This window comes from Petromyzon marinus, chromosome 55 (genome assembly GCF_048934315.1).
Source record: "Petromyzon marinus isolate PM22_M1 ecotype Great Lakes invasive population chromosome 55, UKy_Petmar_22M1.pri1.0, whole genome shotgun sequence".
Lineage (NCBI taxonomy): Eukaryota > Metazoa > Chordata > Hyperoartia > Petromyzontiformes > Petromyzontidae > Petromyzon > Petromyzon marinus.
The window spans coordinates 4,108,390-4,396,747 of record NC_133721.1 but is presented as its reverse complement, the minus strand read 5'-3'; the positions used below and the strand labels follow the sequence as shown (position 1 = coordinate 4,396,747).

Sequence of the window (288,358 nt, the reverse complement as noted above, 5' to 3'; positions counted from 1 at the left end):
ACGGAGCTACTCCGTCGCGGTGGCACCACAACTTCACTCGTGTGGCTGAAACAGAGTTGTGGCCGGATTGCTTAATCATTACAGCTGCAGATTGCATCGAAACGATGGGTCAATCGATATAGCTTTCAAGTAATGTCTGGCCAGGTGGATCTGTGTCAGAACTCCTGTTTCCACAATCAAAATATCCCAAAAAAATATTTCTGGTATAACTTGCTTTTTGCACATTATCTCTCTGGGGATCATTAAAATAGGTATTACTTTGTGAGGATCTAGCAACAATCGACAATAGTTGGAATATACCCCCCACCAAAGGGTTAATCATGATCGACGACCACCCCATGGTTGCGTGGATTCTTCTCCCAGTGCTCCGGCTTTTGGTTTGGTGCCGATGATGGCAGCCTCGGCCGGTTGGTGCGCTCTGTTTTGTCTGGTTTTGTCTTGTTTTGCTTGATCACCTGTGCTGGTGAGAGAGGCCTGCTGTTCAGCATACCCGTCCTGGTGAGAGGGGCCTGCTGTTCAGCACACCTGTGCTGGTGAGAGCGGCCTGCTGTTCAGCACACCCGTGCTGGTGAGAGGGGCCTGCTGTTCAGCACACCCGTGCTGGTGAGAGGGGCCTGCTGTTCAGCACACCCGTGCTGGTCAGAGAGGCCTGCTGTTCAGCACACCCATGCTGGTTGAGAGAGGCCTGCTGATCTGCACACTCGTGCTGGTGAGAGGGGACTGCTGTTCAGCACACCGCTGCTAGCGAGAGAGGCCTGCTGTTCAGCACACCTATCCTGGTGAGAGGGGTCTACTGTTCATCACACCAGGGCTGGTGAGAGAGGCCTGCTGTTCAGCACACCTGTGCTGGTGAGAGGGGCCTGCTGTTGCGCACACCCGTGCTGGTGAGAGAGGCCTGCTGTTCAGCACACCCGTGCTGGTGAGAAGATGGCACTGATGATGGTAGCCTCAGCCGGTCGGTACGCCCTGTTTTGTCTGTTAATTCAGTGTTTTGCCAAGATTTTCGGAGTTCCCTAACAAGAGGCGAACTTTTAAACATCAGGGAAACAACTCCTGTGGATTTATTTCCAACTTTTCTGCTTCCAGCGCAGAATTAGTGGGCATTCTAGTCAAAGCCGCGCTAGGCTTTGCTCAAGCAGCGAAACGCCCACAAGGGGTAAACGGTCGGGGGCTCTAGTATGACTACGCAGACGCGGGATCCGAACAGTGCTTCCGAGCTTTTTCCTCTCCAATGTACGTTCACTGTGCAACAAAATGGACGAACTTCAGCTAGTGATGGTGAAGAACAGAGACTTTCTTTCATCTTCTGTTTTGTGCTTCACGGAGACATGGCTGTGTGATTTGATTCCGGACACTGCGCTACAACTGGCTCTCCGGCAAGATGAAAGGCGGTGGTATTTGTTTTTACATTAACAGTGGCTGGTGTGTAGATGTCACAGTGATTCTGCAACATTGTTCTCCGCTCCTTGAATCATGTTTTATAAACTGTAAACCTTTCTACTCGCCTCACGAGTTCGCGTGGCTCATTTTGGTCGGAGTTTACTTGCCGCCGGGTCCTCAGGTTAAAGAGGCCCAACGCATGCTCGCCGACCAGATTCTGAGTGTGGAGCGAGCAAATCTAGATTAGCTGGTTATCGTACTTGGCGACTTTAACAAAGGTAATCTCAGCCACGAACTCCCCAAATACACACAATTCATTTAGTGCCCAACCAGAGAAGGGAACACTGGTTCACTGCTACACTGCAGTCAGTAGAGCCTACCACGCCGTCCCCCGAGCAGCACTAGGACACTCTGATCATGCCATGGTCCACCTTATTCCTGCATACAGGCAGAAACTAAAGCTCTGTAAACCTGCTGTGAGGACATCTAAACAGTGGACCAGTGAGGCTGTGGAGGATTTGCGGGCGTGCTTGGACTGTGCTGACTGGGATATGTTCACGACTGCTACCATTAGTCTGGATGAACACAGAGAGGCTGTGACGTCGTACATCAGCTTCTGTGAGGGCTGCTGTATTTTAACACGGACCAAGGTGAACTTCAGCAACAACAAGCCCTGGTTCTCAGCAAAGCTCAGAAGGTTGAGATTGGAGAAGGAGGAAGCATTTAGGAGTGGGGATAGAGACAGATTCAAGGAGTCGAAGAACAGAATTAGCAAGGCGGTGAGAGAGGCTAAACGACTGTACTCAGAGACTAAAACACCAGTTCTCTGCTAACGACTCTGCTACTGTCTGGAGAGGGCCCAGACAGATCACCAACTACAAGCCCACACCACTAACGACTCCCGCCTGGCCGACCTGAACGAGTTCTACTGCAGATTTGAAAGACAATTGGACTGTCCTGAACTACCCCTTCCCACCCAAGAGGCCCCATCCCCCACCCCTACTACAGAGACGACTCTCACCTTTCAGGAGGGAGAAGTTAGTAGACTTTTCAAGAGGCAGAACCCACGCAAAGCAGCTGGGCCGGACTCTGTCTCTCCAGCCACCCTCAGGCACTGCGCTGACCAGCTGTCTCCGGTGTTCACCAACATCTTTAACACCTCCCTGGAGACATGCCATGTACCAGCTCGTCTCAAGTCCTCCACCATCATCCCTGTGCCCAAAAAGCTAAGGCCAACAGGACTAAATGATTATAGACCGGTCGCCCTTACCTCTGTGGTAATGAATTATTTTGAGCGCCTGGTCCTGGCACACCTCAAAGCCATCACAGACCCTCTCCTGGACCCCCTTCAGTTTGCCTACAGAGCCAACAGGTCTGTGGATTACGCAGTTAACATGGCCCTCCACTTCACCCTACAGCATCTGGACTCCTCAAGATCCTACGCCAGGATCCTGTTTGTTGACTTCAGCTCCGCCTTCAACACCATCATCCCTGCCCTGCTTCAGGACAAGCTCTTCCAGCTGAACGTGCCCGACTCCACCTGCAGGTGGATCACAGACATCCTGTCTGACAGGAAGCAGTGCGTTAAGCTGGGAACACAAGTCTCTGACTCCAGGTCCATCAGCACCGGAATTCCTCAGGGCTGTGTCCTTTCCCCACTGCTCTTCTTCCTGTACACCAACAGCTGCACCTCCAATCATCTGTCCGTCAAACTCTTGAAGTTTGTGGACGACACCTCCCTCATTGGGCTGATCTCTGGTGGGGATGAGTCTGACTATAGGTGGGAAGCTGACAACCTGGTGACCTGGTGTAGCCAGAACAACTTAGAGCTAAATGCTCTAAAGACAGTTGAGATGGTTGTGGACTTCAGGAAGAATACAGCCCCACTCACCCCCATCACCCTGTGCGATTTCCAAGTAAAAACTGTGGAGTCCTTCCGCTTCCTGGCCACTATTCTCTCCCGGGACCTCAAGTGGGAACTGAACATCAGCTCCCTCACCAAGAGAGCTCAACAGAGGATGTACTTCCTACGGCTGCTGAAGAAATTCCACCTTACAAAGACAATGATGGTGCACTTTTATACAACAATCATTGAATCCATCCTCACCTCCTCCATAACCGTCTGGTACGCTGCTGCCACTGCCAAGGACAAGAGCAGTCTGCAGCATATAATCCACACTGCTGAGGTGATTGCCTGTAATCTACCAACCCTCGAGGACCTGCACACCTCGAGGACCATGAGGCGAGCGAGGAAGATTGTGGCCGATTCCTCCCACCCTGGACACTCTCTGTTCCAGCTACTTTATATTCAATATTTATTCAAAATTTTACATACTTTAGCCCCTTAGTGTTAGTTAACTTTGTACCTTTAGTATAGTTAGACTTGTATACCACTTATTTAAGATTTAAGATTCCTATATGTTGAATGTATGCACCTTCCTGCCAAAGTAAATTCCTTGTCAGTGTGAACTTTCATGGCGAATAAAACCCTTTCTGATTCTGATTCTGTGGAGAGTAGCACTGGTTCCTACCAGAGGGGTGTGGACTTATCTGAAGATGTGGCCATTTTTACTGCTTGGAATGCCTGCTGTAGAGCGATAGTGAATTACTCAGTGGTGCTGTTTGTAAAAGTGTAATTACTGTACTAATCATACACACGAGCAACACTTTACATAACGCCCCTTAGTGCACAATACCTCACAGCAAGAACCGTTTGCGTTCCATACCTGACTCGGACGTCTCTGTGTGGAGTGTGTATGTTCGCCCTCTATTCTGCATGTGTTTCTCCTGGTTTCTTCAGTTTCCACTCATAAGTAAAAAGACACATGCAATGTAAATGGCCAAAACATCCTAATGCTGAAAAAATACCTACAAATTACTCAAGAGAGAACCCTCTGCAAAAAAAAATCTGCATGTTTTGCCGACGAGTAGAAATGCGATCTATGTTACCATTTTATGCACACTGCATTTATTTGTTAAATAGGCAAAAATGTGCGTCACACATCGACACTCAGCACGTTGATGTGTGCCTCTCTAACCCATCAAACACGGCTGACGCTGTCAACAGTCAGCAGTCGTCACTCGTGCACAACTGCCTGTGAGCAGGCACCGTTGTGGAATGGGTGATACGTGATGGTGATGGGATTTCGAGTCACTGAGATCTCTGTTGCAGTGCCTGGACGCTGCGAGTTGGAGACTCACCTGGCAAGGAGCGGCAAGATCTTGGTAAGTGTCAGCTGATTACATGTGTAATGAGCGACTTCCACGACACGTCGTGTAGAGGGTACTCTTCTTTTTTCCACGGCACAGGCCAACGTTATCGGCATACTCTCCAGGCACACACTTATATGTTATGTGCTCGCTGCTGGCTGACGGCGTGCTGGGGAGGGCGGTGGAACTCCGCAGGAGATCTGCCACGTGGCCAAACGACGGAGAGAAATGACGGCGAGCAGCGACACAGTCTGGATCCAAGACTTCATACACCGACCACGAGTCCTCCTCTACCCCCGCTTATATTCTCACAGGCGCGCCTAGGCTCCGCCTCCGGCCACGCCCTCTCGTGGAACTTTCCAGCCAGTTCTCGGAGTTTCTTGACCGGCCCTACCCCTCACCTTTGGCCTAATATCTTCCCCTTTGAGGATTGTATAATGTTTATAATGGTGCCTGTACCCGTGCTACCCTTTACCAACCAGTAGATCTCATTACATCAGCCCCCCCCACCCCCTGTAATAAAAAAGTATCCATCCCGGCTAATGTTAACGTAACGCGTAAGAGCGCATATGCACACAATAAAAGAGGTGGAAAGAGGACGCGTGACGTGTACCTTACAGAGCGGCAACACATGGAACAACAGCCCACAATACGAGGGAACACAACGAGAAGGGGATATATAAGAGGCATGACGGAGGAAAGGAGCAAAACGCAACAACCCTAGACACTCTGACATTCCCGAGCAACTCAGAGCAAGGATCAACGGAACCGCAAGCATTTGGACCGAGTCCGCGACGCTGCTCTGTCCATGGGAACGGCCTCCTGCTCCTGCTTGGGGGACACCCCAACCACCGGGTCAACCGGGGATGCGGATTGCAGCATAGGAGGCACAGGAGCAGCAGGCTCAGCAGCAGCAGGCACATCCTCGATCCCGGCGAGGTCCCGAGCCACGTCCACGGTCACAGGCCCGGATGCTGTGGATGGCATGACACAATCCTTCCGACACACGCCCTCCGAACGCACCAGCCCGTCGGACACATCAGACAACGGCAGGCGAATCGTTGGAGATGAAGAGGCGATACGTGGAGGGACAAACGGCTTCAACCGAGAAGGATGGATGAACCAACGGCGACGGCCCACTCGGATACGCACACATTGTGGCCGTTTCACCTCTTTGCCAGGAATTATGTAACTTAGGATATGTACCAACCGGCACCTGGGGGCAATGCAACCACGCTTTGTCGCTGATGGACCATAGCAACACGTAATCCCACTTCCCCGCTATGCGCTCATTGTGTGCCTGTGTTTTGGCGGCGTTAACTCTGGCCGCCTCTTGAGCCGTAGAAATGCGCTGTAGGGAAATTTGCACGTGCTCCGACAATCTGGACTTCCCTTTATCCAGCGACGACCCCAATTGGGCATCTATAGGGGGCACATTCTCCCTCCCAGACATGATAAAAAACGGCAAAAACCCTGTGGAAGTATGAGGGGCCATCCTATATGTGGCGAGTACACTCGGCACATGCAAATCCCAATCCGTCTGCCCAGCGTCGACCGCCTGACAGAGCATAGAGGTCAAGGTTCTATTCAGGCGCTCCACCATCCCATCCGTCTGTGGGTGGTATAGTGACGTCCTCATTTTCCTCGTACACAAAGCATCGCAAACCTCACGCAGCAATTTAGACGAGAAATTTGCGCCCCTGGTGAGTGAGCAATTGATCCGGGGCTCCCTTGTCCATCACGTAACCATACAAAAACGCTTCTGCATTGGAGGGCGCTGACTGTTCAGGCAGCGGCCAAGCCATCGGCCATCGGGAAAGATATTCGACCGTTACTAAAAGAAATGTATTCTCTCGTGGAGTGGCCGGAAAGGGCCCAAGGATATCGAGCGCCACCAATTCATTGATACGCGAAACCGAAATGGATTGCACTCCCACCATTCGCCGCTACACAAGCATTAATAACAGGTCGTAATTGACGAGCCGGAATCGACAACAATTGAAATATAACATCCGAAATAATGGTAGCCGAGGCACCCGTGCCCACCAAGACATGTACCTCCACTCCCTGCACGGAACCCGATACCGCCGAAGAACCCGCAGCCGCTGCGACCACGTGACGCGCCAATTTCTTTGACTGTGTCCTCGAGCTAGGCCACTCCCGTGCAACCGAACCCTGGTGTCCGGTGCCAACGTTTGGGTTATGCTGAGAATAAGTTAACCCGAATCATCAATGTCTGAGATTGCAAAATGGGCCGGGTGTCTGATGTGTACCAACTCGCCTGTTGGGATTGAGGTTGAGCCGTCGGAGGGGCAGCAGGCACCGGAGCAGCAGTTGGTGTCAGAGTGCTATCCAGGCATTTCCTCGCGAAATGCCCCGGCTGATCGCAGCGGAAACCTCTGCACCTCCCAGTCCCCGCGGTGACGTGGTCTCCAGCTCCATCGACGGTGTGCAGCATCCTTCTGTCTCCGATTCTACGGCGGAACCGCAGCAGCAACAACCCCCACCGAAGACGCATCGCCAGCTGGCACCACCACCACCTTGCTTGGTGACCATCCCTTCGGTTCCCCGTCGCGGCTGGGGTCCCCTGCCCATGCTGCCATCTGAGACCAAGACTATAGATTATCGTGGGCCTGAAGACACCTGGCAGCCCACCGGGACGTTTGGATGTCTTCGTCACACACAGCTAGGACCACCCCCATGTCTCTAGCCAGTCCCAACATTAGTTCCATGACGAGCGAGTCGAGTGCCTCCGGATTCACGCCAGGGTAAGCAGCACTCGCTAACGCCAACAGAGCGCTGCGATAGGCGAGAGGCGTCTCGACTTCCCCTCGCTTACGTTGAAGAAATTGGCATTGCGTGTCCGCCATCTCAGCATAAGTACCCCGAAGAGTGGACTTATTCTCAGCAAGAGCGTCGTCATTAAAAACAGTCAGCAGAGCGACCAGCACCTCCTCCTCCGTCCAATGTACTGTCTAATATTGTCTAATAGTGTTATTGTATTACATTGCTCTGTTTTTACTTTTTTACCATTTCTTGTTTCATTGTATGTAATGTTTGAGATTAGGGATCAAGAAAGTACAACCATAAGCACAATCATATGAACAGAAATCTATGCATTGATTTATATGAAGACAAGTCCAGATATTGTGGCCAAGGTTCAGCAAATTGTTGTTTTTATTTACATAGCATATCAATTTTGATTACTTTTTTATAGCAATATATTGGGGGGGACATTTTGAGCATATTTAAATATTGGGGGGGATGCGTCCCCCCCAATATATATTATAATTACGGCCTTGCTTTAAAGGGTTTTCGGAGCAGCATGTCACCGCGTAGTTGGACACTATGAGCGATGTGGCTATAATATAATTTCCTTCATCATGAGACCTCCTTTGCCAGTAGCAAAATATGATAATAGGTTTTTACCCTTTTATCTGGCAACAAAACTGACACCTTTTTACAAGGGATCATGTTTGCATTAACCACAATACTTGCAGTCAAAATGCAAAAAAAGCACTGATAATATATGCATTGTCCTTGAAATTGATTGGTCCACACCAGAGACAGCTATTCTTAGAGCCTAGTCTCATAATGGTGATGTAAATGCTTACCCCGAGCTCTCAATACTCTGATGGGGCGTTGTCTTTGAGTTGTGCGTCTTTTGGCGATCTGACAAGATTGGGTGCATTCACGGCGATTCAGTCCTAGACAAAGAGTGATGATCGATGAAAGTTCATTACAGGTAATGCCCGTAAATGTTACCGTCAAATACTGTACAACGTTTTTTGACATGGCCAGGGCACGAGCTATGGAATGCCATTATAGGATGTTAAAGTTTACCGTCGTCACAAAAAAAGGAGACGTCATTTAATGGACATTTTTACCCCCTGTTCTTAATGTCCTATTGCACTCAAAGTCATGAGCGGCCTCTACGAGGAGAATACTGAACACGTCTGAAGGAACACACCGGTTGGTTGGAGTGAACAGCTCTGACATCCCTGGGTTAACGCCTGAGTTGTGGTTTATGACCTAACAGCTTCTTCCTTGCCTCCGTCATTGTCACAAGTATCCCGTGGCGATGATGACGAGGCTTTGTAAATATTGGAGGCAATCCATGTTGACTGCACAGTGATTGCTGGTAAAGCCCCAATGTGACAGTTTCCACATCTGTAGGGGTTGTAACTTCAAAAAAAAGTTAAGGGACTTTATTTGCAGTGGGTTTTAAGGAGCAGCTGAAAGTATTTTCCCGATAATTGCCATTAACGAACGCTGTTTTTACAAAGACCCATACACAACCAGCTAACATCTGAGACGAATTTCCCTTCAGGTGTGATCCACGCTAGAATCCTTGCTGGTGGCACCCGCAATGAAGACCACGTCACCCCAATCCTACAGACCCCTCCACTGTCTCGAAGATCCTCCTTGAACCCATGGCTGATTATCTGTCCCCTCTCTTCTCACTCTACTCCCCTCCACTTTTCTCCTACCTCTCCCCTCTCATCTTACTCCACTTCCCTTTAACTGCTCTCTGCTCGGGCAACCGAGGCGTTTTCTACAGCCCCCAGTCAACCTTCACCCAGAAGGAGGTCACTCGGTCTCCTGTGGTGCCCTCATAGTCCGGGATTCCTTTCCCTCAGCCACCCGTGCTGCCGGATTCCTGCCGCTGTTCAAGTCCAGCCTCAAGATCTCTCATGAATCCTCTGCCTGACTGCCTGCCTCTCCCTTCGAAATGAATACGTCTGCCGCTTCTGTACAATGGCTCGAGATGCAGTCACATTTCTCAAAATGTACCTCGCCTATTTTATCCAATTAAACAATTTAACGATCAGTCGCAGCAGCAATTTTTCTTCAAGAAGCGTCAACCGTGACAAGTCATTGGAATAGAAACGGCTTCCCACGGCCGGTTCACCTGACCTGTCCAACAACTACATCACAATGACCAATCTCATCTCGGATGTTACAGCAGGCAGAGAGACACTTGCACAATCTGGTACATTTGCTGGGTCCACAATGTAACCGCACCGAGATAATGGGGGACGCGTGAAAGCCGTCACGTCAACACATCGCGGCCACTGCCAGGGGGACCTCGCCCCGTGACGTGGACCGCGGGACATCAATGCACCTGCACCATGCTCTCGAGTCTCGTGCATGCCTCATACAGAAGAATCCATGCATAGGCCAGGCACCGCACACCACATGCTGGCCAGCACCAGTCTGTGTTAATTGAGATGGCATATTTATTTTATTTCAGTCACAGTCTTAGTCTGCGGATTTTATATATGGTCTTCTATCCCTGATATGACTATGGCAGCCAAAAATGTAGTCCAAATCTGAGTACTGATATGTTGATGTGCGCAGAGTGAAATTTTATTACTCCTCAGTATAATGTTATCAGGTCAGCCAATCCGTGAACTCGGTAAATGTTTATTTTTATATACAGTACATATACTCTCTCGCAACTTACCACTTTTGTGATCTTTAGTCCACTGCAGTCTCGAACATTGCGAAATCATCTCAGCCTGCGTCTTCAATCGTCACGGTCAGCGCATCGTTCTTTGGTGGCTAGCAGTGACCGTCACCGCCACGCTTGACGAAGTTCATCCGCTCATCGCCGATTGAAATAAAAACACCTCGTCGGCGAACATCACTGCCATTAATGTCACCAACATAAATGCTCCCTGGGCCATCGGGCCTACCTGCGCCCTTCCCCTGCCGTCACCAGGCCAAGGCGAGCGGAAACGAAGCCGGGGTACGAGAGTATGGGGGCTACGGTGCAAGTCGTGCGCGTCCGTACGCTGGTACAAGGCCAAGCTGCTGCGATGCCACGACGCTGACCGTTGCTTGCACACAAAGTGCTTGTAACAAATGAGCCACAATACCTTGCTGATCTCGTCAAATAGCATAAGCCACCATCACGCGAACTCCGGTCATCTTCGCAGCAGCAGCGGCTTCTGACTAACCGTCAGGTGCGCTTTTGCGGCCGTCTGGAACGCTCTTCCTGCCGATATTAGGAAGCCAATGGGAGCTATGCACTTTTAAATCTCAATTGAAAGCTCATTTCTTTAGAACTTATATTTGTGTTTAGTTTGTTGTCCTTCCCCCCGAACCTCCGATTAACATGGTTGGCTACGTACGGTGCGAACGAAGTTCAACATACGTACGTAGGGGTCACCGAGCTGGATCTTGGAGTCAGGTATGATGCGAGACAGGGGAGCCACCAGGTGGAGGAGTCGGCGATCCACATTTTATGTAGCCGGATAGGATCCCATAGAAACAACACACATATCTCTGCACAAGGCAGGCCTGGGGACAAACACAAGGTGATGGCACGGGAAGATCCATGGTAAAGGATAAATATTCCTGAAAAACGTACAAACTGTATGGTGTAGAATGATTTACAAATATACACAAACTAAAATATTAAAATACAACATACAATTAGGACACTTATCATTATGCTCGTTTACCCAGTGAACACCCACACTTACGAAACAGCTTCCATTATTTTTTTACATCGACTTAAAACGCGAAGTCGCACTTGCAATCTGAACCGTGGCACTTCAGCGGAGTGAGCCTCCGCGAGATGTTATATGTCAGCCTCGCGCTGGGAGTGTCTGTGTGTGCTCACAAACAGCACTTGCCGCAATGAATCCCACCATCCGAGTTCGGTTCGTTGCCACGTTAACATCGGTGGCGAGTGATATCGGAATCGATTCTGCCCTTAGCCAGCCTGCACTGACCAGCATGGTCAAAAACACCCCATGTCCTATAATGCTTGAGGAGGCAACCATCTATTGGTGGATGGAGAAAATCAGAAATGAATGTGACTTTAAGACTCGTGACAGCACCAAATGAGTTTATATCACACACATAGTCACACGATGCGTGTTGTGCACCTGTTTTCAGGAGTTCATTTTTGAGCGTGCGTGACACAAAATATATCCACTGCAGACTCTGAACTCCACTGCAGATTATCACTCAGGCCAATTCCTTTCTTGTACAGTAATGGTCATTTAGCTGGGTGCTTCTGTTTTTAGAGCATATAACTTATAGTTGGAAGTTTGTGAGCTTAAATCGAGGGTTTGGTTAATAAAACTGATCTGTCTTAAAGCTGGTTATTCAGATCAATGGCCCACCAGTAACATTGAAAAGCACTGTAAATATCTCAGTGGCAAAATTGAGCTGTATTATCTTCATACCATGCCCAGTAAAGGAAAGCATGATTCTGTGAATTTAAAACCCAATTTTTTTTTTTTACAGACGCGCGTCTCGGCTGCAGCTTTGATGACGAGGGGCTCCCACTGTGCGGCTGGACTCAGTCGGGCGATGACGCCGGAGACTGGATCAGGAACTCGGGAGCAACCCCCAACCCCAGCACCGGTCCACCTGGGGACCACACCACCGGCTGTAAGCAGCACTCACATTGTAAGATGGCTGCTTAGAAGATAAACATAAAACATTATCTGGTGGCCAGGTGGCTCAGAAGTCAGAGGACTCGGATAGCACAGCTCGATAAGGTACTGGCCAAGGTTCAAGTCCAGGCCGCTGCCTGTGATTAAACCTGCTTCTCAAGTCTTAGCGAGTTGATGACCTCAGCATGGTTACAAATGACTGCGCACAAAAATCACATCACGTTAAATTTAATTAACACGCTTAATTTGGCAACAAATTCCAGCACTGAAAATGAAATATTTAGTTTGGCCGCCTAGCGATGGCCATAACTCTCATGCAGAGCAAGTAGGAAGTGCTGCCCTCTCCTGCGTGTGGTCCAGAGGTCACTTGAAGGCATCTCAAAGGTAGCTCTTTGATAGCCAATTCTGTGGGCCGTTACACTGCTCTGCAGGAGATATGGATGGACGCGTTGTCTCGTGTTGACGCCAGTAGTATAATCGAGACAACACTGGGGGAACAAACTCACAAAATTCAATGACAAAACCATCTGTTACGAACACTCCGTGTTGAGTCTTGACCTCGGATATTGTTACCTGTTTACTTTTTACAGAATTATCTGCAGCCTTTAGCTTCTCCTGTTCAGCGTAACACGCTTTTCAGTTGTATATACATATATAAATTCAACAATTAAAGCCACTTTTTATCATACATATGTAGAGTAGGAGTTAGTGACGTCATGTCACGGTCGCCCTCTGGTACGATGACGTCACGGATGGTGACGTCATGCATAGGGGACGGGAACCCGTCACGGGTTCAGGGTCGTCTGGAGGGTCCGGAAACGTGAAGGGTGAAAGTCGGGACCCAGGGTAGGGGGAAATTGGCACCAGGCTAGGGTAGCCTGTGGGTGTACTAGGGACCTCCCCAGTACCCTTCCCCTGGGGGAGCGATGGGACCCCGGGGTAGGGGGAAATTGGCACCAGGCTAGCGTAGCCTGCGGGTGCTAAGGAATCCCCAGTACCCTTCGCCTGGGGTGTGGAGTGTAGGCAGTGAGCGTGCAGTACACGGAGTCGTGTGGGAAGAGAGGTCTTTAATAAAACAACTGGCGTAAGCCTTAATAAAACGTGGCGTGAGCCCCTACACGAAGATCTGCCTCCGAGTCATCATTTACGCCTCAACACATACACAATTACGTCTGCATTGCATTTTAACAATGTGCCGCCCAGTGCGTTATAACAAATCTCGTCTATCCATGCGTATATTTTTCGTGTGTATCTTGCAGTTAAGCCGAGACTTTGATTCGTAGATAAGAACACCCGGATGTGCTCCGTTGTTGAACTAAATGTAGGCGATCTAACCCCATGAAACACTATTATGGATGATATTGGTCGCGAAAGCATACGTGTAAAATTTTATACAGTTTTGCTTATTGGTGTCATGTCAAGAGATGAGGACATTTTATTCCCAAATGCCACAAAGCGGTGCACCACTCTGGTTTTACAGTAGCTTGTGGGTGATATCGTTAACCTAAAGTACCTTGGTCAATTGCCTCTTAGTGTATGGGTGCTGCACATTCTCATTCAGCCGAATATTGACAATGTTTGCCACATGATGAAGCAAACATTTTGTAACAGAGTGGAGAATATGACACTAAAAGTGATAGAGATTTAAATGGATTAGGTTTTTGTGGAAGTCATGACAGTAGCTGTGCAAATGCGGAGATGTTTCCTGTCGCGATAATAAAGCAAAATCCCGTGCGATGCTCTCTTGCTGTTTTTGATGAAGACACAAATCTGACCAAGCAAATTTACAATTGCGTGGGATTTTACGATCTCGTGTTTTAACTTCAAACAAACACGAGAGACAAAATGCTCACGAGCCTGCCTGCAAGGCCGAAGTGTTTCTTAAAATTTGATCTGAATAAAACTGTAAACAGGTTGAACATTTATATGGAAACATTTTAATTTTACTAATTACATTTTTAAAATTAATAAAAAATGTACGCGATCTAACCCCCAAAACCTCTATTATGGATGTATTATAATTGGTAAACAAATTAATTATAGAACACCTCAGATCATAACTACCTAAGCTAAACTATTATTATTTCTCAGGTAAAGCCCACCGAGCTCAATTTACACTGTACCTCGTGGTGAATTCATCGTGCTAGCCACAGCTGCTCTGTAAAATCAGGAGGGGGCACTGTGTAGCATAATAAATTAATCCCACTGTCCACACTTTTTTCGAGGGTTAAAATTAGCGAGTTTTCGTGAACGGAATAAAAGAAAAATTTTAATGTATTTTGATGAGCTTGAAGTTCTCCCCAACACTCCCCGACCATCGCGGATAAAACGTCTTCTCCAGACCTCACACAAACGGGCCTGGTATCTGCACCGGGCCCCTCAGAACCTCTGGGCCGGCCCTGCTTGTGCTGCAGTGTAAACTGTCGGCACGTTGTGCCGGTTTGTTTCAGCCTCCTTCTACCTCTACCTGGACTCTGCGTCCGTGGGACCTGGAGGAGGAGTGAGGCTCCTGAGCCCCAGCATCAACACCAACCAGAACGTGTGCCTGAGCTTCTGGTACCACATGTTCGGCGATGAACTTATGACCCTGAACGTGCACGTGCTGGAGGACGGCGTAGAGAGACGCGTGTGGCGTGCGGAGGGGCAGCAGAGCAGCGCCTGGCTGCAGGGAACCGTCACCATCCAGGCCAAGCCAGACACCCAGGTCAGTGGCCCCTAATACTCACCAGAACCGTCACCATCCAGGCCAGGCCACACACCCAGGTCAGTGGCCCCTAATACTCACCAGAACCGTCACCATCCAGGCCAAGCCAGACACCCAGGTCAGTGGCCCCTAATACTCACCAGAACCGTCACCATCCAGGCCAAGCCAGGCACCCAGGTCAGTGGCCTCTAATAATCACCGGAAATGCACAACAAGGACCTGATTCATTTAGCTATTCTTGGCTATTATTCTTCCACTTTGAAGAAATTACAGCCATTTTCTTCGAAAATCTTACGTAAATGTTATTTTGAAATTGCCCGTCTGCTAATTCTCAATCTTACTGTGTTCTCAATGCCTCTCGCAGTAGTTGTATCTGAGCGTACCCTATTCAATACGTTTCTGCTCTTTCAATTGCTGTTTACTTTTTGTTTTCCCACAACCTTGGATATTTAATATCTTTTTCAAAAGTTGTACCCGTGTATGTTCTGTTATGAATTACAATATTGATCCGATTTTCCACTGTTACAAATTACAGTAATTTTCATTTGAACCTGGTCCTTCAATACCAAGGATGAGATAATTATGCTTTGCCCACCAGAACAAGTAAAACGTAACTAGAAGCATCCTTTATTCTTTACATTTTACATCCATGCATGTATACAGTTGTTCCTTTGTGAATCAACATTACCGTACATTTTTCTCGTGGTTAATTTATCTGAAAACTATTCACTGTAAAGTACAGGCGTCCCTCCAGTAACTTGCTCCCCCCCCCACAGTGCAAATTCACAGTTACACAATTCATTTTTAGGGACATACTTCACACGTACGCTTGGTGTTTCACATTTACGTGCTCTAGAAAAAAAAGTATCAAAATTTTTATAATTATTTTCATTTATAAAATTTTAAGCTAACAAACAATATTTCTGATGGCGTCACGCGTCATGGCAGCGTGGAGCGTCACGCGCTGGGCGTAGCCATCGTAGATCTACCGCCTGTGTCTGCATCGCGCGTGCGTCTGTGAGCAGCCGACGGAAGTGTTCAGGGAGCCCTGAAGTTACTCATTGTTAAGCAAATCTTTGTAAATAGTAATATTTAAATTGTAATCATTAGTATTTGTTATTAAACTTCTTATTAAGTATTTTGTATAATGTTACTATTGTTATCAAGTAATACATTTACTCGTATTTTGTCAACCCAAATTATACTTAATTTTTCTTCGGTAACGCACCCCTCCATATAACATGTATGTCTATGGGAAAATAGTCTTCATACAGCGCGATTCGACTTACGCGTTGTTTTTCAGGAACGCATGTCACGCGTTATGCGAAGGTCGCCTGTGTCTGACTCAATATCTCCTCCATCTGCAGGCTATCCTGGAGGGAATTCAAGGAACAATAAGATTGAGTGATATAGGCCTGGATGACATTTCTGTAGCTGACGGAAATTGCTTTGGTAAGATGAAATTAATTATGTTTTATCATTTTACACTCGCTAATTATTAAACATTCACACCATGAAACAGATTTTTGGCCCAGTTGGGGGTCTTATTTTGAGACTTGGAGTAAAAATTCCAATCAGAAAGTACAGTACGCCATCTCCATCATCCCTCTAGAGTACTGCTGTAGGACCCCTACTTGGTGAGAAGTCCCCAGTGATTGTCCTAGGGAACAACTGGTCCCTTGCCAGAGGAAAGTGGAATTTTCACGACTGGTTCAGGACCACAAACATAAATTAGTGCGTCATAGAGATTGTTTTGGGTTAGATTGCGTAAAACCTCTATTATGGATGATATTGTTTGCAAAAGCCTACATGATAAATTAGTGCGACTGATTGGTCGTTTGAGCCGTAAGTTTAGGTTTTGGGTAAGCGACCAAAACACAGAAAGCTTCCGAGCTCATCAAACCTCGCCTGCTAAGCAGGCTTGAGGCTGGATAGCGCTTGGATGGGTGACTCCCACGCACAGACAGGTTGCAATAGGGCTATCGGGCCCTATGGCAACCTTCAATCCACGCTGACCTGGGTGGCGAAGTATGGTAAAGAAAAATCCCTCACAACCCACGCGGTGTGGGAAGGCTCTGATCCAGCAGTGGATTTAGAGAAGCTCTAACTGTCTTCTTTGGTTCTTTCGGTAAAGTCACGTAGAATTATTTTATTCTCATTCTACGTGACTTTACCGAAAGAACCAAAGAAGATGAATCATTGCAGTCACGAAAGCTTTAAATCGAAGCTCTAACTGGTTCAGACATTCGTCACTGATGTTTGTCGTGAACGGGAATCGAGCTCAAGTAGCGGGATTAACAACGCAGTGCGTGTTGGATCCCGATTTGGTGGCTGAGTGGAGATTGTACCATCGCATGTCATGATGCTGTGGCGGATTCCTCTTGCTCCTCCCTTAAACTGTGGCTGGTTAGCAAACACTGGGCAGGCTCAGATTTATACTCCATTGCACTGAAGGAAGAACTGTGCGCTGCTGGAAACTCTGCCCAGTTCATGAATCGCACCCTAGAAGTGGCACTACAACAATTTTCTGGCCCAACAGAGCTGTGACTGAATGATATTAAATAAATTCTGCACTATAACCATGCATTGATAAGTTACTAACTTACGACTCACCATGAAATGCAGAACATATATTCTGCCTGTATCTTGTGTGTAATTTAAATGTGCAGTAATTTACCCACGTATTAAAATTTATGTATTCATATTTTCACCCCACAGAGTGTGTGAGGGGATGCGATTTTGATGAGATGGACTTCTGTGGCTGGGAGAACAGCGGAGGGGACGTGGGCTGGGAGCATTGGAACGGTCCCACAAACACTGAGAACACTGGCCCTGACGATGACTTCTCTCGGCCTGGCTGTGAGTATCTTACAGCCTCGCATCACTCACAGCCTCCACTGGAGCTCCTGGCCTTGAAACCCACACTCAGTACAATGTGTCTCGATCACTGTGTTAGTGAATACAGCAGTGTCTCGATCACTGTGCTAGTGAATACAGCAGTGTGTGGATCACTGTGTTAGTGCATACAACAGTGTGTGTAGATCACTGTTAGTGAATACAGCAGAGTGTGTGTGGATCACTGTGTTAGTGAATACAACAGACTGTGTGTAGATCACTGTGTTAGTGAATACAGCAGATTTTGTGTGTATGGATCACTGTGTTAGTGAATACAACAGTGTGTGTGGGTCACTGTGTTAGTGAATACAACAGTGTGTGTGGATCACTGTGTTAGTGAATACACCAAAGTGTGTGTGGATCACTGTGTTAGTGAATACAGCAGTGTGTGGATTACTGTGATAGTGAATACAGCAGTGTGCGTGGATCACTGTGTTAGTGAATACAGCAGTGTGTGTGGATCACTGTGTTAGTGAATACACCAAAGTGTGTGTGGATCACTGTGTTAGTGAATACAGCAGTGTGTGTGGATCACTGTGTTAGTGAATACAACAGACTGTGTATCGATCACTGTGATAGTGAATACAACAGTTTGTGTGGATCACTGTGTTAGTGAATACAGTAGTGTGTGTGGATCACTGTGTTAGTGAATACACCAAAGTGTGTGTGGATCACTGTGTTAGTGAATACAGCAGTGTGTGGATCACTGTGATAATGAATACACCAAAGTGTGTGTGGATCACTGTGTTAGTGAATACAGCAGTGTGTGTGAATCACTGTTTTAGTGAATACACCAAAGTGTGTGTGGATCACTGTTAGTGAATACAGCAGTGTGTGGATCACTGTGATAGTGAATACAGTAGTGTGTGTGGATCACTGTGTTAGTGAATACACCAAAGTGTGTGTGGATCACTGTGATAGTGAATACAGCAGTGTGCGTGTGGATCACTGTGTTAGTGAATACAGCAGTGTGTGGATCACTGTGATAGTGAATACAGTAGTGTGTGTGGATCACTGTGTTAGTGAATACAGCAGTGTGTGTGTGTGGATCACTGTGTTAGTGAATACAGCAGTGTGTGTGGATCACTGTGTTAGTGAATACAGCAGTGTGTGTGGATCACTGTTTTAGTGAATACAGCAGTGTGTGTGTGTGGACAACTATGTTAACTGTGCTGTGTGTAGTTGGGAATTACCTGCTGCTGGACTCTGAGTACAACGCCCCTGGAACGGCACTGCTGCTGGAGAGTCCGGCTCTCCCCTCCTCTGGGTGCCTCGTCCTGAGCTTCCACTACTTCCTGTATGGGTCAGCAGAGAACATGGCCATCAACGTTTACATCAACAAAGGTACAGAGGCTTTTATCTCCATTACAGCTGTCAGGCTTTGCCAGTAGTTAATCTGTCATGATGTAATTGAAGATATGCACTTGTTTTCATTTCAATTTGGATGAAAGGCCATATTGCCAACTAAGGGTTGCTTTAAAGACAAGATTTAGTAGGCATTGTGTCCAGATGAAACGGTAGTAACTAAGCTCATGTATAAGTCTTTAGATACAATTATCATTCGTATTGTAAATATTAAATGTTGCTCTACACACTACTGCAAGTACATATGTATGCACAGAAGATATCATATCACTGTCTTGAACACTTCAGTGTACATGTCAGCCAATGCGAACCTGGGAATGTATACATGAGTATGGTGGTGCAGGTAAGCATCCGAACATAGATGGACTCATCCATCTGAACAAACTGTCAAATCTCTCTCCATGGTGCTAACGTTAAAAATAACCGCCACTTTTTTCAAAATTATCTTGTGGTTTTCACACCTGATGATGATTGCTTGTGTTGCAGTCGAAACGTCGTGATAATTTTATTGTTTTATATTTTTATTATTTTATTGTTTCCCTTCTACGTGACTTTACCGAAAGGACCAAGAATATGAATCCCAGCAGTCACGAAAGCTTTAAGTCAAAATATAAACTAAACTCTGTTTAAATGGGGATGATGGTTGTAATGGGGAAGATGGTTTTAATGGGGAAGATGGTTTTAATAGAGATTATGGTTTTAATGGGGATGATAGTTTTAATGAGGATGGTTTAAATAGGGATTATGGTGTGAATGGGGATGATGGTTTTAATGGGGATGCTGGTTTGAATGGGGATGATGGTTGTAAGTGGGAAGATGGTGTTAATGGGGAAGATGGTTTTAATGGGGATGGTTTTAATGGGGATGATGGTTTTAATGGGGATGGTTTTATAGGGGATGATGGTTTTTAATGGGGATGATGGTTTTAATGGGGATGATGGTTTTATCTCCGTGTAACTTTGTGTATTTGTTTGTCAGTTGCACACCCTTATGCTCCGCTTCCAGCCGTGTAACAAACCTTCTGTATCACCCACACTGACCGCAGCCGTCAATGGACAACCCGTGTGGACTGTTCAGGGAAACCAGGGAGAACAGTGGATTTTAGCTCGAGTCATGTTCCCTGAGTCCGGAAATGTGCAAGTAAGAGAATCCCTTACATGCAATGTAGTTCTGTATGTGTGTCTACTGTATTTGAAGCACTGCCGATTATATATGTGTGTGTGGCTTAGATTTGAAAGGTGTGCAGTTGTATTTGGTGAGGTTCAGATTTGTAATACTAATTAATGAGGTGGGGGGGGGGGTCTCAACAACTGCGAAGATTACGACTCAATTAGAATGTACTTTTAATTGTTTACGATTCCCCACTGTGTGCATGGCTATTCATTTGAACACTGCACCACCCTTTATTCAAATCAAGCGTGGGCTGGGGTTGAACACTTTGGGTTGAATACAGCTGAATTAAATCAAACGTTGTGCAAACCCCTGATTCATTTAAAAATTGTGCAATTAATTTAAAGTGTTGAAACTTTAAAAAACCGTGTAAATGGTTTCTGGTGTTTGTGTTAAATTTTTTGTCCTTCCCCTGCACCTCCGATTAGCACAGTTGGATACGTAGTTCAACATGCATACATACAAATGATGCACGCACGTTTTATTGTTTCTTTATGTTTACATTTCATGAAACTGAACACTTTTGAAAAGAACGTTGCGTTATTAATGAGTTGTGTGCATTTCAAGAGATCTCGTGTCATACATCTCAACTAAGTGCCAATCGTATCAGTTGATTAAACAAATCATGATGCATATCCTTAGCTCTTTCGGTAAAGTCACGTTGAAGGGAAACATTAAATAATAAAATATATAAAACAACGTGACTTTACCGAAAGAGCTAAGAATATGAATTTCTGCAGTCACGAAAACTTTAAATCAAAATTTAAAAATCATGATGCAACTTAGAATTTTTTTAGTCCATGGGTATTAACCCACTTCCTATATTTACATTTTTTATTACCTTGGTTCGTGCATTAAATATGCGTTTGTGTTCCTGCGAGTTCCAATCATATGAATTGGAATTCTGTGGACACTTCCTGGGCTGCACAGTTCGAGAATCCCCAATAATTAAATTGATGATTCCTGCTTCTACTTTAAATGAAGGAGGTGATTCTTGGGCTATTCGAATGGAGACAGGACAATTGCCGTGGAGTTGAATGGGAACTCTGTGACAGCCTAGCAGTTGTTCAGAGAATCACCACCAGATTGCATGCTCTGGATATTCCCCACAGAAAATATAATTAAAGTAATGATGCACGCATTAAACCGTGCATGTGAGAATCAACAGTTTAGTTATATAACCTATATGCTAATGTGTATATATAGAGAGAGTCATTCATTATTGTAATCAAAGCGCGACCAAAAATTGTAAATATTCGTATAGTTACTGTGGTCAATTGTTAGAAGCCTAGGAAATACCATGAATTCGCAATGCAATTGATGATCCCATTGGGCATCGTATTCCATCAAAGAGCCGCATCGCGATTGGGACCAGTCGCAGTGGGAATCGCCCGGCACTGGTCCCTTGATGTTCCCACCAAAGCGTCGCATATATGCGAGTGGTCCCACTCCAACAAACAGCACGATCATTAAAATTCTCACGTCAGACGTCCACTATAATACGTGACATTGCTTTGTATCTTTGTGCAGTTTGCCATCGAAGGAGTGCGTGGAGGGACACCTGAGAGCGATATTGCTGTGGACAGCGTCTGCATCTCAGTCTGTGAGCCTTCAGGTAAATATGAGGTTGTCGTAGTGGCAGTATTCATATAAAACCGTCCTAATTGACATGTGCATTCTAGATTAAATTCCAGGATTACAGCACAGGACACATTGGTTGCATGTCTCTAGATACATATTTGTAGCTGTATTTGTGATGCCTCATCTTTTGGTACATCACTGTTGGTAATGTAGAAAAATGATTTCCTATCTAAACGTGTGCCTTGTATTTGTTTCTGCACTCGTTTGGTCATCGATGCACACACGGACCACCTCTACAAACGCGAGAGAATGTTTCACCTGCATTTCCCCCGCACCTCTAATTAGCATGGTTGGCGACATACGGTGGAAAAGTTCAACATACATATATTAATCACGATGCAAAAGATGTCACTCTACTCCGAAAACCCCAATTACAGCCATATCGTGTGTGGTTGTGTAAAGTTAAATTGTTAAATTTTCAGAGGCTACTCATACCATTATAAACTGGCAATTTCCCTGTGAATGAGCATGCCTATGCCCTGTATTGGAGATGTGTTTGCTCACACAGTGGTATAAGTTCTACCATGGCACTGCAGGCTCACGATTGACAAAAGGCTCTTATGGTGTGCTCTCCAAATGGCCTTGCTTAAAGTGGCCTTGGCAGTTTACTACAACTGCATACTGTGCACGACGTAACCAAAGCATGCAATTGCCATCTCACAGCTCTTCGGCACATCCGTCCCATGCCCTCAATTGCCGCAGATAACACCCTCGCCTGCTGTATCATAGGTTCCCATCACAATTACAAATACTACAAAAAGATCTGCCGTGCCCTGCCGTCGACATGGGGCATGGTGGAACAGATTGTTCTGCTTTGCTAAAAATCACCGTGCTCGCTCCCCATATCTGCACGATTCAAGCAAAAGGTTGCGGCCCTCTGTCACCGTGCTCTTTGCTTGGCCTCCTGTCAGACCGAGCTTCACTGCTCACTCTGCAGCAGCTCCCTCCATCTGTAATTGGATGCAGCAGCATCCAGTCTCCTTCTACCTTCACGAAGCACCCGTAGACACACATTTTTGGCGAGCTTCTTGAGCTTTCTGGGGAACTCCGAGCGAGGCTCCGAGCGTCCTGAGTCGCGCTCGAACTTTGAATGCACGGTCATGAAATTTGAGCGCGTAAAAATTGGACTATTATTACTCTTTGCTTCTTTCAGTAAAGTCATATAGGTAGAAAAATAAATAATAAATTGCGACGTTTCGATCGCAGCACAAGCACTCGTCATCAGGTAGAAAGGTACAGCAGTAGAACTGCTGAACAAGAAAGGGCTGTTGCAACAAGACGTTATGTATAGGTTTGAGGTGGGTGTCACCCAAGGGCAAGTAGGCAGGTTCAGAGATGGAAAGGAGCCCCGTCGCCGCACGCACGCACAGCAGCTGCGTTAAAGGGAGAGATTGGCATGTTAATGCGAACGAGCACAATGGGAAATGAGCCCCGTAGTCGCACACGAGCACCGTCGCCGCACGTACAACAGCTGCGTTCATAGGAGAGACATACAGCCTATAGAACAGCGAGAGCTGCCGTTACATCGAGGATAAAGGAGGGCAGCAGTGGCTATGTTAGCTATTTCTGTGACCAGTTACAAGCTAATCACTCAGCTATTTCAATGCTAAATTCTATGCTAATTCCTTTGTCAAGGGGTGCCTCTGCGGATGTGTATACTTTAACTTAGCTATTTCAATGAGCCATTTCAATGCTAAATTATATGCTAATTCCTTTGTCAAGGTGCTTTGTTTCTTCTCACACAGCTTAAAGGTCGTGATCTGAGCGTGGCTTTTTTCACTCCAGCGCTGTCCTCCAGACAGTCTCGTCCCTTCACCTGATGAAGGCCGCTTGTGTTGTGGCCGAAACGTCGTGATTTTTGTTATTTTATTTTTTACCTACGTGACTTTACCCAATAGAACCAAAGAGTATGGATCCTTGTAGTCACGAAAGCTTTAAATCTAGAATATGTTAGTGAAGATAGCATGTCTGTGTCAGAGGACCGGGCATAGCGCCACTTCGTGGGCAACACAAGCTGCGGCGTTGGCTGCTGCACAGTGAGAGGCCAGCGTATCAACATCGGAGAACCACCGTAACGGTGGCCGTGCCAGTGAGAATTCAGAGAGTCGTAAATAACTGCTAAACAACGGCAGGAAGGATGGAAACATCACAGCAAGTTAAGACTTACCTGGTTAATAACATCCTTCCAATGATTGCCTAGTTTGTACCCATCTTCTCGGTTGAAATTGTCTGTGTTTATATATCTGGATGGCTTCAAGGGCAAATCTTTGATGGTAGCCCGAAGGTTTGCAGAGTACCTTGGTCTCGGCAAAAAACAATATCGTGTGAACCGACCGCGTTAAAACAGTGATCATCCACGGCAGAGGTATTGGTTCTGCCATGTTTCAAATCTGACTTGTGTTCGCGAACACGGTCCGAGACATGTCGTTTCGTTTCCCCGATGTAACTGCTACCGCAGACACAACTTAGTCTGTAGACACCTAGGTATTGCATGTCAGGAATCACATCCTTCACAGAAGAGATCAAATTACGGATTTTGCGTACTGGACTCTTTGGTTCTTTCGGTGAAGTCACGTAGGTATAAAATAAAATAAATCACGTCGTTTCAGGCGCAACACAAGCGTCCGTCATCAAGTGTGAAAGCATGGTCTGCTGCTGAAGCAGACTGTTTTAAAAGGTTTGAAATGGGTGTAGCCCAAGGGTCATAACGAAGTGGCCGGGGCTAGTGATGTTAATGTGAGAAATTAGTATGTAGCTGTAAGATAGAAGGAGAGCGGCCTCCTCGACGAGGGCATGGAAGTGCAGCTGCATCGGGCGACTCCTTTCCATCTCTGACCCCGCCTACTTGCCCTTGGCTGACACCCACCTCAAACCTATACATAACCTCTTGTTGCAACAGCCCTTTCTTGTTCAGCAGTTCTACTGCTGTGTCTTTCTACCTGATGGCGATTACTCGTGTTGCGATCGAAACGTCGTGATTTATTTTTTCTACTTACGTGACTTTACCGAAAGAACCAAAGAGTATGCATTCCTGCAGTCACGAAAACTTCAAATCAAGATTGGACTATTATTGTTTCATCATTGCAGCATTAATATTGATGAAACACTGTGCATAACACAGCAGATAAAAGAGTGCTCTTATGAATAAATGTTGGGTGCGTCGGTTGACGAGTACCGTCCCATTGTCTTTATTTCATGAACTGAAGCTCCAACAACGCCGGCACCAACGCCACCACCTACGCCACCACCTCCAAGTGAGAATTTGCAGTGGAGTGTGCGGTTCGTCAGGGAGAACCTAAACGCCTCATCGGTTTGAGGCCTTGTGCTGTACTGGTTTACAGTGTCAAGTCGCGATGTTTATATTTCTACAACGAGTGTTGTGGTGGGACAGTGATTAGCGCATTGCACTATGAACAGGGGTCACGTCGGTTTGATTCCTGGCCACGGCTAATATCAGTGGGAAGTGATGCTTGAACTGGTCCTGCCTCACAACCCCCCCCCCCCCACCCTTCATCAATCAGCACTGACCAGCGTGGTGAAGTATGGTTAAACCCACATTACTAATATGGCCTGGGGGAGGCCTTCATCTACAGTAGCAGTGCATTGATAAAGGGCATGTTATATTTTTTCATGATTATCCATGCAACCTTTCAGTTCCGCAACTCCGATTAACACAATTAGCGACATACAGTGTGAAAGAAGTTCAACATACGCACATACATACTATTGTGGCTTTATTGATGTTGAACAGAGCCATGTCATCCGAGAGACATGATTGAGACGTAATGTGCACGGTCATACCATCCCGGCCATCATACTACAGTAGTATCATAACAGATGTCATAAACTAAGTAGTATGAGTAATAGCAGTATTTAATAAAAAATATATGTTTTATATATCCAGTGATAAAAAAGTCATATCTGAAAACTTTTGGTCCCGCATAATTAGGCGCAAAAATGGAAAACTTATATATTTTAAACAATCTTTGTTTTAAGTGTTCTATGGTACAGAGTATAATTGACATAAGTTTAAATATAACATGTATACATGTTTCTTTCAGATCCCAAATTTCGGAGTGTGCTCAAATGTTTAACTATTCTTTTTTCTCATGGAAGTCTTATCTAGAGGTTTTAAAGGTGCTGAATCCAAATAGGTGTCATTTTAATCAATTATATGTTCATATACTTCTGGGAAACGTGCGATGTTAAAGCTGATGGAAAGCCAGCAAAGCCTGCTGCCAATTCCCAGCATATATGTACGTGCTGGTAACATTTACAACCGTCACTTGTATTATGCAATGATGTTCGTAACTTTCAGAACCAGGACACTGCAGCATTTGTGGAGACCCTCATTACTGGACATTTGACGGGGTCGCCCACGACTTCATGGGCACGTGCACCTACACCGCATCCATCCCGTGCAACCAGAGCTCCAACCTGCCCCACTTCAACGTGGAGACGACAAACGAGCACCGTGGCGGCAGCACGGCCGTGTCTTACGTCAAAGAGGTCCACGTGGAGGTCTACGGCCACAGAATCACCTTGGGCCAAGGGCGCCGGGTGCTGGTGAGGCCTGCGCTTGCACAGTACCTCTTGTTTCTTCATTGCAGGACCGAGTCCCACCAAGCTCGCCGGTCCCACTCAGCAGGTGCCAGTTTGTTGCTGCACTGTAAAACCCAAGGCTGTGACGTCACACACACAATGAACGTGACGCTTGCAGATGATGCGGTGACGCCGTGTCCTATGTCCTCACGTCACGCATTTAAATGTAATTGCGGTAGAATATCATCTCGACTGTGTCAATTGTGTCACCTCTGTTGTGCAGGTGGATGGGCTGCGTTTGACTCCTCCGTTCTTCATTTCGGGGGTGTACATCCAACTGAGTGGATCCTACGTTGTGCTCGAGACCGATTTCAATCTGGTTGTTCGGTTTGATGGGAACCACCATGTGGAGATAGTCGTGCCTGGAGAATACACGGGGGAACTGTGCGGCATCTGCGGTGAGTTGATCTGCTGAGAGAAGTGACACAATAAGCAACTGACTTCACACTGTAGAATTAATAAAATCTTAATGTGATTGCAGTTGACAGAATATGCAAAGATATCAGCCATGGATGAGCTGCAGTAAGGACCATTGAGCATTATCAGCCACGAATTCTAACAAAAATGGAAAAGTTAAATATGCATTTCATCGAGCAAGTGCCGTTTTTCACATAAACCATTTGAATTGCAACTACTAATGGAACGATTTGTGTTGTTTTACAGGGAACTTTAATGGAGATGGCTCAGATGACAATCTGAAGCCAGATGGGTCAGCAGCGGCCTCATCAAGCGAGCTGGGAAATAGCTGGAGAGTGTTCAACAGTTCTGATGATGAGTGAGTATCCGTTCTTCTCAACTATTTCCATGCGTGTCTGATAATTACAACAGTGCCATTGCAAAAGCCTCTGGATAATACACATGGAAGGCATTGGTATTGACAGCCATTCGAGCTCGAGATAGACAAGAAGTGCCAAACATGGGCCCCATGCTTACATTAGATCTGACTATTGTGCCACTGATGCTGTATTTGTGTCAGCTGTTTGGGCTACAGTGAGTTATCTTCATGATGATGATGGTAATGACGACTGTGACTATGTTCCAAGTGATGTTTTCTCTTTCAAACTCGGTGAGGTTAACCTGCGCGTGTGTTTGTTGACAGTTGCCAAGATGATACCGGGGAAATACCTCCATGTGATGAGAATGACAAGAACCTGTATGAATCGGATACGTTCTGTGGAATAATCACTGGCCCTGAGGGTGGGTATTGCTCTCTGTTAAGTTCAGCTGTTAACTCATAACTATGCATGAGAATGGACTTCATTAGATTGCAGACATTGTGGCATTTCCACTCCATGGAGCTATACCCACAACAAGTTTACCTGTGTGATGGGCATTCAATTCTAGTTGGCATAATGCTTTTTAAAATTGTTATCACTTTAAAATATATAGAGGCTAGGAAATTCTTATTACACGTATTTTTTTCAAAACTATTTCGCGATCCATGATGAAATTGTTTCTACAGATAATTAGCGTTCAAAGTTGTTTTGCTATTAATGGGAGCACAGTGCACAAACCATTTCACCGCTGCTGCATCAAGAGGAGTGATGTGCCAATGCTGCTAACACTGACATCGTATTTCTCACTTCCATCAGGAGCTTTCAAAGAGTGCCACGCGGTGCTGCCTCCACAAGTCTTCTTCGACAACTGCGTGTTCGACCTGTGTGCCACGGGTGGGGACCACGGCTCGCTGTGCCAGGCCCTGCAGGCCTACGCCGACCAGTGCGCCCAAGCTGGGGTCATCGTCACGTGGAGGAACAACACCTTCTGCCGTGAGTGCACCGCCTGCTGTGATGTCACCGCCACACTGATTGCCCAGCCATGAAATTTGATTGTGATTTGATGGACATGTGATTGTAAATCTGATAATCTATAGATGCCTAGATATACCGTGGGATTTTAATATGATAAGTGAAATTCAAACCTAACTAGGGTTTTCCATTGCATGAGAGACGCATTGTTAATAGTGCAGGTGTATTAACCATAAATACTCACCATCTGCTTTACATTGGACGCTACAGATTCCCTGACATTTTAAACAAAGTAGGCTTTTGTGTGATGGTGTTGTTGAAATTTGCCAAATGTGTAAAATGATCTGCCAATTACTCGATCTGGATTACAAATAACAACATTGCTCTTACTGGCAGACTAATTCCGATGACAAGCTGGTGCTCAGTCACCTTGTGCTGCCCAGAGTCAGCTGCCAATATCCAGCCGCCTTTGAATATTTACGCGATCTAACCCAAAACAACCTCTAGTATGGATATTGGTCACGAAAGCCTACGTGTAAAACCGCCTTTGAATGTTTGAGATAATATGTGGCTCAAGGTGTTTTATGTTTTGAAGTATTTAAGCACCATTGGAAATTAAAGATTAGTCAAGATTATTGTTGTGTGTGACACCCACAGCATTCCCGTGTGAACCGGGCAGCCACTATGAGAGCTGTGCCCCACCGTGCCCGGCCACCTGCAGCAACGCAAGTCTCCCGGGTGGCTGCAACCAGCAATGTGCAGAGGGCTGTGTCTGTGACGACGGCTTTGTCCTCTCTGGGGACAAGTGTGTCCCTACAGATCAGTGCGGTTGCCTGGATAACAATGGCCACTACCATCCGGTGAGCTAAGCAAAGATATGTACGTAAATCCCTATCCTAGGATTTGTGTTTGATGCAGGCCAACACAAGTTTGAATCTTCCTTAATAAAAAATAGGATTTCAAGTCACAGTCAAAAGCATTCATGTGTTTTTATTTATTTACTCGTCATCATAATAATAGCTAAAAGGTCAACTGAGATGTTTCTAAAGACATTGCATTTGTATCTCAGCTCAGGGAGAGCTGGTTTGAGTCGCATGACTGCAGCAAGCGCTGCATCTGTGTCAATCCTGGCGGCAATGTGAGCTGTGATGCCTGGGTCTGTAAGGACGATGAGATCTGCAGTGTGGAGGATGGCATCCTGGGCTGTCACAGACAGGGTGAGTGCTTCCTGCGTGATTTTTCAGTCTACATATAATGCTATGAAACATTGTTCTCCAGGTCTAGATGATCACACCCCAAAACTGTACACTAATTTATCCAGTGTAATGGTGTGGAGGGGTTTCCCGGATAAAACTAAATATGGATAATTCAAAACATATAAATTCTACAAAAACATGTTTCTTACTTAGATAGAATAGGGATGCATACCTAATAATGACTTCTGTAGCGCCGTAACATAGCAAGCCATTGGAAGGTTGCTGAACAGAATGTATGTAGAATGTGTTGTCTGTCTTTATTGTTTCGTAAAAGAAGTATTTTGTTGACATGTTGAATTATTGCCATAGCATATGCAATAATTAATCATGAAGCAGGGGTAGCTCGGAATTCAACCAGGCCATACGTAAAACTTAACATGTTGTTTTACAATCATGGTTGACCTGCCCACTCATAATGAGCATTAACTGAAAATGTGTCCGAAATATTATTCATTGTGTAGTGGGTCCAACGGAGTCGCAGATGTTCCTTTTAGAGGCAACACTTTTATTTGTAACACCGTAACACTGTAACACATAGGGGTAACTGCCCCTTTACCAGACTACAGCGAGTTACTGCTACGAAGGGTCGATCCCTCACACGGGTCTCCGACCACATGGATGCCTTGTAGGACGGAGAGCTTCAGCTTGAGACGTAGAGTTTCCCGCTTGTAGATGGTGAGCTTCCAGCTTGTAGAATGCAGTGACCCTGGTCCCTCTCAGGGACCCGCCTTATATCCCTCTCTGGTCAGGGCCGCTCCGCCCTCGGCCCCGCCCGCCTTCCTGAACATTTTCGTTCCCTCTCGAACCTTCTCAAGAGCTCCCTCCGGACACGTGATCACCCACCAGTCCCCCCACCCGGGGCCCCCTGTGTGGACATTCCGGATCACGTGTTTACGGGGTCAACCAGAGTGCCATGGCTCGGGGCAACCCTGCCCCTGGGCTGACGCTCACCCCCTCCCCCTCGAGGGAGCCCCCACCACATGCTGTGTGTGGTGCCCGCACTATCCCAGTGTTCGCCAAGCACCGCTAGGGCTGGTACTACACACAGCCACCCACACGGTGCTGTCCACGATGTACAGTAGGAACATCGAACGACACGACCCTTCCGGGCCGGCACCATACAGTGACATCCCTGATGTCACTACATCACCCCCCCCCCCCCCTTCGTAGCATCCAGCCGTCCCGGCTGTCAACTCCCCCCGCAATGAACATTAAATGAAATGCAACAAGCAAAAAAAAACACTGTGCCTCAACGATAATAAGAACAGATATAAATACCCCAACCCACCTGTACAAAAATTACACTATATACAAATGTACAAACCAACAGGGAGAAGAGTGGAAACCAACAAAACCATAACCACACCATCTTAACAACAATATAAAAGAACAGCGTGAACCACGGGATCCCCCATTAGCATCAGATCTCCCACCTTCATCGTGTAACGACGGACGCGAGCACAATGGCAGCAAGGTTAAATCAATGACCACCGCGACTCAGCGAGCGCGACAAGCAACCGAAAGCTTGGGAGCGAGCGTACAAGTGAATCACGATACAACACCATACCAACAATAATAAAAAACGTGTAACACACGGGATCCCCCATAACCATCACACCTGCCATCTTCATCGTGTAACAATGCACTTGAGCACAATGGCGGCCAGGATGAACCAATAACCGCCGCGACTCAGCGGGCGCGACGAACAACCGACAACGCGGGAGGGTGCGTGCAAGAGGATCGCGTACGAGTCTTTGAGCAGGTCCGTGATGCCGGGCCCCCCCCCCACAGGGGAGGTGGCTCGCACCACTGGAGGAACCGCAGGGAATGTGTCAATGTTCCGCCAGACCCGGCTCCTCACAAAGAGCAGCAGGCCAGGCCGGCAGGTCCATCCCCCTCGAAGCCTGCGAAACCGGCACGCGCGACCGTTCAGGGGATGCCGGACGCACTCAACACTCGGCCCCAGCAATATGGAGATGAGATGAATTCGCGCGGCGTGATTACCGGTTCAAGGCGAGAGGGGCGGACAGTACAGCAACTAATCACATCTCTGGTTCGTCACGTGCAAGGCTCCACACTCGCATTCCCGACAACGCCCCCTACCGGACGTGCCGGAGCCGCATGAGCCAACCCCGTACTTTCCTGAATGATCTTGGTGTCCAACCCAGCATTTTGAACCTGAACACAAGGTTCCTGGTCATCAGACACCAACGTTTGTGCTATAGCTCGGTACCCCGCAGTACCCAAATCGAGCGGCTCCCTCAAATGGAGGGGAACAGACATTCGCGCCGGGCGGGATTTCCCCCGTTCGGCGCGCGGACATTTGTACCGTAGCGTAAGCCGCACACAGCCGGTTAGGGGAAGGCAAAAACGCCAGACTACAGGGCTGCTGTAACTGCAGACCCCCTTTCCTGCCAGCAGTGTAACATTCTCTATGTAATGAAGGCACCGAAGCCCCTCCTTTCGAATCAGCACCAGCTTCTCCACAGTTTTGAGATCTTCACTAAAAACTGCTGCCACTGCTATTCAGTGGCCTAAAACAAAATGTTTAGCTTCGGATGACCGCTGCAAAGTATTATCTGTATTTTGATTTAGTGTGCTGATCTTAAAGGTGCATTGAAAAATGTGATACTCCGACTGATGCTCCTGTTGTTTGTGGAGTGACTCATGCAGCCAGCTGTGGCTCTAGGGTTTGGTGTTACATGTTTTTTATGTAGTTTATTGTTTAAAATTCGGTCACAGTTCCTATGATCACTGTTACATTGCATTTATGGCTTTATTTTGGTGATTTCTAAAAGTTTTTTGGTTTACCCATGTTTTTGTTTATGGTAGTATGGAGTTATACTGATGGCCTTAATCTAAGTTTTCTTGTTGTTGTTTGACTTGCATCCCACTGGGATTTTTGCACACAGCGTTGGTGTACGGTGCTATTTCAGGAATATTTTGATGTTTTTTCCTGGATTTTCTGTTTGCACAGTCACATAGTCACTTTAAGATGTTTTTTTGTTAATGTTTTTGTTTTTTGTTTGTTGCGGTTGCACCCGATTCAAGAGCCAAATGGCTCACAGGGCTATACCAAATAAATGAAAACTATGAAACTATGTCTACAGATTTACCAGCAACTGAATTTCCAACACCAACAACAAAGTCACCATCAGCAATATCATCACCAAGTAAATGCACACATTATAAAGATGAAAATACTACAGCACTACATCAAGACATTTTACAACGAAGCATAATTCATTTTGCTGCAATAATAAATACAATTCTATTGTGTACACTCTTGCACTTAAAACCACACGCATAAACCGCTTTCAAAGATAATAAAATTCAGAACAATAATTTATCGAGACTCATTCCAATTTTAATGCTGAAAGATGTATTTTTCACAATGACGACTGAAGCACCAAAAAAACATACATTTCCCTGCTGTGCTCTTTGCTATATAAAGGCACTGAGGCTCCATCGTTCGAATCAACATCAGCACCAAATTCTCCAGCAGGATCAACAACAGGTAAATATGCCCAAAACAAATGACACTGAGATCACAGCACCGTCATTGTTATTGTGCTTATTTCTAACAATGCCTGATGGTAAATTATATTTTTTAAAGGTTCACGATTATTATAAACATAAATATTATCCTTCACAAATAATTCAATTCTTGCCTGTAACGTTCTGTATGCAATGAAGGCACCGAGGTCCCACCTGTTGAATCCTCTGTGTCTAGAGATGTACGAGCAACTGCATTTCCTACATAAATACAATCACCATCAGCATTGTCAACACCAATTATATATGGACAGCACAGACATCAACCTGAGATTACAGTGCTCTTAACTTTCACAGTAATGATGAAAGTATCATAAATGAGAGCCTATGAAAATAATATCCAATATATAAAATGTTTCCATTTAAAGCATTCGTGACTGCAGGGATTCGTATTCTTGGTTCTTTCGGTAAAGTCACGTGGAAGGGAAATAATAAAAGAATAAAAATCCACCAATTAAATTCTCACGACGTTTCGATTGCAAAAAGAACCAAGAATATATAAATTGTTGCTTCATTAGGAATTATAAAATGTATATCAGGCTAAAGAATCAGTATTATAAATATAAATGGCAATTCCAAATGTTGTGTTTTTCAAAAACAGGCATAAAACTAAATTTCGTAAATCATAATCACTTGACTAATAATAATACATTTAAAAGAAATTACCTTTTCTGGGAACTCACAAAAATATATGATTGTTGGAATGAACTGAAATATGATGTGGAAGCGTTAGTGTTGTACTGCAGGGATACCACGGATGGATGATGCAACCTCCCTGATGCTTCTCGTTTGATCTCATTGCACGTGCCGTTTGAAATTTAGTGAACGCAGAATTCGATTCCGTTGTGTTAAATATTCTAAAAGGTTCAATAATTGAAAAGTGTCCATAATTAGTTAATTCTGTAAATGCGACATTTCGTCAAGCAAACATTCCTCCCATTAGCATCGACGCCCGGACCAACTCGTCCGCCAGCAAGCACGACCACGACCAATACGACAGCAGCTCCTCCAAGTAAACACTGCACACACAGCACACGCTTTGGTATATGCCAGTGACTGAGAGAGTGCCCTTAGATAGAAATGGATAGGCTGATGGCTTTATGTCTGTGAAAAAAAATGTTTTCAGTATTGGAAAGTAATTGGAGTGAAGTGATGGTTTGGGTCAGACCTGATTTGATCTTGATCAGATGGTCAAATCCAGTTTTATTGTCTGAATAGGATCAAATTCTATCCCCAGTTTAGTAACAAGATATCCCCCCTCCTCTTTTCAGAACATAGATGGACTCGTCCTTCTAAACAAACTGCCAATTCGTTGCCCGTGGTGCTAACGTTTTTTTAAAGTAAATAAATACAAACACCGCTTAAAAATAAATAAATAAATAAATGCGAACCGTCACTTCTTTCAAATGTTTCTTGCCGTTGCTTTTCACACCTGATGACGACCGTTTGTGTTATGGTCGAAACGTCGTGAGAATTTTTTTTATTGTTTTATATATATTTTATTATTTTGTTTCCCTTTAACGTGACTTTACCGAAAGAGCTAAGAATAACAAGATATCCATTACTGAATATTTTTTTCCAACATGCGATAACTCTAGAGGGACACAACCAGAAATCACACCAGGATATGTGTTTTTATAGGATAATTATTGCAGGTTTATTGGTTCATGATGACATAAAGAGGCAAACGAGCTGAAGAGGAAATATATCAAACAGTGCATATTACACTATCAGTGATAGATCAGCAAAATTGAAACTGACTAAAAAGTCCATAAATAAGCACGGAGTAGTGCATGCTTGATATTACACTCGGAGACAGAAATAGAAGCACATGGATCAGAGAACATATGCCGGTTGAAGTTTACAACTGAATTTTGATTATAACTCAATCTCTGGGTTGTCGAGGAGTGTCTACCAATTACTACAATTTTTGGGTGGTTGTCTTGATTTTATACAATGCTCTCATAACGCAGTTACTTTATTCTTATCAAATGTGTGGCTACTTGTACCAGATATAATATGACCAGCCCATGAAGATGTGATGAGATGTTTAATTAAATTGTTAAACATCAAATGCTGTATCTGACGAATCGTGCACCACTATGCATCATATGCCACTTTTGTGAAAAAAATACATTTTATTTCTCTAATTCCAGAACCTGGTGACTGCGTGATCACTGGAGACCCTCACTACATCACGTTCGACAAGACGACGCACCACTTCATGGGCGAGTGCACCTACACGGCAGCCGTCCCGTGCAACCAGAGCTCCACCCTGCCGCCCCACTTCAACGTGGAGACAACAAATGAGTTCCGGGGCGGCAGCACGGCCGTGTCTTACGTCAAGGAGGTCCACGTGGAGGTCTACGGCCACAGGTTCACCTTGGCCAAAGGACGCCGGGTGCTGGTGAGCGTTACACTGTACCTTCACGGTGCTGGTGAGCGTTACACTGTACCTTCATGGTGTTGGTGAGCGTTACACTGTACCTTCACGGTGCTGGTGAGCGTTACACTGTACCTTCAAGGTCATGTCTATGGGTTGCCAAACTCAGGCAGATGCTAAAGGGGAAAAAACCCAAAGTTTACATTTTCTCCTTTGGCTGAAAAAGGCAAACTTGTCTCCCAACTGTGCTGCACAGTATACCAGAACTTGCTAACCTGATGAGTGCCCACTGAGAGGGCAACTCTCATCAATAATAATTATAGCTCATATAGCATCTTTCACACTCATTGTAAAATATCATAAAATACATCAATTACGATTAAGAAGTGGTTAAGTTAAAATAAGATGCTTTCTGAAAGATATATTTTTTTAGGCAGGAATGGACAAACCTAAATTTCGATTTAAAGCTTTCGTGACTGCATTGATTAATCTTCTGGGTTCTTTCGGTAAAGTCACGTAGAATGGAGATAAAATAATAAAAATAATAATAATAGAATACAATTCTCACCACGTTTCAGCCACAACACAAATATGCTTCCTCAGGTGAAGAAACAGGACTGTCTGGAAGACAGCGCTTGAGTGAACCCTGCCAAGCTTGACAGCGTCTTTTAAGCTTTGTAGGAGGAAGAGAGCGCCTTGACAAAGGAGTTTACATATAAATTAGCATGTAACTGGGGGATTAGCATGATGTTGGTGTCGGAACGGAGGAGGGGGAAGAGGAGTTTACATATAAATTAGCATGTAACTGGGGGATGAGCATGATGTTGGTGTGAGGGATTAGCACCACGGAGAGTGACGAGCTTTGTTCAGACAGACGAGTCCATCTATGTTCGGAATGGAGGAGGGGGGGGAAAGAGGAGGAAACGGCCACAGTGCGTTGCTCTGTCCTGTGTTGCGTTATGACTATGCTATAAACGAGACTACTATACATTACAATATTATACCTTCCAATCTAAACTACATTGTATAATGTATCCATGGACAAACCCCACCCTTGAATTATACAATGCGTTACTATACACTACCCTATACTTTAGACTATAAAAGATTAGACTTGTATTGTTACACTATGTATTATTCTACTAACCCTACTGTATACCACACTGCTGTATATTCACTATACAATTATGGTACTATATATTGCCTTATGAATTATGTTAAACATTACACTGTTATACTATTTATTATTATACAAAATGCTATAAACTATACTATTGACCGTCGTGTGAAAGGTACTAAGAGGCAGTGCCAGCGCATAGACTGCGGTCTGAAAGTCACCGTAAAATACAAACAATCAAGAACCGAAATGGTTTATAACGTCTTTCCAATGGTTACTAAGCCGGAATCCATCTTCTCTGTTGAAATTGTCTCTGTGTTTGTATATGTGGATAGCCTCATGAACAAATCTCTCATGGTAGCTGGATGGCTTGCAGAGAACCACCGTCTTGGAGAAGTCAATGTCATGTGAGCCCACTGAATTATAACAGTGATCTTCCACGGCTGAGGTGTTCGTCCTACCGTGTTTCAAGTCTGCTTTATGTTCACAGATGCGGTCCGAGATATTTCGTTTGGTTTCTCCAATGTAACTGCTACCACAGAGGCAACTTAGTTTGTAGACGCCCGGGTACTGTATGTCTGGAACCACCTCTTTTACAGATGGAACCAGATCACGGATTTTATGTACTGTGATGAATCGGACCTGGATCTTGTGTTTATTCAGGATTTTGGAGATCTTTTTTTGTGACCCCCGCAATGTAGGGTAAGGTGATGGTTTTGAATGGCTCCTCAAGAGGATCTTTCTTCATGGTTGGAGTGATGGCTTTGCGGATTGTGTAGTCGGAGTAACCATTAGCCTTGAGAGCTTGGTGTACATGCTTGAGTTCACTAGCAATGTGTTCCTGGTCGGAAATGCATTGGGCTCTATGGTATAGAGCAGTGGTTCTTAACCTGGGTTCGATCGAACCCCAGGGGTTCGGTGAGTCGATCTCAGGGGTTCGGCAGAGCCCCCGCCACGGAGGTCCGGACACACTTGAATTATTGTGTAAATTTGTGATGACACACACGGCCCGCTTGGCCATCACTGGCTGCAGATGATCATGCTACACTGCTTGGCCAATCAGCGCTGCGGGGAATTTAGTGCGTACTCAGTAGTCAACGTGTGACTGTTGTTGTCGTACGTCGTGTGATTTCTTTAATATTTTATCCATACTAACTATGTCGGGCAAAAGAAGAAAGTGGTCGGACGAATATGTACAACATGGATTCTCATGTATCACGGAACGTGATGGGAGTGAGCGTCCTATCTGCATGATTTGCAACGCCAAGTTGAGCAACTCTAGTCTTGCACCGGCAAAACTAAAGGAACACTTCTTGAAGCTGCATGGAGACGGGGAATACAAGAACACAACACTTGCTGAATTCAGGGTGAAGAGAGCCAGATTCGATGAAAGGGCCACTCTGCCTGCTCTTGGATTTGTACCTGTTAACAAACCGATCCTGACAGCATCGTACGAAGTTGCTTACCTGATCGCAAAGCAGGGCAAGCCACACACCATTGGTGAAACACTTGTGAAACCAGCTGCATTAAAGATGGCGAATCTGATACTCGGAACAGCGGCCGAAGGTAAATTATCCCAAATTCCCCTTTCCAATGACACCGTCAGTGACAGAATAGAAGACATGAGTAAAGACATCTTGGCTCAAGTAGTCGCGGATCTGATTTCAAGCCCGGCAAAATTCAGCCTTCAACTCGACGAAACCACAGACGTTTCTGATCTAAGCCAGCTTGCTGTTTTTGTACGCTATGTGAAAGACGACATGATAAAAGAAGAGTTTTTATTTTGTAAGCCTCTTACAACAACAACGAAGGCAGCCAATGTGAAGAAGCTTGTGGATGACTTCTTCAGAGACAACAATCTTTCATGGGATATGGTTTCTGCAGTTTGTACGGACGGAGCTCCAGTCATGCTGGGAAGAAAGTCTGGTTTTGGTGCGCTAGTAAAGGCCGATGCACCACACATCATTGTGACGCATTGTATTATGCACAGGCATGCGTTGGCAACAAAAACCTTACCTCCAAAAATGGCAGAAGTATTAAAAACTGTGGTGGAATGTGTGAACTATGTGCGAAAAAGTGCTCTGAGGCACCGCATCTTCAGTGAGCTGTGTAAAGAAATGGGCTCTGAATTTGAGGTACTTCTGCTCCATTCTAATATTCGGTGGTTATCCCGGGGACAGGTGCTGAATCGTGTTTTTGCCATGCGTGTGGAATTAGCCCTGTTTTTGCAAGAGCACCAACACTGCCATGCAGATTGCTTCAAAAATCCTGAGTTCATTCTCATTTTAGCGTACATGGCTGATATATTCGCAGCTCTCAATCATCTCAATCAGCAGATGCAGGGTGGTGGAGTCAATATCATGGAAGCGGAAGAACACCTGAAGGCTTTTCAAAAAAAGCTACCGTTATGGAAACGACGAACAGAGAACAATAACTTCGCAAACTTCCCGCTTCTGGACGACTGTGCAAGTAAGATCGAAGATGTGTCTGGAATCGGAGATATTTCTGTATCCACGGAACTGAAGCAAACAATTGCCATGCACTTAGATGAGCTTGCAAAGTCTCTCGACGGATATTTCCCTACAAGAGAGTCATATCCAGCATGGGTGAGACAGCCGTTCACGTTTGCTGTTGAAACAGCAGATGTCAATGATGAATTCCTCGACGAAATCATTGAAATTCAGCAGAGCCAGGTTCAACAGCAACTCTTCAGAACAACAACGCTCTCAATGTTTTGGTGTCGACAAATGAACAAGTATCCAGTTATTGCTAAGAAAGCCCTGGATTTTTTTATACCATTTGTTACAACATATCTTTGTGAGCAATCCTTTTCGAGGATGCTGGACATAAAAACGAAGAAAAGGAACAGACTTTGCTGTGAAAATGACATGAGAGTGGCACTTGCCAAGGTGAAGCCACGCATATCTGAACTGATCTCTCAAAGGCAACAGCAGAAGTCACATTGATTTCCAGGTATGTAATTTGTTGTGAGTTTATGCATTGTGTTGGTTTTATTCTTTGAACAAGGTAATGTTCATGCACGGCTCATTTTGTGTACCAGTAAAAAACATATCTAAGTCTTGAATTTGAAAAAAATCACATTTTATTTTTCACTAAAGAGGGGTTCGGTGAATGCGCATATGAAACTGGTGGGGTTCGGTACCTCCAACAAGGTTAAGAACCACTGGTATAGAGTCTTGATGAGGGAATTCTTCTGGGATGGATGGTGGTGGGAATCCGGTTTTAAGTAAGCATCCTTATGGGTAGCTTTCCTGTAGACAGAGTGGCTCATTGAACTATCAGGTCTCCTTTTAATTAGGACATCCAAAAAGGGTAGTTTGCCATCTTTTTCGACCTCCATGGTAAATCTGATGGCTGGTGTATGTAATTGATGTGGTCGAGGAATTGGTCTAGAGCAGGCCGGCCATGTGGCCAGATGACAAAAGGGTCATCCACGTACCTCTTCCATAAGGTCGGGCGTAGAGTGGCAGTCTGAATGGCGTCAGTCCCAAATTTTTCCATGAAAACGTTGGCTACAACCGGCGATAGGGGGGAGCCCATTGGGGTGCCCTCAGTTTGTAGAAAGTTCCATTCCAGGTGAAGTATGTGTTGGTTAAGCAGTGTCTCACCCAGGGGGTACATCAGTATGCAGTCCTTGTTGAACCAAGTCTTCAATGATTGCGATGGTGTCAGGTACAGGAACTTTGGTGAATATGGAAACCACATCAAAACTGACAAGCAGGTCTTCTGGGGACAGGGAAATACCCTTGATTGTCGAAACCAGGTGAGTAGAGTTTAGTACCGCAGAGGTGGTTTTTCCAGTAAAAGGCTCAGGATTTCAGGCAGAAAACGAGCCAGGACGAAGGGGTGTATGTTCTTTATGTATCTTTGGAAGGCCATATAATCTTGGTAGCCTTTCAAAGATGAAGAATCGCTAAATCAAGCTAAAAGCATCTCTAATGCGCATTGTCGTCTCATCAAACTGTGTTCATCAAGTGAATGCTATGGTCTCACTTGCAGTGTTTGAACTCGAGGTGTTCTTGAGTTAGTCTGGTCGGGTGTTCCATGTAACGAGGCAAGCTTTCTGAAAGCGCCTGTGATGTTGTTTGCCATGGCTGGGAATCAAACTCAGGTCACTGGATTCATAGCGCAGTATGTGAACCCCTCCCACTTCTCCCCAAGTCTCATTTGATAATGGATTATTTTTGCTGTGATGGTTATGTTTACAATGAGAATATTATTGTATTTATTAACCATCATATCTGTAATCATGTATTATACTTAATAGTATTATGCGTAAATCAGTGCATCCGCTCCACCACTCTCTGCAATATTAGGAAATATTGTAGCAAATATATGTTGTACGTGTAATATATATTCTAGGGTTTGCTTACTAAAATTGTTGAACACCAGTGTTTCAAATCTATGACAGAAATTATCATAATTTAACAATAGGTCTTTTTTTTTTTTCAAAATATGTTTTTATATCTTAAACAAAACGTTTCGTTTCTTTAATGAAGCCAAGGGTGGGAGCAGAAAGGATGGAGCGAGTGGGAAGTGGGGCATGATTCTAGCGGTGGACCAAGAGTAGTGGGTACAAGTTTCCCTTAGCCTAGGGCGGCGTGTGCACTGTGTGCAGCACATGTACGGTACACGAGAAGGTGTGAGATTGTATTAGATGCACGAATGGGACCCTCACTGGAGCTGTGCGTTGTTTTACAGGTGGAAGGACGGCGTATGACCACTCCACTGCTGCTATCGGGGGTGCACGTGTACCTGAGTGGATCCTACGTTGTGCTCGAGATCGATTTCAATTTGGTTGTTCGGTTTGACGGAAACCACCATGTGGAGATAGTCGTTCCGAATGAGTATGCTGGGATACTGTGCGGCATCTGTGGTGAGTGCCGACAACAGGCTTTTAGATGTGCTTCTGCGGCCGTCTGGAACGCTCTTCTGATATGAGCAAGCTACAAGAGCTATGCACTTCTAAATCTAGATTGCAAACTAATTTCTTTCAAAAAGATTTTTGTGTTTAGTTTGATGTCCTTCCCCTGCACCTCCAATTAGCACGGTTGGCTATGTACAGTGCGAAAGAAGTTCAACATATGTAATGAGACAGCGCCACCTGGGGGGTAACAAGGGATATTTGCATGGCCACCCCTGGGTTACCAGTATCCAATCTGAAGCAGAGATTACATCTGGGCCAAAGGTAACGGGCGGAGCTACAGAGAATACATGGGAACCATCGAGAGGGATTCACGAGGGGGTATTGGCTGAGGGCGGAGCTTGCTCCGCCGAGAGGCAGAGGAGGACTCGAAGTCTTTGTGGGAAGCTTCGGTCAAGACTGCATCACCGCTCAACCTCTCTTCGCCAGCGACCACGTGGCAACTCCCAGCGAAGCAGCCTCTCTTCCCGGCGCGCCGCAAGCCAGCGACGCGAGCGGAGAGATAGGGAGGTGCGCTGGACGGCAGACAGAGAGCGGCTCGTCAATGGTAGTAGAAAGAGAGGGAAATTATCCGGAGGGAGAGAGCGCGGAGTCGTGCAGAGATTCTACAACGTAATGTAACATACACTCGGGTGTTGAACATACACTCGGGTGTTGAACGCCCATCTAATCACGCTACAGCAGAACTGGACATGGTCCCGCTATCCCGGTCCGGACCACAAGCTGGGTTCCGGACCGCATGGCTAGAGGCTTCTCCAACTCGACGTGGATCTTCTCTCACCAACAGATAAAACCCCGGGCTCCTCACGGGGCCCCCGTTATATCGGCCTGGATTGGGACTGGCTCCGCTTCTCACCCCGCCCACCTTCTTGATCTCTTTCCCGAAGGCTCCCGAGAGCGCTTCTATACAACGTGACCACCCCGCGGCCCCCTTCCACGTGTTGGCAGGTCAATCAGCGTATCATGCCCCAACGTAACCCTGGCTGGCTGACACCCTCTCTTGCTCCCTCACAGGGAGCCCGCACCGCACACTGTACATGGTGTCCCCGCGCTAACCAGCGCTCACCCAAGCCCCGCTAGGGCTGGTACTACGCCCAGTAACCGGGCTGCACATAATGAACACACATAATATCCGCGGTGGCCTCGCAAGCCCGGCACCACACAGTGACATTCCCAGTCACTACACATTGGAGTCAGAAGTGGTCCTTCAAGAGATGGGAACATACAATGCAGAGTAAAATGTCCAAGCATCTCATGAAGAAGAACCCACCTGTTGCGTCTTCCGACGACGCCGAAGCGGTGACCCAGGACCTACCGACCCCGGGATCCGTCATTCCGGTCATAGGAACCACGGCTGGTGAAGTCGCTGCACCAGAGTCGGGCGGCATGGCTGCGGCTTCTTCGTCATGGCGGGTTGTAGACGGCTGGAGAAGGATGGAGGAGCAGCTGGATTCACTACGGACGGTGATTCTCCAGCTGGTGTCACTCGACGCGTTGTCCACGTCGTTGGGGTGCCCGCAGGAGGTATTGCCGAGGGGTGACATGCAGAGGCTCGGGACTGGAGCCTCGGAGGGTCCCCCTGCGGAAACGACGGCCGCTGTCGCGTGCACTGGGGAGGCGTCCGCCATTACGCACGCTACGGACACCACGCGGCAAGACGCCGCCATCTTGGGCGGCGCGGCTAGGGCGCGGTCGGAGCCCGCCATTTCAGGGGAGCCGTGTAGTGCACTACCTACGGCGCCGCTGCTCCTGCTGGGCAAAACAGGGCTGAGCGCACCCGACGGCTTCCGCACGTCAAAGAATTCGTCCCTGCCGGCGGCGATTGAAGCGCCTTCACGTGCAAATTTGAGGTGGCGTTCCGGTCAGTGCAGTGGTCGGAGGAGAAGGCACTGGTTGCTTTGCCGACTGTGTTGGACGATGACACTCTCACGGTGTTCAGATAGATTCCCCCTGAGAAGAAGAAGATGCTTCAAAGTGTTTATGCTGAGATGGTGGAGGTCTACAAATCACCATCTGACACTCGACGAAAGTTCATGCAACGGAGGCGGGGGAGCTCTGAGTCTCCCCTCGCCTACCGTGTCCTGATGGTGTTGGCGGTGGCTGCCTACCCCGATGTTAAGCAAGAGGCCCTAGACTCGTTGGTCATGGACCGCATGCTGGCTTTGGCGAGAGACATGGGGGTGGTTATGCCCACTTGCGGGCACGATGGGCAGACATCCCGGTGGGCCGCCAGGTGTCTTCATGCACACGAGAGCCTGCAGCGGTGGTCTCAGATGGCTGCATGGACGGGCGACCCTAGTCGAGACGGTGAGCCTAAGGGCTGGTTGCCAACTAAAGTGGTGGATATTCCCCTGGAGGAAGCGGCCTCTGAGGGTGATCTGGCCGCTGCGGTTCTTTGTTGGGATCGGAGACGGGACGACCCTTGACGGTGCGCCGAAGGTTCGCCGGTCCACGTCAGTGTGAGGACTGGGGTGCTCGACAGACGGCCGTCACCTGCTTCAGGTGTGGCCAGTTGGGCCACTTCGTGAGAGATTGCAGGGGTCGGCCTCGCTCACTGACTCCGCCTGCTGCTCCGGCTCCTGCTGTTTCTCCAACAGATCAATGTCGTCCCTCACAGGCGAGTCGGTACATGTCGGACATCCGTCCAAATTCGCCACCTCAGGCATCTCATAACACAGGGCACAGTTGTTCACATCACGTTTCGGGGGTTGACGGTTTGCATTCGGGGGAAGGTTGGCCTGTTTCGGTGACCCAATGAAATAAATTGGTGCGTCGTGTGGTCGTGGTGGCTGCGGGTTCCTCGGCGGTGCCTGGTTCTATTCAGGGCGTAGATGTTCGCGTCTTAGTGGACACGGGGGCTTCCGCTACAATTATTTCTGACGTGATCTTTCAGTTACTATCGATTCCCGTAATGGGGGTAGCATGGCCATCATCGGTCAGGTGGATGCTCATATCGCGATCGGAGATATCGCCGCGTCAGCGCCGGTTCTGATTTCTAGGTCTTTGGCCGTGCCGTGCTTGCTGGGTACTCATTTCCTTGGGAGGATGCCTGTAAAGATCCTAGTGGATCGGGGTTGTTTGGAAATGCCCTCGGGTCATAAATTCTTTTTTCTACCGTCACCTCTGGGACATTCACCTCAGTGCGTCGACGTACAGGCGCTGGTAGGTGTCACGATTGAGATTCCACCGGGTTGCCAAATGTTGGTGCCGCTGCACTATCGTAAAGGGAGTGGCTGCAATAATTCGGCGACTGGGGTGCTCCTGGTCTGACGCTCGTCGGTGTGCAGACGATCGTTCATTCCGGACAGGCACCGTTTCTGCAGGTTCTTAACGGGGGTCCAGATGAGGTTGTCGTTCCCGCGGCACTGTGTTGGCCCATGCCACCACCGCCTTTACCGAATGCGACGAGGTTGAGCCGTGTCGATTTGTAGGGGCGACTCATTCTTTCCCTGGTTTGAACGATAGATGGATTGCCGAGTTATGTCGGGAAAATTCGACATTGTCTTCCAACCAACGGAATAAGTTACGTGCGCTTCTGCGTGATTTTTCGGACGTCTTCAGCAAGAACGATTTCGATTTGGGACGCACGTCCCTTTTGTCTCACCACATTGATACGGGTGAGGCCAGCCATTTTCGCCAAAATTCGCACCGGTTGAGCCCAGGGGAGAAGGAACGCGTGCAGTGCGCTGTCGATGACATGTTGGCTGCTGACATAATTTCGCCATCTAATAGTCCTTGGGGCACGCCAGTTGTGCTTGTTAAAAATAAAGACGGGAACCTCAGATTTTGCGTTGATTTTCGCAAATTTAATAAAGTTTTGGTGGCCGACACGTATCCGCTTCCGCGTATGGATGACTCCCTTGATGCGTTGGCCGGGGCACGGTATTTCTCCACTCTCGATTTGTCTTCCGGATTTTGGCAACTACCCCTGGATGACTCGTGCAAGCCGAAAACCGCTTTCTGCCTCAGGGACTCTTTCAATTTAACTGCCTTCCTATGGGCTTGAATTCGGCTCCGGCTACCTTCCAACGTTTGATGGAGCTTGTGTTGGCTGGCTTGCAGTGGGACACATGCCTTATTCATTTAGACAATGTGATTGTGTTTAGTCGTACATTTGATGAACACCTCCTACACCTGCGCTCCGTTTTATAGAGGATGCGCTCTGCTAACCTGTAGTTTAAACCGAAAAAATGTCATTTGCTGTAAAATTCGGTGTGTTATTTGGGTCATATGGTTAGTTTCGATGGTATCGCCACAGATCCGACGAAAACTGCTTGTTTGCGACTGGCCTACTCCCACGTGTGTTGGTGATGTACGCAGTTTCGTCGGCTTCGCGTCGTATTACCGTCGGTTCGTGCCGAATTTCGCTACGGTCGCTAAGCCCTTGCATGCGCTGACTGCCAAAAATCAAAGATTCAAGTGGGGTCCTAGGGAGGAAGCGGCGTTGGTGGCACTTCGCACTCGGTTGTCCTATGCGCCGACGCTCCAATATCCCGATTTTCGTTACCATTTATCCTCGACACCGACACCAGCGATACGGTGTGGAGAAGGTGGTCGCGTATTGCAGCCGTGTCCTGTCCCCCACAGAAAGTCACTATTGCGTCACTAGGAGGGAACTTTCGACTATTGTTTTTTATTGTGCGACCGTACAGGCCTTACCTTTACGGCAGGAAATTCATTGTCCGCACTGATCATGCGGCTCTCCAATACTCATTCAAGGTCGAGCAGCCAGCCGGCCAGCTGTCTCGTTGGCTTGAGATATTACAGGAGTTCTCGTTCGATGTTATTTATCGTAAGGGTTCCCGGTATTGCAACCCGGATGCACTGTCACGACTGCGACAGGTGACTTGTTGCGCGTGTTCCTCCGGGACGAGTCGTTACTCGCCTGTCGCTTTGCTATCACGTTCCGTCATGTCCGCGGTGAACGAATCACCCTTGCATGGTGCGGATGTGCCGGCTGACGACGTATTGCAGCTGCCACACTCCGTCTGGGTGTGCGAGCAGCTGCTGGATGACTCCTTAGGGACTCTGCGGCGTCAGGCGGAGCATGCACATGAGTTTTCTGTGTCAGTGGAAGGTGGTCGATTGTTTTTTCTGGATGGCCTTTTGATGTGGAGGGATGATATAGTGGATCAATAGCGCATTGTGGTTCCCCTTGCTGTCCATGACGACTTTGTTCGCGTGTTGTACGGTGAAAAGCTGTTGCACCTTGGTGTTCAGAAATCCTTACTGACGTTGCAACGGGATTATTATCGGCCCGGTATGACAGCTAGTGTCACTAAACTTATTCGTTCCTGCCATGAGTGCACTCGGCGGAAACTGCCACACCTGAGGTGCCATTTGTCGCTGCAATCTATTTCCTTCATGCGCATCAATGAGTTGGTGGCACTCGACATCCTGGGCCGTTTCCCGATCACTCCCAGGGGTAACAAATACCTTTTGGTGGGTGTGGAATATTTCTCTTGGTTGCCAATGGCTTGGCCTTTACCTGACCAATCGGCGTCCTCCATCGCTGATGCATTTTTAAATGGCTATGTTATGGACAAGGGCGCCCCGGAACGATTGCTTACGAACCAGGGTCGAAATTTATCTTGTAAATTGCTACGCGATGTTTGTGTCACTTTGGGCACCAAGAAAATCAGGACGTCGCCGTACCACCCTCAGACTGATGGGATGGTTGAGCATCTGAATCGAACTTTGACCGCCATGCTCTGTCAGACTGTCAATGCCAAACAGGCCGATTGGGATTTGCACGTGCCGAGCATGCTTGCCGCTTATAGAATGGCTCCGTACGCTTCCACGGGATTTTCTCCATTTTTCCTTATGTACGGAAGGAAAAACGTGCCGCCTATTGACATTCAATTGGGAACGCCTGTTGGGAGCGCTAAACTGACCCTGCCTGACCATGTGCGAGACTCCTCGCGCCGGATTTCTGAGGCGCGGGAGGCGGCTAGGGTTAACACGGCAAGAACGCAGGCGCGTAATGAGCGCTGTGCACGCAGGTCCGGCCGCGACATGTCATGGGCCGTCGGCGACCGGGCCTGGCTGCATTGCCCTCAGGTGCCTGTTGGCACCTCTCCTAAACTGCACAAGCCATGGCATGGTCCTGTTGAAGTGGTTGAGGTTAAGCGTCCACCGTGTGTACGCATTCGGGCGGGTCGACATCGTTGGTTCGTCCACCCGTCTCTTTTGAAACCTTTCATTCCTCCACGTGTTGCTTCGTCATCCCCAAATATTGGGTTGCCGGGGTCTGGCGTGACCGATGAGCCGGACGTGGTGCGGTTGCAGGAGCTGGACACGGCTGCCATGGATGATCTGGCATTGTGGACCCGTTCTGAAACACCTCGATTGTGTTAATGTTGCCATTTTTTTTATCCTCTCCCGTGTTGGGGATTCGCCTTTGACTTCTTGCTCTTAACATTCACGTCGTTCTTGTGTGCATGCTTGTTGGTTATGCACCTATGTCTATTACCACGGGGTTTTAAATAGCGTCTCACCATTACTCATACCAAATTTATTCTTAACTGGGACGGCTAGTCTTTTTATCATGGGGGGGGGGGGGGGTGATGTAATGAGAGAGAGCGCCACCTGAGGGGTAACAAGGGATATCTGCATGGCCACCGCTGGATAACCAGTATCCAATCTGAAGCAGGGCCAAAGGTAACGGGCGGAGCTACAGAGAATACACGGGAACCATCGAGAGGGTTCCACGAGGGGGCGTGGCTGAGAGCAGAGCTTGCTCCGCCTAGAGGGATATAAGGGGAGGCAGAGGAGGACTCGAGGTCGGTGTAGGAAGCCTTGGTCAAGACTGCATCACCGCTCAACCTCTCTTCGCCGGCGACCATGTGGCAACTCCCAGCGAAGCAGCCTCTCTTCCCGGTGTGCCGCAAGCCAGCGACGCGAGCGGAGAGAGAGGAGGCGTGCTGGATGGCGGACAGAGAGCAGCTCATCAACGGCAGTAGAGAGAAAGAGGAAAATTATCCGGAGGGAGAGCGCTGAGTCGTGCAGAGATTCTACAAATAAAGAAAAGACACTAGTCAACAACTGTCGTGGAAGTCGTTTATTACACATACATACATACATGCAAGGCAGATGCACATCAAGGTCATGAGCTTGCCAACATGGTCTCTCAACCATGGATTTTGTGGACGTAGAGTTGAGACCTAAATGTGACTCTCAAAGGAAATTGTAGCCAAACACAAATTAATAGCAAATCACCAGCCAGTCAGATTTTGGTTCACGAGTAATCTAAAGTATATATATGACCAACCCGTGACTCGGCTGTTGGGGAATAGATGTGGGGGGTAGGCAGAGATGGGCAAAGATATTTAATTATATTTGCTGTATTTTGCAAATTATGAATGTAAATTACATGCAAATTAAATAATGTTCATATCTGTGGATAGGTTGTATGAGCACATCTACATCCCAGCCAACAATGTATAAAACCTAGTGAAAACCTATTGATATGCAAAAGAAAACTGGTATTTTAAATAAGTCTATGCATGAATACATTTTAATTATGCTTTAGTTCCATTGTATTGTATGCACATGGACCAAGTGGATATTATATAAGTTGGCATCTGCAAATACTTCTGAGCACGATTGTGACTAAACGTCACACTGCACTTGTTGCAATGCTGACCTCGAGTCACGGTTTTGCAACAAATGCAGTGGTTTACCCAGTGTGAATTGTCATTTATACTCTTTGGTTCTATTCGGTAAAGTCACGTACGTGATCCTTGCAGTCACGAAAGCTTCAAAACTAGAATTGTCATTTATAGTTTTTTCATTTTTAAGCCTTCCTTTATTTAAGTGCTCAATTTAGTCGTGCATTGAGATTTCTTGCACACAAGCGCAAGGCACAGCCAGAGTTGAAACTTACTTTCATGTTGTTACCTTGCAGGAAACTTTAATGGCGATGGCTCAGATGACAATCTGAAACCAGACGGCTCAGTGGCAGCCTCCTCGGCAGAACTGGGAAACAGCTGGCAGTCGGTGAACAGCTTGGATGAGTGAGTAGCCCCGCAGTCACCCTGGCACTGATCTCTTGCTGTAGCTGAGCGTAATGTACTCATGTGGGCCCAATTCTTTGTTAATCGTTCTTTTGGTCTTGATTTTGTGTGATAGCTTACTGTTTCATATTCTTGGGTCTTTCGGCAAAGTCTCGTTGATAGGTTTTCAAAGAAAATAGCAAAAAAACTACGACTTTTCGATCGCAACACAAGCAATCGTCATCAGGAGAAAAACGAGCGGGAAAGCTGCTGAGGCAGGCTGTTTTAAAGGTTTGAAATGGGTGTAGCCCAAGGGTCATAAACGAAGTGGGCAGGGCTAGTGATGTTAAAGTGAGAAATTTGCATGTAAATGTAAGGTCGGAGAGCTACCTCCACGACGACGAAGCTGCGGAGGTGGCCATTGTATTGTGAGAGAGTAGCATGTCAATGTAAGATCTCAGAGCCACCGCCACATCGAGGACACGAGCGATTGGCTGTGTTAGTGTGAGACATTTAACCTGTTAATGTAAAACCAGAGAGTCGAAAATAACTACTAACATCAGAAGGTAGGATGGAAACATCACAGCCAGTTATGACTTAAACTGGTTAATAACGTCCTTCCAATGATTGCTCAGTTTGTACCAATCTTCTTGGTTGAAATTGTGTCTGTGTCTATATATATGGATGGCTTCATGAACTAATCTTTGTTGATAGCCAGTGGGCTTGCAAAGTAAATTACCTTCGTCTGAGATGATTGCTTGTGTTGTGACCGAAACGTCGTAGTTTTTTGTTATTTTTTTATTTTCTTGGAACCTATCTACATGATTTTACCGAAAGACCCAAAAATATGAATTCCTGCAGTCACGAAAACTTTACCCTGGGAACTCTTGCAAGGGTATGTTCCATCTGAATGGATTTTCCAGTTAACATTTTAATATTATCTGTTTACCTTACAACGGATTTTACCCATCAATCCCTTGAAAAATCATACATTCTCACTACATTCAGAAAACAAACTTCTACTCATAAGCAGCTATTGTGTGTGTTTGGAAAGTATTATTTGCCCATGCACTGAGCCCAGCGACCTGAGTGTGATTCCCGGCCACGGCTGACACCAGTCACAGCTGATGTCTAAACCGGTCTTGGGTCCCCTTTCACCAACCCACAATGACTTGTGTGGTGAAGCATGGTCCTCAAACGACCCCCATTACCATACCAATACGGTGTGGAGATGCCTTCATCCAACAGTGGATTGCCAAAGGGCTGTGAATTGTGGCAGGCGGGGGAGGGGGGGGTTCCTGCTATGACATTTGCACACTTTCGCTCATTTGAAAAACAATCTTGAAATTATTAAATATCATTATCACAAGCAGATTATTATTACTGGTACCATAACTTAATATTGAAGTATTGTTTTTCATAGGACAGTGATATGCCGGTATTCCTTGATGTTTGTTTTGGCAGATGCAAAGATGACGATGGGGGAAGACCCGAGTGTGATCCAGCGACACAGGAGGAGTTTGAAAAGGAAGGATTCTGTGGCTTAATCACCGACCCCAATGGTAATGTCAATTCTCAGCATCTGGGTACTTTAATGCACATTATTGTGTAACCACTTTCATTATTCACATTATACAGTATTACACAACATAATGACGAAATAACCTACTCGTGCTTGTTAATTCACTACTGAATTAAAGCCTCCCCTCGTTATGTCAGTCATGGTTTTTTAAATCGTATTTCACCATGCTGGTCAGCGTGGACTGGTGAACGTTTGAGTAGCGGGTGGCCAGAGACAATTGATATGTCACTCTCCACCTGTGTTTAGCCATTGCCGGGAATCGAACTCGAATCGCTGAGTGCATAGTCCAGTGCACAAACCACTTTGCCTCTACTACAACCACACACGTGCAGTATTACTCTCCAAATAGTGCAATTCTTTTACATTGTTTTCAAGGCCTCGTTTATAAAATAGTTAAGTGAATGCGACTAGAGTATTTTGTATTTATAGAACATCATCGACCATACAGGTAGTACAGCAGGTTTGATGCATGGCATGAGAAAGCAGATCTACTTTGACAACAGCAAGGTAGAGGCAGCGATAACTCTACATTCAATAATTGGCCAATCACTTTGTTTGCATGTTTGACCACAAGCATGTATGGTTAATGCAGAATTAATACGTTGCAATAGGTGTACATTTGGTGTATGAACACCTGTATTATTGCTGAAAACGTTGAAGCCTTTATTTTTTCATCATAGTGTTAGGACTAAAAGAGCTGTCATCAAAGGTAAACTGTTCAGTGTGATGGTATGGATAGCTAGATGTGTCCAGCGCGTGTTGAAATGTTAATCAGTCTCGTTGATTTGTAATTATTATTAGACTTGTGAAGAACTAGAGGTTAACAAAAGGGGAGGTTGGTATGGTTTAATTACTACTGTATTCGGAAATGGAACCATACAAAAGCCCAAATCCCTCCTTATGCAAGTGAGGCTAGGCAAATGCCTGCAAAGTTTAAAATAACAAAGCTGCATTCACCCGACGCAACTTTCCTGACATCAATGTGACCAGGAGCTTTCAAAGAGTGCCACGCGGTGCTGCCTCCACAAGTCTTCTTCGACAACTGCGTGTTCGACCTGTGTGCCACGGGCGGCAACCCCCTGTCGCTGTGCCAGGCCCTGCAGGCCTACGCCGACCAGTGTGCCCAAGCTGGGGTCATCGTCACGTGGAGGAACAACACCTTCTGCCGTGAGTGCAGCGCCCGCTGTGATGTCACCGCCACATGTTATAATCCTGTGCTTTGTTCCCATCAGAACAGGATTGTTGAGTAAGAATTAATGGATACCCTATATGTCGTGTCCATGTTAAAAAAAATCTAAAGCCAAAGTGGTAGAACTGAGATGCCACTCCCAGAGGTGAGTTATCACACATGTGGCACAGCTTATTCTACCGTTATAATCAGTTGCAAATTATTTCTGTTGGGCCGCATCACCATTCTCAACTTAGCAAAGTTACCGACATGTATACGTATTTTGATGTTCGTAGTGTAAACAGTAGAGGAGAACTCCTCTTTGTTTTTTTCAGTAAAGTCACGTATAAATAAAAAAATAATAAAATAACAATAGCGTACGACGTTTCGGTTGCAACACAAGCAGCCATCATCAGGTACATAAGAGCTAAATTTACGAGAGAGAGGAAACACATAACCCCAGATGTATATACAGACACCCAAGTAGGGGGGAACTAACACAGATACAACAGAGTACAACAGAGAGAGAAGCATACCAAACAATCAGGGTTTAGCAAAATTTGGAAACCATATAAAGCAACACAGACAGTCGGTCAAAACACAATTAATGTATAGTCTAGTTGATTACACTATTTCAAAGATTGTTAAATTGCAAGTTAAGTATGAAATTTAAAATACAGACCGCGCACACACACATAGACATCCAAGTAGAGTGAACCAGCACAGACACGCACACAGTGAAGTCGCCTTAAATAGGCAGAGAAGGTAAGGCTGAGAGACAATGGGACAAATTAGCATGAGGTATGCATGGAGCAAAGGGGGCGCGGCAGCACACACTCGGAAACACCAAGGCCCACACACAGGCAGAGACAGCACAGAGACACAAATCCAAGCCAAGACACAAAGGCAGATGCACAAGCAGAGAACACAAAGACACAGACCTCATACCTCCCCGTAGAGGTGGTTCAGACTTGATTCGAAGCTTTCGTGACTGCAAGAATTACTCTTTGTTTTTTTCGGTAAAGTCACGTATAAATAAAAAATAATAAAATAACAATAGCGTACGACGTTTCGGTTGCAACACAAGCAGCCATCATCAGGTACAGAAGAGCTAAATTTACGAGAGAGAGGAAACACATAACCCCAGATGTATATACAGACACCCAAGTAGGGGGGAATTAACACAGTTACAACAGGGTACAACAGAGAGAGAAGCATACCAAACAATCAGGGTTTAGCAAAATTTGGAAACCATATAAAGCAACACAGACGGTCCGTCAAAACACAATTAACGCATAGTCTGGTTGATTACGCTATTTCAAAGATTGTTAAATTGCAAGTTAAGCAATTTAACAATGATGGCTGCTTGTGTTGCAACCGAAACGTCGTACGCTATTGTTATTTTATTATTTTTTATTTATACGTGACTTTACCGAAAAAAACAAAGAGTAATTCTTGCAGTCACGAAAGCTTCGAATCAAGTCAGTAGAGGAGAATTCATAGACAAGAGGAGTTTGCGCTCTCTTTGCGCCATGCCAGATGTATTCCATTATTTCAAGCTACAAAAATAGATAAACATTAACCAAAACATTTGTATGCCATGTAATTGGTTCCACGGGCGCCACATTCCCTTGAAGCGTGCAGTCTCGAGACAACCCATCAATTTGTGATGGTTGTGTTGTCACACTGAGCAGACATACAGAAGGGACGTGAGGCATGGGGCCTTCCCGTTCTGCAGGTGTCATGCCTCTGACACGAGAGGAGTGTCAGTCATCATGGAATTGGGTTTAAGGTGCCCACCATACGTAATCATCACGTACATCCAGCACCTTTACTTCCCTATGATAAATAATAGAGGGGCAAGGTACAGCTCGATTGGTTTAAATGTCAGCTCCTTTCACAGTTGCGATGAAAGAAAAAAAGTTATCATTAGTTTAATCTGCGCATTCCTTAAAGATCTGTGGATATTTCATTGTCATGGCATTAAAATGAAATAGAATAAAACATGCACATTTAAATGCAACCAAAATGAATATGTTAATATTGCAGATGTTTTGTAGAGGTTTTGTTATTTAGTAGAAATCATCGTGTGTGTGTGGCACCCACAGCACTCACTTGCAAACCGGGCAGCCACTATGAGAGCTGTGCACCACCCTGTCCAGCCACCTGCAGCAACACAAGTCTCCCGGGTGGCTGCAACCATCTTTGTGGGGAGGGCTGTGTCTGTGACGACGGCTTCGTCCTCTCTGGGGACAAGTGCGTCCCGGCGGAGCAGTGCGGTTGCCTGGATAACAACGGAAACTACCACCCGGTGAGTTCTACTCATTCTTTCACCCTCGTGTAAACCCACCGTATCTTCCCAGTCGGCATTAATGGGTGCACAAAGCCTTTTATTATTAAATTTTGGATCAGTTTGCATAAATAGTGTGTTGTAAACCCTCCTCCACCCGACACAGCCAATTATAAAAGTTGTCACATGAACAAACATGCCAGTTTATTACTGCTTTAGCACACCAGTGTGTTGAAAATAAATCCACATGCCATTTAATGGGTTGCCTAACGTTTCACTATAAGTAACAACCACCTTAATCAACTTTACTAACTAGCTGTGTCGGGTGGAGGAGGGTTTACAACACATTTTTACATACATGATCTAACCCAACATTAATTATGAATCATATTATTAATTGCAGAAGCCGACGTGTTAAAATATTGTGCCTTTATTCACTGTTTATCTGCTCGCATTTGATGAACATTTTTCTAAAATACAAATTCCACTATTTGTGGTTATCTGATTACACAAAATTCAACAACCAATGACAATGGAATATGATGAAAATTATTCGATTCATGTGGCGTTCTCAAGACTTTGTCACTGCCTTCACGATCGTGTGGTTGCAGCTCGGGGAGAACTGGTTTGAATCGGAGACCTGCGACCGGCGCTGCACATGCGTGATGCCCGGATACGCGAGTTGCGATGCCTGGCACTGTGGAAGGCAAGAGGTCTGCACTGTGGATGATGGCATTCTGGGCTGCCACAGCAAGGGTATGTGTTTTGTCTAAGACACAAATATTGAACGATCAAACACAGACACTGTGGCAGAGCGCCATAGTTTCATTTGGAAGACAGTGAGTTAAAATCATAGTTATAATGCAATCCAGCCCATCATCCCTTCAGAATTACAAAAATTATTACTGCCTTGTGGAAAGATGTATCCATGGCACAGGAGCGTGGAACTTCCATCTGAATTGTAAACACCAATGCAGATGAAAATTATTTCCTGCTCAAACGAGCATTGAGGCAGTGCTCATCTCCTGTTTAGAGCTCTGCGCCGGTGATCTAAATTCCATGTTCTTGTAGTGGGTACGAGTCTATCCATAGAAGCACCACGGTGGTATGCAGGAGTTTATAGCTTCGATATTTGGAGTTTGCATATTCTCCCCATGGTCGTGTGGAGTTTTTGCGGGTTCTCCGGTGCTTCCCTCTACATGAAGCAACATGTGTTTAGTTTAATTGACTGCTACTTTAAATTCCCACATATAGTATAAGCCACTTTGATGGCCTATCACATGTGCCCATGCCACCTGTGAATATTAGTCCAAAGCTCAATTAGTTAGTTTAACCACAATCGACTTTCCCACAAAGTGGCAACCATTTTATCAAACCCAGAGGAGTGATGGGCTAAGTTGACTTACAACCAGGATTTGAACTTGGAACATTCCGATTGTGAGCCGCTCACTTTACTTTTGAACCAATAGAGATGGATATCACCCAATCTGTGTTTGAATATGGGGAGACATACCCATTCTTTTTTAAATTGAATAAACAATCATTTTTTTTAATCCAATCTCATCAGTGCCCAAGCTAAAACCATCAATCCTCTTACCATTGATGTCGAACCAGGAGTTTAGTTAGTCTCAAATGGGCAACTTGGACTTAAACCTCAGGTTAAGTGGTCATGGCTCAATACACCAACAGGGACATTCATCCAAACCAACTTGCTCTCTTCTTTTACCTTTACATTACAGATAATCTAGCTTAACACGAATTGGCTTCATCAGTCATGGCCGCTTCCTGTATCAATTACACTACTTTTGTCTTCGAAATACCATATGGTTTCACAGTTGTTATTGCTTTAGAAAAATCTGCTTTAAGTTTCCCTTCAGGGTTACAAAAAATGTGTAAGTTTCATCAGCATTTTTTATTAATACGTCTGTATGTGATCATTGGTGACTGGACATACCTCCAGTTAAATTTCATAAATGATTGTCTGTGGGTTTCAGTCGTTTGCAACTGCCTTTTTGAGTGCGGAATACTTATGAGTGAGGGAGGGAACAGTAGCACCCGCTACTTGCTGTAAGAAGGGCCTGGTTGTGTTTCTGTGCCCCAGGTTATGCCACGTGCCACGTTGCCGGAGATCCCCACTACTTCACCTTTGACTTGATAATGATCAGCTACATGGGCACATGCACGTACACGCTGGTGGACGTGTGCACCGACACCAACGTGACGCCCTTCACCATCACTGCAAAGAACGAGGAGCACGGGCAGGCTTCCGGCTCCTACCTCAAGCACGTGATCGTCGACATCGCGGGCCACCGCGTCACCCTGCAGAAGCGCCACCGCATGCTGGTACGCACGGATTGGGCACCGTGAGACCGTATAGTCGCAGTTGAGAAACAGAATATTCATAATTATGGGCAGAGTGGGTGCGGCAGAGTGCCCATCTCACAATTTGATTGCTGGCCGTAGGCCTCGGCAAGGTAAGGTAATTTACCCTTTTTACTGGGTAAAAGGGTAAAGGTAAAGGGTAAAGGTGTCGACATGCCAAGGAGAAAGGTAAAGTGTAGGGTAAAGGTAGCTCGGAAGAATTACCCGGTATCGTAGAGGTAGCGCAAAGTATTACCCGGTAAATACCGTACCTTGTTTGACGCTAAAAGCTCCGTGGCGCAGTCTGTGGCCTCCATTTAATAAGTGATATTTTTAAAACTTTTTTAAAAACACGCTTTAATGAAATGTACCGCACGAGTAATGGCAGAACTCCACGACTCCAGGAAGTGACCCCGAAGCTTGCCATAACGTAAGGAACCGTGGCCAATTACAGCCAATGTCAGTTGACAGTGGACAATTAGACCCAAGCCGAAACATAACATATAAAAAAGAATGTTTAAAAATATATTTTCTATTTTTAACGATAGAATATAGTATTGTCATCAGCATGACATAAGTATACCAAGTTCGCAGTCGATACCACATTGGGAAGTGGGTTAAAATTTGAGGATACAACAACAACAACGACAACAACAGACAGTGAGTTAAAAGAAAGCGTGTAAAATTGGAATCATGGAGAGTATTCTATATGAATAAAGTGCTCTACCTAGCGTTTACCTGTTATAAACCTTGTTCATGTGTAGTAGTACCCCAGTAATTACCCTGTAATCGGGTAATTTGTATGAGGTAAGGGTAAAAGCTAGGGTAAAGGTAGGCTCGTTGCTTTTAACCTTTTACCTTACCTGCTGATGGGTCAAAGGTAGAGTGATTGTATTGTGGTAAGGTAAAAGGTAGGGTAAAGGTAGGCCCGTTTTTACCTTTTATCATAATGAACCCATTATGATTTAGGCAATGAGCAGAGATGATTAACGTACAATGTGTTTTGTGATATGTAGTTAGTAGTGCAAAGTAATTATGCGGTAAAATGAGAGCTGTTGTAAAACACATCATGCATCGTGGTTCATTTTTCTTTATTAACAGGTCGACGATAAGCGAGTTAAGACCCCCATCGAAGATTTGGTCCCAGGGGTTAAGATCGGCATAAGCGGAAGCTACGTTCTCCTGGAGACTGATTTTGGCGTCACAGTCAAATTTGATGGAAAACATCACCTTGAGATCAACACTCCAAGTACTTACTTTAACAAGGTCAGTTTGGTTCGGAGACTCAGCACCTACATTGCAACAGAAAATATCAGAGGCACACTCGAAGGAATGTTTTAAATAACATTCACTACTCCTATACCCAGGGCCTGTATCACACAGTGGCAGTGGCAGAGAGAACCACGGCAAGGGTAGTGGACCTGAGAGGTGATAATCTTCCTACATTGAATCATGGGGTTGGAAGAGAAAATGGATTACTGAGCAAAGCTGTGTGAGGAAAGAAGGAAGAGCATGAATGTTCCATCCTAAAACGAGGTGGCAGCATCATCATCATCAGATGCGATCGGTTCACTGATGAATGAAGGCTCTCCTAAGCTGGCACCATCTTTCATGATCCATAATTTGAAAATCCCCACAAAGTACCTGCACAATAACTTATTTCATTGCTCCATCTTCATGGTGGATACCCTCTCAGGAAACAGCAGCATGTGTTTGAATGGATTCATGGTTAACAATGTCCTATACAGACAGGTATATTGTTAAATCTCTTTACACTGTCACTTAAAATCCGTTTAAATGTTTTTTCCTGTCGCTAATACCATAGTTTTATTATGACCACACGCATGCATTTGTAGTGCAAATATTTCTACCCCTGTGATTCGGGGGTAGAAATACTCACGGGATCCCAGATTACAGTTAAAATGACGTTATGAAGGAAAGGAAAGAGAAGACGGGGCGAGAGAGACAGAGAGGGAACGCCCAGGCAGAGAGTGGGGACGTCACTGGATGAAGTGGGGCCATCGAGGTGCTTCCTGGAGGGATTTGGAGTGGAGTGGACGTGCGCGGCTTGAGCTGGCACATAAAATAAAGAAGTGTGTGTCATCCTTATCTTCATCTGGTGGACTCATTACAACTGGTGGCAGCGGTGGAATCCCGAAGATGCCTCGACGCGGTAATGGAAAATGACCCCGACCAAGACCCCAGCGAGGAGGGAGAAGAACGTGCCTCCACTCCCAATGCCCCAGACAGCTGTGATCCAGAGACAGCACAGTCTACAGACAGGATGGCGAAAAGCGAGGAGTAACTCGTCTGAGAAGCCTCGACCCCGCGAGAGAAGGAGGCCCTGGGCGGACCGAGTCCATCAATTCAAAGAGGCAGTAATGCTACTCCTGCAATGGTTACGGGAAGACAAGATGGCAACTAGCCCAGCGACTGCGCCGTCCACGAGCCCATGAGGGGCCCCTGTCGTCCTGGTAAAGAAACCAGCCGGTTCAGTGCGGCTTTGCATCGACTTCCATAGACTGAATCAGGTCACAATGGTGGATGCTTATCTGCTCCCGCGGATTGACGATTCCTTGGACGCCTTAGTGGGCACCAAATACTTTTCTACATTGGACCTATAATCTGGGTTTTGGCAGCTACCGCTAGATGAGGATTCAAAAAACAAGACTGCCTTTGGAACACTGCAGGCGTTATTTCATGTTAACTGTCTCCCCATGGGATTACAAACGGCCCCAGCCACATTCTCATGGAACTAGTACTAACGGGTCTCCAATGGGACATTTGCCTGATGTATTTGGATGACTTAATTTGGTTCAGACGCTCTTTCCAAGAACGCTTACACCGGCTGAGGCTGTATTTCTCACGTATCAGCGGAGCACAATTGAAACTCAAGCCTTCTAAATGCCATTTCAAACAGCCTTCCGTCAGATACCTGGGGCACATAGTGCAATAGGGGTGGCAACTGCTCCCAAGAAGACACGGTGTATTAGAGAATGGCCAACCCCTGGATCCGTAGCAGATGTCAGAAGCTTTATAGGCTTTGTACAGGATTTTGCGGCCATTTAAAAAAACCCTACACACACAGCTAAGGGGCAGAGGTTCCAATAGGGTAAAGAAGAGAACAGAGCTTTGAAAAATCTGCGGACGCTCCTCACGGGGGCGCCACCATTAGCTTACCCAAATTATTCATTGCCCTTCACGCTATATATGGATGCAAGCGATGTGGGCATTGGGGCTATCCTATCTCAGGTGCAATCGAGCAGAGAGGTAGTGATAGCATATGGCAGCCAGGTATTGTCATTGACCAAACATCACTACTGCGTAACGAGGAGGGAACTCCTGGTCATTGTGCATTTTGTGCAAAAATTTTGCCCATACCTATGCGGATGGAAATTTGAGGTGCGGACTGACCATGCAGCACTGCAATACTCGTTGTGTATCAACCAACCCTTTAGTCAGATGACCAGATGGATTGGAAGACTGCAAAAATTGTCCTATGAGATGGTCCATAGGAAGGGGTTGCACCACACAAATGTGGATGCTTTATTGCGTCTGCCAGAGGCAGGTACTTGTGAATGTGCTAAGGGGTCACCCAGGTGTAAACCACTCTCTACTGACATGGAGTGCCTCACAACACCTGTGCACATTCGGAAAGACAAGCCAGAGCCTTCCCTGGCCAATCGAGATTCGATATTCGTAGATTATGAAGGGCTGTTGATGCATTGGGTGATCAACACACAGTTCTAATGTGTCGTAGTGCTGACCTCCTGCATTTGGGGGAGCTGAAAACACTCTCTACCGTTAAGACTAATTATTTTTGGCCGAGCATGATGACATATCTGTGCATGGACAACCTCATGTGTAGAATGTAAGCGGCGACAGACGCCAGCATACCCGATCAAAGTGCCCCTACAATCAATCAAGGCTTCGTGGGTTAATGAATTGGTGGCCTTGGATATATTGGGACCCCTACCTCACACTGACAGAGGTCACAAATATCGACTAGTAGGGGTCGAGTATTTAATGCGATGGCCGGTGGCATGGCCCCTAGCGGATCAAACTGGTCAGTCAATAGCAGAAGCTTTTGTTCATGGACATGTTATGGATAAAGGGGCCCCTAAAAATCTTCTAACAGACCAGGTTAAAAAATAAATAATCAAAACTGATAAAGGAAGTGTGCGACATCCTAGGCATTAAGAAAGTACGCATTTCCCCATACCACCTGCAAACTGATGGGATGGTAGAATGCCCAAATCGCACCATCACATCCATGCTGTGTCAGGTGGTCAATGACACTCAGACAGACTGGGACTTAAACATAGGTGGGGTCCTGGCGACATCGGTTGGCCCTGCAATGCGTCAACAGGATACTCTCCATTCTATTTGATGTATGGTCGGGAGCCGGACCCTCCCATTGAGTGCCAGCTTTTGAACTTCTAGCTGGGGCTGCGAAATGGCCTTTAGCGGTACGACAGGTCATGCAGCAGTAGGAGATGGCAAGGGAAGCAGCACAAACTGTCGCAGCTTTTTCCCACTCTGTGAATGAAAGGGCTAGGCAAAGGGGAGTGACGCCCCAGCTTTTAGAAGTAGGAGATAGTGCTTGGCTACACTACCCACAGGTACCCTTAGGGACCTCACCCAAACTGCACCATCTATGGCAGGGCCCTGTGAAAGTGGTAGAGATACTTAGGCCTCAATGTGTACGTGACCAATTGGGACGTCAGTGATGGCATGTATATCCCGCCCGTCTAAAGCTTGACCGGTCGAAGCCTACCATGGATACTCAACAAGACTCGGAGGAGCACTCACTAGACTCACCAAAAACCGGGTTACCACGAACACATACACGTTCACCCCTTCACTCACCTCTATCATCACTGCCGAGGCCGGGGAAGCTACTTGCCGGGACGAACCAACCTCAAGAAGGTTGCCTTCCTTCCCCAGGACTGCCTGTGACCAAGAAGGTGCGGCAGCATATGACCGAGCCATGGCTACGCAGCCCGGTTACTCGGGCACGGGCTCGGGCGATTATCTCACGGTGATGAACAACCACTGCATGCAAGACCATGGAACTGTGGAGGAAAATTACATTGTTGTTCCTTCGCGCTGGAGACTGTCATCGGTTGTTCGCTTGTTACAGTTGGAAGTTCCGGTTGAACTTTCTGTGTACCGCCTCATCTATTGGTTCCTCGGTTTATTACTGTCTTTAATTCTGTACACACCACACAAAGTGGCAGGACTCCGGTTAAATTCTACATTTCTTGTTTATTGACCGACAAAAGTTTATTTCTCCCCCCCCCCTTCATCTCTCCCTACTCCCCTACCATCGGAATTACCCTGAATCCCTTGGATTCGCACGGGTTGTGTTGAGTCGCAAACTACTTTTTCTTCAAGGGGGAGGGGGTGATGTAGTGCTACGAACGGGATCCCAGGTTACAGTTAAGATGACGTCATGAAGGGAAGGAAAGGAATGAGAAGGTGAGGCGAGAGAGAGGGGACGCTTAGGGAGAGAGTGGTGACATCACCTGATGAGGCGGGACGATCGGGGTCCTTCCTGGAGGGATTCGGAGTGGAGTGGACGTGCGTGGCATGAGCTCACGCCTAAAATAAAGAAGCATGTGTCACCTTTATCTTCGTCTGGTAGACTCATTACACATTCATTGCAATACAGGGGAGAAATGCTAAACCTTCTAAGGGATGAGATTGGTTGAACGTTAAAACCAGAAAAGTAACTATTGGAAGTTTTATTAATTACTTTAATGTGATCAATTCTTGGATGCTAAGAGGAATACTTACGCACGAACGATAACTGCACAAAGGGACCCACAATGCATCATTAACCCCATTTTGCAATATAAATGCACATGGTCCAGGTTATCTCAGAAACATTTTATATATTTAAATGCACTGGTTATCATTGCAGTCAATAATTACCAGGATTAAATAATGATTCTAAAGTACATATCTTCTTTATACACCCATTAACCCATGACACGTCTTGATCATGTAAAAAAGCGTACATTGGTTTTTGTTTGACCATGCAACAGCTGTGCGGCCTATGCGGCAATTACAACCAGAACGGCACAGACGACTACCTGATGCCCAACGGGAAGCTTGCCACCAGCGCCGCCCAGCTCGGGGACAGCTGGAAGGCCGAGGGAGACGATGATGCTGGGTGAGGCAGCCAATGTGCACTGTTTGGTATCGTACAAGCCACGCAGAATTAACATGTTCCATGTGGTAATAGCACATTACAGTGATGTATATAACACCTTGTCAATCCAAGCTCTACATTGTGGGTTGGTGAAGTGTGGGGGGCTCCAGACTAGTTCAGGTGTCATTTGCCACTGACGTATCCATGGCCGAGAATCAAACTTGGGTCGCGTGGTTTTATAATGTGGTGTGCTAACCACTGGACCACCGCTCCACACCATTGCTTAATGTACTCTTTCATTTACAATGAAAACAGGTACCTGAAATATTTATCAATATTTCATGTAGTGGAGTAGTTTCCAGCAACTCCTATAAATGTACATCAATGTGGCATTAGTCTATCACATTATTTTTGTCTAAATCACGCATGTGTTTATATCTTTAACAAAACAACCATGCGTGTGATATATTTTTTCACAGTTGCAAACCAGACGAGCCGCACATTCCCAGCTGTGACCCAATCAATGAAGAGGCATATAAAAAGATGTGTGAAGTCGTTATCTCTACCTCAGGAGCCTTTGCCAAGTGCCATGCCGAGATAGATCCCGAGCCTTTCCTGAAGACGTGCATCTACGACATGTGTCAGTTCCACGGGATGGAGAGCACGCTGTGCGATAACTTCCAGGCCTACGCGGAGGCCTGCCGCGCAAAGGGCATCAACATCCTGTGGCGCAATGAAACCTTCTGCCGTGAGTTTTCTGCATGAGGATTTTTTTATATATTTACAGATATCCATTGTGAGAAAAAAAATATTTTAGACCGCATCAGCTTTACCTCCACGGTTGAAATATAAGCAACATTCCTTATATGCTTGTGTATCTAAATCAAAACTTATTAACTAAATCTAAAAAGCACATATGGTGTAGATGTGGATTATGGACCATTTAGAAAACCACTGTAGTCTGCACTCATTCAATGGAGGAACAGCAAGACTACACAAACTCTCTCCTGAAGCCCTGTCATAGAGTCTAGCAGACATCGACATTTGCATTAAGCTTGTGAACATATTGCTGCCATATGCAAGAATATAAACAGCACATAACAGAAGCATTTGAATTACTGAGATGTTGAAGAACCTGGGACTCTTTCAAATTTCCATACGACATACAATGCCAATGCCACAGTGAACATAACCATGACATACTCTTTGATTCTATTGGGTAAAGTCACATAGGTAAAAAAGAAAATAACAAAAATTATGACGTTTCGCCCACAACACAAGCGGCCTTCATCAGGTGAAGGGACGAGACTGTCTGGAGGATAGCGCTGGAGTAAAAAAAGCCACGCTCAGATCACGACCTTTAAGCTGTGTGAGAAGAAACAAAGCGCCTTGACAAAGGAATTAGCATATAATTTAGCATTGAAATGGCTGAGTGATTAGCTTGTGACTGGTCACAGAAATGGCTATGTTAAAGTTAAAGCATACACATCCGCAAAGGCACCCCTTGACAAAGGAATTAGCATAGAATTTAGCATTGAAATAGCTAAGTTAAAGTATACACATCCGCAGAGGCACCCCTTGACAAAGGAATTAGCATAGAATTTAGCATTGAAATAGCTGAGTGATTAGCTTGTAACTGGTCACAAAAATATCTATGTTAAAGTCAGAGCATATACATTCACCGAGGCACCTAGTACAAATCAAACAGGAGAATTTAGCGAAACACAACCACGCTCAGACCGCGGACCTTTAAGCTGTGTGCGAGCAAACAAGGTGTCCTGACAAAGAAATTAGCATAAAAATTAGCATTTGATTGGCCGATTTTAGAAAAGAGGTGGTGTACGTGCCGGTGGACTTGCTGTTTGGCGCGGGGGGGGGGGGGGGGGGGGGAGTTTACCTATTGATGGTGTGAAAAGGGAATTTATAAGAGCTGCGAAAGTTTGGGGTACCACTACTTGAAAAATATACTGTACCATTGAAATTAGTTTAATGTTTAGTTCGATTTAGAAGATCTTTCCAATGGTTGCTTAATTTGAAACCATCTTCTCGGTTGAAATTGTGTCTGTGTTTGTAGATCTGAATTGCCTCGTGAACAAATCTCTGATAAAAACCCGTGGGTTTGCAAAGAACCTTGATATTGGAGAAAATTATTTCGTGATCACCCACAGCATTGTAACAGTGATCAGCCACGGCAGAAGAATTCGTTTTGCCGTGTTTCAAATCTGATTTGTGCTCGCGAATTCGGTCAGAGACATGTCGCTTTGTCTCCCCGATATAGCAATCACCGCAGGTACAACTCAATTTGTAAACCCCGGGGTACTGTAAGTCAGGAATGACATCCTTCACGGATGGGATCAGATCACGAATTTTGTGTACTGTATTGAACCGGACCTGGATCTTGTGTTTGTTTAGAATTTTGGAAATCTTTTTAGTAATGCCTGCTATATATGGTAGTGTGATGGTTTTGATCGGAGTATCAAGTGGTTGTTTCTGTATGGAGGGAGAAACAGCTTGGCGGATGGTACGGTCAGAGTAACCATTCCTTTTGAGGGCCAGGTGTACATGTTTTAATTCACTGGTCAGGTGGTGTTGGTCCGAAATTCAATGAACCCTATGGTATAAAGTTTTGATGAGAGAATTCTTTTGGGCTGGGTGGTGGTGGGAATCAGGTTTCAAGTAGGAATCTGTGTGGGTGGGTTTCCTGTAGACAGAATGCCCCAATGAGCCATCAGGTCTCCTCTCAAACAGAACATCTAAGAATGGTAGCTTGCCATCTTTCTCCACTTCCATGGTGAATTTGATGGCGGGATGTCTGGAATTGATGTGGTGTAGGAAAAGGTTCAGAGCTGGGAGGCCATGTCGCCAAATGACGAAAGTATCATCCACATATCTCTTCCACAGGGAAGGTCTGAGGGTGGAAGTCTGGATGGCGTCTGATTCAAATTTCTCCGTGAAAATATTGGCTATCACGAATCACGTAGACAACATGACTGCTTCTTCTGCTGAGTCACTGTCAGTCGAATGTAAAGCTAACCTGATTTCTAAATTCAACCACCTATCAAAGAAGAACCCAGTTCCACATATAACAAAACTAGATGTTAACAAAATCGTCATTAATGAGAGTAGCACAACGATTTCGGACAATCTGAAAACAGTACTGGCTAGGGGACTAAATTTTGCTGTCATCCCAAAACACATACCAGTAGATGATATCATCTCTCAGGTCGATGTAGCCCTCAAAGGCGTAGGGCACATCCAAGCAGACGTTGCGAGAGCTGAAATAGCCACTATTCTTAAGAATGCTAAGAAACCCATTAGTAACATCAGCAAAAATGAACGCTTTGAACTCGCGAATTTAAAAAACAAAAGTGATATAGTCATCCTCTCAGCCGATAAAGGCAACGCTACTGTTATTATGGATAAAGATTCATACAACAACAAAATCCAGAATCTGCTCAACGATGGAAGTTACTCAAAAATAAAAAAAATGACCCTACTAATAGCCTAGCGATAAAAACCAACAAGATCATCACAAGTTCGACCTCCCTAATCGACCCAACTAAACATCCCTCCCTAAAACCTCCTGCTGCAAGACCCCCTAGATTCTATGGTCTTCCCAAGATTCATAAAGAAGGCACCCCACTACGACCCATCGTATCCACGATCAACTCCCCTACCTATAGACTAGCCCGTTTTCTGTCAGATACCTTGCTGCCTTTCACTGGCACGACTGCCTCAGCAGTACTTAACTCAGCCCAATTGGTCTCTATGGTCAAAGACGTTGTACTGTCCCCTGACGATATCCTTGTCAGCTTCGATGTGGTATCTTTGTTCACCAAGGTCCCAGTACCTGATACCATTGAAATAATTGAAAATTTGGTCCAACATGGACTAGACCCCGAAACACCTGCACTGGTTAGGCACTGCCTTAACAATACCTACTTTACTTGGAATGGCTCCTTCTAAAACAAAATGAGGGTACCCCCATGGGATCCCCCTTGTCACCAATGATAGCCAATATTTTCATGGAGAAATTTGAATCAGACGCCATCCAGACTTCCACCCTCAGACCTTCCCTGTGGAAGAGATATGTGGATGCCACTTTCGTCATTTGGCCAAATGGCCTCCCAGCTCTGAACCTTTTCCTACACCACATCAATTCCAGACATCCCGCCATCAAATTCACCATGGAAGTGGAGAAAGATGGCAAGCTACCATTCTTAGATGTTCTGTTTGAGAGGAGACCTGATGGCTCATTGGGGCATTCTGTCTACAGGAAACCCACCCACACAGATTCCTACTTGAAACCTGATTCCCACCACCACCCAGCCCAAAAGAATTCTCTCATCAAAACTTTATACCGTAGGGCTCATTGAATTTCGGACCAACACCACCTGACCAGTGAATTAAAACATGTACACCTGGCCCTCAAAAGGAATGGTTACTCTGACCGTACCATCCGCCAAGCTGTTTCTCCCTCCATACAGAAACAACCACTTGATACTCCGGTCAAAACCATCACACTACCATATATAGCAGGCGTTACTAAAAAAGATTTCCAAAATTCTAAACAAACACAAGATCCAGGTCCGGTTCAATACAGTACACAAAATTCGTGATCTGATCCCATCCGTGAAGGATGTCATTCCTGACTTACAGTACTCCGGGGTTTACAAATTGAGTTGTACCTGCGGTGATTGCTATATCGGGGAGACAAAGCGACATGTCTCTGACCGAATTCGCGAGCACAAATCAGATTTGAAACACGGCAAAACGAATTCTTCTGCCGTGGCTGATCACTGTTACAACGCTGTGGGTGATCACGATATAATTTTCTCCGATACCAAGGTTCTTTGCAAACCCACGGGTTTTTATCAGAGATTTGTTCACGAGGCAATTCAGATCTACAAACACAGACACAATTTCAACCGAGAAGATGGTTTCAAATTAAGCAACCATTGGAAAGATGTTCTAAATCGAAATAAACATTAAACTAATTTCAATGGTACAGTATATTTTTCAAGTAGTGGTTCCCCAAACTTTCGCAGCTCTTTTAAATTCCCTTTTCACACCATCAATAGGTAAACTCCCCCCCCCCCCCCCCCCCCCCCGCGCCAAACGGCAAGTCCACCGGCACGTACACCACCTCTTTTCTAAAATCGGCCAATCAAATTCAAATTTTTTTGCTAATTTCTTTGTCAGGACACCTTGTTTGCTCGTACACAGCTTAAAGGTCCACGGTCTGAGCGTGGTTGTGTTTTGCTAAATTCTCCTGTTTGATTTGTACTAGGTGCCTCGGTGAATGTATATGCTCTGACTTTAACATAGCTATTTCTGTGACCAGTTACAAGCTAATCACTCAGCTATTTCAATGCTAAATTCTATGCTAATTCCTTTGTCAAGGGGTGCCTCTGCAGATGTGTATACTTTAACTTAGCTATTTCAATGCTAAATTCTATGCTAATTCCTTTTTCAAGGGGTGCCTTTGCGGATGTGTATGCTTTAACTTTAACATAGCCATTTCTGTGACCAGTCACAAGCTAATCACTCAGCCATTTCAATGCTAAATTATATGCTAATTCCTTTGTCAAGGCGCTTTGTTTCTTCTCACACAGCTTAAAGGTCGTGATCTGAGCATGGCTTTTTTCACTCCAGCGCTGTCCTCCAGACAGTCTCGTCCCTTCACCTGATGAAGGCTGCTTGTGTTGTGGCCGAAACGTCGTGATTTTTGTTATTTTATTTTTTACCTACGTGACTTTACCCAATAGAACCAAAGAGTATGGATCCTTGCAGTCACGAAAGCTTTAAATCTAGAATAACCAAAACACCCCGTATGATAAAATCCGTACGTGTCTCTTCATTAGCACTGCCATGCCTGCTGAACACCCACTACACGCCGTGCGCCTCGCCCTGCCCGGCCACCTGCTCGGACATCTACGCCGAGGCCAGCTGCCAGAGCGCGGCTCGGTGCGCCGAGGGCTGCGTCTGCGACCAGGGCTTCGTGCTCAGCGACGATCTCTGCGTGTCGCTGGAAGCCTGCGGCTGCCGGGACGACGAAAACAACTACCACTCGGTGGGTAGCGAGGCTGCTCGGTCTGCATGGTCCATGTGCACTGTGCTCCTACAAGTGCCTCTCGTTTTTTGTGGTTAACACTTGCAGGAGATGATTTGTGGAATATTATGGTGGAATTTATACGCACGGTGCTGGGTGTATCAGGGAGATAATGTCTGCGTTGGAGAGCTGAGCGCCTGCAACATAATATAATACATTTGATGCCATTACTTTGGAATTATAAAATACTACAATCCCACTGAACTGCCTGTGCAGCGTTGGTCACAGGGCTATTGTCTCATTCGCTACAACACTGCGTACCCACTTTTAATCACCACTTCAGTCTGCGCCTGCTGTGTGGGAAAGGTGTGCGAGGTCTCTGTATTACTAAACTGGTGCTTGAGTGTGGCGTGCAAGATGTAAAGGATGTGCATTATTATCACGAGGTGTATTTAAGTCGCTTTTTTCATAGCAGTCATGGTATAAATGTTATTAATTGGTATTTAAGGAATTTCACCTTACGTGGCATTGCTTCCGTGTATCTTCCAGTTTGAAGAGGCCTGGCTTAGTGACAACTGCAAACGAAAGTGCGTTTGCTCGGCGCCTGGCAACGCAAACTGTGAGGCACATAGCTGTGTGGAACACGAAATTTGTCAACTGAAGAATGGGAAGGAATCTTGCCAGCCTGTCAGTAAGTGTTGAGCAATGCTCTTGCGTGCATAGCACTGGGTGTGCAAATCCCAAACGTCTTAATTTGTGCCTTCATGGGCTGTTATCTCCGCTGCCTCCCAGAAATGCAGTTTTTTCAGGAACTGGTGGGTTTTACATAATGCATGAGGCTGAGTAAGTAAGAACATTTGATATTGGGCACTCTTATGAGTCCAGTCCATGTCGAATGCGCATTGATCACACATTGAAGTAGGCTCTCTGAAACAACACTCTTTTGTCTGTTGCGGAACTGGCTCAAGGATGGATGTCGAACATGAGCTGGTAACTTGTTCCAGGTCTTTGGACCAGAGACCTTAAATCTGTATTGTCTGTATTGCTCGAAGTTTACATGCGGGTACAGCAGGTCGCCGCGAGCCGCGGATCTTAGTTGGAGTCGAATTGAGTCTGTTGAAGCTGGTTCACACTGATTGGTGAGATAGGATGGAGCAGATTTATGGAGACTCTTGAAGACGAGTAGGCATAATTCATCCGCAATCCTGTATTTAATAGGTAGCCAGTGCCGCGCCACACGTATCAAACTCGTGATAGGATCATATTTCTGTTTCTTAAATATCAGACGAGCTGCGGCATTTAACACCGACTGGAGTGGCCGCAGGTGAATAGAGCTGGCACAGCCGAAGATGTTGTTGCAGTAGTCCACGCGGCTGATGATGAATGCGTGGACGAGCATCCTCACAGTCTCCACAGTTAGAGCACGACAGACTGTGCGCAGGTATCGAAGCTGGTAGCACTGTCCAGTCAGGCGCCTGATGTGAGTGGCAAATGCCAGTTCGCTATCGACAAGGACGTCAAGGCATGTTGCCTTATCTGACACTGGGATGTCGCAGCCGTCTATGTGGATAGGCTCATATTTGACTCTGGAAAGCTGATGGTGGGTCCCAAGCACGATTAATTTAGTCTTAATCGAGTTAAGCTTCAGATGGTGTCATCCAGTTTTTGTATGTTGTTGACACACAATATGAAACATGGAACGTGAGTCAGCTTCTGTATGGAAGTAAAATTGCGTGTTGTCACGCCGATACTATGACACCGGGCGATGCCGATGACAGCGGTGTACAGTAGGAAGTGCACTTCCCTGTGCAACACTGCACGCCACCGATGACTTGTGTGATAGGTTACTGGCAACACCGACCCTTTGTGTCCGACCTGTAATGAAGGACTCAATCCTTGTATACCATAAGCAGTTCTAAGGTGGCTAACTAAGATGTTATAATCAACCATATCAAACACAGCAGACAGGTCTAATAAGCAGAGTAGCATGACTTCACCACGGTCAGCTGCCTTGAGTGCGTCGTGGATGACCTTCAGCATTACCGTCTTTGTTGAGTGACCACACACTGTTTTGCTCTAGATAGGCCATAAGCCGACGACTATTTTCGACATTAATGTCAAATTGGAGATTGGCCTGTAGTTATTCTTGTCAGAGGGGTCTGCTCGAGCCTTCTTAAATTGTGGTGTGACTATAGCATGGTACTGGCTATTTGGAAGACAACCCTGCTTGAGTGAAGGATTACACATGCTCGTGATGAAAGGCAGAAGCTCTGGAAGAAACTCCTTCAAAATTTGTGTCAGCATTGGATCTAGTGCACAGGAGTTTGTTGGAGCAGCCATGATGATCCTCTGGATTTCCTCAAGTGGAAATGGCACGAACATATCCAGTACGGATGGAGCTGGTGACAGAAATGACTCAAAAGTATTACCTTCCGTTTCTCGATGAATGACAGCAAACCTCTGAGTGAAATAATTCATGAGGTCCAGCACTGATGGGCAATTTTCTCCTGGTTTCTTTGCCATGTCCGTCCCCAGAAGAGTTGTCATGGAGCTCCACAGCTTGCTCGGCTGAGCAGACTACTCAGTGAATTTTGAGTTCCAGTATGATGACTCCTTCTCACGGTAGACAAGGTGCCGCTTCTGTTCGTGCTCTATCCCCACCTGCCTGTCCAACAATAAGTTAGCTCGACAAAAACCTCGTTCTAGCATGCGTGAGTGTCGACGAAGTTGGCAGCACTCCATGTTGCACCAAGCTGCAAATCGGTGGCGTCGAATAGCCACTTTTCTCACAGGTGTGAATTCATTAGCCAGGGACTGGATGGTATGCTGGTACAGGTAAAAAAATCTGCCCGCACTGTCTAGCTTGTGAGCTCCAGAGAACTTAGAGTTGATAACAGCAGTCTAGAATTTCTCCTTATTTAACCCACCCCAGCTCCTAACCTCTCGCTGTACTGTCAATAGTGGTTGGTGGAGAAATGCCAAGCGTCAGCGAACAATGCTATGGTCTGACGTACACACTGGTGCAGAGCTGCAGGATCAACAATAACCTGCCCACCATGTGTCCTTCTTGGATGAAGTGTACATTTACATGCACGGCTTCAAGATCAAATTTACCGACAGAAAGGATTTTGGCGTTGTTACCATTTTTGTTAGAAACGTATTGGATTGTGCTGTCAGTTACTGATGTATGCAGGAGTTTCCCCGTACACCCCTGAGATATAAACGTGTAGTATCGTATGTCTCTTCTTTTCCTTCTCTCCCTTCTCGAGGCATGTGTGTATGGGTGATGTGCGGCGCCCACACTCAGTTGGAGACGAGGTAGTCGCAGGAGGCACCGTCTTTCCTTTATTATGTTCACACCACCAACTCCGGCCCTCTCTCTCATGACCACGCTGCCGTGTGACCCGGCCCAGACACGACCCGGTCCACGTTGCACCTACGGCGTCGATCGAGACAGCCAACTACTGTCCGGCCGTGCAATGATTGGGTGAAGGCGGCAATGACGACGACAGCGACTTCGAGACGAGTCCACTCCCAGAACTGGCAGCCCAGAGCTCTTGTTCTCCGCTGTTTATATTCCCCTCGCCATAGCTTGGCTCTGGCCTAGCCACGCCTTCCTTCGCGAACCCACCAGAGGGTTCCAGGGGCCTCCCTATGAGCTCTATCGTGACCCTTGCCCCAGTTCCTCTGCCCTGCCAGCACACCCGTGTATATGCTCAACGGCGTGTGCGTTAAGTGTCCACCTGCAGTTGCAGCTGCTGTACAGTAGTCAGGGCTGTGTCATTACAAACGTATCGCATTATGCTATTAGTTAGTGATGTATGCAGGAGTTTCCCCGCACATCCCTGAAAGATTTAATGACATCACGCGGAGAGGAAAACTGAGATGTGAACGCGATATAAATAAAGTTCCAAGTGTGTTGTCACACACCTGTGACGCCAGAGAGGGTTAATGGATCACGGTAGAGTTGATGGATCGTGCAGAGATGCATCTTGATCTGGTAGGTGGTGGTGGCACATGCCTGTAATCCATCACTGTGGAGGTGAGGGTTGGTGGATCGCACAAATGTTGTGAAACTTCCATTCCCATGGGCATTGGGTGGCTCCACTGAAAGTTCTTCCAGAGCCTGTCCAATGTTCCACCATCACAGTGTATTGGCACATGGTACGTGCTGCACACAATCGAAACTAGTGAACATGTTGGTTATATGAACAGCATGTGGGTCATGTGCTAATTCTACATGAATGTTAAAAGTCACCAGGCACTATAATCTTGCACTTGCACAGAGCGATGACTTCCAGATACATGGATAGTTAAGTGAAGAATGCTTCAGTAACGGGTGATAACCTTGGATGGTAAAGCAGCAGCACAACAACATTGCCAAAGGACCCCTTGACGGAGAAGCACAGGGACTCGGACATCTTTGGATGCAGCTGTGGAGAGATGCACTTCCATGCAAGCTTCTCAAACACGATGGCTGTTGCTCCACCATGGATCATTCTGACATCGTTGCGGGATTGATGTGGTACATCCAGACAGGCATAGCCCGTTGGCGTGCAATGACGCAGTGCAGTGTCTTCACTCGTCGTGTGCCACGTCACGACATCAGAATCAGAATCAGAAAGGGTTTTATTCGCCATGTAAGTTCACACCGACACGGAATTTACTTTGGCAGGATGGTGCATACATTCAACATATAGGAATCTAAAATCTTAAATAAGTTTTAAACAAGTCTTACTATAATAAGGGTTAAAAGTCTAACACCAAGGGGCTGAAGTATATAAAATTGAATAAATATCGAATATAAAATAGCTTTAAGATATAATTTAAAAATAAAAAATACAAATAGGTTAACATAGTTAATATCGGCAAGGTGTCATTATGTAGATAAAATGTTAAAAACAGTGTAAGCCCTTGGCCTTGTTTAACAGGCCAGCAGCAGATGGGAAGAAACAGTTTTTATGGCGTGAGGTTTTGGTCCTGATGGACCGAAGCCTTCTGCCGGAGGGGAGTAGCTGAAACAGAGAGTGTCCAGGGTGGGAGAAATCGGCCATAATCTTCCTCGCTCGCCTCATGGCCCTTGTCGTGTGCAGGTCCTCGAGGGTTGGTAGATTGCAGGCAATTACCTTCTCAGCAGTGTGGATGATACGCTGCAGTCTGCTCTTGTCCTTGGCAGTGGCAGCAGCGTACCAGACGGTTATGGAGGAGGTGAGGATGGATTCAATGATCACTGTATAGCAGGGGTCGGGAACCTTTTTGACTAAGAGAGCCATGAAAGCAAAAAATTTGGAAATTTATTTCAGTGAGAGCCATATAATATATTTTAAAAGTGAATTCAACTAAATGTCAGTATAATAAGCCTCTGAATTTATTCTTTTAAATAATGTTGTTATAACACTCACCATTAATGCGACTTCTGGTGCTGCATGGATTTGCTGATGTCTTTGTAGTCGGGTTGGTACTTTGTAGTCGGGTTGGTACTTGGTGAGGTTAAGCTTCATGCAAGCGTTGAGGCTTTCATCCGTTAAACGTGATCGTAGGTTGGACTTGATGTTTTTAAGATGTGAGAATGACTGCTCACATGCATACGTAGATCCAAACATGGTCAATACAGCAATACTCACACGCTGCAGTGTGTGGTATGTGACAGGAAGCGCGTTCCAAGTTTTGAGAATCAGCTGGTCTTCGGGTTGGAGTTTTTTCATTTCTGTCCACATGTGCTTGCTCGCCAACTCCGCTTTCTGTCGTGTGATTCTTTCCAAATCTTCATTCAGTGACTTGAACTTATTCACCCACATGTCTGAGGCCTTCAGGTCAGCCACTTCTGCTTCAAAATCTCTGACGGAGACACCAGGGATGTAATTCAGGTCGGCTGTGTTCAGTGAACACTCGTTTGGATGGGTGATGAACTTAAAAAGACGAGTGTGCTCACGAAATTCTCCAAAGCGTGCTTTGAAGGACTGTAGGAGACTGGATGTGCAGCCAGCTAGCTGGTGGAGATCAAGGTTTTGAATGGGCTCACTTGCTGTGCATGCATCTTTAAATTGGCTCAGTTTTTCAAAATGTAGTAAACGACCTGTTTCAAGATCCGTGATGAAAAGCTCCAGCTTGTTTTCAAAAGCAAATACAGCTTGTTGAAGGGATAACACTGTATTTCCAATGCCTTGCATTTTCACGTTGAGCTGGTTCAGATGTTCAGTCAGATCTACGAGATAGTAAAACTTGAGGAGCCACTCGGTGTCGGCTAGCTCAGGATGCCCGACGCCTTTCATTTCAAGGAAAGTCCGGATTTCGTTCAGGCAAGCCGCAAAACGGCTAAGCACCTTCCCTCTTGACAACCAACGCACATTGCTGTGCAAAAGCAGACCAGGATAGTTATTTACAACTTCATCCAGCAGTGTTTTAAACTGGCGATCATTTAAGGCTCGGGCAACAATAAAGTTGATCACACGAATGACCAGCGACATCACTTCGCCAAACTGCCTGTCACACATCTGAGCACAAAGTGCCTCCTGGTGTATAATGCAATGGAAACTTAGGATGGGTCTATTTTCATGTTCACGGAGAAGCGCCACAAATCCTTTGTTTTTCCCCACCATACACGGAGCACCATCAGTACACACTGAGAGAAGTTTATCCATAGGTAGACTTTTTTCTTGAGCAAACTCCATGAAAGACTTGAATAAATCCTCACCTCTTGTGGACCCTTTTAATGGCAGAACAGCAAGACTTTCTTCGCGCAGTGTGTCACCAACAGCATATCTTGCAATCACGCTGAACTGCGACAAATGGCTCACGTCTGTTGACTCATCCAAAGCCAGAGAAAAGAACGGCGCTGCATTTATGTCCTTCACTTGCGTTTCCTCCACTTTGTTTGCCATCACGATGGTACGATCATGAACAGTTCTTGCCGACAGAGGCATGTCTTGTATCCGTTTGATTATCTTGTCTTTGTTCGGAAGATCATCAAAAAGTTCATTGGCTACATCCAGCATGAACGTTTTAGCATACTCGCCATCTGTGAATGGTTTTCCGTTCCTCACTATTGCTAAAGAACCAGCAAAGCTAGCCGAATTATAGTCACCTTGCCGGGTCCATACGCGGAGTTGCTGCTGGCTAGCTTGCACCCTGCTCAGAAGCTCTTGGCACGCTTTCTTTCTGCTGTCTCCCGCAGGGTATTTTGATGCAAAGGTAGCGTGGCGCGTGTCGAAGTGCCGCTTTACATTCGACCGTTTCAACGATGTAATTTTGTCATTGCAAATTAGACACACCGCAGAACCCGCTCTCTCCACAAAGGCGAATTCTTCGGTCCATTCGTCCTGAAATGTACGATACTCGTCGTCTTTTTTTCTTTTCGCCATCTTCTTCGTCAAAGGGTTAGCTTTGAGCTAATGACCGAGCAGACGCAGTCTCAGACTGATTCAAAAGGGGGCGTTTACCTGTTTTACCCAGCAACGGCAAACGTAGGCCAGTATCATCCAATTAAAATAATGGACAATTGCTCCTGCAGCCCTGAACAGGACATACGCAGTGAAAAATCGATGGATGGATTAAAACAAGTGAGAATATTTTGTTTTATCTGCGAGCCATATGCAATCATCAAAAGAGCCACATCTGGCTCGCGAGCCATAGGTTCCCGACCCCTGCTGTATAGAATTGCACCATCATTGTCTTTGGCAGGTTGAATTTCTTCAGCTGCCGTAGAAAGTACATCCTCTGTTGAGCTTTCTTGGTGAGGGAGCTGATGTTCAGTTCCCACTTGAGGTCCCGGGAGAGAATAGTGCCCAGGAAGCGGAAGGACTCTACAATTTTGACTGGGGAGTCTAACAGGGTGATGGGGGTGAGTGGGGCTGTATTCTTCCTGAAGTCCACAACCATCTCAACTGTCTTTAGAGCATTTAGCTCTAAGTTGTTCTGGCTACACCAGGTCACCAGATTGTCAGCTTCCCACCTATAGTCAGACTCATCCCCACCAGAGATCAGCCCAATGAGGGTGGTGTCATCCGCAAACTTCAATAGTTTGACAGACAGATGATTGGAGGTGCAGCTGTTGGTATACAGGGAGAAGAGCAGAGGGGAAAGGACGCAGCCCTGAGGAATTCCGGTGCTGATGGACCTGGAGTCAGAGACTTGTGTTCCCAGCTTAACGCACTGCTTCCTGTCAGACAGGAAGTCTGTGATCCATTTACAGGTGGTGTAGGGCACGTTCAGCTGGAAGAGCTTGTCCTGAAGCAGGGCAGGGATGATGGTGTTGAAGGCAGAGCTGAAGTCCACAAACAGGATCCTGGCGTAGGATGCTGGGGCGTCCAGATGCTGTAGGGTGAAGTGGAGGGCCATGTTAACTGCGTCGTCCACAGACCTGTTGGCTCTGTAGGCAAACTGAAGGGGGTCCAGGAGAGGGTCTGTGATGGCTTTGAGGTGTGCCAGGACCAGGCGCTCAAAAGACTTCATTACCACAGATGTAAGGGCGACCGGTCTGTAATCATTTAGTCCTGTTGGCCTTAGCTTTTTGGGCACAGGGATGATGGTGGAGGACTTGAGACAGGCTGGTACATGGCATGTCTCCAGGGAGGTGTTAAAGATGTTGGTGAACACCGGAGACAGCTGGTCAGCGCAGTGCCTGAGGGTGGCTGGAGAGACAGAGTCCGGCCCGGCTGCTTTGCGTGGATTCTGCCTCTTGAAAAGTCTATGAACTTCTCCCTCCTGAAAGGAGATAGTCGTCTCTGTAGTATTGGTGGGGGATCTGGCCTCTTGGGTTGGAAGGGGTGGTTCAGGACAGTCCAATTGTCTTTCAAATCTACAGTAGAACTCGTTCAGGTCGTTGGCTAGGCGGGAGTCGTTAGTGGTGTGGGGGGCTCTGGGTTTGTAGTTGGTGATCTGCCTGAGCCCTCTCCAGACAGAAGCAGCGTCGTTTGTAGAGAACTGGTGTTTTAGTCTCTCTGAGTACAGTCGTTTAGCCTCTCTCACCGCTTTGCTAAACCTGTTCTTCGACTCCTTGAATCTGTCTCTATCTCCACTCCTAAACGCTTCCTCCTTCTCCAACCTCAACCTTCTGAGCTTTGCTGAGAACCAGGGCTTATTGTTGTTAAAGTTCACCCTGGTACGTGTTGGGATACAGCAGTCCTCACAGAAGCTGATGTAGGACGTCACAGCCTCTGTGAGTTCATCCAGACTATTGGTAGCAGTCGTGAACATATCCCAGTCAGTACAGTCTAAGCACGCCCGCAAATCTTCCACAGCCTCACTGGTCCACTGTTTAGATGTCCTCACAGCAGGTTTACAGAGTTTTAGTTTCTGCCTGTATGCAGGAATCAGGTGGACCATGGCATGGTCAGAGTGTCCTAGTGCTGCTCGGGGGACGGCATGGTAGGCTCTACTGACTGTAGTGTAGCAGTGATCCAGAGTGTTCCCTTCTCTGGTTGGGCATTTAATGAATTGTATGTATTTGGGGAGTTCATGGCTGAGATTACCTTTGTTAAAGTCGCCAAGTACGATAACCAACGAATCTGGATTTGCTCGCTCCACACTCAGAATCTGATCGGCGAGCATGCATTGGGCCTCTTTAACCTGAGGACAAGGCGGCAAATAAACTCCGACCAAAATGAGCGACGCAAACTCGCGAGGCGAGTAAAACGGTTTACAGGTTATAAAAATTGATTCAAGGAGTGGAGAACAATGTTGCAGAATCACTGTGACATCTACACACCAGCCACTATTAATGTAAAAACAAATACCACCGCCTTTCGTCTTGCCGGAGAGTGCTATGTCACGATCCGATCTTACAAGATGGAATCCTGCTAGTTGTAGCGAAGTGTCCGGAATCAAATCACACAGCCATGTTTCCGTGAAGCACAAAGCAGAAGCTGAAAGAAAGTCTTTGTTTTTTACCATCAGTAGCTGAAGTTCATCCATTTTGTTGTACAGTGAACGTACGTTGGAGAGGAAAAGGCTCGGAAGCACTGTTCGGATCCCGCGTCTGCGTAGCCGTACTAGAGCCCCCGACCGTTTACCCCTTGGGCGGCGTTTCGCTGCTTGAGCAAAGCCTAGCACGGCATTGACTAGAATGCCTACTAATTCTGCCGCTGGAAGCAGAAAAGTAGGAATTAAATCCACAGGAGTTGTTTCCCTGATATTTAAAAGTTCGTCTCTTGTTAGAGAACTCCGAAAATCTTGGCAAAACACTGAATTGACAGACAAAACAAGACAAAACAGGGTGCACCGACCGGCTGAGGCTACTATCATCGGCGCCATCTTCGCACCAGCACGGGTGTGCTGAACAGCAGGACTCTCTCACCAGCACTGGTGTGTTGAACAGTAGGCCCCTCTCACCAGCATGGGAGTGGTGAACAGCAGTCCCCTCTCACCAACACGGGTGTGATGAACAGCAGGCCCCTCTCACCAGCACGGGTGTGCTGAACAGCAGGCCCCTCAACAGCAGGCCTCTCTCACCAGCGCAGGTGTGCTGAACAGCAGGCCTCTCAACAGCAGGCCTCTCTCACCAGCAAGGGTGTGATGAACAGCAGGCCTCTCTCACCAGCACGTATGTTGAACAGCAAGCCCCTCTCAAGACAAAACTGGACAAAACAGGGCGCACCAACCGGCCGAGGCTGCCATCATCGGCGCCATCTTGTTGTTTCACAGAGCGCTTCACATGACCAGGAACACGTCGTATCTGCCTTAAACAATGGCACTGGCAACTATGGTGGACTTGTTTCCAATTGACCATGTATTCAGGAGGCCAAATGACATAAATTGCAGCAAGATCCCTTGGTTGACCATCCGGTTCGGGACAACCTGACGGTGATGTGTGACAGCATGGCTGACTCGCCGGCTACCATAGCCATTTGGTTTGCAGGCAGTCGATCCTGTGAAGCTACAAAAGGATATTGAAACAGACGGCGCCACGCTCTGTGAGTACGTTCGCGCTGGTCAAGTGGCTGCCAAAGGTGGAGCCGAAAAATAGCCTTGCGTGTTGATCTCAGCAGGGTGACATGATGGCAGTTTAGCGCAATCAATTGCTCACGTGCGTAGTTCAGCATCAAAAGTTGTAGTTGTTGCTGTACTATATTTTTGCTGCTTAATGCTATGGTAGATGCTATTTATTCTGTCATTGTAATTGCTGTTTTCGTCGAAGTTGTAGATTTGCTGAGTTGGTAGTTTATTCTGTAGTAGGAGACGTTGCTGGTGTTACCACAGTTGTAGCTGCTGTGGTAATTGTAGTGTTGCTGTAGTCGTGGTTGCTGTTGTTACTGTAGAAATGTAGTTGTTGCTATAGTTGCTGCTGTAGTAGAGGTTGCTGGTGTTATCGTGGTTGTAGCTGCTGCTGTAGTAATTGGAGTGTTGCTGTGGTCGTGGTCACTTGTTTTGCTGTGCTGATCTTCCAGTTAGGCCAGTCTGTAGAGTACATGAAAACACTTGGGCGCAACTCCACAATTCACAATTCCTGTTTCAACAATCCGATCTGAACACAGTACTATTGATGCAATTACAGACTGGTAAATAAAAAACAGATAAGAAAAAAACATTAAAAAAACTGATAACAGCGGAGAACCAACAATGCGTACGTGATCACACGCCCGGATCCCCACACCCAAGTGTTTCAAGGAGAGCTTTTGTACGTGTGTAAAGACAGTACAGTGGACTAGTGGCCACGGGAGGTAATAACAGGGGAATCAGCTGGTGAATGGATTAGTGGCCACGGGAGGAAATGACAGGGTAATTAGTGGGCAGTGCGAACCGGCTGGGGGGCCACGGAAAAGATCGAGAATAGGGACATGGCCAAGTGACAGAAGGGAACAGGTGTGGAACGGTGGTCTGGGGCCAGCGAGAAGGTTCCAAAAAAGGGGCGTGGCCATGGGGCAGGGGTGTGGCCATGCACAGTATATAAAGGGACAAGGCGAGAGGCGAGGCGGCTGTTCGTGTCCTACAATAAAGAATCATCCTCAAGGAACATGTCTCAAGTCGTCATTACACGTGCATTGGACACATTTTTGTGTATTGACACTAACTGCCTCACTGCTCTCCCTCTCCAACCACTTCCTCACTGAGTTTTCTATGTTTTTTTTGCGTGATTTGTTTACCTTTATTGTACTTTATACTATCATCTTTTTGTATTGTTGTGACATTCTTACCCGCCCCAACTGGACATCTGTGTAAAAGAGCTTTATAGCTCATCAGATTCCTCCAGCATAATTAAATATTTCTGATTCTATTAAAAGAAATTACCCATGTGGAAACATTTTGCCCTTTGTGCCAGGTTACAGCACGTGTTCAATATCTGGGGACCCACATTACCAGACCTTTGACAAGAGGTTGTACCACTTCATGGGTCGTGAAACATACACGCTGGTGCAGAGCTGTGGGGACAACAAAAACCTCCTGCCCATCAGAATCCTCGGCAAAAACAAGCGCGTCGGCCACAACCACCGCGTGTCCTTCCTGGATGCAGTGTACATTTACGTGTACGGCTTCAAGATCAAGTTCACCGACAGAAAGGATTTCGAGGTGCGGCGTTGTTCCCATTAACCTTTTTTGTTAGAAACTTATTGGATTGTCCTATCAGTTACTGATGTATGCAGGAGTTTCCCCGTACACCCCTGAGATATCATGACATCACACGGAGAGGAAAACTGAGATGTGTTGTCACACACCTGTGACGCCAGCGAGGGTTGATGGATCATGGTAGAGTTGGTGGATCGTGCAGAGATGCATATTTATCTGGTAGGTGGTGGTGGCGCATGGCAGTAATCCATCACTGGAGGTGAGGGTTGGTTGAACGCACAAATATTGTGAAACGCCCATTCCCGTGGACATTGACGTGCCATTCCCTGGCCCGCCGAGAGAATGCGGTGCAGAAAAATGTGGACTCCATCTTTTCTTTCTTTATGGGATAGAGCGTTGCCTCTTATAGATGAGAGTTTTCGCTAGGTGCTCCAGTTTATTTCCACATGTAAACACTAATTAATTAATATATAGAGGACCACAGAGCTCATTCGGCACCGGCTCCTCACCGCCTGGCTGCCTTCCCGCTTGTCTGTGGTTCCTCGCTCCTCAGTCGTTCTCTCCATTCGCGAGCAGCGTGTTACAAGTTTAAATTATTATCAAACATGTGGCCTGAAGATGGCAGTACAGTGAGTGGGAGTGGGTTTTCACACCAAGACACAGATATACGTGCTGCTCTATAAATAACACCAGAGCTGGGCATCATCAGCCTTGTGATGCCACAGTCCATCTCACTCCTGCACACACACTGATCTCATTGCTTCACCTCCACGGTGGTCATTCCCTCTTGCACATTCTCTCCTTTGGATGCCATCTTGTTCACATTCCCTTTAGTCAATCAATGATGGCTCTGATTTGCATTTATTCTTTGATCCACGTGTTCCTCTTTCTCAGTCTAATTCCAAGTGTGCATTTCTCCATGCTTCTTTGCGTACTTTTCATTGCTGCTGTGCACTTAAATATATATTTCATTTATGCAATTACTTATGTATTTTATATTTTTCCCATGGTTTAGAATATGCAGTTGACCAGGCTAAACATTTGGGGGGCGGACACTGCACTTAAGTATAGGTTCCCCCACCACTGTCTACGTCACTGCCTCCATGAACATCTGTGCAAAAGCACTGTTCAGTTTCCCAATGTTCCACCACATTATACATTCTGACTTATGCTCTTGCTCTGCAGCTGAATGGGGTAAGAACGAAGCCCCCATCAAATCCCACGGAGGGACTTGAAATCGTGCACACCTCCCGCAAGATGGTGCTCAGGGCGGACTTTGGCCTGGCTGTCATTTTCAACCGCAAGTCACACGCAGGTAAAGAGTCCGGAGAAGTAAATCGCTTCCTGCTCGTCAGTGATTACGTTCATCAAGTATGCAGTTAATACATATCACAAACAAATTCTACAGCTAGTGACTTCCAATAATACCATTAATACGTGTCATCAGCTGGGAATGAAAACATGCAAAACAATGGATGGCTCGCAAACCTCTTTATTAAAGGATGATGAAGCCAAAATCACACCGTTTATATTTGCAGATGCATACCTAGTAGCAGCAGTGACTTTTTTTTATTAAGTGGGTGACACCTGTGAAGTGACTCAAGACTCAAGTGCTTCTGTGACGTCGCACTCGTGAAGGATAGCCCAGAACACATGGCCCGAGTGTGTAGCTACGAAATAAGAAAGATTTGTTTTTCTCGCGACCAAATCACCCTAAATGCACCTGAGCTCGTCAGAACTTGGAAGCTGAGCAGAGTTGAGCTTGGTCAGTGCTTGAATGGGTGACGAGCATGGGTACCCAGTCTATTAGGGGATGGTTGTGAGGGCTTTGAGATAGTTGTAAAAGGCAGTGCATAAATGTTATCAGTCTACAGATAGGTGTTTTCCACTCACTGGATTAAGCCAATGGATTGCATCTGTGCATAGTGTAGAGTGCTATACCATTTAATGTGTGCATTTTCTCCAGGTACTGTAGTTTCCTCCCACAATGAACCAAAAACGAATGAATGGTTAATTTCATACGTAGACTTTCATGACCAGTATCACGATATATAATTATTTAGTTTTGGGTTAAATCGTGGAGGTGTATATTTGTTTTTAGCCCCCACCACCCAACAGTGTCAATATTGGTTAAGCTGAAATACAATTGGCCATTACATCTGGCACGATTATCTAACCCAAAATAAACTGATTATGAATTACTCATTATTGGTACTGGGGAACATCCCAGTGTAGGATCCTCATAATTGTTTTTTTAATATCAAAACTAGGTGCAGATAATTTTCAGGGGGGGGGGGGTAAACAATTGTTATTGTGTTTTTGGGTTGTGGCTTCCTTTAAGAATCTATATATGTATGTAGAAAGTGGTGTGACAGAATCGAGTGTTGAAGGTTGTTTTTTTGTGATTGATGTAGACGTGACCATTCCCAGTTCTTATGCTGGCCAAGTGTGTGGCCTGTGTGGGAATTACAATGGAGACAAGAGTGACGAATTCAAGACTCCCGATGGATCACTCGTTACTTCCGAGAACGTGTTTGGCAACACCTGGGAAGTCAATGACCGACGCAGCCTCTTTGAGCAGTACGAGTCACCCGTTTTCAGGTGAGATTTATACTTCTTGCAGCAATCCATACTGTTTGGTTCTTTCGGTAAAGTCCCGTAGGTAGAAAATTTTAACAAAAAATAATATATCACAACGTTTCAATTGCAACACAAGTGGTCGTCCTCAGGCAGAAAAAGTAATCCAGCAGTTGAACTGCTGAACCAGCGAGAGAGCTGTTACAACAAGGCTATATATGTGGTGATGGGCAAGCAGGCGGGGTCTTAGCTGGAAAGGAATTCCATCCCTGCACGCAAGCACGTCAGTTGCGTTCATGGGGGAGATTAGGGAGAGAGAGATTAGTGAGAGAGATTAGCATGAAATGAGCTTCCGTCACCGCATACGAGTATCGTCCCCGCATATGCACACAACAGCAGTGTTAATGGGAGGTTAGCACTATGTTGATGAGAGATATTAGGCAGAGATATTAGGTGGGATTAGCAAGTTAATGTCATGTCTATGTGTAACACAAGCTGCGGCGCTGCCAACTCCGCTGTGAGAGGCAAGCGCGTCCACGCAAGAGAACCACCGTAAGTGAGACACAGCCTATCACACATCGATACATCGAGGCTAAGGGACCAGAGGTGGCCATGCTAGTGAGACCCCAGCCCATTAATGCAGAGGCACCTAACAGGGCAATGCAACTCAGAAAGTCGGAGATAACAGCCAAACGGCAGAGAAGAATGGAAGCATCACAGCAAGTTACGGCTTTGCTTGGTTAATAACGTCCTTCAAATGATTGCTCAGCTTATACCCATCTTCTCGGTGGAAATTGTCTCCGTGTTTAGAAATCTGGATGGCTTCATGGACAAATCTTTGATGGTAGCCCGAAGGTTTGCAGAGTACCTTGGTCTCGGCAAAAACAATATCGTGTGAACCGACCGCGTTAAAACAGTGATCAGCCACAGCAGAGGTATTGGTTCTGCCGTGGTTTAAATCTGCCTTGTGTTCGCGAACACGGTCCGAGACATGTCGTTTCGTTTCCCCAATGTAACTGCTGCCGCAGATACAACTTAGTTGTAGACACCAGGGTATTGCATTTCAGGTATGACATCCTTCACAGATGGGATCAAATCACGGATGTTGTGTACTGTATTGAATCAAACCAGGATCTTGTGTTTGTTTAAGATTTTGGAAATATTTTTGTATGGCAAGGTGATGGTTTTAATTGGGTCCTCAGATGGTTGTCTCCCCATGGTTGGGGATACAGCTTTGCGGATTGTGCGGTCTGAATATCCATTCATCTTGAGGGCTTGGTCTACGTGTTCCTGGTTCAGCAGTTCTACTGCTGGATTTTTTTTTCACCTGAGCACGACCGCTTGTGTTGCGATCGAAATGTCGTGATATGATATTTTATTTTTCTACCTACGTGACTTTACCGAAAGAACCAAAGAGTATCCATATTTACTTTTATCCGGGCAACCCCTCCACACCATTACACTGAATAACTTAGTGTACAGTTTTGGAGTGTCATCATCTAGACCTGGAGAACAATGTTTCAGAGCATCATATGTAGACTGAAAAGTCACGCACGGAGCACTCACCCTGTGTGTGACAGCCCAGGATGCCATCCTCCACACTGCAGATCTCATCGTCCTTACAGACCCAGGCATCACAGCTCACATTGCTGCCAGGATTGACACAGATGCAGCGCTTGCTGCAGTCATGCGACTCAAAACCAGCTCTCCCCGAGCTGAGATACAAATGCAATGTCTTTAGAAACATCTCAGTTGACCTTGTAGCTATTATTATGATGACGAGTAAATAATAAAAACACATGAATGCTTTTGACTGTGACTTGAAATCCGATTTTTAATTAAGGAAGATTCAAACTTGTGTTGGCCTGAATCAAACACAAAGCCTAGGATAGGGATTTACGTACACATCTTTGCTTAGCTCACTGGATGGTAATGGCCATTGTTATCCAGGCAACCGCACTGCCATGTGGGGACACACTTGTCCCCAGAGATGACAAAACCGTCGTCACAGACACAGCCCTCTGCACACTGCTGGTTGCAGCCACCCGGGAGACTTGCGTTGCTGCAAGTGGCCGGGCACGGTGGGGCACAGCTCCCAGGTGGCTTCCCGGTTCATACGGGAATGCTGTGGGTGCCACACACAACAATAATCTTGAATAATCTTTGATAATACATCCACACTTTTAACAATGCGTCTGTACTGCAATGAGAAACCCTCGTTAGGTTCGCATTTCGCATATATTAAAATTGCACTGTATCTAGGCCTCTATAGATGAGCAGATTTATGATGACATGTCCATCAAATCACTAAATCTAATTTTATAGCTTGGCAATCAGTGTGACGTTGACATCATGGCCGATGCTGCACTCAAGGCAAAAGGTGTTGTTCCTCCACGTTACGATGACCCCAGCTTGGGTACACTGATAATTTGCAATGGCGGTTAATCTTGTGCATCGTGAGTACAGGTCGAAACGTCTCGTTGAGGAACCCCGGAATGACCTCAACCTCAGCTGCAGCGATGAGCAATGGGCAGAGCTGGAGAACAAGAATTCCTGTGGAGTGTTTCATGATCCTGCTGGGCCCTTCGTGCAGTGCTGGATCCCTGCCCCTGTGGACCCATATTACACGTGCGTCCACAGCTGAGATGAGCGGTTCAGTGGCATAAATGTGCATTGTATTACATTAAATACGTGGTATATGAGTATTAAAATTCAGGGTGTCCACAGATGTACATAAAGGGGTGACAACCCTGCAAATTCTCACTCGCGCCACTGCTGGTGGAAGGGCCTCCACTCCAGCGAACTCTAGAGGGTATTTGGTCTACTCTTCCACGTTAATTAAATGTGTTGGAAGAGGTGGGCGTACCCACACTTTACCCCACCACACGTGACCTGCCGATCGATTTTGTTGAACACTGCTGGGTAGACAGCGGCCGTGGGGAGGGATTTGAGAACTGCCATGCCAGAAGATGGTATTGAACTGGTAACTTCTGGATTGCAAGTCCATTGCGCTCACCATTACCCCATAGCGGCTCCTTAAATAGATAATCCATTAATGGCACTTTAAAGCTATACCCACAGACCCTTGGTAGTATGAATAACTGACTACGAGTTTCATCACTCTCCAGGGAATCGCCAGGTCTATTGAATGTCTTTTAAGCTAGTTTATTTGGACACAGCATGCTGCTTCGATGCAGCATGCCAACAAACTATTGCACGTCCACGTGCCCAGTACTTTCAAAATTACGGTGACGGCACAAAATGCACATCAATCATGGCGGTGTTTTACCAAAAAATCTTTGGGATTCTCAATTCATGCTGAAAATACCCATTCAAAAATTCACGTACAACATTTAACGTTTCTCTTTATTTTTTTAAATTATTATATTGTAAACAAAAATACTCGTCCAACACCTAGCAGTAAATCATCTCAAGTCTATAAGAAATGTGTCCAACATTTCAATCACACTGTTCAACCGGCTGCGTAGTTATCATACCTCTATGGACACCATATTACAACTCAAGGGACTGTATTGACACCTCATTACCCTCATCAATGAGAGTACAAAAGGGATATGTAGCAGGGTTACATTATGGCCAGTCAGTTGCCCTTCTTCCAAGCTGAGAAATGGAAGTTAAAATATCGTCTGAGTTTTAGTTGGAAAATGCACTTATAATATGGTGCCTTATAAACACCTGGTCCAGTTGAGTTAGCTGATATAATTACATTAATTAATTTACATCCCTTTGTGAATCCGCTACTGGGAAAAGGCTTCCCCATGGCCTGCTGATCATGGATTTTACTTGACCATACTTCACCGTGCTGGTCAGTTTGGGTTGGTGAAGGATGGCCCAGGACTGGTTCAGATCACCCTCGCCACTGATTAACCATGGCCACAAATGACAAAGGGATGAAAATATTTTCTTATGAAGTTTGAAAATTACGTGTTTACATTCCGATAATCGTAAATTATTATTTTTGTTGGAGGAACTGTAAGGATAGTTTGTGCATAACTGTATTTGTAGAATAATCATGGTAATGAGTGCATGCATCATGTTTTTTTCAGGAACTGCATGTATGACATGTGTGAAAACATTGGAGACAAAGAGTTGTTCTGCAGCAGTCTGGAGGTTTACACGTCAGCCTGCCAACAGGAAGGCATCACTCCCAACAACTGGAGAATCCACACGGGCTGTGGTGAGATGAATCACCGATGTCACTCTGTGCCTTGAGCCTCTTCCACCCACATTTTAGCATTTCACAATGCGCAATCACTTTCTTCCGCAAGGGACTGCTGTCGTCACAAGAGATGTGCTTTTGTCGGAATTGGGTTTGGACCCAAGTTTTATTCATAAAAAGGGTATTTTAGGGCACTACTGAAACTGAACCAGTGCAATTTTTTGAGTCTCATTAGCACAGTGAGACATTTGGTGCATGCCTGCTTAAAATGGAAATATTTCTGGAAAACATTGGCCTATTGGCTGATCGACAAAAAAGTTGTGTTTCTTGTACTTTAAACAAATAAATCCTTGTTTGTAATTTTATTACAGACAATGCGCTGCGCATAACAGTGTGTAGTATATTTTTTAGTGTGGTGAAGTATGGTCAAACAACACGCATGACCCACACATCATGGGGAGGCTTTCTCTCGGCAGTGCATTGACGAAGGGCTGCAAATTAGTATTATATCATAAAGTCATACACATGGCTGGGACTTTTACGTATGTTGCTGTATGTATGCATTGGTACGTGCGTGTGTGTGTGTGTGCGTACACAGAACCGACGTGCCCTCCAAACAGCGTCTACGTCGAGCGCATGTCCGCCTGCCCGTCCACCTGCGGGGACTTGGCCGCTTCTTCGAACTGCGAGCTTCCCGACGTGGAGGGCTGCCAGTGCATGCCCGGGTTCGTGATGAGCGGCTTCGACTGCATCCCCTTCACCCAGTGCGGCTGCCTCTATGAGAAGTCCTATCACGAGGTAATGATACAAACAAAAAATGGATCAACCATGTGGCATATACTCTATATATACATACACTCAGATACAGTAAAGTCCCCATTCCTGCTCTTTTAAATATAAGGCTGTGAAATTCACCTTGGTGAATCTTGCTATGTGTGTGATGGGATTCGCAGTCTGAACCTGAATGATGTGTGGACATCAAGGAACGTTGTTATTCGGAAGTATTCTATGTTTTCTGGTGGTTCACATTTCACTCGTTTTGCAGAAATGTTTAATACGTTGAGCGTTCTGGGCACGAAACATATTACATTCTGAGGTGTGTGTTTAGAATGAATGCATAATATGTATAAGAGATGTAAATTATACAATTCTTCACAAGAGCCAGCTGTGCCCCAATTTGTTGTCATGAAAGTTAATATTCTCTGCTACCCTACGTGTATTCATGCAAGTTTGTTGAGTGATGTGCTGAAGTCGATTAACAACGTTAATTTGTGATCTAAAATTGCAAGTCTGTACACCAAATCCATTATCTTGCACATTTTCACTTGTGTAATGTTGAATGACGTGTATGTGTGTTTGCCTGTTTGTGCATAATGAAGGTTGGGGAACAGTTCTACACATCCGCCTGTCAACAGTCGTGCAAATGTCTGAAAACAGAGACGTTGGTGTGCAACAGATATAGTTGTAGTGAAGAGGAAGTGTGTACCATCAGCAACTTCACCATCGGCTGTTTCTCCAGTAAGAATCACGAACCATAGCGTGCTTGATGAACCCTCTCTTGCTTTTTCAAGTGCGTTCTGCTGGTAGGAGAAGTAGGGTTTTTATTGTTTTATTTTAAACAATAATCTATGAAGAGAGCCACCCTGCAGTAACTTGAGAATAGCACCTGACCCACAGTTGTTACTTTGAGATTGTATGTTTGTGTAGTGACATACGACGTCACTACTGTGTCCGGACTGTACGAACGTAGGCATATATGACGTCACTACTGTGTTGGCTCAGTATGGGTGCTGTAGGCGGGTGTCACGGGGGTCGTGTCAGGCCATAACACTCTGCGTGAACCCAACAGGACACGTGAACCGATAAAGGGGGGCTAGGGGCCCCAGGGGGGAGCTTTGGGGTCACGTGGTTGGGGGCCCGGACCTTCGAAGGATCGAGAAGGGGGGCGTGGCCTGGGGCAGAGCCGGCCACGCCACAGCGGTTATAAGCGGGGCGTGAACAGAGAGCGGGGCTGTTCAACCCTGGGATGAAGACGCCATCAACGGGCTTGGGAGTCTCCGACCTTCGTCCGTGACCAGGCAGCTCATCACCTGTCCTGGTCACGCTGTGTAGTATTCCCCGAGTGTTAGCGAGATTAGGAACGGTGGTCACCACCCTGTATATAATGTTCCAGGTGGTTATGCGTTAATAAATAGTGTTGCCTCCAAGTTGAGTGTGCGCCACAATCGAACCCATTACATATGTGTAGCGATGTATTCACGCGGACACTTTCAGCTTTTCTCCTGTGTCACTTTATTTCGTCGCATCCCGCACGGATGCTCCTCACACTTAACACCACGCACTCTTGTTCCAAACTCTCTCTCTTGCTCCGCTAGCCTGTCACTTAACACTCTGCTAGCCTATCACTTAATACTCCACTAGCCTGTCACTTAATACTCCGCTGGCCTGTCAATGAATACTCTGCTAGCCTGTTAATGAATACTCCGCTAGCCTGTTAATGAATACTCCGCTAGCCTGTTAGCCTTCTCTCACACCTCCTACCTCGTCCGTGCCCCCAACGGGGGTTCAGCCAACACCGCTGGGGAGGACGAGGTGTGGAGGGCGAGGTCCCAGGCTTCCTGTCCTCGATTCTTCAGCTCCAACCGACTCACTGTGTTGCTTCGCACACCCCCTTATATCCCCCTCCTCATTAAGGGTCCTCGGATGCCCCCATTAAGCCGGCGCCTCGGCGGCGCCTCATGCACGTGCTCTCTCTCTCTTATCGTTTCCATCTCCCGTCTCGCCGGCGCCTACCCCGTGTTCCCACGCTTGCACCTGCCTGTCCCCAAATGCACCCCCTAATTGCTGGCGCCTCTCTGGTGGCTGTTTTATGTCCTAATGCTTGCACCTGCTCGCCCTGAAATGCACCCACTGTTTGCAAACCCCACGCGTGAATGCATTCGCTGTTTGCAACCCTGTGCACGTTACGCCACTACATATGTACGTTAAACTTCTTCCGCACTGTACGTAGCCAACCGTGCTTATCGATGGTGCGGGAAATCTAGACCAGGGGTTGACTCAGGCACTAATCTCTTTGGGAGTGATACAATGATCATTTGAATGAAGTGTAAAATGATTTCCCTGCGTAGAGCATGGCCCTCATCACGTGAAATTTACTTAATTGCTTTAAATCATTGGTAAGTACCACTTTATAAGGGATCCTTTTCAGATGCAAATATACTTTTTAAACATTTTTATGTATTACCGCTTTTAAATGTATATTTCATAAACTACGTAATCCGGGCCCGTTTTGGACACGGCATTTCCAGGCCATGCTGTGTAAGTCTCAATGTTTTATTTTGCAGCCGATCCATGCGCATCATCCCCTTGTCAGAATGGAGGCACCTGCACAATGGCCGGCGTTGAGTACGAGTGCACCTGTCCTCCCAACTACAATGGAACGAACTGTGAAATTTCACGTGAGTGGATCCGCGTGGCTTCTGCTGTTTAACTGCAACGTACAAATTCTGCTCACAATCAACATTACTCGATACATCTAAAAACCGTATTGTCATGAATACAGTAAATCAGGGGTCCCCAACCCCCGGGTCGCGGACCAGTACCGGTCCGTGGCCTGTTCGGAACCAGGCCGCACAACAGGAGGTGAGCGGTGAGTCCGCGCGTGGCCCGCCCATTGTTTTACTTACCACTTCCGCCCGCGCCTCTTTCCCGCACTGCGCACTTGTCTCAGTCACAGTTTTGGTAAGACCACAAAAGGGGGAAAGATCCAATGATGAACCCCCCCCCTCCCGTCCGTGAAAAAATTGTCGTCCACGAAACCGGTCCCTGGTGCCAAAAAAGTTTGGGGACCGCTGCAGTAAATGATTAAAATCTCAATATTAAACAATGGCCTTACAAACATATGTCAACTTTTACACGTGCATAAGTAATTGGTTGATCAATCGATGACATGTGCAGCGAGTACCAGACACAAACCAGGGTGTCTCTTTAAGGCTGTTGCTAACTTTGTCTTTTCTAAGAGTACTGATCCAGTCTAAAGCCACAAAAACAGCAACTCTTACCTCGTGCTGCAGTAACAAACTGAAATGCCGGTCCATTCAGGGAGCCTATGTTTTGTAAGGGTATTCTAATGTACAAAGAAATAGACGCACGGAAACATGCAAACACAGACATGCACGTTTGGTGATCACATTCACACTCTCACATTTTAATACACACGTACTCATCGCACTGGTAAGCAGGACAATGTTAATTTCCACAAAAAATAGCTTTTTGGAAGTATTTAAATTGTAAATCTTGTCAAACGACTATGCATATCTGGCCATTGGTAATGGTGAGTTGCGTGGTTTCATAGCGATTGGTTTAGGAGCTTTATAGTTTTCGTGATGGTATGTGAACTGTACTCGCACAGACAGACCAATCTAATATTAACTAAACATAGCAAGGCGTAGCCTGTAGGCTCCTGAAGAGTATGCTGCTCATTAGCAGTGCGGAATAGAGAATGTGTAAGCATCCAACCGCAGCTCCACCTGACGTACGTTAAAATGAGACTAACTACCTGGTAATGTTGCTCGTGATGTGTTGGCAATAGTGTACAAGCACAAATGGAGTGCCGTGAATTCACTCGGACGACAACCGTCTCTTTTTCCGCCGTCACTTTTATTCCATCGTTCCGTACACACAGTGATTTTCTCCGTGTTCCGCCAACTCGGACACTCCGATTTACTTCAGCATCATCCGTGCATCCCCTTCCACACACAGTGTTCCTTCCTCTATCTCTTCACACACACTGTCTTCCCTTCCACACACAGTGGTTTGTCTTCTATCTCCTCACACACACAGTATCGCCGCTATCTCTTCACACGCAGTGACTTCCCTTCCACACACAGTGGTTCTTCTTCTATCTATTCACACACAGTATCCTGTCTGTCTATTCACACACAGTGACTTCATCTATCTATTCACACACAGTGACTCCATCTATCTCCGCTAACGCTGACTCTCCCTATCGCTATTTACTGTCTTTGGGGACCGGCTCTCTATCTATTCTTCCCTAACATTCCAGCTGTCTTCTTCTCGCCAACAACTGCCCAGCAACAACTGCCCAGCAACAACTCTCCAACAACAACTCCCCAGCAGCAACTCAACTCCGTTCAAACCACCTCGCGTTTTATCCCCTTTCGCATTAGCCTTAATTAATTGCCACGTGGCTCGCTGGCTGTTTTCCGCCAGCTCGCACCTGTCCCCTCCATCAGACATCCAGACGCCACCACTTAACACTAACAGCCTCTCGACCAATCACAGCCTTCGCGCCACGACTCTCTTAATGACTTCGGGTTGTTAACGCCACCCGCGACTCGACCACCTGTTCGACCTCATGTGACCCGTTCTCCTTGTCTGTCTGTATGTACTGTATATGGCCAATTCCTATGCGTATTGTTTACTCCACTACACAAATAACAAAACCTCAATGCATTCATCAACAACACTGCCCTGGAATAAAAATTGGAGGTTTTGTGTTCTGGCATTGTCAGCGGTGGAGTTGAATTGCATATTCACAATGCCTCTCTTGCAGTGCACCCGTGTGCGTCAAACCCCTGCCAGAATGGAGGAACCTGCATGGCAACGAATGACAAATTTGAGTGCAAATGTCCAGCAACGCACAACGGGGCCCTCTGCGAGACTCTGGGTATGTTTTTAAATGTGTGTTTTGTCTCCATCAACTCATTGATCGAGGATGCTGCTTGTGGACACGTGCATACCAAAAGCTGCTTAATTGGCTACTTGGTTATTCAATTTGTGAATAAAACTTAAAAGGATGGGGGGAAAGGAACTAAACTTCTCAACAAAGTGTTCCTCATCAAATATTGTCAGAAATCTTATGAATAATTTGTAAAACAATAAACATTTTAGAATTGGTAACATGAATACATCTCATCATTAAAACCTAAACATATAGTAGATATTTATTTTTCATAATCATCATCTTTACCATAACCATAAATTCCTGTATTCATTATCGAGTCTATTGAGATGATCTCTTCCACCGGATTAAATTCACATGACCTTATTTATTTTGTGGTTAATTTTCATGTATGCCATTTGGAACTGAACAATACACGAAATAGTCAGTTTATTTTCAATTAATATTATAGGGCATTTGATCTTCACCTTAATGAAGTAGCTGTGCCTTGGTAATTCCCTGCAGTTTTCTCTAGATCTATTATCCAGTAACAGTGATAATGGTTTGTCAGAATCTGTGGATATATTCCTACTCTGTAGGCTGAACTTGATTAACATGAAAATGTATCAACAGTACCTCTCCCTGTGTCCATACAGAGGATTGATATTTTAATCATAGGAATTTTCAGCAGTAAAGCTTTGCCCGTCATTCGGTCACATTTGCGCAAATTTATGTTGATGGTGACCTTAGAAAAAAGGACCACGTTGCACTTCCTATACCAATAAAATAATAATTATAAAGCACCTTTCAGACACACCGCATGACAATAACCCATGGAATTAAACACTGAGATATGGGAAAATAATTAAATAAATGATAAAAGCCATTTGTTGAATGAACGAAAAGTTTAATAAGTTGAATTGTATAGATAACATTTAAGACGTGCTTTAGAAATGTCCAAAGACTCGGAGAACCTGATATCTCGTGGGAGAGAGTTCCAGAGTCTGGGGGCTGCTACATTGAGAACATCTCGGTCGGGGAATGCAGAGAAGATCTGCATCCCCAGATCAGAGACCTTAAACACAACTAATGCCATCATCTTGGCGAAATGGACGTCATTAATTCGAATCCAGATATAATGAACAGAGATAAATGCCAAGAAAGGCTCTTCTAAGGGCCGGAAACCAATCGGATGAAGTCTTCAAGTAAAACCAACTATATATTGAAGGACTCTCAAGACCTGAATGTGACTTCCTGGCCATTGATTTGACGGAAAAAACGTTGACGTCATCGCCTTACAGGAAGCGCACGTTGATGACAGCGTGCTGATGGCGAGTGACAAAATAAATGGTTGCACTCTTGTTGCTGCCATCTACCACCCTCAACGTGGCCTCCTCGCCACATTCAACAGGAAAAATAAAAGACAAGCCGCCACATTGGAACCATGGCCATGCAATCCAATCTGTGTATCTTATCGTAGGTCACTGTGGTCTGCCCTCCTTCAATGGAGGAACAGTGCAACTACACGAACTCTCCTGAAGCCCACTTATGGTTAGCAGACCTCGACATTGGCATTGAGCTCCTGAAAATATTGCTCTTATATGCGAGAATGGAATAGAAACATTGAGGGGACATGGGTATAGCATGTCTCTGATGTAGGCTGGGGCGAGGTAGTTAAGTGCTTTGTGCATTAGCAATAGGATTGTGAATTGAATCCTTTGTGAAGCTGGAAGCCTGTGCAGTCAGCCCAACAATACATTGCAATGTAATTTGTATTATATTGGTCGACGGGAAAGTTCCGTGGTTGATGCCAAGTGATTTAACAATGCTGTGTTTTACAGTGGACCTGTGCGCTTCGAATTCTTGCAAGAATGGAGGCACGTGCACAGTAGAGGATGGCGTGCTTGTGTGCCAGTGTCCTTCCTCCTACACTGGAAAATACTGCGAGAAAAAAGGTAACCCACACGGTGAAGATAACTAAATAATGCTGCTGTTCCATTGTGGAGTGTGCCATGTTACATATACCATTACCCTTGATGTAATTTTTATTTTCTCGACAAAGTGATGAGCAATGCAGTAATGAAGTTTACTAAGTCTCGTTAAGTTGATATTTACAATGCTTGTCAGTAAACTCACCTCATATAAAATGTTTAGGAAGTGCTTTATCATGAAATATTAATACTTAGAGCCCTGAGCCGGCACCACTGACATCCTTTACAAACATACTTTCAAGTGAATGTTAAGTTCAGCAATAATAATCTGATGATATACTAAAAACAGTGATACAGGGTAAGTCTTATTTCTGAAATACATTGCTTCCCACACTCAACGTGTCATGTCCTATTCCTCAACCATAGCCAAAGGATTTGCACAATTGGTAACTTGTATTTGTTCGTGATATAATATTTCAGTTGCTTACTTTCAACAATCTTGATGCACCACAGTGGTTCAGTATTGTAAACATTTTCTGTGGTTTTCACCGAGTAACGATGTTTTCCATTGAAACTTTGATGCACTTTTGCTCAAGAAATAATATGACCTCGTGATTCGATGCTGAATCGTGCTTGGTTTATGTCAGTAGATAATACCATCACCATCGTCATCGCTGTGGTTTGCTCTGTTGGAGGAGTTTTGATCATTGCCGTCATTGTTTTCGTCGTCTACAAAAGAAAACGATCCAGGTCAGTACTAATAACTCGTAAAGCCTTTGTGTCTTTCTTATAACTCGTTTGTGATTCTATCATCCGTATCGAATGGGGGGGGGGGGGGGGGAAGGCATTGTCTATTACCTGGTTGCTCCAAGGTCTTAAAGACCCCCACCCTGAAGGCTCCCCTAATCCCACCGCCACACCTCCCCTGAACGTGGCGCGCTCTTTTGACATCTGGCGCAGCGTGCAAACCCCGGCCATTATTCCACCGTCACTGTCTTGCTTTACCCATCTCTTAGGAGAGGCAGCCACAGATCCCGGGGCACACCTAGAAGGGTGCAGGTATCGGCACTATTGGCGATATCCCGAATATAGATAAGCGGTTACACACCTTCTGAGACCTTCAACAATTAAGTAATAACATGAAACTGCGCACAGTCACTCTGGAGGAAAATTACTCCCCATTCTGAGCTCTGGAACTCTGCCTAGCCTCGAATCATAATGCTAGCCATCGAACAAAGATGGCCACTGCATCGCTCGTTTTTGGATGGCTTCTCTGGCTGTCTAGAATGTTCTTCCTTCCGATATTAGGAAGTCACTGGAGCTATTCACTTTTATATCTAGATTGAAAACTAATTTCCTTAAAACTGCTTTTTGTGTGTAGTTTGTTGTCCCTCCCCCGCACCTCTGATTAGCATGGTTGGCTACGTACGGTGCGAACGAAGTCTAAAACAAATACATAAGATATCACGCAATTTAATTTGCATTGGCCAAACATCCCAACACTTCAATATTACCTGCAAATTATTAAATTGGGATTACACACAGCTATTGCAAAAACTTGGCAGGACCCTCTTGAAGAAGAGTTCTTAGACTTCATGAGGCATTACTAAGGTTAACAATTGTAATCATAATAATAGACTCACCCAATTTGGATCTCATACCAGTGCTGTGCAAAAGTTATGTTCATCATTTGACCACCTTTGCCAGTACCAAAATATAATAATAGGGTTTTCCCCTTTTTTCAGACAAAACGGAAACCTTTTTACAAGGAATCATGTGTGCATTAACCACAATACTTGTGAAAAAGGGGAAAAACCCTATTATTATATTTTGATACTGGCAAAGGAGGTCTAATGATGTAGATGCCTACCCCGAGCCCTCATTACTCTGATAGTGCGTTCTCTTTGAGCTGTACGCCTTTTGGCGTCCTCTGGTCTAGCACAAATTGAGACGAGGCTCAAAAGAAAGCCGTCTCTGGTGTGGACCAATCAGTTTCAAGGACAATGCATATATTATCAGTGTGTTTTTCGCTTGCATTTTGACCAGAAGTATTGTGATTATTGCACACATGATTCCTTGTAAAAAGGTTTCAGTTTTGTTGCCAGAAAAAAGGGGAAAACCCTATTATTAGTTGTTATGTTGTTACAATTCACGTATATTGGAATGCAAAGTAATAAAAATTGCATCCCACTGTTGGAAGTCAAAAGTGTTGTTTCATGGCTAAGCGGTTGCACGTTTTCCGTTAAGGATTCGTGGCACGAGCCAGTGGCTGCGCTGGTTCACACTGCAGATCCGTTCACCATAAATATGCAACGCTGTGCTTCAGTGTCAGTGTCCAGATTTGATTAATTACTTGCACATTAGTTAATTGGGACAAATAACTTTGCAAACGTCACTCCTTCCTGGTAGGCCGATGCTAATTTACAGTCTGTGGCTGCGTACACACCCGAAACATACACAGGGATAGCTGCCGCTGGTGGGGGTTCCCTTGGCTAGGCTGCAGCGGGGGGCACTGGTTGGGATGAGATGTACCGCTTGTCGAGTTCTTCACCACCAACACCCCACAGCCTTCCCTTCTACATAACTGACCCAAGTTGTGTTGTCGTTTATTGAGTGCAATCGCAAACTTCCTCCCAAATGAATACGCTTCATACACAAGGAGTGATTAACAATTAGTTTAATTTGGTGTATTGGCTCATGACGTGACAACTTGATTTAATTGGCTCTGTCAATTCCACTGCACTCCGAATCCCTCCAGAAAATGCCCCGATCGCTCCGCCTAATCCAAGGACGTCGCCACTCTGTCCCTGGGCGTTCCCTCTCTCTCTCTCGCCCCACCTTCTCTTTCCTTTCCCTCATAACGTCATCTTAACTCGAACCTGGGATCCCGTGAGTATTTCTCACCCCGGATCACAGAAGCATTAGCACTACACATACAAGCTACTCTTAATATGTATACCTCGGGCTCCCTGGTTGCACTCGAACCATGTTACTGATTGTACAAGAGTCAAAGTAAGCTACCGGCTTTCCTTGGCTCTAATTATGTTACTGACTAATCCATGTGCACAAATGAGCTTAATAAACTATTATTTTCGTGCAATGCAAATAAAAGTGTGTCAAATATTTTTCATGATACACAGTAGTAATGTAAATCATTTGCAAAGAGCTGCAAATAGCGTTTGTAATAAACATTATAGTCAAAAGTAGAAAAATATTATCACCGTTGTTTAAGCATTGTGCACCTGAACTGCAATGAATTTACCTCACTACCTCTGTTTCTGGTATATTGTGTAAGGTCACTGACTACTCTATTCCAACACGTTGCTTGGTCTCAAAATGGGTTGGTAAAAACATGCACGTGGTGTTACTGTTTGTGTCTGTATGGGTGTACCAATTGTTACCGAGGTTTTTGAAAAATGTTGACTTAAAACTATCGTGCCTGCAGGAACTAATATTCTTTGGTTCTTTAGATAGAAAAATAATAAAAAATAAAGTGAATTAAAAAAACAAAGAATATGAATTCCTGCAGTCACGAAAGTTTTAAGTCAACATTTTACCTCCTCTACGGGGAGGGTTTCCTGATGACGACCGCCTGTGTTGCGATCGAAACGTCGTGGTTTATTTATTTTCCAAGAATAAGTCTACATTATAGACTGCCAATACGCTCACCAGCTTAAAAACCAGGCTACAGTCTACATTATAGACTGCCAGTACACTCACCAAGGTTAAGAACCAGCCTACAGTCTATATTATAGACTGCAACTACACTCACCAAACGTAATAGCCAGGCGACAGACCACATTATAGACTGCTAGTATACTCACTCCGATTAAGCCAAATTTGAGTGCAAATGTCCAGCAACGCACAACGGGGCCCTCTGCGAGATTCTGGGTATGTTTTTAAATGTGTGTTTTGTCTCCATCAACTCATTGATCGAGGGTGCTGCTTTGTGGACACTGCATACCCAAAGCTGCTTAATTGGCTACTTCGTTATTCAATTTGTGAATAAAACTAAAAAGGATGTGGGGAAAGGAACTAAAATTCTCAACAAAGTGTTCCTCATCAAATATTGTCAGAAATGTTATGAATAATTTGTAACACAATAAACATTTTTGAATTAGTAACATGAATACATCTCATCATTAAAACTTAAACATATAATATATATTTATTTTTCATAATTATCATGTTTACCATAACCATAAATTCCTGTATTCATTATCGAGTCTATTGAGATGATCTCTTCCACCGGATTAAATTCACATGACCTTATTTATTTTGTGGTTAATTTTCATGTATGACATTTGGAACTGAATAATACACGCAATAGGCAGTTTATTTTCAATTAATATTAAAGGGTATTTGATCTTAACCTTAATGAAGTAGCTGTGCCTTGGTAATTCCCTGCAGTTTTCTCTAGACCTATTATCCAGTAACAGTGATAATAGATTGTCAGAATCTGCAGATAGATTCCTACTCTGTAGGCTGAACTTGATTAACATGAAAATGTATCAACAGTACCTCTCCCTGTGTCCATACGGAGGATTGATATTTCAATCATAGGAATTTTCATCAGTAAAGCTTTGCCCATCAGTCGGTCACATTTGCGCCAATTTATGTTGATGGTGAAAGAAGTCCTGACTTGAACTTTGTTTGGCAGGAAAAAGCCACACCATTCTGAGCTTCAGATGGATTCAAGCACATCGGAAATATACGAAGTTCCATTTGATCATTTCTACTACAATGAAGACTGGGATACTCATGAATATGAAACAATTTGTCCTGGGAAAGATGAAATGACTGAGGGAATGCCGTTGGCCGTTTCGAGCAATAATTTGGCTCAAACTAGCTCGGCAGGATTGTATGTAAACGATACTTCCTCTGACACGAATTTGGGTACTAATAAATGCGTGTACTCAACAGAGTTGGTTGTATCGGTCGATAACATGAAAGACGAAATACACTTTTAACACTGGCAGAATGGTAATACACAAGTTCTAATGGTGACTCTGAAGGTCTGTTCCAATGATTAAGTTCACATATACTTTTCCACTTAAATACAATTGTCCGAGCACAGATGTATACTACATTTTATGTCTGACACAACTGGAATATTTGTTTTCACTTCTGTTGCACTGCTGCATTTTAAATATAAGTACACCTTTTATCATACAATATGTGCGTTCTGTTTTAAATGCCTTACAATGTGTGATGTTTTAGACACAATATTAAAATTAGGTGTTTAGTAAAAATTCAAAAGCAATATCATTTAATGGCAAGAGGACATTTATTAAACAGTCCAATGTTACGCTTCCTTAATTAATCAACCTACAAATGCCACATATCGTATGCTCATTAACCACACTTGAACATTGGCCAAGCGTGTTGGTGTTATAAGAAGTTTTATGATTGCAACAGAGGAGTGTTTGTGTGATGGGCCACAGCTCCCACCCTACTCTATATCATGACATGTTCCATGCATGTAGACGACTGTCAGAGTGGTTAAGCGCGGTTAGACTATGGAGTCATTTTGTATTTTGAAATAGAATCCGTGTAACCGTACCCACAAGATACTTTAAAACCAATTCTAGATTTGAAGCTTTCGTGACTGCAAGGATCCATACTCTGGTTCTATTCGGTAAAGTCACGTAGGTAAAAAATAAAACAACAAAAAATCGAATTTGCTCTGACCGAATTCGCGAGCACAAATCAGATTTGAAACACGGCAGAACGAATTCTTCTGCCGTAGCTGATCACTGTTACAACGCTGTGGGTGATCACGATATAGTTTTCCCCGATACCAAGGTTCTCTGCAAACCCACGAGTTTTATCAGAGATTTGTCCACGAGGCAATTCAGATTTACAAACAGACACAATTTCAACCGAGAGGATGGTTTCAAATTAAGCAATCATTGGAAAGATGTTCTAAATCAAACCAAACATTAAACTAATTTTCAATGGTACAGTATATTTTTTCAAGTAGTGGTATCCCAAACTTTCACAGCTGCTTATTTTCCCTTCAAACCTACATTATGTAAACTCCCCCACCCCCGCGCCGGTCCATCATGTACCTCCTACGTACATCATGCTAATTTGTATGCTAATTCCTTTGTCAAGGCGCTTTTGTTTCCTCCCACACAGCTTAAAGGACGCGACCTGGGCTTGGCTGTTTTCACTCCAACGCTGTCCTCTGGACAGTCCGGTCCATTCACCTGATGAAGGCCACTTGTGTTGTGGCCAAAACGTCGTGATTTTTTGTTTTATTTTTTACCTACGTGACTTTACCGAATAGAACCAAAGAGTATACTTTAAAACCATTTGTTTACCAGTGTCCGCTTGGTGTCACTCATTCTGCTTTGAATGCTGTCTTAATTCTAAAATAAACCAAGTGACTCAGGGGTCCTGATCCTGCAGTACAGCAAGGTTCCTAAACATGGAATGTTAATTCAAATGGGAACATTTTCACGAATAAAATCGGTTTTCCACATTGTTGTTGATGGCCAGTATGAGGTCTCACTACTTAAGAGAAACACATTTGAGCAAATGCAAACACGCCATCATTCAGATACGATACATTTAATTTTCATAAGACATTCAAGAGTACCCACAAGCCATTTGATGCTAGTTTATAGTAACATTCACCTCGCACCAGAGCAATGTAATGCTTAGCCCGTCCAATGATGTGCACAATATTCTCTAATATTAACAAAAACATTACCATCTTTGCAACCAGCTAAACAAATCCTCGTTTCCGTCATTTCACCCTCCCTCCTTGCACAAGTAAAGATGCGACTTCCAATACAGAGTTGCACATCCAGCAACGATAATCCTTGCTCGTTGTCATGTCCAGAGGTGCTATTTTAATTTCAATTCATATGTGTCAATAACATAGGATAGAGTTCAGAGGATAGTTCAGAGGATCATTAAAGGTATATGATGCATCACACTTGTGTCAATTCCTTTGACCTATTCCACCTGAATTTTGATTTAAAGCTTTCGTGACTGCAGGGATTCATATTCTTATCTTGCTGTAGTTTTCACACATGATGATTGCTTGTGTTGCAGTTGAAACGTCGTGAGAATTGTATTGTTTTTTTATTATTATTTTATTGTTTCCCTTCTACGTGACTTTACCGAAAGAATTAAGAATATACAATTCCACCTGCTTACAGACCAGGGCTTCTCAAATGCCAGTCACCTCAAGTCCACCACAACGTGTGTAATTGAGCGGAGATGCATTTGATGAACGTAGAAATGTGTTTTGGGAATGAGCATGAGGTTTGTAAAGTGAGAGGCACCTCTTCAAACACATCAGACTCGCATGAAAATCGCATTTGATGTTGTTTGTCGTCGCATAACCATACAGCACTTCAATAAATCCGCACTTAATCCACACAACCCGAGGTAATCTCTAGCAGCTACAGCCATGTTATCTATGCATCATGCACGCACTTCACTTGATCGAAAGATATCAAGATCGCTACTGAAGTCAAGATGTTTGCATTGTTACCTTATTTTCGAAAGCTACAATATTACACACTTGCCAAATGTGCTTTATTTTCCAGGGTAAATTCACATCGCATCGATTGATCCACGTGCTCGGTTTTTGCATCGAGCCAGTATGATAAAACATACCAACTGCGGAACATAAAAATCGTGTATAACATATTCTTGGTTCTTTCGGTAAAGTCACATTGAAGGGAAATAATAAAAACCACAGCAAGAAATTTTTGAAAAAACCGCCACTTTTTTCAAAAATTTCTTGCTGTGGTTTTCACACCTGATGATGATTCCTTGGGCTGCAATCGAAACGTGAGAATTTAATATTTTAATTTTAATTATTTTATTATTTCCCTTCTACGTGACTTTACCTAAAGAACTAAGAATATTAATCCCTGCAGTCACGAAAGCTTTAAATCGAAATGTAACCGTGTATAACGTCAGATGTTCCTACGAATCTGTTTAGTTTTCCATCTCACAAATTATTGCGCATACTCCATATGGCAAATTGGGCCTCAATATTCTTACATGCAAACTTGATTATGGTCGACTGTACTGTTTCTAAAGATTTTTTTTTAAAATCACAATAAAACTCAAACTCTACCTCTCTGAAAATGCCCATTGGTGTAAAGTGATCAGAGCGAGGCCTTTACAGGAGGAATTGCAATTGACAAGAACCTAAACAATGTTACAAAGATTGTCAGATGCACAAGAGGGATTCTGCGAAATTATTAAATGACTGAGATCCACACCACTTCAAGTTTCACTTTGGAAAAACCCGAGGCAGGACAGTTATATAATAAGGTATGATTCATGTAATGTCATAATTTGTCAAACGTTAAAATAATAAATCGATTTTGCATTCCAGTGTTTTTCCCAGTTTGTCGTAATTATGTCATGACATAATTGCACACCTTTGGTGGGTAAGTATTAATAACCTGTTATCTTTTGCACACGGCGCAGGCCACTCGCCACAAAGACCAAGCATCCGGAAACCTGGAAAAGCAGGGCACGTGAACTATGCGGAAATGTATTTTTTTTATCTGTTCAGACGAACGCGTCTCTAGCCTCATTTGCCGCTTGAGTATCGGCCCAGCATCTTGTTAACAACCAAGCGCCTGCTGATGGAGGACAGGAAGGTGTCTTCAATGGGGGACGAGGTAAAAATCCACGGGTGCCTGTGACACACACCGCAATATATGTTAAGCTCTCAGCCACTCGAGGGATACGAGCAGTCATGTTTAAGTGCACGTATGACGAGGCAGTGGATGTGCACCTAGCCTGGCACAAGCACCGTTGTGAAGTCACCATCATGAAGTGGCGAACGGCGGTTGATTGTGCAAAAAAAACAGACTGCGTCTGGGTCAATGACAGCATAAACATTCTTTATAAGTAAAGACGTTGCATTGTTATTTTATTACACAGGTGATATGTTGTGCGGGTAAGGCGAACGTGGACGGGTGGTTTAATCATCGAGTCAAACATTGTCAGGTTTCTGTGCGAGTTTAGAGTCTAGGCAGGGTGCTCCGCGCCATCGGAATGTGGAATTTCCAACGCTGGCCCGGGGCCGACAAGGGATGAGCGCGTTCTCTCATCGCCCGCGTGATGGAGCAGGGGAGGCGTGATGGCTTCATCCTAGAGAGGCAGGCTCGTTTTGCGTTGGGCCACATGCGTGTACGGGATTAATTTGTCGGCTGTGCTCTCAGCAATTCTGTTCAGTGTTCGGCAATGGCGCAGTTATGGGTGTCATAATTGGGCACGATACAGCATGTACGAATGGATTTGTTTGGATGCTTGTGGTGCTCTGATAACGGCAATTATTATCTCGATAAACTATAACAATCTGCTACTACAATTGATTTCACACTAGAGTCACAGTCCACGGTGACTAATATTGAACATCCATTGTTTATTCATTCGCAGTCAAACTGCCAATTTACAGGCCTCTAAATGTACTGGGACACAAATTCGGGGCCCAAAATTATTTTAAACATCAGACACTACAGATGTACACTTCACTTCCGATAGGTTTTAGGGTTGCGGAGAATTGGGTGCATATTTCAGCATCGCACTGTTCTTATTCCAGTCTGCATTACCACGGTGTCCTATCATTGCCATCACATGACACCTGTCAAACAGGTTGTACAAAGAATTTCACAAAGTTGCGCCACCGCTCTGTAGAGAGAGAAGCTGTTCTTACCCGCGTGAAATGTGCAAGGGCGAGACACACACCGCCATGAGAGTACCAGCTGCCCGTATGGACTTGGTCTCACGTATCCAGAGAGGTTGCGTAACTTTACACGTCCCAGGCAGTCATCGACTTACGCACATCCGCACCTACGAACTAGCGTCCACGAAACATTTTTTACATGGACTTAAAACGCGAACTCGCCATTGCCAACTGAATCGCGGGTCTCATGAGTGTCTGTGTGTGCATGCGCACATGTGTGTGTGTGAGGAAGTAAGAGTATGTATTTTGAACTTCTTTCGCACCGTACGTAGCCATCCGTGCTCATCGGGAGGCGCGTGAAAGAGTGCGCGCGCGTGTGTGCGTGCACGCGCGTGCGTGCCCCTGTGTGTTTGTAGGGAGTGGTGGTGCAATGGTTAGCGTGCTGCGCTACCAATGCGGCGACCCGACTTCGGTTCCCGCTCACGACCAACACCAGTGGCGAATATCTGAATGGGTCTTGGGCCTCCCCTAGGTCGAGTCAGCCTCAAATGAGTACCTGGTGCGGTGTGTAAACATCGCCACTGGGGAGTCAAATGCAGCCGGGCGTGGTGCTGGCCACCCACCCCCTCGTGTGCCCTACCGGCCTTCATCATAGACGCTGCTCGCTCAGAGCACTTGCCCCAACAGCCTCTGAAGGCTACACGGGGGATCTTTATTGTTGTTGTGCGTGTCCCCGTGTGAGTGTGCGTGTAATTGTGGAATCAAGGTAAGTGAAAATAAAACTGAATTTGTTTTCTACTCATTACTTTATTTAATGTTTTATTTATTACACAATTATTACATTATTACATGCAAATGTACGATATTATTTATGAGTTTAATAATGCTTCCCATTTCCGTTAAACCGTAACACATTTAATATATACTGACCGTGCGTGCAGTTAAATACAGCACATCATTGCATTCCTATTTACGAATTGTTCGACGTACGAACGGGACTCAGGAACGGAACCCGCTCGTAAGTCGAGGACTGCCCGTATTGCGTAACACTTACACACGCTCAAACGAGGACGCCGTGTGCTGTGTGATTACAGGGAGAGGGGAGACCGCCACCCTCGTCGACAACTCAGCACCACCACAGCAATCCCTTCACGGCCCTCGTGAGGAAAGTGAAGTCACAGACTACGGTGACTAATATTGAACATCCATTGTTTATCCATTCGCAGTCAAACTGACAATTTACTGGCCTCTAAATGAACTGAGACATAAACGCGGGGCCCAAATTTATTTTAAACACCAGACACTACAGAAGCAATGAGATGCACACTCTGTGGGGGCTGATGCCCCCCCCCTTCATTCCCCATTAGGTGGGGGCCGACCTCCCCCTCACCCACCCCGGGCGGAGGGGGGGCACCACTTCTAATTGGTGGGGGCTAATGCCCTTCCCCCCACCCGCCATTGGGGGGGGTCAATCACCTCCTCCCCCCTCCTCGCGTGTCCTAACCGCGTGGATTACGTAATTGTTTGACTCGCCGCTTTGTGGGGTTTAATTAATAATTTCCACTAAGCCGTTGTGGCGTTAACAAAGCGAACGCTTCCGCGCGGTCCGGATATTAATAAATAAATCGGCGATCGCGCGGCCCCCCCACCCACCCACCCACGTGTGTCTCACCGTTAACACTGCGGTGCACGCACAGACACGCGCCGGCGCGGGCAACCGTTTATATTTTAATATGCGCGCGTCACACTCACACTGATTTGTAGTCACCCACCCACCGTCGTACGCCGATCGCTGTCCCACCACTCTTCACACGCACACCTGCACCACGCGTCACAACGTCAGTCTGAGATTTATTTCCTGGAGCGAATAGGGACCCCTGTTTATGGCCCCCCTTCAGCCAGCACCGTTCGGACAGCGCCTAACCTCCTATCACCTAGCCGTCGCAGAGTGCGTCTATCCTCCAAGCTCGAGCTGACTGCGAGCTGGGCTGAATTGGCCCCCTCCCCCCATACTGACCCACCTTTCCAGCTGCACGATGGGGGTTGGGGAAGATGCCCGCCTCGGAGACTTTGCCTAGGCAATCGTTTTCAGCTGCACCCTGCAGGCATCCCACGGACGCTGAGGGCGGCTGGTATTCTCCGCCACTCCAGAAGAACTCTGATTCAATCCGCCCCTCCGGCCCCCTTACGTCCCCAAAGCCCCTTAACCCCCGGGTCATATGTCATCCTGCGCCTCCAATAGAATCCTCTTTGCGGCCGTTTTGAGCGCTCTGGCCGTTGGGGGGAGGGGGTCGCGTCATCCCCCCCCCCCTTCTCATTGTCTCTGTACCTGCATTCCTCGCCGTTGACTCACCGATAATCCCCTCGTGCTGTGTATGCTTCATCGCGGCCGGCCTGTAAAGCTCTATGCCCCCTTTTTGGGGGGGCCGCCATGTAATCCGGTCTGGGGGGCTCAGCCAATTTCCTGGTCAGGGAAAACCGTGGAACGTCCCTGCTAGTGGGGTCCTCGGGTGAGACCCTACGGGGGTGCATGCGAGTGTTTAGTGGGGCGTGCGTGCGTTCGTGGTGGGGGGGGAGGGGGTTGCGAGGAGAGGGTAGCGCCGGCCGAGTTGCTCCGCTGCGGTGGCACCACAACTCCACTTCCGCGTGGTTTTAGGGTTGCGGAGTATTGGGTGCATATTTCAGCATCGCACTGTTCAGATTCCAGTCTGCATTACCACGGTGTCCTATCAATGCATCACATTACACCTGTCAAACAGGTTGTACAAAGAATTTCACAAAGTTGCGCCACCGCTCTGTAGAGAGAGAAGCGGTTCTTACCCGCGTGAAATGTGCAAGGGCGAGACACATACCGCCATGAGAGTACCAGCTGCCTGTATGGACTTGGTCTCACGTGTCCAGGCAGTCATCGACTTACGCACATCTGCACCTGCGAACTAGCTTCCACGAATTTTTTTTTACATCGACTTGAAACGCGAACTCGCCATTGGAAACTGAATCGCGGGTCTCATGAGTGTCTGTGTGTGCATGCGCACATGTGTGTGTGTGAGGAAGTAAGAGTATGTATGTTGAACTTCTTGCACACCGTACATAGCCATCCGTGCGCGCGCGTATGCGCGCGCGTGTGTGCGTGCACGCGCATGCGTGCCCCTGTGTGTGTTTGTAGGGAGTGGTGGTGCAATGGTTAGCGCGCTGCGCTACCAATGCGGCGACCCGACTTCGGTTCCAGCTGACGACCAACACCAGTGGCGAATATCTGAATGGGTCTTGGGCCTCCCCCAGGTCGAGTCAGCCTCAAATGAGTACCTGGTGCGGTGTGTAAACATCGCCACTGAGGAGTCAAATGCAGCCGGGCGTGGTTCTGGCCACCCACCCCCTCGTGTGCCCTACCGGCCTTCATCATAGGCGCTGCTCACTCACAGCACTTGCCCCAACAGCCTGTAAAGGCTACACGGGGGATCTTTGTTGTTGTTGTGCGTGTCCCCGTGTGAGTGTGCGTGCAATTATGGAATCAAGGTCAGTGAAAAAAAACTGAATTTGTTTTATACGCTTTACTTTGATTTGAAGCTTCCGTGACTGCAGGAATCCATACTCATTGATTCTTTCGGTAAAGTCACGTAGATAGAAATAGATCACGACGTTTCGATCGCAACACAAGCAACCGTCATCAGGTGAGAAAAACACAGCAGGAAAACTGTTGAGATAGGAGATCCTTTTCTATCTACGTGACTTTACCGAAAGAACCAAAGAGTATCATATTACTTTATTTATTTATTACACAATTATTACATGCAAATTTACGATGTTCTTATATATGAGTTTAATAATGCTTCCCATATCTGTTAAACCGTAACACATTTTATAAATACTAACCGTGCGTGCAGTTAAATACAGCACATCACTGCATTCCCACTTACGAATTGTTCGACGTACGAACGGGACTCAGGAACCGAACCCGCTCGTAAGTCGAGGACTGCCCGTATTGCGTAACACTTACACACGCTCAACAACGACGCCGTGTGCTGTGTGACTACAGGGGGAGGGGAGACCACCACCCTCATCGACAACCCAGCACCACCACAGCAATCCTCTCACGGCCTTCGTGAGGGCAGTGAAGACCATGACAGACGGGAGATGGGAAGGGCAGCCACAACCATCTGGACATTTCGCAGCCCCAATGCCCCCTCCCGCTTATACCACCAACGCGCCGATGGGACACCCATTTCATGCTCAACCACAGCAAGGACCACAATTCTACGCGCAGCCGCCGACGGCATACCCAGTGGCTTCCCAGCCCACGATGGCTGGTGCTGATCATCCGCAACCCATGATGGTCAATGCACCACCCGGAATGTTTGTGCCTCAATACACGACACAACCGAGGATGGGCGCTCAGCCTTATATGTTTGCTATGCCGCCTGGAATGGGCACTCAGCCAACGTTTGTTTCTCACCCAATGGTGGCTCCGCAGTTCACTGGTCAGCCAAGATTGGGTCCTCAATTCATTGGTCAGCCAAGGATGGGTTATCAGGTCACCTCACAGCCAGGGATGGGTCCTCAGATAATGTCACAGTCAGGGATGGGTCCTCAGATATTCTCACAGCCAGGGATGGGTCCTCAGGTCACCTCACAATCAGGGATGGGTCCTCAGATAATCTCACAGTCAGGGATGGGTCCTCAGATAATCTCACAGCCAGGGATGGGTCCTCAGATAATCTCACAGTCAGGGATGGGTCCTCAGATAATCTCACAGCCAGGTTTTTCAAGACCAAAAATGCCACTTCCGATGGATAAGCCAGATAAACTGGCAAATGTGACACCTCGAGAAAAGGAACATCAAGCCATCATGGGACCTCCAGACAAGGCCAAGTATCACCCACATGCGATGGGACCGAGGCAGCATGCTCAGCCGAACGTGCATATTGACATAAAAGAGGAGGACAACGTCTACGAAGAGGTCACTTTAAAAGATGGCCCTGGAAGTGGAACGTACGAAATGGACACAAGCCTCTACGAGCAGCCAGATGTGTGCTCAGATAGAGCAGGAGGTCATCAGGGCGTCGCCGTGAGTGAAATGGCCGACAATTATCTAGCATTAAATTATTAAGAGCAGGGGGGAAGACCGGCACCGCTCATGAGGTTGTGGAAGTGTTGGTTAGTACTCAATTTGTAAATGTTGTAGTGGGTTTACGATCCAACACACCGATGTCTGCTGAACTAGTAACGAATTGGCACTTTTTGTTTACATGACATGCCTTACTGATTGGTTGTGGTGGCGGCTTTAACGACAGATTTATATTTACGCGATCTAACCCCCAAAAACCTCTAATATGGATAATATTGGTGGTGAAAGCCTCCTCTGACTACCACGTGTTAAACCGTGTTGGTGCTGTCGCACGTTGGAGCCGATAGACCGGAGTCTTTCCAGAAGCTGGACTACAGAAGCAAACGAATGGTTCGGCCGTGAGCCAGCGCCGCTGAGGTCGCGGGGTTCAAACAATGGGGTCCCTGAACCATGATGCACAAATTCTCGATCGTCTTTTCCCAATCACTGGCAACTTACATTAACGTGACGTCAAAATGTCACGGAGAAATTGGTTTCACAATTTGGGCAACAATCTTCGTGTATAACGTAATTGACGGTAAGCGAATCGCTCGCACGAGCTATACAACGAGGGCAGAGTGGCCGCGCAGAGGTTAACGCAATTCACCGCGAACCTGACAACCCGAGTTCGATTCCTGGCCACAGGTTTAACACCAGTGGTGAGGCTGTGGTGAAGAGATCCTCCGCTTCACCACACCACACTGGTGAAGTATTGTCAAACAACCACCCCCCCCCCCCCCCACGTGACCAATAGTGTGAGGAGGACCTAAATTAGTACAGTAATGTTTTGTAGTGCAGTGCAGTGAACACAAACAAAGACAAAGATCTCCCGTACAGCCTTAACAGACAGTTGGGGCAAGTGCTGTTAGCAAACACCTATGAAGGCCGGCACGGCACACGAGGGGGTGGGTGGCCAGCACCACCCCCGTCCGCTTTTGTCTCCCCAGTGGCGATGTTTACACACCGCACCAGGTACTCATTTGAGGCTGAGTCGACCTAGGGGAGGCTTCGGACCGGTTCAGATAATCGTCACTGGTGTTGGTCGTGGGCAGGAATCGAAGTCGGGTTGCCGCGTTTGTAGCACAGCGTAGCGCTAACCGCTCCACCACCGCTTCCCGCAAGTACTGAGAGTATACATGCACGCACACGCGATGCAAACCCTATGAATGGCTCCTCGTGCACTGGGCCGGTCAGGAGACATCGGCCGGCCCCGACTGCGGTCAGCGATTTGGTTGGGTCAGGGGGTGGGCTGCATACAATTCGATGGGAAGCAGCAGAAAAACGACGTCTCGCATTATCACGTTGCTGTGCGATGCCGCTCGTGAGCGAGCGACCACTCGCGTGAGTTGAGAATGATGTGCCCGTGAGATTTGTGTTTTTTTCTTTCATATCGCACGCACTTCGCAAGAGTAATTACCAGGTCACGGAATCTGAAGGAGAAAAAAATGCACAAATTTTAATTCACAGGGTTGCCAAAGAAGTGGACAGTCCACGTGTTTTTATTCACAAAAACGGAAACCCAGAGTCTAAGAATAATGTATCCAAAAGTATCGGTAATTAACTATACAGCACAATGTTAAACAAATACAACTGCAATAAGGTAAAATAGCCAAATGTACTTTGTGGATGTTTAAGTTTTGAACGCAGTATTTGCTACGAATTGGCCTGCATCATCGGTTTATAAATGCACAATGTATACAGCACGCTCCGCAAACTTGTACAAACTCAGCATCTGGAGCTGAATGTTTGTGTGGGCGGAATGATTTTTCCCCGTGATAAGCTTTGACTCGGCGGACAATGTCACGGAGTTGGTTTGTTGTTGTCAAGCGGTGCCGGAAGACGATCCCGACGCAACTGAACCATTATAGAGGCGGGAGGGGGGGGGGTAAGTGGTGGGGTGCCCCCCCTCCCCCCCCCGCTGCTGCCCAAACCAAGTGAAGACGCCACGACGTCTGGGAGGAGATGGGCATTTCAATGGGGAGGAGATGGCGGGGGAAGGGGAAGTATAACGAACCTCACGAGGAAACCCTTAGGTAGGGGAGATGGGGAAAAGGATGGGGGGTAAAGGAGGACAAAGAAGACCCCTAAAATGAAGTAACATAACATGCGGCTAATGGGCGTCAATGCTTTCCTTCCACCATTCCGAGTTGCGCTCCAACTTCACCACTGAGGGGCTGCTATTCCTCTCTTTTTCGGTCCCCATCTACAGCCCCCCACCCCCCCACTAATCCGACCGCCTCACTTCAAGCTCCGTATAAAAGGGAACCACCTGGCCTCGTACTCCGTCTCCTTTCCCCGAAGCTGATGCCTCAAGTTATCCATGCTCTCGGAAGAGTTGTACCATATCACTGTCGCCATTAAGAGGGTTCGTGTTCTTTCCGCTTTACCAGCATCGTCTTCCCTGGCTACGATGTTCAAAGGTCTGGAGCAGGGCATTGTCGACTTCTCGTTCCCGTGCCAGGTTTCAGACCCCGCAGCGTCTCTTCTAGGGACGGGGAGAGGTTTCTCCCCACGCAAAGTTGCGCAGGAATCGGGTAGAGCCAAGAAGGCGTGGGGGTATGTTTGTACCATGCCCGAGTTTTTTTTTTACCTGAGATGTAACCAGGAGTTTTAACTGCGTGAAGAACGTGAATTTGGCCCTGCACTGCCAAGTACGGAGCAATGCAGCAATGGAGAGTGTGCCCTGAAAATAACAAGGGCGAATGTGCGGTGTGTTTTTTTTAGAGGTACCCCGAAAATCTTTAAAATAATTTAAAAAAACGCATAACAACCTGCCCTCGCACAGGTCAAATTTCTAACAGCGTGCTAAGAAGAGGCGACGCTACGTCTCCACGATGGCTCAGCATCCCCGCCACGTACCACCCTGGACCCACTTTAGCCTCCACTGCAGAATTGTTGCCGTGCCTTCCACAATCGCCTTTTGATTTTCGGTGGGGTTTTTTTCAACCTTTATTTTGCACTGCTCTTCATACTTGTATCGTGTATACATAGCATAATGTACGTAACATTGCAAGCTATAACGTGGGGATAAATGTGACATTCGTTGTAATAAGATAATTTACGAAGAAAACGGATGAACTGTACTGGGATATCGCTTAATTATCCCTGGAATATCGAGGGGCTCTTTTCAGCGTTTTGGTCCTTAACCTGGGGTGCACGCACCCCCTGGGGCTGCGAGATGTCCTTTCTGAGAATCAACGGGGTGCAGGCTGCAGTGAAGGTTGAGAACCACTGCTCTATATGTAGGAATTCCAGATTTCGTGTGGCTCGATGCCGATGTATTGGGAAGATTAATGTGGTACAATGTAAACCTAAATTAAATGAAATCAAATGTGTTAAACAATGACGATGTCTCCCTTCAAATGGATATGAGAAGCTGCTATAGTGCCTGCGTTAGGCCACTGTTCATCGAACTTGCCGCAAGACGGAATTCTCGCGCAATGAGCCTACAACCAGGTCCTTGTGAGCTGGGGTCATGACCTCCTACACATTTGCAATCCCATCATCAATCAATATCAATTCTCAATGTATGGTCACCTAAGAATAATTGTATGTCAATTAATTAAAAACGAGATGCAAACGATATGCTGCTGTATTTAGGAAGTAGTGACAGCTGTACAAAGGAACACGCCTGCATGCACTCACCCCGAGAAGACGAGTCAATCATATTTCAGCCTAAGCTTCACCTCCACTACATTCCATGTACAACGTAGAGAAACTCTGACTTCAAAGCATAACCACCACCTCTCTTCATATTCTCATTATACGGCTATCACTAATTCCCCATTCATTCAATCCATTTGTAGTGATTGCAACTGAGTCGCAGACGTTAATCTTTAGAGGCATATATACAAAGGGGTAACTGCCCCTTTACCAGATACAGCCTGGGGTGGTGACAACCCAGCTAACTACACTATACATAGGAGTTACAGCTACGAAGGGTCGGACCCTCACTCGGGACCCCGACCACGTGTTGATGCCTCGTAGGACGTAGAGCTTCCAGCTTGTAGAACGAAGCGACCTTATATCCTCCCGGGTCGGGGCCGGCTCCGCCCTTGGCCCCGCCCACCTTCTCGAGCGTTCTAGTTCCCTCTCGATCCCCCTCGGGAGCTCTCCCTGGACACGTGATCACCCCCCAGAGAAGGCCTGGGGCCTTTGCCTTGATCTGGAGTGTCCACAGATCACGTGTCTATGGGGATAACCAGAGTGCCATGGTCCGGGGCAACCCTGTCCCTGGGCTGATACTCTCACGCTCCCCCTTGTGGGAGCCCGCACTAGACGCCATGTGTGGTGCCTGCGCTATCCCAGCACTCACCAAGCCCCGCTAGGACTGGTACTACACCCATCTACGTGGTGTACGCGATGACGGTGCATCGCACGCCGTGCTATGCTCAAACCGGCGTCACACAGCAACCTTCCCGGTGCTGTCTGCGACGTAAGGACATCACACTTCACGGCCCTCCTGGGCTGGCACCATACAGTGACATCTCAGATGTCACTACACGTTCACCAGCATTTACTGTCATCAATTTCGCTTTCACCCAATTCACGCATCATCACAGATTCGCCCCCATTGCTTCCTCTCTCATCTATCTAATTCACCTCATGTCCACCTTTACATTCACACACTCGTTGTTATGCCGTTCTTAATTCTCTGTAAAGCGACTTGGTTAAAGCACTATGTGAATTACGTTAAGATAAGATAAGGACGTTTATAAGATATACCATTACCCAACCATCACCACCACCACCATATCGACAGGGAAGGATGCGGAGGGCAAGGGCAGAAGGCACGTGAGCATTATTCTCATTCATAGCTCCCCTACTGTGAGCCCACTTCGCTTACGCCTTGGTGTGAGTGAGGTCGCGTGGCCTCTGAGCACGAGTTGACATCGTGGTCAGGGGTTGATTGGGCCCATGATCCATCCTGTACCAGTCGTTGACAGAAGTGGCACCATAATGGGGCATCAAAAGTCGGTGTCCTTACGAGGAACTCAAATTGTGCCAGAGGAATGTGGAACTTCGGCCATTCACTCTAACCCCTTGGCGGAGATGAGCTAGGCCAGTGCTGATTTGAGTATGGAGACAATCTCGCGTAGAGAGTTGAGGGGGGGGGGTACGTGTGTACTCGGTCGGGGATCTTATGTACATATACGGTTTATATAAAACAGAAGCCCTTCTCACGGCTCAGAATCAATCACCCGCACGTATACATTTCCACAGATACAATGAGTGCCGTCCTACCAGCAATTCAGTGACCGACACGCTGACAGCACTCTTCCATGACGTCCAGCCAGCGTGGAAGAGTAGGCCAACAATGCCAGAGGGGGGCTCTGGAAGGCACCCCCTAGTCTAGCAGAGAGACGCACTTCCTACCAGCGGTGACGTTAGCAATCAGTTGCAGGGCTGCGCCTTTACATTTTTGCACAGCGAACAAAAACATATCCGTGCAAGTGTGACGCGTAACGAGGAATGTGAACAATGCGGATGGGGGCTGTTGGGACGCCCACAAGCTGGCAGTGTATTGCTGCTGTCTGCAAGCACCCCCGGGGCTCGGATCAGCAGCTCCCCGGTGTGCGAGTGTAGGGAAGACATCACCAGGCTGCTGACTCCATGGGTGACCAGGCAAGTGCGTGCACGTGTGCACACAGCGTGTGAGATCTCTTCGCGATGCTGGCCTTAACTGTTGTCAGTGTGTCAAGTCGTTATACAATGCGGTGTCGAGCCCGCGCCTGCAATCTAGACAGGCACCTCGGAGGCAACAGGGAGGGGTTGGTGGATCATGCAGATGTTGTGAAACATCTTTCCCGTGGGCGTCGACGAGCCATGCCCCCTGGCTCGTCAGAAGAAGATACAGCAAAAAAATGTGGACTCCACTCGTTCCATCTGTATGGGATCGAGTGTTTCACCCTTGCACGCGCGGGGTTTCTCCGGGCGCTTTGCGATCCTCCCATATGTATAACCGCTCGTTTATTGATTGCCCGATAACGCCTTAGTGCTGTATGGAGAGGACCGCAGAGCTTGGGAAATTTTATGCAACTGGCTAACCGTGCGGCTGCTGCATCACCGGTTTTGTCCGTAGTTCCTCCTCGCGTCTCTTGAGTCATTCTCTCGATGTGCAAGCAAGCGAGTGAACACTGCGGTGCCGCGTTACAAGTGTAATGACAATAGAACTGTGGGGGCCGACGTCCACCTCCCCGCTCCCCGTGAGCGAGCGGGGCGCGCCGTCCACCCCCTCCACTCCTCCCTCCTCCTCTTTGGCCGTCTCTCGCCACGCCCCCACCGATCGGGTGATCGTTCCCCCCGCGCCAACGCCCTCTCTGAGGGACATTGCTACTCGGCTGGCTCACCAGCGCCCGGGGTTATCTCCCCCACGCACACGTACCCCACCACACAAAAACGAATACTGAGGCGGGCACGCGCGCGCGCCCTTGCAGGCGCTTTTTTCACTCACAAAGCTGGCGCTGGCCAAAAGGAACTGCGGTGGTATGAATATGCACGTGCCCCTCCTGGTGGTTAAGCCCTAATCCGCGTGCCCACAACGCTAATGCTAATGTAAACTGAAAAGAAACAGCGGCTGTATGAATATGCACCCCCCCCCCCCTTCCCACCGTGGCTATGCCTTAATCCGCTGTGCAAACAGAGGCTAATGCTAGCGGGAAAGGAACGGCTGGGACAGGGCTATGGGGCACGCCTCACCGTTAACGCGATTTCTACTGTGTAAACGCGCTGCGTAAAGTGCGCTGTGTAAACACGCACGTGAGCGCAAGCACGCGCAAACGACGGCGGCTCTGTGTGCTGCAGTACAGGCGCCTCGCGCCTCACACTCAGCTCACTGACACCACCCCCACGCTGCAGCCCTGCGCTCGCGCCCACGCCGGGCACACCGTCTCTCCACGCAGATGCGCCACACACAGATCACTGACGCTACGCCGAGGTTCTGCCCACACACAGAAATCACACTATACCGATTTTCTGTACTAGAGTTTTTTAACGGCGCAAATGCCCGCTACCTGGAGGGGGAATATTTCGCGAGGAGAGCCGAGCCTAACTTTACCTATGACCCCAGTTACACAAACGTTCTACTACGTACCTCGTAGCTGTACTCACGGCGTCCCACGGACGCTGTGAGAGTTGGAGGGAGAAGGACGAGCGAAACCCTCGCCTATCACTGCCTCGTAGCAGCACTCGCGGGCATCACACGGATGCTGCGAGCGGCTCAAGGAGGCAGGATGGCAGGGAGTGGGTCTGGATCGCCCGGAGGTTGAAGACAACTGCTCTCACCATCCCAGGGCACCAATCTTTATTCTCTAAATATCAAAGGCCCAGGGTGATGTCATAGCGCGCAGCCAATCGGGCACTTACCCGTGCTTCCCATCATCGTCCCTCTCCACCGTCTCTACCGTGACCTAATCCCCTCACTTCAAAGGCCCAGGGTGGCATTGTACAGCGCAGCCAATTGCGTGCTCACCTGCGCCGTCTACATGAAGGGCCACAGGTTCTGCTGCTGCTGCTGCGGCCCCTCACCCATCGTCCTCCCGTGCTCATTAATTCTAACCCACTGGTCTGCCCTACTGGCCTAATATTCCACCCTCTGCCTCTCCCAGTGTTGTGAGTAACTAATTGCGGTTGGCCCAGTGAAACTTATCGTTCGGCGCCCATACAATCTTAAGCCAATTTAGGGTCACCGCAATGCAACCTGTCCTGTGAGGGTCGGCCAATCTCCTGGTACCGGGAAACCGTGGGACTCTCCCTCTAGGGGCCCTACGAATTAAAACCGGATCTGCCAGGCAACCGCCCGTCAGGACACTAAGTGGGTGAGCTGTGTGTGGGTGTGTGTTTAGTGTGGGGGCCGGAGTTTCTCCGTGGTCGTGGCACCACAGAGCCTGCATGCGGTGTGAGTGGACTTGGGGCCACTGGAGGTGGTGACAGGGGTATCAGTTGTGAGGGCGAAGGGACTGGTGGCGACGGGAATAATCGAGAAGGGAGCGTGGTCAGGTGATGGAAGGGAACGGCAGAGTCTTCCTGTGGAGCGAGCATCCAGAGTCAGCGAAAATGATCGATAAGGGGGGCGTGGCCGTGGTGGGTATATAAGTGTAGAGGTGTTAACTACGCGCTGTTGCGTAACCTGCGTTGCCACCAGGGCGGTGCAGCATTACCCCTGGGTACAACGGTTGGGGTCAGTCGAGGTGAAACGGATCGTGGCCAGGGTTTGGTGCGAACCAATCAGACGGTTCCACGTGGGAATGTATGATTGGTTCTACCTGGCCACGAAGGGGTATAAGACGGGTGACCCAACGGACCTGGAGGAGTTCGCTCCCTGCACGAAGACAGAAGACTGGGCTGAAGCCTAGCTAGGACCCTGGACCAGCCTTTCAGCCCTTCTAAGGGCTAAGGCTCGGCATACCCAGTGGTCAGGACCCACCGGGCCAGCGGTGGGTCAGATAGCCTCCCCTAGGTCCTAGCCGGAGGACTAGGATAGCGGTAGACGTGTGAGTCCCGCCAAGTCCGGAGGTTGTACCTCCTTAGGTATCAAGGAGGTTAGCGGTAGACGTGTGAGTCCCGCCAAGTCCGGAGGCTGTACCTCCCTAGGGTATCGGGTGAGGGGACCGAATATCCCTCTGTGTGTGTTAAGCGATGTATAAGGAAATAATACAATAAACAGAGTGTGCCTCCTAAAGAAGTCTGCTCGTCCTTACAACACTACAACTGGAGTCAGAAGTGGTTGGAAATGGAAACCAGAAGCTCAGCCCACGCGCGGAGCCAGAACGAAGATAATGCTGTCTCACCTCCAAGCACCGCCAGCTCCGCTGAAAACGCTGCCGCGTTGACGGCCGCCCAGCCACCGGTTGAGCAGCCGGTTGCTCCCCCTGCCATGGGGGACGGACTCAGGGCAGCACACGGCCGTCTCGCTCAACTCCTACACGCCGCGGCCTCAATTCTCGAAGAGATCAACTTGGAGGTTGCGGGCAGGCCGAGTCAACCGCCGGCAGACGTTCCCGCCACCGGCCAGGGCAGACATTTTGATTTTCCCGCCGGGGAACCACGTGATTCCGCCGGAAGCGGAAGCCAGGGGCATCCTGGGAACGCGGGGGGCCCATCACAACCCGCAACGTCATCAGCACGCGACGCTGCGAATTCAACTTTCTCAGCGGACGCCGCGTCATCACTGTACCGACACGGTACAGTAGACTCTATCGGCCGGGAAATCGCCGATCTCCGGCTCGAGACGGTACAAGCTGAGGGGGAGACGACGTCCGCCCTCCAACAACGCCTGCCCATCTTCCGAGAATTCACATCTGAAGGGGGCGATTGGGCGGCATTCCAGCGTCGCTTCCTGAGCCACCAAGAGATGGTGGGCTGGTCGGACGCACAGGCGCTCCGAGCACTACCGGCCACTTTGGATGACGACGCTCTCGCCTCGCTCCTCACCATCCCCAGGCAACAAAGGGCGACTCTTCAATCGGCCCTCCGACGGATGTCCGACGTGTACGGGCCTCCATCCGACGTCCGCAGCCGATTTTACGACAGGCGACGCCGCCCTAAAGGGTCTCCGTTGGCATTCCGGACCGCTCTACTGGCGATGGCAAGAGCGGGTTACCCTCGCATGGACGACGAGGCCATCGATGCCATCGTTCTCCAGAAGATGCTGGAGCTGGCGCGCGAGCTGCGCATCGTCATCCAAGCGGTGGACGACGACAGTATGTGCTCGCTACGAGCCGCTCGGTGCATCCACGCACATCTGCTGCTCCACACGGAATCGACCATCGCCGCCTCGGCTTCGACGTCGGAGCCTTCCAGCAGGGATGCCGAGTTCTCCCCCGACCGGGCCTTCATGGCGACCAGGTCAACGGGCCGGCGATCGTCCGACCACGCTGGTCGCCACAACGACCAGCAGCGGGGACGGCCTGCTCCACGCGGCGACGTGACGTGCTTCAACTGTGGCTGACGAGGCCACATCTCCTCTGACTGCCGTGCACCTCGACGACGCCCCTCCGCATCCCGGGGCCAGGACTACAGGACGTCCACGGCATCGCGGCAAAACCAGGCAAGTCGCGACGCCTCTCACGCTCGGCCCTCATTCACACCATACACACTGCAGCGCCCCATAAGAAGGGCTCGCGATTCGGCGTGTGATGGGGGGTATTCTGGCGTTTGTTCGCGGCCACTCGGACCTGGGCAGTGGTCTGAGTTGGCCCATAGGGTAGTCGCGGCGACGGCAGGTTCGTCCGTGGTTGTCGGATCAATCGAGGGTGTGGAATTTCGCGTGTTGGTCGATACTGGTGCGTCGGCTACGATCATTTCGGATCTGATTTACAATATACTGCCCGTACGATGCCGCCCCTTGGAACGGGTTTCTATCCCGTGTTTCGCCGCTAATAGCAGTTCACTTGGCATTATTGGGCAAATTCGGGCGCAAATTTCGATTGGAGACATTAAATTGGCAGGGCCTATTTTGGTCTCTTCTTCCCTCGCCGTGCCGTGTAGGCACTGATTTTCTCGCGAAAATGCCTATTAAGATCCTTGTAGATCAAGGCTGCATCGAACTCCCGTCGGGTCGACGGATGGCGTTCTTGCCCACACCCTCACATCCGCGCATGGCTAGTGCCTCGGTGCAGGCGTTTGTTGCGAGCACAGTTCGCATTCCACCAGGGACACAAATGCTCGTGCCCTTGCAACTTAAAAAACCGCTAGCCCCGGAGGCCTCGGCACATGGCATTTTGCTGGGGCCTTCAAACGCAGCTGCTAAGGGGTTAGATTTGGTGGCTGCACAGACCCTCGTAGCAGCCGACAGGGAGCCGTTCTTGCAGGTTTTGAATGTCGGATTGTCCACAACCGTCATTCCGCAAGGAACTGTGCTCGCTCACGCGGCCCCGGTGCCGTTGGGGACCGGAGTCGCGGGACACGTGCGTGACACGCTGCAGGTCCCACCTCCTTCCGAATCGGATGAGAGATGGTTGGACGCGCTCTGCACAGACACGGGTGATCTGTCTCATTCGCAGCGAATTAAATTGCGCGCTCTTCTGCGAGAATTTTCCGATGTCTTTAGTAAATCTAAATTTGATATTGGCTGCACCAAGCTGCTGCGTCACCACATTGATACTGGTGACGCTGCCCCGATTCGACAAAACCCGTTTCGGCTTAGCCCGGCGGAGAAACAGCATGTTAAATCGGCTGTGGATGACATGCTGAAGGCCGATATAATTTCTCCCTCCACTAGTCCCTGGGGTGCTCCAATAGTGCTGGTCAAAAAGCACGATGGCAGTCTCCGTTTTTGCGTTGATTTTCGGCGCCTAAATAAAATCTCGGTAGCGGACGCCTACCCTCTCCCTCGTATGGACGAGTCATTGAATGCCCTGGCAGGGGCGCACTATTTCTCCACCTTGGACCTTCTGTCGGGGTTTTGGCAACTCCCCCTCGACGAATCGTCAAAACCTAAGACTGCTTTTCGGACACCACAGGGCCTTTTCGAGTTTAATAGATTGCCCATGGGTCTCCACTCGGCCCCAGCGACGTTCCAGAGGCTCATGGAGCTGGTCCTCGCTGGGCTCCAGTGGGACTCATGTCTCATTTATCTTGACGACGTCATCGTCTTTAGCCGCACGTTCGGCGAACACATCGAACGGTTGCGTGCTGTCTTCTTGAAAATGCGGGCCGCTAACTTGAAATTCAAGCCGCAGAAGTGTCACCTTCTGCGTGAGTCTGTGCGCTATCTGGGCCACATAGTTAGCCGCTCGGGCATTTCTACCGACCCTGAAAAAACCAAATGTGTTCAACATTGGCCGACCCCTACATCTGCGGGCGATGTTCGTAGTTTTATTGGTTTTGCGTCGTACTACCGCCGGTTTGTTGCTGGCTTCGCGACGATTGCCAAGCCGCTCCACGCCCTTACGTCAAAAGGGGTGGCGTTTCATTGGGGGGACGCAGAACAGGCTGCGTTCGACTCCTTGCGGAACGCGCTCGTGACGGCACCGTCCCTTGCGTACCCCGATTTTTCTTTGCCATTCGTGTTGGACACCGACGCTAGCAATACGGGGATTGGGGGTGTTCTGTCACAAAAAGTTGATGGCATTGAAAGGGTTGTTGCCTATGGTAGCAGAGTCTTGTCTCTTGCTGAACAAAGATACTGTGTGACCAGACGTGAGCTGCTGGCCATTGTTTTTTTTATTCAGCAATACAGGCCATACCTGTATGGTCAGCATTTTACCGTGCGATCTGATCATTCGGCTTTACAGTACGCTCTGCGGGTTGACCAACCGTCCGGGCAGCTTTCTCGGTGGCTCGAAGTCCTTCAGGACTACGATTTCAATGTCACTTACCGTAGGGGTGCACAACACACGAATGCCGATGCATTGTCTCGCCTTCCGCCGGCTCAAAAATGTGCGTGTTTTTTGGGCTCGGGCCGTTGTAAGCCGCCACTGCCTGCGCAGGTCGCGCCTCTCACAACGGTGTCAGCCGCACTTCCCGCCGCCTCAGCGCCGATGTTGGATCATGCAGATCCAATGGCCAGTGACGATTTGCTGGGGCTAACTTTGGCCGAATGGGGTCGGCACCAGGGCGAGGACATGTCATTATTGAGGTTGCGTCGCCACGCGAATAATGCGGTTCCAAGACAGGGCAAATTTAATTCATTTGTCATGAAGCGTGGCTTGTTGATGCATTGGGATGCTGACTCGTGTCAACATAAAATCGTCGTGCCATCCGCCTTGCGATGCAAGGCCGTATGGGCGGCGCATGAGCGGTTATTGCACCTGGGTGTTCATAAGACCATTGGGTTGTTGCGGTTGCAATTTTTCTGGCCGGGCATGCTGCGCGACGTCACTGACATTTTGCTGGGATGCACCCATTGTGCGCAACGTAAACCGCCGGCTAAACCGGCATGTCCACCCCTGCAACCCATTTCGGTCTCTCGTATAAATGAGTTGGTGGCTCTCGATATTTTGGGCCCTTTTCCTACTACGCCACGGGGTAATAAGTACCTTCTGGTTGGGGTAGAGTATTTTACACGGTGGCCTATGGCCTGGGCCCTCCCCAACCAGTCGGCGGCGGCCGTTGTGGACGCCTTTGTTCAAGGCTACGTCCTGGACAAGGGCGCACCAGAACGGTTGCTGACCGATCAGGGAAGAAATTTTTCAGGAGCCTTGCTGACTGATGTGTGCCGCCTGTTGGGCACTAAGAAAGTGCGCACTTCGCCCTACCATCCCCAGACCGACGGCATGGTGGAGCGCCTTCATAGAACTCTCACCGCTATGTTATGCCATCAGGTCGATGAATCCCACCTCGATTGGGACTTGCAGGTTCCGGGGGTCCTCGCCGCATACCGTATGGCACCTCACGCGGCGACGGGATTTTCCCCGTTCTTTCTAATGTACGGCAGGGATGCCTTTCCTCCCGCCGACGTTCGGCTGGAAATCGAACAGCCACCGCAAAAGTCAAAGCTCGTTGACCACTTGCGATTCAACCTCCGTAAGTTGGCCGAGGCACGGGAGGCCGCCATTGAAAATTCGGCTTCCCGCCAAAGGGCGAATTTGCGACTGCGGGACCCTCGGTCGTACACGCATCGGTGGGCACCGGGAGACAGGGCATGGCTCCACTGCCCCCAGGTGCCGGTGTCCACGTCGGCCAAACTCCTCAGACCATGGCGAGGCCCGGTTGAGGTAGTGGAAGTCCTGCGTCCCCAATGTGTTAAAATTAGCTGGGGACGGCGTCGCTGGTGCGTTCACCCCTCTCGGTTAAAACCCTTCGTCACGCCACGCGTCCCTCCACAACACACACGACATGGGGGCCGAGTGTGCGACGCGTCCGACGAGCCAGATGTTGCCCCGTTGGTGCCTAACCCGCAGCGCAGGCGTGTCATTCCTCCTGCAGATGACGCGGGAGTGACGGCTCCATGCAGGCCACGTTCGGCCTCAATGGACCGTGGAGCAGCAGGTGTCCCCGTGGAGATGCCTAAAGGCCCACCGGATGCTCTGGCTCATCCTCCTCCTTCCCTTGTGCCGCCGACAAAGCCTGCCATCCCCTACGATGGTCCCGCGAAACGCACGCGCGCGAAATCTCGCCGGTTGTTATAATGTTTTTTTGGCATGTCTAGTGCCTTGTACATACGTTATGTTGTTAAGGGGGGTATTTATAGGGGTTTAATTGTTCTTGTTGTTCGTGAGGCACACTCACAATTCTTCTACCATTGGTAATTTCGGAGTTTCCCATTGTTGCAGCCGGGACGGCTGGAGCTTCCGAAGGAGGGGGTGATGTAGAGGTGTTAACTACGCGCTGTTGCGTAACCTGCGTTGCCACCAGGGCGGTGCAGCATTACCCCTGGGTACAACGGTTGGGGTCAGTCGAGGTGAAACGGATCGTGGCCAGGGTTTGGTGCGAACCAATCAGACGGTTCCACGTGGGAATGTATGATTGGTTCTACCTGGCCACGAAGGGGTATAAGACGGGTGACCCAACGGACCTGGAGGAGTTCGCTCCCTGCACGAAGACAGAAGACTGGGCTGAAGCCTAGCTAGGACCCTGGACCAGCCTTTCAGCCCTTCTAAGGGCTAAGGCTCGGCATACCCAGTGGTCAGGACCCACCGGGCCAGCGGTGGGTCAGATAGCCTCCCCTAGGTCCTAGCCGGAGGACTAGGATAGCGGTAGACGTGTGAGTCCCGCCAAGTCCGGAGGTTGTACCTCCTTAGGTATCAAGGAGGTTAGCGGTAGACGTGTGAGTCCCGCCAAGTCCGGAGGCTGTACCTCCCTAGGGTATCGGGTGAGGGGACCGAATATCCCTCTGTGTGTGTTAAGCGATGTATAAGGAAATAATACAATAAACAGAGTGTGCCTCCTAAAGAAGTCTGCTCGTCCTTACAACACTACATAAGCGAGATGCATGGGAGACTTAGGGCTCTTGCAGTGGGGTCTCCACCTGATGTGAAGTGAACGTGTCTTCAATAAAGTGCCATCTCAAGAGAAGTCGTCATTACACAAGTGTAAATGATCAAGGTTGCAGATTTACAACTGATGCGTTAAGAAATAAAACCACACGTGAAACTAAATATATTTAATTGGAAATGGCTTTTCCCGTTAATAAAACAAAATTAGGCATGTGTTTTGGACAGCCATTCCAACTCTACTCCTAACCTAAGACTATATACACCGATATCGCCTTTTTACAAAACAAAAATGTTAAAACGATTAAATAATAATTTTATAATAATTTGAAACAAAAAAACCTTTTCAGGGAACTCACGAACAACATTTTGTTGTAATGACCGGAAAGTTGATGTGGAGGCGTTTCTGTTGCGCTGCTGCAGGGAAACCCATGGCGCTGTACCGGGTGGACGAGGCAGCCTCAGGGGAAGCTTCTCGTCTCGACGATCTCATGGCGCGTGCCGTCGTGAAATGTCACGAACTGCGACAGGGAAATTCGATTTCGTGAATCGAAAAGTGTCCACGGAGTTGTCAATCGCGCTCAAAGCGAGCATTCGTAATTGGATGGGATTACCCGGACTGTGTTACAAGGTCTGCCGCGTAGTTCTTCATTCGCGCATTGTATCGTCGTTCAAAGTAGAAAAAGCACGCTGGTCAAAAACAACATCAAACAGTATCCACAATTGTCTGTCGGGGCTGTGAATGGGAGATTTAGCACCGAGCCAGGCTTGCGTGGGGAGAGGATGAACACTCAACAACGCTGCGCTCCCAAGCACCTTAGACAAACCTCCAACAGCGTCAAGTAACGTGCGGATTGCGTCCAGCAGAACACATTCCCTCACACGATGAACAACTACTCGTACAAACATTACCTTCACATCCAACACGCGTGCAGCATCGTGATGATGTTTGTTTGTTCTATCAGCCGTCAATCTAAACTCCATAGCGATGACGGTGAATCTCGTGCACCGCTTGCATACCTGTGTAGTGGAGTAAATGATACGCATAGGAATTGGCCACATACAGTAAATACAGACATACAAGGAGAGTGGGTCACATGAGGTCGAACACGTGGTCGAGTCACGGGTGGCGTAAACAACCCAAAGTAATTAAGGGAGTCGTGGCACGAGGGCTGTGATTGGTCGAGAGGCTGTTAGCGTTAAGTGGCGGCGTCTCAAAGTCTGACCGAGGGGACAGGTGCGAGCTGGCGGGAAAATGCCAGCGAGCCACGTGGCAATTAATTAAGGCTAATTGGAAAGGGGATAAAACGCTAGGTGCTTTGAACGGAGAGGGGAGTTGGTGCTGGGCAGTTGTTGGCGAGAGGTGGAGAGATACGAAGAAGAGAGCTGGCAATGTTAGGGAAGAATAGATAGAGAGCCGAACCCAAAAGACAGTAAATAGCGATAGGGAGAGTTAGCGTTAGCGGAGATAGATAGAGTCACTGTGTGTGAATAGACAGGCAAGTCACTGTGTGTGCGGAGATAGATAGAGTCACTGTGTGTGCGGAGATAGATAGAGTCACTGTGTGTGAATAGACAGACAGGTCACTGTGTGTGGAAGGGAAGTCACTGCGTGTGAAGAGATAGCGGCGACACTGTGTGTGAGGAGATAGAGGAAGAGCCACTGTGTGTGGAAGAGGATGCGCGGACGATGCTGAGGTGAATCGGAGTGTCCGAGTTGGGGAAGAGGAGAATTACTGTGTGTACGGAACGATGGAATAAAAGTGACGGTGGAAGAAAGACGGTTGTCTTCCGAGTGAATTCACGGCACTACACCTGTCAACCCCTTATCAGTTGCGCTACTTTATTACAGACCAATTTAGACCTTCTTGGTAACCCCGTGCCCTTATAAATATCAACCTTCATCCTACAGAGTCCCATCACAAGAGAGAAACACGAACAAATGTATTTGTTGCTGCCCGTATTGAGGCGGCTATCTGCCATATGGACCTGAACACTCAATTTCCATGTACAAGAATACGGGTAAACCGTATGGGTGGACAGGTGTGCACTTGTTTAACTAGCTTGGAACACAGATGCAGTTCCCCAGCCAGCATTGCGAGGAGATCGTGCGGTTGTTTGTGTTGTAAACGCAGTACAGTATTAACGCTCTTTCTTCACAGCCCCCCCACTCCAGTAATTTTGTGAATTGCCACGACTCGGTACCAGCATTCAAACCCCACGAGCCACCGGTTCGTTTCGCCTGGCGCGCGCTGCCCCTGCCTTATCGCCACGCAGCGAAGCCCATCGCGTGCACGAAGCTCTTCTGCAGACCATCAACTCAACAATTGTGACCATTACCAACCAATAGCATTCTCTTTGCAACGCACATGAACTCGTTATTAGTCATCCGAGTTGTATGTTTTGGGACAGAGCCATCGTACCATACAGGTACAGAACCAACCCTGCGCTAGGGACAGAGCTAATGTTGTAAAGTAACATTCAATGTTTGTCTCTGATCATAAGAAATATTCACCATTTTCGACAAGCAGGTTCCCTTGCCTTTCACATACATTCTGAGTCGCGGCAAGCAGCTGCCCAGACAAAGGAATAACAGGGACGTCCTCTCGGTATAAATTATTGTAAACAGGTGGGATGGTTGAAACAATCATCCTGCGATGCATGATAGCGCAGATAAATAATCATGCACACGAGAGGACTTAATGTGACTCACAAAATAGAAACCCCTCTCAACAGCAAATGTGCTTGGTGGTCCTGCATTGGTGTTCTCTTACTCTGGTGTGGATAAGTGGTGTCGAGCCGTTCTTTATGACATTGCCTGTTTTGCATGCACGTTCACCAGCAGGAGGCACGGCGGTCGCCTGAATGCACGCCACAATGTTGCCGCTTCTCTTGCTGTGACACAATCACAGCCGTGCTGGGAAGAAAGCACAGCGCCGTGGCTGGGAGACAGCAAGGGAAGCAGCAGCAAGAGACGTCAGCCCAGGTCTGGGCAGCGCAGCCGATCGCGCCGCCCCGAGTGAGTGCGCAACCGGCCACGGCTCACCAGGTCATCCCGCGCCAAATCACGATTACGCAACCCCACGACTTCACGCAACCCCACGGCTTCACGCAACCAAAACTGGGGCCTCAGTTTGTGGCGCAGCCGGGGATGGGATGCCACGTCATCACACAAACCATAATGCTGCCCCCCGCCACCCAACCTGGCACGGATGTCGCCGCGCCAGTGACCCTTCCCCAGATGCCACGAAGCGCAGTGGGCGCAGAAGTGCTGCACGCGTGGCGCCAGGGACAGGAGCTGACGCCTCCGGGCAAGGTCAAGTTTTCGGAGCTGATGGTTCCGAGGCAGCGTGCTCGTCCGAACGTGTACATCAGTACAGAAGAGGAGTCCAACCTCTACGAAGAGGTTGATTGAGATGATGGCCCTGGTGGAAGGGGCTGACTCGAATCTAACCTGGACATAATTACAGCAGGGGGACACTGGCACTGACTGCGTTCCAGGCCATGCACGTGTGTGTGAGATTGTGTCGGTGTTGTTGTTTGTATGGGGAGCGGTGGCGTAGTGGTTAGCACTCTGTGCCACGGACCGGGCGACCTGGGTTCCATTCCCGCTCACGCCCAACACCAGCGACGATGATCTGCACCGGTCCTGGGCCTCGCCTAGATCGACTCAGCCTCAATTGAGTGCCTGGTGTGGTGTGTAAACATCGCCACTGGGGAGACAAAGGCGGCCGGGCGTGGTGCTGGCCACCCACCCCTTCGAGTGCCGTGCCGGCCATCATAGGTGCTCGCTAACAGCACTTGCTCCTACAGTCTGTTAAGGCTACACGGGGGATCTTTGTTTTGTTCTTTGTTGTTGCTTGTGGAGTTGACGGCTTGGAGCCTGATGAGGATCTGGGATTCAGAAGTAAATGAGTGGCTCGGCAAGTCAGTGTGTGACAGCATGTGTCAGAGGAGTCAACCAGCATTGCTCATATCTCCGGTTCAAAACAATGGGTTCATACCCAAGGTTTCATTCCAGTTCTCAGTTGCATTAGGCCAGTCACCATTGACTTGGTGCCTGGTAAGCTGTGTACTGCATGAGCTCCAATAAAATATACAGTGACTGTTAAATTGATGTTACGTGAATGTCAATCGACTGACAGGAAGTCGGTAATGTTTGGTGACTGTTGATTGAGTTGTTGGTGGTAATGAAGAAATGCACAATTAAGACTGATTAACAGGTAGGCTTTCGCGACCAATATCATCCACAATAATTTTTTTTGGGTTAGAGCGTGTAGAAATATAAATGTGTCGTTAAAACCCGCCACCACCCGACACAGCCAACACCCCCCCCCCTCCACTTTGCGCAAGAGCGCACACGTGTTGTCATCACATCTACGCCTCTATTTAAGGATTTGTGGACTTCTCCACAAATCTGGCTGTTGCCTGAGGAAGCTAGTTGTACTTACTGGCGAAACGTCGTACTCAGATTGTAAATGTTGTGGCTTGGCTCTCCAACACACTGGTGTGCTGTACAAGTAACGAATTGGCACGTTCTGTTTAAGTGACAACTCTTACTAGTTGGCTGTGTCAGGTGGTGGCGGGTTTTAACGACACATTTACGCGATTTAACCCAAAAAAACCTCTAAGACTGATATAAAAGTTGATTTCAAAATATAATTGGGAATGAAATATGAACACTGGCACTCAATCCCATAACTGAGGAATTCAGCTGCGTTGACGTGTCGGGTATCTCCGATCGTTATTGTAGATACACAATGCGCCCTTCTGAAGAGGACTATTGAAATAGTTTTGCCGCTTGACAAACCCACCCCCTGGTGGTCAGCTGTTGTCGAGTAGCCCGCTTCTCCGGAGGACAGAACACATCGCAGTAGACTGCGATGAGTAGACCTCCCCCCACCACCTCTCGAAATAATTCATGACGGGAGAGGGGACACGGTGGACCGCCTACACTTGGTGCCGTGACTCGGATTTTGTTTGAGAGACATTGTCATTTGGCTGCTGAGGGCTCACTGCACGTGCGTTTGGCGTTATTGAACACGCACAATTGTTTTCAATTGTGCGTGTTGAATGGCAGGTAAAATGCAACAAGGGACACCAGTAACGCATACAGGGTTTGCAGATGTGCGACGGTTCAGCACCTGGGACACCTAAGGATACTGGCGAGGGCGTAGCGACAGTATGCCATTCTGGAGACCCACAGGGTGCTGGTATGCTGGGTGACCCTGGAAATTTGGTGGGTGATCACCATTCGAAGTTAAGAATTGTGCCCAATGTTTCCTCCTACATCACTGTTAATCATTTTCGTAAAATGCCGTTTAATTACATTTTCCCTTTATTACCCACATTTTTCCTTTCAACGTTTCCTTCCCCTGTCACCTTGCTAGTGAGATTAATAATTTTGATGGACCAACAAGGGTTGTAAGGCTCAGGCAGAAGAGTGCCCACGTTCTTTGAAGTAAATAAGGCACCACACTTGACGAAGGGGATACCGGGGCTTGATTACCCCTCTCGAGGTTCTCCAGACTCGTGGATCGAGTAGCTACCAAGTTGTCAAAAGGACACAGAATTATTGCGGTATACTCGGGACCAGATGCTGGGTCGTCTCGTTCCGGTGCTGTAGTGGAAAGGTCTGAATGTTTTTTGTACGGGAGTGCCACAATTAGTGTGATTCTGGAGGGGTGAATGTTGCCGGTGTGAGCTCACCCGTGATTAGTCACGCCGTGATTAATTGAGCACTCTGTAGCATATTGGAGCCTAATAAACTATTTTGCATAGCTATGGGTACACAGGCGCCAAGTATTATTCTAAGTGAATGCGCTGGTGATCGGGGGATTGGACCCTAAGCCCCACGTGCACTGTAGAGTAGGAGGCACACTCCCAATTTAGATTTGGGCGGACTCGGTGCCTGATAAGCTGAATATTACACGAGCTCCTATAATACATAACCGTTTAATTGATATTATTTGAATTTCAATCGACTGACAGGAAGTCGGTAATGTCAATTGACTGTTGATTGAGTTGTTGGTGGTAATGAAGATATGCACAAGAAAGACTGGTATTAAAATTGATTTCAATATATAAAACATTTTTAATAATTGGGTCTAGAATATTAACACTGGTGCTGAATCCATTAACAGCGGAATTCAGTTGCGGTGTTGTGACGGGGAGGGCATCTCCGATCGCACTTGCAGATACGCAATTTGCCCTCCTGAAGAGGACTTCTCAAATGAAGCGTTGTTGTTGTTGCCATTTCACACTCCCCCCACCCCCCTGGTGTTCAGCCGTTGTGGAGTCGCCCCACGCTTCTCCGCAGGACAGAACACAACGCAGAGCGTCTACTCACCATCTCAGAACTGTATTATTTGTATTGTTATTGTTGTTGTCTATTAAGCCGACCTCCCCCCCCACCTCGATCGAAAGTTTCACGACAGGAGAGGGGACAGGGCAGAGCGGCTACAAAAGCAAAGCCAACGTTTATCCACTGATCAACACCTCGCACCTCTGGGTCCTGTGACGCCTATAGTTCATCTCACTGCTGCACGTGAGCCCATCTGATCGCTCCATCTCCACGGTGGGTATCCTATAATTGCGCTCTCCAGTACAGCTGTTTTGTCTGCCAAACATCAACCCTGCTTCTCACCATGGTCCTGCCAAGTGTTGCCGGTCCACCCCGTCCCTGCTCCTCCCATCATGAAACCTTGCGAGGGAGACAGATCGGCTCAATAGACAGTAACAACAACGATAGACACAATAAAGTTCGGAGACGATGAGTGGTGATTCTGCATTGTGTTCTGTCCTCCGGAGAAATGGGCGACTCCAAAACATCTGGGCACCAGGGGGTGCGGGCGGGGGGTTGTGAAACGGCAACAACGACAACGACGCTTCGTTTCAAGAGTCCTCTGCAGAAGGGCAAATTGCCTATCTGCAAATATCGGTCAGAGACAGCCCCCCCCCCGCCATGTCACAACACTGCAGCTGAATTCCTCGGTCCAGAAGTTCGCCCCAACATCTACATTGGGGGTGTACCTCACTCTACTGTGCACGAGGGCGCTCGGGGTCCAATCCCTGATCATCATTTGCTTGATCTTGCATAACATGAAAAAACGCACCTGGCTCTCCGCAGCTGTGCAAAAGGGTTTATTCGGTTCCCATATGCGACAGAATGCACAATTATACACGTGGATCATTACACGTAAGCTTACACCAGCTACACAAGCCCACTTCCCTTTACTGTTAAAATGATGATTTACCGTATTTTCCCGCATATAACCCGCGGGGTATACCACTTTTTACAAACAAAACAAGACCCTGCGGGGTATATGGAGGTGTGGGCTATCCCAAAAATATTTACACGTGTGACATGTCATGACTCGTTTCAATTTTTTCATGGTAGGACTATCCACGAGCAACATTTACCTTTGACTAAAGCACTGCTGAATAAACCACTCACACTAAAATTGCACGTTATCACGTTTTAAATGAATTGCTTGTACAATTAAACGGCAATGTTTGAAGTGCGCGCCACCAGTAGCCTCTTGCTTTTTTTTAAACGACAAACCTAAGAAAGCGAATGGGGATTATGCACGGGAATTGTGTAAATTTCGTCACGAATACACAAAACTTACCGAGCAGCCTTGAGTCCGCCATTCCTCTCAGACACAGCTCGTTTTTGTGCTTGTTGTGTGCGTGTACTTGTGTGTGAGCGGTGGTGGTATTTGCGTGTGTAGTCGTGTTGGCGCACTTTTTGTGATGTGTGATATAGGCTTGGGTGGATTCTGGTTGTGGTTGAGCTTGCTGTAGTATATCGTGTGGTGCCACGACCTCGAAGCAACTCTGCAAGCACCACGACTCCCCCCTGGCCCCCACATTGAGCACACACACGCAGCGCACACACGTGTAGTGGAGTAGACAATACGCATAGGAATTGGCCACATACAGTACATACAGACAGACAAGGAGAACGGGTCACATGAGGTCGAACAGGTGGTCGAGTCACGGGTGGCGTAAACAACCCGAAGTCATTAAGGGAGTCGTGGCACGAGGGCTGTGATTGGTCGAGAGGCTGTTAGTGTTAAGTGATGGCGTCTGGATGTCTGATGGAGGGGACAGGTGCGAGTTGGCGGAAAACGGCCAGCGAGCCACGTGGCAATTAATTAAGGCTAATGCGAAAGGGGATAAAACGCGAGGTGATTTGAACGGAGGAAGAGTTGTTGCCTAAGAGTTGTTGCTGGGCAGTTGTTGGCGAGAGATGAAGAGATGCGAAGAAGAGAGCTGGCAATGTTAGGGAAGAATAGATAGAGAGCCGAACCCCAAAGACAGTAAATAGCGATAGGGAGAGTCAGCGTTAGCGGAGATAGAGTCACTGTGTGTGAATAGATAGATGGAGTCACTGTGCGTGAGTAGATAGATGGAGTCACTGTGTGTGAATAGACAGACAGGATACTGGGTGTGAATAGATAGAAGAAAAACCACTGTGTGTGGAAGGGAAGTCACTGCGTGTGAAGAGATAGTGGCGATACTGTGTGTGTGAGGAGATAGAAGACGAACCACTGTGTGTGGAAGGGAAGTCGCTGCGTGTGAAGAGATAGCGGCGATACTGTGTGTGAAGAGATAGAGGAAGAGACACTGTGTGTGGAAGGGGATGCACGGACGATGCTGAAGTAAATCGGAGTGTCCAAGTTGGCGGAGCACGGAGAGAATTACTGTGTGTACGGAACGATGGAATAAAAGTGACGGCGGAAAAAGATACGGTTGTCGTCCGAGTGAATTCACGGCACTACACACGTAGTGTCCTGGCGGGGGATTGCCTGGCATGACAGGTTTTAATCCGAAGGGTCCCCAGGAGGAAAGTCCCACGGTTTCCCGAAGCAAGGAGATTGGCCGACCCTCGCAGGACAGATCACATTGCGGTGCCCATGAGTTGGCTTTAAATTGTATGGGCGCACAAAGGATCACTGGGCCAGCTGCAATGAGTCAAACACGACATCGGGAGGGGCTCGCACGATGTGTATTCACCAGCTGGGCGTCCTTCCAAATTAACCAGGGTGAGTAACAAATTAATGAGTACGGATGGACAATGGGTCGCCGAAGCAACCACTGCAGCGCTCCATGTAAGGGAAAGAAAAACGGGCGATAATCTCAGGTAGGCGCACGATTGGCCACGCGGTACGTGACCCCGGGATTTTGAAGTCAGGAGGATAAAAGAGGAGCCTGGGACCGTGCAAAGGAGAACTCTTCTTTAACATCATGGTCGCCAAGAACCCCCTGCCATCCTGCCTTCACGAGCCGCTCGCAGCATCCATGTGATGCCAGTGAGTGCTGCTACGAGGCAGTGATAGGCGAGGTTTTTTCGTCCTCTTCCCTCTGCCTCTCACAGCGTTCGTGCGACGCCTTGAGGTACGTGGTAGGGCGTTTGAGTATCTGGGGACTTAGGCAGCAGAATGCTAGGCTCTTCTCGCAAAATATTCCCTCCGGGTAGTGCGGGGTTTGCACCGAGAATAAAAGTTAGTATAGAGCATAGGCGTGGTATCTGTGATTTGTGTGGAGCGACTGCGTAGGGGAACGCGTGGTGAGAGTGAACGCGGAGCAGCAGAATGTGCACGCGTTGACAGATAATCGCCCGCAGGTGCGAGCGCGTTCGTTAGCAATAGCTGTGGTGTGCACGGGTGTGTGGTTTAACTCCATGTGGCTACGAGCCAGCAGCACGAGTCCGTTGCTCAGAGAGGCCGCTAGCACGGTGGGCCTGATCACTCGGTCGGCGGGGGCCCGGTGCCGACGCGGTGGAGGAGGGAGTGGGACGGGCGACGTCACGCCCCATCTACCTAGCGAGGGCGGTGGGGTGGACGTCGGGCCCCATCTACCTAGCGAGGGCGGTGGGGTGGACGTCACACCCCATCTACCTAGCGAGGGCGGTGGGGTGGACGTCGGGCTCCACAATAGCTGTGTGCTTACTTTGAAGTAGACGAGTGGCATCATCTTTTCATCGGCTGTGTAACGCAGTGTGGAAACTACCTGGTCTGTTGCTCCACACGCAGCTTTGGATATTCTCAGCCAGCATCCCTACCCTTCACCATGCTTGTGAAACGTGTACCCCTCTAATGGAACATCTGCACCGATTTTAAACATTCAGGCTGCCCTGCCTACGATCCATCCTGGGTTTCGGTTTAACCCAGGCTGTATTGTGTGAGAGCAACAATTCTTGAAATATCTGAACACATTCCCATCAGTGAGCTCTAGCAGGCAAGGCTGCGTTGGTTTGGTCATGTAGCCCGCATGCCCAGTGTTCTGCCTCACGGCAAGCGTCTTGCCTCACGGCAGATGTGGGGCGTGTGTACACAGGAATTTCCTGTTTTTGAAATAGGGGGTGGTCACGTGACCAGGAAGTTGCGATTTTAGATTTCAGCTGAACCACGCGGGCGTCGGCCATTAAAAACATAATTCAAGATGGCGGCACACATCGCAGCTCCGTGAAGACAGCTGCAGCCACCGTTGTGGGACTTTGGGAAGCATTGTCTGTAAGTTCGTTTGTGTTCTTATGATACTGGCAATGTTGCTATAATATTAGAAGGACCTTTATAATGCTGTTATAACGCTAGAACCTTTATAATGCTGTGAAATTGTTACGATGTATGTGGGGCCTATTTGACAATAAAGCCTGCAGCTTGCCTTGTTGTGATTTACCCGTAATCGAGTAAGTAGATTCAAACTTGAAATAACAAAATGTCTCATTCATAAGACAACGTTATGATGCTGTGGTGTTTATTCATTGTGTTGGTTTTTCTGGGTATTAACAGATGCTGTATCTGTGCTGTTTTCTTACCAGTTTTACCTCTCTCTACCGTTCAATTTCAATAAATGACGTTCGGAGTCAGATGTTCACCCTGGCTCTGAGGGTTTATTGGAAACGCGAGGTTATCTACTCAGCTAGCTCTGCAACGCAACGCAGAGCGAGGCCGAGATAGTAAAAAGACATTCTTCTTGGAGCTCTCAAGCAGTCATCCTGCAGCAAGCAAGGAGCTAGTCAGCCTGCAGCAAGCAACGAGCTCTTAAGCAGTCATCCTGCAGCAAGCAAAAGAGCTCTCAAGCAGTCAGCCTGCAGCAAGCAAAAGAGCTCTCAAGCAGTCAGCCTGCAGCAAGCAAAAGAGCTCTCAAGCAGTCAGCCTGCAGCAAGCAAAAGAGCTCTCAAGCAGTCAGCCTGCAGCAAGCAAGGAGCTCTGCAACGAGTCTACATTAAAAATTGTGTTGCAAGCATCTCAGCATGGAAAGCCACAGTTCAGCAGGGAGAGATGCTGAAGAAGGTGGTTTAGGCAATCCAGGACCTCCCATCCAGCCACAAGAGGACCAAGGAAGTTCAAGGCCCCAAAGAGAGGTCAGGCTGACACAACGGGCCTTGGAAAGCTATGATGCTGAGAAGCAAGACCTTGATGCCAGGATACAAAGGGCATGGGACCGGGTTGAAGCTGATATATCTGAAGCTGCAAATGCCTCAGACACAGTGGCCTCAATTCAGCGGGCCATCCAGCCAGTGAAGGTAAGCAGCTAAAGCTACAAGCTCCTGGCAAATAAATACATCTCCCTCCTGATGAAGATGAAAACAGATGAGGGCCTTGAGGGAGTGCGCACGCAAGAGAACTTCCTCGAACTGCTCGATGATAATGTACAGGCAGTGATACAAGATGCAATAGACCATGTGGAGGGCTTAAGAGAGACCCGATCTCAGCACTCAGTCTCATCCAGGTCCACCACAAGATCTAAAGGCTCAGCACACTCAAAGACATCATCTACTAGTATGGCAGCAGCTCAGGCACGCGCAGCAGCAGAAGCAGCAAATGCCCGTATTGCCTACATGGCTGAAGAGGAAGCCATGCTAATTGAAAAGGCCCGCATACAAGAAGAAGCAAGCATAGCAACTGCTGCCGCACGAGAGCAAGAGAGTATATTAGTGGCTACTTCCACACGGAAGAAAATTGAGCTGGATGCTAAGTTAAGTACCCTACAGCTCAAAAAAGAAGCAGCTGCTGCAAGGGCCCAAGCAGAGGTGCTCCAAGCAGCAGCCAATCTGGATAAGGAAGAGAATTGGAGTGAGTTTGGCACTCAGATACCTGTCAAGGACTGTGATCAACTCACCAGAAAAAATATTTTGGACTGGTCTGAACAATGCATCAATGCTCCTCCACCAAACGATACTGAGCAAATGGTGGACGTTCAGGCATCGCCATCTCCACACCGAATGAACATGAATGCTGTCTACGGGAATGGTGGAAATGCATATCCTGCCCTGGCAGCTAGTCGTCGACTCAGCGTCGCACATGTGGGATCAGAAATGGATGCATCACGTCAGACCCACATTCCAGACAGTCACATAAGGGGATCAAACCAACGTGTTCGAAACCTTTTGGGCCCACAATCCAACACCATCGCGAATGACGGCATGCAAGGCAATGCAGCGCCAGTATGGACACACCCTGGATCAGCAGGATTAGGGAACTTTGCTAGGTACCTGGCTCACCGCGAACTAATCAACACAGGACTCGTTAAGTTTGATGACCACTCTGAGAACTATCGAGCCTGGAGATCTACCTTCAGGAATGCAATCCGAAATGCAGACATCTCTGCAAGTGAAGAACTCGACCTGTTGGTGAAATGGTTAGGAAACGAATCTACAGAGTACGCAAAGAGGATCCGGGCAGCAAACATTGACGACCCCGCCTCAAGCCTGCATGCGGTGTGGGAGAGGCTCGAGGAGTGCTACGGTAGCCCAGAAACTATTGAGAAGGTTCTCTTCAAGAAGTTGCAGAACTTTCCAAAAATCTCTGGTAGGGACAATAAAAGGTTACGAGAGCTTGGAGATCTTTTGATGGAGCTTGAATCAGCCCAGGCTGACCCCTATTTACCAGGTCTCATTTTCTTGAATACCTACCATGGCGTGAACCCCATAGTAGAGAAATTGCCATTCGACGTGCAGGAAAAATGGAGAACAGCAGGTTCAAGATACAAGTCAGAGCATCAGGTTGCATTCCCCCCATTCTCTTTTTTCTCAAAGTTTATCCGCAACCTGGCTAAGACCAGAAATGACCCGAGTTTCATGTTTGGCACCACGGGGATTTCCAGTCCAGATCTCCCAAAAATGGAAAGAGCAATGGCGAAACGAGGAACAGCGAGAGTGCCAATTTCTGTACACAAGACTGAGGTCTCTCCTACGACATTCGCAAACTCCTTCCAGACAACCACCACAAAGAAAAAGATAGAGGATCCAGAGAAGCAATGCCTATTGCATGATAAACCTCACTCCCTCCAGAAATTCCGTGAGTTCAGGAGGAAGCCATTGGAAGAGCGGAAGAACATTCTGAAAGAATTTGGAGTGTGCTTCAAATGCTGTGCTTCTACAAACCACCTTGCAAGGAATTGCAAGGCAGATATCAAGTGCGAGGAATGTGGCAGTGACAAACACGCAACTGTTCTGCACACATTTTACTACAAACCCAGTGGCACTAAGGCTTCGGATCCCGAAGCAGAGCACGGCGGGGAGCAAGGCGAGACCGCCGCACTCACTTCGTCAATCACAACCAAATGCACACAGAAGTCTGTGGAGAAGGCTTCAAAGGAAGATCTTGCTCAAAGATATGCCTCGTCCGAGTGTATCCCAAAGGACATCCTGAAAGGGCAGTAAGGATGTACGCCATAATGAACGACCAGAGCAACAAGTCTTTGGCAAGGTCAGAGTTCTTTGATCAGCTAAGCGTAGGTGGGAATTCCTTTCCATACACGCTCAGAACATGCTCAGGACTGATGGAGACAGCGGGAAGAAGAGCGGGCGGCCTCATGGTGGAAACCATGGATAGCACCATGAAGCTAGCCCTTCCTACGGTGACAGAGTGCAATGAGATACCGGACGACAGGAGTGAGATTCCCACGCCCGAAGTCGCAAGTCACGACCCACACCTGAAACCCATAGCAGAGTTCATCCCGCCATTGGATCACGTGGCACAGATTTTACTTCTGCTTGGCAGGGACATGCTGAGAGTCCACAAGGTTCGTGATCAACGCAACGGACCTCACGACGCTCCCTACGCCCAGAGACTCGACCTAGGATGCGTCATTGTAGGTGATGTCTGTCTCGATGGAACACACAAACCAGACCACATAAGCACATTCAGAACGAGTGTGCTCACGAATGGACGCACGTCGCTCTTCAAACCGTGCCCCAACCACTTCACGCTGAAAGAGAAATTCGACGATAGAAGTCAAGGCTGTACCATGCAGGCCGACGAAGAAACCTCTATGCTGAAAGATGATGTTGGACATACGGTGTTCGTGACAACGAAGGACGACGACAAACCTGCTCCATCGCTAGACGATATAGAATTCTTGAAAATAATGGACAGAGAGTTATTCCAAGATGAGTCAAACAGTTGGGTTGCCCCTCTGCCATTTCGTAATCCCAGATGCCGGCTACCCAACAATAGAGAGCAAGCCCTCTCACGGCTCAACTCATTGCGCCGCACCTTGGACAAGAGACCAGAGATGAATAATCATTTTGTGTCCTTCAGGAAAAACATATTTGACAGTGGTCACGCTGAAGCGGCCCCTCCTCTAGAAGAAGGACAGGAATGCCAGTACTTACCAATCTCTGGCGTGTATCACCCAAAGAAGCCGGATCAGATCAGAGTGGTGTTCGATTCCAGTGCTCAATTTAAGGGCATTTCCTTGAACAACGTAATGCTCACCGGACCAGACGACCAACAGTCTCCTAGGGTTACTCACCCGTTTCAGAAAGGAGTCAATCGCTGTAACAGCCGACATTCAACAAATGTTCCACTGTTTCATTGTCCGAGAAGATGACAGAAATTACCTCAAGTTTCTGTGGTACCGCAATAACAATGTCGATGATCGAATTGTTGAATACAGAATGAAGGTGCATGTCTTCGGCAACAGCCCATCCCCAGCGGTAGCCACCTATGGACTTAGGAGGACCGCGCAGGCAGGAGAAGGGGGAGAAGAGTTTGGGGAAGACGCCAAGTGATTTGTAGAGCGAGATTTCTACGTTGACGACGCACTTAAATCAATGCCCACGGCCTCAGAAGCCATCGATCTGCTCCAAAGGACGCAAGGAATGTTAGCAACTGCTAACCTGAGACTTCACAAGATAGCATCCAGCAGCGCAGAAGTAATAAAAGCATTCCCTTCAGACGATCGTTCAAAATACTTAAAAGACTTGGACCTTAACGTTGACACACCACCAATCCAACGCAGCCTCGGACTGAGTTGGGACCTGAAAGTGGATACGTTCACATTCCGAGTATCAATTGGAGAGGAACCTTACACGCGACGTGGCATCTTGTCGATGGTAAACAGCCTGTACGATCCACTAGGATTTGTAGCGCCGGTCACCATTCAAGGCCGTTGGATACTCAGAGACCTTTGTGCTGACACCCTCAGGAAGCTAAACCCTAGGATGGACGAAGACGGCTTGCTCAGGATCGGTGGTCGGCTAGGGAATGCAAAATTAGATGAGAACGAAAGGAACCCCCTCATAATCCCAAGTCAGAGCCACATTGCAATTTTACTTGTGCGCCACTATCACGAGAAGGTCAAGCACCAAGGTCGGCACTTCACAGAAGGAGCAATCCGATCTGCAGGGCTGTGGATCGTTGGAGCAAAGAGATGCGTCGCCAGCATAATCCACAAGTGTATCAGGTGTCGCAAGCTACGTGGAAAACAGGAAGAACAGAAAATGGCAGACCTCCCAGCCGATCGACTCAGTGTAGAACCTCCCTTCACCTCTGTAGGGATCGACGTGTTCGGACCATGGACAGTCATCTCGCGCCGCACCAGAGGAGGGCTCGCGAGCAGCAAACGTTGGGCAGTGCTGTTCACCTGCATGAGTACACGAGCAGTGCACATCGAAGTCATCGAGTCCATGGACTCTTCGAGCTTTATAAATGCACTCCGGAGATTCTTCGCCATCAGAGGGCCAGCCAAGCAACTCCGTTCTGATTGTGGAACCAATTTCACTGGAGCATGTAAAGAGCTTAAGATCAGTACAGAGAATGTCGAAGATGATTCTGTCAGGAAATACCTTAGTGACCAAGGCTGCATATGGATCTTCAATCCTCCTCACTCTTCGCATATGGGTGGAGCCTGGGAACGCATGATCGGGGTTGCTCGACGCATTCTCGACTCCATGCTGTGTGATGTCGAGTCCACACGGCTCTCTCACGAGGTCTTGACCACTCTCATGGCCGAGGTCTCAGCCATAATTAATTCAAGACCCCTGATCCCCGTCTCAACTGACCCGGAGTCACCATTCATCTTGACTCCTGCTACACTTCTTACCCAGAAGACAGACGTGCTCGCAGCACCTACCGAGGAGGCCAGCACTGCAGACCTCTACAGACGTCAATGGAGACAAGTGCAGAGCTTCGCGAACACGTTCTGGCGTCGCTGGAAAAACGAGTACCTTGCGACACTCCAAGTGCGCAACAAGTGGCAGTCTAACAGACCAGACATCCAAGAAGGCGACCTCGTCCAATTGAAGAATAACCAAGCCAAACGGAATGAGTGGCCAATGGGCCGCATCCTCAAGTCGATTCCAAGTGCCGATGGAAAAGTTCGAAAAGTCGAGGTTATGATTGCGAAGCAAGGTGTCGCAAGAACTTTCTTCAGGCCCATAGTCGAGACAGTACTACTTCTCTCTCACAAAGATATGGACAAATAAGTTGACCCGTTGAAGTTGTTATACACTTGTTTATGAGATAGGAAATAAATGGTAGTATCTCCTAGATACCAGACGGGGAGTGTTCTGCCTCACGGCAAGTGTCTTGCCTCACGGCAGATGTGGGGCGTGTGTACACAGGAATTTCCTGTTTTTGAAATAGGGGGTGGTCACGTGACCAGGAAGTTGCGATTTTAGATTTCCGCTGAACCACGCGGGCGTCGGCCATTAAAAACATAATTCAAGATGGCGGCACACATCGCAGCTCCGTGAAGACAGCTGCAGCCACCGTTGTGGGACTTTGGGAAGCATTGTCTGTAAGTTCGTTTGTGTTCTTATGATACTGGCAATGTTGCTATAATATTAGAAGGACCTTTATAATGCTGTTATAACGCTAGAACCTTTATAATGCTGTGAAATTGTTACGATGTATGTGGGGCCTATTTGACAATAAAGCCTGCAGCTTGCCTTGTTGTGATTTACCCGTAATCGAGTAAGTAGATTCAAACTTGAAATAACAAAATGTCTCATTCATAAGACAACGTTATGATGCTGTGGTGTTTATTCATTGTGTTGGGTTTTCTGGGTATTAACAGATGCTGTATCTGTGCTGTTTTCTTACCATTTTTACCTCTCTCTACCGTTCAATTTCAATAAATGACGTTCGGAGTCAGATGTTCACCCTGGCTCTGAGGGTTTATTGGAAACGCGAGGTTATCTACTCAGCTAGCTCTGCAACGCAACGCAGAGCGAGGCTGAGATACCCAGCCACTGCATGCCCAAGCAGCTTCTGTCCATTTGTGACTCAGACACCACAAGTCCATTGCTTACATTTCAATATCGACCGCGTCAGAAGATCACCGACAGTCCAATGCGTGTGTCTCCTTCATACATGGAGCATTAAAGACTTAAACTACAGGATTGCGATTGTGGTAATGCAACAAATTATGGACCGTAGAAAAACCCCAGAGATAGAGACTCATAGAAACACAGACGTATAGATTCAGCCCCAAGAGGCCCAAAGATACATTAAAGACAAACGGCAGTGCGATTGTGGCTATGTAACCCAAACTATTCACTATATATTCACGGCGTAGCAAAAATACCTTTAATTGGGTGGAATGACCTCCTCTGAAGCTTTCCACCAGCATTGTTTAAAAATAAAAATAAACTCCTTAAGTGTGGCTCCCAATCTGATTAGATGCCCAGTACACTGTCATTGCTTAATTTAGATTTGAAGTTTTCGTACCTACGTGACTTTACCGAAAGGACCAAAGAGTATTATGTCTTTGCTTACTTAAACCAGGAGGTGGAGCAAGGGAAATCAGTTTTGTCCAGATGTCACGTTCTCCATAAACCAAGAACGTTTGTGCCCTCCATGATGGCGGGCTGTTGGGTTGCTCTTGCGTCGAGATCACTTGGAGGCCTGACCGTTAGGGATCCCAACTTTCATTTCCTGTAAGAAGTGACACCAGCCACCCAGTGCAGAGGAGCAATAGCCTGGGAGTTGGATTCCACAAAGGGGGGTCAACACGTAAAACCCACACACCCTCAATCACACCTCTAGCTAGCGCGTCCGAGACTCACAGAAACACACTTTAGATGGCTTTACACCTCACTAGGACAGCTTGGTCTCAGTGCTCTGGTATAGTAGAGCTCAAAGTCCCACATCCAGCACTCTTACAGTCTGGCCCTGGTCACACCATGAAGTGCACCTCTCTTTATGCACCTCCGTCGTAGCCCATCAGTAGCTCTTGTTGTTCAGAGTAGAGCCGCCCTTGCTCCACAAGAAGCAATCATTTTTTACACCATTTCACTTTCCCCACACTCCACATTCCTTCGACTAGTCATATACATGCGCCCTCAGACACAGCCAAGGAGCCAAAGGGAAAAATTGAAGACCCCATTCCCAATGCCAGGCCAAGTTGTTGGTATCTTGTTCCCCACTGCTGCTGCTGGTCTTGTTCATGCCACTGCTCGGAAAGTCCTGCCCCAGGCTTGCTCCCCAGGTCGGCAAATTAAAGCTTATGTGGTAGTAGCTGCTAATGAAGCTGGTGCGGTCATAGTGTCCCAGCCAAACTGCTCATTCCGAACCAGGCCCCTCCTTTTATAGTCCAGGCTCTCCCCGGATTGGTCAATCACCTGGCCAATTACAATAGGTCACCTCGCTCTGCACTGCCTCTGGATCCCTACACCCCCCTCCGAGGCGTCACTCAAATGGGTTCCGAAACTGGTTTGTCCCCGGTGGTTGTGCACAATGTACAGTCGGGCAACACCCCAGGCACACAGGATTCAGCTTCCCCGACAGCCCAAATAAACATGACTCACATACCACCACCGCCACATCAGTTTCTCTAGCTGGAAACACGTTTAGTATATCTTCTTGGTTCTTTCGGTAAAGTCACGTAGAAGGGAAATAATATATTTCCTAATTGTAATTAATTTGTACTGCTGGCATCATATCAAGCTATAACACTGTGTAACACCTAATAAAGCGTTTTGGGTTAGATCGCGTTATTTATAAATGTGTCGCAACCCTCCACCACCCGACACGGCAAATCAGTAAAAAATGTCACGTTGACAAAAGACAAATAGTTCACTACTTTAGCCCACCGGTGTGTTGAAGAGTGAATCCACAACACTTACAATTTTTGAGTACGACGTTTAGCTGGTAATTACATCCAGCATCATCGGGTAATTTGCCAGAATAGCTAAGCCCTCCACCTGCTCCCGGTCTTAAATAGAGCAGCAGGGTGAGCCAGGGGAAGAGACGGTTACTTGTTACCATTATGGAGCAGCACAGCTTTAAGGCTCCTAGATGAGCTGTCAATGAAGAGGCGCAACTCATTCTGGTTACAGGCAATTCCGATTGCCTCAAACAGACTGGTCACATTGTGGCAGAAGCAGAACCCATCTTGACGGGTGAAGAAGCTGCAAAAATGTTGGTGACGCTTCTTCTGATCTGCGACTTGCGCACTTTTATCCAACAAGTTCCACTGCTTTAACCTAGACGTCAAAAGCTCGGCATTGGACTTGGTGAGACCAAGATCTCTGATCAAGTCGTTGAGGTCTTTTTGGTTGGGGTAGTATGGGTTTCTCTCCTCAGCTCCACCTCTGAAATTGTCATCTGGATCTACAACGTCTTCCTCGCTCTCTGACTTGCTGCTCTCTTCTAAAGACGGCTGCTCTCTCTCCAGAGGAGTGGGTACGGGGAGCTCATGGCAGTGTGGCACCAGGGCGATGGATGAAGGACGGTCCGGATACGTGATGGCAGGTGCATTATTGCCAGTCCGACGTTTGGAAGGGTCCACCATGCAGAAGTAGCAGTTGCTTGAGTGGTCAGTGGGTTCCCACCAAATTATTGGGATAGCGACTTCATGGCTCTCTTTTCCCCTCTGTACCATCTGTTGTATATATAGGCTTTTTTCCAAAAATTTATATTAAGAATAATTCTGCCAAAATATATATTTTTAATAATAATCTACCGGGGTGAGCATGGGGCATGAAAGGGTGAGGCACACCCCACCCCTCACACCCAGCTGCCTTGCCACATTAAAGCAACAAGAGGGAGGAGGTCATAAAGTGCCATTAAATAATAAACTCCGGGGCAAAGGGAGGTTAATGACAATCTGGCAAATCTCTAGATTGTCAAAGGACCATATGACACGACCTCCACGGACGTTTTGGACATTTCACAAACAAATGTCCAGACTCGCTGGCACGGAAGGAACCACCTGGTCTCAAATCGAAACTTGCTGACACGGTCGTTGCACCACCCCATTCAGATCTCCACGGACGCAAAGCACAGGCCAAACGAACATTACAACTGGCGTCTTCTTTAACGGTAAAAGTTATAGACTGCCAGTACACTCTCAGATTAAGAACCAGACTACAATCTACATTAATCGTCTATATTTCTGTCATATTATCTTAATATTAATATTATTAACCTTACTTTGATTATTATGTTTCTATCGACGTGACTTTACTGAAAGAACCAAAGAATGAATTCCGGTCTGGCAGTCATGAAAGTTTAAGTCGAAACTTAGCCATATCTTCAAACCTCAGGATATCAAAATACAACTCGAGAATAAAAAGCACGGATCCCTGGACACGGTCGGAGAACAAAGCTTAATAAAACCCTCAGAATACCTGAGGTAACAACTATGGTACATCACAAATCTTGGTTAAACATAAACCAAATAATAATTATGAAGTATTAGACCGAGGGACATCCAGAAGAAATACAATGCAAATCACACGACCAAGATAATATGTATTCCATAGAATCAGAGTCTCCAAACCGCCTTTGTCTCCCAGCAGCACATGGTAGAAATAAATTACATATGCAGGGAGGGCGCCTCCCTTTGATATATCAAACACCATGAAGGGATTCCAAACCACGACAGATGTACTCTAAACATTGCCCAAAACATACCTTGAGTCACTTACAGAGTCAAAACTGCGAAAAGTGGTACGGTATCAAGCTATAAGAGGTAAAATAAAGTTTAACTTTCAACCGGTGCACGAGAGAACACGACTTCAAAGGCCACAGTGCCCCTCTTTGAGAGAGACAAAAATGTACCACCCCAGCCGTGGGGGAAGAGGGGGGGGGGAGAACGCCACCGGACAGGGGAAACCCCCCCTCCTTCCAGATGAATTATTGCAGAGGGTTGGAGGACTGGAAGGATACACTTGGGGGCAATTTGGGGCATCTGTTTCTACTGATGGTGGGGTGGCTTGAGGAAGCGGACAGGAACCAGGCCTTGATGAGACAACAAGTTACTTCAACAGACACACGCACACACACACGTACACTGGACAAACAGTTGCTGCCACAGGCTGAGCGAAATCAAAGGAATTCCGGTCCCTTGTGAGGAGGCGAGCCGAGGTGGGAGAATTTCACATATAAGCAAGGACACAGATCATACAACTGAGTCTTGCTGCGGCAAGCTCCGGGGGTGGGCCCCGCAATCGACCAAGGATGGCGAGGCTTGCAGAGTAGCGGTGTATCACCGAGTATGAGTTCGGCGCTGACAGACGAAGCATGACTCAAAGTTTTAGTCTACATTGAGTGCCAGCTCCCACTAGCAGCCGCAGCAAGAGAGAAAGAGTGACGAGCAACGACAAGCAATTAACCTGGAGAAAGGGCAGAAAAGCGCCAAGCATCGACCAAGCGAGCATCGCACAGGACCAGCAGTAGCAGCGGCTAACAACTACCCATGAGCGTGCTTAATCAGAAGCCGAGCACACTCCTGCAAAGGTCAAGTCTACAAGGACCAACCGTGCCTGGTGCAAGGGAGAGAGCATGACTGGCGCAACCTAGAAAGAATGTCGGCACCGGCGACCAGCGAATGGGCTGCGAGCGCAATCGGGCACCTTCAAAGACAAGCGTCGTGCCGACTCAGCTCATCCAGCAGCAGAGAGGCATGCAGCTGCCGCCAAGACAGAGTGAGAGCACGGTGTGTATGATATGCCCCTACACACACACACGACTCATCGATCAGCAGGGAACCAACGAATTTTTGGTACACGAAATGGCCCACCTCGGCGTCTGCTTAACGCAAAGAGTTGAGCAAGGAGATTATACACCAACACACACATAACGCACATATCGGTACTAATAAGATTATTCCAAAGTTCTCTTTGTGTTTCAAAAAGGGTGGCCATCCTAAGGTGGTGCGTCAACTATTAGCTGATCGTGGAAAGCATTGCTGCCCATTGAGTTATGTAGATACGGTCGTTTAGAAGTATTTTAGTAATTCTTGTTGTTAATTGCATAATCTGTACCAATGAATTCATTTCAGCGCTGTCCTACCAGACAGTCTCGCCCCTTCACCTGATGAAGGCCGCTTGTGTTGTGGCCGAAACGTCGTGAGAATATTATTGTGTTATTTTATTTTATCAATTTATTATTTCATTCTCATTCTACGTGACTTTACCGAAAGAACCAAAGAAAATGAATTCATTGATGAACCTAACATTTATAAACATCTATGTTACGAATCTATACACACACAGGGATAATATTGTGTTAAAATGTTTCTTTTCATCACAGAATCTTGCCCGCGAATTTTTTAAAGCCCTTAGCCATTGGTAAACATTTGTTAGACAAGCAGGCACATTACCACACACCATTGTTCCAAGGCATTTCGTTAATTACTTATTCTTACCAATGAATTAATTGAGGTCTACTTTTGCTTTCAGGACATGTTTCTTTATTACTGTTCGTATGAATATTGTCACATGAATTTTTAAGGACTTTTTCCCATCGCCGTGCATGCTCGCTTTACTCTGAGGAATTAGCCGATTGTTCTGTTACCCAGTTTAACAAACGTAACCATTGAGGGTTATTTGTACGGATCAGTAAGTAGGACATCTCGAGGAGTACTGTGTTGACAATTCCGAGCATAAGTGTTCGCATGTTAGAGGGTTTTAGATATTAAAGTTGCTTAACACAGAAGAGTCTGAGTGGTGCCTTCCTAAGTTCATGCATAATAATCTTAATTATAAGAACTGTTTCCTGCAGTGAGATCTGAATTTAGAGACCTGACATAAACACTAAAACATAATCAGTAAAAGTTAAAGCGAGAATCATTGTATTATCCCGATTGATAATACAACCCTAGACAACGAAGTGAAGCCTACTTGCATACATGATTCAATACAGTACACAAAATCCGTGATCTAATCCCATCTGTGAAGGATGTCATTCTTGACATGCAATATTCTGGAGTCTACAAACTGAGTTGTACCTATGGTAGCTGTTACATTGGGGAAACGAAACGACATGTCTCAGACCGTGTTCGCGAACACAAGGCAGATCTGAAACACGGCAGAACCAATACCTCTGCTGTGGCTGACCATTGTTATAATGCTGTGGGCTCGCATGATATTGTTTTTTCCAAACCCAAGGTACTCTGCAAACCTTCGGGCTACTATCAAAGGTTTGTTCATGAAACCATCCAGATATATAAACATAGACATAACTTCAACCGAGATAATGGATACAAATTGAGCAATCATTGGAAGGATGTTATTGACCAGGTAAAACCTTACCTGTTTATAGTTGTTCCATCATATCGGCTGGGTGCTCTTATGTTTTTCCGAGTCAATTTCCCCCTGCATCTCCAGCGTTTGGCATTGCTGCTGCATTAGCATTGTTGCTTTATTGGCATTGTTGCTGCATTGGCAACCCTCCATCTCTCTCTCCCCCTAGCTCTCCTGTGCGGCCGCCGCAGATCTTACTCTGCCCCACCCCCCAACCCCCCACCTCTCTCTCCCCCTAGCTCTCCCGTCACCTCCGCAGAAGTAGCTCTGCCCCCCATCTCTAGCCCCGCCCATGTACCCTACTTATATAGTCTATATAACCTCATGCCACGGCAGCTTTTTTGCCTTCTTCAGCAGTTGTTTCTTGCTGTAGTTGTCCCACCTGATGACGATTGCTTGTGTTGTGATCAAAACGTCGTGATTTGTTTCATTTTATTTCTAACTACGTGACTTTACCGAAAGAACCAAACAGTATGCATACATTAGCACAATTACCGTATTTTCCCGCATATAGCCCACATACGCATATAACCCGCAGACGCATATACCCCGCAAAAATAGCGTTTTGTGTAAAACAAATTTCAGATAGTCTGCACCTCCATATACCCTGCATGCATTCATATCTTTAACGTTGTTACTGCAGCTTAATTCCATCATATTAATACAAAGTTTACATTTGCAATACATTCCACTATCAATTGTTAACATTACAATCATAACGTGCACAAAGAAAACAAACTGACCGGAAACGAGTTAACTTAAAACAGTAAATAAGTAACAAAAATAAATATCCAATAAATAAGTAACACATAACTGGTAGATAAGTAAATACAGTTTAAGCACTGGTAGAGTGCGCACTGCGCAGACAATAGCGGCACTACGGTAACGCCATTGCTACGCCCCCAACCCCCCCACCTCTCTTTCCCCCCAGCTCTCCCGTCGCCGGCAAACAAAATGCGCCCACTTCAAACATTGTCGTTTCATTGTACAAACAATTTGAATCATTTAAAACGTGATAACATGTGCAATTTTAGTGTGAGTGGTTTATTCAGCAGTGCTTTAGTCAAAGGTAAGTGTTGCACAGTGGATAGTCCTACCATGAAAAAATTAAACGAGTTATGACATATCACACGTGTAAAATATATTTGGGATAGCCCGCACCTCCATATACCCCGCAGGGTCTTGTTTTGTTTGTTAAAAGTGGTACACCCCGCGGGTTATGTGGGAAAATAGGGTACATATACTTGCATAACGTAATATTACACCTTCCTAATGAGCATAAATGCATAATTTGCATAGTTATATAAATTAGCATAATTTCGGAAAATTACATTGTAAAATTTTATTTTATTTTAATAAAAATTTTAAGACCCAATATATACAACACATCCCACAAAAATATTTATTTCACCCATGACTAATGTGTAAGAGATTCTCGCAACATTTTTCATATATGATCTTTATTCAATAACATTAAAAAAACTCACAATTTTTGCATGTTTTTTACAATTTTTATAACATTAAATTCCTAGCAACAATTGTCCATCTTTACATTGCTCGCAGGTGAAATGAGGTGCCCAGGGTTTGTCTTAATCCCCGACAGGCATGCCGAAATGTCTTGTAGGCCTCACACATCTTAGCAGATGCTTCCACAGAGTACTTTTTCGCTCTTGTCTTGATAAATTGGCCACAGACATAGCAAAATGTATCTGCCGGATGCTTGCAGCCTCTTGATGCCATCTCAGAAAAATGTAGATATGTATCCACGTTGGCAGCTTGAACTAAACTGAACTGGTGGGAAAAAATTTTGATTTAAATTTTGATTTAAAGCTTTCGTGACGGCAGTAATTCATATTCTTAGTTTTTTCGGTAAAGTCACGTTGAAGGGAAACAACAAAATAATAAAATATATATAAAACAATAAAAAATTATCACGACGTTTCGACCATAACTCAAACGGTCGTCTTCAGGTGTGTTGGTTTGCATAAATGTATTTTTAAACGGCGCATTTATTTATTTATAAAAAAACGTTAGCGCCACGCGCAACGATTTGGCAGTTTATTTAGGACTAGTCCATCTATATGCTGAAAAGAGGAGGGGGGAGACGAATTTTTTTTATAATGTATGCTGTCTGAAAGCCACTGTAAGCGTGAACAATCAATTAAGACCTGAAATGGTTTATCAAATCTTTCCAATGATTGCTAAGATAGAATCCATCTTCTCGGTTGAAATTGTCTCTGTGCTTGTATATGTGGATAGCCTCATGAACGAATCTCTCATGGAAGCCAGATGGCTTACAAAGAACCTCTGTCTTGGAAAAGTCAATGGCATGTGAGCCTACTGAATTAGAACAATGATCTGCCACGGCCGAGGTGTTGGTCCTACCGTGTTTAAGGTCTGCTTTATGTTCACAAATGCGGTCCGAGACATGGCGTTTGGTTTCTCCAATGTAACTACTACCACAGAGGCAACTTAGTTTGTAGACACCAGGGTATTGTATGTCCGGAATCACATCTTTTACAGACGGAACCAGATCACGGATTTTATGTAATGTGTTGAAACGGACCTGGATCTTGTGTTTATTCAAGATTTTGGAGATCTTTTTTTGTGATCCCCGCAATGTAAGTGATGGTTTTGAAAGGCTCCTCAAGAGGGTTCTTCTTCATGGTTTGAGTGATAGCTTTGCGGATTGTATAGTCGGAGTAACCATTAGCCCTAAGAGCTTGGTGTACGTGCTTGAGTTCACTGCTTATGTGTTCCTGGTCGGATATGCATTGGGCTCTATGATACAGAGTCTTGATGAGAGAATTCTTCTGTGATGGATGGTGGTGGGAATTCGGTTTCAGATAAGCATCCGTATGGGTAGCTTTCCTGTAGACAGAGTGCCTCATTGAACCATCAGGTCTCTTTTTAATTAGGACATCCAAAAAGGTATCTTGCCATCTATTTCGACTTCCATGGTAAATCTGATGGCTGGGTGTATGGAATTGATGTGGTCGAAGAATTGGTCTAGAGCAGGCCGGCCATGTGGCCAGATGACAAAAGTGTCATCCACGTACCTCTTCCATAAGGTTGGGCGCAGAGTGGCAGTCTGGATGGCGTCAGTCTCAAATTTCTCGATGAAAATGTTAGCTATAACTGGAGAAAGGGGGGAGCCCATTGGGGTGCCCTCAGTTTGTTTGTAGAAAGTTCCATTCCAAGTGAAGTATGTATTGGTTAAACAGTGTCTCACCAGGGGGGGGGGGTACCTCAGTGTTTAGTCCGTGATGAACCAAGTCTTCAATGATTGCAATGGTGTCAGGTACAGGAACCTTGGTGAATAAGGAAACTACATCAAAACTGACAAGCAGGTCGTCTGGGGACAGGGAAATACCCTTGATTGTCGATACCAGGTGAGTAGAATTTTGTACCGCAGAGGTGGTCTTTCCAGTGAAAGGACGCAGGATTTCAGACAAAAAACGAGCTAGTTTGTAGGTGGGGGAGCCGATAGTAGAGACTATGGGACGAAGGGGTGTATCTACTTTATGTATTTTTGGTAAGCCGTATAATCTTGGTGGCCTGGCAGCAGAAGGTTTCAACGAAAACTGTTTAGATTGATCAATTAATGCGGTTGAATCAGAAATTATTTTGTTGGTTTGTGTGACGAGGCTGTTGGTGGGATCTCTTTTTATTTTTGTATAACTACCATCGTCGAGTAATTCTTAAATTTTGTTGTTGTATTCTATTTTATCCATGATGACAGTAGCATTGCCTTTGTCAGCTGAGAGGACTACAATATCATCCTCTTTTTTAATTTATATAATTCAAAACGCTCATCTTTGCTGAGGTTGCTAGCTGGCATCTTAGCGTTTTTGAGGGTTGCAGCGATTTCAGATCTTGCTACGTCTGCAGCGATGTGACCCAGGCCCCTGAGAGCAACGTCTACTTGGGCAATAATATCATTAACTGGTATGTGTTTAGGTGTGACTGCAAAGTTTAGACCTTTAGCTAAAACGGATTTCAGACCATCGGAAATAGAACTGTTTCTGCGATTAATTACGACTTTGTTAACGTCTAACTTTTTGGTGTGTGGGTCCGATATTTTGTTGAAGAGGAGGTTAAATTTGGAAATCAGGTTTTCCTTACATTTGGTCGACATAGTAGCAGCTGAAGAGGCAGTCATATTGTCTACATGTTCCCAATCCGATGTGGACATTACTGCTGTCAATGATAAGTGTGATTTGTAGAGTGTCTTGTCTAACTGATCTAGTTCTGTGCGTATAAGTCTGATTTTTTCTGAGATAAGAGCTAAGCTAGTTTTGAAAAGAATTCGTTTCGCATTAGAAGAAGTTACAGCAGCAGAGGTCAGTGTAAATGCGATTGGTATTACCCCAGAGTCGCGGCATCTCTTCAGGAAGGTGAGAGACTCGATCAGCTGAGCTTTCTTATCCCGGAGTTTGTTGAAGGATCTTAAAGTTATGTGAAAACGCTCCCCGTAGAGGCGATTAAATTTTGATTTAAAGCTTTCGTGACAGCAGTAATTCATATTCTTAGTTTTTTCGGTAAAGTCACGTTGAAGGGAAACAACAAAATAATAAAATATATATAAAACAATAAAAAATTCTCACGACGTTTCGACCATAACTCAAACGGTCGTCTTCAGGTGTGTTGGTTTGCATAAACTGGTGGGCTTAAGGCCTCTGTCTTTATACTTCTATTCATATTACTGGAAAGTTCTAGAATGTTCTAGAAGTTACTCCAAGTTTACTCAGCACTGAATCTATCTGAAGTGTTCTGGAAAATAGGTAAATTTAAAAATATCACTGTCCTTGTCACAAAAGCAAAGTTTGTGGGGAATAATAGCCATTTTCTGTACTTTTGAGGCATAATTGAGGAAATAACACTGCCCAGGAGCACAAAAAAATTGTTATACTGTAATTGAATGCCAACAGAGCATTTCATTGCCCTGTTAGAGAATGGCTCACAAGAGATATAAAATAATTTCAAAATCCCAAGTAAACCTTTTAATCTACAGAGATGTTTGGCGCATGGATGTATAACCCCGAAAACATTCTCATATCTGGAAATGTACCATGTGATGAACTGATTGTAATGTTTTTTTGTGCAATTCGTTCTTGAGATCTTGGTTTAATCGTGGACCCATTGCCAACCAAAATTGAAACCCAAAATCTCAGCAGTATCCGTTCACTGCTCAGGCTCATAAGTACCCTGGCCATCTCCAATTGTGTTGTTTTAAGTCTAGATACTGCATAAAATGATGAACAAATAAAAGACTAGGGAGAATAATTATGTCTGAACACTTTGGCTGCACGGGGTTGTTTCTGCATTATACAGCAGTAGGATCAAACTCATTATAGACATCGTTTCAAACTAATCTCAGACATGAAATACGAAGGGGGTAGAATGCATGAGCAAATAAACCCAGGACTTATTTCAAAGATTGCTTTAATGACATCATTAAGACAAACTGCGAAAAAAGCTGGAATGCAAAATCGATTTATTTTGTAACATTTGACAAATTATGACATTACATTAATCATACCTAATTACAACACAGTCCTGCCTCAGGTTTTGCAAAGTGAAACTTGAAATGGTGTTGAGCTCAGTCATTTTATGATTTCGCAGAATCCCTCTTGTGCATCTGCCAATCTTTGTAACATTGTTTTTGTTCAGAGGTTCTTGTCAATTGCAATTCCTTCTGTAAAGGCCTCTCTCTGATCACTTTACACCGATGGCATATTCAGAGAGGTACAGTTTTATGGAGTTTTATTGTGGTTTCAAAAACATATTTTAAAACAGTACAGTCGACCATAATCAAGTTTGCATGTAAGAATATTGAGGCCAAGGCATATGGAGTATGTGCAATAATTTGTGAGATGGAAAACTAAACAGATTCGTCGGAACATCTGAAGTTATACACGGTTTTCATGTTCTGCAGTTGGTATACATTTCATCATACTGGCTAGACGCAAAAAACGAGCACATGGATCAATTAATGCTATGTGAATTTATCCTTGAAAATAAAACACATTTGGCGAGTGCATAATATTGTAGCTTTCAAAAAAAACAATGCAAACATCTTGACTTCAGTAGCGATCTTGATATTTTTCGATCAAGTGAAGTGCGTGCATGATGCATAGATAACATGGCTGTAGCTGCTAGAGATTACCTCGGGTTGTGTGGCTTAATTGCGGATTGAGGACAAGGTACTGTATGGTTATGCTACGACAGACAACATCAAATGCGATTTTAATGCGAGTCTGTTGTGTTTGAGGTTTCTCACTTTACAAACTTCATGCTCATTACTAAAACACATTTCCACGTTCATCAAATGTATCTCCGTTCAATTACACATGTTGTGGTGGGTTTGAGGTGACTGGCGTTTCAGAAGCCCTGGTCTGTAAGCAGGTAAAATAGGTAATCGGATTTGACACAAGCGTGATGCATCATATACCTTTAATGATCCACTGAACTATATCCTGTGTAAAATGGGTGCATTTGAGGGAATCGACTGCTCTATGTTGACACATATGACTTGAAATTAAAATAGCACCTCTTGACATGACGAGCAAGGATTATCGTTGCTGGATGTGCAACTCTATATTGGAAGTCGCATCTTTACTTGTGCAAGGAGGGTGAAATGACGGAAACGTGGATTTGTTTAGTTGGTTGCAAAGATGGTAATGTTTTTTATGTTAATATAAGAGAATATTGTGCACATCATTAGACAGGCTAAGCATTGTTGCTCCAGTGCGAGGTGAATGTTACTATAAACTAGCATCAAATGGCTTCTGTGGGTTCTTTGAATGTATTATGAAAAATAAATGTATCATCATATCTGAATATTATGGCATGTTTGTATTTGCTCAAATGTGTTTCTCATAAGTAGCGATACATCATAGTGGCCATCAACAACAATGTGGAAAACGGATTTTATTCGTGAAAATGTTCCCATCTGAATTAACATTCCATGTTTATGAACCTTGCTGTACTGCAGGATCAGGACCCCTAAGTCACTTGGTTTATTTTATAATTCGGACAGCATTCAAAGCAGAATGAGTAACACCAAGCGGACACTGGCAAAAATGGTTTTAAAGTATTTTGTAGGTAAAGTTGCACGGATTCCATTACAAAAATACAAAATTACTTAACCACTCTGAAAGTTGTCCACACGCAGGAATTCATATTCTTTGGGTCTTTCGGTAAAGCCACGTAGATAGAAAAAAATTAGAAAAATATCACGACGTTTCGATCGCAACACAAGCAATCGTCATCAGGTGAAAAAATAGCGGGAGAGCTGCTGAGGCAGGATGTTGTAAAGGTTTGAGATGGGTATAGTCCAAGGGTCATAACATCCGATGTTAATAGTTATTTTCGACTCTCTGGTGTTACATTGACAAGTAAAATGTCTTTACATTAACAGGTTAAATGTTTCACTAACACAGCCACCATTGCTCACAATACAATGGCCACCTCTGCAGCTTCGTCGTTGTGGAGGTGGCTCTCCGATTTACCCGATCTTACGTTGACATGCAAATTTCATCATTAGCCCCGCCCACTTCGCTTATGAACCTTGGGCTACACTCATCTCAAACCTTTAACATCCTGTCTCAGCAGCTCTCCCACTATCTTTTCACATGATGATGATTGCTTGTGTTTCGATCGAAACGTCGTGATATTTTTTTATTATTTTTTCTATCTATGTAGCTTTACCGAAAGACCCAAAGAATATGAATTATATTGCTTTTGACTTTTTACTAAAAACCTAATTTTAATAGTATCTAATTCATCACACATTGTAAGGCATTTAAAACAGAAGGCACATATTGGATGATAAAAGGTGTGCTTATATTTTCAATGCAACAGTGCAACAGAAATGCAAACAAATATTCCAGTTGTGTCAGACTTAAAATTTTGTATACATTTGTGCTCGGACAATTGTATTTACATTGAAAAAAATATATGAACTTAATGATTGGAACAGACCTTCCGAGTCACCATTAGAACTTGTGTATTGCCATTCTGCTGTTTAGTGTTAAACGTGTATTTGGTCTATCCAATTACAGACTCATACGAACTACAACTCTGTTGAAAACAAGCATTCATTCGTACCCAAATTCGTGTCAGATAAAGTATCGTTTACAGACAATCCTGCCGAGCTAGATTGAGCCAAATCAACACTTGAAACGTCCAAGGGGATTCCCTCAGTCATTTCATCTTTCCCAGGATCGTTTATTTCATAGTCATGAGTATCCCCGTCTTCATTGTAGTAAACATGATCAAATGCAACGTCGTCTTTTTCCGATTCGCTTGAATCATTCTCAAGCTCAGAATGGTGTGGCTTTCCCCTGCCAAACAAAGTTCAAGTCAGATCCGACGGAAGTGAAGATTTTTCAGAACCACAGTTGCAATTGGTACACCGATATAGACAAACAGTAACACCACATGCGTGTATTACCAACCCATTTTGAGACCAAGCAACGTGTTTGAATAGAGTAGTCAGTGACCTTACACAATATACCAGAAACAGAGGTAGTGAGGTAAATTCATGGCAGTTCAGGTGCACAATGCTTAAACAACGGTGATAATATTTTTTCTACTTTTGACTGCAATGTTTATTGCAAACGTTTTTTGCAGCTCTTTGAAAATATTTTACATTTTCAAAGTGTATTATGAAAAACATTTTACTCACTTTATTTAAATAATAGTTGATTAAGCACATTGTCCACCTGGATTAGTCAGTAACATAAGTAGAGCCAAGGAAAGCCGGTAGCTTACTTTGACTCTTGTACAATCAGTAACATGGTTCAAGTGCAACCAGGGAGCCCGAGGTATACATATTAAGAGAAGCTTGTATGTAATAAGATATATCTATATATACGTTCAGTAACATGGTTCAAGTGCAACCAGTGAGCCCGAGGTTTAAATATTAAGAGAAGCTTGTATGTAATAAGATATATATAAAAAGAGTTAGTAGGTCATGATCAATATAATTTGGCAGGTTCTCATCTGTTGATGATCCAGAGTCAGTTGTGTAAATTCCACATCCGTTAGTGGGAGACTATCCTTAGTTCTCTGTTAATATCTTCCAGGACCTGGGAAAACGGATTGTTATCCCGTGAGACTTTGTTTACACCAATGGGATGTAGTGTATAATAATACAATTCAAAACATGCATATAAACAGATAACAATGCGTTACTTTGGTGTTTTGTGCCTTTGGAAATTTAATATTTCCAATGTAGGTTTTATACGCAGGCTTTCGAGATTGTGTAAGTAGAATGTCAGTTTTAACTATAACCCTCAACCACCCGACAGAGCACAATTAAATCAAGTTGTCACGTCATGAGCCAATACGCCAATAGATTAGCTGAGAAACTAAATTAATCGAATTGTGAATCACTCGTTGTGTATGAAATGTAGTTATTTTGGAGGAAGCTTGCAATAGCATTCAATAAAATATTAATAAACTACAACACAACTTGGGTCAGTTATGTAGAAGGGAAGGCTGTGGGGTGTTGGTGGTGAAGAACTCGACAAGCGGTACATCTCATCCCAACCAGTGCCCCCCGCTGCAGCCTAGCCAAGGGAACCCCCACCAGCGGCAGCTATCCCTGTGTGTGTATAGGGGGTGTACGCAGCCAGAGTCTGCAAATGGGCATCAGTGTGCCAGGAGGGAGTGACGTTTGTGATGTTATTTGTCCCAATTAACTAATGCGCAAGTAATTAATCAAATCAGGACAATGACACTGTGAAGCGCCTGCAGTGTGACAATGACACTGTGAAGCACCTGCAGTGTGAACCAGCCTAGCTACACGGGCTCGTGCCACGAATCCCTTACAGAAAACATACTACTGCTTGGCCATGGCACTGCCCCTTTGGCTTGTGGTTAATATTTCCACAGAAACAACACTTTTGACTTCCCACAGTGCGGTGACATTTGTATTGTTTTGTATTCCAATATACGTGAATCGGAACAACATAACACCTGATATACAGCACTGGTATGGAATCCACATTGGGTGAGTCTATTATTATGATGACAATTGTTAACCCAGTAATGCCTCATGAAGTCTCAGAACTCTTCTTCAGGAGAATTGAGTATTTGCAGGCAATAAACGAGTGTTGGGATGTGTGGCCAATGCAAAGTAAAGTGTGTGATTTCTTATAATTCTAGACAAGGCAGAGTTCCAGATCTCAGAATGGGGGAGTAATTTTCCTCCGGAGTGACTGTGCACAGTTTAACGTTATTGTATTAATACTTCATTGTTGAAGGTCTCAGAAGGTGTGTAACCGCTTATCTATATTCGGGATATCGCCAATAGTGCCGATACCTGCACCCTTCTAGGTGTGCCCCGGGATCTGTGGCTGCCTCTCCTAAGAGATGGGTAAAGCAAGACAGTGACGGTGGAATAATGGCCGGGGTTTGCACGCTGCGCCAGATGTCAAAAGAGCGCGCCACGTTCAGGGGAGGTGTGGCGGTGGGATTAGGGGAGCCTTCAGGATGGGGGTCTATAAGACCTTGGAGCAACCAGGTAATAGACAATGCCTTCCCCCCCATTCGATACGGATGATAGAATCACAAACGAGTTATAAGAAAGACACAAAGGCTTTACGAGTTATTAGTACTGACCTGGATCGTTTTCTTTTGTAGACGACGAAAACAATGACGGCAATGATCAAAACTCCTCCAACAGAGCAAACCACAGCGATGACGATGGTGATGGTATTATCTACGGAACATAAACCAAGCACGTTTCAGCATCGAATCACGAGGTCACATTATTTCTTGAGCAAAAGTGCATCAAAGTTTCAATGGAAAACATCGTTACTCGGTGAAAACCACAGAAAATGTTTACAATACTGAACCACTGTGGTGCATCAAGACTGTTGAAAGTAAGCAACTGAAATATTATATCACGAACAAATACAAGTTACCAATTGTGCAAATCCTTTAGCTGTGGTTAAGGAGTAGGACATGACACGTTGAGTGTGGGAAGCAATGTATTTCAGAAATAAGACTAACCCTCTTCTTTGGTTCTTTCGGTAAAGTCACGTATTTTATTCTCATTCTACGTGACTTTACCGAAAGAACCAAAGAAGATGAATCCTTGCAGTCACGAAAGCTTTAAATCGAAAGACTAACCCTGTATCACTGTTTTTAGTATATAATCAGCTTATTATTGCTGAACTTAACATTCACTTGAAAGTACGTTTGCAAAGGATGTCAGTGGTGCCGGCTCAGGGCTCTAAGTATTAATATTTCATGACAAAGCACTTCCTAAACATTTTATATGAGGTGAGTTTACTGACAAGCATTGTAAATATCAACTTAACGAGACTTAGTAAACTTCATTACTGCATTGCTCATCACTTTGTCGAGAAAATAAAAATTACATCAAGGGTAATGGTATATGTAACATGGCGCACTCCACAATGGAACAGCAGCATTATTTAGTTATCTTCACCGTGTGGGTTACCTTTTTTCTCGCAGTATTTTCCAGTGTAGGAGGAAGGACACTGGCACACAAGCACGCCATCCTCTACTGTGCACGTGCCTCCATTCTTGCAAGGATTCGAAGCGCACAGGTCCACTGTAAAACACAGCATTGTTAAATGCCTTGGCATCAACCACGGAGCTTTCCCGTCGACCAATATAATACATATTACATTGCAATGTATTGTTGGGCTGACTGCATAGGCTTCCAGCTTCACAAAGGATTCAATTCACAATCCTATTGCTAATGCACAAAGCACTTAACTACCTCACCCCAGCCTACATCAGAGACACGTTATACCTATGTCCCCTCAATGTTTCTATTCCATTCTCGCATATAGGAGCAATATTTTCAGGAGCTCAATGCCAATGTCGAGGTCTGCTAACCACAAGTGGGCTTCAGGAGAGTTTGTGTAGTTGCACTGTTCCTCCATTGAAGGAGGGCAGACCACAGTGACCTACGATAAGATCCACAGATTGGATTGCATGGCCATGGTTCCAATGTGGCGGCTTGTCTTTTATTTTTCCTGTTGAAGGTGGCGAGGAGGCCACGTTGAGGGTGGTAGATGGCAGCAACAAGAGTGCAACCAATTATTTTGTCACTCGCCATCAGCACGCTGTCATCAACGTGCGCTTCCTGTAAGGCGATGACGTCAACGTTTTTTCCCTCAGGTTGATGGCCAGGAAGTTGGTTTCACTTGAAGACTTCATCCGATTGGTTTCTGGCCCTTAGAAGAGCTTTTCTTGGCATTTATCTCTGTTCATTATATCTGGATTCGAATTAATGACGTCCATTTCGCCAAGATGATGGCATTAGTTGTGTTTAAGGTTTCTATGATCTGGGAATGCAGATCTTCTCTGCATTCCCCGACGGAGATGTTCTCAATGTGGCAGCCCCCAGACTCTGGAACTCTCTCCCACGATATATCAGGTTCTCCGAGTCTTTGGACATTTCTAAAGCACGTCTTAAATGCTATCTATACAATTCCACTTATTCAACTTTGCGTTAATAAAAAAAAAAGGTTTTTATCATTTATTTTATTAATTTCCCATATCTCAGTCTTTAATTCCCTGGGTTATTGTCATGCGGGGTGTCTGAAAGGTGCTTTATAATTATTATTTTATTGGGATAGGAAGTGCAACGTGGTCCTTTTCTCTAAGGTCACCATCAATATAAAGTTGCGCAAATGTGACTGACTGACGGGCAAAGCTTTACTGCTGAAGATTCCTATGATTTAAATATCAATCCTCTGTATGGACACAGGGAGAGGTACTGTTGATACATTTTCATGTTAATCAAGTTCAGCCTACAGAGTAGGAATATATACACAGATTCTGACAATCCATTATCACTGTTATTGGATAATAGGTCAAGAGAAAACTGCAGGGAATTACCAAGGCACAGCTACTTCAATAAGGTGAAGATCAAATGCCCTATAATATTAATTGAAAATAAACTGCCCATTGCGTGTAATGTTCAGGTCCAAATGTCACGCATAAAAATTAACCACAAAATAAATAAGGCCATGTGAATTCAATCCGGTGGAAAAGATAATCTCAATAGACTTGATAATGAATACAGGAATTAAATTATCTGGAACAATTGTTTTGCTGCTAATGAAAATGATGGAGAATTGATAGTTATGGTAACGATTATAATGATAAAAAAATGTACATCTATTATATGTTTTCATTTTAATGATGAGATGTATTCATGTTACCAATTCTAAAATGTTTATTGTTTTACAAATTATTCATAACATTTCTGAAAATATTTGATGAGGAACACTTTGTTGAGAATTTTAGTTCCTTTCCCCACATCCTTTTTGGTTTTATTCACAAATTGAATAACGAAGTAGCCAGTTAAGCAGCTTTGGGTATGCAGTGTCCACAAAGCAGCATCCTCGATCAATGAGTTGATGGAGACAAAACACACATTTAAAAACATACCCAGAATCTCGCAGAGGGCCCCGTTGTGCGTTGCTGGACATTTGCACTCAAATTTGTCATCCGTTGCCATGCAGGTTCCTCCATTCTGGCAGGGGTTTGACGCACACGGGTCCACTGCAAGAGAGGCATGGTGAATATGCAATTCAACTCCACCGTTGACAATGCCAGAACACAAAGCCACCAATTTTTATTCCAGGGCAGTGTTGTTGATGAATGCATTGAGGTTTTGTTATTTGTGCTTGTACACTATTGCCAACAGATCACTAGCAACTTTACCAGGTAGTTAGTCTCATTTTAACGTACGTCCAGTGGAGCTGCAGTTGGATGCTTACACATTCTCTATTCCGCACTGCTAGTGAGCAGCATACTCTTCAGGAGCCTACAGGCTACGCCTTGCTATGTTTAGTTAATATTAGATTGGTCTGTCTGTGCGAGTACAGTTCACATACCATCACGAAAACTATAAAGCTCCTAAACCAATCGCTATGAAACCACGCAACTCACCATTACCAATGGCCAGATATGCATAGTCTTTTGACAAGATTTACAATTTAAATACTTCCAAAAATCTATTTTTTGTGGAAATTAACACTGTCCTGCTTACCAGTGCGATGAGCACGTGTGTATTAAAATGTGAGGGTGTGAGTGTGATCACCAAACGTGCATGTCTGTGTTTGCATGTTTCCGTGCGTCTATTTCTTTGTACATTAGAATACCCTTACAAAACATGGGCTCCCTGAATGGACCGGCATTTCAGTTTGTTACTGCAGCACGAGGTAAGACTTGCTGTTTTTGTGGCTTTAGACTGGATCAGTACTCTTAGAAAAGACAAAGTTGGCAACAGCCTTAAAGAGACAGCCTGGTTTGTGTCTGGTACTCGCTGCACATGTCATCAAATGATCAATCAATTACTTATGCACGTGTAAAAGTTGACATATGTTTGTAAGGCAATTGTTTAATATTGAGATTTAAATAATGTACTGTATTCATGACAATACGGTTTTAAGATGTATCGAGTAATGTTGATTGTGAGCAGAATTTGTACGTTGCAGTTAAACAGCAGAAGCCACGCGGATCCACTCACGTGAAATTTCACAGTTCGTTCCATTGTAGTTGGGAGGACAGGTGCACTCGTACTCAATGCCGGCCATTGTGCAGGTGCCTCCATTCTGACAAGGGGATGATGCGCATGGATCGGCTGCAAAATAAAACATTGAGACTTACACAGCATGGCCTGGAAATGCCGTGTCCAAAACGGGCCCGGATTACGTAGTTTATGAAATATACATTTAAAAGCGGTAATACATAAAAATGTTTAAAAAATATATTTGCATCTGAAAAGGATCCCCTATAAAGTGGTACTTACCAATGATTTAAAGCAATTAAGTAAATTTCACGTGATGAGGGCCATGCTCTACGCAGGGAAATCATTTTACACTTCATTCAAATGATCATTGTATCACTCCCAAAGAGATTAGTGCCTGAGTCAACCCCTGGTCTATATTATCCACACCTCCGATGAGCACGGTTGGCTACGTACGGTGCGGAAGAAGTTTAGCGTACAAACATACAAACTCAAGGTAACAACTGTGGGTCGGGTGCTCTTAAGTTACTGCAGGGTGGCTCTCTTCATTGATTATTGTTTAGAAGAAAAAACATACTCCTCCTACCAGCAGCACGCACTTGAAAAAGCAAGAGAGCGTTCATCAAGCACGCTATGGTTCGTGATTCTTACTGGAGAAACAGCCGATGGTGAAATTGCTGATGGTGCACACTTCCTCTTCACTACAACTATATCTGTTGCACACCAACGTCTCTGTTTTCAGACATTTGCACGACTGTTGACAGGCGGATGTGTAGAACTGTTCCCCAACCTTCATTATGCACAAACAGGCAAACACACATACACGTCATTCAACATTACACAAGTGAAAATGTGCAAGATAATGGATTTGGTGTACAGACTTACAATTTTAGATCACAAATTAACGCTGTTAATCGACTTCAGCACATCACTCAACAAACTTGCATGAATACACGTAGGGTAGCAGAGAATATTAACATTCATGACAACAAATTGGTGCACAGTTGGCTCTTGTCAATAATTGTATAATTCACGTCTCTCATACATATTACGCATTTATTCTAAACACACATCTCACAATGCAATGTGTTTCGTGCCCAGAACGCTCAACGTATTAAACATTTCTGCAAAACGAGTGAAACCTGAACCACCAGAAAACATGGACTACTTTCGAATAACAGCATTCCTTGATGTCCACATATCATTCGGATTCAGACTGCGAATCCCATCACACACAGATGTAACTTGTCCAGCGTCACATTGGCCTGGTCAGTGCAGCAATCAGTGGGAGGCAGTCATAGCAAGATTCACCAAGGTGAATTTCACAGCTTTCTACAGTGAGGGAAAAAAGTATTTGATCCCCAGCTGATTTTGTACGTTTGCCCACTGACAAAGAAATGATCAGTCTATAATTTTAATGGTAGGTTTATTTGAACATTGAGAGACAGAATAACAACAAAATCCAGAAAAACGCATGTCAAAAATGTTATAAATTGATTTGCATTTTAATGAGGGAAATAAGTATTTGACCTCTCTGCAAAACATGACTTAGTACTTGGTGGCAAAACCCTTGTTGGCAATCACAGAGGTCAGACGTTTCTTGTAGTTGGCCACCAGGTTTGCACACATCTCAGGAGGGATTTTGCCCCACTCCTCTTTGCAGATCTTCTCCAAGTCATTAAGGTTCCGAAGCTGACGTTTGGTAACTCGAACCTTCAGCTCCCTCCACAGATTTTCTATGGGATTAAGGTCTGGAGACTGGCTAGGCCACTCCAGGACCTTAATGTGCTTCTTCTTGAGCCACTCCTTTGTTGCCTTGGCCGTGTGTTTTGGGTCATTGTCATGCTGGAATACCCATCCACGACCCATTTTCAATGCCCTGGCTGAGGGAAGGAGGTTCTCACCCAAGATTTGACAGTACATGGCCCCGTCCATTGTCCCTTTGATGCGGTGAAGTTGTCCTGTCCCCTTAGCAGAAAAACACCCCCAAAGCATAATGTTTCCACCTCCATGTTTGACGGTGGGGATGGTGTTCTTGGGGTCATAGGCAGCATTCCTCCTCCTCCTCCAAACACGGCGAGTTGAGTTGATGCCAAAGAGCCCCATGTTGGTCTCATCTGACCACAACACTTTCACCCAGTTGTCCTATGAATCATTCAGATGTTCATTGGCAAACTTAAGACGGGCATGTATATGTGCTTTCTTGAGCAGGGGGACCTTGCGGGCGCTGCAGGATTTTAGTCCTTCACGGCGTAGTGTGTTACCAGTTATTTTCTTGGTGACTATGGTCCCAGCTGCCTTGAGATCATTGACAAGATCTTCCCGTGTAGTTCTGGGCTGATTCCTCAACGTTCTCATGATCATTGCAACTCCTCGAGGTGAGATCTTGCATGGAGCCCCAGGCCGAGGGAGATTGACAGTTCTTTTGTGTTTCTTCCATTTGCGAATAATCGCACCAACTGTTGTCACCTTCTCACCAAGCTGCTTGGCAATGGTCTTGTAGCCCATTCCAGCCTTGTGTAAGTCTACAATCTTGTCCCTGACATCCTTGGAGAGCTCTTTGGTCTTGGCCATGGTGGAGAGTTTGGAATCTGATTGATTGCTTCTGTGGACAGGTGTCTTTTATACAGGTAACACGCTGAGATTAGGAGCACTACCTTTAAGAGTGTGCTCCTAATCTCAGCTCGTTACCGGTATAAAAGACACCTGGGAGCCAGAAATCTTTCTGATTGAGAGGGGGTCAAATACTTATTTCCCTCATTAAAAAGCAAATCAATTTATAACATTTTTGACGTGCGTTTTTCTGGATTTTTGTTGTTGTTATTCTGTCTCTCACTGTTCAAACAAACCTACCATTAATATTATAGACTGACCATTTCTTTGTCAGTGGGCAAACGTACAAAATCAGCAGGGGATCAAATACTTTTTTTCCCTCACTGTATTTAAAAGAACAGGAATGGGGACTTTACTGTATCTGAGTGTATGTATATATAGAGTATATGCCACATGGTTGATCCATTTTTTGTTTGTATCATTACCTCGTGATAGGACTTCTCATAGAGGCAGCCGCACTGGGTAAAGGGGATGCAGTCGAAGCCGCTCATCACGAACCCGGGCATGCACTGGCAGCCCTCCACGTCGGGAAGCTCGCAGTTCGAAGAAGCGGCCAAGTCCCCGCAGGTGGACGGGCAGGCGGACATGCGCTCGACGTAGACGCTGTTTGGAGGGCACGTCGGTTCTGTGTACGCACACACACACACACGCACGTACCAATGCATACATACAGCAACATACGTAAAAGTCCCAGCCATGTGTATGACTTTATGATATAATACTAATTTGCAGCCCTTCGTCAATGCACTGCCGGATGAAGGCCTCCCCATGATGTGTGGGTCATGCGTGTTGTTTGACCATACTTCACCACCCTAAAAAATATACTACACACTGTTATGCGCAGCGCATTGTCTGTAATAAAATTACAAACAAGGATTTATTTGTTGAAAGTACAAGAAACACAACTTTTTTGTCGATCATCCAATAGGCCAATGTTTTCCAGAAATATTTCCATTTTAAGCAGGCATACACCAAATGTCTCACTGTGCTAATGAGACTCAAAAAATTGCACTGGTTCAGTTTCAGTAGTGCCCTAAAATACCCTTTTTATGAATAAAACTTGGGTCCAAACCCAATTCCAGCAAAAGCACATCTCTTGTGACGACAGCAATCCCTTGCGGAAGAAAGTGATTGCGCATTGTGAAATGTTAAAATGTGGGTGGAAGAGGCTCAAGGCACGGAGTGACATCGGTGATTCATCTCACCACAGCCCGTGTAGATTCTCCAGTTGTTGGGAGTGATGCCTTCCTGTTGGCAGGCTGACGTGTAAACCTCCAGACTGCTGCAGAACAACTCCTTGTCTCCAATGTTTTCACACATGTCATACATGCAGTTACTGAAAAAAACATGATGCATGCACTCATTACCATGATTATTCTACAAATACAGTTATGCACAAACTATCCTTACAGTTCCTCCAACAAAAATAATAATTTACGATTATCGGTATGTAAACACGTAATTTTCAAACTTCATAAGAAAATATTTTCATCCCTTTGTCATTTGTGGCCATGGTTAATCAGTGGCGAGGGTGATCTGAACCAGTCCTGGGCCACCCTTCACCAACCCAAACTGACCAGCACGGTGAAGTATGGTCAAGTAAAATCCATGATCAGCAGGCCATGGGGAAGCCTTTTCCCAGTAGCTGATTCACAAAGGGCTGTAAATTAATTAATGTAATTATATCAGCTAACTCAACTGGACCAGGTGTTTATATGGCACCATATTATAAGTACATTTTCCAACAAAAACTCAAACGATACTCTTTGGTTCTATTCGGTAAAGTCACTTAGGTAAAAAAAGTAAAACAACAAAAAATAAAAATGAAAAAAAATAAAAAATCACGACGTTTCGGCCACAACACAAGTGGCCTTCATAAGGTGAAGGGACCAAACTGCCCAGAGGACAGCGTTGGAGTGAAGAAAGCCAAGCGCAGGTCGCCTCCTTTTAAGCTGTGAGGGGGTAAACAGAAAACGCCTTGACAAAGGAAATTAGCATAAAACGTACTACTGAGAAAGCTTGAAATTAGCATAAGATGATAATACACCACCTTGGAAGTTTGGAATGCCACTACTTGAATAAATATACTCTACCATTGAAAATTAGTTTAATGTTTGGTTCGATTTAGAACATCTTTCCAATGGTTGCTTAATTTTAAACCATCTTCTCGGTTGAAATTGTGTCTGTGTTTGTAAATCTGAATTGCCTCATGAACAAATCTCTGATGAAAAACCCGTGGGTTTGCAAAGAACCTTGGTATCGGAGAAAATTATATCGTGATCACCCACAGCGTTGTAACAGTGATCAGCTACGGCAGAAGAATTCGTTCTGCCATGTTTTACATCTGATTTGTGCTCGCGAATTCGGTCAGAGACATGTCGTTTCGTCTCCCCGATATAGCAGTCACCACAGGTGCAGATCAATTTGTAAACTCCGGGGTACTGTAAGTCAGGAATGACAACCTTCACGGAAGGGATCAGGTCACGGATTTTGTGTACTGCATTGAACTGGACCAGGATCTTGTGTTTGTTTAGAATTTTGGAGATCTTTTTAGTAATGCCTGCTATATATGGTAGTGTGATGGTTTTGATCGGAGTATCAAGTGGTTGTTTCTGTATGGAGGGAGAAACAGCTTGGCAGATGGTACGGTCAGAGTATCCATTCCTTTTGAGGGCCAGATGTACATGTTTTAATTCACTGGTCAGGTGGGGTTGGTCGGAAATGCAATGAGCCCTGTGGTATAACGTTTTGATGAGAGAATTATTTTGCGTCGGGTGGTGGTGGGAATCAGGTTTCAAGTAGGAATCTGTGTGGGTGGGTTTCCTGTAGACAGAATGTCCCAATGAGCCATCAGGTCTCCTCTCAAACAGAACATCCAAGAATGGCAGCTTGCCATCTTTCTCCACTTCCATGGTGAATTTGATGGCGGGGTGTCTGGAATTAATGTGGTCTAGGAAAAGGTTCAAAACTGGGAGGCCATGTGGCCAAATGACGAAAGTGTCATCTACATATCTCTTCCACAGGGAAGGTCTGAGGGTGGAAGTCTGGATGGCGTCTGATTCAAATTTCTCCATGAAAATATTGGCTATCACTGGTGACAAGGGGGATCCCATGGGGGTACCCTCATTTTGTTTGTAGAAGGTGCCATTCCAAGTAAAGTAGGTATTGTTGAGGCAGTGCCTAACCAGTGCAGGTGTATCGGGGTCTAGTCCATGTTGGACCAAATTTTCAATTATTTCAATGGTATCAGGTACTGGGACCTTGGTGAACAGAGAGACCACATCGAAGCTGACAAGGATATCGTCAGGGGACAGTAGAACGTCTTTGACCATAGAGACCAATTGGGCTGAGTTAAGTACTGCTGAGGCGGTCTTGCCAGTGAAAGGCAGCAAGGTATCTGACAGAAAACGGGCTAGTCTATAGGTAGGGGAGTTGATCGTGGATACGATGGGTCGTAGTGGGGTTCCTTCTTTATGAATCTTGGGAAGACCATAGAATCTCGGGGGTCTTGCAGCAGAAGGTTTTAGGGAGCGACGTTTAGTTGGTTCGATTAGGGAGGTCGAACTTGTGATGATCTTGTTGGTTTTTATCGCTAGGCTATTAGTAGGGTCATTTTTATTTTTTGAGTAACTTCCATCGTTGAGCAGGTTCTGGATTTTGTTGTTGTATGAATCTTTATCCATAATTACAGTAGCGTTGCCTTTATCGCCTGAGAGGATGACTATATCATTTCTGTTTTTTTTTTAATTCACGAGTTCAGAGCGTTCATTTTTGCTGATGTTGCTAATGGGTTTCTTAGCATTCTTAAGAATAGTGGCTATTTCAGCTCCCGCAACGTCTGCTTGGATGTGTCCTACGCCTTTGAGGGCTACATCGACCTGAGAGATGATATCATCTACTGGTATGTGTTTTGGGGTGACAGCAAAATTTAGCCCCCTAGCCAGTACTGTTTTTAGATTGTCCGAAATTGGGGTGCTACTCTGATTAATGACGATTTTGTTGACGTCTAGGTTTGCTATATGTGGAACTGGGTTCTTCTTTGATAGGTGGTTGCATTTAGAAATCAGGTTAGCTTTGCATTTGACTGGAAGAAGGGCAACTGACTGGCCATAATGTAACCCTGCTACAGGCCCTTTTGTACTCTCATTGATGAGGGTAGTTAGGTGTCAATTCAGTCCCTTGAGTTGTAATATGGTGTCCAGAGAGGTATGATAACTACGCAGCCGGTTGAACAGTGTGATTGAAATGTTGGACACATTTCTTATAGACTTAAGATCATTTACTGCTAGGTGTTGGACGAGTATACAATATAATAATAATAAAAAGCGAAACGTTAAATGTTGTACGTAAAATTTTGAAAGGGTATTTTCAGCATGAATTGAGAATCCCAAAGATTTTTTGGTAAAACACCGCCATGATTGATGTGCATTTTGTGCCGTCACCGTAATTTTGAAAGTACTGGGCACGTGGACGTGCAATAGTTTGTTGGCATGCTGCATCGAAGCAGCATGCTGTGTCCAAATAAACTAGCTTAAAAGACATTCAATAGACCTGGCGATTCCCCGGAGAGTGATGAAACTCGTAGTCAGTTATTCATACTACCAAGGGTCTGTGGGTATAGCTTTAAAGTGCCATTAATGGATTATCTATTTAAGGAGCCGCTATGGGGTAATGGTGAGCGCAATGGACTTGCAATCCAGAAGTTACCAGTTCAATACCATCTTCTGGCATGGCAGTTCTCAAATCCCCCCCACGGCCGCTGTCTACCCAGCAGTCTTCAACAAAATCGATCGGCAGGTCACGTGTGGTGGGGTAAAGTGTGGGTACGCCCACCTCTTCCAACACATATAGTTAACGTGGAAGAGTAGACCAAATACCCTCCACTGCAGTGGCACGAGTGAGAATTTGCAGGGTTGTCACCACCTTTACATCTGTGGACACCCTGAATTTTAATACTCATATACCACGTATTTAATGTAATACAATGCACATTTTTTTCCACTGAACCGCTCATCTTAGCTGTGGACGCACGTGTAATATGGGTCCACAGGGGCAGGGATCCAGCACTGCACGAAGGGCCCAGCAGGATCATGAAACACTCCGCAGGAACTCTTGTTCTCCAGCTCTGCCCATTGCTCATCGCTGCAGCTGAGGTTGAGGTCATTCCGGGGTTCCTCAACGAGACGTTTCGACCTGTATTCATGATGCACAAGATTAACCGCCATTGCAAATTATTAATTAAGCCGTCATGTATGTTAAAAGCAAGTCGAAGTCATTATAGGTTACCAAAGGGGGTTTGCCAGTTTTATTTGGCTAGTAGATTCTAATCTTGCATATGGAAATATGTTCAGGAGAAACAGAAAATAATAATGTCAATGTCTGCTAGCCACGACGAGAGGGCTTCAGGAGAGAGTTTGTGTAGTTTTGCTGTTCCTCCATTGAAGGAGCGCAGACTAAAGTGGTTTACTTTATAGTCCATAGTTTGGGTTGCTTGGCCACAGTCGCACTGAGGGAGAGACGGTAGCCTCCTCCTGGTGGCCAACCGGTTATGTGTTTTCGTGTTACCTTAAATACATCTAATCCCATGATCTATTAAAATTTACGTCATTAATTCGAATCCAAATATGATCGGTAGATACGAAGAGTAGAGGAGAGTCGACTTTTCAGATGTTACTGCAAGAAGTATAAATCTCACCTGAAAACGGGTGACTCGTACTGCTCAAAGAGGCTGCGTCGGTCATTGACTTCCCAGCTGTTGCCAAACACGTCCTCTGAAGTAACGAGTGATCCATCGGGAGTCTTGAATTCATCACTCTTGTCCCCATTGGAATTCCCACACAGGCCACACACTTGGCCAGCATAAGAACTGGGAATGGTCACGTCTACATCAATCACAAAAAAAACAACCTTCAACACTCGATTCTGTCACACCACTTTCTACATACAGAGATCCTTAAAGGAAGCCACAACCCAAAAACACAATAACAATTGTTTACCCCCCCCCCCCCCCGAATTAATCTTCACCTAGTTTTGATATTTTATGAGCATCCTACACTGGGATGTTTCGCCAGTACCAATAATGAGTAATTCATAATCAGTTTATTTTGGGTTAGATAATCGTGCCAGTTGTAATGGCCAATTTTATTTTAGCTTAACCAATATTGACACTGTTGGGTGGTGGGGGCTAAAAACAAATATATACCTCCACGATTTAACCCAAAAGTAAATAATTATATATCGTGATACTGGTCATGAAAGCCTACGTATGAAGTTAACAATTAATCAGAGCTCGATTCGATGTGGGAGGAAACTACAGCACCTGGAGAAATTCACACATTGAAGAGTATAGCACTCTATAAACAGATTCCATATTTACTTAATCCAGTGAATGGAGTAAATCTATCTATAGACTGAATGCATTGCTGCACTCCATTTTACAAGCATCTCGTAGCACTCACAACCATCCCCTCATAGATTGGGTACCCATGCTGGTCACCCATTCAAGTACTGACCAAGCTGAACTCTGCTAAGCTTCCAATTTCTGATGAGCTCAAGTGCATTTAGGGTGATTTGGTCGTGAGCAAAACAAATCTTTCTTATTTCGTAGCTACACACTCGGGCCATGCGTCCTGGGCTATTCGCCACGAGTGTGAGGTCACAGAAGCACTTGAGTCACCGCACAGGTGTCACCCACTTCATAAAAAGCCACTGCAGTGGCTAGGTATGTATCTGCAAAATAAACGGTCTGATTTTGGCTCAATTTTCCTTTAATAAAGAGGTTTGTGTGCCATACATTGTTTTTCATGTCTTAATTTCCAGCTCACCCCACATGTATTATATGTCAATAGGAAGTCGCTGTCTGTAGAATTCGTTTGCGATATGAATTAACTGCACATGTGATGAAGGTAATCACTGACGAGCAGGAAGCGATTTCATTCTCCGGACTCTTTACCTGCGTGTGATTTGCGATCGAATATGACAGTCAGGCCAAAGTCCGTCCTCAGCACCATCTTGTGGGAGGTGTGCACAATTTCAAGTCCCTCCTTGGGATTTGATGGGGGCTTCGTTCTTACCCCATTCAGCTGCAGAGCAAGAGCATAAGTGAGAATGAATGATATGGTGGAACATTGGCGAAGTGGACACTGCTTTTGCACAGATGTTCATAAAGGCAGTGACATAGGCAGTGGTGGTGGAACCCAGGGACGTGCGGTCAGGGGAGGCAGGGTAGGCAGAGCCTCACCTGTCATACTCCAATGAAAATAGCTGTTACGAAAAGTAAAAAATAAAATAAATATTAAGATGTTTCCAGTGATCTGTGTTGTAAATGTTATTTCTCTATGATTCCAATCATTTTTCTAGTCAAAATCTCCAAATTTGTGGAGATTCGCTGCAAATACAGGGAGAGACGATAGGTGAGGCAGCGACGAGCTCAGCCTCCCCTCTGATTGCGCAACCCCTCAGAAACTGGATGGAGCGCGGGCAATAAGCGCGTGCCTGTTACTATCTCTCTGTATGTCACCAATGTAATGTTTGTAGACCCCTTCATTACGTGTCCTCGCCTTCCATAGTCCAGGTAACTTATTTCACGTATGTGTATAAAGATATTTAGGCTCGCTGGTCTCGTCATAAAACTGCAATGAAAAAGCACCAGGGGAGGCAGCTATCACATCTGCCTCACCGAGGGGTGCGTATCAGACACGCTTCCATCAGTGAAGACACGCCCCCCTCAGTGAGGACACGCCCCCCCCCCCTCAGTGAGGCAGCTATTACATCTGCCTCACTGAGGGGGGCATCTTGAGCGCATGTAATTAACGCTCGCTCTCCCTCCACGTTAGCTAGCTCTAGCAAAAAAATTCCAGTGGCTGCAAAAATGGAAAACGTTATATCTAACCTTAAAAATTTCTCAAAATTGGACTTTCAATCAAAACACGGAATGATAAACAATGGAAGACCAATGCCTGAGCTTAAGGACCTACTTCAAACGAAGGGACAGAAAATAACACGGTCGTTTCAAATGGAGTGGTACCAATAAAAAGACTGGCTGTGTTGGCTGTGCTACGAAGTAAATCACCTTTACTGCTTCCTCTGCCTTCTGTTCTCCACTACCGATAACGTTTGGACTAACGTGGGATTTTGTGACTTGAAAAATCTACCAAGGAGCCTCAACAAACATGAAAAATCGACAACTCATATTCAAAGCCAAATTGCTTTAAAAACTTTTGGAGCTTCAAGGATAGATCTGGCTCTGAATGAACAGTGGAGATTAAATATCAGTATCCACAATGCTAAGGTAAAGGAAAACCGTGAGGTTTTAAAAGACGTTATTAATGCGACCTGCTTCCTAGCCAAACAGGAATTAGCATTTCGTGGTAACTATGAGAGTGCAATCTCTTCTAATCGTGGCAACTATGTGGAGCTATTACATGCTTTTGCTGAGAAACATGAAAAGTTAGCTAGACATTTGGAGACATCCACTATGTTTTCTGGCTTATCAAACAGAATACAGAACGATTTAATCGAAGCAGTCGGTGATGTAATTAGAAATGATATCAAAGAGGAGATTAATGCAGCCCCATTTGTTGCAGTCGAAGTGGACGAGACAACGGATGTCACAAACAAAGCCCAGGTCTCTGTAACGTTGCGTTATGTGGCTACAAGTGAGGTGACTTGTGAGGTGAGGGAGGCGTTCTTGGGATTTGATGATGTCAGTGATGACAGACAAGCACCGGCTATTGCTGATTATGTTTTTTGGGTGTTGGGGAAATACAATTGCGTTGAAGAGCTAGTAGCTCAGACTTACGACGGAGCCTCTGTGATGGCATCAGATCTTAATGGGGTGCAGGCCAAGATTAAAGAAAATGAACCTGAAGCCACGTTTACCTAGTGTTATGCACACAAATTGAACCTGGTGCTCTCGCATTCAGAAAAATGTATGCCTGAGTGTAAAACTTTTTTAAAACAGTTGAGGGACTGACATTTTTCAATAAGTCGACCAAGGGCAACCTCCTACTGGACGATGTTGTGAAGCGACGTTTACCAAGAGCAGCGCGCACGGGATGGAGCTCAAATTCTAGGCTAGTTCAGACGATCAGCATGTACCAATCTGATCTGCGTGCTGTGTTCCGGATTATGAGCTGGTGCTCACTATACCAGCTACAACAGCGTCCGTTGAAAGGTCGTTCTTTGCTTTGAAACGACTCAAAACATAGTCGGAATTGGACTGACCAAGGACGACTTTCATCCCTGGCAATCATCTCTATTGAGATGGAGAGAGAAACTAAAAGAGAATAAAGAGGACTTCTACAACAAAGTCACTGACATTTGTCCAGAAGGATAGGCAAATGGACTTAATTTACAAGTAACGGTAAGACCATGCAATATACATTTTCATTTGTGTGAATGAGTATAAATAGTGGAACTGTATTCGCCTATAAAACGCGAATCGAATACGTAACTTGCCTGTATGCGTGTTGTAAAGAATGCTGATTGAATGGTGAATGTAAGCTACCTCTATCGGGTTCATGTGTGTGTGTGCGTGTGTAAATCTGGCTCTGATACTAGCCAGTGCCTCCCCAGCCATTGATCTCACCGCACGTCACTGGTGGAACCTATACTTAAGCAAGTTTAGTGTCCTCCCCTCAAAAATTTAGCCTGGGCACTGCCCCTTCGAAACTGTGGGGGAAATATATAATACGTAAGTAATTGCATAAATGAAATATATATTTAAGTGCACAACAGCAATGAAAAGTACGCAAAGAAGCATGGAGAAATGCACACTTGGAATTAGACTGAGAAAGAGGAACACGTGGATCAAAGAATAGATGCAAATCAGAGCCACCATTGACTAAAGGAAAGTAAGTGGGCTCAGGTAGGACACTCCGCCAGAGGGCCTCTTGGCCAAGGGTTGGGAATGTGAACAAGATGGCAGCCAAAGGAGAGAATGTGCAAGAGGGAATGCCCACCGTGGAGGTGAAGCAATGAGATCAGTGTGTGTGCAGGAGTGAGATGGACTGTGGCATCACAAGGCTGATGATGCCCAGCTCTGGTGTTATTTATAGAGCAGCACGTATATCTGTGTCTTGGTGTGAAAACCCACTCCCACTCACTGTACTGCCATCTTCAGGCCACATGTTTGATAATAATTTCAACTTGTAACACGCTGTACAGTATTCGCTTGCTCGCAAACAGAGAGAAGGACTCTGAGGCGCGAGGAACCACAGACAAGCGGGAAGGCAGCCAGGCGGTGAGGATGCGGTGCCGAATGAGCTCTGCTGTCCTCTATATATTAATTAATGAGTGTTTACACGTGGAAAGAAACTGGAGTACCTAGCGAAAACCCTCATTTGTGAGGGGCAACACTCTATTCCATAAAGAAAGAAAATATGGAGTCAACATGTTACTGTACTGCACTATCTCGGCAAGCCATGGAATGGAACTTCAATGCCCATAGGAATGGGAGTTTCACAACATTTGTGTGATTCACCAACCCTCACTTCCAGAGTGATAGATTACAGGCATGGGCCACCACCACCTACCAGATTAATATGCATCTCTGCACAATCCACCAACTCTACCGTAATCCATCAACCCTCGCTGGCGTCACAGGTGTGTGACAACACACTCGGCACTTTATTTACATCGCGTTCACATCTCAGTTTTCCTCTCCGCATGATGTCATGAAATATTTCAGGAGTGTATGTGGAAACTGCTGCATACATCAGTAATGGGAACAACGCCACACCTCGAAATCCTTTCTGTCGGTGAACTTGATCTTGAAGCCGTACACGTAAATGTACACTGCATCCAGGAAGGATACACGGTGGTTGTGGCCGACGCGCTTGTTTTTGCCGAGGATTCTGATGGGTAGGAGGTTATTGTTGTCCCCACAGCTCTGCACCAGCGTGTATGTTTCACGACCCATGAAGTGGTACAGCCTCTTGTCAAAGGTCTGGTAATGTGGGTCCCCAGATATTGAACACGTGCTGTAACCTGGCACGGAGGATAAAATGTTTCCACATAGGTTAAATTTGTTTTTTTACAGAAAACTCAGTGATGGCAGTCTAGGAGAGCGAGGGCAGCGATGCAGTTAGTCTCAGTAAACAAAAGTGTCCAATGCACGTACAAAAGCTATCAGCCTCATGCATAATGTAAAACCCACCAGTTCCTGAAAAAACTGCATTTTCGGGAGGCAGCAGAGATAACAGCCCATGAAGGTACAAATTAAGGCGTTTGGGATTTGCACACCCAGTGCCATGCACGCATGAGCTTTGCTCAACACTTACTGACAGGCTGGCAAGATTCCTTCCCATTGTTCAGTTGACAACTCTCGTGCTCCACACAGCTGTGCGCCTCACAGCTCGCATTGCCAGGCACCGAGCAAACGCACTTTCGTTTGCAGTTGTCACTAAGCCAGGCCTCTTCAAACTGGAAGATGCACGGAAGCAATGGCACGTAAGTTGAAAACACTTAATTAATAACGGATAACAATTAATCAAATTTATACCACGACTGCTATGGAAAAAGCGACTTAAAAACACCTCGTAATAATAATCGACATCTTGCACACCAGTACCAAAATATAATAGGGTTTCCTTGTAAAAGGTTTCAGTTTGGTGTTTTAACATCTTAACACCTGTTGTGTTGCCAGAAAAAAAGGGGAAAAACCTATTATCATATTTTGGTACTGGCAAAGGAGGTCCCATGATGCAGATGCTCATCCCAAGCTCTCATTACTCTGATAGTGACATTGTCTTTGGGCTGTACGCCTTTTGGTGTCCTCTGGTCTAACACCATTTGAGACGAGGCTCAAAGAAAGCTGTCTCTGGTTTGGACCAATCAGTTTCAAGGACAATTCATATATTATCAGAGTATGTTTTTTGTTTGCATTCTGACCACAAGTATTGTGGTTAATGCAGACATGATTACTTGTAAAAGGTTTCAGTTTGGTGTTTTAACATCTTAACACCTGTTTTATTTTGATTTTGTTTTGATTTTGTGGTTTTCACACCTGATGATGATTGCTTGTGTTGCAGTCGAAACGTCGTGAGAATTTTATTGTTTTATATTTTTATGATTTATTGTTCCCCTTCTACGTGAATTTACCGAAAGAACCAAGAATATGAATACCTGTTTTGTTGCCAGAAAAAAGGGGAAAAACCTATTATCCTATTAAAGGTGGTCCCAGTACCAGTTTAGTCATACAGAGACCTCGCACACCCTTCCCACAAACTAGGCGCATACTGAAGTTGTCATGCATTAGTGAGTACACAATGTTGCAGCGAATGAGACAAAAGCCCCGTTACCAACGCTGTTCAGAGAGATCAGTAGGATTGTAGTCTTTTAGCATTCCAAAGTAATGTCATATTAAGTATTTTGTGTTGCAGGCGGCATCACAAACATTGACATCACTCATGTAGAGAATCGGGAAATTACATGAACACTTTGCTTTTGGCCAATGTATAACTGGAGTGCCCCCATAAAGAATCGAATTTACATTGGGAATTTTCATAACAGTGCATCATATTTTGAGAAAACTCCCATGAGGGATGATGTCATGAAAGCACTTCAATAGACCTTTTCTCTTACACTAAACGACACACATTCTACGTACAGTAAAACCTTGGATTGCGAGTAACTTAGCCTGTGAGTGTTATGCAAGACGAGCAAAAATTTTAAGTAAATATTAATTTGATAAACGAGCGAGGTCTTGCAATACGAGTAGTGCGTATACGCTTTGTCTGCCGAGCGTCACGTGATCACAACTGATATACGAGTGCTTTGATATACGAGTGCTTTGGATTACAAACACGTTTCCGTAACGAATTATGCTCACAATCCAATATTTTACTGCATAATGTTCACAGAATGGGAATCACAATGACATGTCCAAAGTCCTCCAAGCTGAATTGAAAGAAAATATGTTAAAGTCTAACGTTACACCATTATTTTTTTTGTACAGTCAATGATGACTGGCCTGAGATCGTGAACTTGCTGCTATACTTGAGAACCAATCTAGCCATAGGTGGCTACTCACATTTCAGCGTGGACTCAGCTCCTCAACGCAGACATTATCTCTCTGATCCACCCAGTATCGTACGTATATATTCCATTATGTCTTGTACGCTAGATATTCTACAAATCAGCTCCTGCAAGTGTTAACCGCAAAGAGCGAGAGGTGTGTGGAGCAGCACAGTGCGCATGGACCACGCGGACCGAGCAGTCTCTCTACCCACCGAGTGGTAGTTGTTTTCGTCGTCCCAGCAGCCGCAGGCTTCTAGCGACACGCAGAGGTCGTCGCTGAGCACGAAGCCCTGGTCGCAGACGCAGCCCTCGGCGCACCGAGCCGCGCTCTGGCAGCCGTCCTCGGCGTAGATGTCCGAGCAGGTGGCCGGGCAGGGCGAGGCGCACGGCGTGTAGTGGGTGTTCGGCGGGCATGGCAGTGCTAATGAAGAGACACGTACGTTTTTTATCATACGGGTGTCTTGGTTATGTTTCAAATCCTTTTGTTAAGTGTTGTTTATATTCTTGAGAATGGCAGCAATATGTTCACAAGCGTAATGACAACGCCGAAGTCTGCTAGCCGCTGCCACAGGGCTTCAGGAGAGAGTTTGTGTAGTTTTTCTGTTCCTCCATCGAAGGAGTGCAGACTAAAGTGTGTTACAAAATGGTCCATAATCCACATATTGACCACATGTGCTCTTAGATATACCTCGGAATTTTTGGTAAGAAAAAAAACACAAGCAGAAAAGGAATATGTTGCTTTCATTTCAACCATAGAGGTAAAGTTGCTCGTGTCTAATTCATGTTTTTCTTATAATGGATATCTATAAATATTCAAACATTTCCGCATGCAGAAAACTCACGGCAGAAGGTTTCATTGCGCCACAGGATGTTGATGCCCTTTGCGCGGCAGGCCTCCGCGTAGGCCTGGAAGTTATCGCACAGCGTGCTCTCCATTCCGTGGAACTGACACATGTCGTAGATGCACGTCTTCAGGAAAGGCTCGGGATCTATCTCGGCATGGCACTTGGCAAAGGCTCCTGAAGTAGAGATAACGACTTCACACATCTTTTTATATGCCTCTTCATTGATTGGGTCACAGCCGGGAATGTGCGGCTCGTCTGGTTTGCAACTGTGAAAAAAATATATCACACGCATGGTTGTTTTGTTATAGCTATAAACACATGCGTGATTTAGACAAAAATAATGTGATAGACCAATGCCACTATATGAAATAATGATACATGTTTCAGGTACTTCATGTTTTCATTGTAAATTAAAGTAAGGATACATTAAGCAATGGTGTGGTGCGGTGGTGCAGTGGTTAGCACACCGAATTATGAAACCCGGCGAATCAAGTTTGATCGTCGGCCATGGATACGTCAGTGGCAATTGACATCTGAACTCGTCCGGAGCCCCCCACACTTCACCAACCCACAATGTAGAGCTTGGATTGACAAGGTGTTATATACATCACTGTAATGTGCTATTACCACATGGAACATGTTAATGCTGCGTGGCTTGTACGATACCAAACAGTGCACATTGGCTGCCTCACCCAGCATCATCGTCTCCCTCGGCCTTCCAGCTGTCCCCGAGCTGGGCGGCGCTGGTGGCAAGCTTCCCGTTGGGCATCAGGTAGTCGTCTGTGCCGTTCTGGTTGTAATTGCCGCATAAGCCGCACAGCTGTTGCACAGTCAAACAAGAACCAATGTAATACATTTTTGACATGATCAAGACATATGTGTCATGGGTTAATGGGTCTAAATAGAAGATGAGATGGAATCTACATTCATTTTTAATCCTGGTAATTATTGACTGCAATGATAACCAGTGAATTTAAATGTATAGAACATTTTGAGATAACCTGGACCATGGCAAAAATTGAGCCTGTCCACGTGCATTTAGATTGCGAAATGGGGTTAATGATGCGGTGTGGGTCACTTTGTGCAGTCATCGTTCATATGCAATTATTCCTCCTTGCATCCAAGAATTGATTACATTACACTAATTAATAATCGTTACATTAGTTACTTTGCTAGTTTCACGTTCTATCAATCGCATCCCTGTATTACAATTAATATATGCGTGTGGTCATAATAAAACTATGGTATTAGCTACAGGCAAAACCATCTAAACGAATTTTAAGCGACAGTGTAAATAAATATTTAAACATATATGTCTGTATAGGACATTGTTAAGCATGAAGACATTTAAACAAATGCTGCTGTCTCCCGAAAGGGCATCCACCACGAAGACGGAGCAATGAAATCAGTTCTTGTGCAGGTGCTTGGTGGGGATTGTCAAATTATGGATCATGAAAGATGGCGTCAGCTTGGGAAACCTTCATCCATCAGTGAACCGATCACGGCTGATGATGATGATGCTGCCACCTCGTTTTAGGATGGAACATTCATGCTCTTCCTTCTTTCCTCACACAGCTTTGCTCAGTAATCCATTTTCTCTTCCAACCCCATGATTCAATGTAGGAAGATTATCACCTCTGAGGTCCACTACCCTCGCCGTGGTTCTCTCTGCCACTGCCACTGTGTGATACAGGCCCTGGGTATAGGAGTAGTGAATGTTATTTAAAACATTCCTTCGAGTGTGCCTCTGATATTTTCTGTTGCAATGTAGGTGCTGAGTCTCCGAACCAAACTGACCTTGTTAAAGTAAGTACTTGGAGTGTTGATCTCAAGGTGATGTTTTCCATCAAATTTGACTGTGACGCCAAAATCAGTCTCCAGGAGAACGTAGCTTCCGCTTATGCCGATCTTAACCCCTGGGACCAAACCTTCGATGGGGGTTTTAACTCGCTTATCGTCGACCTGTTAAGAAAGAAAAATCAACCACGATGCATGATGTGTTTTACAAGAGCTCTGATTTTTACCACACACAATTACTTTGTACGATTAACTACATATCACAAAAGACAATGGAACCCTGTGATACATTGTACGTTAATCATATCTACTCATTGCCAAAATCATAATGAGACCATTATTAAACGTTTTCTGATGTTTTGATGTCACAGAACATTCCTGCTTAAAAAAAAAACTTTTAACTAAATTCACATGATAAACTTCCATTAACATATACTTCTCAAATAAATGTAAATGTTATACTTATTTTATATATACTGTTTAGCAAATGTTTCAGGGAACGCTAATAAGATACTTTTTTTGCAGTTCTTTGTCAATTTACTCCCCACACCACGTCAGTAATTGCTTCACCACACCGGTTAGTGGTGGGGGATGCTTGGCACCAGTTCAGATATGACTCGCCACTGATGTTAGCCATGGCCAGCAATCGAACTGTGAGATGGGCTCTCTGCCACACCCGCTCTGCACATAATTAATATTCTATACTCTTTGGTTCTTTCGGTAAAGCCACGTAGGTAACTTTTCCGAATGAACCAAAGAGTATGGATCCTTGCAGTCACGAAAACTTCAAATCTAGAATTAATATTCTGTTTCTCAACTGTGACAATACGGTCTCACGGTGCCCAATCCGTGCGTACCAGCACGCGGTGGCTCTTCTGCAGGGTGACGCGGTGGCCCGCGATGTCGACGATCACGTGCTTGAGGTAGGAGCCGGACGCCTGCCCGCGCTCCTCGTTCTTGGCGGTGATGGTGAAGGGCGTCACGTTGGTGTCATTGCACACGTCCACCAGCGTGTACGTGCATGTGCCCATGTAGCTGATCATTATCAAGTCAAAGGTGAAGTAGTGGGGATCTCCAGCAACGTGGCACGTGGCATAACCTGGGGCACAGAAACACAACCAGGCCCTTCTCACGACAAGCATCGGGTGCTACTGTCCCCTCCCTCACTCGTAAGTATTCTGCATTTGAAATGCAGTTGCAAACGACTGAAACCCACAGACAACTCTTCATGAAATTTAACTGGAGGTATGTCCAGTCACCGATGATCACATACAGACATAAAGACGTATTAATAAAAAATGCTGCTGAAACTTACTAATTTTTTTAATCCTGAATGAAAGCTTAAAGCAGATTTTTCTAAAGCAATAACAAATGTTAAACCATATGGTAATGCAAAGACATAAGTAGTGCAATTGATACAGGAAGCGGCCATGACTGATGAAGCCAATTTGTGTTAAGCTAGATTAGCTGGAATGTAAAGGTAAAAGAAGAGAGCAAGTTGGTTTGGATGAATGTCCCTGTTGATGTATTGAGCCATGACCACTTAACCCGAGGTTTAAGGTCCGAGTTGCCCATTTGAGATTAGCTAAACTCCTGGTTCGACACCAATGGTAAGGCGATTGATGGTTTAGTTCATTTAGTTCATAGTTCATTTATTTGGTATAGCCCTGTGAGCCATTCGGCTCTTGAATCGGGTGCAACCGCAACAAACAAAAAACATGAACAAGAAAACATCTTAAAGTGATTATGTGACTGTGCAAACAGAAAATACAGGAAAAAAATATCAAAATATTCCTGAAATAGCACCGTACACCAACGCTGTGTGCAAAAATCCCAGTGGGATGCAAGTCAAATAACAACAAAAACCACAAGACAACTAAGATTAAGGCCATCAGTCTAACTCCGTACTACAATAAACAAAAACATGGCCAAAACAAAAAAAAACTTTTCGAAATCACCAAAATAAAAGCCATAAATCCAATGTAACAGTGATCATAGGGACTGTGACCGAATTTTTAACAATAAACTACATAAATAAATTATAACACCAAAATCTAGAGCCATATTTTAGGCCACTGAATAGCAGTGGCAGCTTGGGTTGTACAACTCCTCTAGAGCAGTTTTGAGTGAAGATATCATAGGTAGTGATTCAAGTTGCAGTTTATTGGCAATAGCATTCCAGACCCTGGGGGCATCAATAGCTTGGGCACAGATGAGATTGGATAAAAATGATTGTTTATTCAATTTAAATAAAAAAGTGGGTATGTCTCCCCATATTCAAACACAGATTTGGTGATATCCATCTCCAATGGTTCAACAGTAGAGTGAGTGACTCACAATCGGAATGTTCCAAGTTCAAATCCTCGTTTTGGGTCAACTTAGCCCATCACCCCTCTGGGTTTGATAAAATGGTTGCCACTTTGTGGGAAAGTCGATTGTGGTTAAACTAACTAACTGAGCTTTGTACTAATATTCAGAGGCGGTATGGGCACACGTGATAGGCCATCAACGTGGCTTATATCATTGTATGTGGGAATTTAAAGTAGCAGTCAATTAAACAAAACACATGTTGCTTCATGTAGAGGGAAGAACCGGAGGACCTGCAAAAAACTCCACACGACCATGGGGAGAATATGCAAACTCCAAATATCGAAGCTATAACCTCCTGCATACCACCGTGGTGCTTCTATGGATAGACTCGTACCCACTACAAGAACATGGAATTTAGATGACCGGCGCAGGGCTCTAAACAGGAGATGAGCACAGCTTCAATGCTCATATCAGCAAGAAATAATTTTCATCTGCATTGGTGTTTACAATTCAGATGGAAATTCCACGCTCCTGTGTCATGGATACATCTCTCCACAAGGCAACCTCAGTTAGATTTTCATTATGTAGTACTAAGTTTGTAATTCTAAAGGGATGATGGGCTGGGTTGCATTATAACTATGATTTTAACTCACTGTCTTCCAAATGAAACTATGGCACTCTGCCACAGTGTCTGTGTTTGATCGTTCAATATTTGTGTCTTAGACAAAACACATACCCTTGCTGTGGCAGCCCAGAATTCCATCCTCAACCGTGCAGACCTCTTGCAATCCACAGTGCCAGGCATCGCAACTCGCATATCCGGGCATCACGCATGTGCAGCGCCGGTCGCAGGTCTCCGATTCAAACCAGTTCTCCCCGAGCTGCAACCACACGATCGTGAAGGCAATGACAAAGCCTTGAGAACGCCACATGAATCGAATAATTTTCATCATATTCCATTGTCATTGGTGGTTGAATTTTGTATCAAATGTAATCAGATAACCACAAATAGTGGAATTTGTATTTTATAAAAATGTTCATCAAATGCGACCAGATAAACAATGAAGAAAGGCACAATATTTTAACACGTCGGCTTCTGCGATTAATAATATGATTCATAATTAATGTTGGGTTAGATCACGTATGTAAAATGTGTTGTAAACCCTCCTCCACCCGACACAGCTAGTTAGTAAAGTTGATTAAGGTGGTTGTTACTTATAGTGAAACGTCAGGCAGTCCAATTGTTAAATGTAATGTGGATTTATTTTCAACACACTGGTGTGCTGAAGCAGTAATAAACTGGCATGTTTGTTCACGTGACAACTTTTATAATTGTCTGTGTCGGGTGGAGGAGGTTTTACACACTATTTATGCAATCTGATACAAAATTAAATAATCCAAGGCACAGTGCACCCATTAATGCCGACTGGGAAGATACGGTGGGTTTACACGAGGGTGAAAGAATGAGTAGAACTCACCGGGTGGTAGTTTCCGTTGTTATCCAGGCAACCGCACTGCTCCGCCGGGACGCACTTGTCCCCAGAGAGGACGAAGCCGTCGTCACAGACACAGCCCTCCCCACAAAGATGGTTGCAGCCACCCGGGAGACTTGTGTTGCTGCAAGTGGCTGGACAGGGCGGTGCACAGCTCTCATAGTGGCTGCCCGGTTTGCAAGTGAGTGCTGTGGGTGCCACACACACACATGCGATGATTTCTACTAAATAACAAAACCTCTACAAATCATCTGCAATAGCAACAAATACATTTTAGTCGAATTTAAAAAGGGCATATTTATAAGTGCGAACATTCATTTTATTTCAGTTCAATGTCATTACAATGAAATATCCACAGATGAAACTGATGAGAACAAATTGAATTTTATCGCAACTTTGAAAGAAGCTAACATTTAAACCAATCGAGCTGTACTTTGCCTCTCTATTATTTATCATAGGGAAGTAAAGGTGCTGGATGTACGTGATGATTACGTATGGTGGGCACCTTAAACCCAATTCCATGACGACTGACACTCCTCTCGTGTCAGAGGCATGACACCTTCAGAACGGGAAGGCCCCATGCCTCACGTCCCTTCTGTATGTCTGCTCAGTGTGACAACACAACCATCACAAATTGATGGGCTGTCTCGAGACTGCACGCTTCAAGGGAATGTGGCGCCCGTGAAACCAATTACATGGCATACAAATGTTTTGGTTAATGTTTATCTATTTTTGTAGCTTGAAATAATGGAATACATCTGGGATGGCGCAAAGAGAGCGCAAATTGCTCTTGTCCATGATTTCTCGTCGACTGATTGCACTACGAACATCAAAATATGTATGAATGTAGGTAACGTTGGTGATCAGTGGTTGCTAAGTTGAGAATGGGGATGCGGCCCAACATAAATAATTTGCCAACTGATCATAGCGGTAGAATAAGCTGTGCCACATGTGTGATAACTCACCTCTGGGAGTGGCAACTCAGTTCTACCACTTTGGCTTTAGATTTGTTTTAACATGGACACGACATATAGGGTATCCATGAATTCTTACTCAACAATCCTGTTCTGATAGGAACAAAGCACAGGATTATAACATGTGGCGGTGACATCACAGCGGGCGCTGCACTCACGGCAGAAGGTGTTGTTCCTCCACGTGACGATGACGCCGGCTTGGGCGCACTGGTCGGCGTAGGCCTGCAGGGCCTGGCACAGCGACAGGGGGTTGCCGCCCGTGGCACACAGGTCGAACACGCAGTTGTCGAAGAAGACTTGTGGAGGCAGCACCGCGTGGCACTCTTTGAAAGCTCCTGGTCACATTGATGTCAGGAAAGTTGCGTCGGGTGAATGCAGCTTTGTTATTTTAAACTTTGCAGGCATCTGCATAGCCTCACTTGCATAAGGAGGGATTTGGGCTTCTGTATGGTTCCATTTCCGAATACAGTAGTAATTAAACCATACCAACCTCCCCTTTTGTTAACCTCTAGTTCTTCACAAGTCTAATAATAATTACAAATCAACGAGACTGATTAACATTTCAACACGCGCTGGACACATCTAGCTATCCATACCATCACACTGAACAGTTTACCTTTGATGACAGCTCTTTCAGTCCTAACACTATGATGAAAAAATAAAGGCTTCAACATTTTCAGCAATAATACAGGTGTTCCTACACCAAATGTACACCTATTGCAAGGTATTAAGTCTGCATTAACCATACATGCTTGTGGTCAAACATGCAAACAAAGTGATTGGCCAATTATTGAATGTAGAGTTATCGCTGCCTCTACCTTGCTGGTGTCAAAGGAGATCTGCTTTCTCATGCCATGCATCAAACCTGCTGTACTACCTGTATGGTCGATGATTCACTTAACTATTTTATAAACGAGGCCTTGAAAACAATGGAAAAGAATTGCACTATTTGGAGAGTAATACTGCACGTGTGTGGTTGTAGTAGAGGCAAAGTGGTTTCTGCACTGCACTATGCCCCTCGCTCCCGAGTTCGATTCCCGGCAATGGCAAAACACAGGTGGAGAGTGACATATCAATTGTCTCTGGCCACCCGCTACTCAAACGTTCACCAGTCCACGCTGACCAGCATGGTGAAATACGATTTAAAAAACCATGACTGACATAACGAGGGGAGGCTTTAATTCAGTAGTGAATTAACAAGCAACAGTAGGGTATATCGTCATTATGTTGTGTAATACTGTATAATGTGAATAATGAAAGTGGTTAAACAATAATGTGCATTAAAGTACCCAGATGCTGAGAATTGACATTACCATTGGGATCGGTGATTAAGCCACAGAATCCTTCCTTTTCAAACTCCTCCTGTGTCGCTGGATCACACTCGGGTCTTCCCCCATCGTCATCTTTGCATCTGCCAAAACAAACATCAAGGAATACCGGCATATCACTGTCCTATGAAAAACAATACTTCAATATTAAGTTATGGTACCAGTAATAATAATCTGCTTGTGATAATGATATTTAATAATTTCAAGATTGTTTTTCAAATGAGCGAAAGTGTGCAGATGTCATAGCAGGAACCCCCCGCCCCCCCCCCCCCCCCGCCTGCCACAATTCACAGCCCTTTGGCAATCCACTGTTGGATGAAGGCATCGCCACACCGTATTGGTATGGTAATGGGGGTCGTTTGAGGACCATGCTTCACCACACAAGTCATTGTGGGTTGGTGAAAGGGGACCCAAGACCGGTTTAGACATCAGCTGCGACTGGTGTCAGCCGTGGCCGGGAATCACACTCAGGTCGCTGGGCTCAGTGCATGGGCAAATGATACTTTCCAAACACACACAATAGCTGCTTATGAGTAGAAGTTTGTTTTCTGAATGTAGTGAGAATGCATGATTTTTCAAGGGATTGATGGGTAAAATCCGTTGTAAGGTAAACAGATAATATTAAAATGTTAACTGGAAAATCCCTTGAGATGGAACATCCACTTACAAGAGTTCCCAGGGTATGCTTAATTAACAGACAAAGAGTAAGCTATCACACAAAATCAAGACCAAAAGAACGATTAACAAAGAATTGGGCCCACATGAATACATTACGCTCAGCAAGAGATCAGTGCCAGGGTGACTGCGGGGCTACTCACTCATCCAAGCTGTTCACCGACTGCCAGCTGTTTCCCAGTTCTGCCGAGGAGGCTGCCACTGAGCCGTCTGGTTTCAGATTGTCATCTGAGCCATCGCCATTAAAGTTTCCTGCAAGGTAACAACATGAGAGTAAGTTTCAACTCTGGCTGTGCCTTTCGCTTGTGTGCAAAGGAATCTCAGTGCACGACTAAATTGAGCACTTAAATAAAGGAAGGCTTCAAAATTTTATTAGAAGAAAACGAAATAAATGACAATTCACACTGGGTAAACCACTGCATTTGTTGCAATGGTGACCCAGTGTGAACTGGGTGACCAAACCGTGACTCGAGGTCAGCATTGCAACAAGTGCAGTGTGACGTTTAGTCACAATCGTGCTTCAGAAGTATTTGCAGGCGCCCACTTATATAATATCCACTTGGTCCATGTGCATACAATACAGTGGAACAAAAGCATAATTAAAATGTATTCATGTATATATGTATTTAAAATACCAGTTTTCTTTTGCATATCAGTGGGTTTTCACTGGGTTTTATACATTTTTAATTGGGTCTTTCGGTAAAGCCACGTTGGCCAAACATACTGTAGTAGGTGTTACCCAAAAGATTTCCAAAACCATGAGCAAACACAAGATCCATGTTCGATTCAACACAGTACATAAAATTCGTGATTTGATCCCATCTGTGAGAATGTGATGCCTGACATACAATACCCTGGTGTCTACGAACTAAGCTGCGGCTCCGGCAGTAGTTATATTGGGGAAACTAAGCGACATGTCCTGGACCGTGTTTGTGAACATATGGCAGATCTGAAACATGATAGGACCAATACCTCAGCCGTGGCTGATCATTGTTTCAACGCTGTGGGCACACATGAAATCGATTTTTCCAAGACAAAGTTACTCTGCAAGCCCACTGGCGATCAACAAAGATTCGTTCATGAAGCAATCCAGATATTTCGACACAGACATAATTTCAAGCGAGAAGATGGATACAAACTGAGCAATCATTGGAAGGACGTTATTAACCAGTTTCAGTCATAACTGGCTGTGATGTTTTCATCCTATCTGCCGATGCTAGCAGCTATTTCCGTCTCCTTGAGTTACATACACGCTAAATGTCTCACTAACACAGCCACCGTTGCTCCTTTTCCTCGATGTGGTGTTGTCCCTCGTTTTTGAACGAGCTGGATGCCTCACTAGCACAGCATTTACATTGACATGCTAATCTCTCACAGTACAATGGCCACCTCCACAGCTGCATCGTCGTCGTAGAGGTACATCACCGATCTTACATTGACATGAAAATTACACCTCTAGCCCCACCCACCTACTCTTGGGCTACACCCATCTCAAGCCGGTATAACTTCGTGTTTCAGCAGCTGTCCGATCTTACATTGGCATGCAAATTCCACCTCTAGCCCCGCCCACTTACTCTTGGGCTACACCCATCTCAAGCAGGTATAACTTCGTGCTTCAGAAGCTTACTCGCTGTATTTTCTCCTGCTTCGGCAGCTCTCTCGCTATATTTTTCACCTGATGACGATTGCTTGTGTTGCGATCAAAACGTCGTGATAATTTTATTATTTTTCTATCTACGTGGCTTTACCGAAAGACCCAAATAATATAAATTCCTGCAGTCACAAAAGCTTTAAGTCAAGTTGTATACATTGTTGGTTAATGGGATGTGCTCATACAACCTATCCACAGATATGAACATTATTTAATTTACATGTAATTTACATTCATATTTTGCAAAATACAGCAGATATAATTTGATATGTATTTGCCCATCTCTGCCTACCCCCACATCTATTCCCCAACCGCCGAGTCAAGGGTTGATCATCTATATATACTTTGAATCAGGGGCGGAGCCAGGGGGGGTGACAGGGGTGACATTCTGCGTATAAGTGTATGACACTCGGTCTGGCGGACTCCGTGCAACTGCATTGTCAGAGTGTGTCGCCAACCGATGGCGTCTAGTTCAACAGCCTGACTCTCTAATCATTCTTGAAATTAAAATTTGTTGAATGTTACCCCGGCCTGAAATCCTGGCTCCACCCCTGCTTTGAATCACTAGTGAATCAAAATCTGACTAGCTGGTGATTAGCTATTAATTTTTGTGATTGGCTACCATTTCCTTTGAGAGTGACATTCAAGCCTCCCCTCTACGTCCACAAAAAGTCATGGTTAAGGGGCCATTTTGGTAAGCTTATGACGATGACGTGCAACTGCCTTGTATGTATGTATGTTGAACTTCTTTCGCACTGTACGTAGCCAACCGTGCTAATTGGAGGTGTGGGGGAAGGACATCAAACTAAACACAAAAAGCCATTTTAAAGAAATACGTTTTCAGTTTAGATTTAGAAGTGTATAGCTCCAGTGGCTTCCTAATATCGGAAGAGCGTTCCAGATGGTCGCAGAAGCGCATTTGAAAGTGCGCGATGCAGTGACCATCTTTATTCGATGACTATCCAAAAGTCGCTGTGAGGATGACCGGAGTTCGTGTGATGGTTTTATGTTCCTTGACGAGATCAGCAAGGTAGCCCATTACGTGCCTTCCTGCAGATGCTGGCAGCCCAATACATGCCTTGGTAAATTAACCTTGTTACGTGACTGTTTTCTGTTTTTAAGTGGTTTTTGTCTCCAATTTAAAAGTGTACACACCCCTGTATCATTGCGAGCCTGATTTATTGTCAGGTGAAATAAATGTTAAAATCAGCATTCGTTTAGCCTGTTGTCAGCACTCACCGCAGATGCCGCACAGTATCCCAGCGTACTCGTTCGGCACGACTATCTCCACATGGTGGTTTCCGTCAAACCGAACAACCAGATTGAAATCGGTCTCGAGCACAACGTAGGATCCACTCAGGTACACGTGCACCCCCGATAGCAGCAGCGGAGTGTTCATACGCCGTCCTTCCACCTGTAAAACAACGCAGAGCTCCAGTAGATGGTCCCAGTCGTGCATCTAATACAATCTCACACCTTCTCGTGTACCGTACATGTGCTGCACACAGTGCACACGCCGGTCTAGGCCAAGGGAAACTTGTACCCACTACTCTTGGTCCACCGCTGTAATCCTGCCCCACTTCCCAGGCCAACACACGCTCCATCATTTCCGCTCCAACCCTTGGCTTCATTAAATCGCCGAAACGTTTTGTTTGAGATATAAACAAAATATTTTGGGAAAAAAAACACCTATTGTTAAATTATGAGAATTTCTGTCATAGATTTGAAACACTTGTGTTATTTTCACATGCACATGTTTAACAATTTTAGTGAGCAAAACCTAGAATATATATTACACGTACAACATATATATTTGCTACGATATATCCTAATATTGTAGAGAGTGGTGGAGCGGACGCACTGATTTACACATAACACTATTAATTATAATACACAATTACAAGTATGATGGTTTAAATACAAATAAGATTATCATTGTAAATATAATAACCATCACAGAAAAAATAACCCATTATCAAATGAGACTTGGGGAGAAGTGGGAGGGGTTCACATACTGCGCTATGAATCCAGTGACCTGAGTTTGATTCTCAGGCATGGCTAACAACATCACAGGCACTTTCAGAAAGCTTGCCTCGTTACATGGAACACCCAACCAGACGAACTCAAGAACACCTCGAGTTCAAACACTGCAAGTGAGACCATAGCATTCACTTGATGAACAGTTTGATGAGATGACAATGCGCATTAGAGATAATTTTAGCTTGATTTAGCGATTCTTCATAACATTACATTACATCTGAACCAGCCTGAGCTCCTCTGTCACCCACCTATATTGTCCAGTGTCGTGATTAGTAATCACACAACCCCCACGAATGACACAGGAGGACCGTGTCCAGCAGTGCATTGCCAAATGTCTGTAAATTATAACGATTGTATGTACCAGGTTTCTCCACTAAACTAGGTTTGTCCATTCTTGCCTAAAAACATTTCTCTTTCAGAAAGCATTTCCTATTTTAACTTAACCACTTCTTAATTGTAATTGATGTATTTTATGATATTTTACAATGAGTGTTAAAGATGCTATATGAGCTATAATTATTACTGATGAGAGTTGCCCTCTCAGTGGGCACTCATCAGGTTAGCAAGTTCTGGTATACTGTGCAGCACAATTGGGAGACAAGTTTACCTTCAACAGCCACAAAAAAACACAAAAGTTTACATTTTCTCCTTTAGCTTCTGCCTGAGTGTGGCAACCCATAGACATGACCTTGAAGGTACAGTGTAACGCTCACCAGCACCGTGAAGGTACAGTGTAACGCTCACCAGCACCCGGCGTCCTTTGGCCAAGGTGAACCTGTAGCCGTAGACCTCCACGTGGACCTCCTTGACGTAAGACACGGTCGTGCTGCCGCCTCGGAACTCATTTGTTGTCTCCACGTTGAAGTGGGGCAGGGTGGAGCTCTGGTTGCACGGGACGGCTGCCGTGTAGGTGCACTCGCCCATGAAGTGGTGCGTCGTCTTGTCGAACGTGATGTAGTGAGGGTCTCCAGTGATCACGCAGTCGCCAGGTTCTGGAACAAAAATATGACTTGTAAGATAATATAAACTTGCAGTGGACAGATCATGGGTGATGAAGGTGAGAGGCTAACAACAATGATATGAGGCATGCAGGTGATGTTGCAGAGGTATTTAGGTCGGTAAAAACAAAATTCTGCTAAAGCACAATGGTTTCCAAGTGTAAGTTTTGCCAGTGTGAAGTGAACATCGTACTCGGTGGTGGGACTGTCGGTGGTGGTCTTGGTGCTGTTGTTGTGGAGATAAGAGGAGGAGAAGCGGTTGTTCCTGAAAGAAACAGCAAAAATGTCAAAGAGTTATTCTTCCCCTTATCTTGTTTATTGATACAAATTACATTTTCACCAGGCATTAAAGACAATTAATATGCTTTCCCAAAGATGGTCACTAGGTTTAAAACAAGATGTTCCATTGAATAATGTATTGAATTTAAAGTTTATTTACCATCTGTGTTCATGTAAAATAATTTTAGTTTTTCTGTTGACTGAAGCTGTATTATTTGTTCTTGGGAGCCCTATGGATTGTATGTATTTATATTTTTCCAGGTCTCTCTCCAACACTACACTTACCTCTTACCCGTCTCTCTCTCTCTCTGTGAGACGATCGTCGTCATGGCTTTCCTCATTTGTGAAGCCGCACAGCGACTCACCTCGCGCGTAGCAGTCGAGGATGCCGTCCTCCACGCTGCAGACCTCGTGCTCCTCGCACTCCCAGTCCTCGCAGTGGACGTCTCCCGCACCCAAGCACGTGCAGCGCCTGCTGCAGTTCCCCGACTCAAACCAGCTCTCCCCGAGCTGCCACGCGCAACACAGATACAGCGTCTCTGCACATTGCCCTATTGTGCAAGTGACCTTACATTTGAAAGTGACCTTACATTTTAAAAATGTTAATTTTAAATAAAATTTGTATTGTGTGTGTGTGTGTAAAGTGTTCAACACATGCAGCATTATGGATGTGGCTAGTCTGTGAATATCTGATTTAAATAATGGGTTTACATTTACCTCTAATTGCAGGCTTTGCGCAAGAAAAGAAAAAAATTGAAAAACATATATACAGTGCTTGAACATATATTGCCGGCGACATAAAAGGAATTGTGCATAAGTATTGAAAAAGGGTGTGCTTCACATGTGGCCACGTCATACTGAGTGGTAGTGGCTAGTCGTGATATTGTATCCACGGCTACGGTAGTGTCTGGCCTGTTTGTTATTAGAAAGGTGGGTTTCTCGGAGAGTGAGGACGTCGATGTTATGCATCTTAAACATGTTTGAAAGATACTCGCACTTTGCCCGGGAATGTGCTTGGAGTATGTAACTCACCGGGTGGTACTGGTTATCAAAGTCCAGGCAGCCGCACAGCTCCACGGGGACACACTTGTCCCCAGAGAGGACAAAGCCGTCGTCACAGACACAGCCCTCTGCACATTGCTGGTTGCAGCCACCCGGGAGACTTGCGTTGCTGCAGGTGGCCGGGCACGGTGGGGCACAGCTCTCATAGTGGCTGCCCGGTTCACAAGGGAATGCTGTGGGTTCCACAAACGATGCATTTTTTGAAGTCTTGAATGTTTGTAATTTGCTGTGTTATTCATAGCTGTTTTTGCCATGCAGACAACAACTTAAAGTGCCCAGAATTTATCTAGGTTTTTAGATATTTGAATAAGATTAGTAAGTTTTTAATCTTCAAAGAATGAATCTTACACTGTGCAAACCCCCCAAAAATATTGCAGCAAATGTGGCACATGCTTGTATTATGTGAGAACAATTCACTGGCCATCATTGAGTTTCTCACTTTCACACAAGGAATTGAAATACGTATATGCGTGCACGTGTACACACCCGCGCACACACACAGTGCACATGTTACCAGAATATGGAAGTTAAACGTGCCGCAGGTAGGTCACACACTAATGGAGACTAAAGCACAGACAGCTGGATAGGTGCAAGCACGGTCCGAAGAAAACGGATGTGCACGGTGTCACGTGGCTTCTCCATCTGCCGAACCCCCCTTGATTTTGTCTGAATGAGCTATTTATGTTCTTGTACATTACCCAGTACAGCATCTTCGTGTGCTCAGGTATTTAGATGCTATACAGTGATATTATTATTATTATATGATGAGACATGTTTGTACCTCTGCTCATAACTCAAGAGCCAAAAGTTCAGACAGTGCATAAAAGCACCCGCACTCACGGCAGAAGGTGTTGTTCCTCCACGTGACGATGACCCCAGCTTGGGCGCACTGGTCAGCGTAGGCCTGCAGGGCCTGGCACAGCGAGCCGTGGTCCCCGTCCGTGGCACACAGGTCGAACACGCAGTTGTCGAAGAAGACTTGTGGAGGCAGCACCGCGTGGCACTCTTTGAAAGCTCCTGATGGAAGCGAGAAATACGATGTCAGTGTTAGCAGCATTGGCACATCACTCTTCTTCAACACGACTACAGGATTGCAGTATTTAGGGAAATGGTGATGCAGTGGATTGCATTCGGCACTGAATTCGGTGATCGGAGTTCCTCAGCGTGACAAAAGTCAATGTCAAGTGAAATCTGAATCAGTCATTAAAAAGTCTGGCAGCCAGTTGTAATCTTTTAGCGACCATAGATTATGAACAACATCTTATCATGTCATGTCATCATGTTCAGGAATGTTTAACGTAGCTTAGAAAAGAGTTTAGAAGAAACCTGTGTGCAGAAGAGCTTTGTAGCCTATATTTGTTTTAATGTCACGTTAAAAATGGAACAAAATAATGAATGCGCAGACTATAATAGCTATTACAGTTAAAATTACGATGATACACATACATGGAGTGGAAATGCCATGACTTCAATCTCATCAAGTCGATTGTTAGGTGGAGTTTTCAGAAATCAATCGTGAACGTGCAGTGACAGCTAAACATAACAGACAACAATACCCACCCTCATCGTCAATGATTATTCCACAGAATGAATCTGATTCATACACGTCCTTGTCATTCTCATCACATGGAGGTATTTCCCCGGTACCATCTTGACAACTGTCAACACATGACACGTAGGTTAACATAACTGTTTAAAAGAGAAAACATCAACACAAACATAATAACAGTCATCATCGCCATCACCATCATCATCATGATGATCACTCACTGTAGCCCAAACAGCTGACATGCATATACCCTCAGGAGCACAGCAATCAGATTTAATGTGACTGTGTGGCTCATTTTAACACTCGTTTTATATCTGGAGATCTAATTCATTTTCAATACCAATGCCTTCAACGCGTATTTCACAAAGGCTTCTGGATGATACTGTTGTAATTAGCAGTCACGCATAGAGATAATTGAGAAGAACGGATCCTCACTCATCATCAGAACTGTTGAACACTCTCCAGCTGTTTCCCAGCTCGTTTGATGAGGCCGCTGCTGACCCATCAGGCTTCAGATTGTCATCTGAGCCATCTCCATTAAAGTTCCCTGTAAAACAACATAAAGCATTGCAATATACGATTTTCGATAGACATGGTTTACATGTAAAACTGAAGAAAAAACAACTGACATGCTACTGTAGGACGTGCAAGCACATATTCTCTTTTTTTAAATGAGATTATCGTATTTATAAATGATTGCATATCTGTGGCCTGTTTACAAATGCTAAACTCTCATTAGCTGAGGCATCTGTAACTTTGTCCTTATGAACTCGGATCTTAAATGATATTCAAATGGGGCCAAAAGAGATTCAAACTATCTTCAAGCCTGCATATTCTGTCAACTACAATCACGTTGAGATGTTTTTCATTCTACAAGTGTCTAGTCAGCTGCTTATTGTGTCACTTCTCTCAGGAAATCAACTCACCACACATGCCACACAGTTCTCCTGCGTATTCTTCGGGCACGACTATCTCCACATGGTGGTTCCCATCAAACCGAACAACCAGATTGAAATCGGTCTCGAGCACGATTGCATTTTAGTTGGAATGTATGGCTGATAATGCTCTATGGTTGACAATGAATCCTGCTGTGTTTGGCAATTAATAAGTGCAAAATGGACAGGTAGCTGACATTTTTTCTCTTATGGAATTGCTCCCCACAACAGAAATACATTTTTCCAACTCGACATCAGTGCTTTTATGCTACCACTGCAGTCACGTTGCTCTCTCTCAGTCACCATATGTGGTTTCCTCACTTGGCTAACTCTTCATCTGTGCTGCGAACAGCTGCCTCTCCAGGCTGTTATGTTGTCCTTGCTCAGCTGCGCTGTCGACATACATGCATTCGTCCATTTGCCTGGCTTAAAAAAGGCCCTGTTCATACTCTCCTTACTGTAACTCCCGTGTCAACAACAATTACATTGACATTTTTTGTATTCTACATTGTCCAGTCAGCTGCTTATTGTGTTATTCTCCCAGGAGATCAACTCACCGCAGATGCCGCACAGTTGCCCCGCGTATTCTCCAGGCACGACTATCTCCACATGGTGGTTCCCATCAAACCGAACAACCAGATTGAAATCGGTCTCGAGCACAACGTAGGATCCACTCATTTGGATGTACACCCCTGACATGAAGACCGGAGGAGTCACACGCAGCCCATCCACCTGTAAACAAAACACAGCATTTTATGTAGAATCATCATGGTAGGATCAGTAATGCATGGTAGATTATAGTACAGAAAGGATTGTTTTTATTCATTATGTAAATTTCCTCCACTATTCTTTGTAAACATCGACATTCTTCCACCAAAGATTCATAGAATAAACATGGCTTGAATGTTCACATATATTTGGTCATTCTTTATGAAGTCAATTCCTAAGTCCCAGATAAGGAAGCCTCTTATAAGCATCAGGCAACACCGTGGATATTGTTAAATTCAAAGTAAATGTTTTGAAAATAGAAGGCTCTCTAGGACAATGCAATGAAGCAATCATCAGGAACATTATAGTTATTGAGAGAGCAGTGTGTGAGAGTGTTGTGCTTTGTGGCGATGGTTCCTGAATGGCACGCACCGGCTCTGTGCAAATAACAATTAAAGGATGACGTGAAACCCTCACCAGCACCCGGCGTCCTTTGGCCAAGGTGAACCTGTGGCCGTAGACCTCCACGTGGACCTCCTTGACGTAAGACACGGCCGTGCTGCCGTCCCGGAACTCATTTGTTGTCTCCACGTTGAAGTGGGGCAGCAGGGTGGAGCTCTGGTTGCACGGGGTGGCTACCGTGTAGGTGCACTCGCCCATGAAGTGGTGCGTCGTCTTGTCGAACGTGGTGTAGTGAGGGTCTCCAGAGATCACGCAGTCACCAGGTTCTGAAAATAGAGGAGCTATGTAATAATGTGTTGTGATGACTTATGCTGCTCTATCAGATCATTTTGTTTGATATAAATGAAGAGCCCAATGCAGCAGTATCTTTTGAAACAAAAACGTAAACAATGCATTCAACAAGCAAGGTTTGTCAGTGTAGGGTGATTGTAGGAGAATGTCTTTAGTGAATATTTTACTCAGTGGCGGGGCTGTTGGTGGTTTTGAAGTTGTTGTTGAGACCAGAGGAGGAGCGGTAGTTGTTGTTTCTTCAAGAAAAATCAAAGGACAAAATGTTACCTTTCCTGTTATCTGTCAACCACAGCAAATTACATTTCTACGAGTCATTCAAAGCATTAGCTATTTATTCCCAGATTAACACTTGGTTTAAAACAAGACGATCCATTCAATATTGTATTGAATTCAAAGTTTATTTACTGTGTCCATTTAAAATATTTGTAGTTTTTCGGTTGAATGAGGCTGTATAATTAGTTCTTGGAGCCCTATAGATTGTATTGATTTCTATTTTTCCAGGTATTCCATCAAACACCACACTTCCCTCGAACCTGGCTGTATAAACATCTCTGTCTCTCTCTCGCCCTGTGAGAGGATCGTCATGGCTTTCCTCATTTGTGACGCCACGCAGCAACTCACCTCGTGCGTAGCAGTCGAGGATGCCGTCCTCCACGCTGCAGACCTCATGCTCCTCGCACTCCCAGTCCTCGCAGTGGACGTCTCCCACACCCAAGCACGTGCAGCGCCTGCTGCAGTTCCCCGACTCAAACCAACTCTCCCCGAGCTGCCACGCGCAACACAGATGATAAAAAATATATATATTGTTTAACTGGCCTTCCCCCATACTCTGACAATATCACTCAGGCATACATGCCTATTTGCTTACTTAATCCTTAAAGTATCATTTCGAGGAATACAGAGTATTCAAAGCTTGTGATATCATGGATGAGAGGAATTGCTGCCTCTTTTACATTCGATACTGAGAAAATATTACATATGGGAGAAAGAGTGAACAAATGTCCAGTGCGTGAGCAACATTATCCATTGCCCATCAATGAGTGAGTAATATTTATATTGATAATGCTGAATTCATCTTACACGTGACCGCGTAGGTGTCCTACTGTGAGAATCAAGGACTCTGGGCTAAAGGTAAGTCTGGCTCATGGATCACATAAACAGAGAACTCAAAATATAATTAACTTACATTGATCCAAATTTAATGACCAATACAGAAATTGTTGACTAGCAGGATGGATTATATGTAAATCTGCATATCAGAGACAGAAACTCTGTTAACATTATGCCTACAGTTTACTATATGGTATTCATTATATAGTGTAGTGTATACGCAGTTACTTTATATTCTTGGTTCTTTCGGTAAAGTCACGTAGAAGGGAAACAATAAAATAATAAATATATAAATAAAATTCCCACGACGTTTCGACTGCAACACAAGCAATCATTTATTATATTGATGTAGTTTATATTTAGTTCTTTCACATCGGTTTATTGTATGATAGTTGGGTAGTTGCAATTATTTAGCGTCAATATACTAAATGCCTCTGTTGATATGTAAACTCTGACTTTAACATAGCTACTTCCTTGACCAGTTACATGCTAATCCCTCAACACTAACATCATGCTAATCTCCCAGTTACGTGCTAATTTCTGACTTTAACATCCTGCTAATCTATCACATTAACACAGCTACTTCAATGCTAAATTCTTCTGTTGATATTTAAACTCCTTTGTCAAGGCACTCTGCTCCTCCCACCCAGCTTAAAATCCGCTGCCAAGCTTAGCAGTGTTCATTGGAGCGCTGTCTTTCCGACAGTTCTGTTTCTTCACCTGAGGAAGGCTACTTGTGTTGTGGCCGAAACGTGAGAATGTTATTTTTATTATTTTATTATTTCCCTTCTACGTGGCTTTACCGAAAGAACCAAGAAGATGAATCCCTGCTGTCACGAAAGCTTTAAATCGAAAATTATGCCTACAGTGAGGGAAAAAAGTATTTGATCCCCTGCTGATTTTGTACGTTTGCCCACTGACAAAGAAATGATCAGTCTATAATGTTAATGGTAGGTTTATTTGAACAGTGAGAGAATAACAACAACAAAATCCAGAAAAACGCATGTCAAAAATGGTATAAATTAATTTGCATTTTAATGAGGGAAATAAGTATTTGACCCCCTCTCAATCAGAAAGATTTCTGGCTCCCAGGTGTATTTTATACAGGTAACGAGCTGAGATTAGGAGCACACTCTTAAAGGGAGTGCTCCTAATCTCAGCTTGTTACCTGTTTAAAAGACACCTGTTCACAGAAGCAATCAATCAATCAATCAGATTCCAAACTCTCCACCATGGTCAAGACCAAAGAGCTCTCCAAGGATGTCAGGGACAAGATTGTAAACCTACACAAGGCTGGAATGGGCTACAAGACCATTGCCAAGCAGCTTGGTGAGAAGGTGACAACAGTTGGTGCGATTATTCGCAAATGGAAGAAACACAAAAGAACTGTTAATCCCCCTCGGCCTGGGGCTCCATGCAAGATCTCACCTCGTGGAGTTGCAATGATCATGAGAACGGTGAGGAATCAGCCCAGAACTACATGGGAGGATCTTATCAATGATCTCAAGGCAGCTGGGACCATAGTCTCCAAGAAAACAATTGGTAACACACTACACCATGAAGGACTGAAATCCTGCAGCACCCGCAAGGTCCCCCTGCTCAAGAAAGCACATATACACGCCCGTTTGAAGTTTGCCAATGCACATCTGAATGAGGACAACTGGGTGAAAGTGTTGTGGTCAGATGAGACCAAAATGGAGCTCTTTGGAGGAATGCTGCCTATGACCCCAAGAACACCATCCCCACCGTCCAACATGGAGGTGGAAACATTATGCTTTGGGGGTGTTTTTCTGGTAAGGGGACAGGACAACTTCACCGCATTAAAGGGACGATGGACGGGGCCATGTACCGTCAAATCTTGGGTGAGAACCTCCTTCCCTCAGCCAGGGCATTGAAAATGGGTCGTGGATGGGTATTCCAGCATGACAATGACCCAAAACACACGGCCAAGGCAACAAAGGAGTGGCTAAAGAAGAAGCACATTAAGGTCCTGGAGTGGCCTAGCCAGTTTCCAGACCTTAATCCCATAGAAAATCTGTGGAGGGAGCTGAAGGTTCGAGTTGCCAAATGTCAGCCTCGAAACCTTAATGACTTGGAGAAGATCTGCAAAAATGAGTGGGACAAAATCCCTCCTGAGATGTGTGCAAACCTGGTGGCCAACTACAAGAAACGTCTGACCTCTGTGATTGCCAACAAGGGTTTTGCCACCAAGTACTAAGTCATGTTTTGCAGAGGGGTCAAATATTTATTTCCCTCATTAAAATGCAAATCAATTTGTAACATTTTTGACATGCGTTTTTCTGGATTTTGTTGTTGTTATTCTGTCTCTCAATATTAAAATAAACCTACCATTAAAATTATAGACTGATCATTTCTTTGTCAGTGGGCAAACGTACAAAATCAGCAGGGGATCAAATACTTTTTCCCTCACTGTAAGTACAAACTTAAGCTTGCATTTTTGCGTCAAATATATACCAATAAGTGTGGATAAGCAGGCTGAGAATCACATTGAGAAAAAGGAGAACACGTGGATCAGTGAGCTCGTTTTGCAGTGCCAGACGACTGCCGCTTCATCAGCAGCATGGAAGGAGGGCCCTGCCACCACTGCCTATTCGTCAGGGTAGCGATCGTTCACAGTGTGCGACATCATCGCAAACCATATCCCCAGAAAAAATATACAGAACTGCAATTAATACTGACTTTTAAGAAAAGTAAGTGGACTTGGGCAGGTTACATCGCTGGAATGAAATGATAATCAATGGATGAGACTGACGGAATGGAAACCAACAGTATCACCGCTGCGGAGATAGAGTGATAACATTAGATGATGCTGGAACAAGATTGACTTTGCAAGTTGAATTGTTTAAAAAGCGTATTGTCTTATTAAAGCCACTCAACTTAATCAATACATATAAACACAACTTCTTTCTGAAACACGAGACATCAATGTATTCTACTGCACACAACTCAATTTCATCAAAACCATGAGACAGGACATTGTAACCAATTACATGCATTGCTTGGTCATGCAAAATCAATTAACTGACCGGATGGTACTGGTCGTCAAAGTCCAGGCAGCCGCACAGCTCCACGGGGACACACTTGTCCCCAGATAGAACGAAGCCGTCGTCGCAGACACAGCCCTCTGCACATTGCTGGTTGCAGCCACCCGGGAGACTTGCGTTGCTGCAAGTGGCCGGGCACGGTGGGGCACAGCTCTCATAGTGGCTGCCCGGTTCACACGGGAATGCTGTGGGTGTCACAAACGATGCATTTTTTGAAGTCTTGAATGTTTGTAATTTGCTGTGTTATTTATTTGTCATGCAGACAACAGCTTAAAATGCCCAGAATTTATCTCGGTTTTTAGATATTTTAATAAGATTAGTAAGTTTTTAATCTTCAAAGAATGAATCTTACGCTGTGCAAAACCCCCCAAAAAATTGCAGCAAATGTGGCACATGCTTGTATTATGTGAGAACAATTAACTAGCCATCATTGAGTTTCTCACTTTCACAGAAGGAATTTAAATACTTTTAGATTTGAAGCTTTCATGACTGCAAGGACTCATACTCTTTGGTTTTTTCGGTAAAGTCACGTAGGTAAAATAAAATAAATGAAAACAACTAAATTAAATCACGACGTTTTGGAGGCAACACAAGCTTCCATCTTCAGGTGGAAACCGTTACAGCAAAATTGCTGTATCAAGTGAAGAGAGCTCTAAGATACCCGAGGTTATATACAGGTTAAGGGGGGGGGGGAGGAGCCAGGAAGGGCCGTGGGGGGGGGCTAAGTTGAAATACGTATATGCGTGCACGTGTACACACCCACGCACACACACAGTGCACATGTTACCAGAATATGGAAGTTAAACGTTAAGCAGGTAGGTCACACACTAATGGAGACTAAAGCACAGACAGCTGGATAGGTGCAAGCACGGTCCGAAGAAAACGGATGTGCACGGTGTCATGTGGCTTCTCCATCTGCCGAACCCCCCTTGATTTTGTCTGAATGAGCTATTTATGTTCTTGTACATTACCCAGTACAGCATCTTCGTGTGCTCAGGTATTTAGATGCTATACAGTGATATTATTATTATTATATGATGAGACATGTTTGTACCTCTGCTCATAACTCAAGAGCCAAAAGTTCAGACAGTGATTAACAGCATCCGCACTCACGGCAGAAGGTGTTGTTCCTCCACGTGACGATGACCCCAGCTTGGGCGCACTGGTCAGCGTAGGCCTGCAGGGCCTGGCACAGCGAGCCGTGGTCCCCGTCCGTGGCACACAGGTCGAACACGCAGTTGTCGAAGAAGACTTGTGGAGGCAGCACCGCGTGGCACTCTTTGAAAGCTCCTGATGGAAGCGAGAAATACGATGTCAGTGTTAGCAGCATTGGCACATCACTCTTGTTCAACACGACTACAGGATTGCAGTATTTAGGGAAATGGTGATGCAGTGGATTGCATTCGGCACTGAATTCGGTGATCGGAGTTCCTCAGCGTGACAAAAGTCAATGTCAAGTGAAATTTGAATCAGTCATTAAAAAGTCTGGCAGCCAGTTGTAATCTTTTAGCGACCATAGATTATGAACAACATCTTATCATGTCATGTCATCATGTTCAGGAATGTTTAACGTAGCTTAGAAAAGAGTTTAGAAGAAACCTGTGTGCAGAAGAGCTTTGTAGCCTATATTTGTTTTAATGTCACGTTAAAAATGGAACAAAATAATGAATGCGCAGACTATAATAGCTATTACAGTTAAAATTACGATGATACACATACATGGAGTGGAAATGCCATGACTTCAATCTCATCAAGTCGATTGTTAGGTGGAGTTTTCAGAAATCAATCGTGAACGTGCAGTGACAGCTAAACATAACAGACAACAATACCCACCCTCATCGTCAATGATTATTCCACAGAATGAATCTGATTCATACACGTCCTTGTCATTCTCATCACATGGAGGTATTTCCCCGGTACCATCTTGACAACTGTCAACACATGACACGTAGGTTAACATAACTGTTTAAAAGAGAAAACATCAACACAAACATAATAACAGTCATCATCGCCATCACCATCATCATCATGATGATCACTCACTGTAGCCCAAACAGCTGACATGCATATACCCTCAGGAGCACAGCAATCAGATTTAATGTGACTGTGTGGCTCATTTTAACACTCGTTTTATATCTGGAGATCTAATTCATTTTCAATACCAATGCCTTCAACGCGTATTTCACAAAGGCTTCTGGATGATACTGTTGTAATTAGCAGTCACGCATAGAGATAATTGAGAAGAACGGATCCTCACTCATCATCAGAACTGTTGAACACTCTCCAGCTGTTTCCCAGCTCGTTTGATGAGGCCGCTGCTGACCCATCAGGCTTCAGATTGTCATCTGAGCCATCTCCATTAAAGTTCCCTGTAAAACAACATAAAGCATTGCAATATACGATTTTCGATAGACATGGTTTACATGTAAAACTGAAGAAAAAACAACTGACATGCTACTGTAGGACGTGCAAGCACATATTCTCTTTTTTTAAATGAGATTATCGTATTTATAAATGATTACATATCTGTGGCCTGTTTACAAATGCTAAACTCTCATTAGCTGAGGCATCTGTAACTTTGTCCTTATGAACTCGGATCTTAAATGATATTCAAATGGGGCCAAAAGAGATTCAAACTATCTTCAAGCCTGCATATTCTGTCAACTACAATCACGTTGAGATGTTTTTCATTCTACAAGTGTCTAGTCAGCTGCTTATTGTGTCACTTCTCTCAGGAAATCAACTCACCACACATGCCACACAGTTCTCCTGCGTATTCTTCGGGCACGACTATCTCCACATGGTGGTTCCCATCAAACCGAATAACCAGATTGAAATCGGTCTCGAGCACGATTGCATTTTAGTTGGAATGTATGGCTGATAATGCTCTATGGTTGACAATGAATCCTGCTGTGTTTGGCAATTAATAAGTGCAAAATGGACAGGTAGCTGACATTTTTTCTCTTATGGAATTGCTCCCCACAACAGAAATACATTTTTCCAACTCGACATCAGTGCTTTTATGCTACCACTGCAGTCACGTTGCTCTCTCTCAGTCACCATATGTGGTTTCCTCACTTGGCTAACTCTTCATCTGTGCTGCGAACAGCTGCCTCTCCAGGCTGTTATGTTGTCCTTGCTCAGCTGCGCTGTCGACATACATGCATTCGTCCATTTGCCTGGCTTAAAAAAGGCCCAGTTCATACTCTCCTTACTGTAACTCCCGTGTCAACAACAATTACATTGACATTTTTTTGTATTCTACATTGTCCAGTCAGCTGCTTATTGTGTTATTCTCCCAGGAGATCAACTCACCGCAGATGCCGCACAGTTGCCCCGCGTATTCTCCAGGCACGACTATCTCCACATGGTGGTTCCCATCAAACCGAACAACCAGATTGAAATCGGTCTCGAGCACAACGTAGGATCCACTCAGTTGGATGTACACCCCTGACATGAAGACCGGAGGAGTCACACGCAGCCCATCCACCTGTAAACAAAACACAGCATTTTATGTAGAATCATCATGGTAGGATCAGTAATGCATGGTAGATTATAGTACAGAAAGGATTGTTTTTATTCATTATGTAAATTTCCTCCACTATTCTTTGTAAACATCGACATTCTTCCATCAAAGATTCATAGAATAAACATGGCTTGAATGTTCACATATATTTGGTCATTCTTTATGAAGTCAATTCCTAAGTCCCAGATAAGGAAGCCTCTTATAAGCATCAGGCAACACCGTGGATATTGTTAAATTCAAAGTAAATGTTTTGAAAATAGAAGGCTCTCTAGGACAATGCAATGAAGCAATCATCAGGAACATTATAGTTATTGAGAGAGCAGTGTGTGAGAGTGTTGTGCTTTGTGGCGATGGTTCCTGAATGGCACGCACCGGCTCTGTGCAAATAACAATTAAAGGATGACGTGAAACCCTCACCAGCACCCGGCGTCCTTTGGCCAAGGTGAACCTGTGGCCGTAGACCTCCACGTGGACCTCCTTGACGTAAGACACGGCCGTGCTACCGTCCCGGAACTCATTTGTTGTCTCCACGTTGAAGTGGGGCAGCAGGGTGGAGCTCTGGTTGCACGGGGTGGCTACCGTGTAGGTGCACTCGCCCATGAAGTGGTGCGTCGTCTTGTCGAACGTGATGTAGTGAGGGTCTCCAGAGATCACGCAGTCACCAGGTTCTGAAAATAGAGGAGCTATGTAATAATGTGTTGTGATGACTTATGCTGCTCTATCAGATCATTTTGTTTGATATAAATGAAGAGCCCAATGCAGCAGTATCTTTTGAAACAAAAACGTAAACAATGCATTCAACAAGCAAGGTTTGTCAGTGTAGAGTGATTGTAGGAGAATGTCTTTAGTGAATATTTTACTCAGTGGCGGGGCTGTTGGTGGTTTTGAAGTTGTTGTTGAGACCAGAGGAGGAGCGGTAGTTGTTGTTTCTTCAAGAAAAATCAAAGGACAAAATGTTACCTTTCCTGTTATCTGTCAACCACAGCAAATTACATTTCTACGAGTCATTCAAAGCATTAGCTATTTATTCCCAGATTAACACTTGGTTTAAAACAAGACGATCCATTCAATATTGTATTGAATTCAAAGTTTATTTACTGTGTCCATTTAAAATATTTGTAGTTTTTCGGTTGAATGAGGCTGTATAATTAGTTCTTGGAGCCCTATAGATTGTATTGATTTCTATTTTTCCAGGTATTCCATCAAACACCACACTTCCCTCGAACCTGGCTGTATAAACATCTCTGTCTCTCTCTCGCCCTGCGAGAGGATCGTCATGGCTTTCCTCATTTGTGACGCCGCACAGGGACTCACCTCGCGCGTAGCAGTCGAGGATGCCGTCCTCCACGCTGCAGACCTCGTGCTCCTCGCACTCCCAGTCCTCGCAGTGGACGTCTCCCGCACCCAAGCACGTGCAGCGCCTGCTGCAGTTCCCCGACTCAAACCAGCTCTCCCCGAGCTGCCACGTGCAACACAGATGATAAAAAATATATATATTGTTTAACTGGCCTTCCCCCATACTCTGACAATATCACTCAGGCATACATGCCTATTTGCTTACTAAATCCTTAAAGTATAATTTCGAGGAATACAGAGTATTCAAAGCTTGTGATATCATGGATGAGAGGAATTGCTGCCTCTTTTACATTCGATACTGAGAAAATATTACATATGGGAGAAAGAGTGAACAAATGTCCAGTGCGTGAGCAACATTATCCATTGCCCATCAATGAGTGAGTAATATTTATATTGATAATGCTGAATTCATCTTACACGTGACCGCGTAGGTGTCCTACTGTGAGAATCAAGGACTCTGGGCTAAAGGTAAGTCTGGCTCATGGATCACATAAACAGAGAACTCAAAATATCATTAACTTACATTGATCCAAATTTAATGACCAATACAGAAATTGTTGACTAGCAGGATGGATTATATGTAAATCTGCATATCAGAGACAGAAACTCTGTTAACATTATGCCTACAGTTTACTATATGGTATTCATTATATAGTGTAGTGTATACGCAGTTACTTTATATTCTTGGTTCTTTCGGTAAAGTCACGTAGAAGGGAAACAATAAAATAATAAATATATAAATAAAATTCCCACGACGTTTCGACTGCAACACAAGCAATCATTTATTATATTGATGTAGTTTATATTTAGTTCTTTCACATCGGTTTATTGTATGATAGTTGGGTAGTTGCAATTATTTAGCGTAAATACACTAAATGCCTCTGTTGATATGTAAACTCTGACTTTAACATAGCTACTTCCTTGACCAGTTACATGCTAATCCCTCAACACTAACATCATGCTAATCTCCCAGTTACGTGCTAATTTCTGACTTTAACATCCTGCTAATCTACCACATTAACACAGCTACTTCAATGCTAAATTCTTCTGTTGATATGTAAACTCCTTTGTCAAGGCACTCTGCTCCTCCCACCCAGCTTAAAATCCGCTGCCAAGCTTAGCAGTGTTCATTGGAGCGCTGTCTTTCCGACAGTTCTGTTTCTTCACCTGAGGAAGGCTACTTGTGTTGTGGCCGAAACGTGAGAATGTTATTTTTATTATTTTATTATTTCCCTTCTACGTGGCTTTACCGAAAGAACCAAGAAGATGAATCCCTGCTGTCACGAAAGCTTTAAATCGAAAATTATGCCTACAGTGAGGGAAAAAAGTATTTGATCCCCTGCTGATTTTGTACGTTTGCCCACTGACAAAGAAATGATCAGTCTATAATGTTAATGGTAGGTTTATTTGAACAGTGAGAGAATAACAACAACAAAATCCAGAAAAACGCATGTCAAAAATGGTATAAATTAATTTGCATTTTAATGAGGGAAATAAGTATTTGACCCCCTCTCAATCAGAAAGATTTCTGGCTCCCAGGTGTATTTTATACAGGTAACGAGCTGAGATTAGGAGCACACTCTTAAAGGGAGTGCTCCTAATCTCAGCTTGTTACCTGTTTAAAAGACACCTGTTCACAGAAGCAATCAATCAATCAGATTCCAAACTCTCCACCATGGTCAAGACCAAAGAGCTCTCCAAGGATGTCAGGGACAAGATTGTAAACCTACACAAGGCTGGAATGGGCTACAAGACCATTGCCAAGCAGCTTGGTGAGAAGGTGACAACAGTTGGTGCGATTATTCGCAAATGGAAGAAACACAAAAGAACTGTTAATCCCCCTCGGCCTGGGGCTCCATGCAAGATCTCACCTCGTGGAGTTGCAATGATCATGAGAACGGTGAGGAATCAGCCCAGAACTACATGGGAGGATCTTATCAATGATCTCAAGGCAGCTGGGACCATAGTCACCAAGAAAACAATTGGTAACACACTACACCGTGAAGGACTGAAATCCTGCAGCACCCGCAAGGTCCCCCTGCTCAAGAAAGCACATATACACGCCCGTTTGAAGTTTGCCAATGCACATCTGAATGAGGACAACTGGGTGAAAGTGTTGTGGTCAGATGAGACCAAAATGGAGCTCTTTGGAGGAATGCTGCCTATGACCCCAAGAACACCATCCCCACCGTCCAACATGGAGGTGGAAACATTATGCTTTGGGGGTGTTTTTCTGGTAAGGGGACAGGACAACTTCACCGCATTAAAGGGACGATGGACGGGGCCATGTACCGTCAAATCTTGGGTGAGAACCTCCTTCCCTCAGCCAGGGCATTGAAAATGGGTCGTGGATGGGTATTCCAGCATGACAATGACCCAAAACACACGGCCAAGGCAACAAAGGAGTGGCTAAAGAAGAAGCACATTAAGGTCCTGGAGTGGCCTAGCCAGTTTCCAGACCTTAATCCCATAGAAAATCTGTGGAGGGAGCTGAAGGTTCGAGTTGCCAAATGTCAGCCTCGAAACCTTAATGACTTGGAGAAGATCTGCAAAAATGAGTGGGACAAAATCCCTCATGAGATGTGTGTAAACCTGGTGGCCAACTACAAGAAACGTCTGACCTCTGTGATTGCCAACAAGGGTTTTGCCACCAAGTACTAAGTCATGTTTTGCAGAGGGGTCAAATATTTATTTCCCTCATTAAAATGCAAATCAATTTGTAACATTTTTGACATGCGTTTTTCTGGATTTTGTTGTTGTTATTCTGTCTCTCAATATTAAAATAAACCTACCATTAAAATTATAGACTGATCATTTCTTTGTCAGTGGGCAAACGTACAAAATCAGCAGGGGATCAAATACTTTTTCCCTCACTGTAAATACAAACTTAGGCTTGCATTTTTGCGTCAAATATATACCAATAAGTGTGGATAAGCAGGCTGAGAATCACATTGAGAAAAAGGAGAACACGTGGATCAGTGAGCTCGTTTTGCAGAGCCAGACGACTGCCGCTTCATCAGCAGCATGGAAGGAGGGCCCTGCCACCACTGCCTACTCGTCAGGGTAGCGATCGTTCACAGTGTGCGACATCATCGCAAACCATATCCCCAGAAAAAATATACAGAACTGTAATTAATACTGACTTTTAAGAAAAGTAAGTGGACTTGGGCAGGTTACATCGCTGGAATGAAATGATAATTAATGGATGAGACTGACGGAATGGAAACCAACAGTATCACCGCTGCGGAGATAGAGTGATAACATTAGATGATGCTGGAGCAAGATTGACTTTGCAAGTTGAATTGTTTAAAAAGCGTATTGTCTTATTAAAGCCACTCAACTTAATCAATACATATAAACACAACTTCTTTCTGAAACACGAGACATCAATGTATTCTACTGCACACAACTCAATTTCATCAAAACCATGAGACAGGACATTGTAACCAATTACATGCATTGCTTGGTCATGCAAAATCAATTAACTAACCGGATGGTACTGGTCGTCAAAGTCCAGGCAGCCGCACAGCTCCACGGGGACACACTTGTCCCCAGATAGAACGAAGCCGTCGTCGCAGACACAGCCCTCTGCACATTGCTGGTTGCAGCCACCCGGGAGACTTGCGTTGCTGCAAGTGGCCGGGCACGGTGGGGCACAGCTCTCATAGTGGCTGCCCGGTTCACACGGGAATGCTGTGGGTGTCACAAACGATGCATTTTTTGAAGTCTTGAATGTTTGTAATTTGCTGTGTTATTTATTTGTCATGCAGACAACAGCTTAAAATGCCCAGAATTTATCTCGGTTTTTAGATATTTTAATAAGATTAGTAAGTTTTTAATCTTCAAAGAATGAATCTTACGCTGTGCAAAACCCCCCAAAAAATTGCAGCAAATGTGGCACATGCTTGTATTATGTGAGAACAATTAACTAGCCATCATTGAGTTTCTCACTTTCACAGAAGGAATTTAAATACTTTTAGATTTGAAGCTTTCATGACTGCAAGGACTCATACTCTTTGGTTTTTTCGGTAAAGTCACGTAGGTAAAATAAAAGAAATGAAAACAACTAAATTAAATCACGACGTTTTGGAGGCAACACAAGCTTCCGTCTTCAGGTGGAAACCGTTACAGCAAAATTGCTGTATCAAGTGAAGAGAGCTCTAAGATACCCGAGGTTATATACAGGTTAAGGGGGGGGGGAGGAGCCAGGAAGGGCCGTGGGGGGGGGCTAAGTTGAAATACGTATATGCGTGCACGTGTACACACCCGCGCACACACACAGTGCACATGTTACCAGAATATGGAAGTTAAACGTTAAGCAGGTAGGTCACACACTAATGGAGACTAAAGCACAGACAGCTGGATAGGTGCAAGCACGGTCCGAAGAAAACGGATGTGCACGGTGTCATGTGGCTTCTCCATCTGCCGAACCCCCCTTGATTTTGTCTGAATGAGCTATTTATGTTCTTGTACATTACCCAGTACAGCATCTTCGTGTGCTCAGGTATTTAGATGCTATACAGTGATATTATTATTATATGATGAGACATGTTTGTACCTCTGCTCATAACTCAAGAGCCAAAAGTTCAGACAGTGATTAACAGCATCTGCACTCACGGCAGAAGGTGTTGTTCCTCCATGTGACGATGACCCCAGCTTGGGCGCACTGGTCGGCGTAGGCCTGCAGGGCCTGGCACAGCGAGCCGTGGTCCCCGTCCGTGGCACACAGGTCGAACACGCAGTTGTCGAAGAAGACTTGTGGAGGCAGCACCGCATGGCACTCTTTGAAAGCTCCTGATGGAAGCGAGAAATACGATGTCAGTGTTAGCAGCATTGGCACATCACTCTTCTTCAACACGACTACAGGATTGCAGTATTTAGGGAAATGGTGATGCAGTGGATTGCATTCGGCACTGAATTCGGTGATCGGAGTTCCTCAGCGTGACAAAAGTCAATGTCAAGTGAAATTTGAATCAGTCATTAAAAAGTCTGGCAGCCAGTTGTAATCTTTTAGCGACCATAGATTATGAACAACATCTTATCATGTCATGTCATTATGTTCAGGAATGTTTAACGTAGCTTAGAAAAGAGTTTAGAAGAAACCTGTGTGCAGAAGAGCTTTGTAGCCTATATTTGTTTTAATGTCACGTTAAAAATGGAACAAAATAATGAATGCGCAGACTATAATAGCTATTACAGTTAAAATTACGATGATACACATACATGGAGTGGAAATGCCATGACTTCAATCTCATCAAGTCGATTGTTAGGTGGAGTTTTCAGAAATCAATCGTGAACGTGCAGTGACAGCTAAACATAACAGACAACAATACCCACCCTCATCGTCAATGATTATTCCACAGAATGAATCTGATTCATACACGTCCTTGTCATTCTCATCACATGGAGGTATTTCCCCGGTACCATCTTGACAACTGTCAACACATGACACGTAGGTTAACATAACTGTTTAAAAGAGAAAACATCAACACAAACATAATAACAGTCATCATCGCCATCACCATCATCATCATGATGATCACTCACTGTAGCCCAAACAGCTGACATGCATATACCCTCAGGAGCACAGCAATCAGATTTAATGTGACTGTGTGGCTCATTTTAACACTCGTTTTATATCTGGAGATCTAATTCATTTTCAATACCAATGCCTTCAACGCGTATTTCACAAAGGCTTCTGGATGATACTGTTGTAATTAGCAGTCACGCATAGAGATAATTGAGAAGAACGGATCCTCACTCATCATCAGAACTGTTGAACACTCTCCAGCTGTTTCCCAGCTCGTTTGATGAGGCCGCTGCTGACCCATCAGGCTTCAGATTGTCATCTGAGCCATCTCCATTAAAGTTCCCTGTAAAACAACATAAAGCATTGCAATATACGATTTTCGATAGACATGGTTTACATGTAAAACTGAAGAAAAAACAACTGACATGCTACTGTAGGACGTGCAAGCACATATTCTCTTTTTTTAATGAGATTATCGTATTTATAAATGATTACATATCTGTGGCCTGTTTACAAATGCTAAACTCTCATTAGCTGAGGCATCTGTAACTTTGTCCTTATGAACTCGGATCTTAAATGATATTCAAATGGGGCCAAAAGAGATTCAAACTATCTTCAAGCCTGCATATTCTGTCAACTACAATCACGTTGAGATGTTTTTCATTCTACAAGTGTCTAGTCAGCTGCTTATTGTGTCACTTCTCTCAGGAAATCAACTCACCACACATGCCACACAGTTCTTCTGCGTATTCTTCGGGCACGACTATCTCCACATGGTGGTTCCCATCAAACCGAACAACCAGATTGAAATCGGTCTCGAGCACGATTGCATTTTAGTTGGAATGTATGGCTGATAATGCTCTATGGTTGACAATGAATCCTGCTGTGTTTGGCAATTAATAAGTGCAAAATGGACAGGTAGCTGACATTTTTTCTCTTATGGAATTGCTCCCCACAACAGAAATACATTTTTCCAACTCGACATCAGTGCTTTTATGCTACCACTGCAGTCACGTTGCTCTCTCTCAGTCACCATATGTGGTTTCCTCACTTGGCTAACTCTTCATCTGTGCTGCGAACAGCTGCCTCTCCAGGCTGTTATGTTGTCCTTGCTCAGCTGCGCTGTCGACATACATGCATTCGTCCATTTGCCTGGCTTAAAAAAGGCCCTGTTCATACTCTCCTTACTGTAACTCCCGTGTCAACAACAATTACATTGACATTTTTTGTATTCTACATTGTCCAGTCAGCTGCTTATTGTGTTATTCTCCCAGGAGATCAACTCACCGCAGATGCCGCACAGTTGCCCCGCGTATTCTCCAGGCACGACTATCTCCACATGGTGGTTCCCATCAAACCGAACAACCAGATTGAAATCGGTCTCGAGCACAACGTAGGATCCACTCAGTTGGATGTACACCCCTGACATGAAGACCGGAGGAGTCACACGCAGCCCATCCACCTGTAAACAAAACACAGCATTTTATGTAGAATCATCATGGTAGGATCAGTAATGCATGGTAGATTATAGTACAGAAAGGATTGTTTTTATTCATTATGTAAATTTCCTCCACTATTCTTTGTAAACATCGACATTCTTCCACCAAAGATTCATAGAATAAACATGGCTTGAATGTTCACATATATTTGGTCATTCTTTATGAAGTCAATTCCTAAGTCCCAGATAAGGAAGCCTCTTATAAGCATCAGGCAACACCGTGGATATTGTTAAATTCAAAGTAAATGTTTTGAAAATAGAAGGCTCTCTAGGACAATGCAATGAAGCAATCATCAGGAACATTATAGTTATTGAGAGAGCAGTGTGTGAGAGTGTTGTGCTTTGTGGCGATGGTTCCTGAATGGCACGCACCGGCTCTGTGCAAATAACAATTAAAGGATGACGTGAAACCCTCACCAGCACCCGGCGTCCTTTGGCCAAGGTGAACCTGTGGCCGTAGACCTCCACGTGGACCTCCTTGACGTAAGACACGGCCGTGCTGCCGTCCCGGAACTCATTTGTTGTCTCCACGTTGAAGTGGGGCAGCAGGGTGGAGCTCTGGTTGCACGGGGTGGCTACCGTGTAGGTGCACTCGCCCATGAAGTGGTGCGTCGTCTTGTCGAACGTGATGTAGTGAGGGTCTCCAGAGATCACGCAGTCACCAGGTTCTGAAAATAGAGGAGCTATGTAATAATGTGTTGTGATGACTTATGCTGCTCTATCAGATCATTTTGTTTGATATAAATGAAGAGCCCAATGCAGCAGTATCTTTTGAAATGAAAACGTAAACAATGCATTCAACAAGCAAGGTTTGTCAGTGTAGAGTGATTGTAGGAGAATGTCTTTAGTGAATATTTTACTCAGTGGTGGGGCTGTTGGTGGTTTTGAAGTTGTTGTTGTTGAGACCAGAGGAGGAGCGGTAGTTGTTGTTTCTTCAAGAAAAATCAAAGGACAAAATGTTACCTTTCCTGTTATCTGTCAACCACAGCAAATTACATTTCTACGAGTCATTCAAAGCATTAGCTATTTATTCCCAGATTAACACTTGGTTTAAAACAAGACGATCCATTCAATATTGTATTGAATTCAAAGTTTATTTACTGTGTCCATTTAAAATATTTGTAGTTTTTCGGTTGAATGAGGCTGTATAATTAGTTCTTGGAGCCCTATAGATTGTATTGATTTCTATTTTTCCAGGTATTCCATCAAACACCACACTTCCCTCGAACCTGGCTGTATAAACATCTCTGTCTCTCTCTCGCCCTGCGAGAGGATCGTCATGGCTTTCCTCATTTGTGACGCCGCACAGGGACTCACCTCGCGCGTAGCAGTCGAGGATGCCGTCCTCCACGCTGCAGACCTCGTGCTCCTCGCACTCCCAGTCCTCGCAGTGGACGTCTCCCGCACCCAAGCACGTGCAGCGCCTGCTGCAGTTCCCCGACTCAAACCAGCTCTCCCCGAGCTGCCACGCGCAACACAGATGATAAAAAATATATATATTGTTTAACTGGCCTTCCCCCATACTCTGACAATATCACTCAGGCATACATGCCTATTTGCTTACTAAATCCTTAAAGTATAATTTCGAGGAATACAGAGTATTCAAAGCTTGTGATATCATGGATGAGAGGAATTGCTGCCTCTTTTACATTCGATACTGAGAAAATATTACATATGGGAGAAAGAGTGAACAACTGTCCAGTGCGTGGGCAACATTATCCATCGCCCATCAATGAGTGAGTAATATTTATATTGATAATGCTGAATTCATCTTACACGTGACATCGCGTAGGTGTCCTACTGTGAAAATCAAGGACTCTGGGCTAAAGGTAAGTCTGGCTCATGGATAATATAAACAGAGAACTCAAAATATCACTAACTTAAATTGATACAAATGTAATGACCAATACAGAAATTGTTGACTAGCAGGCTGGATTATATGTAAATCTGCATATCAGAGATAGAAACTCTAATAACATGCCTAAGTACAAACTTAGCAAGATGGCCGCCTGAGGCGTGCGCGCTCCCGGGGCGCTCCCGGGCCGCGCTCCCAGCAGTGGCTGGCGGGGCCCTTTGTGAGGGGGCCCTTTGTGAGGGGGCCCTTTGTGAGGGGGCCCTTTGTGAGGGGGCCCTTTGTGAGGGGGCCGTTTGTGAGGGGGCCGAGGGAGCCAACGGAGGGAGCCGACGGAGCCGCGGGAGTCGGGGGGGCCGACGGAGCCGGGGGGGGGGGGGCGACGGAGCCAGGAGGGGGGCGACTCACTCACACATCATACACTGACTCACTCACACATCATACACTGACTTTCTCACACATCATACACTGACTCACTCACACCATGCACTGACTCACTCACACATCATACACTGACTCACTCACACATCATACACTGACTCACTCACACATCATACACTGACTCACTCACACATCATACACTGACTCACTCACACCATGCACTGACTCACTCACACATCATACACTGACTCACTCGCACATCATACACTGACTTTCTCATACATCATACACTGACTCACTCACACCATGCACTGACTCACTCACACATCATACACTGACTCACTCACACATCATACACTGACTCACTCACACATCATACACTGACTCACTCACATCATACACTGACTCACTCACACCATGCACTGACTCACTCACACATCATACACTGACTCACTCACATCATACACTGACTCACTCACACATCATACACTGACTCACTCACACATCATACACTGACTCACTCGCACATCATACACTGACTTTCTCACACATCATACACTGACTCACTCACACCATGCACTGACTCACTCACACATCATACACTGACTCACTCACATCATACACTGACTCACTCACACATCATACACTGACTCACTCACACATCATACACTGACTCACTCGCACCATGCACTGACTCACTCACACATCATACACTGACTCACTCACACATCATACACTGACTCACTCACACCATGCACTGACTCACTCACACATCATGCACTGACTCACTCACATCATACACTGACTCACTCACACATCATACACTGACTCACTCACACATCATACACTGACTCACTCACACATCATACACTGACTCACTCACACATCATACACTGACTCACTCACACATCATACACTGACTTTCTCACACATCATACACTGACTCACTCGCACCATGCACTGACTCACTCACACATCATACACTGACTCACTCACACATCATACACTGACTTTCTCACACATCATACACTGACTCACTCACACATCATACACTGACTCACTCACACATCATACACTGACTTTCTCACACATCATACACTGACTCACTCGCACCATGCACTGACTCACTCACACATCATACACTGACTCACTCACACATCATACACTGACTTTCTCACACATCATACACTGACTCACTCATACCATGCACTGACTCACTCCAACATCATGCACTGACTCGCTCATCATGCGCTTACTCACTCACACATCATACACTCGCACAACCACTGACCCATTCACTCATCATACACAGGTTCACTCATCGTGTGCTGGCTCACTCGCACATCATACACTGACTCACTCATCATGCGCTGACTAACACATCGTGCGCTGACTCACACATCATACACTCGCTCACACTGCCCCTGACTCGCTCAGACATCATACACCGACTCACTCATCATGCGCTGACTAACACATCATGCGCTGACTCACACATCATATACTCACTCACGCTGCTGCTGACTCACTCACACACTGAGAGTGTCGTGCTGCCAGCTATGGCTGCATGTTTTGTCGTACGTGTTATGTATATCGTTTATTGTTAAATTTAAAATCACAGTTCCTATGATTACTGTTGTTACATTGTTTTTATAGCTTTATTTTGGTGATTCGAAAACATATGGTTAATATAAATTGTCTTATGGTTGTTGTTGTTGGCTTGTACCACATTGTGATTTTTGCACACAGCGTTTTAATACGTTTTTTTGTGTGGAATATTTGCTGGTTTATTCCAGAATGTTTCTGTTGCACGTCGTCGCTTTGGGATGTTCTGTGTTCAAATTTTGTTTGTTGCGATTGCACCCGACTTAAGAGCCGCATGGCTCACAGGGCTACACCTAATAAATGAAACTTGAAAACTTGAAACCAATATGTGTGAATAAGCAGGCTGAGAATCACATTGAGAAAAAGGAGAACACGTGGATCAGTGAGCTCGTTTTGCAGCGCCAGACGACTGCCGCTTCATCAGCAGCATGGAAGGAGGGCCATGCCACCACTGCCTACTCGTCAGGGTAGCGATCGTTCACAGTGTGCGACATCATCGCAAACCATATCCCCAGAAAAAATATACAGAACTGCAATTAATACTGACTTTTAAGAAAAGTAAGTGGACTTGGGCAGGTTACATCGCTGGAATGAAATGATAATCAATGGATGAGACTGACGGAATGGAAACCAACAGTATCACCGCTGCGGAGATAGAGTGATAACATTAGATGATGCTGGAACAAGATTGATTATGGCTTTGCAAGTTGAATTGTTTAAAAAGCATATTATCTTATTAAAGCAACTCAACTTAATCGCTACATACAAACATATCTTCTTTCTGAAACACGAGACATCAATGTATTCTACTGCACACAACTCAATTTCATCAAAACCATGAGACAGGACATTGTAACCAATTACATGCATTGCTTGGTCATGCAAAATCAATTAACTGACCGGATGGTACTGGTTGTCAAAGTCCAGGCAGCCGCACAGCTCTACGGGGACACACTTGTCCCCAGATAGAACGAAGCCGTCGTCGCAGACACAGCCCTCTGCACATTGCTGGTTGCAGCCACCCGGGAGACTTGCGTTGCTGCAGGTGGCCGGGCACGGTGGGGCACAGCTCTCATAGTGGCTGCCCGGTTCACAAGGGAATGCTGTGGGTGTCACACGCAATTGAAATGTCATTAAAGTGCCTCAGCACCATTCTGGATGTTGACAACTATTTAATTATTTTAGGCACTCAAGTATTAAACTTTGTTTTTGGGTTTTCCGTTTCTGCTGAACCCAGCATGAATGGCCGAAAAAATGGGGGCCGGGGGAAGGGGATGGACTCTTGACACTGAACCATTATTACAAACACACATGACAGCCGTTGTTCCAAGGGGAAAACAAGAATGATAAACTCGGGCATCGCACTTATGTTATTTTATTTGCGGGTTTGTGTGGTTATATTATCCCCCCTCCCCCTCTATCCCCCCTCCCCCTATATTCCTACTTATTCCACTCCCCCGCAAATATGCTACTCCCCATCGTTGCCCCTACTGTGGACGGGCAGTGATCTCAAGTTCCTCCAATCGGTCCCCCATTTCAGGGTACATCACTCCGGGTTTGTTACGCGCTTGTGACGTGTGTTTCCCTCTTTGATGTCTGTGTTTTGGTTGAGATGTTAAAACACCAAACTAAAACCTTTTACAAGGAATCATGTCTGCATTAACCACAATACTTGTGGTCAGAATGCAGACATGATTCCTTGTAAAAGGTTTCAGGAATCATGTCTGCATTAACCACAATACTTATGGCCAGAATGCAGATATGATTCCTTGTAAAAGGTTTCAGTTTGATGTTTTAACATCTCAACACCTGTTTTGTTTCCAGGAAAAAGGGGAAAACCTATTCTCATATTTTGGTACAGGCAAATGAGGTCCCATGAAGTTTACAAGAAACTTGTTTGTCAAATTTTGTTGGTATGAAGTTTCAACTAAATGTTGACATTTTTAATTCAGATAATTTTATTTTTCAACTAACTTTCACATTTATCGATGCTAAAAATACACCATTTATTAATTAATGCGTGAAAATGTATACTTACTCTCTAAAGCTGACACCATTCCCCTGCAATTCAGTGTATCAGTAGTGCTGTGATGCCACAGAAATTGTGTGGCAGCTATACCTAAATAGATATTGCCTTACCTGACTAACATAGAAACAAACTCATGTCAGACAGCCTGGCACCAACGTGAAGGTTCAAACAAATAGTCCTACAAGATAAGAGCTGTTTTTATATTCATATTCTTAGCTCTTTCGGTAAAGTCACGTTGAAGGGAAACAATAAAATAATGAAATATATATTTAACAATAAAATAAAAATATATATTTGATTATTTTATTGTTTCCCTTCAACGTGACTTTACCGAAAGAGCTAAGAGTATGAATTACTGCAGTCACGAAAGCTTTAAATCAAAATTGAAGAGCTGTTTTCTTTTGAGTTTTGTATTCCCTTCAAGTGATGCTGCAAACTCATTCAATTTGTTTTGTCTATTCTATATCTTTGAGGGGCAAAATCAGCTTGTGGGATATGAGCTACCAAACTAGCTTTGGTTGGCGTATAGATGAGGGTTTAAGGACTTGTGGTATAATAATACTTGGAACTGTAAAAAACAAATATATACTGTATTTTTTTTCGAATGGTTAAGAAAATATATTTCATCATGAGATTTTTTGTTTTATTACAAACTGATATATTTCATTCTCAAGAACTGTAAATAAACCAAATGATGTGCAACAACCATCAACTTCATATTCGTGAGATCCTATTGGAACCAAGGGTGACTAAAACCAGGCTTTGAACTCAGGTTATAGACCTTAATTAATTGCAACATCCCTAGCAATCAGTGTGGTAGGTGACATCACAGCGGGCGCTGCACTCACGGCAGAAGGTGTTGTTCCTCCACGTGACGATGACCCCAGCCTGGGCGCACTGGTCGGCGTAGGCCTGCAGGGCCTGGCACAGCGAGCCGTGGTCCCCACCCGTGGCACACAGGTCGAACACGCAGTTGTCGAAGAAGACTTGTGGAGGCAGCACCGCGTGGCACTCTTTGAAAGCTCCTGATGGAAGCGAGAAATACGATGTCAGTGTTAGCAGCATTGGCACATCAATCCTCTTCAACACAAATTGCTTTTACAAACATCTCATGGCTACAGGATTGCAGTATTTAGGGAAATGGTGATACAGTGGTTTGCGTCCTGCACTCTGAATTCAGTGACCGGAGTTAATTTAGTTAATATAGATTATGAGCAACAACGTATCATGTCACATCATTATGTTCAGGAATGTTTATCGTGGCTTATAAGAGAGTTCAGAAGAAAACTGTTTGTAGAAGAGCTTTGACGTCTAAATGTATTTTCAAGTGATAAGATAATAATACAAATGGCACAAAATAATGAATGTGCAGACTCAAATAGCTATCACAGTTAAACTTGTAATGATACACAGACATTTAGTGGAAATGCCATGACTTCAATCTCATCAAGTCCAATCTTATGTGGAGTTATGAGTAACCAATCCTAAACGTGTAGTGACACCTAAATATAACAGACAACAATACTCACCCTCAGGGTCAGTGATTATTCCACAGAATGAATCGGATTCATACACGTCCTTGTCATTCTCATCACATGGAGGTATTTCTTCGGTACCATCTTGACAACTGTTAACAAACGACACGCAGGTTAATGTCACCAAGTTTAAAACAGAAAACATCAACACAAAAACAGTAACAGTCTATATCGCCATCACCATCATGATCACTCACTGTAGCCCAAACTGCTACACCCATACATATACCCTCAGCGGCACAGCAGTCATATCTAATGTGACTGTGTGGCTCATTCTGACACTTTTTTTTCTATCTGGAGATCTAATTCCTTTTCAATACCAATGCCTTCCACGCGTAATTTCACAAAGGCTTTCGCAATGATACTGTTGTAATTAGCAGTCACGCATAGAGATAACTGAGAAGAACGGATCCTCACTCATCATCGGAGCTGTTGAACACTCTCCAGCTGTTTCCCAGCTCGTTTGATGAGGCCGCTGCTGACCCATCAGGCTTCAGATTGTCATCTGAGCCATCTCCATTAAAGTTCCCTGTAAAACAACATAAAGCATTGTAATATACGATTTTCAATATACATGGTTTACATGTAAAACAATTTAAAATCACTGAAATTCTACTGTAGAAAGTTAAAGCACTTATTCTCTTTTTTTTATATGATACCACGTAATTAGAAATAATTACGTATCTGTAGCCTGTTTAGCTGAGGCATCTGTACTTTTGTCCTTATGAACTCGGATTTTAAATGAATATATTCAAATGGGAAAAAAATAGATTACAACTATCTTCACGCCTGCATAGTCTGTCAACTACAATCACGTTGGGATGTTATGCATTCTACAAGCGTCTAGTCAGCTGCTTATTGTGTTACTTCTCTCAGGAAATCAACTCACCGCAGATGCCGCACAGTTGCCCCGCGTATTCTCCGGGCACGACTATCTCCACATGGTGGTTCCCATCAAACCGAACAACCAGATTGAAATCGGTCTCGAGCACAACGTAGGATCCACTCAGTTGGATGTACACCCCGGACATGAAGAATGGTGGAGTCACACGCAGCCCATCCACCTGTAAACAAAACACAGAGCATTTTATGTAGAATCATCATGGTAGGATCAGCAATGCATGGTAGATTATAGTACAGAAATGATTGTTGTTATTCATTATGCTAATTTTATCGACTATTCTACATAAACATCGACATTCTTCCACCAAAGATGTATTATAGCATAAACATGGCTTGAATTTCGATTTAAAGCTTTCGTGACTGCAGGGATTAATCTTCTTGGTTCTTTCGGTAAAGTCACGTAGAAGGGAAATAATAAAATAATATTACGTTTTATTTGTATTATTTCCCTTCTACATGGCTTGAATGTTCACATATCTTAGGTAATTCTTTATAAGGTCAATTCCGAACCCCCAATTAAGGACATTGTTGAATTCAGAGTAAAAATAGCATGAAAATGGAAGGAACTGCAACGAAGCAATCATAATGAACATTAAAGTTATTGAGAGAGCAGCACTATGAGAGAGTGTTGTGCTCTGTGGTTGATGGTTCCTGGATGGCACGCACCGGCTCTGTGCAAATAACAATTCAAGGATGAAGTGAAACCCTCACCAGCACCCGGCGTCCTTTGGCCAAGGTGAACCTGTGGCCGTAGACATCCACGTGGACGTCCTTGACGTAAGACACGGCCGTGCTGCCGCCCCGGAACTCATTTGTTGTCTCCACGTTGAAGTGCGGCAGGGTGGAGCTCTGGTTGCACGGGACGGCTGCCGTGTAGGTGCACTCGCCCATGAAGTGGTGCGTCGTCTTGTCGAACGTGATGTAGTGAGGGTCTCCAGTGATCACGCAGTCGCCAGGTTCTGGAAATAGAGAATAAAATGTATTTTTTCACAAAAGTGGCATATGATGCAGAGTGGTGCACGATTCGTCAGATACAGAATTGGATGTTTCACAATTTAAGTAAACATAATCTTATCACATCTTGATGGACTGGTCATATTATATCTGGTACAAGTAGCCACAATGCTATACGAACTTGATTTGAAGCTTTTGTGACTGCAGGAATTACTCTTTGGTTCTTTCGGTAAAGTCACGTAGAAATAAAAGAAATTCAATAAGAGTACGACGTTTCGATTGCAACACAAGCAACCGTCATCAGGTAGAACTAAATTTGAGAGAGAGAGACAAAACACAGACACGGAGACACACAGACAGACACACAAGCAGAGAGAGAGACAACACAGAGAGACACACAGCATAGATACACAGAGCTACACAGAGAGAGACACACAACATAGATACACAGAGCTACACAGAGAGAGACACACAACACAGATACACAGAGCTACACAGAGAGAGACACACAACATAGATACACAGAGTTACACAGAGAGAGACACACAACACAGATACACAGAGCTACACAGAGAGAGACACACAACACAGATACACAGAGCTACACAGAGAGAGAAACACAACATAGATACACAGAGCTACACAGAGTGACTTTACCGAAAGAACCAAAGAGTAATGCTATACGAATAAAGTAATGGAAATGATTCTTAATTATACATTATTTATGTTAATCAAATAATAATCTAAAATTGTTGAGCTATGAGAGCATTGTATAAAATCAAGACAACCACACAAAAATAGTATTAAATGGTAGACACTCCTCGGCAACCCAGAGATTGAGTTATAATCCAAATTCAGTCGTAAACTTCAACTGGCATATGTTCTCTGATCCATGTGCTTCTATTTGGTTCTTCTTGTGTAATATCAAGCATGCACCACTCCGTGCTTATTTATGGACTTTTTAGTTCATTGTCAGTTTCCATTTTGCTGATCTATCACTGATAGTGTAATATGCACTGTTTGGTAACTTTCCTCTCCAGCTCGTTTGCCTCTTTATGTCATCATGAACCAATCAAACTGCAATAACTGCCTGATATATAAACACATATCCTGGTGTGATTTTTGGTTGTGTCCCCCCAAAGTTATCACATTGTGAAAAAGGAAAATAGTTATTCAGTAATGTATACCTTTGTTACTAAACTGGGGATAGAATTTGGTCCTATTCAGACAGTAAAACTGGACTTGAACATCTGATGAGTTAAATTTTGATTTAAAGCTTTCGTGACTGCAGTAATTCATATTCTTAGTGACTTTACCGAAAGAACTAAGAATATCTGATGAGTTGTAAAATCTGATTCAGATCTGATTAAGATCAAATCAGGTCTGACCCAAGTCATCAATTATTTTCCAAGTGACGTATGCATACTGAAAGAAAAGGTTTCCCACATACATAAAGCCATCAGCCTATCCATTTCTATATAAGACACTGTCTCAGTCACTGGCATATACCAAAGCGGGTGCTGTGTTGCAGTATTTACTTGGAGGAGCTGCAGTCGTATTGGTCGTGGTCGTGCTTGTTGGTGGACGAGTTGGTCCGGGCGTCGATTCTAATGGGAGGAATGTTTGGTTTACGAATGTCGCATTTACAGAATTAACGAATCATGGACACTTTTAGATTATTCACACAACGAAATCGAATTCTGCGTTCACGAAATTTCAAACGGCACGCGCAATGAGATCAAACGAGAAGCATCAGGGAGGTTGCATCATCCATCCGCGGTATCCTTGCAGTACAACAGTAACGCTTCCACATCATCTTTACGTTCATTCCAACACTCATATATTTTCGTGAGTTCCCTGAAAAGGCACATTATTTTTCTTCTAAATGTATTATTCAATCGTTTTAATATTTATATTATTCATTGTTATTATTGTTGGATTGTGAAAGGTGATATAGGTGTATATTTTAGGTTAAGAGTAGAGTTGGAATGATTGCCCAAAACACATCCCTCATTTTTTGTATAAAATGGATGGAAAAAGTAATTCTGATTCACGAAATTTAGTTTTATGCGTGTTTTTTTAAGAATGCATCCCTATTGTAAATCCATGGATACCTGTATTATAAAGGATGCTTAGATATTAACATGCACTTTTTTGTTCAGATAATCATAAAATAACACAAGTGGTCGTGGAAACATCTGGAAATTCCCATGTCAAATGACATGGCAGATGCGCAAAGCAGTTTGGGTATTATAAGATGGCAGTTCACGGTGTGTTATGTTTGTCATGTGCTATGAGACAGGATTTTGTCATGAAGTTTATGTTAATGGAAAATATTAAATCAGCTGAAATTTACAGATTAGGTGTGCAGTTCGGTCATGTGTTTTTCTCAAGTTGAAGTCTAGTTGGGTGGTGCAAAAGGTTTAAAAGTCATCACAACTGTTGGTGCCATTAATTTTCTATGTACATTTCTTAAAGAACATGCATCTGGAACTAAGGCGTTATTACACCAATTTAACAAATGTGTGTATTCATCGGGGGAATTATTTGAAATGGTCTCATTGCATGCCACCGTTAATAATGTTTAATGTGTTATAGAAATGGTTAAATAAGTTAAAACACAGCATTTGCTGTGTGAAAAATACATCTTTCAGCATTGAAATTTTAATGAGTCTCGTGAAATTATTGATCTGTATTTTATAATATTTGAAAGCGGTTTATGCTTGTGGTTTTAAGTGCACGAGTGTAATGGTATATACACAATCCTTGAATTGTATTAATTATTACAAGCAAAATGAATTATGCTTCGTTGTAAAATGTCTTGATGTAGTGCTGTAGTATTGTCATGTTTATAATGAGTGCATTTACTTGGTGTTGACGCTGCTGATGGTGATTTTGTTGTTGATGTTGGAAATACAGTTGGGGGTAAATCTGTAGACTGTGGAGGAGCTGGTGTTGATTCGAAAGGAGGGGCTTCGGTGCCTTCATTACATAGAGAATGTTACACGCAAGTAAGAAGTGAATTATTTGTGCAGGATTGTATTGCATTGACGTTCATAATCGTGAGCCTTTTATTATAATGGTGTTTGGTGGTAAATCATGTATTGTTACGGTGCTGTGATCTCAATGTCATATGTATTGTGCTGTGATCTCAATATCATATTGGTATTTGGTGCATTTACCTGGTGTGGATTGTGCTGGAGGATTTGATGCTGATGTTGATTCTAATGATGGGGCATCAGTGCCTTTATTGTGTAAGAAATGTAACAGACAGGTCATCAATTAGTTATTGATAATTTTTAAATTAAGATTTTATAAGAAATGTATATTAGTGCTGCTGAACTAAAATTCACAGTCAAATATTTAATGTTGTCTGATAGTAAACAATATATTAAGTGCTTGATTTTGTATATTTACTTGGTGATGATATTGCTGATGGTGACTTTGTTGTTGGTGTTGGAAATTCAGTTGCTGGTAAATCTGTGGACTTTGGAGGAGCTGGTGTTGATTCGAAAGGAGGGGCTTCGGTGCCTTCATTACATAGAGAATGTTACACGCAAGTAAGAAGTGAATTATTAGTGCAGGATTGTATTGCATTAACGTTCATAATCGTGAGCCTTTAATTAAAATGGTATTTGGTGGTAAATCATGTATTGTTACGGTGCTGTGATCTCAATGTCATATGTATTGTGCTGTGATCTCAATATCATATTGGTATTTGGTGCATTTACCTGGTGTGGATTGTGCTGGAGGATTTGATGCTGATGTTGATTCTAATGATGGGGCATCAGTGCCTTTATTGTGTAAGAAATGTAACAGACAGGTTATCAATTAGTTCTTGATAATTTTTAAATTAAGATTTTATAAGAAATGTATATTAGTGCTGCTGAACTAAAATTCACAGTCAAATATTTATGGTTGTCTTATAGTAAACAATATATTAAGTGCTTGATTTTGTATATTTACTTGGTGATGATATTGCTGATGGTGACTTTGTTGTTGGTGTTAGAAATTCAGTTGCTGGTAAATCTGTAGACTGTGGAGGAGCTGGTGTTGATTCGAAAGGAGGGGCTTCGGTGCCTTCATTACGTAGAGAATGTTACACGCAAGTAAGAAGTGAATTATTTGTGCAGGAATGTATTGCGTTGAACCCTAAAAAATGTTTGTTTATAACAATGTTTGGTGGTAAAACATGTATTGTTACAGTGCTGTGATGTCAATGTCATTTTCTATTGAAAGCATTTATCTGGTGTTGATTCTGCTGGAGGATTTGGTGCTGATGTTGATTCTAATTATAGGGCCTCGGTGCCTTCATTGTGTAAGAAATGTGATGGCCAGGTCACAAATTAGCTGTTGAGGAATATTGCATTACGTTTTAAAAATGCATCTATTTTTGTTGCTGTAACAATGTTTACAGTAACTCTTTTTTGACCAATTGATTGAAAATCGCCTTAGGAATTGTTGCATTTTTGCATAGAATGAGGTGATAATCGGTTGGTTTCAAACTGTGAAAGATTCCTTTCCTAAATTCCAATTCGAATTAAGGCAGATATTTTAACTATGTATTAAAGTAATTTTATTTTTTCATTTGACTGTTTAGTGCATTGTATCGTACTATTTTTATTTAAAAAATTGTATTTGCAAATTAAATTTTAACATTAATATGGCAATGTGGTATTTGTGTGACATGTTGGATTACTATGGGGCCTTACCATTAATGTGTCATTTGCACTGTGTGAATTTAATTGACCTGGATGGTGCCGATAGGAATGTGGTCGATTACTGTGTGGATGTTGGTAAATGTGGAACTGGAGGAATTGGTTCAGTTGATTCTAATATTTGGGCTACAGTGCCTTCATTGCATAAACAACGTTACAGGCAAGTAAGAAGTGAATTATATATGGAGTACTGTATTGCATTAAAGTTCATCATCATGAACGTTTGAACACAATTAGTTTATTTTTGTTAATTAATTTTAACAAATTATCTCTTTTTGATTTAAAGCTTTCGTGACTGCAGTAATTCATATTCTTAGTTTTTTCGGTAAAGTCACGTTGAAGAGAAACAACAAAATAATAAAATATATATAAAACAATAAAAAATTCTCACGACGTTTCGACCATAACTCAAACGGTCGTCTTCAGGTGTGTTGGTTCACATAAATTTATGCGAACCAACGTCGTGAGAATTTTTTATTGTTTTATATATATTTTATTATTTTGTTGTTTCTCTTCAACGTGACTTTAGGTGTGTTGGTTCGCATAAATTTATGCGAACCAACACACCTGAAGACGACCGTTTGAGTTATGGTCGAAACGTCGTGAGAATTTTTTATTGTTTTATATATATTTTATTATTTTGTTGTTTCTCTTCAACGTGACTTTACCGAAAAAAACTAAGAATATAAATTATCTCTTGTTGTAAATCTTGTATTGTTGTACTACCGATCTCAATGTCATCTTTGTTTTCGGTACATTTACCTGGTGTTGATGTTTGGTGGTAAATCATGTATTGTTATGGTGTTGTGATCTCAATGTCATATATATACTGTGCTGTGTTCTCAATGCCATGTTTTATATTGAATGCATTTACCTGGTGTCGATTTTGCTGGAGGATTTGATGCCGATGTTGATTCTAATGATGGCGCCTCAGTGCCTTTTAAAGAGCAAAGAACACAGCAGGGAAATCTATAGGTTTTTGGCGTTTCAGTAGTCATTGTGAAGAAGACATCTATCAGCATTGAAATTGTAATCAGTTTTGTGAAATTATTCTATTGCAAATCTGTTTTTGCATAAAAAGTGGTTTATTTTTGTGAAAGCCATTTATATTTCAGTTTTTAAGTGTACAAGTGTTTTTTACATTAAAAAAAAAGTTGAATTGTATTTATTATTGCGGCAAAATGAATTATACTTCATTGCAAAAGATCTTAACGTGGTGCTGTAGTATTGTCATGTTTGTGTTAGGTGCATTTACTTGGTGTTGCTGCTGCTGATGGTGATTTTGTTGTCGATGTCGGAAATACAGTTGGTGGTAAATCTGTAGTCTGCGCCGGAGCTTGTGTTGAGTCGAAAGGAGGGGCTTCAGTGACTTCATTAGATAGAGAATGTTACAAGCAAGTAAGAAGTGAATTATTTGTGCAGGATTGTATTGTGTTGATGTTCATTCTCGTGAACCTTTAAAAAAATTATGTTTGTTTATAACAATTACATCATTAGACCTCCTTTGCCAGTACCAAAATATAATAATAGGGTTTTTCCACTTTAGATTTAAAGCTTTCGTGACTGCTAGGATCCATACTCTTTGGTTCTATTGGGTAAAGTTACGTAGGTGAAAATAAAATAACAAAAAATCACGACGTTTCGGTCACAACACAAGCGGCCTTCATCAGGTGAAGGGACGAGACTCTCTGGAGGACAGCGCTGGAGTGGGAGAAGCCACGCTTAGATCACGACCTTTAAGCTTGTGATCGCGGCATCTTTTGAGGAAGGTCAGCGTCTCGATGAGTTGCGACTTCTTGTCCCGTTGTCTGTTAAAAGCTATAACAGAAAGGTGAAAGCCCTCCCCATAGAGGTTATCAATTCTAGATTTAAAGCTTTCATGACTGCTAGGATCCATACTCATGCCGCGATCACAAGCTTAAAGGTCGTGATCTAAGCGTGGCTTCTCCCACTCCAGCGCTGTCCTCTAGACAGTCTCGTCCCTTCACCTGATGAAGGCCGCTTGTGTTGTGGCCGAAACGTCGTGATTTTTTGTTATTTTATTTTCACCTACGTGACTTTACCCAATAGAACCAAAGAGTATTTTTCCACTTTTTTCTGGCAACAAAACTGAAACCTTTTTACAAGGAATCATGTCTGCATTAACCACAATTTTGACCACAAGGAATTATGTCTGTATGAACCACAATTCTGACCACAAGTATTGTGGTTAATGCAGACATGACTCCGAGTTAAACGGTTTCAGTTTTGTTGCCATAAAAAAGGGAAAACCCCTATTATTGTTTATAACAATGTTTGGTGGTAAATCATGTATTGTTACAGTGCTGTGATGTCAATGTCATACGTATAGTGTGCTGTGATTTCAATGTCATATTTTCTATTGAAAGCATTTATCTGGTGTCGATTCTGCTGGAGGATTTGGTGCTGATGTTGATTCTAATTATAGGGCCTCAGTGCCTTCAATGTGTAAGAAATGTGATGGCCAGGTCACCAATTAGCTGTTGAGGAAAATTGCATTACATTTTTAAATGCATCTATTTTTGTTGCTATAACAATATTTACAGTAACTCTTTTTTGACCAATTGATTGAACATAGCCTTAGGAATTGTTACATTTTTGCATAGAATGAGGGGATAATCGGTTGGTTTCAAACTGTGAAAGATTCCTTTCCTAAATTAAACGAATTAAAGCAGATATTTTAACTATGTATTAAAGTAATGATATTTTTTCATTTGACTATTTAGTGCATTATGTCGTACTATTTTGGTTAAAACAATTTTATTTGCAAATAACATTTTAACATGAACATGGCAATGTGGTATTTGTGTGACATGTTGGATTACTATGGGGCCTTACCATCAATTTGTCATTTGCACACTGTGAATTTAATTTACCTGGATGGTGCCGATAGGAATGTGGTCGATTACTGTGTGGATGTTGGTAAATGTGGAGCTGGAGGAATTGGTTCAGTTGATTGTAATATTTGGGCTGCAGTATCTTCATTGCATAAACAACGTTACAGACAAGTAAGAAGTGAATTATATATGGAGTACTGTATTGCATTAAAGTTCATCATCATGAACAATTGAAAATAATGAGCTTATTTTTGTGAATTAATTTAAACACATTATCTCTTATGGTAAATCTTGTATTGTTGTTGTACTACCGATCTCAATGTCATCTTTGAATTGGGTACATTTACCTGGTGTTGATCCTGCTGGAGGATTTGGTGATGATGTTGATTCTAACGATGGCGCATCAGTGCCTTTTAAAGAGCAAAGAACACAGCAGGGAAATCTATAGGTTTTTGGCGTTTCAGTAGTCGTTGTGAAGAAGACATCCATCAGCATTGAAATTGTAATCAGTCTTGTGAAATTATTGTTACGTATTCTATTGCAAACCTGTTTTTGCATGAAAAGTGGTTTCTTTTTGTGAAAGCCGTTCATATTTAAGCTAAGTTGTCAAGTGTTTTTGTACATTTAAAAAATATTGAATTGTATTTATTATTGCGGCAAAATGAATTATGCTTCGTTATAAAAGATCTTGATGTAGTGCTGTAGTATTGTCATGTTTATGTTAGGTGCATTTACTTGGTGTTGACGCTGCTGATGGTGATTTTGTTGTCGATGTCGGAAATTCAGTTGCTGGTAAATCTGTTGACTGTGGAGGAGCTGGTGTTGATTCGAAAGGAGGGGCTTCGGTGCCTTCATTACATAGAGAATGTTACACGCAAGTAAGAAGTGCATTATTTGTGCAGGATTGTATTGCATTGATTTTTATAATCGTAACCCTTTTATTATAACAATGATGTTTGGTGGTAAATCATGTATTGTTACGGTGCTGTGATATTTATGTCATACATATTATGCTGTGATCTCAATGTCATATTTGTATTGTGTGCATTTACCTGGTGTCGATTTTGCTGGAGGATTTGGTGCTGATGTTGATTCTAATGATGGGGCATCGGTGCCTTTATTGTGTAAGAAATGTAATATACAGGTCATCAATTAGCTCTTGAGGATTTTTGAATTAAGATTTCATAAGAAATGTATATTAGTGCTGCTAAACAAATATTCATAGTGACATTTTTCATGTTGTCTGATAGTAAACAATGTATTAAGTGCTGTATTTGGTATATTTACTTGGTGGTGATGATATTGCTGACGGTGACCTTGTTGCTGGTATTGGAAATTCAGTCGCTGGTAAATCTGTTGACTGTGGAGGAGCTGGTGCTGATGGAGTTGGTGCTGGTGTAGACTCTGATGATACCACATAGCGAATTAGTTGATGAAAATATTTCATGCAAATGTGTATTTGGTATTAATACAGAGTTGTGAGAATGCTGTCCTTTTCATGGTAAATTGTCAAATATGTTACATATTGTCTTTGAATTTGCCAAAGTAAATGACTTCAAAATATATCCAAGCTGCCATTTAGAATACACTGCTGGGGATGTATCAATGCCCTCTGGATATGCTGATGTAGTTCACTTGACTGTGGCATGGGTGCAATGTCCTTTTTTAGCCCATTCACTCGGTATCCAGTGTCCTAAACATTTCGAAGGCTTTTACCCCACTTTTCTCACAAAACCTCTCCACCATCATTCCTGACACTCCTTTCAAACACAAAAAAAAATATTGTCTATTTTACATGAATCTGTTATAAAAACATGCTCAGCCATTCGTTTGTAATTCCTTTGGTAAATTTAAATAGTTACATTTTTGTTGTTAAACACATGCATGATACACACTAAGATATCTATTTCTAGGGTTTTTTCCCCTTTTGTCTGGCTACAAAACTGAAACCTTTTTACAAGGATTCATGTCTGCAAAAAAAACATACTATGATAATATATGCATTGTCCTTGAAACTGATTGGTCCACACCAAGGGACGGCTTTCTTTTGAGCCTCGACTCAATTGGTGCTCGACCAGATAACGCCAAAAGGCGTATATTATCATAGTATGTTTTTTATTTGCATTTTGACTGCAGGTATTGTGGTTAATGCAGACATGAATCCTCGTAAAAAGGTTTCAGTTTTGTTGCCAGAAAAAAGGGAAAAAACCCTATTATTACATTTTGGTACTGGCAAAGGAGGTCTAATGATGTCTATTTCTATCTATATATATAAAATTCACATGTATCCATTCGTCTATCCATCTCTCAAACGCTACATGTATAAAAATCAAAACATGGTCTCTTGCTGAGGGCATTCCGAGAAAATAGTGAAAAAAGGTATGCGAATATACATAAAAAATATAAATACCATGTATTTATTATTGTACATTAACTAGTGCTGAAACAGACACATTGGCATTTTTTTAATTCAGCAATGTTCGCATGCATCCTACCCTCTCCCCCACTTTGCGCTCAGGCTCATTTGGTACGGTCTGGATTTGGTGGTGAAATTTGTAATCCGGCCAGTTTCCAATGCATTGTTGTGCTTATGGTTGTGGTTGTAATGCGGTTATGGTTATTATTATAATGTTCTCGTGGTTTAAATAATAATGTGCTTATGATTATGGTTATCATGTGCTTATGGTTGTGGTCATAATGTGCTTATAATGTAGTTCTGATCATGCGTTTATAGTTGAAATTATGTGCTTATGGTTGTGGTTAGAATGTGGTTATGGTTGTGGTTATAACATTGTTGTTAATGTTGTTGATTTAAAGTAGACCAGAGATTGGCATTGGGAAATTAATATTAAGCTATCTAAATAGCACTTGCAAATCACTTAAGTTATATCCCACGAACACATGCGGGCAGTTCTTGTATTATAATGTATGAAACAGAGGTGAGTGTCTTCAAATGTAAGCCAGAGCCTTGGATCTTGATGCTTACACGAAAGACATACAGTGCCTATCCATCTCTTTAAAAAAAAGGATGCCAATCATACATTCAGGAAAGGCTCACTAAGTTTCAAGAGAGTTTTTTTTAAGTTTGGCCATGTTGGAGGAAACCGGAGTACCTCGAGATAACCCACACACACAAGAGGTGACAATAATTATATATTATGGCATTCTTATAACCCCAAGCCTTGCTGGTCACCCATCCAAGAACTTATCAGGCTCAATGCTGCTTAGCTGACAACATATAAGTTGATGGGGTGCATTTAAAGTGCTTTGGTCAGAGACAATTAATAATAATTTGGACACAAATACAATTAAAGCTCGTTATGTGTGGGCAGGTTATCCTTGATTGTAACAAAAATATTTTAAGTTTTATGTGTGGGCTGGTTGAATTCCGAGCTACCCCTGTTTCATGATGAATTATTGCATAGGTTAGGGCAATAATTCAACATGTCAGCAAAAATACTTGTTATTTTATGAAACAATAAAGATAAGGAACACATTCTACATACATTCTGTTCAGCAACCTTCCAATGGCTTGCTATGTTACGGCGCTAGAGAAGTCACAATATTATTTATTCATCCCCATTCTATCTAACTCAGAAATATGTCTTTGTATAATTTATATGTTTTGAATTATCCATATTTAGTTTTATCCGGGCAACCCCTCCACACCATTACACTGAATAAATTAGTGTACAGTTTTGGAGTGTCATCATCTAGACCTGGAGAACAATGTTTCAGAGCATCATATGTAGACTGAAAAGTCACGCAGGGAGCACTCACCCTGTGTGTGACAGCCAAGGATGCCATCCACCACACTGCAGATCTCATCGTCCTTACAGACCCAGGCGTCACAGCTCACATTGCCGCCAGGATTGACACAGATGCAGCGCTTGCTGCAGTCATGTGACTCAAACCAGCTCTCCCCGAGCTGAGATACAAATGCAATGTCTTTAGAAACATCTCAGTTGACCTTGTAGCTATTATTATGATGACGAGTAAATAAAAAAAAACACATGAATGCTTTTGACTGTGACATGAAATCCGATTCTTAATTAAGGAAGATTCAAACTTGTGTTGGCCTGAATCAAACACAAAGCCTAGGATAGGGATTTACATACATATCTTTGCTTAGCTCACCGGATGGTAGTGGCCATTGTTATCCAGGCAACCGCACTGCTCTGTAGGGACACACTTGTCCCCAGAGAGGACAAAGCCGTCGTCACAGACACAGCCCTCCGCACATTGCTGGTTGCAACCACCCGGGAGACTTGCGTTGCTGCAAGTGGCCGGGCACGGTGGGGCACAGCTCTCGTAGTGGCTGCCCGGTTCACACGGGAATGCTGTGGGTGTCACACACAACAATAATCTTGAATAATCTTTTATTTCCAATGGTACTTAAATACTTCAGAAACTCAAAACACCTTCAGTTACATTGTATCTCAAACATTTGGAGGGGACCGGATATTGGCAGCTGTCTCTGTGCAGCACAAAGTGACTGAGCACCAGCCAATCATCGGAATTAGTCTCCCAGTAAGGGGCAATGTTGTTATGTGTAATCCAGATTGAGTAATTGGCAGCTAATTTTACAAAGTTGCCAAGTTTGGATCAAGACATCAGCACACAACGGCATACTCTGTTTAATGTCAGGGAATCTGTAGCATTCAATGTAAAGTGAACCGTGTATGGTTAATACACCCGCACTATTAACAATGCGTCTAATGCAATGGACAGCCCTAGTTAGGATTGCATTTCACTTATTATATTAAAACTGAATCGTTTATTTAGGCCACCATAGATTAGCATACTTACAATGACATGTCCATCAAATCACATCAGAATCAAATTTCATGGCTGATCAATCAGTGTGGCGGTGACATCACAGCAGGCGGTGCACTCACGGCAGAAGGTGTTGTTCCTCCACGTGACGATGACCCCAGCTTGGGCGCACTGGTCGGCGTAGGCCTGCAGGGCCTGGCACAGCGAGCCGTGGTCCCCACCCGTGGCACACAGGTCGAACACGCAGTTGTCGAAGAAGACTTGTGGAGGCAGCACCGCGTGGCACTCTTTGAAAGCTCCTGATGGAAGTGAGAAATACGATGTCAATCTTAGCGGCGTCGACTCCTCTTGATGCAGCAGCCGTGAAATGGTTTGTGCACTGTGCTCCCATTAATAGCAAAACAACTTTGAACGCCAATTATCTGTAGAAACAATTTCATCATGGATCGCGAAAAAGTTTTGAAAATGAAAACGTGTAATAAAAATTTCGTAGCCTCTATATTTTTAAAGTGATAATAAAAAATAATATTATGCCAACTGGAATTGAATGCCCATCACACAGGTAAACGTGTTGTGGGTATATCTCCATGGGGTGGAAATGCCACAATGTCTGCAATCTAATGAAGTCCATTCTCATGCACAGTTATGAGTTAACAGCTTAACTTAACGGAGAGCAATACCCACCCTCAGGGTCAGTGATTATTCCACAGAACGTATCCGACTCATACAGGTTCTTGTCATTCTCATCACATGGAGGTATTTCCCCGGTATCATCTTGGCAACTGTCAACAAACACATGCGCAGGTTAACCTCACCGAGGTTGAAAGAGAAAATATCACTTGAAACATAACCACAGTCGTCATTACCATCATCATCGTGAAGATAACACACTGTAGCCCAAACAGCTGACACAAATACAGCAACAGTGGCACAATAGTCAGATATAATGTAAGCATGGGGCCCATGTTTGGCACTTCTTGTCTATCTTGAGCTCGAATGGCTGTCAATACCAATGCCTTCCATGTGTATTATCCAGAGGCTTTTGCAATGGCACTGTTGTAATTATCAGACGCGCATGGACATAGTTGAGAAGAACGGATCCTCACTCATCATCAGAACTGTTGAACACTCTCCAGCTGTTTCCCAGCTCGCTTGATGAGGCCGCTGCTGACCCATCCGGCTTCAGATTGTCATCTGAGCCATCTCCATTAAAGTTCCCTGTAAGACAACACAAGTCGTTCCATTACTGTATTTGCAAGCTAGATGGTTTACATGCAAAACATAACTTTTTAATGGAATGCCTATTAACGATTGCATTTTAGTTGGAATGTATGGCTGATAATGCTCTATGGTTGACAATGAAGCCCGCTGTGTTTGGCAATTAATACGTGCAAAATGGACAGGTAGCAGACATTTTTTTCTATTATGGAATTGCTCCCTCACTGTTCAAATAAACCTACCATTCAAATTATAGACTGATCATTTCTTTGTCAGTGGGCAAACGTACAAAATCAGCAGAGGCTCAAATACTTTTTTTCCCTCACTGTACATGCATTCGTCCATTCGCCTGACTCATAAAATGCCCTGTTCATACTCTCCTTACTGTAACTCCCGTGTCAACAAAAATTACCTTAACATTTTTTTATATTCTACATTGTCCAGTCAGCTGCTAATTGTGTTATTCTCCCAGGAGATCAACTCACCGCAGATGCCGCACAGTTGCCCCGCGTATTCTCCGGGCACGACTATCTCCACATGGTGGTTCCCATCAAACCGAACAACCAGATTGAAATCGGTCTCCAGCACAACGTAGGATCCACTCAGTTGGATGTACACCCCGGACATGAAGAATGGTGGAGTCACACGCAGCCCATCCACCTGTAAACAAAACACAGAGCATTTTATGTAGAGACCTCGCAGGAGGATCAATAATGCACAGTGCATTATCGTAAACTAAATATCTTTTTTGAATAATTAGGAATAATTTTATCCACTATTCTTAGTAAACATCGACATATATCCATCGAGAAATTATGGCATAAACATCGCTTGAATATTCACATATTTTACGTCTTTCTTTAGAAGGTCAATTCCTAACTCCCCAATAAAATTTCCAAACATCAAGTTATACATATATATTCGTTTATTCACACACAAGTGAGAAAAATGAGACGACACGCCACGCTGCGTACATCATTTCAACAATACAAGATACAAACATATAGGGGAAAAAAGCGAAGGTAGCATCTTTCAAGCATCAGGTGACACCGTGGACATTGTTAAATGCGGAGTAAAACTTGTTTACAATGGAAGTCGCTTTAGGACAATACAATGAATATATCACGATGAGGAGCAATATGGTTATTGAGATATCACTGCATGAGAGAGTGTTGTGCCTTGTGGTGATGGCTTCTGGATGGCACGCACTGGCTTTGTGCAAGTAACAATTAAAGGATGAAGTGAAACCCTCACCAGCACCCGGCGTCCTTTGGCCAAGGTGAACCTGTGGCCATAGACATCCACGTGGACCTCCTTGACGTAAGACACGGCCGTGCTGCCGCCCCGGAACTCATTTGTTGTCTCCACGTTGAAGTGGGGCAGCAGGGTGGAGCTCTGGTTGCACGGGATGGCTGCCGTGTAGGTGCACTCGCCCATGAAGTGGTGCGTCGTCTTGTCGAAAGTTATGTAGTGAGGGTCTCCAGTGATCACGCAGTCGCCAGGTGCTGAATAAAGAGAAAAGGATTGTTTTCGACTTAACCGGAAATTATTTTTGAGACATTTTTGCCTTTGGCATGTAAATATGAAGCTTTGAAAAAAGTATGCACCTGTGAATATCCATGTATATTTATAATCAGAGTTAAAGTGTATAACTTCTTAAACGAGTGGGTAGTGCTCATCGCCATTTAACGCTTCGAAGTCAGCTTCATGGGCAGGAATTTAACTAAGGTCACTGGGTCCAAATTGAAATGTGATAGTCACTGCAGCATGTCATCCCCTTGCAGTGTGTGGGATGTGTTAGCGTAGTGTTTGATGTGTTAATGTAGTGCGATGTATTTAGCTAACATGCTCATGATGCAACTTTCTTACGTTTTGGCGGGGTTGTTGGTGGCACTGTTGGCCCTGTTTCGACGCCAATGAAAAAAAGAACAGATTAGTACCAAGTGCATCTGACAAAACAAAATTCGATTTTATAAAGTGTCTGCCTGCTCCAATGCTGCTAAAGGACAAAAACTATTTATAACAGGAAGAATCTCAGAGGTCACGCAGAGGTCTTAGGGCAAAGTGTTCCAGATCTGACGACCAAGGACCGAACAAGCCCGAGCTCTAAAGAGTTGTTGATGACAACGTGGCCTACAGAGAGACACGGTGTGAAACATGAATATGAAGAGCGCAACTACAATGGAACTTTTGAAAAAAGCAGAATCCGCAAACTGCAGTGAGTGGTTCACCTGAGCCATGGCAGCCCAGGATGCCGTCCTCCACACCGCAGGTCTCGTCGTCCTCACAGACCCAGGCCCCACAGTTCACATTGCCAGGATTGACACAGATGCAGCGCTGGCTGCAGTCCTGTGACTCAAACCAGCTCTCCCCGATCTGAGACACACAACACGCACGCGTTACCTCCATTGCACTCTCTAATGCAGACCACACTGTCACAAAGCTCTCGTGGAGCAGTGCGATGAAGAGTGGTGAAACAACCTCCATGCTTGACACGGTGATTTGCACAGCATGGAGATGCCTTCATTACAAAAAAATATATTTTAATACATATATATTTTGTATAATTCGGATTAGATCCATATACCTGAACCCATTGCCTGTTTACAGTCGGTTAAATGGGTTGCTTTAAGATTTCAGGAATTTGCAACAAAAAGATACCTGTACTCATCAATGCTTGGGAACGAGAAGAAATGGTGAAACGATACGTGTGTTATGGTGTATTAAAATTTACAAATAAAAGCTGTAATAAAAAGACGTGAAATAAGATTAAATACAGATGACAAATAAAAAATGCAAACATCTCATATTGGTTCGTCGTTGCTGTGTGTGCCACTGTCCCAAATGAATTTAAGATCTCAGTAATAAGTAAGATTCTCACTTACATTTTCAGTGAGGAATATTACTGGGCCGTCACTTCAGTGATGCTGTATTATAAAATATGGGAGTGACGGTGCAGTGGCATCAGCAGAACACTTATAACTTAAAAAACAAATTTCATCATTAAGGACACTTCAACTTGTTGGGCAGTACAGAACACAGGAATATAATAGGAATCTACATGCGCAGAACTGTTTGTTTTTTGTTTGTAATTTTGCTTAGCTCACCGGATGGTAGTAGCCATTGTTATCCAGGCAACCGCACTGATCTGTAGGGACACACTTGTCCCCAGAGAGGACAAAGCCGTCGTCACAGACACAGCCCTCTGCACATTGCTGGTTGCAGCCAGCTGGGGGATTTGCGTTGCTGCAGGTGGCCGGGCACGGTGGGGCACAGCTCTCATAGTGGCTGCCCGGTTCACACGGGAATGCTGTGGGTGTCACACACAACAATAATCTTGAATAATCTTTAATTTCCAATGGTGCTTAAATACTTCAGAAACTCAAAAAACTTTAGTCACATGTTATCTCAAACATTTAAAGGTGGTTTTACACGTAGGCTTTTGTGATCAATATCATCCATAATACAGATTTTTTTTTTGGGTTAGATCGCGTAAATATTCAAAAGCGGCTGGATATTGGCAGCTGATTCTGGGCAGCACAAGGTGACTGAGCACCAGCTTGTCATCGGAATTAGTCTGCTAGTAAGACCAATGTTGTTATTTGTAATCCAGATCGAGTAATTGGCAGACGATTTTGCACATTTAGCAAATTTCAATAACACCATCACACAAAAGCCTACTTTGTTTAAAATGTCAGGGAATCTGTAGCGTCCAATGTAAAGCAGATGGTGAGTATTTATGGATAATACACCAGCACTATTAACAATGCGTCTGCCATGCAGTGGAAAACCCTAGATAGGTTTGAATTTGACTTATATTAAAATTGCATGGTGTATCTGGCCTCTATAGATTAGCAGATTTACGATCACATGTCCATCAAATCACAATCAAATTTCATGGCTGGGCAATCAGTGTGGCGGTGACATCACATCGGCTGGTGCACTCACGGCAGAAGGTGTTGTTCCTCCACGTGACGATGACCCCAGCTTGGGCGCACTGGTCAGCGTAGGCCTGCAGGGCCTGGCACAGCGAGCCGTGGTCCCCACCCGTGGCACACAGGTCGAACACGCAGTTGTCGAAGAAGATTTGTGGAGGCAGCACCGCGTGGCACTCTTTGAAAGCTCCTGATGGAAGCGAGAAATACGATGTCAGTGTTAGCGGCATCCACACATCAGTCCTCTTGATGCAGCAGCGGTGAAATGGTTTGTGCACTGTGCTCGCATTAATAGCAAAAAACAACTTTGAACGCTAATTATCTGTAGTAACAATTTCATCATGGATCGCGAAAGAGTTTTGAAAAAATAATACGTGTAATCAAATTTTTGTACCCTCCATACTTTTAAAAGTGACAATAATAATTACAAAAAAACATTATGCCAACTAGAATTGAAAGCCCATCACACAGGTAAACTTGTTGTGGGTATAACTCCATGGAGTCGAAATGCCACAATGTCTGCAATCTAAGGAAGTCCATTCTCATGCACAGTTATGAGTTAACAGCTGAAGTTAACGGAGAGCAATACCCACCCTCAGGGTCAGTGATTATTCCACAGAACGTATCCGATTCATACAGGTTCTTGTCATTCTCATCACATGGAGGTATTTCCCCGGTATCATCTTGGCAACTGTCAACAAACACACGCGCAGGTTAACCTCACCGAGGTTTAAAGAGAAAATATCACTTGAAACATAATCACAGTCGTCATTACCATCATCATCATGAAGATAACTCACTATAGCCCAAACAGCTGACACAAATACAGCATCAGTGGCACAACAGTCAGATCTAATTTAAGCATGGGGCCTATGTTTGGCACTTCTTGTCTATCTCGAGCTCGAATGGCTGTCAATACCAATGCCTTCCACGTGTATTATCCAGAGGCTTTTGCAATGGCACTATTGTAATTATCAGACGCGCATGGAAATAGTTGAGAAGAACGGATCCTCACTCATCATCAGAGCTGTTGAACACTCTCCAGCTGTTTCCCAGCTCGCTGGATGAGGCCGCTGCTGACCCATCCGGCTTCAGATTGTCATCTGAGCCATCTCCATTAAAGTTCCCTGTAAGACAACACAAGTCGTTCCATTACTGTATTTGCAAGCTAGATGGTTTACATGCAAAACATAACTTTTTAATGGAATGCCTATTAACGATTGTATTTTAGTTGGAATGTATGGCTGATAATGCTCTATGGTTGACAATGAAGGCCGCTGTGTTTGGCAATTAATACGTGCAAAATGGACAGGTAGCTGACATTTTTTCTCTTATGGAATTGCTCCCCACAACAGAAGTACATTTTTTCATTCGACATCATTGCTTTTATGCTACCACTGCAGTCACGTTGCTCTCTCTTAGTCACCATATGTGGTTTCCTTACTTGGCTAACTCCTCATCTGTGCTGCGAACAGCTGCCTCTCCAGGCTGTTATGTTGTACTTGCTCAGCTGTGCTGTCGATATACAGTGAGGGAAAAAAGTATTTGATCCCTTGCTGATTTTGTACGTTTGCCCACTAACGAAGAAATAATCAATCTATAATTTTAATGGTAGGTTTATTTGAACAGTGAGACAGAATAACAACAAAATTCAGAAAAACGCATGTCAAAAATGTTATAAATTGATTGGCATTTAATGAGGGAAATAAGTATTTGACCCCTCTGCAAAACATGACTTAGCACTTGGTGACAAAACACTTGTTGGCAATCACAGAGGTCAGACGTTTCTTGTAGTTGGCCACCAGGTTTGCACACATCTCAAGAGAGATTTTGTCCCACTCCTCTTTGCAGATCTTCTCTAAGTCATTAAGGTTTCGAGGCTGACGTTTATCAACTCGAACCTTCAGCTCCCTCCACAGATTTTCTATGGGATTAAGGTCTGGAGACTGGCTAGGCCACTCCAGGACCTTATTGTGCATCTTCTTGAGCCACTCCTTTGTTGCCTTGGCCGTGTGTTTTGGGTCATTGTCATGCTGGAATACCCATCCACGACCCATTTTCAATGCCCTGGCTGAGGGAAGGAGGTTCTCACCCAAGATTTGACGGTACATGTCCCCGTCCATCGTCCCTTTGATGCGGTGAAGTTGTCCTTTCCCCTTAACAGAAAAACACCCCCAAAGCAAAATGTTTCCACCTCCATGTTTGACGGTGGGGATGGAGTTCTTGGGGTCATAGGCAGCATTCCTCCTCCTCCAAACACGGTGAGTTGAGTTGATGCCAAAGAGCTCCATTTTGGTCTCATCTGACCACAACACTTTCACCCAGTTGTCCTCTGAATCATTCAGATGTTTATTGGCAAACTTCAGATGGGCATGTATATGTGCTTTCTTGAGCAGGGGGACCTTGCGGGCGCTGCAGGATTTCAGTCCTTCACGGCATAGTGTGTTACCAATTGTTTTCTTGGTGACTATGGTCCCAGCTGCCTTGAGATCATTGACAAGATCCTCCCGTGTAGTTCTGGGCTGATTCCTCACCGTTCTCATGATCATTGCAACTCCACGAGGTGAGATCTTGCATGGAGCCCCAGTCGAGGGAGATTTACAGTTATTTTGTGTTTCTTCCATTTGCGAATAATCGCACCAACTGTTGTCATCTTCTCACCAAGCTGCTTGGCAATGGTCTTGTACCCCATTCCAGCCTTGTGTTAGTCTACAATCTTGTCCCTGACATCCTTGGAGAGCTCTTTGGTCTTGGCCATGGTGGAGAGTTTGGAATCTGATTGATTGCTTCTGTGGACAGGTGTCTTTTATACAGGAAACAAGCTGAGATTAGGAGCACTCCCTTTAAAAGTGTGCTCCTAATCTCAGCTTTCTGATTGAGAGGGGGTCAAATACTTATTTCCCTCATTAAAATGCAAATCAATTTATAACATTTTTGACATGCGTTTTTCTGGATTTTTTTATTGTTATTTTGTCTCTCACTGTTCAAATAAACCTACCATTAAAATTATAGACTGATCATTTCTTCGTCAGTGGGCAAACGTACAAAATCAGCAGAGGATCAAATACTTTTTTCTCTCACTGTACATGCATTCGTCCATTCGCATGGCTTATAAAAGGCCCTGTTCATACTCTCCTTACTGTAACTCCCGTATCAAAAACAATTACCTTGACATTTTTTAATATGCTACATTGTCCAGTCAGCTGCTTATTATGTTATTCTCCCAGGAGATCAACTCACCGCAGATGCCGCACAGTTGCCCCGCGTATTCTCCTGGCACGACTATCTCCACATGGTGGTTCCCATCAAACCGAACAACCAGATTGAAATCGGTCTCGAGCACAACGTAGGATCCACTCAGTTGGATGTACACCCCGGACATGAAGAATGGTGGAGTCACACGCAGCCCATCCACCTGTAAACAAAACAAAGAGCATTTATGTAGAGACCTCGCAGGAGGATCAATAATGCACAGTGCATTATCGTAAACTAAATATCTTTTTTGAATAAGTAGGAATATTTTATCCACTATTCTTAATAAACATCGACATATATCCATCGAGATATTATGGCAAAAACATCGCTTGAATATTCACGTATTTTACGTCTTTCTTTAGAAGGTCAATTCCCAACTCCCCAATAAAATTTCCAACCATCAAGTTATACATATATATTCGTTTATTCACACACAAGTGAGAAAAATGAGACGACACGCCACGCTGCGTACATCATTTCAACAATACAAGATACAAACATATAGGGGAAAAAAGCGAAGGTAGCATCTTTCAAGCATCAGGTGACACCGTGGACATTATTAAATAAGGAGTAAAACTTGTTTACAATGGAAGTCGCTTTAGGACAATACAATGAATAAATCACGATGAGGAGCAATATGGTTATTGAGATATCACTGCATGAGAGAGTGTTGTGCCTTGTGGTGATGGCTTCTGGATGGCACGCACTGGCTCTGTGCAAGTAACAATTAAAGGATGAACTGAAACCCTCACCAGCACCCGGCGTCCTTTGGCCAAGGTGAACCTGTGGCCGTAGACATCCACGTGGACCTCCTTGACGTAAGACACGGCCGTGCTGCCGCCCCGGAACTCATTTGTTGTCTCCACGTTGAAGTGGGGCAGCAGGGTGGAGCTCTGGTTGCACGGAATGGCTGCCGTGTAGGTGCACTCGCCCATGAAGTGGTGCGTCGTCTTGTCGAAAGTTATGTAGTGAGGGTCTCCAGTGATCACGCAGTCGCCAGGTGCTGAATAAAGAGAAAAGCATTGTTTTCGACTTAACCGGAAATTATTCTTGAGACATTTTTGCCTTTGGCATGTAAATATGAAGCTTTGAAAAAAGTATGCACCTGTGAATATCCATGTATATTTATAATCAGAGTTAAAGTGTATAACTTCTTTAACGAGTGGGTGGTGCTCATCGCCATTTAACGCTTCGAAGTCAGCTTCATATTGTAAATACACAATGCAGAAAATAATTTACAAAACATTTTGTCAATCCATTCATGAATGAAAGTCTCCCCACACCATGTCGATCATGCGGAGTTTTTGTTTATTAAACTTAACTACGCTGGTCACTGGGTGTTGGTGAAGTGTGGGCCAAGGATTGGTTCAAATATGAGTTGCCATTGAAGTTAGTCATGGGCAGGAATTTAACTAAGGTTACTGGGTCCAAATTTAAATGTGATAGTCACTGCACCATGTCATCCTCTTGCAGTGTGTGGGATGTGTTAGCGTAGTGTTTTATGTGTTAATGTAGTGCGATGTATTTAGCTAACATGCTCATGATGCAACTTTCTTACGTTTTGGTGGGGTTGTTGGTGGCACTGTTGGCCCTGTTTCGACGCAAATGAAAAAAAGAACAGATTAGTACCAAGTACATCTGACAAAACAAAATTCGATTTTATAAAGTGTCTGCCTGCTCCAATGCTGCTAAAGGACAAAAACTATTTCTAAAAGGAAGAATCTCAGAGGTCACGCGGAGGTCTTAGGGCAGAGTGTTCCAGATCTGACGACCAAGGACCGAACAAGCCCGAGCTCTAAAGATTTGTTGATGACAACGTGGCCTACAGAGAGACACGGTGTGAAACATGAATATGAAGAGCGCAACTACGATGGAACTTTTGAAAAAAGCAGAATCCACAAACTGCAGTGAGTGGTTCACCTGAGCCATGGCAGCCAAGGATGCCGTCCTCCACACCGCAGGTCTCGTCGTCCTCACAGACCCAGGCCCCACAGTTCACATTGCCAGGATTGACACAGATGCAGCGCTGGCTGCAGTCCTGTGACTCAAACCAGTTCTCCCCGATCTGAGACACACAACACGCACGCGTTACCTACATTGCACTCTCTAATGCAGAACACACTGTCACAAAGTAATCTCTGAAGCAGTCCTCAGCCCATTTTCACCAGCTCTCGTGGAGCAGTGCGATGAAGAGTGGTGAAACGATCTCCACGCTTGACACGGTGATTTACACAGCATGGAGATGCCTTCATTACAAAAAATATATTTTAATACATATATATTTTGTATAATTCGGAATAGATCCATATACCTGAACCCATTGCCTGTTTACAGTCGGTTAAATGGGTTGCTTTAAGATTTCAGGAATTTGCAACAAAAAGATACGTGTACTCATCAATGCTTGGGAACGAGAAGAAATGGTGAAACAATACGTTTGTTATGGTGTATTAAAATGTACAAATAAAAGCTGTATTAAAAAGACGTTAAATGAGATTAAATACAGATGACAAATAAAAAATGCAAACATCTCATATTGGTTATTCGTTGCTGTGTGTGCCACTGTCCCAAATGAATTTAAGATCTCAGTAATAAGTAAGATTCTCACTTACATTTTAAGTGAGGAATATTACTGGGCCGTCACTTCAGTGATGCTGTATTATAAAATATGGGAGTGACGGTGCAGTGGCATCACCAGAACACTTATAACTTAAAAAACAAATTTCATCATTAAGGACACTTCAACTTGTTGGGCAGTACAGAACACAGGAATATAATAGGAATCTACATGCGCAGAACTGTTTGTTTTTTGTTTGTAATTTTGCTTAGCTCACCGGATGGTAGTGGCCATTGTTATCCAGGCAACCGCACTGATCTGTAGGGACACACTTGTCCCCAGAGAGGACAAAGCCGTCGTCACAGACACAGCCCTCTGCACATTGCTGGTTGCAGCCAGCTGGGGGATTTGCGTTGCTGCAGGTGGCCGGGCACGGTGGGGCACAGCTCTCATAGTGGCTGCCCGGTTCACACGGGAATGCTGTGGGTGTCACACACAACAATAATCTTGAATAATCTTTGATTTCCAATGGTGCTTAAATACTTCAGAAACTCAAAAAACTTTAGTCACATGTTATCTCAAACATTTAAAGGCGGTTTTACACGTAGGCTTTTGTGATCAATATCATCCATAATACAGATTTTTTTTGGGTTAGATCGCGTAAATATTCAAAGGCGGCTGGATATTGGCAGCTGATTCTGGGCAGCACAAGGTGACTGAGCACCAGCTTGTCATCGGAATTAGTCTGCCAGTAAGAGCAATGTTGTTATTTGTAATCCAGATCGAGTAATTGGCAGACGATTTTGCACATTTGGCAAATTTCAATAACACCATCACACAAAAGCCTACTTTGTTTAAAATGTCAGAGAATCTGTAGCGCCCAATGTAAAGCAGATGGTGAGTATTTATGGATAATACACCCGCACTATTAACAATGCGTCTGCCATGCAGTGGAAAACCCTAGATAGGTTTGAATTTGACTTATCATATTCAAATTGCATGGTGTATCTGGCCTCTATAGATTAGCAGATTTACCATCACATGACCATCAAATCATAATCAAATTTCATGGCTGGGCAATCAGTGTGGCGGTCACATCACATCGGCTGGTGCACTCACGGCAGAAGGTGTTGTTCCTCCACGTTACGATGACCCCAGCTTGGGCGCACTGGTCGGCGTAGGCCTGCAGGGCTTGGCACAACGAGCCGTGGTCCCCACCCGTGGCACACAGGTCGAACACGCAGTTGTCGAAGAAGATTTGTGGAGGCAGCACCGCGTGGCACTCTTTGAAAGCTCCTGATGGAAGCGAGAAATACGATGTCAATCTGAGCGGCATCGACACCACTCCTCTTGATGCAGCAGCGGTGAAATGGTTTGTGCACTGTGCTCCCATTAATAGCAAAACAACTTTGAACGCTAATTATCTGTAGTAACAATTTCATCATGGATTGTGAAAGAGTTTTGAAAAAAAATACGTGTAATAAAATTTTTGTACCCTCCATACTTTTAAAAGTGACAATAATAATAAAAAAAAACATTATGCCAAATAGAATTGAATGCCCATCACACAGGTAAACTTGTTGTGGGTATAGCTCCATGGAGTCGAAATGCCACAATGTCTGCAATCTAAGGAAGTCCATTCTCATGCACAGTTATGAGTTAACAGCTGAACTTAACGGAGAGCAATACCCACCCTCAGGGTCATTGATTATTCCACAGAACGTATCCGATTCATACAGGTTCTTGTCATTCTCATCACATGGAGGTATTTCCCCGGTATCATCTTGGCAACTGTCAACAAACACATGCGCAGGTTAACCTCACCGAGGTTGAAAGAGAAAATATCACTTGAAACATAATCACAGTCGTCATTACCATCATCATCATGAAGATAACTCACTGTAGCCCAAACAGCTGACACAAATACAGCATCAGTGGCACAACAGTCAGATCTAATTTAAGCATGGGGCCCATGTTTGGCACTTCTTGTCTATCTCGAGCTCGAATGGCTGTCAATACCAATGCCTTCCATGTGTATTATCCAGAGGCTTTTGCAATGGCACTGTTGTAATTATCAGATGCGCATGGAAATAGTTGAGAAGAACGGATCCTCACTCATCATCAGAACTGTTGAACACTCTCCAGCTGTTTCCCAGCTCGCTGGATGAGGCCGCTGCTGACCCATCCGGCTTCAGATTGTCATCTGAGCCATCTCCATTAAAGTTCCCTGTAAGACAACACAAGTCGTTCCATTACTGTATTTGCAAGCTAGATGGTTTACATGCAAAACATCACTTTTTAATGGAATGCCTATTAACGATTGCATTTTAGTTGGAATGTATGGCTGATAATGCTCTATGGTTGACAATGAAGGCCGCTGTGTTTGGCAATTAATACGTGAAAAATGGACAGGTAGCTGACATTTTTTCTCTTATGGAATTGCTCCCCACAACAGAAGTACATTTTTCCATTCGACATCAGTGCTTTTATGCTACCACTGCAGTCACGTTGCTCTCTCTTAGTCACCATATGTGGTTTCCTTACTTGGCTAACTCCTCATCTGTGCTGCGAACAGCTGCCTCTCCAGGCTGTTATGTTGTACTTGCTCATCTGTGCTGTCGACATACAGTGAGGGAAAAAAGTATTTGATCCCTTGCTGATTTTGTACGTTTGCCCACTGACGAAGAAATAATCAGTCTATAATTTTAATGGTAGGTTTATTTGAACAGTGAGACAGAATAACAACAAAATTCAGAAAAACGCATGTCAAAAATGTTATAAATTGATTGGCATTTAATGAGGGAAATAAGTATTTGACCCCTCTGCAAAACATGACTTAGCACTTGGTGACAAAACACTTGTTGGCAATCACAGAGGTCAGACGTTTCTTGTAGTTGGCCACCAGGTTTGCACACATCTCAAGAGGGATTTTGTCCCACTCCTCTTTGCAGATCTTCTCTAAGTCATTAAGGTTTCGAGGCTGACGTTTGGCAACTCGAACCTTCAGCTCCCTCCAAAGATTTTCTATGGGATTAAGGTCTGGAGACTGGCTAGGCCACTCCAGGACCTTATTGTGCTTCTTCTTGAGCCACTCCTTTGTTGCCTTGGCCGTGTGTTTTGGGTCATTGTCATGCTGGAATACCCATCCACGACCCATTTTCAATGCCCTGGCTGAGGGAAGGAGGTTCTCACCCAAGATTTGACGGTACATGTCCCCGTCCATCGTCCCTTTGATGCGGTGAAGTTGTCCTTTCCCCTTAGCAAAAAAACACCCCCAAAGCAAAATGTTTCCACCTCCATGTTTGACGGTGGGGATGGAGTTCTTTGGGTCATAGGCAGCATTCCTCCTCCTCCAAACATGGTGAGTTGAGTTGATGCCAAAGAGCTCCATTTTGGTCTCATATGACCACAACACTTTCACCCAGTTGTCCTCTGAATCATTCAGATGTTCATTGGCAAACTTCAGATGGGCATGTATATGTGCTTTCTTGAGCAGGGGGACCTTGCGGGCGCTGCAGGATTTCAGTCCTTCACGGCGTAGTGTGTTACCAATTGTTTTCTTGGTGACTATGGTCCCAGCTGCCTTGAGATCATTGACAAGATCCTCCCGTGTAGTTCTGGGCTGATTCCTCACCGTTCTCATGATCATAGCAACTGCACAAGGTGAGATCTTGCATGGAGCCCCAGTCGAGGGAGATTGACAGTTATTTTGTGTTTCTTCCATTTGCGAATAATCGCACCAACTGTTGTCATCTTCTCACCAAGCTGCTTGGCAATGGTCTTGTAGCCCATTCGAGCCTTGTGTAGGTCTACAATCTTGTCCCTGACATCCTTGGAGAGCTCTTTGGTCTTGGCCATGGTGGAGAGTTTGGAATCTGATTGATTGCTTCTGTGGATAGGTGTCTTTTATACAGGAAACAAGCTGAGATTAGGAGCACTCCCTTTAAAAGTGTGCTCCTAATCTCAGCTTTCTGATTGAGAGGGGGTCAAATACTTATTTCCCTCATTAAAATGCAAATCAATTTATAACATTTTTGACATGCGTTTTTCTGGATTTTTTTTATTGTTATTTTGTCTCTCACTGTTCAAATAAACCTACCATTAAAATTATAGACTGATTATTTCTTCGTCAGTGGGCAAACGTACAAAATCAGCAGAGGATCAAATACTTTTTTCTCTCACTGTACATGCATTCGTCCATTCGCCTGGCTTATAAAAGGCCCTGTTCATACTCTCCTTACTGTAACTCCCGTATCAAAAACAATTACCTTGACATTTTTGTATATGCTACATTGTCCAGTCAGCTGCTTATTGTGTTATTCTCCCAGGAGATCAACTCACCGCAGATGCCGCACAGTTGCCCCGCGTATTCTCCAGGCACGACTATCTCCACATGGTGGTTCCCATCAAACCGAACAACCAGATTGAAATCGGTCTCGAGCACAACGTAGGATCCACTCAGTTGGATGTACACCCCGGACATGAAGAATGGTGGAGTCACACGCAGCCCATCCACCTGTAAACAAAACAAAGAGCATTTTATGTAGAGACCTCGCAGGAGGATCAATAATGCACAGTGCATTATCGTAAACTAAATATCTTTTTTGAATAAGTAGGAATATTTTATCCACTATTCTTAGTAAACATCGACATATATCCATCGAGATATTATGGCAAAAACATCGCTTGAATATTCACGTATTTTACGTCTTTCGTTAGAAGGTCAATTCCTAACTCCCCAATAAAATTTCCAAACATCAAGTTATACATATATATTCGTTTATTCACACACAAGTGAGAAAAATGAGATGACACGCCACGCTGCGTACATCATTTCAACAATACAAGATACAAACATATAGGGGAAAAAAGCGAAGGTAGCATCTTTCAAGCATCAGGTGACACCGTGGATATTGTTAAATGCGGAGTAAAACTTGTTTACAATGGAAGTCGCTTTAGGACAATACAATGAATAAATCACGATGAGGAGCAATATGGTTATTGAGCTATCACTGCATGAGAGAGTGTTGTGCCTTGTGGTGATGGCTCCTGAATGGCACGCACCGGCTCTGTGCAAGTAACAATTAAAGGATGAAGTGAAACCCTCACCAGCACCCGGCGTCCTTTGGCCAAGGTGAACCTGTGGCCGTAGACATCCACGTGGACCTCCTTGACGTAAGACACGGCCGTGCTGCCGCCCCGGAACTCATTTGTTGTCTCCACGTTGAAGTGGGGCAGGGTGGAGCTCTGGTTGCACGGGATTGCTGCCGTGTAGGTGCACTCGCCCATGAAGTGGTGCGTCGTCTTGTCGAAAGTTATGTAGTGAGGGTCTCCAGTGATCACGCAGTCGCCAGGTGCTGAATAAAGAGAAAAGGATTGTTTTCGACTTAACCGGAAATTATTTTTGAGACATTTTTGCCTTTGGCATGTAAATATGAAGCTTTGAAAAAAGTATGCACCTGTGAATATCCATGTATTTTTATAATCAGAGTTAAAGTGTATAACTTCTTAAACGAGTGGGTGGTGCTCATCGCCATTTAACGCTTCGAAGTCAGCTTCACATTGTACATACACAATACAGGAAATAATTTACAAGAAATTTTGTCAATCCATTCATGAATGAAAGTCTCCCCACACCATGTCGATCATGCGGAGTTTCTGTTTATTAAACTTAACTACGCTGGTCACTGGGGGTTGGTGAAGTGTGAGCCCAGGATTGGTTTAAATATGAGCTGCCACTGAAGTTAGTCATGGGCAGGAATTTAACTAAGGTCACTGGGTCCAAATTTAAATGTGATAGTCACTGCACCATGTCATCCCCTTGCAGTGTGTGGGATGTGTTAGCGTAGTGTTTGATGTGTTAGTGTAGTGCGATGTATTTAGTTAACATGCTCATGATGCAACTTTCTTACGTTTTGGCGGGGTTGTTGGTGGCACTGTTGGCCCTGTTTCGACGCCAATGAACAAAAGAACAGATTAGTACCAAGTACATCTGACAAAACAAAATTCGATTTTATAAAGTGTCTGCCTGCTCCAATGCTGCTAAAAGACAAAAACTATTTCTAAAAGGAAGAATCTCAGAGGTAACGCAGAGGTCTAGAGCAGAGTGTTCCAGATCTGACGACCAAGGACCGAAAAAGCCCGAGCTCTAAAGAGTTGTTGATGACAAGGTGACCTACAGAGAGACACGGTGTGAAACATGAATATGAAGAGCGCAACTACGATGGAACTTTTGAAAAAAGCAGAATTCGCAAACTGCAGTGAGTGGTTCACCTGAGCCATGGCAGCCCAGGATGCCGTCCTCCACACCGCAGGTCTCATCGTCCTCACAGACCCAGGCCCCACAGTTCACATTGCCAGGATTGACACAGATGCAGCGCTGGCTGCAGTCCTGTGACTCAAACCAGCTCTCCCCGATCTGAGACACACAACACGCACGCGTTACCTCCATTGCACTCTCTAATGCAGACCACACTGTCACAAAGCTCTCGTGGAGCAGTGCGATGAAGAGTGGTGAAAAAATCTCCATGCTTGACACGGTGATTTACACAGCATGGAGATGCCTTCATTACAAAAAAATATATTTTAATACATATATATTTTGTATAATTCGGATTAGAGCCATATACCTGAACCCATTGCCTGTTTACAGTCGGTTAAATGGGTTGCTTTAAGATTTCAGGAATTTGCAACAAAAAGATACCTGTACTCATCAATGCTTGGGAACGAGAAGAAATGGTGAAACAATACGTTTGTTATGGTGTATTAAAATTTACAAATAAAAGCTGTAATAAAAAGACGTTAAATGAGATTAAATGCAGATGACAAATAAAAAATGCAAACATCTCATGTTGGTTCTTCGTTGCTGTGTGTGCCACTGTCCCAAATGAATTTGAGATCTCAGTAATAAGTAAGATTCTCACTTACATTTTCATTCAGGAATATTACTGGGCCGTCACTTCAGTGATGCTGTATTATAAAATATGGGAGTGACGGTGCAGTGGCATCACCAGAACACTTATAACTTAAAAAAAAACATTTCAACATTAAGGACACTTCAACTTGTTGGGCAGTACAGAACACAGGAATATAATAGGAATCTACATGCGCAGAACTGTTTGTTTTTTGTTTGTAATTTTGCTAGGCTCACCGGATGGTAATGGCCATTGTTATCCAGGCAACCGCACTGATCTGTAGGGACACACTTGTCCCCAGAGAGGACAAAGCCGTCGTCACAGACACAGCCCTCTGCACATTGCTGGTTGCAGCCAGCTGGGGGATTTGCGTTGCTGCAGGTGGCCGGGCACGGTGGGGCACAGCTCTCATAGTGGCTGCCCGGTTCACACGGGAATGCTGTGGGTGTCACACACAACAATAATCTTGAATAATCTTTGATTTTCAATGGTGCTTAAATACTTCAGAAACTCAAAAACCTTTAGTCACATGTTATCTCAAACATTTAAAGGCGGTTTTACACGTAGGCTTTTGTGATCGATATCATCCATAATACAGATTTTTTGGGGGGTTAGATCACGTAAATATTCAAAGGCGGCTGGATATTGGCAGCTAACTCTGGGCAGCACAAGGTGACTGAGCACCAGCTTGTCATCGGAATTAGTCTGCCAGTAAGAGCAATGTTGTTATTTGTAATCCAGATCGAGTAATTGGCAGATGATTTTGCACATTTAGCAAATTTCAATAACACCATCACACAAAAGCCTACTTTGTTTAAAATGTCAGGGAATCTGTAGCGTTCAATGTAAAGCAGATGGTGAGTATTTATGGATAATACACCCGCACTATTAACAATGTGTCTGCCATGGAATGCAAAACCCTAGTTAGGTTTGAATTTAACTTATCATATTAAAATTGCATGGTGTATCTGGCCTCTATAGATTAGCAGATTTACGATCACATGTCCATCAAATCACAATCAAATTTCATGGCTGGGCAATCAGTGTGGCGGTGACATCACATCGGCTGGTGCACTCACGGCAGAAGGTGTTGTTCCTCCACGTGACGATGACCCCAGCTTGGGCGCACTGGTCAGCGTAGGCCTGCAGGGCTTGGCACAGCGAGCCGTGGTCCCCACCCGTGGCACACAGGTCGAACACGCAGTTGTCGAAGAAGATTTGTGGAGGCAGCACCGCGTGGCACTCTTTGAAAGCTCCTGATCGAAGCGAGAAATACGATGTCAATCTGAGCGGCATCGACACATCACTCCTCTTGATGCAGCAGCGGTGAAATGGTTTGTGCACTGTGCTCCCATTAATAGCAAAACAACTTTGAACGCTAATTATCTGTGGTAACAATTTCATCATGGATCGTGAAAGAGTTTTGAAAAAAAATACGTGTAATAAAATTTTTGTAGCCTCCATACTTTTTAAAGTGACAATAATAATTAAAAAAACATTATGCCAAATAGAATTGAATGCCCATCACACAGGTAAACTTGTTGTGGGTATAGCTCCATGGAGTCGAAATGCCACAATGTCTGCAATCTAAGGAAGTCCATTCTCATGCACAGTTATGAGTTAACAGCTGAACTTAACGGAGAGCAATACCCACCCTCAGGGTCAGTGATTATTCCACAGAACGTATCCGATTCATACAGGTTCTTGTCATTCTCATCACATGGAGGTATTTCCCCGGTATCATCTTGGCAACTGTCAACAAACACACGCGCAGGTTAACCTCACCGAGTTTGAAAGAGAAAACATCACTTGGAACATAATCAGTCGTCAATACCATCATCATCGTGAAGATAACTCACTGTAGCCCAAACAGCTGACACAAATACAGCATCAGTGGCACAACAGTCAGATCTAATGTAAGCATGGGGCCCATGTTTGGCACTTCTTGTCTATCTCGAGCTCGAATGGCTGTCAATACCAATGCCTTTCATGTGTATTATCCAGAGGCTTTTGCAATGGCACTGTTGTAATTATCAGACGCGCATGGAAATAGTTGAGAAGAACGGATCCTCACTCATCATCAGAACTGTTGAACACTCTCCAGCTGTTTCCCAGCTCGCTTGATGAGGCCGCTGCTGACCCATCCGGCTTCAGATTGTCATCTGAGCCATCTCCATTAAAGTTCCCTGTAAGACAACACAAGTCGTTCCATTACTGTATTTTCAAGATAGATAGTTTACATGCAAAACATCACTTTTTAATGGAATGCCTATTAACGATTGTATTTTAGTTGGAATGTATGGCTGATAATGCTCTATGGTTGACAATGAAGCCCGCTGTGTTTGGCAATTAATACGTGCAAAATGGACAGATAGCTGACATTTTTTTCTCTTATGGAATTGCTCCCTCACTGTTCAAATAAACCTACCATTAAAATTATAGACTGATCATTTCTTTGTAAGTGGGCAAACGTACAAAATCAGCAGAGGCTCAAATACTTTTTTTCCCTCACTGTACATGCATTCGTCCATTCGCCTGGCTCATAAAAGGCCCTGTTCATACTCTCCTTACTGTAACTCCCATGTCAACAAAAATTACCTTTACATTTTTTTATATTCTACATTGTCCAGTCAGCTGCTAATTGTGTTATTCTCCCAGGAGATCAACTCACCGCAGATGCCGCACAGTTGCCCTGCGTATTCTCCAGGCACGACTATCTCCACATGGTGGTTCCCATCAAACCGAACAACCAGATTGAAATCGGTCTCGAGCACAACGTAGGATCCACTCAGTTGGATGTACACCCCGGACATGAAGAATGGTGGAGTCACACGCAGCCCATCCACCTGTAAACAAAACACAGAGCAATTTATGTAGAGACCTCGCAGGAGGATCAATAATGCACAGTGCATTATCGTAAACTAAATATCTTTTTTGAATAATTAGGAGTATTTTATCCACTATTCTTAGTAAACATCGACATATATCCATCGAGATATTATGGCAAAAACATCGCTTGAATATTCACGTATTTTACGTCTTTCTTTAGAAGGTCAATTCCTAACTCCCCAATAAAATTTCTAAACATCAAGTTATACATATATATTATATTATTCACACACAAGTGAGAAAAATGAGACGACACGCCACGCTGCGTACATCATTTCAACAATACAAGATACAAACATATAGGGGAAAAAGCGAAGGTAGCATCTTTCAAGCATCAGGTGACACCGTGGACATTGTTAAATGCGGAGTAAAACTTGTTTACAATGGAAGTCGCTTTAGGACAATACAATGAATAAATCACGATGAGGAGCAATATGGTTATTGAGATATCACTGCATGAGAGAGTGTTGTGCCTTGTGGTGATGGCTCCTGGATGGCACGCACCGGCTCTGTGCAAGTAACAATTAAAGGATGAACTGAAACCCTCACCAGCACCCGGCGTCCTTTGGCCAAGGTGAACCTGTGGCCGTAGACATCCACGTGGACCTCCTTGACGTAAGACACGGCCGTGCTGCCGCCCCGGAACTCATTTGTTGTCTCCACGTTGAAGTGGGGCGGCAGGGTGGAGCTCTGGTTGCATGGGATGGCTGCCGTGTAGGTGCACTCGCCCATGAAGTGGTGCGTCGTCTTGTCGAACGTGATGTAGTGAGGGTCTCCAGTGATCACGCAGTCGCCAGGTGCTGAATAAAGAGAAAAGGATTGTTTTCGACTTAACCGGAAATTATTTTTGAGACATTTTTGCCTTTGGCATGTAAATATGAAGCTTTGAAAAAAGTATGCACCTGTGAATATCCATGTATTTTTATAATCAGAGTTAAAGTGTATAACTTCTTAAACGAGTGGGTGGTGCTCATCGCCATTTAACGCTTCGAAGTCAGCTTCACATTGTACATACACAATACAGGAAATAATTTACAAGAAATTTTGTCAATCCATTCATGAATGAAAGTCTCCCCACACCATGTCGATCATGCGGAGTTTCTGTTTATTAAACTTAACTACGCTGGTCACTGGGGGTTGGTGAAGTGTGAGCCCAGGATTGGTTTAAATATGAGCTGCCACTGAAGTTAGTCATGGGCAGGAATTTAACTAAGGTCACTGGGTCCAAATTTAAATGTGATAGTCACTGCACCATGTCATCCCCTTGCAGTGTGTGGGATGTGTTAGCGTAGTGTTTGATGTGTTAGTGTAGTGCGATGTATTTAGTTAACATGCTCATGATGCAACTTTCTTACGTTTTGGCGGGGTTGTTGGTGGCACTGTTGGCCCTGTTTCGACGCCAATGAAAAAAAGAACATATTAGTACCAAGTGCATCTGACAAAACAAAATTAGATTTTATAAAGTGTGTGTCTGCCTGCTCCAATGCTGCTAACGGACAAAAACTATTTCTAAAAGGAAGAATCTCAGAGGTCACGTGGAGGTTCTAGGGCAGAGTGTTGCAGATCTGACGACCAAGGACCGAACAAGCCCGCGCTCTAAAGATTTGTTGATGACAACGTGGCCTACAGAGAGACACGGTGTGAAACATGAATATGAAGGGCGCAACTACGATGGAACTTTTGAAAAAAGCAGAATCCACAAACTGCAGTGAGTGGTTCACCTGAGCCATGGCAGCCCAGGATGCCGTCCTCCACACCGCAGGTCTCGTCGTCCTCACAGACCCAGGCCTCACAGTTCACATTGCCAGGATTGACACAGATGCAGCGCTGGCTGCAGTCCTGTGACTCAAACCAGCTCTCCCCGATCTGAGACACACAACACGCACGCGTTACCTCCATTGCACTCTCTAATGCAGACCACACTGTCACAAAGCTCTCGTGGAGCAGTGCGATGAAGAGTGGTGAAACAATCTCCATGCTTGACACGGTGATTTACACAGCATGGAGATGCCTTAATTACAAAAAAATATATTTTAATACATATATATTTTGTATAATTCGGATTAGAGCCATATACCTGAACCCATTGCCTGTTTACAGTCAGTTAAATGGGTTGATTTAAGATTTCAGGAATTTGCAACAAAAAGATACCTGTACTCATCAATGCTTGGGAACGAGGAGAAATGGTGAAACAATACGTTTGTTATGGCGTATTAAAATTTACAAATAAAAGCTGTAATAAAAAGACGTTAAATGAGATTAAATACAGATGACAAATAAAAAATGCAAACATCTCATATCGGTTCTTCGTTGCTGTGTGTGCCACTGTCCCAAATGAATTTGAGATCTCAGTAATAAGTAAGATTCTCACTTACATTTTCAGTCAGGAATATTACTGGGCTGTCACTTCAGTGATGCTGTATTATTAAATATGGGAGTGACGGTGCAGTGGCATCACCAGAACACTTAGAACTTTTAAAAAAATGTCATCATTAAGGACACTTCAACTTGTTGGGCAGTACAGAAGACAGGAATATAATAGGAATCTACATGCGCAGAACTGTTTCTTTTTGTTTGTAATTTTGCATAGCTCACCGGATGGTAATGGCCATTGTTATCCAGGCAACCGCACTGATCTGTAGGGACACACTTGTCCCCAGAGAGGACAAAGCCGTCGTCACAGACACAGCCCTCTGCACATTGCTGGTTGCAGCCAGCTGGGGGATTTGCGTTGCTGCAGGTGGCCGGGCACGGTGGGGCACAGCTCTCATAGTGGCTGCCCGGTTCACACGGGAATGCTGTGGGTGCCACACACAACAATAATCTTGAATAATCTTAGATTTCCAATGGTGCTTAAATACTTCAGAAACTCAAAAACCTTTAGTCACATGTTATCTCAAACATTTAAAGGCGGTTTTACACGTAGGCTTTTGTGATCAATATCATCCTTAATACAGATTTCTTTTTGGGTTAGATCGCGTAAATATTCAAAGGCGGCTGGATATTAGCAGCTGACTCTGGGCAGCACAAGGTGACTGAGCACCAGCTTGTCATCGGAATTAGTCTGCCAGTAAGAGCAATGTTGTTATTTGTAATCCAGATCGAGTAATTGGCAGACGATTTTCCACATTTAGCAAATTTCAATAACACCATCACACAAAAGCCTACTTTGTTTAAAATGTCAGGGAATCTGTAGCGTCCAATGTAAAGCAGATGGTGAGTATTTATGGATAATACACCCGCACTATTAACAATGCGTCTGCCATGCAGTGGACAACCCTAGATAGGTTTGAATTTGACTTATCATATTCAAATTGCATGGTGTATCTGGCCTCTATAGATTAGCAGATTTACCATCACATGACCATCAAATCACAATCAAATTTCATGGCTGGGCAATCAGTGTGGCGGACACATCACATCGGCTGGTGCACTCACGGCAGAAGGTGTTGTTCCTCCACGTTACGATGACCCCAGCTTGGGCGCACTGGTCGGCGTAGGCCTGCAGGGCTTGGCACAACGAGCCGTGGTCCCCACCCGTGGCACACAGGTCGAACACGCAGTTGTCGAAGAAGATTTGTGGAGGCAGCACCGCGTGGCACTCTTTGAAAGCTCCTGATCGAAGCGAGAAATACGATGTCAATCTTAGCGGCATCGACACATCACTCCTCTTGATGCAGCAGCGGTGAAATGGTTTGTGCACTGTGCTCCCATTAATAGCAAAACAACTTTGAACGCTAATTATCTGTAGTAACAATTTCATCATGGATCGCGAAAGAGTTTTGAAAAAATAATACGTGTAATAAAAATTTTGTAGCCTCCATACTTTTTAAAGTGACAATAATAATTTTAAAAAATGTATGCCAACTAGAATTGAATGCGCATCACACAGGTAAACTTGTTGTGGGTATAGCTCCATGGAGTGGAAATGCCATAATGTCTGCAATCTAAGGAAGTCCATTCTCATGCACAGTTATGATTTAACAGCTGAACGTAACGGAGAGCAATACCCACCCTCAGGGTCAGTGATTATTCCACAGAACGTATCCGATTCATACAGGTTCTTGTCATTCTCATCACATGGAGGTATTTCCCCGGTATCATCTTGGCAACTGTCAACAAACACACGCGCAGGTTAACCTCACCGAGGTTGAAAGAGAAAATATCACTTGAAACATAATCACAGTCGTCATTACCATCATCATCATGAAGACAACTCACTGTAGCCCAAACAGCTGACACAAATACACCATCAGTGGCACAACAGTCAGATCTAATTTAAGCATGGGGCCCATGTTTGGCACTTCTTGTCTATCTCGAGCTCGAATGGCTGTCAATACCAATGCCTTCCATGTGTATTATCCAGAGGCTTTTGCAATGGCACTGTTGTAATTATCAGACGCGCATGGAAATAGTTGAGAAGAATGGATCCTCACTCATCATCAGAACTGTTGAACACTCTCCAGCTGTTTCCCAGCTCGCTTGATGAGGCCGCTGCTGACCCATCCGGCTTCAGATTGTCATCTGAGCCATCTCCATTAAAGTTCCCTGTAAGACAACACAAGTCGTTCCATTACTGTATTTTCAAGCTAGATAGTTTACATGCAAAACATCACTTTTCAATGGAATGCCCATTAACGATTGTATTTTAGTTGGAATGTATGGCTGATAATGCTGTATGGTTGACAATGAAGCCCGCTGTGTTTGGCAATTAATACGTGCAAAATGGACAGGTAGCTGACATTTTTTTCTCTTATGGAATTGCTCCCTCACTGTTCAAATAAACCTACCATTAAAATTATAGACTGATCATTTCTTTGTCAGTGGGCAAACGTACAAAATCAGCAGAGGCTCAAATACTTTTTTTCCCTCACTGTACATGCATTCGTCCATTCGCCTGGCTCATAAAAGGCCCTGTTCATACTCTCCTTACTGTAACTCCCGTGTCAACAAAAATTACCTTTACATTTTTTTATATTCTACATTGTCCAGTCAGCTGCTTATTGTGTTATTCTCCCAGGAGATCAACTCACCGCAGATGCCGCACAGTTGCCCCGCGTATTCTCCAGGCACGACTATCTCCACATGGTGGTTCCCATCAAACCGAACAACCAGATTGAAATCGGTCTCGAGCACAACGTAGGATCCACTCAGTTGGATGTACACCCCGGACATGAAGAATGGTGGAGTCACACGCAGCCCATCCACCTGTAAACAAAACACAGAGCATTTTATGTAGCGACCTCGCAGGAGGATCAATAATGCACAGTGCATTATCGTAAACTAAATATCTTTTTTGAATAATTAGGAATATTTTATCCACTATTCTTAGTCAACATCGACATATATCCGTCGAGATATTATGGAAAAAACATCGCTTGAATATTCACGTATTTTACGTCTTTCTTTAGAAGGTCAATTCCTAACTCCCCAATAAAATTTCCAAACATCAAGTTATACATATATATTCGTTTATTCACACACAAGTGAGATAAATGAGACGACACGCCACGCTGCGTACATCATTTCAACAATACAAGATACAAACATATAGGGGAAAAAGCGAAGGTAGCATCTTTCAAGCATCAGGTGACACCGTGGACATTGTTAAATGCGGAGTAAAACTTGTTTACAATGGAAGTCGCTTTAGGACAATACAATGAATAAATCACGATGAGGAGCAATATGGTTATTAAGATATCACTGCATGAGAGAGTGTTGTGCCTTGTGGTGATGGCTCCTGGATGGCACGCACCGGCTCTGTGCAAGTAACAATTAAAGGATGAACTGAAACCCTCACCAGCACCCGGCGTCCTTTGGCCAAGGTGAACCTGTGGCCGTAGACATCCACGTGGACCTCCTTGACGTAAGACACGGCCGTGCTGCCGCCCCGGAACTCATTTGTTGTCTCCACGTTGAAGTGGGGCAGCAGGGTGGAGCTCTGGTTGCACGGAATGGCTGCCGTGTAGGTGCACTCGCCCATGAAGTGGTGCGTCGTCTTGTCGAAAGTTATGTAGTGAGGGTCTCCAGTGATCACGCAGTCGCCAGGTGCTGAATAAAGAGAAAAGGATTGTTTTCGACTTAACCGGAAATTATTTTTGAGACATTTTTGCCTTTGGCATGTAAATATGAAGCTTTGAAAAAAGTATGCACCTGTGAATATCCATGTATATTTATAATCAGAGTTAAAGTGTATAACTTCTTAAACGAGTGGGTGGTGCTCATCGCCATTTAACGCTTCGAAGTCAGCTTCATATTGTAAATACACAATACAGGAAATAATTTACAAGACATTTTGTCAATCCATTCATGAATGAAAGTCTCCCCACACCATGTCGATCATGCGGAGTTTTTTTTTATTAAACTTAACTACGCTGGTCACTGGGTGTTGGTGAAGTGTGGGCCCAGGATTGGTTCAAATATGAGTTGCCATTGAAGTTAGTCATGGGCAGGAATTTAACTAAGGTCACTGGGTCCAAATTTAAATGTGATAGTCACTGCACCATGTCATCCCCTTGCAGTGTGTGGGATGTGTTAGCGTAGTGTTTGATGTGTTAGTGTAGTGCGATGTATTTAGTTAACATGCTCATGATGCAACTTTCTTACGTTTTGGCGGGGTTGTTGGTGGCACTGTTGGCCCTGTTTCGACGCCAATGAAAAAAAGAACATATTAGTACCAAGTGCATCTGACAAAACAAAATTAGATTTTATAAAGTGTGTGTCTGCCTGCTCCAATGCTGCTAACGGACAAAAACTATTTCTAAAAGGAAGAATCTCAGAGGTCACGTGGAGGTTCTAGGGCAGAGTGTTGCAGATCTGACGACCAAGGACCGAACAAGCCCGCGCTCTAAAGATTTGTTGATGACAACGTGGCCTACAGAGAGACACGGTGTGAAACATGAATATGAAGGGCGCAATTACGATGGAACTTTTGAAAAAAGCAGAATCCACAAACTGCAGTGAGTGGTTCACCTGAGCCATGGCAGCCCAGGATGCCGTCCTCCACACCGCAGGTCTCGTCGTCCTCACAGACCCAGGCCTCACAGTTCACATTGCCAGGATTGACACAGATGCAGCGCTGGCTGCAGTCCTGTGACTCAAACCAGCTCTCCCCGATCTGAGACACGCAACACGCACGCGTTACCTCCATTGCACTCTCTAATGCAGACCACACTGTCACAAAGCTCTCGTGGAGCAGTGCGATGAAGAGTGGTGAAACAATCTCCATGCTTGACACGGTGATTTACACAGCATGGAGATGCCTTCATTACAAAAAAATATATTTTTATACATATATTTTGTATAATTCGGATTAGAGCCATATACCTGAACCCATTGCCTGTTTACAGTCAGTTAAATGGGTTGATTTAAGATTTCAGGAATTTGCAACAAAAAGATACCTGTACTCATCAATGCTTGGGAACGAGGAGAAATGGTGAAACAATACGTTTGTTATGGCGTATTAAAATTTACAAATAAAAGCTGTAATAAAAAGACGTTAAATGAGATTAAATACAGATGACAAATAAAAAATGCAAACATCTCATATTGGTTCTTCGTTGCTGTGTGTGCCACTGTCCCAAATGAATTTGAGATCTCAGTAATAAGTAAGATTCTCACTTACATTTTCAGTCAGGAATATTACTGGGCCGTCACTTCATTGATGCTGTATTATTAAATATGGGAGTGACGGTGCAGTGGCATCACCAGAACACTTATAACTTAAAAAAAAATTTCATCATTAAGGACACTTCAACTTGTTGGGCAGTACAGAACACAGGAATATAATAGGAATCTACATGCGCAGAACTGTTGTTTTTTGTTTGTAATTTTGCTTAGCTCACCGGATGGTAATGGCCATTGTTATCCAGGCAACCGCACTGATCTGTAGGGACACACTTGTCCCCAGAGAGGACAAAGCCGTCGTCACAGACACAGCCCTCTGCACATTGCTGGTTGCAGCCAGCTGGGGGATTTGCGTTGCTGCAGGTGGCCGGGCACGGTGGGGCACAGCTCTCATAGTGGCTGCCCGGTTCACACGGGAATGCTGTGGGTGTCACACACAACAATAATCTTGAATAATCTTTGATTTCCAATGGTGCGTAAATACTTCAGAAACTCAAAACACCTTCAGTTACATGTTATCTCAAACATTTGGAGGGGACCGGATATTGGCAGCTGTCTCTGTGCAGCACAAAGTGACTGAGCACCAGCCAATCATGGGAATTAGTCTCCCAGTAAGGGGCAATGTTGTTATGTGTAATCCAGATTGAGTATTTGGCAGCTAATTTTACAAAGTTGCCAAGTTTGGACCACGACATCAGCACACAACGGCCTACTCTGTTTAATGTCAGATAATCTGTAGCATTCAATGTAAAGTGAACCGTGTATGGTTAATACACCCGCACTATTAACAATGCGTCTAATGCAATGGACAGCCATAGTTAGGATTGCATTTCACTTATATTAAAACTGAATCGTTTATTTAGGCCACCATAGATTAGCATACTTACAATGACATGTCCATCAAATTACATCACAATCAAATTTCATGGCTGGGCAATCAGTGTGGCGGTGACATCACAGCAGGCGGTGCACTCACGGCAGAAGGTGTTGTTCCTCCACGTGACGATGACCCCAGCTTGGGCGCACTGGTCAGCGTAGGCCTGCAGGGCCTGGCACAGCGAGTCGTGGTCCCCACCCGTGGCACACAGGTCGAACACGCAGTTGTCGAAGAAGACTTGTGGAGGCAGCACCGCGTGGCACTCTTTGAAAGCTCCTGATGGAAGCGAGAAATACGATCTCAGTGTTAGCGGTATTGGCACATCACTCCTCTTTAACACAAGTTGCTTTTACGAATAACGAACTATTACCGTATTCTTTGGTTCTTTCAGTAAAGTGGCGTAGGTAGAAAAAATAATAGATCACAACGTTTCGATCGCAACAACAAGCTCACATGTCCTTTGGATTGCACTCTCATGCTCACATGTCCTTTGGATTGCACTCTCATGCTCACATGTCCTTTGGATTGCACTCTCATGCTCACATGTCCTTTGGATTGCACTCTCATGCTCACATGCCCTTTGGATTGCACTCTCATGCTCACATGTCCTTTGGATTGCACTCTCATGCTCACATGTCCTTTGGATTGCACTCTCATGCTCACATGTCCTTTGGATTGCACTCTCATGCTCACATGTCCTTTGGATTGCACTCTCATGCTCACATGTCCTTTGGATTGCACTCTCATGCTCACAGGCCTTTTGGATTGCACTCTCATGCTCACATGTCCTTTGGATTGCACTCTCATGCTCACATGTCCTTTGGATTGCACTCTCATGCTCACATGCCCTTTGGATTGCACTCTCATGCTCACATGCCCTTTGGATTGCACTCTCATGCTCACATGTCCTTTGGATTGCACTCTCATGCTCACATGTCCTTTGGATTGCACTCTCATGCATATCCTTTGGATTGCACTCTCATGCTCACATGTCCTTTGGATTGCACTCTCATGCTCACATGCCCTTTGGATTGCACTCTCGTGCTAACATGTCCTTTGGATTGCACTCTCATGCTCACATGTCCTTTGGATTGCACTCTCATGCTCACAGGCCTTTTGGATTGCACTCTCATGCTCACATGTCCTTTGGATTGCACTCTCATGCTCACATGTCTTTTGGATTGCACTCTCATGCTCACATGCCCTTTGGATTGCACTCTCATGCTCACATGCCCTTTGGATTGCACTCTCATGGTCACATGTCCTTTGGATTGCACTCTCATGCTCACATGTCCTTTGGATTGCACTCTCATGCACACATGTCCTTTGGATTACACTCTCATGCACACATTCCCTACAGTCCATCTCTCACAATCGCTGGCCCCACCCTCTTTCCCAATGCGCCAACCCCCACTCCCTCCCCCCCCCTCGGGTCAATATAATGCCTCGTCCACAGCAGCCCGATTCTCTCACCTGAAGACGGTCGCTTGTTGCGATCGAAACGTCGTGATCTATTATTTTTTATACCTACGTGACTTTACCGAAATAACCAAAGAGTATAGATTCCTGCAGTCACGAAAGCTTCAAATCAAGATTATTACCGTATTCCATTATTTGATGAAGCAGCGGTGCAATGGTTTGTGCACTGTGCAATACTTACCCTCAGGGTCAGTGATTATTCCACAGAACGTATCCGATTCATACAGGTTCTTGTCATTCTCATCACATGGAGGTATTTCCCCGGTATCATCTTGGCAACTGTCAACAAACACACGCGCAGGTTAACCTCACCAAGTTTGAAAGGGAAAACATCACTTGGAACATAATCAGTCGTCAATACCATCATCATCATGAAGATAACTCACTGTAGCCCAAACAGCTGACACAAATACAGCATCAGTGGCACAACAGTCAGATCTAATGTAAGCATGGGGCCCATGTTTGGCACTTCTTGTCTATCTCGAGCTCGAATGGCTGTCAATACCAATGCCTTCCATGTGTATTACCCAGAAGTTTTTTGCAATGGCACTATTATAATTAGTGGGCATGCATGGAGATAATTGACAAGAACGGATCCTCACTCATCATCAGAACTGTTGAACACTCTCCAGCTGTTTCCCAGCTCGCTTGATGAGGCTGCTGCTGACCCATCCGGCTTCAGATTGTCATCTGAGCCATCTCCATTAAAGTTCCCTGTAAAACAACACAAATCGTTCCATTAGTAGTTGCAATTCAGATGGTTTATGTGAAAAACGGCACTTGCTCGATGAAATGCCTATTTAACTTTTCCATTTTTGTTAGAATTCGTGGCTGATAATGCTCAATGGTCCTTGCTGCAGCTCATCCATGGCTGATATCTTTGCATATTCTGTCAACTGCAATCACATTAAGATTTTATGAATTCTACAGTGTTAAGTCATTTGCTTATTGTGTCACTTCTCTCAGCAGATCAACTCACCGCAGATGCCGCACAGTTCCCCCGTGTATTCTCCAGGCACGACTATCTCCACATGGTGGTTCCCATCAAACCGAACAACCAGATTGAAATCGGTCTCGAGCACAACGTAGGATCCACTCAGTTGGATGTACACCCCCGAAATGAAGAACGGAGGAGTCAAACGCAGCCCATCCACCTGCACAACAGAGGTGACACAATTGACACAGTCGAGATGATATTCTACCGCAATTACATTTAAATGCGTGACGTGAGGACATAGGACACGTCGTCACCGCATCATCTGCAAGCGTCACGTTCATTGTGTGTGTGACGTCACAGCCTTGGGTTTTACAGTGCAGCAACAAACTGGCACCTGCTGAGTGGGACCGGCGAGCTTGGTGGGACTCGGTCCTGCAATGAAGAAACAAGAGGTACTGTGCAAGCGCAGAGCTCACCAGCACCCGGCGCCCTTGGCCCAAGGTGATTCTGTGGCCGTAGACCTCCACGTGGACCTCTTTAACGTAAGACACGGCCGTGTTGCCGCCACGGTGCTCGTTTGTCGTCTCCACGTTGAAGTGGGGCAGGTTGGAGCTCTGGTTGCACGGGATGGATGCGGTGTAGGTGCACGTGCCCATGAAGTCGTGGGCGACCCCGTCAAATGTCCAGTAATGAGGGTCTCCACAAATGCTGCAGTGTCCTGGTTCTGAAAGTTACGAACATCATTGCAAAATACAAGTGACGGTTGTAAATGTTACCAGCACGTACATATATGCTGGTAATTGGCAGCAGGCTTTGCTGGCTTTCCATCAGCTTTAACATCACACTTTTCCAAAAAGTATATTAACATGTAATTGATTACAATATGACACCAATTTGGATTCAGCACCTTTAAAAGCTCTAGATAAGACTTCCATGAGAAAAAATAAATAGTTAAATATAGCGACTTGACACTGGAAACCAGTACAGCACAAGGCCTCAAACCGATGAGGCGTTTAGGTTCTCCCTGACGAACCGCACACTCCACTGCAAATTCTCACTTGGAGGTGGTGGCGTAGGTGGTGGCGTTGGTGTCGGCGTTGTTGGAGCTTCAGTTCATGAAATAAAGACAATGGGACGGTACTTGTCAACCAACGTACCCAACATTTATTCATAAGAGCACTCTTTTATCTGCTGTGTTATGTACAGTGTTTCATCAATATTCATGCTGCAATGATGAAACATAATGTAATAAGAGTCCACTTTTAACGCGCTCAAATTTCACGACCGTGCATTAAAAGTTCGAGCGCGACTCAGGAAGCTTGGAGCTTCGCTCGGAGATCCCCAGAAAGCTCAAGAAGCTCGCCAAAAATGTGTGTCTACAGGCGCTTAGTGAAGGTGGAAGGAGACTGGATCCTGCTGCGTATGTGAAGAGGGGTAGAGTTACAGATGCAGGGAACTGCTGCACAGTGAGCAGTGACGCTCGGTCTGACAGGAGGCCATGCAAAGAGCACGGTGACAGAGGACCGCAACCTTTTGCTTGAATCGTGTGGAGCGAGCACGGTGATTTTTAGCAAAGCAGAAAAATCTGTGCCACCATGCCCGATGCCGAGGGCAGGGCACGGCAGATCGTTTCGTAGTATTTGTAATTTGTTGATGCTCTTGGCGGATGCCCAAGTAAGTAGAGGGCATTGCAGCAATTGTGATGGGAACCTATGATACAGCAGGCGAGGGTGTTATCTGCGGCAATTGAGGGCATGGGACGGATGTGCCGAAGAGGTGTGAGATGGCAATTGCATGCTTTGGTTACGTTGTGCACAGTATGCAGTTGTAGTGAACTGCTAAGGCCACTTTAAGCAAGGCCATTTGGAGAGCACACCATAAGAGCCTTTTGTCAATCGTGAGCCTGCAGTGCCATGGTAGAACTAATCCTACTGTGTGAGCAAACACATCTCCAATACAGGGCATAAGCATGCTCATTCACAGGGAAATTGCCAGTTTATAATGGTATGAGTAGCGTCTGAAAATTTAACAATTTAACTTTACACAACCACACAAGATATGGCTGTAATTGGGGTTTTCGGAGTAGAGTGACATCTTTTGCATCGTGATTAATCTATGTATGTTGAACTTTTCCACCGTATGTCGCCAACCGTGCTAATCGCAGGTGCGGGGGAAATGCAGGTGAAACATTCCCTCGCATTTGTAGAGGTGGTCCGTGTGTGCATCGATGACCAAACGAGTGCAGAAACAAATACAAGGCACACGTTTAGATAGGAAATCATTTTTCTACATTACCAACAGTCATGTACCAAAAGATGAGGCATCACAAATACAGCTACAAATATGTATCTAGAGACACGCAACCAATGTGTCCTGTGCTGTAATCCTGGAATTTAATCTAGAATGCACATGTAAATTAGGACGGTTTTATATACTGCCACTACGACAACCTCATATTTACCTGAAGGCTCACAGACTGAGATGCAGACGCTGTCCACGGCAATATCGCTCTCAGGTGTCTCTCCACGCACTCCTTCGATGGCAAACTGCACAAAGATACAAAGCAATGTCACGTATTATTAGTGCATGTCTGACGTGAGCATTTTAATAATCGTGTTGTTTGTTGGAGTGGGACCACTCGCATATATGCGACGCTTTGGTGGGAACATCAAGGGACCAGTGCCGGGCGATTCCCACTGCGACTGGTCCCAATCGCGATGCGGCTCTTTGATGGAATACGATGCCCAATGGGATCATCAATTGCATTGCGAAATTATGGTATTTCCTAGGCTTCTAACAATTGCCCACAGTAACTATACGAATATTTACAATTTTTGGTCGCGCTTTGATTACAATAATGAATGACTCTATATATACACACACATTAGCATATCGGTTATACAAATATAATTAATATTTTCTGTGGGGAATATCAAGAGCATGGAATCTGGTGGTGATTCTCTGAACAACTGCTAGGCTGTCAAAGAGTTCCCATTCAACTCCACGGCAATTGTCCTGTCTCCATTCGAATAGCCCAAGAATCACCTCCTTCATTTAAAGTAGAAGCAGGAATCAGCAATTTAATTAATGGGGATTCTCGAACTGTGCAGCCCAGGAAGTGTCCACAGAATTCCAATTCATATGATTGGAACTCGCAGGAACACAAACGCATATTTAATGCACGAACCAAGGTAATATAATTTTTAAATATATGAAGTGGGTTAATACCCATGGACTAAAAAAAATCTAAGTTGCATCATGATTTGTTTCATCAACTGATACGATTGGCACTTAGTTGAGATGTATGACACGAGATCTCTTGAAATGCACACAACTCATTAATAACGCAACGTTCTTTTCAAAAGTGTTCAGTTTCATGAAATGTAAACATAAAGAAATAATAAAACGTGCGTGCATCATTTGTATGTATGCATGTTGAACTACGTATCCAACTGTGCTAATCGGAGGTGCAGGGGAAGGACAACAAACTAAACACAAAAAACAGAAACCATTTACACGGTTTATGAAAGTGTAAACACTTTAAATTAATTGCACAATTTTTTAAGTAATCAGGGGTTTGCACAACGTTTGATTTAATTCAGCTGTATTCAACCCAAAGTGTTCAACCCCAGCCCACGCTTGATTTGAATAAAGGGTAGTGGAGTGTTCAAATGAATAGCCATGCACACAATGGGGAATCGTAAACAATTAAAAATGCATTCTAATTGTTGAGACCCTCCCCCCCACCTCATTAATTGGTATTAAAAATCTGCACCTCACCAAATACAACTGCACACCTTTCAAATCTAAGCCACACACACATATATAATCGGCAGTGATTCAAATACAGTAGACACACATACAGAACTACACTGCATGTAAGGGATTCTCTTACTTGAACATTTCCGGACTCAGGGAACATGACTCGAGCTAAAATCCACTGTTCTCCCTGGTTTCCATGAACAGTCCACACGGGTTGTCCATTGACGGCTGCGGTCAGTGTGGGTGATACAGAAGGTTTGTTACACGGCTGGAAGCGGAGCATAGGGGTGTGCAACTGACACACAAATACACAAAGTTACATGGAGATAAAACCATCATCCCCATTAAAACCACCGTCTCCATTAAAAACATCATCCCAATTAAAAACATCATCCCAATTAAAAACATCATCCCAATTAAAAACATCATCCCAATTAAAACCATCTCCATTAATACCATCTTCCCCATTAAAACCATCATCCCCATTAAAATCATCATCTCAATTAAAACCATCATCCCCATTCAAACCATCATCACCATTCAAACTATTGTCTTTTTAAAAAAACCCATCCTTAAGAAAAACCATCATAGTAATGGAAAAAAGGTGTGAAAATGCACCACCATACTCATGTATACATTCCCAGATTCGCATTGGCTGACATGTACACTGAAGTGTTCAAGACAGCGGTGTGATATCGTCTGTGCATACATATGTACTTGCAGTAGTGTGTAGAGCAACATTTAATATTTACAATACGAATGATAATTTTATCTAAAGACGTATACATTATATTAGATACTACCGTTTCATCTGGACACAACGCCTACTACATCTTGGCTTTAAAGCAACCCTTAGTTGGCAATATGGCCTTTCATCCAAATTGAAATGAAAACAAGTGCATATCTTCAATTACATCATGACAGATTAACTACTAGCAAAGCCTGACAGCTGTAATGGAGATAACAGCCTCTGTACCTTTGTTGATGTAAACGTTGATGGCCATGGTCTCTGCTGACCCATACAGGAAGTAGTGGAAGCTCAGGACGAGGCACCCAGAGGAGCGGAGAGCCGGACTCTCCAGCAGCAGCGCCGTTCCAGGGTTGCTGTACTCAGAGTCCAGCAGCAGGTAATTCCCAACTACACACAGCACAGTTAACATAGTTGTCCACACACACACACTGCTGTATTCACTATCACAGTGATCCACACACACACACTGTTGTATTCACTAACACAGTGATCCACACACACACACACTGCTGTATTCACTAACACAGTGATCCACACACACACTGCTGTATTCACTAACACAGTGATACACACACACACTGCTGTATTCACTAACACAGTGATCCACACACACACACACTGCTGTATTCACTAACACAGTGATCCACACACACACTACTGTATTCACTATCACAGTGATCCACACACACACTGCTGTATTCACTAACACAGTGATCCACACACACACACTGCTGTATTCACTAACACAGTGATCCACACACACTACTGTATTCACTAACACAGTGATCCACACACTGCTGTATTCACTAACATAGTGATCCACACACACTACTGTATTCACTAACACAGTGATCCACACACACTACTGTATTCACTAACACAGTGATACACACACACACTGCTGTATTCACTAACACAGTGATACACACACACTGCTGTATTCACTAACACAGTGATCCACACACACACACTGCTGTATTCACTAACACAGTGATCCACACACACACACTACTCTATTCACTATCACAGTGATCCACACACACACTGTTGTATTCACTAACACAGTGATCCACACACACACACACTGCTGTATTCACTAACACAGTGATCCACACACACTACTGTATTCACTAACACAGTGATCCACACACTGCTGTATTCACTAACACAGTGATCCACACACACTACTGTATTCACTAACACAGTGATCCACACACACTGCTGTGTTCACTAACACAGTGATCCACACACACTACTGTATTCACTAACACAGTGATCCACACACACTGCTGTATTCACTAACACAGTGATCCACACACTGCTGTATTCACTAACACAGTGATCCACACACACACTGCTGTATTCACTAACACAGTGATCCACACACACTACTGTATTCACTAACACAGTGATCCACACACACTGCTGTATTCACTAACACAGTGATCCACACACACTGCTGTATTCACTAGCACAGTGATCGAGACACTGCTGTATTCACTAACACAGTGATCGAGACACATTGTACTGTGGGTTTCAAGGCCAGGAGCTCCAGTGGAGGCTGTGGGTGATGCGAGGCTGTAAGATACTCACAGCCAGGCCGAGAGAAGTCATCGTCAGGGCCAGTGTTCTCAGTGTTTGTGGGACCGTTCCAATGCTCCCAGCCCACGTCCCCTCCGCTGTTCTCCCAGCCGCAGAAGTCCCCCATCTCATCAAAATCGCATCCCCTCACACACTCTGTGGGGTGAAAACATGAATAAATACATTTTAATACGTGGGTAAATTACTGCACATTTAAATTACACACAAGATACAAGCAGAATATATTTTCTGCATTTCATGGTGAGTCGTAAGTTAGTAACTTATCAATGCATGGCTATAGTGCAGAATTTATATGCCACTGGAATTTAATATCATTCAGTCACAGCTCTGTTGGGCCAGAAAATTGTTGTAGTGCCACTTCTAGGGTGCGATTCATGAACTGGGCAGAGTTTCCAGCAGCGCACAGTTCTTCATTCAGTGCAATGGAGTATAAATTTGAGCCTGCTCAGTGTTTGCTAACCAGCCACAGTTTAGGGGAGGAGCAAGAGGAATCCGCCACAGCATCATGACATGCGATGGTACAATCCCCACTCAGCCACCAAATCGGGATCCAACACGCACTGCGTTGTTAATCCCGCTACTTGAGCTCGATTCCCGTTCACGACAAACATCAGTGACGAATGTCTGAACCAGTTAGAGCTTCTCTAAATCTACTGCTGGATCAGAACCTTCCCACACCGCGTGGGTTGTGAGGGATTTTTCTTTACCATACTTCGCCACCCAGGTCAGCGTGGATTGAAGGTTGCCATAGGGCCCGATAGCCCTATTGCAACCTGTCTGTGCGTGGGAGTCACCCATCCAAGCGCCATCCAGGCTCAAGCCTGCTTAGCAGGCGAGGTTTGATGAGCTCGGAAGCTTTCTGGGTGTTTTGGTCGCTTACCCACAACCTAAACTTACGGCTCAAACGACCAATCAGTCGCACTAATTTATCACGTAGGCTTTCGCGACCAATATCATCCATAATAGAGGTTTTACGCGATCTAACCCAAAAAAATCTCATGACGCACTAATTTATGTTTGTGGTCCTGAACCTGAAATTCCACTTTCCTCTGGCAGGGACCAGTTGTTCCATAGGACAATCACTGGGGACTTCTCACCAAGTAGGGGTCCTACAGCAGTACTCTAGAGGGATGATGGAGATGGCGTACTGTACTTTCTGATTGGGATTTTAACTCCCAATCTGACAATGAGACCCTCAACTGAACCTAAAATCTATTTCATGGTGTGAATGTTTAATAATTAATGAATGTCTAATGATAAGACAGAATTCATTTAATCTTACCAAAACAATTTCCCTCAGCCACGGAAATGTCATCCAGGCCTATATCACTCAATCCTATTGTTCCTCGAATTCCCTCCAGGATAGCCTGCAGATGGAGGAGATATTGAGTCAGACACAGGCGACCTTCGCATAACGCGTGACATGCAAAAACAACGCGTAAGTCGAATCGCGCTGTATGAAGACTATTTCCCCATAGACATACATGTTATATGGAGGGGTGCGTTACCGAAGAAAAATTAAGTATAATTTGGGTTGACAAAATACGAGTAAATGTATTACTTGATAACAATGTTAACATTATAAAAAAAAACTTAATAAGAAGTTTAATAACAAATACTAATGATTACAATTTTAAATATTACTATTTACAAAGATTTGCTTAATAATGAGTAACTTCAGGGCTCCTTGAACACTTCCGTGGGCTGCTCACAGACGCACGCGCGATGCAGACACAGGCGGTAGATCTACGATGGCTACGCCCAGCGCGTGACGCTGCACGCTGCATGACGCGTTGACGCCATCAGAAATATTGTTTGTTTGCTTAGCATTTTATAAATGAAAATAATTATAAAAAATTTGATACATTTTTTTTTCTAGAGCACGTAAATGTGAAACACCAAGCGTACGTTTGAAATATGTCCCTAAAAATGAATTGTGTAACTGTGAATTTGCACTGTGGGGGTGGGGAGGAGCAAGTTACTGGAGGAACACCTGTACTTTACAGTGAATAGTTTTCAGATAAATTAACCACGAGAAAAATGTACGGTAATGTTGATTCACAAAGGAATAACTGTATACATGCATGGATTTAAAATGGAAAGAATAAAGGATGGTTATAGTTTTATTATTTGGGTCTTTCTGTAAAGTCACGTAGATAGGTTCAAATTAATAAACACAAGCGATCGTCATCAGGAGGAACAAAGCGGGGGCAAGCTTCTGAGGCAGACTGTTTTAAAGGTTTAAAATGGGTGTAGCCCAAGGGTCATAAACGAAGTGGGCAGGGCTAGTGATGTTAATGTGAGAGATTAGCATGTTAATGTGAGATCGTAGAGCCCTGCTACGTCGAGGTCGGCGCACGGAGGTGGCTATGTTGATGTGAAAATGTTTTTAACCTGTCAAATTAACTACAATTTTGTAACAACAATACACGGGTACAACTTTGGAGAAAGATATTAAATATCCAAGGTTGTGGGAAAACAAAAAGTAAACAGCAATTAAAAGAGCAGAAACGTATTGAATAGGGTATGCTCAGATACAACTACTGCGAGAGGCATTGAGAACAAAGTAAGATTGGGAATTAGCAGACAAGCAATTTCAAAATAACATTTACGTAAGATTTTCGAAGAAAAATGGCTGTAATTTCTTCAAAGTGGAAGAATAACGGGCAAAAATAGCTAAATGAATCAGGCCCTTGTTGTGCATTTCTGGTGAGTATTAGGGGCCACTGACCTGGGTGTCTGGCCTGGCCTGGATTGTGACGGTTCTGGTGATTATTAGGGGCCACTGACCTGGGTGTCTGGCCTGGCCTGGATGGTGACGGTTCTGGTGATTATTAGGGGCCACTGACCTGGGTGTCTGGCCTGGCCTGGATTGTGACGTTTCTGGTGAGTATTAGGGGCCACTGACCTGGGTGTCTGGCTTGGCCTGGATGGTGACGGTTCCCTGCAGCCAGGCGCTGCTCTGCTGCCCCTCCGCACGCCACACGCGTCTCTCTACGCCATCCTCCAGCACGTGCACGTTCAGGGTCATAAGTTCATCGCCGTACATGTGGTACCAGAAGCTCAGGCACACGTTCTGGTTGGTGTTGATGCTGGGGCTCAGGAGCCTCACTCCTCCCCCAGCTCCCACGGACGCAGAGTCCAGGTAGAGGTAGAAGGAGGCTGAAACGAACCGGCATCCCGTGCCATCAATTTACACCGATAACAAGCAGCACGAGCAGGGCCGGCCCAGAGGTTCCTAGGGGCCCGGCGCAGAATGTTTTGTGGGGCCCCCTAATTCAAGCGACGGTGGCGAGATGTTAACCACTTCACCTGATATACAGGAGGTTGTCGGTTTAATCCTGACCGTGACGCCTGTATATTTGGGGTTTGCATGTTCTCCCATGGTCACGTGGATTTTTTCTCCGGGTTCTCCGGTTTTCCCCTCCACATTTAGAAACATGCTCTTAGAGTAGATTTCTACGTGATAAGTCACTTCGTTGAGTTATCATGTGTGGCCAGGTCACTTCTGAAAAATAGCAATACAACTTAGTGGGCCTTACCTTGTCAAATAAAAATAGTTTAGTTTAGATTGTTATTGGCTGTAGGGGTGTTCTTCAATTATATTGTTTACCAATTATAATGCAGTTTTGCTTATTGGTGTCATGTCATGAGATGAAAACATTTAAATTCCCAAATGTCACAGAAAGTTGTGCACTACTCTGGTTTTACAACAGCTTGTGGGTGATATTGCTAACCTAGAGTACACCTTGGTCAATTGCCTCTTAGGCAGTGTATGGGTGCTGCACATTCTCATTCAGCCGAATATTGACAATGTTTGCCACATGATGAAGCAAAAATATTGTAACACAGAGTGGAGAATATTACACTTAAAGTGAAAGAGATTTAAATAGATGGTGTTTTTGCAGAAGTCATGGCAGTAGCTGTGCAAATGCCAAGATGTTGCCTTTCGCGACAACAAAGCAAATTCCCAGGCAATGTCGTCTTGCTGTGTTGATCAAGACACGAATCTGACCCAGTAAATTTACATTTGCGTGGAATTTTACGATCTCGTGTTTTAACTTCAAACAAACACGAGATACAACATGCAAGGCCCAAGTGTTTCCTAACATTTGATCTGAATTAAATGGGAGTTTGAAAAATTATGTAAACAGGTTGAACTTTGATATGGAAATGAATTTGAAATAACTTGGTTGAAACAAAAGAGACATTTAGTTCAACAACAGGGCACATCCAGGTGTTCTTATCTACGAATCAAAGTCCAGGCTTAGCTGCAAGGTACACATGGAACAAAGAAACACGCTTGGATGGGCGAGATTTGTTAAAACGCACTGGACGGCACATTTTTTTTACTGCAATGCAGATGTAATTCTGTATGTAGGCTAAAAAAAGTGACTGTTCAATTTGTTTCTGTATATACAACTGAAAAGCGTGTTACACTCAACAGAAGACGTTAAAAGCTGTAAATAATTATGTAAAACAGTGAATAGATAACAATTTCCGAGGTAAAGACTCAACACGGAGTGCTCGTCACAATATGGTTTTGTTATTGAATGTTGTAAGTTTGTTCCCCCAGTGTTGTCTCGATTGTACTACTGGCGTCACGTCACGAGACAACCCGTCCAATCATATATCCTGCTGAGCAGTGTAACCTTTCGTGTTTGAGGACGGCCCACAGAAGCGGTTATCAAAGAGCTACCTCAGAGATCCCTTCAAGTGACCTCCAGACCACACGCAGAAGAGGGCAGCACTTCCCACTTGCTCTGCATGAGAGTTATGGCCATTGCTTGGCGGACAAACCGAATGTTTAATTCTCAGAGCTGGAATTTGTTGCCAAATTAAGCGCGTGATTCAATTGAACGTAATGTGATTTTATGTGCGCAGTCATTGGTAACCATGCTGAGGTCATCAACTCGCTAAGACTTGAGAAGCAGGTTTAATCACATGCAGCAGCTTGGACTCAAATTTTCGACCAGCACCTTATTGAGCGGTGCTATCCGAGCCCTCTGACTTCTGAGCCACCTGGCCACCAGATAATGTTTTATGTTTTTCTTCAAAGCAGCCATTTTACAATGTGAGTGCTGCTTACAGCCGGTGGTGTGGTCCCCAGGTGGACCGGTGCTGGGGTTGGGGGTTGCTCCCGAGTTCCTGATCCAGTCTCCGGAGTCATCGCCCGACTGAGTCCAGCCACACAGTGGGAGTCCCTCGTCATCAAAGCTGCAGCCGAGACGCGCATCTGTAAAAAAAACAACGCCCACACCCAGCACGAAAAAATTATAAGTTTGTTTAAAATCCACAGAATCATGCTTTCCTTTATTGGGCATTGTATAAAGCTTCAGCATATTGCCACTGATAAATTTACAGTGCTCTTCAATGTTACTGGTGGGCTATTGATCTGCATAACCAGCTTTAAGACAGATCAGTTTTACTTATCAACCCCCCCCCCCCCATCTTAAACTCACAGACTTTCAACTATACGTTCTATGCACTTGCCACAGAAGCACCCAGCTCGATAATCATGACTGTACAAGAAAGGAACTGGCATGAGTGATAACACTATGTAACACGCTGCGCAGGCATTGAGCAACTGGAACGTGCTGGCAGCGGGTTCATCAGCAGATGCTTTCTCCACCAGACAGGTGCATTTTCAGCCCATGCGGCTTCCTGACAATTAAAACGAAAATTAATTTACGGCCCACTGAGCTATATAGCTTTTTTCAGAATCGACCTGGCCACAAATGATAGATCAACAAAGTGGCTTTTGTGAGAAATTTATAGCAGCCATATACTCAAAACGCATGTTTATAAATGTGAAAGGAAGGACCGGAGACCCGGAGAAAAATTCACGCGAACCATGGAGAGAGAAAGACATGCAAACTTAAAATATACAGCAGGCGTCAGGGTCAGGGTCGAACCCACGATTTCCTGCATACCAGGCAAGGGTGTTAATATCTCACCACCGAATGGTCTGGCCGGGCCCAGCTCTGGCTTAGGATAACACCTTTCCTGTGCCCTTCACTTAATTATCAGTGAAGCCACCTGCGGTGTCGCCTTGAGAGGCGAGGGGGAAACTCAAGGACTCATGAAACCCCACTCCTGGGCTCAGCAGTGGAGCGAGCGGCTCGCAATCGGAAGGTTGTGAGTTCAGATCCTGGTTGGGGGGGTTGTGGGGGGGGCGACTCAGCCAATCATCCCCTCAGGTTCTACAAAATGAGCACGTCGTTGTGGAGAAGTCAATAGTGGTGTCTGGTTGTTGAATACTCGTCATGGGAATGAGGAATTTCCGTATCTGACTAAGAGCTATAAACAGGAGGTGAGCACCGCCTCAATATTCATTTGACAGGCAGCAGGGAGATAACTTTGACTTTGTCTAAAAGGAGCTCTTCTCAGCCATTCACTTGTGAACTGCATTCCAGAGTGCAATGAAACTTCAAAATGCACTAAAAACAGATTTCGAAATACCCCACCATTAACACCAGGGGGATGGGAAGAGTGCAAGGTTTCCTTTTAACCATTGCGCTTGGTTAACCGTTAACAAGGACACGCATGGAGACTCTCGCCTGTCGTCAAGGGAATCAAGAACACAGAAGGCAGATCTTCAGCATGAAATCGTAAAAACGCAGTCGTGTCCAAACGGCACCTTTTCAACCGCGACGTCGGCTACTTTGCAAAACACAACTGCAGCAAAAGTAAAAAAAAAACCTACGTCGTGTGGCCAGTAACTCGAGCGTTTGGACACTCGGTGAAAACTCACGACTTTATTTCACCAGTCAGGTTTCCAAACGCGCTTCATCGTTTGCTTTTTTCAATTACATTTCAGTTTGCGTACATTTGTAAACCATTCTACACCATACAATTTGTACGTTTTTCACGAATATTTTCCCTTCATGATGAATCTTCCCGTGCCTTGACCTTGTGTTTTACCCCAGATCTACCCTGTGCAGAACGATGTGTGTTTTTTTTCTGTGGGATTCCCATCCGGCTACAGAACATATGGATTTCCTACTCCTCTACCTTGTGCCTCCTGTTGTATATATAGGCCTTTCGATTTAAAGCTTTCGTGACTGCAGGGATTCATCTTCTGGGTTCTTTCGGTAAAGTCACGTAGAATGGAGATAAAATAATAAAAAATAATAACAAAATTCTCACGACGTTTCGGCCACAACACAAGTAGCCTTCCTCAGGTTAAGAAACAGGACTGTCCGGAAGACAGCACTTGAGTAAACCCTGCCAAGCATGGCAGGGTCTTTTAAGCTGTGTGGGAGGAACAGAGCGCCTTGACAAAGGAGTTTACATATAAATCAACATGTAACTGGGGGATTAGTATGATGTTGGTGTCGGAACGGAGGAGGGGGGAGAGGAGTTTACATATACATTAGCATGTAACTGGGAATTAGCATGATGTTGGTGTGAGGGATTAGCACCACGGAGAGCGACGAGCTTTGTTCAGACGGACGAGTCCATCTATGTTTGGAACGGAGGAGGGGGGAGAGGAGTTTACATATCAATAATAAATTAGCATGTAACTGGGGGATTAGCATGATGTTAGTATGAGGGATTAGTACCACGGAGAGTGACGAGCTTTGTTCAGATAGACGAGTCCATCTATGTTCTGAGCGGAGGAGGGGGGGGGAAGAGGAGGAAACAACCATGGTGCGCTGCTCTGTCCTGTGTTGCATTATAACTATGCTATAAACTAGACTACGATACATTACAATATTATACCTTCCAATCTAAACTACATTGTATAATATCGTATCCATAGACAAACCCCACCTTTGAATTATACAATGCATTACTATACACTACCCTATACATTAGACTATAAAATATTAGACTTGTATTGTTACACTATGTATTATTCTACTAACCCTACTGTATACCACACTGCTGTATATTCACTATACAATTACGGTATGATATATTGCCTTATGAATTATGTTAAACATTACACTGTTATACTATTATTATACAACATGCTATAAACTATACAACATGCTATAAACTAAACCGAGAAGATGGATTCCGGCTTAGTAACTATTGGGAAGACGTTATAAACCATTTCGGTTCTTGATTGATTGTATTTTATGGTGACTTTCAGACCGCAGTCCATTCGCTGGCACTGCCTCTTAGTATCTTTCACACGATGGTCAATAGTATAGTTTAAAGCATGTTGTATAATAATAAATAGTATAACAGTGTAATGTTTAACATAATTCATAAGGCAATATATAGTACCGTAATTGTATAGTGAATATACAGCAGTGTGGTATACAGTAGGGTTAGTAGAATAATACATAGTGTAATACTACAAGTCTAATATTTTATAGTCTAAAGTATAGGGTAGTGTATAGTAACGCATTGTATAATTCAAAGGTGGGGTTTGTCTATGGATACGATATTATACAATGTAGTTTAGATTGGAAGGTATAATATTGTAATGTATAGTAGTCTAGTTTATAGCATAGTTATAACGTAATACATGACAGAGCAACGCACTGTGGCTGTTTTCTCCGCTTCCCCCCCCCCCCCCCCTCCTCCGTTCCGAACATAGATGGACTCGTCCGTCTGAAAAAAGCTCGTTGCTCTCCGTGGTGCTAATCCCTCACACCAACATCATGCTAATCCCCCAGTTACATGCTAATTTACTATTGATATGTAAACTCCTCTCCCCCCTCCTCCGTTCCGAACATAGATGGACTCGTCCATCTGAACAAAGCTCGTCGCTCTCCGTGGTGCTAATCCCTCACACCAACATCATGCTAATCCCCCAGTTACAAGCTAATTTATATGTAAACTCCTCTCCCCCCTCCACCGTTCTGACACCAACATGATGCTAATCCCCCAGTTACATGCTAATTTATATGTAAACTCCTTTGTCAAGGTGTTCTATTCCTCCCACACAGCTTAAAAGATGCTGCCATGCTTGGCAGGGTTCACTCAAGCGCTGTCTTCCGGACAGTCCTGTTACTTCACCTGAGGAAGGCTACTTGTGTTGTGGCCATAACGTCGTGAGAATTTTATTCTGTTATTATTTTATCTCCATTCTACGTGACTTTACCGAAAGAACCCAAAAGGTATATAGGCCTTTTTACTAAATTTATATTAAGAATTATTGTGCCTATTTTTTTGCAATAATCGATCGGGGTGAGCATGGGGCATGAAAGGGTGAGGCAAGATGGTGGCGGCGGCGTGTGTAGCAGCATGTGAGTTGTTTTTGTGAGTTGTTTTGCGTGAGTCTAAACTGTGCGTGAGAGTGTGTGAAAATGTGAGTGAGAATGAGCTGTGTGTGAGCTGCGTGTGAGTGTGTATGAGTGAGCCGTGTGAGAGTGGCCGTGACGAGAGGGACTTCTGCGTTCGTGTGTGTGTGTGATGGTGTGGTGATGTCCACTCTGTGTGTGTGATGGTGTGGTGATGTGCACTCTGTGTGTGATAGTGTGGTGGTGTGCACTCTGTATGTGTGTGATAGTGTGGTGATGTGCACTCGTGTGTGTACCTGGCGCAGCCTGAGTGAGGCCTGGTTGATCGTGCACCTGGTGCGGCCTGGGTGGGGCTTAGGTAGTACTGCACATGACACAGCCTGAGTGAGGCCGAGTAAATCGTGCACGTGGCACGGCCTGAATGAGGCTTAGGTAGTACTGCACATGACAGCCTGAGTGAGGCCGAGTAATTCGTGCACCTGGTGCAGCCTGAGTGAGGCCTGGCTGATCGTGCACCTGGTGCAGCCTGAGTGAGGCTTAGTTGGTCATACACGTGGCGCGGCCTGAGTGAGGCCTGGTTGTGCACATGACACTGCCTGGGTGAGGCCTGGCGGATCGTGCACCTGGCGCAGCCTGAGTGAGGCCTGGTTGATCGCGCCCATGGCGCAGCCTGAGTGAGGCCTAGTTAATAGTGCGATGGACTCCAAGCTCTGTTCCTGCCAAGGCAACATTGCCACGGACTCCAAGCTGTGGTCCTGCTAAGGCAACATTGCCGTAGACCCAAACCTGTGTTCCTGCCAAGGCAACATTGCCACGGACTCCAAGCTGTGTTCCTGCCAAGGCAACATTGCCACGGACCCCAAGCTGTGTTCCTGCCAAGGCAACATTGCCACGGACTCCAGGCTGTGTTCCTGCCAGGGTAGCATTGCCACGCACCCCAAGCTGTGTTCCTGCCAGGGCAGCATTGCCACACACCCCAAGCTGGGTTCCTGCCAAGGTCAACATTGCGACGGACCCCAAGCTGTGTTACTGCCAAGGCAACATTGCCACGGACCCCAAGCTGTGTTCCTGGAAAACTTCACGGAGATCGTCAAGACGGCCAAGGGTCGTGAATGAAGAGCCCCCTGTGTGGGCTTCAGTGGGGCCGTCTGGTCGGGCAGCAGAGACACGGGAGGCCAAGAAACGACATTCCAGTCGTGGGCTGAGCTCAAGGAGGGCTAGCTCGAGCACCATCCTGCGGCGGGGAAAGGAGGTGGTGCAAGCGGTTCAGCCGAGCCCACAACAGCCAAACATCTGCTGTCCCTGTCTGAAGCCGTGCATGTGTGACGAGTGCGGCAAGACGTTTTTTTTCGCACTCGGCCTACAAGTATATATATTTTTTTCTTTTCCGCTTGTGTGTTAATCTGTTTACCCCGGATATTTTAGAGATGGCACTTCTCCTGCTGTGTATCCTACTGCTGTCCCTCCCGGCCATATCTAGTGCCACACTCAACTCAACAAACAGCTACCCTTGTTACTTTGCGTCCATACTTGTTGCTCGATTTGCCACTACAACTGCTAATGAAACAGCTCATAGACACTTCTACACTCCATCATTGTATCTTTATAAACCCTATCATTGTCCCATTACTTCACCAGCACTCCTTACAAACTTCATTCTGCTCTTAAAAATAACACCATCTTCGAGCTACTGCTACAGTGAGGGAAAAAAGTATTTGATCCCCTGCTGATTGTGTACGTTTGCCCACTGACAAAGAAATGATCAGTCTATAATTTTAATGGTAGATTTATTTGAACAATGAGATGCAGAATAACTAAAAAATCCAGAAAAACGCATGTCGAAAATGTTTTAAATTGATTGGCATTTTAATGAGGGAAATAAGTATTTGACTCCCTCTCAATCAGAAAGATTTCTAGCTCCCAGGTGTCTTTTATACAGGTAACAAGCTGAGATTAGGAGCACACTCTGAAAGGGAGTGCTCCTAATCTCAGCTTGTTACCTGTATAAAAGACACTTGTCCACAGAAGCAATCAATCAATCAGATTCCAAACTCTGCACCATGGCCGAGACCAAAGAGCTCTCCAAGGATGTCAGGGACAAGATTGTAGACCTACACAAGGCTGGAATGGGCTACAAGACCATTGCCAAGCAGCTTGGTGAGAAGGTGATAACAGTTGGTGCGATTATTCGCAAATGGAAGAAACACAAAAGAACTGTCAATCTCCCTCAGCCTGGGGCTCCATGCAAGATCTCACCCCGTGGAGATGCAATGATCATGAGAACGGTGAGGAATCAGCCCAGAACTACACGGGAGGATCTTGTCAATGATCTCAAGGCAACTGGGACCATAGTCACCAAGAAAAAAATTGGTAACACACTACTCCATGTAGGACTGAAATCCTGCAACGCCCGCAAGGTCCCCCTGCTCAAGAAAGCACATATAAGTGCTCATCTGAAGTTTGCCAATGAAGATCTGAATGATTCAGAGGACAATTGGGTGAAAGTGTTGTGGTCAGTTGAGACCAAAATGGAGCTCTTTGGCATCAACTCAACTCGCCGTGTTTGGAGGAGGAGGAATTCTGCCTATGACCCCAAGAACACCATCCCCACCATCAAACATGGAGGTGGAAACATGCTTTTGGGGTGTTTTTTCTGCTCAGGGGACAGGACAACTTCACTGCATCAAAGGGACGATGGACGGGGCCATGTAGCGTCAAATCTTGGGTGAGAACCTTCTTCCCTCAGCCAGTGCATTGACATGGGTCGTGGATGGGTATTCCAGCATGACAATGACCCAAAACACACGGCCAAGGCAACAAAGAGTGGCTCAAGAAGAAGCACATTAAGGTCCTGGAGTGGCCTAGCCAGTCTCCAGACCTTAATCCCATAGACAATCTGTGGAGGGAGCTGAAGGTTCGAGTTGCCAAACGTCAGCCTCGAAACCTTAATGACTTGGAGATGATCTGCAAAGAGCAGTGGGACAAAATGTCCCCACAAGACCCAACATTAAAAAATCCGGGAGAGTCATCTCTGCTTGACGTCCTATTGACAAATGCCCCTCAACATTTCACACTGACTGGTGTTCTGGGTAATAACCTTAGTGATCACTCCTTCATTTTTGGGGTGAGATCATCAGCCAGACCCAAAGCCCCCCCTAAATTGGTTGAGAAGCACTCTATGAGACACTTCAGCACTCAGGCATTTACTAATTATGTATTTCACTCGGATGTTGACAAGGTCTGTGATATCCCCAACCTGACTATGGCTTTGGAGACCTTCAGGTACACGTTTCTCTTAACAAACATGCTCCATTGGTTAGATTTAAAACTAAAGGCAACCGCCCACCATGGTTTAATCCTTTGATTACGAAGCTCATGAAAACTAGGGACAAGGCTTGGGCATGTGCTCAGAAAAGTAATTTGGTCAATGACTGGCTAGAATACAGGATTTTAAGGAATAGATGCGTAAAAAACGGCATGCAAAAAATGCCTACTTTTCCTCCACTCTCCTGGAATCACATGGAAATGCCAGGATTTTCTGGAAAACGATCAAATGTATCGAAAAGGCATCCAAAACAGACAATCTGGCCGCTGAGCTTAACCGAAATGGGGAATATTTTTCAGATCCCCAAAAAATAGTTGACAATTTTAACCTTCATTTTTCTGAAGCTGGTAATATTTTTGATAATGTATTGGGAGTCACCCCTGCTCATGCAAATTCCTACACCCCTGTCCAAACATTAAACGAATTTAGTTTCCAGCCAATCCATGAAAGTTATGTTCTGAAACATCTGTCCTATCTCAAAGGGTCCTCGTCTATTGGAGCAGATAGTATTCCCGTCTTTGCTCTACTAACTGTTGGTCACCTAATATACAAACCTATAGCCCATATTTTCAACCTGTCCATCAAAGAAGCATCAGTTCCTCTAGAATGGAAACATTCCTATGTCCGTCCACTTCACAAAGGGGGCCCTAAAGATGATCAAAATGACTACCGACCTATCTCAATTTTGTCCCCGTTGATGAAATTTTTTGAAAAATTATTGACCTACCAAATTAGCAGTTTCTTGTCCACCAACAATCTCTAAAACAATCTGGGTTCCGAAAAAAATACAGCACCACATCTGCTGCATGAGATTCTCTGAATCACATTTATAGTAGCCTTGATAATAAGCAATACTGTGCCTGTCTTTTTCTAACTTGCCTCGGTTTTTCGAAAATGCAGTAAAATGGTTACAAAATTACCTCTTTTCTCGCACCTAAACTGTATTCACAGATGGTTGGAGGTCAAACAGTGTTAAGATATTAAAAGGGGTTCCAGAGGATTCCATCCTCGGCCCTCTCTTGTTCTCTCTTTATGTCAATGACTTGGGCACTGACCTGGGTCATTTCAGGGTAAATCTTTTTGCAGATGACACGATACTGATTACTGCTGGCCGCTTTCCGGATGACGTGATTGCTAAGCTACAGGGTGATTTCAACAAACTACAAAATCAGCTAGTTGCTCTTAAACTAGTCCTGAATACCTCCAAAACCAATGTGCTATGCTTCTCACCAGGACTAAAGCAGGAAGTTATTTTTCCCCAATTACATTCCTTAAATAATTATCAAATAGAGCAAGTCAAGATCTATAAGTATATTGGGGTCATCCTGGATTCAAAACTGAATTTTGAAGATCACATTGATTATATTGGTAAAAAGACAAATAAAAATTGGTTTTCTGTATCGACACAAGCACTGCTCCCCCCTAATGTTCCGTTTGGAATTGATTAAAGCTACCATACTGCCTCTTCTTGACTACTGTGACACCGTGTATAAATCAGC

At 44.8% G+C, this 288,358-nt stretch overlaps 9 protein-coding genes across 10 annotated transcripts; 2 read left to right on the top strand and 7 right to left on the bottom strand.

The window, feature by feature from the left end:
* Positions 1-12,013: 12,013 nt before the first annotated feature.
* Positions 12,014-82,874, top strand: LOC116954483 (zonadhesin-like). The gene is made up of 32 exons (XM_076052227.1): positions 12,014-14,709; positions 16,077-16,161; positions 17,428-17,568; positions 18,787-18,948; positions 20,015-20,109; positions 21,670-21,754; positions 24,987-25,034; positions 26,099-26,346; positions 26,606-26,780; positions 27,046-27,157; positions 27,482-27,579; positions 27,975-28,151; positions 28,788-28,990; positions 29,200-29,347; positions 32,497-32,559; positions 32,841-32,903; positions 33,885-33,953; positions 35,098-35,348; positions 41,164-41,338; positions 49,293-49,401; positions 50,845-50,942; positions 51,953-52,129; positions 54,239-54,441; positions 55,032-55,176; positions 56,522-56,763; positions 57,883-58,047; positions 62,832-62,959; positions 63,418-63,686; positions 68,803-69,011; positions 69,540-69,681; positions 81,247-81,494; positions 82,677-82,874. The coding sequence occupies exons 1-32, from the start codon at positions 14,569-14,571 to the stop codon at positions 82,872-82,874; spliced, it is 4,872 nt and encodes a 1,623-aa protein (XP_075908342.1). The 5' UTR covers positions 12,014-14,568.
* A 909-nt stretch (positions 82,875-83,783) lies between these two features.
* On the top strand, positions 83,784-128,927 carry LOC116954525 (zonadhesin-like). Its single transcript, XM_032975099.2, has 10 exons — positions 83,784-84,092; positions 86,535-86,696; positions 88,136-88,266; positions 88,847-89,046; positions 89,628-89,766; positions 91,593-91,706; positions 93,824-93,937; positions 95,773-95,886; positions 96,513-96,616; positions 128,802-128,927. Exons 1-10 carry the CDS (start codon positions 83,842-83,844, stop codon positions 128,925-128,927), a joined length of 1,455 nt encoding a protein of 484 aa, XP_032830990.2. The 5' UTR covers positions 83,784-83,841.
* A 25,835-nt stretch (positions 128,928-154,762) lies between these two features.
* Positions 154,763-203,331, bottom strand: LOC116954617 (zonadhesin-like). Of its 2 annotated transcripts, XM_076052244.1 has the most exons (36): positions 203,000-203,331; positions 199,464-199,608; positions 199,010-199,078; positions 198,567-198,817; positions 197,939-198,113; positions 196,882-196,993; positions 196,458-196,555; positions 195,738-195,914; positions 194,868-195,070; positions 194,201-194,345; positions 193,750-193,821; positions 193,303-193,550; positions 191,758-191,932; positions 189,011-189,119; positions 188,178-188,275; positions 187,023-187,199; positions 185,876-186,078; positions 185,134-185,278; positions 182,945-183,186; positions 182,088-182,252; positions 180,983-181,110; positions 180,288-180,556; positions 179,658-179,866; positions 177,708-177,849; positions 177,167-177,414; positions 173,378-173,507; positions 172,121-172,307; positions 171,457-171,618; positions 167,631-167,761; positions 166,851-167,050; positions 164,464-164,602; positions 163,813-163,926; positions 162,729-162,842; positions 160,762-160,875; positions 159,915-160,014; positions 154,763-157,630 (listed from the first exon to the last, which is right to left on the bottom strand). In XM_076052244.1, the coding sequence occupies exons 4-36, from the start codon at positions 198,747-198,749 to the stop codon at positions 157,360-157,362; spliced, it is 5,385 nt and encodes a 1,794-aa protein (XP_075908359.1). In that variant the 5' UTR covers positions 198,750-198,817; positions 199,010-199,078; positions 199,464-199,608; positions 203,000-203,331; the 3' UTR covers positions 154,763-157,359. The 2 variants fall into 2 exon arrangements, with proteins under 2 accessions (XP_075908359.1, XP_032831166.2); XM_032975275.2 differs by lacking the exons at positions 199,464-199,608; positions 203,000-203,331 and having other exon boundaries at positions 199,010-199,448.
* A 384-nt stretch (positions 203,332-203,715) lies between these two features.
* LOC116954621 (zonadhesin-like) lies at positions 203,716-207,997 on the bottom strand. Its single transcript, XM_076052250.1, has 7 exons — positions 207,858-207,997; positions 207,404-207,472; positions 206,961-207,211; positions 206,333-206,507; positions 205,275-205,386; positions 204,851-204,948; positions 203,716-204,307 (listed from the first exon to the last, which is right to left on the bottom strand). The coding sequence occupies exons 3-7, from the start codon at positions 207,141-207,143 to the stop codon at positions 204,111-204,113; spliced, it is 765 nt and encodes a 254-aa protein (XP_075908365.1). The 5' UTR covers positions 207,144-207,211; positions 207,404-207,472; positions 207,858-207,997; the 3' UTR covers positions 203,716-204,110.
* Positions 207,998-211,283: 3,286 nt separating this feature from the next.
* On the bottom strand, positions 211,284-220,187 carry LOC142905608 (zonadhesin-like). The gene is made up of 9 exons (XM_076052248.1): positions 219,666-220,187; positions 216,245-216,389; positions 215,788-215,859; positions 215,345-215,595; positions 214,717-214,891; positions 213,661-213,772; positions 213,237-213,334; positions 212,517-212,693; positions 211,284-211,592 (listed from the first exon to the last, which is right to left on the bottom strand). The coding sequence occupies exons 1-9, from the start codon at positions 219,897-219,899 to the stop codon at positions 211,381-211,383; spliced, it is 1,476 nt and encodes a 491-aa protein (XP_075908363.1). The 5' UTR covers positions 219,900-220,187; the 3' UTR covers positions 211,284-211,380.
* Positions 220,188-221,595: 1,408 nt separating this feature from the next.
* LOC116954490 (zonadhesin-like) lies at positions 221,596-236,389 on the bottom strand. Its single transcript, XM_032975042.2, has 15 exons — positions 236,380-236,389; positions 235,897-236,135; positions 235,540-235,687; positions 233,047-233,163; positions 232,812-232,874; positions 232,495-232,608; positions 232,107-232,169; positions 230,160-230,273; positions 229,779-229,841; positions 225,725-225,793; positions 223,944-224,191; positions 223,219-223,393; positions 222,747-222,858; positions 222,324-222,421; positions 221,596-221,819 (listed from the first exon to the last, which is right to left on the bottom strand). The coding sequence occupies exons 1-15, from the start codon at positions 236,387-236,389 to the stop codon at positions 221,596-221,598; spliced, it is 1,857 nt and encodes a 618-aa protein (XP_032830933.2).
* LOC116954616 (zonadhesin-like) lies at positions 236,055-240,734 on the bottom strand. The gene is made up of 7 exons (XM_076052249.1): positions 239,985-240,734; positions 239,623-239,655; positions 239,008-239,258; positions 238,239-238,413; positions 237,642-237,753; positions 237,220-237,317; positions 236,055-236,834 (listed from the first exon to the last, which is right to left on the bottom strand). Exons 1-7 carry the CDS (start codon positions 240,238-240,240, stop codon positions 236,605-236,607), a joined length of 1,155 nt encoding a protein of 384 aa, XP_075908364.1. The 5' UTR covers positions 240,241-240,734; the 3' UTR covers positions 236,055-236,604.
* A 117-nt stretch (positions 240,735-240,851) lies between these two features.
* LOC142905600 (zonadhesin-like) lies at positions 240,852-248,833 on the bottom strand. The gene is made up of 10 exons (XM_076052226.1): positions 248,617-248,833; positions 247,775-247,977; positions 246,864-247,008; positions 246,502-246,534; positions 245,696-245,946; positions 244,929-245,103; positions 242,704-242,815; positions 242,282-242,379; positions 241,702-241,878; positions 240,852-241,063 (listed from the first exon to the last, which is right to left on the bottom strand). Exons 1-10 carry the CDS (start codon positions 248,831-248,833, stop codon positions 240,852-240,854), a joined length of 1,623 nt encoding a protein of 540 aa, XP_075908341.1.
* Positions 248,834-248,987: 154 nt separating this feature from the next.
* Positions 248,988-275,622, bottom strand: LOC116954615 (zonadhesin-like). Its single transcript, XM_076052245.1, has 33 exons — positions 274,326-275,622; positions 272,958-273,119; positions 272,115-272,209; positions 270,681-270,765; positions 269,278-269,325; positions 268,696-268,943; positions 268,262-268,436; positions 267,885-267,996; positions 267,464-267,561; positions 265,903-266,079; positions 265,145-265,347; positions 264,273-264,417; positions 263,907-263,939; positions 263,101-263,351; positions 262,334-262,508; positions 261,737-261,848; positions 261,315-261,412; positions 260,739-260,915; positions 259,896-260,098; positions 259,022-259,166; positions 258,656-258,688; positions 257,850-258,100; positions 257,083-257,257; positions 256,486-256,597; positions 256,066-256,163; positions 255,491-255,667; positions 254,648-254,850; positions 253,771-253,915; positions 253,410-253,442; positions 252,607-252,854; positions 251,839-252,013; positions 249,613-249,724; positions 248,988-249,288 (listed from the first exon to the last, which is right to left on the bottom strand). The coding sequence occupies exons 1-33, from the start codon at positions 274,438-274,440 to the stop codon at positions 249,150-249,152; spliced, it is 4,758 nt and encodes a 1,585-aa protein (XP_075908360.1). The 5' UTR covers positions 274,441-275,622; the 3' UTR covers positions 248,988-249,149.
* Positions 275,623-288,358: the final 12,736 nt, after the last annotated feature.

Excerpts from the sequence above, each read along its gene's own strand:
- LOC116954483 (XM_076052227.1), top strand. The coding sequence starts at position 14,569 with ATGTTCGGCGATGAACTTATGACCCTGAACGTGCACGTGCTGGAGGAC. Across the intron at positions 32,904-33,884 it reads TCCAGCAGGATCAACAACAG|CATCGACGCCCGGACCAACT; the intron begins GTAAATATGCCC and ends TCCTCCCATTAG. Across the intron at positions 63,687-68,802 it reads GCGCAATGAAACCTTCTGCC|CACTGCCATGCCTGCTGAAC; the intron begins GTGAGTTTTCTG and ends TCTCTTCATTAG.
- LOC116954525 (XM_032975099.2), top strand. The coding sequence starts at position 83,842 with ATGTATGTAGAAAGTGGTGTGACAGAATCGAGTGTTGAAGGTTGTTTT. Across the intron at positions 95,887-96,512 it reads AAAATACTGCGAGAAAAAAG|ATAATACCATCACCATCGTC; the intron begins GTAACCCACACG and ends TTATGTCAGTAG. Across the intron at positions 96,617-128,801 it reads AAAGAAAACGATCCAGGTCA|GGACAGGAGCTGACGCCTCC; the intron begins GTACTAATAACT and ends GCGTGGCGCCAG.
- LOC116954617 (XM_076052244.1), bottom strand. The coding sequence starts at position 198,749 with ATGGGCGAGTGCACCTACACGGTAGCCACCCCGTGCAACCAGAGCTCC. Across the intron at positions 195,071-195,737 it reads GAGGAACAACACCTTCTGCC|CATTCCCTTGTGAACCGGGC; the intron begins GTGAGTGCGGGT and ends TGGAACCCACAG. Across the intron at positions 171,619-172,120 it reads TACGAGTCACCCGTTTTCAG|GTCGAAACGTCTCGTTGAGG; the intron begins GTGAGATTTATA and ends TCATGAATACAG.
- LOC116954621 (XM_076052250.1), bottom strand. The coding sequence starts at position 207,143 with ATGGGCGAGTGCACCTACACGGTAGCCACCCCGTGCAACCAGAGCTCC. Across the intron at positions 204,949-205,274 it reads TTCAACAGTTCTGATGATGA|TTGTCAAGATGGTACCGGGG; the intron begins GTGAGGATCCGT and ends ATGTGTTGACAG. Across the intron at positions 204,308-204,850 it reads AATAATCATTGACGATGAGG|GAGCTTTCAAAGAGTGCCAC; the intron begins GTGGGTATTGTT and ends CGCTTCCATCAG.
- LOC142905608 (XM_076052248.1), bottom strand. The coding sequence starts at position 219,899 with ATGACATTTCAATTGCGTGTGACACCCACAGCATTCCCTTGTGAACCG. Across the intron at positions 215,596-215,787 it reads ACCAACAGCCCCACCACTGA|AACCTGGTGACTGCGTGATC; the intron begins GTAAAATATTCA and ends CTCTATTTTCAG. Across the intron at positions 213,335-213,660 it reads TTCAACAGTTCTGATGATGA|TTGTCAAGATGGTACCGGGG; the intron begins GTGAGGATCCGT and ends ATGTGTTGACAG.
- LOC116954490 (XM_032975042.2), bottom strand. Across the intron at positions 224,192-225,724 it reads TACGACTGCAGCTCCTCCAA|AACCTGGCGACTGCGTGATC; the intron begins GTAAATACTGCA and ends CTCTATTTCCAG. Across the intron at positions 222,859-223,218 it reads GCAACTGTGCGGCATCTGCG|GGAACTTTAATGGAGATGGC; the intron begins GTGAGTTGATTT and ends GTTGTTTTACAG.
- LOC116954616 (XM_076052249.1), bottom strand. The coding sequence starts at position 240,240 with ATGGAGGTTGTTTCACCACTCTTCATCGCACTGCTCCACGAGAGCTTT. Across the intron at positions 238,414-239,007 it reads CCAAAGGACGCCGGGTGCTG|GTGGATGGGCTGCGTGTGAC; the intron begins GTGAGGGTTTCA and ends TTTTGTTTACAG. Across the intron at positions 236,835-237,219 it reads AATAATCACTGACCCTGAGG|GAGCTTTCAAAGAGTGCCAC; the intron begins GTGGGTATTGCT and ends CACTTCCATCAG.
- LOC142905600 (XM_076052226.1), bottom strand. The coding sequence starts at position 248,833 with ATGCCGCTCAGATTGACATCGTATTTCTCGCTTCCATCAGGAGCTTTC. Across the intron at positions 242,816-244,928 it reads GCAACTGTGCGGCATCTGCG|GGAACTTTAATGGAGATGGC; the intron begins GTGAGTTGATCT and ends GTTGTCTTACAG. Across the intron at positions 241,879-242,281 it reads AATAATCACTGACCCTGAGG|GAGCTTTCAAAGAGTGCCAC; the intron begins GTGGGTATTGCT and ends CGCTTCCATCAG.
- LOC116954615 (XM_076052245.1), bottom strand. The coding sequence starts at position 274,440 with ATGGGGGACTTCTGCGGCTGGGAGAACAGCGGAGGGGACGTGGGCTGG. Across the intron at positions 269,326-270,680 it reads CTCAGTCTGTGAGCCTTCAG|CTCCAACAACGCCGACACCA; the intron begins GTAAATATGAGG and ends CATGAACTGAAG. Across the intron at positions 258,689-259,021 it reads CCTGGGCTGCCATGGCTCAG|GGCCAACAGTGCCACCAACA; the intron begins GTGAACCACTCA and ends GCGTCGAAACAG.